Source organism: Condylostylus longicornis, unplaced genomic scaffold (genome assembly GCF_029603195.1).
Source record: "Condylostylus longicornis isolate FDR11 unplaced genomic scaffold, ASM2960319v2 ptg000048l, whole genome shotgun sequence".
In the NCBI taxonomy this organism is placed as follows: Eukaryota; Metazoa; Arthropoda; class Insecta; order Diptera; family Dolichopodidae; genus Condylostylus; species Condylostylus longicornis.
Genome location: NW_026578017.1, coordinates 1,934,725 through 2,223,082, shown reverse-complemented (window position 1 = coordinate 2,223,082; position 288,358 = coordinate 1,934,725). Strand labels below are relative to the sequence as shown.

General features: G+C 27.4%; 8 protein-coding genes across 10 annotated transcripts; 4 read left to right on the top strand and 4 right to left on the bottom strand.

Annotated features, from left to right (window-relative positions):
• Positions 1-56,218: 56,218 nt before the first annotated feature.
• On the bottom strand, positions 56,219-71,309 carry LOC129611170 (TBC1 domain family member 31-like). The gene is made up of 6 exons (XM_055524153.1): positions 71,133-71,309; positions 70,084-71,071; positions 69,561-69,763; positions 59,247-59,555; positions 57,146-57,361; positions 56,219-56,298 (listed from the first exon to the last, which is right to left on the bottom strand). Exons 1-5 carry the CDS (start codon positions 71,307-71,309, stop codon positions 57,176-57,178), a joined length of 1,863 nt encoding a protein of 620 aa, XP_055380128.1. The 3' UTR covers positions 56,219-56,298; positions 57,146-57,175.
• Positions 71,310-71,345: 36 nt separating this feature from the next.
• Positions 71,346-73,108, bottom strand: LOC129610790 (uncharacterized; the record flags this gene model as incomplete). Its single annotated transcript, XM_055523507.1, has 6 exons — positions 73,044-73,108; positions 72,635-72,748; positions 72,412-72,563; positions 72,040-72,339; positions 71,520-71,984; positions 71,346-71,446 (listed from the first exon to the last, which is right to left on the bottom strand). Coding segments are annotated over exons 1-6 (1,197 nt in total), but the record flags the coding sequence as incomplete, so codon positions are not given.
• Positions 73,109-75,406: 2,298 nt separating this feature from the next.
• LOC129610789 (uncharacterized) lies at positions 75,407-75,883 on the top strand. The gene has a single exon (XM_055523506.1). It carries the CDS (start codon positions 75,407-75,409, stop codon positions 75,881-75,883), a length of 477 nt encoding a protein of 158 aa, XP_055379481.1.
• Positions 75,884-81,035: 5,152 nt separating this feature from the next.
• Positions 81,036-86,601, bottom strand: LOC129610848 (uncharacterized). The gene is made up of 3 exons (XM_055523603.1): positions 86,321-86,601; positions 85,781-85,914; positions 81,036-82,066 (listed from the first exon to the last, which is right to left on the bottom strand). The coding sequence occupies exons 1-3, from the start codon at positions 86,373-86,375 to the stop codon at positions 81,500-81,502; spliced, it is 756 nt and encodes a 251-aa protein (XP_055379578.1). The 5' UTR covers positions 86,376-86,601; the 3' UTR covers positions 81,036-81,499.
• Positions 86,602-90,592: 3,991 nt separating this feature from the next.
• LOC129611164 (protein SGT1 homolog) lies at positions 90,593-91,372 on the top strand. The gene is made up of 2 exons (XM_055524140.1): positions 90,593-90,745; positions 90,806-91,372. Exons 1-2 carry the CDS (start codon positions 90,694-90,696, stop codon positions 91,297-91,299), a joined length of 546 nt encoding a protein of 181 aa, XP_055380115.1. The 5' UTR covers positions 90,593-90,693; the 3' UTR covers positions 91,300-91,372.
• Positions 91,373-92,875: 1,503 nt separating this feature from the next.
• LOC129611125 (deoxyribonuclease TATDN1) lies at positions 92,876-94,174 on the top strand. 3 transcript variants are annotated; one of them, XM_055524088.1, is made up of 4 exons: positions 92,876-93,015; positions 93,093-93,272; positions 93,368-93,968; positions 94,046-94,174. In XM_055524088.1, exons 1-4 carry the CDS (start codon positions 92,970-92,972, stop codon positions 94,146-94,148), a joined length of 930 nt encoding a protein of 309 aa, XP_055380063.1. In that variant the 5' UTR covers positions 92,876-92,969; the 3' UTR covers positions 94,149-94,174. The 3 variants fall into 3 exon arrangements, with proteins under 3 accessions (XP_055380063.1, XP_055380064.1, XP_055380065.1); XM_055524089.1 differs by having other exon boundaries at positions 92,878-93,015; positions 93,073-93,272; XM_055524090.1 differs by having other exon boundaries at positions 92,885-93,015; positions 93,079-93,272.
• Positions 94,175-99,822: 5,648 nt separating this feature from the next.
• LOC129610788 (probable serine/threonine-protein kinase DDB_G0282963) lies at positions 99,823-216,504 on the bottom strand. Its single transcript, XM_055523505.1, has 18 exons — positions 216,403-216,504; positions 139,177-139,238; positions 129,012-129,085; positions 119,222-119,928; positions 118,919-118,999; positions 118,651-118,750; positions 118,471-118,589; positions 118,290-118,398; positions 116,774-118,045; positions 116,338-116,385; positions 110,984-112,021; positions 109,296-109,478; positions 107,045-107,151; positions 106,531-106,746; positions 105,813-106,079; positions 103,183-104,395; positions 101,391-101,548; positions 99,823-100,171 (listed from the first exon to the last, which is right to left on the bottom strand). The coding sequence occupies exons 1-18, from the start codon at positions 216,502-216,504 to the stop codon at positions 100,064-100,066; spliced, it is 5,964 nt and encodes a 1,987-aa protein (XP_055379480.1). The 3' UTR covers positions 99,823-100,063.
• A 7,875-nt stretch (positions 216,505-224,379) lies between these two features.
• Positions 224,380-266,307, top strand: LOC129610783 (uncharacterized). Its single transcript, XM_055523497.1, has 7 exons — positions 224,380-224,643; positions 225,400-225,584; positions 225,649-225,745; positions 225,833-225,937; positions 226,168-226,386; positions 226,460-226,555; positions 266,296-266,307. The coding sequence occupies exons 1-7, from the start codon at positions 224,380-224,382 to the stop codon at positions 266,305-266,307; spliced, it is 978 nt and encodes a 325-aa protein (XP_055379472.1).
• The last annotated feature ends 22,051 nt before the right edge of the window (positions 266,308-288,358 follow it).

Below are 288,358 nucleotides of genomic sequence, written 5' to 3'. Positions count from 1 at the left end.
GAACTACCGAAAACATTAGTTGAGTTATGAAAAGATCAAAATGTTTTATTACAAAGTACCGTTGCTTTTCTTCTTCAATGACTACTTTTCTAGATATTTTAGCTACAACTTTAGTTAATTCGGCCACATTTTTTTACTTAAAAAGGAATTAACTAAAACATTAGTTGAAATATCGAAAACATTAGCTGAATTTAGAAAAAAACACTTGTTTTATCAAGAAAACAATTCAAAATTCCGCTACTTTTTTGTATTTTAATTTAAGTATTAATTAAAGTATTTGAAGAAGCCAGTATATGGTGAATATTGCTATAGTAAACAAGCATAGTTTACATTTTCAAGATTTTGTGAAATAAATTTAAGTATTATACTAAATAAAAACAGTTAAAATCGTATAAAAAATAATACAAACAACTTATTATGCAGAAAACATAGTAGAATATTTGAATGAAATTTTTAATTAATTACTTATTCTAAAACAAAATTTTGAAGCTTCTTTGGTAAGTTTTTATATAATCAAGCTATTTTGTTTAACTAACCAAAAATATTCAAATATATTTTAGATTGAATTTGACTTCGAGAAAACATTTTCATTGAAAAATTTGTTACTCTTTCGAAATGGGAATCTTTTAAACTTAAAATTATTAATTTTTATAAAAAGAAAGGATCAGAAAAACATTAAACTTTTATCAATTTTATAACAAGATATTCAAAGGTAATTTGAAAAATAAATTTTGACTAATTTTTAAAAGTTCTATAACAATTATTATTTTTGATTTATAGATTGTAACAATTATACTACCACTATTCTATTAAATGCTTTTTTGAAACCACAAATGGTAAAATTTTACATACGTGGCCGAAACAAAAAAGCAATGGAAAATTTCAATTTATTGTAGATGGACAGAAATCTTTTGTTTTTACATTAAAAATAATGTGAAATAACTAAAAAAATATTAAACAAAATAAAATTACTCGTAAATGAAGCAAAACTTAATTTTTAATTTATAGCATTCTTTTATTTTCAGGATTAAACCTAAATAAATTTAGAAAAGAGCCTAATTTGTTTAGATACTTTTTCTAATATAATAGGTAAAAATCCTATTATAATTAACTAAAAAATAGTTATATTTTCTATTCTCTAACTAAATAATTAGGTATATTATCTATTGTTGAGAATATTTTTTAACTATTTATTTAGGTGAAATTCCTATTTCTTTAGTTAAATTTCAAAAAGGTTTTAAAATAAATCAACTAAATGATTAGGTGAACCAACTATTTGCTTAGTTGAAATCCACCTAAATTCTTAGGGACTTTAGCTAGTATTGTAGATAAATCAGATAATTTATTTGGTTAATTTTCCTAAATATTACAAAATAAATTCAGCTAATTTAAATTAGGCAATGTAGCTAAATAGTTTAGGAGGCTGAAAATCAAGCATTTAATTAGGTGATTTATACTATTGTTTTAGCTAAATCTTCTACTCTTTTTTTTCTGTGATATATATTTTAAATTAAAGTCTTTAATTTTAATTTCATAAAAATAAATTTAACTTTTTAAAAACCAGCTGAATTTTCACTTACTGGAATCTTCCTCAGATGTGAGATTTAATGTGTTTCTTTTTTTATATTGTAAAATTGTTAAAATTCCGAAATGAAATCCAATATTTTATTTGATACGATTTTTTTTATATTTTTATATTTATGGGTATTAAAATTACATATACTGAACCTAAACTTCTTTCATATACTCACACAACACAAACATTTCTCCTGCAGCAATCTACAAACATTTATTTTTCGATTTAATAAATAAAAATGAAAATAAATGTAAAGAATTGTGAAAGTAAACAGATTGAATAAAATAAAATTCCACTTCTTTTAAAAAAATTCTTTTTATTTAAAAAAAAATTATTATTAAATAGAAAAAGTATGTGTACATTTGAACTGAAGTTCAAGCAAATCAATAGAAATGAATTGATTTAAAAATTATTTGAACAATAATATATGAAATGAAACATTCATTTCATAAATACAGAGTTGTTATAAAAGTTTATTTCAAAAAATGTTCCATAAAAACTTTATGAATTAGAGGATGATACTTGCAGAACGGACACTATATGAGTAGGAGGTATTCTTGGCAGCAGACTATACCTGTACTTTAAAATCTCATTTTCCAAATATTCGAATGCTTGCAAATTTATGTAAAATCTTTTAAAAACGATTCCATAATCGAATAGATTTATGCTGAGAGCAAAGTTTAATTATCTTTACAACATTTTTAATATTGATCCAAAGTTTCAAATAGATTCAGAGAACCTCAAAATTTCCTAGACAAGTCTTTTTCTTGAAAATTAAAATAAAATTAAAACGAAAAATATTTTTAATAGCGCCATACTGCAAAATAATAATGTGATACATACACTATGCAACACACTTTTAACTATCGAAAAACAAGTTCTTTTGTGCCATTAGATTTGAACATTGTAGATTGTAGATTTCAAGGTAACCGAGTGGGACAGGAGTAACCACCTAAGCCACCGCAGCCATTCTTGACTTATTGTAGCCTCCCCACGCTCTCATCTATAATATTCACGTCCCAACAACAAAACCGGAGATATCTCTAAGGGAGTTGGACAACAGTTCATGAACACTTAGGGACCCACGTACAGCCAGTGCAGGACAGTCGCAGAGAATGTGCACGACGGTCTTATCACCGCCCCCACAAGATCCGCACAGGGGGAGCCCGACTTCCCCAAACTATGCAGGTGGTAATTCACTGGGCAGTGAATTACCGGCTCCTGCTCTTCACCTTCACATGACGGCACCCTTTCGGGCCCCGCCAGTGACGGCCGCATTCCGCCGGGAGTAGGCAGGCAAGCCTGGCCCCCACGACGGAAGAAGGCAGACCCAGATCCCTCCCCGCCAGCCCATCGGCACTTTCGTTGCCCGCATGGCCCCTGTGGCCCGGCACCCAAATGAGCGTGACTCTGTTCTCCGATGCCAGTTCCACAAGTGCAGCAAGGCAGCCCCAGACCAGCTTGGATGTAACCTGAGCTGAATGAAACGCCAACAGTGCAGCCTGCTATCCGATAACACATAGATGGTGCGGTTTCTATACCCCCTTTCTAAATTGATTCTCAGACAGATCTCTATTGCATGTATTTAGGTATGGAATACCGTATTACAGGTATTTTGTAGGCTTGGAATACCGTGCAATACGGGTCAAGGGTTGCATACATACGCGTGTCCGGACAGACACCGTATACACCCGAACCCACACCCGACTCCGTCTTAGGCCAGTCCACATACCACACGCTCCAACCCGACTCAAGTACCGGGCCACCCCGATCCAACGTCCATCGATCGGGAAACAGAACCCTGTACTTGCGGTCAAAGTTGTACAGCGGCAGACAGGCATTCGACATGGTTATTCTTAGAATCGGATCGCTTTCAATGAAGTCTCCGTGAGTCCTGTGGGCCAACTTTCGCACCGCCCTGTCACTAGCCGAGCTTCCTTCAATATATGGAGGTACAATGGCGGCAGCCCGATCATCACCTCCAATGCAGCAGTAAGAGCCGTCGGCATTGCCACGGTTACTCCCAGGCAGACCAGCCTCTGTAGCTTTTCCAGCTTGGCCCGCACACCCGCTTGCTGAGCATTACGGCACCATACAATCAACGCGTAGGTGACGATGGGTCTAACAAGGGCCCTATATAGCCACAGTGCTATATAGGGCCCTTGTTAGACCCCTATATAGTCTAACAAGGCCCTATATAGCCACAGTGATCCCCCAGGTCCCACCGATGAAGCTCCTACACGTCCACAAGGTTGCCGTAGCTCTCTCGATAACTCTATCTATATGGTATTCCAGGAGAGACGACTATCCAGGGTTACCTCCAGATACTTCACCTCCCTGGAGTAAATAATACGTTCACCAAACAGAATTGGGCTCGTTAATCTATCCCTGCTTCTGCGTTTGGTGAAGGCGACCAAAGTGCTCTTGCTTGGATCTGTAGAAGATCAGAAATAGTGCTCTCAAATTTTCCCCGTACGGCGAAGACCATATCGTCGGCGTGACCCCAGACACGTGCCCAGGAGCCTCCGAGAGCAGCGATTAGATCATCCACTACAACGGACCACAGGAGGAGCGAAAGAACCCCGCCCTGCGGACACCGTTTTGCAGCAGAGATGAAGAGTGTATCGTCAGGTATGGTGGACTAAATAATCCTATCCTGTAGCATCCGACTAACCTCTCTGCTCGCCGTCCCATCAATCCCTCGTTTGTGCAACGACTCACAGATGACATGATATGGAGCGTTGCCCAAAGCTCCCTCTATATCAAGGAAGCAGCCAACTGCCACCTCCCGCACCTCCAGTGAGTTTTCATAACTGAGAACTCTTTAATATTCCCTTATCAGAACGGTTATTTATCAAAGCACGAAAAAAGTTTGATTTGCATACATAAAGTTCAACGCGAATTCGTTGAACTGTACACGTTCAAGTTGTGCTTGTAAAAATTAAATTTGAAATAATGAAAATTTTGAATGTAATGCAACTTATGCTAAATATATTGTGATGCCGTGGATTGTTTAAAAAGTTTCATACTTTCAACTATATAAAGAAGCTAAAGGAAAACGGGATTTTTTCTTTCATAACATCTAAAGATAATTATTATAATTTTATCGTTTCGTCACTTGTTTGACATAACACAAACTTGCAAAAATAAATTTCGACTAATAACTTAATATAATTCAAGTTATAATATGTTAAAAATTTTGAATACAATCTATATTTTTCACTACTTCATAATTAAATTTAATAATTATTCAAAAAAAAAGCTAAACTAATGAAATTGAAAGTGTGCAAAAAACTGATAAACATACATATACATCTAGATCAACTTATATATTATATTATATTGTAAAATAATGCTATAAACAAACAATAAATTGATACAGCACTAAATAATACTTCTTCACAAAAATTCAAACATTCTCTTGACATAATTATTTTCCTTTTAATGGTTGCGCAAACGGTAACACTTTTTAAACTTTGCGGTAAGCTGTTGTACAAAGCCGATCAATTGACAGAAATTCTTTGGGAGGACAGTAGGTTTCTACCTATACTAATACATACATCATTCCTAAACCTAGTGTTAAAATTGGGAGAAAACCTTTTAATAAAAACAATGTCAGTCAATAAATAAAGTATCATGATTTGCTAAAACTGATAAATTCCACCAACCAGCTTATGCGCACTGCAAAATAAAGTCAAACTCAAAATATTTTTCAAAATTTAATTTTGAGATATCTGTAGTATACATACGAGTATTGCACCATAACCCCAGACAGCAGTGCATAGGACAAAATTAAATGAATCATTGCATGATGCACTCTAAGTTTAATTTCAGAAGGTATATTATTTTTATATATTTTTGTATTTATATATTATAATTCTATTAAATTCATTCATTCTAAAGGGTATTCCAGAATTCACGCAAAATTTGAATTTTGTGCTATTTGTGCGGTAAAGTATTGCCAACCAAAAAAAAATACAACGTGGCAGCTGGCAGTTCAGAGTTATTAAACTGAACTGCTTACTATATAAATCAATAAAAAATTTACAATTTTTAATTATAAACCTGTATTTTCTATCAAAACTACTTCTTGCTTGAATTTTGGGACACCTTTTACAATTTATCGAATATATTTAAGATCGCCACGTTAAATTCTCCATAAAAACAATCTCAAAAAATTTTACTTCACTTACACCTTTCAGTAGACATCCATCAATTCCATTGTGTGTATTGCGTAGTTAAGATACTCAGATTTATCGTAAGATACTCAGATAATATAATCAAATCATGCTGTATCTGAGATTCCGTTCATGAAATACCGTTACCAGGTTAAAAGAGCCTACAATCATCAGCAATTATAACCAATTTGCATAAAGTGGCAATTTTCTGGATGTCATTGATAAATATCATGAATAAAAGTAGGCCCAATATCAATCCTTGAAGGACGCCAATACCAATAACCTTAACAGAACCCTTCGTGTTTGTAAAATTTACATATTGTTATATGTTTACATAAGTTGATCAATCCGTGCCATAGCCGAAATAAACCCACATATAAAATTTCATTAAATTTCATGAGATGCCACATGTAATCTTCTATTAATTGAAACACACAATCACAAGAAAATATTAATAGGTATGTTTATCTTAATGGAAATTTCTTCATGCAACTGCAGAACAGATGGATGACGTAATCAAAGGAACGAGTTAAAGGCAGAAAAATTCATTAAAAAAATTTTTCTCCTCGAACTGGACTCGAACCAGTGACCTACCGCTTTCTAGGCGGACGCTCTACCAACTGAGCTACAGAGGCATGAAGAAATTGCCGACGAAATGTTCTCTACATTGCTTATACTGTAATTCACATGATTACTACGTATTTGTTTTGTTTACATTGATTGCCACATATAATCTACTATTGAAACACACAATAACAAGAACATATATATTTATAGGATTGTGCCTATTGCACTAATTAAATTATGAATTTTACTAATACAACATCATAGTTGAGAAATTAATAAGAATGTGCCTATTACACTACTAATTTATCTTAATGGAAATTTCTTCATGCAACTGCAGAACAGATGGATGACGTAATCAAAGGAACGAGTTAAAGGCAGAAAAATTCATTAAAAAAATTTTTCTCCTCGAACTGGACTCGAACCAGTTACCTACCGCTTTCTAGGCGGACGCTCTACCTACTGAGCTACAGAGGCATGAAGAAATTGCACTACATATTAATAGGTATGTGCCTATTACACTAATAACGTTAGTTATACAACTACACGTTGTATTAGTAATTTAGCAATATTTTTAATGTAATAGGCACATACCTATTAATATGTTGTTGTAATTGTGTGTGTCCAATAGATGAACGCATGTGGCATCTCATGTGAACAATACGAGTACTTGGTTATAGTGTGGATTACATCATAATTTATTCATACCTCTGTAGCTCAGTTGGTAGAGCGTCCGCCTAGAAAGCGGTAGGTCACTGGTTCGAGTCCAGTTCGAGGAGAAAAATTTTTTAATTTTTATGTCCTTAACTCGTTCCTTTGATTACGTCATCCATCTGTCCTGCAGTTGTATGAAAAAATGTCCATTGAATTAATATCAAATATGATTTTTAACCTTTAATTTAACTTTTACTTGACCGTTGATAGCTTCATTGATTTAAGAGATATGCGCATTCAAAAATTTTTATCTTTGAAGGTTCTTGTGATCCTTTAAGGACTTTTTGACCAATAGCAGTGCAAAAAAGAGTTTTTTGTATCGTCATAGGCTAATACATCAAAAAGTATAAAGCCCATTATCTGGAACCACTTATACGCTACAATCCCCATAATTACAAACAATTAAAAAATTTCCAATTATTTTTATTAAACAAGAATTTTATATTATTGTTGTTATACGAGTATCTTAAAAAATATAATTAAAATGAAAAGTATTCAAAAATAAATGAGAATCACCGGAAAATTGTTTTTTTTCGAAAATAAGAATTTAATAAGAATTATTATTAATTTTACTTCGATTCGTGCAAAGGTTCTATAAAGTTCAATCAATTATAAAAGGGGCATCATTTGTTTCATTTGTTCTTTCTCATGATCACAAAAGTATAAAAAACTTGTAAATGATGAGTAAGAACATAATATTATAATTATTTTTAACATAATATACGACCGTAAAAAACAAAAATAAATAGATTTTTCCCTAAAATTAGATCAATTATTCCTCCAAGGGTAACACTCTTGTTACACAAAAAATATTACCATAGACATAATTGGTAATTTAAGCAAAACAGTTTCTTTACATGTTACGAGAGTAAACAAGATTTTGGCAGTAAAATTTTATTGACAAAAAAGAAGCAAAGTTACATAATACGTGTGCATCCTTTTTAGCACTTTCCCAAAAATTTTTTGAAAAAAAAGTGCTTGTTAGTTTCACTCTGTCCGTCCGTCCGTCCGTCCGTGGACACTTTTTTTGTTTACAAAACTTTTAGACCCTTGAAGATAGAAAGCTGAAATTTAATACGTACATAGATCTTTACTAGAAACTTATTTTCGTAGAACAAAATTTTTACCTATCTCCGCCCCTCTAGAAGTTATACCACCCAAAACCCTAAAAATGGCCTTTTTAGCACTTTTCCAAAAAATTTTTTGAAAAAAGTGCTTATTAGTTTCACTCTGTCCGTCCGTCCGTCCGTCCGTCCGTCCGTCCGTCCGTGGACACTTTTTTTGTTTACAAAACTTCTACACCCTTTAAGATAGAAAGCTGAAACTTCATACGTACATAGATCTTTACTAGAAACTTATTTCCGTAGAACAAAATTTTTACCTATCTCCCCCCCTCTAGAAGTTATACCCCCCCAAAACTCTAAAAATGGCCTTTTTTAAATATTTGTTGCAATGAAACCATAAGCATTTTTGAAATTTTGCAAACGCAGAAAGGCAGTGGCTTGCTTCCCCTAGCGTGATATACTATAGTTAAACTTTAGAAAAACAAAATGGCCGTTCAAATTTACCGTTATCTAAAGTCCTTTTTTTCCAAATTTTTGATGTCATTTTTCTTCTAGACCCCAGCCTGTAGAAGCTTGAAATTTTAGGAGCTTTTAGACATTAACAAATAGTTCATTTCGTTAGAAGAAAATTTTTTTCCATCTCCACCCCCTCTCAAGTTATCACCTCTTGAAATTTGTAAAATTTGAATTTTTGACACCTTATATTTCCAAAACCGCAAGCTTTTCCAAATTTTTATAAACGCAAAAAGCTAACGGTAAATTCCATGAAATTAAAAAATATAATTATTTCTCTTAACTCACACAATTAACCCTTAAAATCGAGCATTATGTTAACCCCTTTTTATATTAATTTTTGCTTTATTTCAAACACTGCATATATGCGTCATCCTAAATATATGCAATTCTAGAAATAGTTTTGTATATGAATGAAAATAATTTTAATAGTTTGATAGGTATACATAGACTGTATTTAAAAGCAGAATTTTCACTTGTTGAAGGGAAAAGTGCTACAATACAAACCGTTGGTTTGACCCAACTTTATTTAACTATTTATTGCAATGAAACCATAAGCATTTTTGAAATTTTGCAAACGCAGAAAGGTAGTGGCTTGCTTTCCCTAGCGCGGTATACTATAGTTAAACTTTAGAAAAACAAAATGGCCGTTCAAATTTACCGTTATCAAAAGTCCTTTTTTTCCAAATTTTTGATTTCGTTTTTCTTCTAGACCCCAGCATGTAGAAGCTTGAATTAGGAGCTTTTAGACATTCACAAATAGTGCACTTTGTTAGAAGAAAATTCTTTTCCATCTCCCCCTCCCCCTCTCAAGTTATCGCCTCTTGAAATTTGTAAAATTTGAATTTTTGGCACCTTATATTTCCGAAACCCCAAGCTTTTTCAAGTTTCTATAAACGCAAAAAACTAACGGTAAATTCAATGACATTAAAAAATATAATTATTTTTCTTAACTAACACAACTAACCCTTAAAATCGAGGATTATGCTAACCCCACTTTATACTAATTTTTGCTCTATTTCAAAGAGTGCATAAATCGTTCATCCTAAATATATGCAATCCTAGAAATAGTTTCGTATGCATATGAATGAAAATAATTTTAATGATATGGTAGGTATATATAGACTGCATTTAAAAACAGAATTTTCACTTGTTGAAGGGAAAAATGCTACAATACAAACCATTGGTTTGACCCAACTTTATTATTTTATTCTCCAAAGCCAAATTTGAAAGCAAATTTATTCTTACTTTTTATTTTGTTTGTTTGCTGAATTTGTTTTTTATTTTTTGGCTTTGCCAAAATAAAGACGCTTCAAATCAAAAAAAGGAACTCACATATTTTGAACTTTGTGATTAAATTCTCTTAAAATCTAATTTATTTACACTGGAATAGGTCAGGATATTATTCTTTCATTGTGTGACAGTATTCTACTTCAACAAACATTAAATCCATTAAAAATAATACCCTTTTTCCTGATAAATTCGTAATAGCGTGCGAGGCAATCTTTTTAATAAAATTTTTCAATTAAAATACTTGAAATTATTTAAAAAATTTAATTGTAAATATTTGTTTGTATTTTTTTTTTAATGACTTAAAACCTCTATACCTACATATACAAGAGCTTCCTTTTATGGAACAGTTTTAAATCAATAACTTTATTAAAAAAATTGTTGTCGTGTTACATTGTACTTTTTCAACGAATATATAGAAAAATGGTTGAATCTAAATCCTTTTCTAAAATTAGAAGTGAAGTATGAATGTGATAAAGTGTTATAATTATAAAAAAAATTAGTTATTTACTTATAGCTCCTATCCATAGTAAATTGTGTTTTGGATTTACACTTGTAACACATGTTCCAATCTAAAATGTATATATTAGCTCTTATATATATTAGCTTAAGATGTAATATTATATATTTCGTACTATATGTATACATACCTCAAAAAATTCTACTATGTGCGTGATATCTACTTTAAAATAATTTGTAAGTACCACTAGCATTTTGTTGATGTGTTTGTCTAAATTTTTTATTTTAATATGAGTATTTATTCATTAAAATGTTAAAGTGTCCTTTAGAAAAAAAAGGATTTAATAAATGGGGCCAACTTTGCTTTATCTCCAAAACCGTTGGTGGCTTATTAATATTGTTTAAAAATTTCCTTTGAATTCCAAAAGTTTCATCAAAGTATTCAATAAGTTTTTTCCTTTCTGATGACTTAATATTTGAAATTTCGAAATTTTAATTATTAAGAATCTCATTACATTCGGTTAACCAGTTAGGACAACTTTCTTTTAAAGAATTAATTTTTTTTATAATGCTGGATGATATATTTTCCTCAGAGTTCCGTTTTTTGCTTTTGCGATTTAAGTAATTATTATGATAAACAAATTTTGATGTCAAATTTTCTGGTTCCACATCTATATTATTCTTTTCACAACATAGGCCGAGGCTTTTTAGGTATTTTAATAATGCATCTTGCTCAACTCTACGAAAAATTGGTGTTAGTATATAAAATGATATCGATCGTATATCGTTTACAACAAAATGAACAAAATCATTAAGATATTGGTCAACATTTGATTCTTTTTATAATAAATCCAAAATATGTTCTGAAAATTTATTCCAATTAATTTTATATGATGCAAATAATATTTTAAATTGAGATAAACCAACGTTGGTTTCTTCGAAGGAAGAAGATAATACGCCGCTTGTCATAGATAAAGTATCATCTAAAGAAAAGTCTGAACGTTATGTAGATTCATTGATTTCAAAATACAAATACTCAATATTTCCACTTTTTGAAGATATTGGTGTTAAAATTAATGACGGTGCCCTATCTTCGTTATCTTTTAACAACAAAAATGTTTTGTCCATAAACAAATGCACAAATTTGTTTAATTTTTAAACATAAACTTGTAATAACTGCTGCAACAAATACGGCACACTGTGTTGTATAAAAGCGTAAATTTCGTTTTCAATTTTGCAGAACTTTATAGGAAAAGGAGTTAATAAATTTTCAAATATTTCGGCTCAATAACTATCTTTTCAACGACATATTATACGCCTTTGATGTATTCTAATTGGATTTCATAAATGTTTCCATAAAATGCAAGTTCTGTATATGTGTCATTTAAAAGTATCGTACTAAGTTACAACTCAATACTCGACATTGAAGTTTTGAGTTACAACAATGTCAAATATAAATGCAACGTCATTTATATTTGTACATTTGTTATGTTTCCTATATTTGTGATATATGTACTAAAATTTGAAAAAAATTTAAAAGACATAGAACATATCAAATATGTTTACGTTTATTGAAAATTATTACTAAAAATACTTTTTTTAAATTAATTTATTTAATAAATACCGCTTACAATTTTTTTTAAATATATTTCAGTTTTGTAATTTTATCACGTCAATACTTATCTTTCGGGAATTATTATCGATTCTAACTTCACTCACCAAAAATTTTTAAAACTAATTTGAGAAACAAAATTTTTTACACATACATATGCATAAACATGCATCGGCTGTTATTTTTAAATTACATTAAGCATTTTACCTGCATTTTACGTCGGTGGAACAATTCAAAAAAAATCGTCCAGAAAATTTCAAATAAATCTCGTATTAAAACAAAATTTAAAAAAAAAATCAATAAATGAAAAATCTCTTTTTGCAATAATTAACGTAAAATAATAAATTTATTTTACCAAAACTAAATATACAGAATAAACTATGTATACAAACAGAAAAATCTATAATATTGCATAAAGAATGTAAAATTACTCGCCGAAAACAAGATTTTTGGGAGTTTTGCTATAAGTCGTCTATGAATAATGTTGTAGGAAAAATTGTGTAAAATTACAGAAATTTTTTACTGTGTACTTTTCGTCTTCTTTCTGCTGATCAATCCTTTGAAAATTAAAATTACACTTCTATCTATTAGGCACCTCTTGAGATTCTGAATACTTTCTTTAGGCAAACCATATTTTATTAATATGAACTTTACCTGTACAAATCTTATTTTGTACAGTTGGTTTTGTTTGAAGATCAAATGAGATTTACGAAGAAGATATTTATATTTCTGTTGCTTTTCAATCGATCAAAACTTAGATATGTACATGCAAATCTTAAAAATAAAATTTCTTGAATCTTATTTTAAAGTTACAGTAACTCAATATTACACAGTACTTACCGTTATTTCTTTTCATTTATGGTTTGATAATTATATTTCCGCTCATCTTTTTACTTAAAAACAATTTCCAATTGGAATTGCATGCTTCTCCAATACATATTTTAATGTTTAAATTTCTATGTTTTGGCTTCTATTTATCAAGTCATTAAAAATTATATAACAATTTAGAAAAAATTTGAAATTCATTCAAAAATCATGAATTGTCTCCTTCCCAAAAACAAAATCGCTCTCACATTATCAGTTTAATATTTTTCTCCTTTTAACTCTGCTCTCAAGCTCTCAAAATATTGAAAATTTATTTGTATATCTTATATCTAAGTACATCATATGTTTATATGTATATATATGTATGTGTACGATCTAAACAACGAACATATAGATAATTTTTATTGCATTATAATGTGTTGGTTTTGTATCTTTTCTTTTTATTTCCATATTCCTTTTTAACATTTTGATTGTCAAATTTTATTGTAACATACCTATTTATACTCCTCATATGTACATATATAACACATATACATATATATACATATATAATGTATGTAGAACGCTATATAAATAATCCGTAACATTTCAATGTAAATTGATCCTGAAGAATTTATTGACTTATAAATAAATGTACATATTATTTATTCCTATACATATTTATACGTGCACGTAGATTATTATGTTCTATGTTATTTATGTATATAGGCATTAAAAATAACATAAATATGTGTAAAAGTTAGAAAAAACCCATCACTCTTTTGGTGTAATTTTTTGACGTATTTCACTTATCCTCTGAAAATATAAAATTTTATGTAAAACCATTAAATGAAATTTCATTCCGAAGTGGTGTTTTTTTAAAAGGGAAAAATATTTTTTTTATTCACACAAAATGTTATTTTTATTTTATACTTCAGGTGCAATTTCCTAGCGCTTGTCCAAAAAAATTTATAGAAGTGCTTATTACTTTCACCATCCCTCCACCCGTCCGTGAACATGTTTACAAGATCTTTGAATATAGAAAGAAGTAATTTATATTTACACAGCTGGAATATATATTCACATAGATCATTGAAACTTATTTCCGTAGAAGAAAATTTTTAGATATCTCGGCCCGTCTAAGAGTTATAGTCCCCGAAACATTAACAATGAAATTTTTCGATATTATTTGTTGAAACGAAATCACAAACATTTTTTAAACTTTGCAAACGCAGAAAAGTAGTGGGGAGCTTCTTTTACTGCGACGTACCATATTTAAATTTCAAAGAAACAAAATGATCGTTAAAATTAACCGTTATCTAAAATCCGTGTTTTTTCCAATTTTTGATATCGATTTGGTTTTAAGATATTTAATTTAGTCAATTCCGTTCTCAAGTCAACGCCACTCGAAATTTGTAAAATTTACTTTTAAGACCCAAACTGTGTCTTAAAAAAAGTAAAATTATATTATAATTGTTTTTTTATTTTCTCTAAAAATATACGTCTTTAAAATATAATAATTATTGTTTTTAACTCGTTCAATTAACCGAGCATTTTGTGAACGCCTCTTAATATTTTGTTTTTGTTTTAATTCAAAGATTGCATACATTGCTCATCCCAAATGTATGTAATATTTGAAATATATTCGTATATCAATGAAAAAAATTTTAATAATATATTTATAATTTAATAGATTGTTTTTTAAAGCAGTATTTTCATTTGATGAAGGGAAAAGTGCTACATTACAAGCCATTGGTTTGACCCAATTTTATTGTGTACATATTTAAAAATGGTTTTGAAATTTTGGTACATACTTCAATTTTATTTTTTAATGAAGAAAATCGATTATAACTTGCCTTTTCGATACGATTTTCGATTTGCGTAAAAAACGTATGAGCTCTGGTCAAATCATATTGGTTTCTATAAGAAACATAATTTCAATCAACGCCGTTTTTGAAAGTTTTAATGTACAGGAGTTTTAATTTTAAATTGGTGTATTAGTTTTGGGAAAACCCAAACTGTGTCCTAAAAAATGTAAAATTATATATAACTGCTTTGTTATTTTTTCTAAAAATATATGACAATATTCGCCAAATATGTTTAAGTTTCGTAAACGCAATTTCCAGGTATTTAAATTTCCAAAACAAAAAACAAATTTTATGAAATATAATGAAAGATAAAGCTAAGTATACTAAAAACATTAGAAAATTTGTTTAATACAAAAATTAAATATTTCAAAATCATCAATAGTAAGCTAGCAGTATTTTAAGTTTTAGAAAACATTTATAAACCTTTTGCAAACCAAGTCATTCCTTTTATTAAAATAAAACCAAAATTCAATAATGATTCACTGTCGCAGCCATTACCTAATATGAAAAGAAAATCTATGTGATTATTATTTAAAATTCCATGCAAATGAATTTTTTTATACTTCAGAATTTGTATAAAATTTGCTCAATTAAGTGTTTAATTGCATAAAATTTTATGATTATTTTATTATAATATCCTTAAAATATCACATGCACGTCAATTTAACGTTCTTCTTGAAGATCTTTATAATCAAGTGTCAAATAAATAAAGCGAACAAACAGGAACGGTTATCCTTGAGTAATCAGACATTTTAACATAAATCAGAAAAAAAAATATTCTTTTTGTTTTAATGCTTCCTACACAGTAATATACCAGCACATGTTATGGAAATACATACAAAATTTATTTCAGTTAAACTTTTTCATCATTCGCAAAAATAGGTAATTTTATGGTACGCCACCCAAAAAACCAGTTGTCAGAAGTTAAAATAAATATTTAAAGTGCCTACATATATTTTTTTAAATTTAAATGCGAAAGAATTTTGTTTTTGCCATAATTTTATGTTGATATATTTTATATATTGGTACACTAACTTGCATGAAGTAAGAAATATTCAAGTTTTGTAATATTTAATATTTGACATAATTTTAGCCCTTTTCCGAAAAAATAGTGAAACAATAAGCATTTTTAAAATTTTGCGAATAAAGAGAACAGTGATTTGCTTCATCTAACGCGGCATACCATATCTAAACTTTAAAAGAATAAAATGGCCGTTAAAATTTACCGTTATCTAAAATCCGTTTTTTTCAAATTTTTTTTATCGTTTTTCTTCTAGACCCCAGGTTGTAAAAGTCTGAAATTTTAACAGCTCTTAGACATTGATAAATAATTCATTTTGCTAGAAGAAATTTTTTTTCCACCTCCACCCCCTCTCAAATTGTCGCCTATCGAAATTTGTAAAATTTGAATTTCTGAAACTGTATAAGCTTTTTTAAATTTCTATAATCGCAGAAAACTAACGGTGAATTGCATGCCATTGAAAAATATAATTATTTTTCTTAACTAATGCAATTAACCCTTAAAATCAAGTATTATGTAGCAATCAAGTATTACCGCTTTACATTTTTATTTGCTTTATTTCAAATACTGCGTAAATCGTTCATCCTAAATGTATGCATTCCTTAAAATAGTTTCGTATATTAATGAGAGAAATTTCAGAATGTGTACATTGCTTGTTACTAGGTTAGTGTTTTTAAAACTTTTCAACTTGGATAAAAAATTTCATGTAACGCCAAAAGAAAACCTGAAAGTTTGAAAAAAGGCAATAAATTGCAAATGGTCAAGTTGTAACAATGATTCTGCTTCAAAATGTAAGCTGTATGGGGACTGTGGAACACTACTCCAGTTTTATATTCATTTAATCAACCGGGTAGAGTTAAATTAACCGTAAATATTTTATAAACATTTACAATTTTATTAAAAATTATCTAGAATGTTCTCTACATCCTTTCTCTAACCATATTAATATTGGAGATATTATAAATATGAATGCAACTAGCTTGCATTAAAAACTTTTTAAATGCCTTCATTTTTATAGTTTACAATTTTGTGTACAATTTAAATTTTAGAGTAGCTATTTAAAAGAAATGTCTTCAAGCAAAAATTTTAACGAAACATTTTTAATATTTCAAAAACCTTTTTTCCGTATTTGAAAGTTTATTGCATACTCTGTATGTCTTAAGTAACAAATATGTAGATACATCGATATAAATCTCAGATAATCCTGTATCCAGGTGATATAAAAAAATTCGAAGTGTTATTGTACAACTTTCATTGTAAAGTATTAGTTTTTTTTTAGTTTTTTTAGCTGATTTATTCCTTCACTTTTGTAGAAGAACTTATATTCGCCTTCTTTTTATAGAAACATTTTCATTCATACAAGATTGTAAAGCATGCTAAACTTTACAAATTTTAATTTCCGTTTGATAAAAATAAGAAAACATAATTTTTTATTCTCGAAAGAATTGCATTACCATCATGTACTCTGTAGCATAGTCTCTTCACTAAAAAGTGTCGCTGCTTTTCTCAACATAAATAGCAATGTAACGGAATGTTAAAAACAATTTATATTGAAGTATATAATATATTATATATATAATGATTCTTGTACAGCAATAAATGAAAGAGTAAGTGTATATTAGAAAATGGTTATACATAAGGTACCACCATAGGGACTGATTATTGGGATACCAATAAATAATTTTTAAAATTTTTTTAAAATACTGATTTACTAAATAATAAGCTACAAGGTTTTCAAAATGACTTTTCTTAAGTTTCAATTTCACATAAACAATTTTGTGTTTCTATTAGTTAAATTTTGAATTAAGTGTACAACTACTGTGGAGAGTTCAATGCGAATTAATTGTACAACAAAGAAAAACGTTTCAGTCGGTATAGAACTATAAACCGATTGAATTATACCTCGCACATTTCACTGTTGTACAGCAATTCCTAGAACCTGTGAAACTATTTTACAGAAACTTCGCGGACATACGTATGTCTTTCCTATAATTAGACATATGACTGTGTGTCTAATTTGACTCATCTTCATGAATTTGACTCTGTTATTTTTTCGAATATTTAAAATTTCTTCTTGGAGTTGTATGACAGCTACGTGAACCGGTCAAGCCATTCCGCCAAAACTTCAGGGATATATGTTATCTCTTATCCGGAGACATCTCTTCCAAGTTGTTACAAACTCCATACCAAAGTTAATATTTCCTTCAATAAATGTTTAAAAGAATGAAGCAAATATTTAAATAAATAGGAACCCAATTTCTAGTGATAGGTATATAGTATATAAAATATATAGTAAATAAATGAAAATTTTAAGAAAATAATTTAAAATCGAACTAAAGTTTTATGGAAAATGAAGTATGCATATTGCAATACCAGTAAATTCTCTTAAAAATTTTCAAAGTTTATGCTAAATTGGTTTTTTTTTTTTTTTGTAAAATTATATTCAATTTGATACACTGCGCACACAAGACTAAATACTAAACTTATATATGTATTAATTAAATAAAGTGTTACACTAGTATTTTGTCAGTTATTTACTTACTTAACTGATTCACTTTTAAAAGTTAAGAAAGAAGTCAAAATTATTAAAATGAAATCTTAATGTTGTCTTTAATAATACATTGTAATAAAATATATATATATATATATATATACATTGAATAATTTCAATGTATATTTATATATAATAAATTCAATGTATATGTTTGTATTTACATATATCTTATATAATTATAAGATATATGTAAATACAAACAGGAGCAAATATAAACACGACCTTTGGAATTAAAAAAAAAACCCCGATGCTATCACAATATCTTCATTATTTAATGCAAAACCATTCATAAAAAATGCTAATAAAATAAAACGGTTTAAATTTCTTAAAATATTTATGCAAAATTAATACAAATATAAATCCATTTTCTTTTAATGCCCAATTTTCCCTGAATATATACCCCTATATTTAAATTTATAACACCTAAATTTCAAAACGTTTTCGTTTCTTTAATATTTTTAATAACCGAACAATTGATTTTGACAAATATTGTATTTATTAATTTAATTAATTAATTTAATTATTTATATTTATTTCTGAAAAATTTATTTTAATTGTGATTTGGTTGTTTGATCACATTTATGTAAACTATAGCAAGTATAAAAAAGCATTCTGGTAACGGAATTTTTTAGTTAATGAAAGTTCGAGTGCTAACCGAAACAAAAAAAAAGCATATGCATAAAAATGATAATTAGGTTAATAGAATAATTTTGCCCACATACACATATCTCTGAAAATACTATTACTTATCTTATCTAATATTAGTGTCCGAGCGCAATGTTGTTTATGTTTTTTCACAGAAAACTTTTTGCTAATAAGTCGAAAAAATCTTTAGCTATAATATTATTCATCTTTGTTGAGTAATTTTCGCAAATATTAATATTTTTTTTTGGAAAATATTGAACCATTCAGTTTTAAACGGATTCGTATATGAAATTTATGCTATTATGCTATTCACTTATTGATAAAATAAGAAATGTTTTAGTTATGTAAATTTTTATGCTTGAAATACTAAAAAACATTTTATTATTTCCATATTCCATTCTCTTAAATATTAAAATAAAGTTATTAATTTTTTCTTTTTTTTTGCATAAAAGCACTTCTTATCGTCGTATTATTAAAGTTTTATAACCTTAATTTAAAATGTATTATCCTTATTTACACTAAACATCTGGATTTTGTTTATAAATTCAAATACATCTCCTTTATATACATATTATTTTTGTATATGTATATTTAAATTCATCTTATTCCTTTCAATCTTTATTCCTGTATGACTTTGAATTTTTATATATTTTTTTTTTTTATTTTTCATCTTTTCAAGTAAATTGTAAAAAAACAAACCTTATATTTTCCTTTTAGCTTAGAGTTATCCGTTTCCTTCATTTTTGTTTATTTTAAATTTTCTTTTCATTCTTTTAAATATTTTACGGTAATAATCGTACTAAAAAAATGCAAGGAAAAAGAGAATAACATTCGCTGTGAGCGATTATTTTCACTTTTATCTCTTATAGTTTCTCTTTTAACTTGTACGAGTATTGTTGTAACACAAACACAGCATACTTGCTGTTTTTTTTTCTGTTTGCTTAGGTTGTTTCTCTTTTTAACAACTCAGCAGTTACTTTTTTCCATAGTTATGTTAATGTTAATAATATGAATTTCCCATATATCAGTGAAGAACTGGAGAAAACCTACTAAAAATTTCACTCGAATTTGAAATCAGAAATACCCCTTATATAGGTAAGAACACTTTTAACAAAAAAAAAGTTAACATGTTTTGACAAATAAGGACAAAAATATTAAATCGAACAAAAAGGCAAAAATTTCAATGACTTTATTACATTTTTTATATGTGCTTATCAATAAATTGTAATAGAAATTTCTCAATATTTTCTGTTTATTTTTAGCACTTTTCCAAAAAAAATTTGGAAAAAAGAGTTTCACTCTGTCTGTCCGTGCACATGTTTATAATTATAACTTCTACATCTTGAAATTTAAAATTTTTATAGAAAGTTGAAATTTTATATGTACACAGATCTTTACTAGAAACTTATTTCTGTAAAATTTTTACTTAACCCCCCCCCCTTCCTCTAAAAGTTATAGCCCATCAAAGACCTAAAAATTTCATTTCTTAACTACTTATTTTAAAGAAGCCATAAACACATTTCAAATTTTGTCAACGCAAGAAATTAGTATCCGGTTTTCTGCAGCAAAGCAGAAAAAGTTCAATTTTGAAAACTAACATTAGTTAAAAACGGCTGTTAAAATTAGTCGTTATCTAAAACCGTCTTTTTTTCGAATTTTTGATATTGTTTTTCTTCTAGACCGTAAGTTGTAGGAGTCTGAAATTTTAGCAGCTTTAAGATATTAAGTAAATAGTTCATTTCGTCATCCTATAAGTGTGTGAAATCCTTGAAATATTTTGTGATATGAATGAAATCAATTTTAATAAGGGAATAGATTGTTTTTCGAGGCAGCTTTTTCACTCATTAAAGGGAAAAGTACTATTTTACAAATTATTGGCTTGACATTAATTTTTTTATGTTTTATGTTTGTACAAAATATGCACACTATACATAAATGTAAAAAACTTTGAATTCTGATTTGTTAAACCTATCAATATTAACAATAATATTGTTGTGGGTCCTATTCTAAACATTTTTAGGATTTCAAATGAATACGAAATATCTAGCAGAAAAAAATTCACATCACATTTCACTATTTTTAGTAATTTCAACTAATTTAACTAATTTCAACTAAAGAGTGAATGCTCTTTATTTTGTAAAAGAAATTTGGCAAAAAAAATTTAAATTTATAAATTTCTGAATTTATATAAAATTTAACTATAATTTTTGTTTATGCTTGAAAGGGTCGTCTGCAGTATGAATATGTGTATATATATTTGCTCAGCGTAAAATTTACGTTGATTTAGCCATGTCTGCCCGTCCAATCGCACTTCTATACAACTCCGATAACTCAAAAACGAATAATACAATCGACACCAAACTTTTACAAGTTTTTTCTTCTGTGCCAAGAACGAACCTTCCAAACTCCAAAAGCAAAATTTTTTATATTTGGAAAAATAATAAAGTCAGATTCCTGAAACTTGGCAGTCGTGTGTCCAATTATAGGTCAGATATATTCTTGAAGTTATGGTTGAATTTCTTGACGGGTTCGGGTACCTTCCATACAATTCTAAAAGCTAGTTTTAAATATTTAGAAAAATAATAAAGTCAGATTCATGAAACTTGGCAGTTGTGTATCCAATTATAGGTCAGATATATTCTTGAAGTTTTGGTTGAATTGCTTGACGGGTTCGGGTAGCTGCCATAGAAGTTCAAAAGCTAATTTTGAATATTTGGAAAAATAATAAAGTGAGATTAATGAAACTTGGCAGTAGTATGTCCAATTATAGGTCAGACATATTCGTGAAGTTTCTACAGAATGGTTTCACAAGTTCAAGTAATTGCTATACAACAATGAAAAGGTGGAGGATATAATTCAATCGGTTTATACCGACTAAAACGTTTTCACTTGTTTTAATAATCTTTTAGAAATCTCGTCAATTCTCTCGTGGGGTTTTGTTCTCAGGTTCCTTTTGATTCTTAAATTTTGTTTTGCTTTGAAGCGCCTGTGAATATAATACTCCTTCAACAATTTGCTAGGTGTTGTTATTCTGGCTATTTTTGGATCTCTTTTGTCATTAAATTTAATTTGATATTGTTGGGTTTTATTTTTTTTTAACCTTCTTTTTTGCAATTGTTCTGCAACCAAACAACCTCGATAGCTACATAATGTGTCTTATTGCAGTTCGCACATTTGGGTTGAAAATTATCCTTCTTTTTGCACTCTGGTGTCATATGATTACCAGCGCATTTAACACATCTAGCCTTTTGTGTATGTCCAAATCTCTGGTATCATTTGCATTGCGGAATGGACTTGCTGCTTCTAAAAGCTGCAATTTTTACTCTCATGTGCTGTAAGTATTCTATTTTATAGATTTTGGGTATCTCTTCCGAATGGTCAAAAGATAACATAAAGAGCGGATGTTTAACTGAAATATATTTTCCATTTTCTTTTTTCCTTTTGATTTTATTTGCAACAACTACACATTTAAAACGCCTTTCCTAATAAGCTCCTTTTCTATATCCTCTGGCTCACACAAAGGATGGAGATTTCTAGCCATAACTTTAACTGGCCTTGTCAGTTTATTCTCATACGTGTGCCACTCCAGTCTAGCCTTATTTATAGCTTTTGTTAGCAATCTGTACTCATTTACATTCTCCACATTTTTTTTTAATTGGTTACGAGAAAACATTTTTTTCATATTGACACTAACGTTAATTCTTTCTTTTTTTAATATCTTAACTATGTGGGAGTAGTTTTTAATGTTGCTCAATATAACCGCAGGAGGCTTGTGCTTCTTTGGATTTTCAGCCTTCATTTTAGGGCTGGTTTAGGATCCAATTAGTTTCTCTAGCAAGTTCTTCCTAGTCGGTTTCATATACAATAACTTCCGCATCTTTGTTCTTCTTTTCTGTTGATGCAGATTTTATTTGATTTTTTAAATCTACATTCTCTGCAGAATTTACAGATCTCCTTTTCGGTTATTTTAATTCTAATTCTAATTTTCGGTTATTCTAATTCGGTTATCTTCGAGTCCTGAGTATCCAATTTATTCTCCTGTATAAAATGCCTTCTCATATTACCCTCTTGGGTTTTCATTTTTACCGACCTTATTGTAAATACAATCGGTAGGTTATGTGATGCCAATAAATTTTGCATATTGTGTTTTCAGTAGGAACGCACTTCTCCATAGTAGGGAAGTGTAAATAAACTATTTTTAGCAACCTGTCGGTCTGTCGGTTCGTCGGTCTGTCGGTCTTTCGGTCTGTCGGACTGTGTGTGCACGCGTGTATTTCAAGTTCGGCTGAACTGATTTTGATTAAAATTTAATATATTCAATATTATTATAACTTAATATACAATACTAAAAAATATTATACAAGTAATTTTCAAATATTCATAATATTCGATATTAAAAAAAAAAAACAAACTAAGAAAAATAAACAGTAAATATTAATAACCTCAAATAATTGTAATATAAATAAAAAAAAACTACGGCAGGCTAGTCACCTACCTAGTTAACTGTATGACGCTATGAAACTAGTGCATGATATCATGCACTAGCCCTATGCTCCTTCTAGGAGTGAATAAGAAAAAAAAAATATTGCACGGATTGATCAACTTTTGGGATATGTCAGGCCTCAGGCACTGCACTTTTTAACGGGCCTGTTTTACATTTTTGATCATTATGAAGAAAATATTCAACAGATTTACTTAAAATTTCTTATATAAGCTTCACTTGACCGTCCACGAAACCGCCTAACTTTGAAAGAAATCAGCCGTCAGCAACTGCACGTTTGCTACGGGCCAAATATAGATTTTTGGAAAGAAATAGATATTATAAAGAGAAACAACCAACCGATTTCATTGAAATTTTATATTTAAATTCTTCGTATTAAAACAATGAATCTATAAAAGATCAAGGCTCGGAAACTGATCTGAGGGCCGATTTTACGTTTTTTACCATATCTATGGAACGAATTGATGGAATTTCTTGAAATTTGATATTTGAGTTCTGGTTGTTACCGAAACTACCAGGCGAGCATTTCAGAGAACTCGGATAGCACAAAGCGAAGCTCTACTAAGAGCCAAATTTACATTTTTCTAGGTATGTTAACTATAAGCTTACTAATGCCCTAAAAATTGGAGAGAAGTATTTAACAGGCATTTCTATAGGTTATGTGCTGACCACATCAGGTTCTTTTTATCTTCTGCAGACTTATTAGACTTTTTCTCTGAGTTATCATCCTTAACTCTGTAATTTTTGTCGCCAATCACCAATGGGGGTGATCGTATAACCCCCGATCTTCTTCTAAATGGTTCCATCAACGCTGATCTACTATGCAATAAGTGGTCTCCCCCAGACTCCATGAGACCAGCCTCCGAAGAGCGGGGATTTTAAACATTACTGGATTACCATTTGCGGTATACAATCCTTGTGTTTGTTCATTGCATTTGTTTTGTTTTATTTCGTAGTTTTCTTCTCTTAGACTTTGAGAATAATTCCCTCATGCAAGGCAGTCGCATAATTTCTGCCGTCCCTCAGGAATTAGTCGCAAACCAAAGAGCCGCTTATTGTGAGTTCGTCGCGTCTGGATTTCTATTGGATTTTAGTAGACTCTTACCACAAGCACACCTTACTGCGGATATTTCGTAGCCCAATCCGCCGGGGTCAGTTGCAGTTTGCAGAAAAATTATTTAGAAATTAGCAGTATGGTATTTGCTTATATTTTTTTGTAACAGAAGAAATAGGTGCGATCTTTTTAAAGTTTGCAGAACTTACAAATTGCTTTTGGCTAAGATACACATAAGTTTGTAGAAATTAGATAAAAATATATCAAAAGCTAATCCATTAAAAGCAAAACCAACAACAATACTTTGATTCTGATTTTTGATACTAATCCGGAATTTATTTTAGCGTTATGTAATAACGGTAAAAAAATAAAATTAGATATTAAACTAAGAATTCGATATGGTAATTTAATAAACGTGAGTTTGAATAAATGTTCTTTGATTTTTGTGAGAAATACTTTTTCACCATGCGACTGAATGTCAAAATGGGGGTTTTCTTTAAAGTTTTTATACAATTATTTTTAAAAAAATTGTATTAAAGATAACCAAAATTACAATAATTGCTGTTTTCTTGTTTTTTTACGTTTGAAAATTAAATTTTATAAAAATGATCAAATATTCTGACATACCATAAGAATGAAATATTCTGACATACCATATTTTTTCGGGAATCTATTCCGAAATCATTTGTACATTGGTTGATTTAGTAAAAGAGCACAATCAGCTTTTCGGTGCAGATACTTTCCATTCAGAAGTTTTTCAAAATGTTAAAGTGTTATTATTGTATTTTAATACGATAAAAGCCATAAAATACAGAGTATATCCAGAGTATATCTTATTAAAATATTCTAAATTACAATATAAATTGTGCGTATCCTAATATTACAATGTCAACGATTTTGCAAAAAAAAAAATTTCTATATTTGCACAAGATTTTATGCCTGAATTTGCATTTCATTTTCTTTTCTATACGTTTTTTAGTAATTTTAGTTGAACGTCATATTTTAAGTTACAAATTCAATTATCCTTTCCCTGCTTTCCTCCAATTTTTTTTGTTTTTCAATTCTTAAAAAGAGATTCAAAGGAAATGCATTGAATATCATTCTCAAAATTTTATAAGAGAAAAGAACAGTTTTACAAGTTTAAGTTTTCCTTTTCTTCTTTTGTCAAAATCAAAAAAACTTTTTTCATAAATATTTTTTTATATTAAAATTTTTTATGAGTTCATTAAATTAAATTTTTATATTTGAGATAATCTGATCTAGCGCTTTTAGGCATATTCAACAAAATATAATTAAAATCGCAATGATCTTCCTTAGCATGTTAGTTTTAGTGTAAGTTTCTTATAACATTTTGAATACGTACTACGTATAGATAGCATGTATGTACATATGTATATAAAAAAAAAAATCCAAGTTCTAAACAAGTTCTAAAAATGATTCCTCAGGGTCTTGTTTCGGTTTGAAGTTATATTTTCTTCTTATTTCTGAAAAACCTGGTTTCTAAATAGAGTCCAGATTTCTTATTTCTAAAAAACCTGGTTTCTCATTTAAGAGTCCAGATATAATTGTCTTACTGCCTGTAAAAATTATATATATGTATACTGATATTATCATGGTATTGTATAAAAAATACCTATTGTAAATTAAATTATTGCGATACAATATAGGTTTCCCGTATGTATTAGATACAATAGTACCTCGAATGATTTCTATTAGAAATTTGGAAAATAGATGATTTAACATAAAATTTGCCAAATGACACAAGTTTATTTTTAGATCTTTCCAAATTTATGGAATGAATTTCCATGAGCTCACCACGATTAAATTATATTTCACCTTAAAATTGAAAACTAAGTTACTAAAAAGGTAATAAAAGCTTAGAAGCGAACAACCATAGAATTTCTAATATCTCCGACATTGATATTTTTATACGGCCTTTTGACTTCCAAAATAATGCTTCCAAAGGTAGAACATAGACATCTGCTTTCTAATAATATGCTCCAAACTCTTTTATATTACAGAGTAAAAATAAAACTTCTGTAATTATATAGTTTAGAATTCAAAAGCAAAAAATATTTAGAAGTTTAAAAGACGTCAATTTCAAAACATCTTTCATGTTTCAAAAAAAAGAAAAGAAAAACTATAAAAAACCAACAATATGACAATAATCCAAAAAAAAAGAAAATTATTGCGAATTCAAGGATTTTTTTTATAACCCATAAATCAAAGAATTTTTTTGTTTGGTGTGTATTTAATGTTTTCAAATTTATGATATTTTTATTAAGTTAATTTTATTATTTTGACTTTAAAAGGTAATTTTATTTAAAAGACTTTTTCTTACTTAATCTCTCAAAACTTATTAAATTTTTAGTATATTTCCATATAAAAGGTCTTTTTTTTAAAAAAAGAAAACTTCAAATTTACAATTTTATTACATTATTCTATTCAAGATAAAAGTTAAACTTTGTAAATTTAATAAACTTATTAATTAGAAAAATACTTTCATACGAGTATTAATATATTATAGAAATATATTTTAATTAACATTTGTTTCAGTTTAAGAAGGAACTCAATTATTAATGAAATATTACAAAATTAATCAACTTTATTAATTTTTTATTATAAAAATGTCTTCAATTTGTAAAAATATTTTACAATTATTTATTAGATTTTTGAAATTTAGTGTCAATTTCGAACTACTCTGCGAATATAGTTTGTACATCTTATCTATCAAGTATATTTTAACTAACTGCTTGAAAAAATGAATTTTAGAAGTAAAATAATAATCAACTGCGAATATTTTAATAACTTTGTTAAATTTCTACAAATATAAGACATAAGAAGATTAATATCATACTATTATAATTTAAACAAATTGTCAAACACTTAAAATTAACACCGGATTGCCAAAGTTTAACATTTCCCTCATTTTTTATTTACAACATTTTTAATCGCTAACCAAAATAAAATATCTAAACGGTAACTAAATTTTGTATACTTTTTACAAATAACTTGGAAACTTTTTCTCACTATATGATTCGATATATGAATTTGTATTGATTCACTTATTTTCTTTCCTCTCATTGAGTTAAGCGGTCAGATATGTAGAATGACACTCTAAAATTCGCTCAATTTTAATTATATGTATATGGATTTTATGTATATTTTGTGTAATTATTATGAACATCGTGAAAAGAATCATTAATAAAAAAGCTGATTTTCGACTAGACGATGTAATTGTAAATGAGATCTTTAAAATTATTTTATAATAATAAATTATAAGTTAATTAAAAAAATTAAATAAAAGTTAAAACTATACTGTATTTGTGAATTCGGTTTTTATAAATAAATTTTTATTTATAAAAAAAAACTTATGAAGTTAATGAGAATACTTATGTATATCGAATCCCTTTTTTCGTTTTATTTATTAAATTTTTGTATCAATATCAAAATACAACGTAGTTCGATTAAAAATATTAAATATAATCATTGTAAATTACACTTAACCCTTTTCAAAATAAACTTACTAAAATTATAAATAATCATAAAAATGCGATAAGCAGGGAACACGTTATAGGTTAACAAGAACTAATGATGATAAATTCCATTCCATTCAAAAATTTAAACTAATGATGATAAATTCCATTCAATTCAAGGAGGCTTTATAATTTTTCTTAAACACGTTAGAAAAACTTTGATAATTAAAAACCAAAAATTTTATTTACCCAATAATCATAGATAATCATTGATAACTTTTTAATTTTTAGCATCAAAAGCAAATCCAAAAAATATATTTAAAATACATAGACGCATCAATAATAATAATAATAATGGAGAACTGTTTCAATAACTTTTAAATATTAACGAGAATCTTAAGATTCAAACTAAAACACGATCTTGGACCAGAGTTCTAATCTTAGAGATTGCTTAATTATGTATTTTGTCTTTTTAATCACCGACTGAGTTGAAAACAAGTAAAAACGTTTCAGGCGGTATAAACCGATTGAATTATCCAATTACAATAGGGTCCCTCCTTGGCACAAAAGAAACAACTTGTGAAAGTTTGGTTTCGATTGCATTATTCGTTTTTGAGCTATCGTGCGATCGGACGGACGGACGGGCATGGCTAAATCAACGCAGAATTTTACGCTGTGGAAGAATATATGCATATATGTCCATACCGAAGTAAATATACCCTTCACGAAGATGCAGGGTATAATGAGTGGATTTCATGTGTTCGTATGATGAAATTTCTAAGGGAGAAGAATTTTTACATCTTTCATATCTCGTTTTTCAAAACTCTACAAAATTCAGTCAACAATGATTTGCTTTATTAAGTACCATATTCAATATTCATTTACTTGTTTTTTAAAGTCTGAAAATCAGCCCGAAAATTGGAGAAAAAAAGAGAATTTGTTAAAAATTGAAAAAAAATGCTAACCTAATTGGAAAATGGCATATTTAATTAAAGAATAACAATTAAGATTTGAAATGTAATAAAAAAAGGCCAATTGAAAAAGCAATATACACGATCACGCTGAAAATCTTAATTTTGCGTCTTAAATTTCTCTGATTTTTGTATTAATTGTTTTTTCTTTACACAACAACTAATTTATGTAAAAATTTTCTTTATATACATTTACCCAGAATGCGATCCGATGACTAAAATGTAAAACCAATGAGAACCAAATAAACATTACAACAAGTAAAAACGTTTCAGTCGGTATAAACCGATTGAATTATACCCTGCACCTTTCGTTATTGTGTAGCAATTACTCGAACCTGTGAGATCATTCTATAGAAACTTCACGGACATGTCTGACCTATCATTGGACATCCGACTGCCAAGTTTCATCAATCTGACCTTATAATTTTTCAAAATATTTAAAATTAGCTTTTGAAGTTGTATGGTAAGTACCTAAGCCTGTCAAGCAATTTCATCAAAACTTCACAAATATATCTGATCTATAATCGGACACACAACTGCCAAGTTTCATGAATCTGACTTTATTATTTTTCCAAATATTAAGAATAAGCTTTTAGACTTGTATGGGAGCTACTCGAACCTGTCAAGCAATTCCTCCAAAACTTCGGAAATATATTTGACCTATAATTGGACACATGACTGCCAAGTTTTATGAATCTGACTTTATTATTTTGCCGAATATAAAAAATTTGCTGTTGGAGTTGTATGGCAGCCACCCGAACCGGTGCAGCTATCCCATTATAATTTTTAGAGCATGTGTAGAATATAATTGGACACATGTATACAAAATTTTATATTTATAGCTTTACTAGTTTTTGAAATATTTAAAATAAACTCTTGGAGTTGTATGGCAGCTACCCGAACACGTTGTCCGACTTAGTCCAATAACAATAGGGTTCGTCCTTGGCACAAAAGAAAAAACTTGTGAAAGTTTGGTGTCGATTGCATTATTCGTTTTTGAGTTATCGTGCGATCGGACGGACGGACGGACGGACGGACGGACATGTCTAAATCGACGCAGAATTTTACGCTGAGCAAGAATATATATATATGTCCATACCGCAGATGACTCCTTCAAGTAGTTACAAACTCCATACCAAAGTTAATATACCCTTCACGAAGTGCAGGGTATAAAAAAGCCATATATTTCCATTCATATAACAATATACATATGAATATTTTGTTCAAAAGCAAAATGAAAAAGTTTACTTCATCGTAAATTAAAGATAACTTATCCTCGTTACTAATTTACTTTTAAATTAGAAACAAATACGAAAATCAACCATGCAATAAATTTATTTTGAGAAAAAAATGTAATACTTATAATATTCTAATTAACGTATATACATTACAAACATGTTAATTTATCTAAATACAAAAAATCCAATTTACCCAAATATGTATTGTATCCTTGGAAAAGTATTTTCAACCTGTGTAATATATAATTTCTTTGTGGTAAAAATTAAATTTCAATAACGTTATTTTAAGTAATTTCATATATATACCTGTATTTTCCTATGCGAGTATAAACATAACACTTAAAAATCTTCAAATTTTTGACATATTCGGATCTTCTAAACGACAGGAAATCAGTAGAATGTCAAACAAAAATTTAATCAGGATTCTTTTGTATAGTATAATCATTTGATTTACAAATGTAAATATGTAATTGTTTTTAGAATTCAAATAAGAAACAAAACTGAAATATACCTAAAAAAATTTAAATATATTCTGAAGAAGGTAGCATTCTTTCTTTAGTGAAAGAATACTACCTTCAGTTTTTTGTGAAAATTAAGAGAAATGTAAGAGAAAAGGGTAAAAAGTTAATGTAAGAGTAAAAACCCATTTGCTTATTTTATCATTAAACTCACTTAATTTAATGAAGTTGTTATACGAGAGAATCTACTATTCTATTTAAAGGGAATATATTAACAAAATCAGAAATTCCTGTACAAAATTTGACTTAATTCTCTAAGAATGTTTTAATTTGTTTTTTACCTTTTAGAAATTTTCAGAGCGATTTTAAATGTTAACTACATTGAATGTTTCTCTTCTTTAAAAAAACAAATAAATTAATTACATAGTTATGTTATAAATCAATATAAAGAACCTTTGAAAGAAATAAGTATTTTTTTTATTATTTTTGTTATAATAAAAAAAACCGAAATCAGTAAAGAAGGCACATAAGCCGTGACTTCAATAATGCGCTTATAACGTAAACTTTACAAAGTATCACATTTTAAAAAGTTTATTTAAAGCTCTTTACATTGTACAATTTTCCAAAATGCGTTCTATACGTAGTGGATACGTAAAATAAAAGTAAATCGGATATCGAAAAAATCGAGCACGCTTTTCTTATATCTTGTCATATAAGTGTTGCCAGAAATAAGCGATAAAATAAACTAGCATATATTTTCAACAATAAAGTTCTACTTATTCAGTTTTTTTCCTAAAGTGCATTATAAAAGTGCTATGTTTTTAATGATGTAGTAACGTTTATTAAAAATTAACATTTGCACAGAACTTTAAATTGAAATTTTCAAATAAACGTCAAAGTTGTATTGATATGTTAAAAATTGTATTCCAAAATGTATGAAAAGCTTTAGTAGTTTTTTTTTACAATGTAAAGGTATTGAAAGCTCTGAGACGGTACTATAACCGTATTAATACCGTACTTAAATCTTTTTTAAAGCATTATTGAAGTCACGGTTCAAAAAAGTGGTACTTGTTTATTTTTCCCTGAGCATTTATGTTAAAAATTAAAACAACAACCTTTATTGTATAATGTATATAATGTTGCCGATAAAATAACGCATTCATATAATATTATGCGAAGTTCCATGTGTGAAATATTCCTTTCGCGGCTGAAATATTCTCTGAATCATAAAAATTTTAAACTAAAATTTTCTTTCTTTTTACAATTAAAATATATATTTTAATTTATTACATGAAATTTTTAAGCTAAATATAATTTTACATAAAATATTTTTTTCAACCGAATTGAGATTAAAAATTCATTAAAAAATATTTTGAAACTAAATTAATTATTAAAATTTTAAATGAACAACTACTTTAATTACTGTTTATTATAAGTTGCTACAAAATTTAATAAAAGTTATATTACTAAAAGTTTTTCTTTTGTTTTGCGTAAATTTCTAGTTATTTTCTATATAATAAAGGAAAAATTTTTTGAATAATTGTACTCATTTAATTGAAAACTAAGCGAAGAAAGTAGCTTTAAAAACAAATATGCATTAAATTATAATAATAATTTTATTAAAACTTAAAGATTAAAAATACAGATAAAAAAACTAAGAAAATAACAAACAATCGAATACTAACAAAAAAACCAAAAAGAAATAATCAAATAAAAAGTATTAGGTATTGACATAAGAAACATACCGACTGCATACTTTGTGGCACTGTTATTTAATTTCAGAACATTTTACACTGTTATGGTAATCAGCAGAACGTTTTACACTGAAAAATCTGCATTAGTCTATACGGATACGAGCATTCTACTGACTGTCCGTGCGTTTGTATACAAAATTTCTACACCAAAAACTAGACAAGAAAAACAGAAATTTTATATGTAACTCAATCTTTACGAAAATCATATTATTCTAGAATAAAATTTTTACCTACTAGGCGTTTTTACTATTTATGATATCGAAATCTCATTGGCAATTGCTCATTATTAAAAATATGCTAAACAACTAAATGAAAAAATAGTTGTTGCAATTAATCGTTATTAAGAGGCTTTCATTTTATATTTTTCTTAAACAAAGTTATATAAAGTCTTAAATTTTAAGTATTTGTAGAAATTAGTAAATGTTTTTTTTTAATTTCAAATAAACCATTAATGGAAAAAAATACCCTTCCTCTTCGAAGTCATCGGCTCTTTATTAGCAATATTTCAATTTTCAGATCTATATTTTTCTAAAACTCTCAGCTTCTCCAAATTTTACAAAAAAATAAACGCAAATGTTTACCCATTGAAAAATTATCTTAAATCACCTGGTTAGTCACTTAAATTCAATCATTATGTTGACACGCTTCGAAGCACATCTTTTCGGGCAGAATTTTAAACTAAAATCATAGCTAGGCATATCTAATGACATATTAAGTCAATTAATTAGCGAAGGAATTTACCTTTTAATACGAACAATTTGCACACGATATCTAATCAACATTCAGAAACGGCAACACTTTTATAAAATATTTTGAAAAATATTTATACCTGCATGAATTTCAAATACAATGTACTAGATAATTTATAGAAAACATCAGATTATTTCAGATTTTTATATCACAATATATTTAAAACTTTAGTTATTCTTTAATGTTGTAAAACCATAATATGTAAGAATTGCAATATTGTTTCATTTAAAATCTCTTAAAGATTTTCATAAAACTGCATTTTTAATATTTTATTTTGTATTTTATTATTTTTTATCAAAAAAAAAACACACACCTGTGCAATGAATTCCAGATTTTCTTTTAAGTATGAAAAGGAAACAAAGGCAATTTTTTAATATATATGTAAATAAACAAAAAAAGCGTTAAATTCATAAAAGCATACATATATACACATGCGTTATTAAAATTTTACAAAAAGCATAAACAAAACAAATTTCAATTATACATTTATATACGCACATATAAATAAGTATATACTAAATAAGATTAAGAAATTTTGTACTAATTTAATGAAATATTTTTTGAAAATTAAATTTTTGATAATAATAACAAACTTGTATACTGTAGTATTTTAACATTATTATAAATGTAGAGAATGGGAACAGTATGATAATAATAAGAATTATATAATATACGAAAAAGTGAAATTTATAACGCTTTTATTATAGCATGTTTCCATGTAAAGTAATTTTTACATGTAATAATTAATAAATATTAGGTTTTGTATATATGTGTACGCAAATATGTAAATGCTTGAAAAAATTCCTTTTGTCTGTAGGTCATAGAAAGTATTCAATTAATTTACCAGTACGTGCATATAAAACCAAAAAGGAAATATTAACGGAGCAAAGGCATATTATATTCTTTCCGCCTATTCAAAGACAAACTTGGAACAAATGCTTATTTTCACTGTCCATTCAACCGAGTCTTCAACTAATGGAATGCAGTATGATCAAATTTAGTATCGTCGAAAAGAACTTTTCTGTGTCCCAGATTCCGAATAAAGGACAAATGATTTAATTATGGTTTTATTATATTTAACATTTTAATAAATTACTTATTAAAACCACGAAAATTTAATAAATTTTGTAAACACATATTAACAAAGAAGGCTTTTGAATTCACAGACAAAATACGAGTATCATCTGAATTATTTGTGAAAATTAAAAAAGATTAATTTTTTGTATGGTAAAGCATGTAAAGCATGAATCATTTGAAAGTATTCAACCTTACTTTCAAAGAGATTCAAATTTATATTAAGTTTTACGTTACACATCTTTGTAAAAATTACATTAATAAAATTTAGCGCAGAATGAAATCTGAGTTATATTTCACATAGTTTTTATGTGTAAGTATTATATATGAACATGAAAACAACAACAACGTGTAGTTTAGTTGTTGCGTTTTAAAAAATTAATTTGTTAGCTTTTTGTTTTAGAAATAAACAACCTCACGGGAGTTTTTTCATACACATGTGTAGAACAGAATGATGAAGTAAAAAACAAGTAACGTCAGAGAAAAATTTTTAGCCGAACTTGACCAATGACCTATCGTTTTCTATGAGGACACTATACCAACTAAGCTAAAAAGGAGAAATGAAATGATCCGCGATTTGTTCTCTAGATTGCATTTTACAACAATTATAATTATTTGTACATGTATCTGTATGCATGTATTGTTTATATATAGTATAGATAAAAAAGGATTTTTCGATATTTATTTTGAATCACTTTATTATTCTTTATGGAGGTATTAAAAAATTATAGATAAATATCTAAAAACCGCTGGTACAAAAGATTATCGAGAAGCTAAGCATATACTAATTAAAAATAGTATAAATATTAGGTTCGGATGGTTATATGAAATAAAACTATTTAAACAATATCCATAAAAGAAAATTATCTTTTCGAGCAATAAAACCTTTTCGTGCATTGTAGAAGTTATTATAATCAAAACTCCTCTTACCATAAAGAAATTGGAAAGTATTCGACTGGCATTTCTTTTGGATGAAAAAGTGAAAAGCAACCACAAAGGAATTTCAATTGGAAAAAAATTTAAAAAAAGTCCAATTCATAATTTTCTTATCAAATCCAATTTTCAATTTTTATTTCATTAAATTTATTTTATTGAAAATTTAATTGGTCGAAAATAAAGTTAAAGCAAAAAAAGTATAAAATACATTAAAGTTTAGTTTTCTAATTATAAATTTTTAGCAAGTTTTCAGTTAGATTGATTTAGTTAATTAGCTTTACTTTGTTTGTTAATGAGTCTGTTTGCAAAACTTCGCATCCTTTAAAACAGAAATCTGAAATTTTATTTAAAAATAAGTTTCGGCGTTATACTTTTCAAAGTTCTAAAAATAGAGCATTAATAATTTATTTAATCAAGCCAAATACTTTTTTTTAATTTTGGGACAGAAAAGCTCCCATTTTCTATTATAAAACAGTATGAGCAAAAAGTGTTAAACACATTTTTAACAAACCGCTTTGCATTGTTAAATTGAAGTTAACTGAAAAAACACAGGCAGGTATTCAATTTCAGGAAACACCAAAATTTACTTTGTAACGGTAAGAAATAATGATCTGAGATACAGACTCAAGTATAAGATTTTGGCCAGCGTCGAATTTTGAGTTTTTTTTTTTTAAATTTTGATCGATTTAGCGTTGTCTATCCGTCTGCCCGTCCGTCCGTCCGCCCAACAACAGCTCAAAAACTAATTGAGCTAAGTTCACCAAATTTTCACAACTGATTTATTGTAGTAAATGCCAGAACCCTATTTAAGTTGTTTATGATCGTGATGCTCGTTTGAGTACCTGACATACGACTTCCCAATTTATTTGGCTATATCTCAGAAACTGTAAAAGCTGTGGTTTTGGAATTTTGCACAAGCGAATATATTAGTAGGGCCAATGTGTTTGATAAAAATCGTTGAAATTACTTAGCTATTTCTGATAGCAGCCTTATACCCCAATACTAGTTTGGCCATATCTTAGAAAATGTTGAAAACATAGTACTGAAAATTTGCATAAATTAATATGGTAATACGGCAACTTAAACTCATAGTCTGTCCCATAGTCAGCTATGGCATACTTATTAATTTTCAATATCTTTTTTATAAGAAATTTTTTGTCAGAAAAAAAACTAAAATTTTCAATATATTTACTCTTAACGTTACATAATACAATATTGCAAAATTTGAAACAAAAATTATGAAAATAAATATTATAATAAATATAAAATTTTTCTCATTTATTGTGCATTATTTAATCTTTATTTTACATTTTTTTTTAATTTTATATAACACGTTTTTTATAAGGTAATAAGAGTTTTGCATTAATAAAATTGTATTTAATACCTAACAAAATAAGTTATACGTTACTATTTTCCAATAATTTTTTTTTTGTAATGATATGTTGTCAACATTATTAAGTTGTCAAATAATTCAGTTGAATCAGGTAAATAAATCTCAAAATATTTAAGAAGTAAGAGATTGACCAAAGCATCTTCACCTTGTTGCATAGCTTTATATTAAACAATTTTCCTTCCATACCCAACAAAAAAAATTTTTGTAACAAAGTTTTGAAGAAAAAATAAACTTTCTAACACACCAATGGCGAATTTATTAAAGCCAACATAACACAATAGTTGAACTATTAGACAATTTAAATAATCAGACAATTTAAATAAATTCTTCTAAATTATTTTTTGAAAAATTACACTACTTCACACCACTTTAAATAACATGAGGCCAAATATCACATCTTAAATATTTTTTTTTACTTTATAAATTTTAAAGTAAAACTTTGAACTTTGTTCTTAAAATCTCAATAATAATTTAACCATAGTTTAACCATAGTTATGAGTTAAAAATTAGCAGAAAATATGATTGGAAAATTTAAAACAGTTAAACCAATCAAATAAAAAATAAAAATCTGATGTGGTCAGCACATAACCGACCGCATTGTATATTGTCTAGTTAAGTGAGAGGGTTACAGAATATTATAAAAATGTCTTTTAAATAATTCTTTCCAATTTTTAGGACATTAGTAAGCTTATCGTTAACATACCTAGAAAAAAGGAAATCTTAGTAGCGCTTCGCTTTGTGCTACCCGAATTCCCTGACATGCTCGCCAGTTAGTTTCGGTAACAGCCAGAACTCAAATATCAAATTTCAAGAAATTCCATCAATTCGTTCCGTAGATATGGTGAAAAATGTAAAATCGGCCCGCAAATCAGTTTTCGAGCCCTGGTCTTTCCAAAAAATTTATATGTTCATTGTTTTAATACGAGGAATTCAAATGTTAAAGTTCAATGAAATCGGTCAATTATTTCTCTTTATATACGCAAAAATGTATATTTGGCCCGTAGTAAACGTCCAGTTGCTGATGCCTGATTTCTTTTAAGAGTTAGCAATTTTCGCGGACGGTCGAGCAAAGTTTATATATGAAATTTCAAGTAAATCGGTTGAATATTTTCTTCAAAATGGTGAAAAATGTAAAATCGGCCCGCAAATCAGTTTTCGAGCCCTGACCTTTCCAAAAAATTTATATGTTCATTGCTTTAATACGAGGATTTCAAGTATTAAATTTCAATGAAATCGGTCAATTATTTCCCTTTATATACGCAAAAATGTATATTTGGCCCGTAGTAAACGTGCAGTTGCTGATGCCTGATTTCTTCCAAAAATTAATATGAAATTCCAAGTAAATCGGTTGAATCCTTTCTTCAAAATGTTCAAAAATGTAAAACAGGCCCGCTAAAAAGTGCAGTTTCCGAGGCCTGATATATCCCAAAAGTTGATCAATCCATGCCATGGTGAAAATAAACTTACATATAAAATTTCATCAAAATCGGTTCAGCATAACTTGAGATACACGCGTGCAAACTCAGACCGACAGACCGACAGACCGACAGACCGACAGACCGACGGACCGACAGGTTGCTAAAAATAGTTTACTTACACTTCCCTACTATGGAGAAGTGCATTCCCACCGAAAACTCGATATGCAAAATTTGTTGCCATCACATAACCTACCTATTGTTTACACAATACGGTCGGTAAAAACATTTTAATACTAATAACTCAAAAAAATTTTAAACTTCATTCGAAGTTAAACAATATTTTATTAACAAATATCTATTTAACATCTTCAGAGGTTAGGGTTATGTCTGGGTTATCTAAATAAAATAGACGATAGTTATCTATAATTTCGAGATTCACTTACATACATAGTCAAGACATAAGTATTGTGGAACTGAATAACAAAAAAATATTGAAGTTTAGAAGCTGATGAGCATCCATTTGCTTCAGTTACCATACTTTATGTACCTTGTTGTAATTTTTGTACTGGAGGAGTTTTGTAAAATAGCGTTATCAAAATAATATCAAAACAATATTTATCCTATCCTTTCCTTTCATTGTATATTTTCATATCTGCAAAATATTTTACATGTAGAAACTTTAGTCAAAGTAAAATTGCTTCAATAATGCGTACTTATTCCAGTAAAAGGTCTTATTATACCCTGCACCAAGGGTATATTAACTTTGGTATGGAGTTTGTAACCACTTGAAGGAGTCATCTACGGCATGGACATGTATATATATATTTTTGCTCAGCGTAAAATTCGGTATTGATTTGAATATACTCGTCGTTCGTCCGTGCCACAAGTGTTTTCTTTTATGTCATGGAAGACTCCTTTTGTAATTGGACCAATTGGGGCAGCTTCCATACAGGGCGCGGGTAGCTGCCATACAAGTTCAAGAGCTAATTTTAAATAGTTCAATGGATGGTTTCATAGGTAAGAGTTGTTGTAATAGCTATCCAACAATGAATTGCTGAGTATAATTCGATCGGCTTGAAACGTTTTTACTGGTTTTTCTTTAAATTAAATAAAATAAAAAAATAATCATACATTAATACGTGTGAAAGCAAGATTTTTATACGCGAAAATCTGAATGTCAATCTTCACAATGTGTGTAGATGTATATGCATACATACATATACGTATCCGAGTCTGATGCTTTATGTTCACGCCATTAATACGTATGTATACAAAATCCAAAACAAGAACTTTCAGATAAAAAGTGTAAAGCAACAATATTATTATATTTTTATTTACATTATTTTCACTTAAGTATCCGAAAACATCAGAAGTGAATCTACACCCCGAGGTAATTGCTATTAAAACCATGTGCCGTTATTATTTAAGTAACGCAAAATTTTAAAATATTAAAAAACTTATTGGTTGAGCATTCAAAGTTTAAGATATCTTCATAATAACATACACAAGATGTAGTAGATAGGTTTACTCTTATGAATTACATTAAACAAGATTCATAACTTAATCATGGAAAGATATACATATGCCCCAAAAACGCTTTTAAACCATTCAGCTATTATATAAAGGTAACCATTCAGTTATCGCAGCTTGTATTATAGAGCACTTTTGTTGCTATTTTTTATTTAGACGATTGCAAATTTTATTTAGACGATTGTATTATATTGATTGATGATATATTTTATTTATTTATATAAGTATTTAATTATATATTTTTTATTATTATAAAATTGTAAATTGAATCGAATTACAAAAATCTATAAAATAAAGGCTTTTCTGAATTTCAAATAAAAAAATTTTCAAATAATGTTATCAATTACTATACGAATTCGTATTTTTCGAAACTAACAAATATTTGGGACGAAATTTCAACAAAGCGTATACGAAAATCATGATGCATGATATTCTTTGGCCGAAGTGATTAAACCTACATACGAGTATTATCTCCTTTTTTTATCAATTGGACTTGGTTCAAATTACTTAGACTACAATTAGAGTACAATTTTAAATAATAAATGCAAAATTGTTCTGGGACAGCAAAACCCTAACATTTATTTTATTTATTTCATCTACATTGCTATTAGTACTCGTATACTCAAATTTTTATATATGTATGAAGAAAATAATTTCAATTATTGAAAACAAATTTTTTTCTTATATTTTATTACAATTTTACTTTCTCTTACATATTTGCAAACTAAATGAAAAAAATTTTCACGCCTTGTTTTAATTGAATTGGAATATTTAATGCTAGATTAGACCGGACTTTTTTATCCCAAATTTTAAAAGCTATATAATTTAAAACTTGACATAAAACTAGTCCGTAATGTATGCGCGTGTACTTATACTGCTTCCAACTATTCCTTCTTCCATGTATCTTCTAGCATTCCATGTACACCTATGTACTGCTATGTACATGGAATCCTTAATATAGTTTTCTATCCGGGATTATTTTGTCAAAGCTTTTTTAATGCTTTTTTAAATGCTATCGCACCAAAAATGCAGTTGATATTATTTTTAAAAAACTTAATGCAAAACTGAAATCCGTTGCGAATGGATGATTAAAAATGCGAACATTCCTACACTGGTATATACTAACCAAAAATTTCATAATATTAAATTCCAAAGCACTCGAACTAAAGAATTTTATCATATTTAAAATATTCTAATCGCTATACTAGCTTCTACTTATAAAAGGAGTGGACTTTAAGACTGTTATTGAAAGACAGCATTAACGATAAATTTTAGCTTTTCTTCATTTCGTGTGTTCCTATAAGTAATTATTGGGTTTGCGAAGATATTTTAAATTAGTTAACATTAACCATTTAACAAAAAAAGCCATTTGTAGTTCTGATTCCTTCTCTTTATTTCTAGATGATTATTTTGTTTCAACATTAAGAACATAAAGGGAAATTTCAAACAATCATCAAGTCACAATCATCAAATTGTAGCATAGAGAAAAAAAGTACACAAAAAACAAAATACATACACTCCTATATTTAATGTATTTATAAAATTATTTGCTTGTGAGTATACAATGCTTTTATGTCACGTATTTGAATTTCTCATTTTTAAAGAAAATTCTTGAGGCATAAATTCCATTTAACTGTTATTAAAAGATAATATGCCTCCTCACATCTTGATTTACACTTTTTCTTTTAAATAATATAATAAAAATATGACAACTAAATTTAATTAATATATCCATAAGTGATACATGACTACAATATAGCATATTTATGTGAACATTAAAAATAGAACAAAAAAATTTGTAAGCAAAAAATCTTTCTTCCTCTCACACGCGAATTTTCCAAAAGGAAAATATCTCCACATACATATATATATGTATATGAATCATTTCCTTAAGCCAAAGTTTTCAACTGACTATTTTTAACCACACTATCAAAACTTTTAACTATTTGAAAACAACAAAATATACATATCTATACATTATAACTATACTTACATTACAGTATACATAAACATTTATACAACCACTTCATTTAATATTCACGTGTATTCCGTCTACAAAAAATATTTTTAGAAAATCGAATGTAATTTTATATGCATATGTAGACATGTTGTATGTAGATATTTAAACTCCATTTTGAAAGATTTTGATTTTAGATAAATACAATGTCTTTGTATTGAAATTGTATTCAATATTCAAACGTATATCGTATTTATTTACATAGGCACGTATACAAAAGGAAAGTAACATTATTGAAATACGTTTGTGTGTAAAGTAATATACTTAAAATCCTTGAATTTTTCAGTATTATTGAAAAATATCTTTCATTGTTGAATTTAAATTCAACGGTATTTAGACATATTAAATAAAGATTTTCTTCTTTTGATAGTACTCTACATACATCATTTGTGTAATGTCTCCATATTCCAGTAAAAGAAATAAACACAATATTCGTGACCTTTCAATGTTATACTGTATGTACCTATAACATTATCTATACACTAATATGTATGTACCTATAAATTTTTAACAAAAAAAAACAAATTGAATAAAATCTTGAGGGACCATATTTAAATAGGGAAATCATCAAAGGAAACAACATATTGTACAAATTTTCTTTAAAATCTCATTCAGAACATATTTTTTCCGCACATTTTATTTAGCAATTTTATTAAAAAAATATTCCAATAATTTCATCATTAAAAATATTATTTTATTTGCACATTATTTGTAAAAATTCTAAAAATATTCTATTGAGAATATTATATCGTGTAGCATGGCTTTTTTATAGAATTTTTAGGTTATTAGAAGCTAAAAATATAGAAAAAAGGAACCAAAAAATCGATCCCCAACTTGATTTTCGAGCCCTGATATTTCCAAAAAATGTAAAGATTCATTGTTTCAACATCCCGAATTTAAATATTACACTTCACGGAAATTAATTGATTATTTCTCTTTATAAAATTTCATCAAAATCGGTTCAGCCGAACTTGAGATACATGTCGTTCTGTCTACTTGATTGTAGACAGAACGACACACCATCTTTTTGACATCTCTTTAAAGACGCCATCCCACCAAAAACTCGTTATTAAATACTGGTTATGGCACGGACTTAAGAACTTTTGGGATATATCATACCTCGGTATCTGAACCTTTTGCGGGCGAATTTTACATTTTTGCGTATATAAAGAAAACTGATCAACCAATTTCCTTGAAAATTAATATTTAAATTCGGGGTGTTAAAAAAATGAATCTATAAATTTTTTGGAAAGATTAGACTCGGAAACCAATCTGGGGGCGATTTCTTGAATTCTTGTTGTTACCGAAACTAATCATTAAACTTTTCAGGGAATTAGGGAAGCACAAAGCGAAATACTACTAAGAGCCAAATTTGCACTAACCTAGGTATATTAAATAAAAGCTTGCTAGCTTACTTAAAATTGAAAGGAAGTGTTCAAAATTCGTTTTGATACTCGTAATCTCCTGTAACACTTTCATTATACTACGAAACACTCATTCCGGTCGGTTATGTGCTGATCACATCAGGTTTTTTTTCTTTTCTGACGAAAAATTTTACACTGGATTCAATTTCTGATACATACAGAGTCTGTCATATCAAATTGCTATATGCCACTGCTATAGGTCCTCATGAGTAGACAAAACTTTTGTATGGAGACAATGTTCACAGCTCATTTCGACCGATTTTTTTAATTTTTGAAATTTTAGGTATAACCCCATGCCTGTATGAGTAAGGCGAATTAGATAAGATTTTATGTAGCTAAATCAACAAATTAATAATTATTTGTAAAACTAATGAGAATAACTTTTTTGAGCAGCTGGAGCAAATACTATTGGTGCTAACGTATTTAACGTTGGTGATATAGCTTCTTCAGAAAATACCCTCGAAATACTTTAGTTTCTTATATATTTTTATCTTTAAATATGTCACTTAATTCTATAATCTAAATAACTTCTTATATGAAAAGGATTTATTTATAGTTTTTGTTTATAAAAACTATACTAGCTGTTCGAACTTGCATAAAATTTATTATAATCTTCTTCAAACTCTTCTTACATTTTATTGTACTTGAGAAATTTTGAGTAATTTCTTCTTTTAATTGCTCATCTACAATAATTAAACATACCAAAAATGATAAAGAGATGAAATCACTTTGCTTTGCTTATAAGCAAATGCTTTTATATCGGACGCTTAATGATTATAATCAGATGTCATTTTAAAAGATTATTAATCAGCGTAAAAAAATTTTAGTGAAAAACGAGAAAAAAAGTAGAGTTGACCTTGTCAACTCTGTGATACCCGTACGAATTTGTTATCCTATGTGCGAATAACTAATGTGCCATAACTAACTATGACTTTAAGTTGCCGTATTACCATATTAATTTATGCAAAATTTCAGTACTATGTGTTTTTCAAAATACTGATTGTGCCAAACTACGATTGAAGTTGTATGGCAGCTACCACAAAGAGCCAAGAAATTTTAGCGAATTTTATCAAGCACATCGGCCCTACTAATATGTTCACTTGCGTGAAATCTCAATATCACAGCTTTTATAGTTTCTGAGATATAGTCAAATAACTTTTGAAGTTGTATGGCAGGTACCAGAAGGAGCCAAGTAATTTCAACGACTTTTATGTGACACATTGGCCCTACTAATATATTCGTTTGTGTGAAATTTCAATACCATAGCTTTAATAGTTCCTGAAATATAGTCAAATAACTTTTGAAGTTGTATGGCAGGTACCAGAAGGAGCCAAGTAATTTCAACGACTTTTATGAGACACATTGGCCCTACTAATATATTCGTTAGTGTGAAATTTTAATACCACATCTTCTATAGTTTCTGAGATAAAGCCAAATAAATTTTGAAGTTGTATGGCAGCTACCCGAACCGGTACCCCGATCACGTCCAATTTAAATAGGGTTCTGGCACTTACTACAATAAATCATTTGTGAACATTTGGTGAACTTAGCTCAATTAGTTTTTGAGTTATCGTTCGGACGGACGGACGAACGGACAGACAAAGCTAAATCAACTCAGAATTTGACGCTGATCAAAAACATACACTTGAATGTATATCTAACACCGTTATTTCTTAGCGTTACAAACGGTAAGGCAAATTTAGTATACCCTTCGAACATACGTTCGTACGGGTATAATAAATAAATCTTTATATACTTAACTACATACACATGACCTTATTTTAAATTTTGACTTTTAGGAAACATCAAATAATTATTGTTTTAAAACAAAATCTGGCAAAAGCATTATTTAAAAGCACAATTTTTACTAGAAAATTTCGTCGAATAGTAAATAACAAATAAGTAATAATATTTTTGTCAGAATCTTCGCGGAGCGCTAAAATAGCAAGTTTACCTAGATATGCAATTAAATGTTAACCGTTAGTTTACATTTAAATTCATATATTCCGAAATTTTATTAAGAAATTTTGTAAGGAAATCTGAAGCGAAAATCCATTTAAATTACATAAATTAACCCAAAATCCTATACATTGTATGATAAGCCTTTGTTTTAGAAATGACTTTGTTAATTGAAAATCTTAACTTTAAAAATAACGAATTTGTTTAGATTTTTTATACTATACTTAGAGAATCTGAAACACAATAAGAGATAATAAGTACCAATAAAAAGGTAATTTTGAACTAAAACGAAGTAAAAACAACAAACTTTGTAATGTTAAATTAACTTGATCTAATCTATAACTAAATCTTCATATTCTACCCCACAATTTTAGTACGAAATCATTCATTATCCATCAATTTTAAAATCATAAATAATCATTAGTAAAGTTAACTTTTTAGTAACATTTACATTGTGGTTTAACATTCAAACTGGATTAATCTGAAACACTCGGATAACTCACAAAATGACTGTATATACGATATACAGAATGTATTTGAACCGCAACAGAAAACTTTCAGAAATCATGTAATGAAATAATTTTTTTCTACTATAACATTGCATTTCATTTTATATTTAGAAAACAAAATAACATTAAAGTCTCATTTCAGCACTTTACGATCGTACTTAACCTCTATACTTTAAACTTTATTGTATAAGGCAATAATATAGATCCTTACATATTTATTTTGTAAAATAAAATTAAACTTTATAAAACTTTTCATCATTTTTCGCTTCGTAGCACTTTCTATTATTTATTTCAGTATATTTTTATAAATAGGTACAAATTCAAGTACATAGAAGAAGGTTTTAACCATTTTGTACTAACTTTACTTTTATCATTCTATAATAAAACATAAATTGAATCAACCTATAATGTAACATTAATGTAAGCGTACAACAATAATTACAATTATACCAACTGACTGACTGTGACCTTTATTTCTACACAAAATGTATAAGGGTATAAGTAAATCAGTCTTCTATGTAGAATAATGTTAAGAGATTTTACTATATTTTTACATTACACTACTCCAAAAGGTTGCTTTATTATTAATTCTTTAATAACATCTATGAACATAAAAATACAAATTAAATGTAAATTTAACTAAAAATAACTTTATATATTAAATCAGAACTTATAAACAGTTTTATTTGTGGCAATCATTAAAATACGCTATTAGTTTAAAAAAACAAAAAATAAAAATTGGCATTAGTAAGCTTATAGTTAACATACCTAGAAAAATGTAAATTTGACTCTTAGTAGAATTTCGCTTTGTGTTACCCGAATTCCATGAAATGCTCGCCAGTTAGTTTCGGTAACAACCAGAACTCAAATATCAAATTTCAAGAAATTCCATCAATTCGCTCCGTAGATATGGTGAAAAAAGTAAAATCGGCCCGAAGATCAGTTTTCAAGCCCTGATCTTTCCAAAAAATTTATATGTCAATTGTTTTTGTAAGAAGAATTTAAATATTAAATTTCAATGATTATTTCTCTTTCGCCTGATTTCTTCCAAAAGTAAGAAGGTTTCGCGGACGGTCGAGCTGAGCTTATAAATGAAATTTGAAGTAAATCGGTTGAATATTTTCTTTAACATGGTCAAAAATGTAAAACAGGCCCGTTAAAAAGTGCAATTCCCGAGGCCTGATATATCCAAAAAGCTGATCAATCCGTGCCATGGTCGAAATAAACTTACATATAAAATTTCATCAAAATCGGTCCAGCTGAACTTGAGATACACGCGTGCACACACAGACCGACAGACCGACAGGTTGCTAAAAATAGTTCACTTAGACTTCCCTACTATGGAGAAGTGCATTCCCACCGAAAACTCAATATGCAAAATTTGTTGCCATCACATAACCTACCTATTGTATACACAATACGATCGGTAATTAGAGGAGCAGAAAAATGTTGAATATTGAAGAAATATATTCGAGAATGTTACAAATCTACGAAAGTAGATTTCCAGTTGCAAATTTGTAGCTATTTATGGAAAGACTTAAGATTTAGGGTATAGTCGGATCAATGCAACATTGATGTAAAATCATCTAAAAATCATGTATGAAAATGCACCAAATTTTGGTAACATCTCCTAAGTTTTATGTCCAAAAATGCATCGTGTGCGTATCATATTAAATCAGTTGTGCATCAATTTCTTTGTGATTTTGTGAATTTGTGTTTTTTAAATGGAAGCTCAGAAATAAATAATTTATTATTTTATATGAATAACTAATAAAGTTAATTATTTTTGACAATTTTAATTTCCAATAATCAATTAAGTAAAAAAAGTGAAAATTGGACCGCATTAATATGTTTAGATGTTTCATTACATTAAAATTTCCAAAATTTATTTGGGAATAAAAATTTTTTAATAGGTTAAAAATCTTTTAATAGGATATGATTTAGAAAGTGTCCAAAAATGTCAAAATAGTTGTTTATCAGCCAGGTGTAAACATCGGCTTCGCATCAATAAGTTTTTCCGCATCGACGCTGCATTGATTCACATTTTTTATTACTTTCCGATTGCATCCTTAATTAGCAACTTTCAGAGTATTGTCTGAGTTATCGAAAATGCCTTTTTAACTCTAGAATCTCTCTAATTTTTGGATTTAGGTTTTGTATTTCAAATGCATAAACTTTCTCCAAATTACGTATTTAAAATTAATTGATTATGTACTCGTATTACAAAATTTAATTTTTTTTTGTTACAATTTACTTTTGAAAATATTATAATAATACGAGTATGTCGCTATTACACTCAACTGCTATTTGAAAAGTACCACTATGTAGTTAAATATTACTAAATAAAATCGTTAAAAGAAAAAACCATTAGTATAAAAACCAATTGTGATGAGCTATTTTAAAGATAGATTTTAAATACCACTGGTAGTTAAGTAAATTCACTAACATAAAAAGAAAAAACGTAGAAACTATGAATCTAACAAATTTGACAAATGTTCAGGAAATCATAGAAATATTTGTATATAACATGTTTTTAAAGAAATGATCTGCGGCAACTAAAATAGTGCTAATTCTTCGAACTTTTTTAATGAATTATGTCATTAATAACAGAAAAATATGATAAAATAAATATATTTAATGATTTCTATAGTAAAGTAGGTTACAATATGTCAATGAAATTCAACACCATCTATGCACCAAATATGAGAACAAACTAAGTATTTGAATTATACGAAATAACTGCGTATTCGACAAAATTATTAATAGACCAAATAAAAATAACAAGTTGTGCTGGTTTAGATGACATTTCATCAATAATTCTAAAAAATGTAAGGAATAAACTTGCTGAACCAATCACAACACTTATAAATGCTTCCATTCGACAGTGCATTGTTCGCTGTTTGCTTAAAATTACAAAAATATTAGCCGTGAATGTGATACTTTGTAAAGTTTACGTTGTAAGCGCATTATTGAAGTCACGGAAACTTATAGATACCTCACAACATGGTTTTGGGAAAAAGGTCCAATACACGTTTACGGTCTTGTCGTAGCAACAAATGTGCAAAAATCAATATGTAAAAATAAACAGCATTTGATTCTGTAAATTCAATAGAAAAATATTGCTCAGTTTATTGTTGAAGTGTCGTGTGACGGGGAAAGCTCACGATTGATTTAACAACATTCTGATCGCTTGAGAATCGCTTGAAGTAAATTATTAAGTAAGGCGTTATTATATAGACAAAATTCAAAAAATTTCAAACAAAACGTTAAAAAACTTACTTCAACACAATTAGAATTTTCTTTGAAGTTAGAGAATGCAAGAACATTATGGCAGCTATTGCAAATCCATAATATATTAAAATCGAACATAAACACAAACACCTCCATTGAAACTAGCAGGAATATACATGCATAAGAAACCAGCGGGGCTAATAATTTGCGTCTTTGCGATTTTCACGAGGTGTTCATGTAAAATTATAATCAATTACCTGATAAAACAAAAAAAACCAAAACGAATCACAATTTAAAAAAAAACATGAAAAAATTACTTTTAAAAAATTACTAAACCAATTAAATGAATAAATAAATTTAAAACAAAAAAAAAATAATCTTCATCTTAAGTTAATTATTTTTGCTATTGTAATAAATCAATTCTTGTAAGTTATTTCTAATTAAAAAGAGAGAGTTTACTTTTTGGACCCTCCTTGTCGAATTATGAGGCCTCAAAATTGGACCGGCTACTTTTTACATTTTCGTTTATAACTCGGGAAATATGACAGGCAAAGTCAGCTTGGTATATTCATTTATGTACCCATTTATTACTGACAAAACTGATAGAGGAAAGTATTACAAGTATATGGATTAGCTTTTAGCTCTTATCGTACCGCATCGAAAAAAAAAACAAAAAAAAAAAGAAATAATGACAAAGATTTTCGAGAAATTTCGAGTTTTTAAAAAAAAATTAAAAAAAAAAAAACAAAAATTTTAATTTGACAAGCTGTATCTCGAAAACTATGACTCGAATCAAATTAATTGCAAGACCGAAAATAAAGAAAAATCATTCGCCTGTAAAACAAGCTTCCAATGATAACTCTATGTTGATGATTCCGAAGTTATAATTATTTGTATGCAGGAACAGTCCGGTATGTTTTATTTCAATAAGCTTTAGCTCGAAAACGAGTATATCTGCATCCTTGGACCCTTCCAAGCATTTTGGAAAATGGAAGTGTTTACAACTTTTGTTTACCAACTTTCTTGGAAGGCGATCAAGGTACTAAACCATAAATAAAATTTATATAAAACTAATTTTTTTTCAACTATAACAGAATGTGTCAGAATTATTTAATTAAATTGCGTGAACAAATTAATTAAACAACCCGGATATAGAATAAATATTCTTCGTTGGTATATTTTTTATAAATTTTTTATTATTTTACATTTGCAACTTGTTAGTCACAACAAATTCTTCTTTGATATATTAAAAGCTTCAATCACCTTGTTTCCTCATTCCTTGATAGAAACTCTCTTTTCTTTTTTAAATTAAGTCTTGAAAATATTTTAAGAAATATAATCTGGGTATGCTACACATAAATAATATGATTTTTCTTGTATAAATTAGTTTTTCAAACGAGTTTAAGAGTTTAAATAAGCAAAACTTATATATTTTTTTCCTCCTCAGTTCATCTGAAATCTTCCTACAGTACTATGCAAAGAATTATATTTTAAATATACACAGTCACAAAGAATTATTATACTACAAAATAAACTAATTATTATACTACAAATAAACTTTTATTTTTCTATAAAAATATAGACAAGCCATGATATCGAAATGTTTGAAAGACGTCTCAAACACAATGTCTCGAGATCAAAAATATCAAGCGAAAGCTCAAAAAAGCTTTCGACAGTGTCTCATTTTCAAAATCCGATTCAAAATGTATTCGCGGGTCGTGACGTATTTAAAACGCCTTTCGCGTATCCAGAATTTTTTTAATACAATTTTCAATTTTTGAGGTTTTCTGTGTTTTCAAAAGATTGGTGTCAATACAAAGTGCTAAACTAACTCTTCTTTGACACAAATTGCTTTTGTGTAATCAAATTGCTGTTGTACAAATTTAACAAAACATTATTGTACATCGGCAAAGTTGTTTTTAGCACTTTTCCAAAAAATTTTTGAAAAAAAGTTCTTATTAGTTTCACTCTGTCCGTCCGTCCGTCCGTCCATGGACACTTTTTTTGTTTACAAAACTTCTACATCCTTGAAGATAGAAAGCTGAAATTTAACACCTACATAGATCTTTACTAGAAACTTATTTCCGTAGAACAAAATTTTTACCTATCTCCCCTCTTCTAGAAGTTATACCCCCTCAAAACCCTAAGAATGGCCTTTTTTAACTATTTGTTGCAATGAACAAGGCTTGCTTCCTCTAGCGCGGTATACTATAGTTAAACTTTAGAAAAACAATATGGGCGTTCAAATTTACCGTTATCTAAAGTTCTTTTTTCCCAAATTTTTGATGTCGTTTTTCTTCTAGACCCCTGCCTGCAGAAGCTTGAACTTTTAGGAGCTTTTAGACATTAACAAATAGTTCATTTTGTTAGAAGAAAATTTTTTCCATCTCCACCCCCTCTCAGATTATCGCCTCTTGAAATTTGTAAAATTTGAATTTTTGACACCTTATATTTCCGAAACAGCAAGTTTTTTGAAATTTCTATAAACGCAAAAAGCTAACGGTAAATTCCATGACATCAAAAAATATAATTATTTTTCTTAACTCACACAATTAACCCTTAAAATTGAGCATTATATTGACCCCACTTTATATTAATTTCTGCTTTATTTCAAAGATTGCATAAATCGTTCATCCTAAATACATGCAATCCTAGAAATAGTTTTGTATATGAATGAAAATACTTTTAATAGTGTGATAGGTATACATAGACTGTATTTAAAAGCAGAATTTTCACTTGCTGAAGGGAAAAGTGCTACAATACAAACCATTGGTTTAACCCAACTTTACTTATTTTTGAAGACAAATCGTAGAAAGTTAGTCATAATTATTTGAATTGAATTTTTGGGAAAAATTTGTAAGTAACAAAAAATCAAAACAAGAAAAGACAAAAAAATTAAATATTTTCCAATTTATCAGTGATATTAGTAATAAAAATTCAATTCAAATACTTGGGAAAAAACTGTTGATACTATCAATCCGATTGACTTTTGGAAGAAAGTTGAAAATGAATTTTATTATGGAAGAATTTTTCTTTTTTCCAAATTTGTAATTTTGCGTTGACTTTCAGTCGAAACAAAATCACAAAATTTTAATTCAGTTATTGTTACAACACTTACGAAAAAGCTTGCAAAATTTGAATGCTGGTACTTTATTTAATAATAGTTGGTTCATAATATTAGTGTTCATTTTTACGATCCAAAACGTATCCAAACTTCAACCGAAAGCTCTTTTGTTTACATTAGCAAAAAATTTACATTGTCGTTGACTTGGTATCGGTTATGAGTTTTTTCAGACATTTACGATGTCACAGAAAATATAATGAATTTCTTTTCTAATTTTTTCTTTTTTTAATTCTTAATTTTAAGCATTAAGAAATAACATTCGTGCATGATTTCACATATGCATAACTATATATACATTAATGTATAAACAATATAAGTATATGTACGCATTGTTATTCTCATTTCCTGGCATATTCTTTTTTTTGCCCATGTATAACTTTCTATAAACTTTATTTTACCTTTTGCAGATTTGTAAAAAAGTCGTGTAATTCTCCAATATCCAAGAGCATTTCGAGCATTATATTTTTACAGATTTTGTAATGAGGATTTATTAAACGCACTTTTTTTTTTTTAATTTTCGAATTGCCATCCGAACGTCCTCATATATTTTTTTGGTGACCAAATTTTCATTTCATCATTTGTCTGCCTTTTTCCCCCGGGGACTAGGCTCGCCTGCCTGCTCGCGGCAGAATGCGGTCTTCATTGGCGGTACACCAAAGGGTATCGTTATGCGAAGGTGTTTCTTCTAGCGGGCTCCGAGGGGTTCACCACAGAATTGTTGGGAATGAACAGCAGCCGGGTTCGCATTGTTGTCAATTTCTTCACGGGGCACTTCCCAGTGGAGTATCACCTGCATAGGCTAGGGAAATCGGGCCGTTGTAGATTTTGTGGAGACTGTGACAAAACCGCCGTGCACATCCTTTGCGACTTCCCGGCACTGGCTGCTCGGCGCCGCAATTATTTGTACATTGTTATTTGGACAGGGTTTCCTAAGCGTTAAGAAACTGCTGTTTAATTCCCTTGGGGATATATCCAGCTTTACTTGGGACGGGGATATTACAGGTGGGAGCGTGGGGAGGATACTATAAGTCAGAAACGGTTGCGGTAGCTCGGGGAGAGCCATGCCCCACTCGGTTCCCTTAAAATCTACAATTTACAATCAAGCACATTCCGGGTTTTAAAAATGAAAGAATTTTAATTATGGGAATGCGCGATGAGTTGGCGGCAGAGAAAATAGAAGAAGCTGTTGAAAAACATAATTCAATTCAGAGGAAAAGTATAAAATGTATAGAGGTTCGTTCACAAATCTCCAAAACATAAACACTTATGCATAATGGTGCATAATGCTGTTGTTGAAATTGATTGAGAAGCTTTTAAAAAAATAATGTTAAACGGATACTTAATATCTTGGATAAAATTAAAAATCGGAGATTTGTAAAATCGGTGCACGCGGGCAGAGTTAAGAACAGCTGTATTAAATAAAAAATTTTGATGTAGTTTGCATGGCTGAAAGTTGTGACTCAAGATCATGACATACGAGTGGTGCAGCAACTTACTTAAAGACAAATTTAGAATATGAAATAATAGTGAATGAAGAATTGAATCTTGCATATTAGTGGTTAGCAATAAAAATATCGAGCAGAAATGACACTGAAATCATAACATGTATAATACAAAGCTTCCGGGTATTTTGCTACCGAATCTAAATTTTTTAAATTTTTAAAAAATAAATGTAAAATTTTCCAAGAGTAGAAAATGAAACATATATTGTTATAACTAATAACGGTTTTAAGCAAATAATAAATGAGTATACAAAATTGCGTGCGAAACAAAGGCGTTAATCGATTATGTAGCAAACCCAAATGAAACCCAAATTCAGTATAGAAAAATGTAATTCGAATACAGTGTTATTACATGTACAGAAATATATGTACACTAGAAGCCTCTAGTGCAAATCGCACTAATTTCAAATATTTCCGAAAAAAAATTTTTAAAAACAATTCTAAAAGACTTCGTAGAGCCCGTGCTCACCTGTGGTCCCTATATCACAGAGGTAATCCTACAATTTAGAGAAACTAAGTATATGTATAAGAAAAAGAGCCACATTTATAAAATTTAAGCCTTTTTTCCAGAGAAATCCAATTTATCTATGCTTTCCACATAACTGCGTTAGTTATTCGTATGTTCAGCAACGATTCAACGCATATACAGTCAGTCGCAAAAGTGAGTAAACAGTAAAAAAAATTAATTTCAACTTAAAATTTTTTTGGTTAAATTAGATGAATGATGAATTAGAAGATGAATGTGATTTAGAAATAAAGTTTCTTTAATTCATCTACAACAATAAACAAAAACAAGAAATAAAAAAAAAAATTTTTTTTAGAAATACTAAAAAAAATAACAAAAATGAAGCAAATTTTCGCCGCAAAAGTAAGTAAACACAATAAAATAATGATATGGGTGCACGGAGAAATTTCGCATGCACATGCAAAGATACGAGTATTTACCGCAAGGTTTAAAAAACATTTGTTTTTGTTTCTTTTATTAAAATTTCGCACAACATTAGTATTAGAACAATTTATTAGTAAACGCCTTTAGATTAGGTTCGATATTTTTAAAATGAGAACTGAAACCACTATAGAAACCAGAAAAACTATTATTCAGATGCATCAGGACGGCAAATCTCTGAGAGAAATCGCAAAAATAGTTAAAAGGTGTCCTGCTACAATAAAAAAAATTGTGGACAAGTACAAAAATTTTCATGTTCTACAAAATTTCAAACGAATAGGCCGACCAAAAAAATTGTCTGAGAGAGAAAAAAGAGAACTGGTAAAAGAAGTTAAGGCTAATCCCAGATCCAGCGCGGTAAAATTAGCTGCAAATATTAGTAGAGAACGTGGAGAAGGTATAAGTGCTGATACAGTTCGCCGCGCACTACATGAAAGGGGTCTACATGGTAGGGTTCCCAGAAAAAAACCGTATATCTCAGAAGTCAACAAAATGAAACGAATACAATATGCTAAAAAATACAAAGACAGTGACTTTTCGTTTTGGAAAAAGGTTTTATTTACGGATGAAAGCAAATTTGAAATTTATAGTAATAAAACAAATAATAAAATTTGGAGAGGAAAAAATCAAGAGCTTATAGACAAAAATACGATTAAACACGGAAATGGATCAGTAATGGTATGGGGGTGTATGGGGCATCTGGTGTCGGGAATCTTACTTTTATTGAAGGAAAAATAACGAAAGAAGATTATTTGAATATTTTAAAAGAAAATATTCCAGCTAGCATTGCAAAACTTGAATTACCGTGCTCTTGGGTCTTCCAGCAAGACAACGACCCAAAGCACACATCATATTTGGCGCGAGAATGGCTACTATATAACACACCTAAGCGGCTCGAACATCCCCCACAATCACCAGACCTCAGTCCCATAGAAAATCTATGGGATTTTTTAGATCGAAAAATTCGCAAGCGAAAAATAACCAGTAAGGAGACCTTAAAAGAAGTTATCAAAGATGAATGGACGAAAATCTCACCTGATATAACTAAAAACTTAATTTGTTCTATGCCAAGAAGAATTAAAGCGGTAATAGAAGCTAAAGGAAGCGCTACTAAGTATTAATAATGTTTAAGAATAAAAAACAATGTTTAATTATAACTTTTAAAATAAGAATTTTTTTTTTGTTTACTTACTTTTGCGGCGAAAATTTAGTTGATTTTTCTTATTTATGTTAATATTTATGAAGTTTTTATTATTTATGAAGAAAACTGATCTGCGGGCCGATTTTACATTTTTCACCATATCTACGGAACTAATTGATGGAATTTCTTGAAATTTGAAATTTGAGTTCTGGTTGTTACCGAAACTATCTGACGAGCATTTCAGGGAATTCGGGTAGCACAAAGCGAAACTCTACTAAGAGCCAAATTTACATTTTTCGAGGTATGTTAACTATAAGCTTACTAATGTCCTAAAAATTGGAAAGAAGTATTTAACAGACATTTTCATAATATTCTGTAACACTTTCACTTAACTAGACAATACACGTCTATGTGCTGACCACATCAGATTTTTTTTAGATGGGGACCAGAAATATTCAAAAAAGGGAGCCATTTAAAAAAAAATGTGGAGCTAATTCCTATATTTAATACAAAAACAGTTTATTAAAGGGATTTTAATAAACACAATACTGCAAAACAATAATGTGATACATACGCAATATGTTTTTGACAGTTGTACAAAAACTTTTGCTATTTCGAATTTGCAGTATTGTGTTTATGAACAAAAATTGTCGTTAACAAAAAAAAAATATTTATATTGGGCCAAATAGTGGAAAATTCTATTTTAGAAAAAATAAAAATTAAGAAAAACAAACAAAGAATAGATTCCAAAGAATAGATTCCATAAGAATACTACACGTATTCGTCAACTGTAAACAGTAACTCTCTTATGGTTCAAGCCTGTATTTCTGTCAGCCATGATTCCAATATAAATTTTCATTAAAATTAGTTCAAACCAGAATTTATTGAGTTTTAAGATAGACCAACAAACCGACATAAGATTACAAATATTTACTTGCTTTTGCCAATATGGAGAATTACATTTCTATTGAAGAGTCGGTATTTAAAATTAGGTGCAATCCAATTATCTCTTTATTTTTGAGAATGCAATCTGTAAATAAATGTATTAAAACTTTGTAAGAACATGTAATGAAAAGTAATAAGGCCATTTAAAATTGTTTGAAAACGTTTCTCGTCACAATTTGTGTATGTTATAAGGATTGATAGCAATAAAGTTTAAAAATATGAAAAAAATTTATTTTAGAATTTCTTTGATAATGAGAAATGATTATTTTTTTTTAATTAAACTGTAAAGAAAACTTGTCTTTTTTCAATTTTTACTTGAAAATTATAATACGAGTACACTCAAAGAATTTTCAAAGAGGTACATACGTATTAAATCTTCTTTATTAAAATTTGCTTTGTAAACTTTGAATTTTGTTTTTGATTATAATATATAAAAAGCAATTTGTAGGGAACTTTTGAGCTTACAATTTCAACTTTACGCTAATTTCTAGCTTTTATAACCAAGAACAATTATGGATTTACAGAACTTATTTTATTTATCCAAAACTACGATTCTTCAATTTGCTATATTAATCATATTCTTAAAAATAAAAATCAAATTTATAGAAAATAATATCTAAAATTCATTTAAATTAAAATACTTTTTATGCATATGCACAATTGTTACATATTCTTAATTTAAATTAAATTTAAATTTAAAATATTTTAATATCAAAGAAATGCAAGATTAGAAAACTAGTTGTAAAAAGGTATTATACGAGTATGTAAAGTAAATAAAAAATAAATAAAAAAAATTGCCTGCCCATTTATAATTGTAAATGTAAATAGCTATGCACAATATAACGTATTATATAAATATATAATATAGTACTAAATATGAACACAAATTATTGCAAAGGGATAATAAGAATAAAACATTATTCTTCTTTTACCAATACAATACGAATAAAGTTGATTAGAAATTATGATGATCCAATTTCAGGGTTCACTATATTTTCAAATTCCATTTGTATTTGATCCAATATTCCTTCAATATGATCAATATAATTTTTTTTATTTTTATTGTTTTTTTGCATTGTCCTTTTTTTATCTAAAACTACTGGATTACAATCAGTATTCAGTTGAATTCCATAAGTCTTACGTATAACCTAAATTTTGGTACAATATATAAATAAAATAAAATAAGTACATGTTATAACTATTATACAGATAAAAGTATAAAAAAAATTAATGAAAGCTATAAATAAAATACAAGTAAAAATTATTGTATATTCATATGTATATCGTTTGTTAATATGTACATATATAAAATTTTTCAATGAATATGTATTTATGTATGTAGATATATGATTTTAAATTACGCAATTATATTATTTGAAAACACAATTTAGAAAAAAGAAAAGGATAATAGAGAGAAGCACAATATAAGCAAAATGAAATAAAATTTTCTAATTTAGATAAATTTCTTCGTATATATAGGCTGCTATGGTTAAGAACTTGAATTTTAAGACGAAAGAATTTCTACATTTAATTTTGTAAAAATCTAGAAACTAAAAATTTTGATTTATTACAAAAAGAGATCATATCAAGAATCTCATTTTAAATTGTGAATATTTGACTGTAATAAAATCACATACTCATATACAAGTACTGTTTAACTAATTTTTAAGAATCAATAATTTTAACTGTTGCATTATAATGGACTGCTACACTGCTTTTCTTTTTTTCATATAATACGTAAAGGCAGTTACCACATAAATTGATATCATCAAGGCTTTTAATAATGGCCAGGCTTTTGAATCCAAGCATAAGTTAAATAAAACTATGTTTCTTAGTTTTATGATATTATACCATGTTACGTTAGTTAATTAAGTTTATATACACCGTACACAGAACCTCTTAACTTTTAGAAGAAATCAGGAGTCAGCAACTGGACCTTTACTGCGGCCAAATATACATTTTTGCGTATATAAACTAAAATAACCAACCGATTTCATTGAAATTTAATATTTAAATTTCAATGAAATTTAATTTCAATGACTAAATAAATGAATCTATAAAATTTTTTTGGAGATCAGGGCTCGGAAACTAAACTGGGCCCGGTTTTATATTTTTTACTATATCTACGAAACGGATTGATGGAATTCTTAAAATCAATTTTAAACAGATAATCTATTGAGCAGATGCCTTACTTTTTCTCCGGTGTTAATGATCTCCTCAAATTACTACGCTAAAGCTCACGGTACTGCTTTTTTGAGACAAAAGGCAACTGAAAAACAAGTTGAAAATAACAACAATAATTCCAACACTGAATTTGAGAATACATTTTTTTGTTTCCTTTTATGTCGTATTTTTTTTTCATTTTCTCTCTGGGTACATTACTTTTTTATATCGTAAATCTGGCTACAATGTTTGTGTTATATAAAAGATATTAAAAGACTTCTCAAAATTTCATTTTGCAATTGATAAATTATGTCAAAAATTTATAATTAATTAACTTTCAATATATCTTAATCTTAGCAAATTAATTAAGAATTTTGGAGCATTTTCACACTAATGATAATTGATTAAGTGGTGAAAAATGGACGCAGTAGGAAATTGCAGTGCGTTAAACCTATAAGGTATAAAGCAGAGTTAAATATTTATAGCGCCAAAAACAATGAAAATAATTTTTAAGTTGAAAAAATACAAGTTTGAGATTGAAAATTCGAATCCAATGCGATTATCTCGCAGCAATTTGGTTGGTTTAAATACATGAAAACAAATTATTTTTAGCAACTGTACGTCGCATACAGCGCGCATTAAGGTTCACCGGTATGTTCTGTGAAATGCAGACTATGTTCTAGATATTTTTTTTCACAAATGATCATGTAAATATATGTACATATAACTTCACGTATAAAATTTTATTACATACTTTCTTTAATCTAGATACAAAGTATCAATAAATATGTATGTGAGCTATGTATATATATGTATTTTTGCTTATTCAATAGACATAATGCAATTATAATATTAACTAATGTTACTTACATCATTCTCCTTTTGAAAATTCTTAACGATATCATTTTTATTCCTATGTCCTGTTGCTGCTGTTTCTGATATCCTTGTCCTTGCAGTATCATTATCTTTTGAACATAAAGCATTCAATTTTTTACAATTTACTTTTGCATTCTTAATGCTTTGCAGATTGTTTTCACGAAATTTTTTATCTTCTACAGGATATTTAAAATTTTTGTTATAGAAATTTGATTTGATTTTGTAAACTTCTGATAGCAAATTCAATTCATGATCTTTTAAATCTTCATCAGCTAACATCATATTTGTTTCATCACGAAGTCTCTTTTACAAGAAGAGAAAAAGAAATTATAATATAATGTAGGAATACAAATTCTGAGAAAAAATATTTTATTCAATTGAATTTCAAACAAAAAAATCAAATGTGAATAAAATTGTTTTTGTTTTTATAAAAGTTACATGAAACTTAATGGTTTGTAAGGTAGTACTTTTCCCTTGAACAAGTAAAAATTCAGTAAACTACAGCATTATTTGAATTACTCTCATTTTTAACTAAAATATATTAAATTAGAAACCCCTACTGCGAATCGCACTAAGTTCAAATGTATTCAAAAATATTGAAATAAAATTAAAACATAAATGTATTTATCACCGTACATAAATAATTATTTTAATGTCTATTATTTATTTGTCTGCTAATAGATTTTTAACATTCAAATCGTTTACAGCCGGGGCTACAAATTCACAATTTTTTAACATTTCAAATAAGTAAATGCGGTGTGGATCAGTCCAAATGTTAAAGCACTCGCGGGGTGATTCGCTGAGGTTTTGTTAGGAAAAGAATCTTATGGGTGATGCGGTAGAGAGGGGGGTGAGGCAGGACTTTGTAGGTAGTTTAGAAGGATTAAAAAAATCCGGTTAAAAGATTCTGTTCGACGGACATCCATTACAGCTTCGAAGCTGTTGAAGCTAGAGCAAAATTGTGTTTCGCAAAAATTAACAAAAAATTTTTTGTCAATTACATACCATGAATGTTATTTACAGCCAAGCTGCGGAAGTAGAAGATTATATTTCATTTGGATTTTCTTTTTTCAGTTTTTCAATTCAAAATTTTGTGTCTGACAACTACCATTGGTATATGTGTTGTACAGGGGTGTATCAACCCTATGATTTGTCTATTATAACATGTATAGCAGTTTAATTAAAAAAAAAAATTTTTTGCGGACTATTTATGAACATAAAACAGATTCTAAAACAAAACGATAAGAAGCACAGAGTTCCAAGATTTTTATACTTTATGATGAAAAACTGAAGATCATTTCAAATCAACTACAATGACTAAATTACTGGACCGGTATAAGGATATAAATTTTTACATTTTGTGAGTTAACGGCAACCTGATTTAATTTTCAATTTTACTTCCTACATTAAACTAATAAATAAGAGGTGTTATATACACATTCATGTCTTGATTAATTTTGTTTAAAGTTTTTCGAACACATTTGAACTTAGTGCGATTCGCGGTAGGGTCTTTTAGTCATGTAAAATGTATACAGATTTACTGCAGAACTTATTAATTTTCATGTTATGTTAATGCTCTCATAAGTTTAATAAGCCTGCTGTTATAAACTTATGAAAACATTTATGTATGATTTATTCTTAATATTGTTATAATATTTTTATATATTGCAAAATAAATAAAATCAGGAAAGAAACATAATTCGTGCATGAATCATAATCACCGTTCCCATATTGCCAGTTTTATTTGATTTTTCAGATTTTCTGGTCTGTTAGATGACCAAATTTCCTACCCAAAATGCTAGACTTTTTTAGGTTTGCCAGATTTTTACCGACTGCATTGTGTATACAATAGGTAGGAACGCACTTCTCCATGGTAGGTAAGTGTAAATTTGTCAAGCTATTTTTGTCACCCTGTCGGTCTGTTTGTCTGTGTATGCAAACATGTGCTCAAGTTCGGCTGAACCGACTTTGATGAAATTTTATATGTAAATTTATTTCGACTTTGAGGTTCGACTGTCCTCGAACCCTACTATCTGTTGGAAGAAATCAGGCGTCAGCAACTGGACGTTTACCACGGGTCAAATATACATTTTTTCATATATAAAGAGAAATAATCAACCGTTTTCATTGAAATTTAATATTTAAATTCTTCGTATTAAAACAATGAACATATAAATTTTTCGGAAAGATCAGGGCTCGGAAACTGATCTGAAGGCCGATTTTACATTTTTTACCATATCTACGAAACGAATTGATGGAATTTCTTGAAATTTGATATTTGAATTCTGGTTGTTATCGAAACTAACTGGCGAGCATTTCATTTCAGAGCATTCAGGGAATTAGCACAAAGCGAAACTCTACTTAGAGTCAAATTTACATTTTTTAGGTACGTTAACTATAAGCTTACTAATGCCGTAAAATTTGGAAAGAAGTACTTAACAGGCACTTTTATAATATTCTGTAATACTTTAACTTAACTAGACAATACAGATTGCGGTCGGTTATGTGCTAACCACATCAGATTTTTTTTTTGTTTTGTTCTGTTAAAATTTTAATGGTTAGAGGATATGATAATAAAATATATGATAATAAAAACGTGCTTAAGTTAAATAAAAAATCTGATTATTCATCAGATTTCAAGCAATTTTCTTTTTCATGTTGCAAAATTTGTCAGATTTTTTGGCGAAATTTCTGTGAGAGAAAGATTTTCTGTGATTTCAATATGATAATTCTGCAATTATATTATGTTAGAATAGTTCATGTATATAATAATTCACTTACAGCCGACATAATATGTAAATATAAACTAAACAAAATAAAACGATTGAAAACAATATTTTCACTTTGTTTACAAATGAAGGACATCCAAGATTTATAATATTCTACAGCTACGCACGAACCCTTGTTAGCATTAGTACTGAGCTCAATCCCTAAAACTAGCATTCTTATAATAATAGGAGACTTCAATGCGTCCAAAGCAGAAATTTGTAACACATGCAATGAAATAGATACTACAGAAATCAAACATGCAAAGTCTCTATCGTCACACCGACGAATAAATCTTGGAGACCATTAGACAACAATAAAGAATGGATTTTAGACGAAACAAGGGCTCTTATTGAACAAAGAAAGAACATAAGAAAACAATTATTAACTAACAACGATATGAACTTGAAAAACTCACACAGGTTTATATGTAGACAAATTAAGAAGCTCATGTAGCCACAGAAGAAAATAACACACGATTAAGATTAACAAGAACAAACGCAAAATAAGGAATAAGAACGGCCGTCTACTCACATCAACCCTAGAACAATGTAAATTACTTCTTTTATGATTCTTCTCCTATGAAATGTATATCTTACGATCTACAGATAATCAGCTTAGATTGTTGAAAAGCACTGGATTTATTCAAAAATCTACAGCAAAAAAGCAATCTGATAATAGTTATAGCGAATCTTCGCTATTGTTCTCCAAAAATAATTCAGTTTCAGGTAAAAATAACTTTAAAATTTAAAACATTTTAATTTATGAATTTTTGCTTTTTTAAAAAATTTTGTTTTTTTTTTAGATATAAGAAAAAAATCTTGAAGCAATTTTCAATGACAATAGCTCCTGGAATGAATTAGAAGAGCACTTGAAAGTTATCCCAGGCCACAGGTTAATATTAATAAAACGAATCAATAGCAGAAATAATTGATAAATTTCGACAATACAAAAAACCATAAACTTGTAATTTATTTTTTTTCTACCTTAATTTGTTTTTAGTTTTTTGTATTATTCAGATTTCCATGGACTTTTGCAACGCTTTTCCAGATAATAATTTTGTAGAGGAGTTCCCAAAATATTGTTGGTTTAATATAAAGAAACAATCAAGGATTCAAGTAATGTTGAAATGTTGAATACTTGAAAAATCGGAAAACTTATATGAAAGTACAAATGGACATACATATGTACATATATTAATGTGTAATATCAATATTTTAAGCATTTGTTTTTCTTGCTTATTTTTCAGACGAAAGATTTATCATAGCTTTGTACTTAATGCAATTCTACTACATACTGGAGGAGAGTTTAAACTAGAAAACGGGAAAAGAGTTAAAGTTAAGTACTCCATAAAAAATTCTTAAAACACCTTCATAGTAAGTGGAGTATCTGCAGAAGAATAACTTGACACTTTAAAGCATGAAGCAATTCTCTTCTCTGATAATATTCTGATGATATTATTGTGTATTTTGATGAAATTAAATTTAAATTCACTAATATTTTAAGTGATGTTGATACATGCTTTAAAATCATTAATTTGTTCGATTGAAAATATCTAACATCATATAGTGAGTTTCAAAAGAGCATGCTGAAATAACTTTTGTATTACAAGAATTAATAAGCAAAAATAAAAAATAAATAATGAATTAAAAATGACAAAAATTTTTATTTGAAAAGCCATTTTTAGTTGATTGAACAATACCAATATGTATAGATGAAAAGAGTATTTTGCTAAATAGGCAACAAAAATTGCAGATTGAAAATTTATTTAGTCATTTTAACATATAGACGTTTTTAATTTGACTAAAATATTTTTTCTATTCAACGATGCCAATTGTCAAGTTGACTGCAATTACTGTCAAAATGAAAATTTAACTTTGTCCTCTCAACAAAATACCCTTTTTCAATAAAAATAAATTTTTTTTTCCATTTTGACAAATCCAATTGTCAATCTGACTAAAGTGTTAAAGCTTTTGTAAAATTTTCTTAATTTGACACAAAGTTTTTGTTGACCGTATAGTGGCAAAAAATTTGTCGAATCAAATGCTTTTTTTGTCAATCTTACTGAGACATTTTTTTCAGTATACTGATCCAAACACTAGTCTAGATGGCATTCTAACTGAACTGTTTAAAGCGGGATAAATTACAGCGACCAATGGAAAAAGGATTAAAAATCAAGCTACCCAAAGGGGTCTTACTTACACAATCAGATAGTGAAATCAGTAAGGTGGAACAGCTTTGTAATCATGCCGTACCACTGGTGTTACATAATTGCAAACTTAGTTCCCCCATAAGACGACAGTAGAAGTCAGGCAGGGATGCTATCTTTCCCCGTTGTTCATCGTTGTTTAGACAAATGTATGAAGGAGGTAACACCAATAGTTCAAAGGAAATAATTTGGAGCTCGCACATAAATTACAAAACCTGCAATATGCCGATAACGCCGTTCTACTCATACAGCTGAATATATGCAAGTCACCATAAGTAAGCTAGCAGAGAAAACAAAAACAATAGGACTGAAAACAAATATAAACAAGATAGCGTATTCCCATTGAGGACGCATCAGATTTCGAATACCTGGGTACAGCGTTCCCACTTGGATACAATTGTATCCATTTGGATACATTTTTGCTTTAAATTTGAGCTTGGATACAAAGATACTCAAATCTGCTAAAATGCCGAAATTGGCTACATTTTAAAATTTTGCTGAAATATGGATACATTTTTTTTCAAACACTAAATAAATATTACAAAACAGTTAAAATGCTGCTAATATTAAATCGCGAAGTTGCTTTATCTTCAAAAAATGTTATTTGCTGGCCATTCTAAGCAGGTTTCCGAATTTTTTACAAGAAAGTAAAAAAGATACTTTATTAACAGCCTCTTCCTTTATACAAATTTAGAAAATTTATACAAGAATGTACCAAAAATATTTTAGTGTTAGCTAGATGTAATAGAAAATGCATTGGATGTATATATTTTTAAAATTTGTCCGTTGTCATGGTCAATCGTCTTTACCGCATAGTTCAACAACTACAGAAGGCATATATGCAAATGTTTTTTCTGACCTTAACTTTCACATTTAAAATATAATAGAAGTTGTATGTGATTTCTTAAAGAATTTACTATAAATAACAAAACTCATATTGTGGAATAAAGCAAATTAATATTAATTATGGGTTAATTTGTACAAAATAAGACGACTTATTATAATAATGCTATATTACGAGGTTGGATACATTTTTGATACATTTTTTTCTCGAAATTGGATACATTTTGTTTTTTCCGAGTGGGAACACTGCCTGGGTACGACAATAACACAAGAGGTAGGAATAAGTAAAGACATAGAAGGCATGATTTCCAAGACAAAGTGCGACTTTGGAAAATTATGGACAACCTGGAAGCCAACCACATAGAACACGGACTATTAACATATTATATGAGACTATTCAACGCGCACGTTAAGTTAACGCTAAGAATAGCATCAATAGCAAGTTCAAACCCTGAAATGGAACCGCGAGAGATTAAAAGATACTTGGAGAGACAGAAATTATACTTGGAAGATAGCTAGACAGAAATGAAGAGACTGGCACAGAACAGAGAAAATTTGAAAACCTATGTTATATAAAGAAAAAGAGAAACATAAGGAATCATAAGAAGAAGGGGAATCATAAGTAATAAAAAAAAAAACGTATATTGAAAAATAATTCAAATTTCGAGACACAAAAAACCAGCCAAACTTTTAAATAAACTAACTTTTGACAATCACTTGAAAAATTTTTTGAACAAGTTTTACAAAATATGTGTAAAAGATAAAATTTTTCTGGTTAAAATTTTGTGAATATAACCGAGTTGTGACGTTAAATATAGATGATATGAGGTATGACTGTAAATTGAAAGTATGCATCAAAGTAATTGTTGAATTCTAACAAATCGAAGTAATTGCATCGGTAAATTAGATCAGTTAAGATAACACAATTACTTAGTAGAAAATTTTTTACTTTTAAATATTCGGTTTTATACAAACTTCAAACCTTTTCATTTAGGAAGAAATATTTGCCAAAATAATGTAAATTTACTGCTTCATTTTTGCTATAATTGAGCTTATAGCAAATTTTCAGTATCGTAGATTGATATACTAATTTTATTTAAAAAAAAAAAAAACAGAAATTATATAACAAAAATTACATTAAAAGCTTCATAATATTAAGCTTACATGAAAAAAATATATACATACATATAAAAGAAAACACCATTGATTTTGGTTATATGTGATAACTAAGAACAATTTTGTTCTTAAAATTTTGCTTCTTCGCCCTTAAAATATTTTCGTATCTAAAATAATTGCTTCTTGAAATTTAATTTTTTAAAAAGGGGGACGGGTAGCATGCGAATACAAGGATGGGCAGTAGTAACATCTTCTTAGCCATTGCTATGCAACGCCAAAATTCACCTTCAAAAGTCTCCCTTCGATAGACAAGTGGGCGGGTGAAGTACTCGCCGCCAGGTACTTTACTAAATAGTAGCGTCTGTGCAAAAATTTAGCAAACGGCTCTCTGTATAAACATGCAATCAACAGCACGAAACAAGTGGGCGTATCGTCGCAAAGGATATGCTTACGCAGTGCAATTAATTCATAGACCAAACTCTGAAAAGTGCAATAAGTGGAATTACATATCCACAAGCTCGTGGAAATTTTTTCAGAGATATAGGTAAGAGTAACTTTAACCTAAATAGTATAAAAAAAATTTTAAGTACAATTATTAAAAAACTTTACAAGCCAAAAATTGCTAAAAATATATCTGTGATAGAATTGACAAAATTGAAAACAATCTCAACCTGCGGAAAAATATAAAATTGTAGATACTAATTAGAATTTTAAATTGGAATTCAAATGAAATATTAAATCATTCTTTAGAATTAGAAACATCTTAGAAGAAAATATTGAATATTGATATTGCTTTAATTTCTGAGGCTCATTTCATCAATTAAAGACTACATTTAAAAGATTACCACTCTCTACATTCTAAAAATTAAGCTAAAGGAGCGCATACATCATTATCAAAGAAAACATTAAACAATGCCTGGAGCCTAAAATACAAAAAACCATTATGCAAGTCCCATCATTTAAAATCAAACTAAATAACAAAGGGTTCAAAATCTCGGCTATATCTCGGCCCGCCTAAACACAATCTCAAATATAAAGCATGGCTTGAAAGCTTAGGTAATAATCTCATTTCATTATATATGGAGATTTTAAAATTTTTGTTTCTCCAAGATTTAAAGTAAAATCTCCATTATAGATGTGGATTTGAAAGTGAAGATTTAAAGTAAAATCTCCATTATAGATGTGGATTTGAATGTGAAGATTTAAAGTAAAATCTCCATTATAGATGGAGATTTGAAAGTTGCAAATCAATTAAAATGTAACTTTTTATCATCTACGAAACCTACATATTAACCAACAGATCCCCTAGCACTCCAGATCTCAGATATTTTTTCATTACGAAAGGCATAGTTAATGGGTCCTGACTGTAAGTAAAACAATTATCTTAAAAAACACACCGTTGGATCTCTCAAATAAAACCACGAACTGGTGGTTGGTGCTAACTAACTGGAAGAGGAACCTAACAATTTCATTGTACATGTACAACACGTAAAAAACATGTAGTAAACATAAAAAAAGCATACACTCACCGTTAATCTATAATCTGTGGAAATAAGAAAATTAACTAAGAAAAAAAGAAAAGCACGTAAAAGATGGCAAATGTCCCGTTATCCCTCAAACAAAACCAAAATGAACCAACTAAATAACAAACTTAAGAAACTTCTATATGATGCCAAAATATTTTTATATTTTTATTATAAAAACTCCAAAATTCAAATACCTCCATTAAGAAAAGAAGATAATACATTTACAAACTTAAAAAAAGCTTCTTCCTTTGCAAGTTATTTGGAAAACATATTTAAATCTCTTCCACTGGAGACTATCGACAAAGATATTTTCCAAAGAGCAATCCATAATGAAATACCTGTTGGGAAAATAACATTAACAGAATGAAAAACCGAAATTGCTAAAATAAATTTCAAAAAAGCTCCGGGCTTCAATATCATAACTGGTACTCATTGCACTAAAAATGTTATTATATTTCGTCTGTTGAGAAATAAAACCGTGTATGATCTATATACGTTATACACTGTTTCATTTCTCAACACACAATTTGTTTAACGCAATAACAAAGCTGCAATACTTCCCCGAAATATGGAAAGTTGCTGAGGTGTTGCTGGCACTAAAACCAGGAAAACCTATAAACCACTTGAAATCCTACAGGTCTATATCACCGCTTCCTATAAAATCTAAGGTTTTAGGAAAAATTCTTATGCCCACTATTAAAAAGAAACAGCTAACTCCTAGTCAACAGTTTGGGTTTAGAAGCAGTCACTCAACAATCGACCAAGTATGTAGAATCACAAATGTCATAGGAAATGCATTATAAAACAAAAAAATTTGCTCAGGTTATTCTTCGATGTTGCCCAGGCATTGGATAAGGTTTGGCACAGAGGCCTTAATTGCAAACTACAGGATCTACAAAGTAGGATATGTGTAATATTAGAATCTTACTTAAGCAATAGAACATTTAGACTTAAGCAGAAAGATGAATATTCGAACTTAAGAAGCAGGTTCGACCCAGGCATATACAGATATGCAAGTGGCAGTATCTACCACAGCCACTTTCGCAGAAGACACGGTAATCCTAGCACGGTAGTTGGTACAGTGCAGGAAACTACAGCTAAAGCTAAAAAATCACTAAACGAAATTAAATTATAGAAGCAAAAATGGAGAATATTGGCGAATGAAGCGAAATCAATTCATATTAATTTCTCAAACAGATCCGGCAATAATATCCCAATAGTACTCAACAACCGGCCCCTGCCGTATGCGAATGAGGCGAAATATTTAGGTATGAACTTTGACTCAAAACATCATAAAGAAAAGAACAGCTGAACATTACAATTAAAAATCTAAATTGGCTACTAGGAAGATATTCGAAAATAAAGGTTCAAAACAAATTACTGATTTATAAATAAAAAACAATTTGGACTTATGAGTTATGGATTGTGGGAAACAAAAAATTACCAATCTACACAAACCATCCAAAACATGGTCTTACGCAATATAGTTAAGGCCCACTGGTGCGTTGGAAGTAGTACTATTCGTAGAGACTTAAACATGAACACAGTTGAAGAAGAAATTCGCAAATACTCAATAAAACATCAGAAGGAAGCCCACCCACCCAATCTAGGGATGTTAAAAAGTAATCAGATCATTGGGGCTACCATCAGTGAATAGTTTTTCCACGCTCAACTCCTAAGTGAAAGAATAATTGCTCGTTATGCTCAAACAGATCTAAGTTGCAATAACCAACATTAAATTAAAAAAAAATTTTTATAAAACTAAAATTTTAAAAAATTAATTAAAAATTTGGACTATTTCCAAACACTTCAGGAAATTTTTTAATTTAATTTTCTTTGAATACTTACTGCTCTCTCAATACTTCTCATCAATGTATCCAATTGATTTTCGTGTAAATTTATATTTTTACGATTCTGCGAATTGTGAACCATTTCAAGAACTTTTCTGCGACGATTTCTGGCTTCCTTTTCATAAAGTAATACCATTTTCCGTTGGCATGCAATACGTTCTTCTTCCCTAGATATTGCTCCACAATATAATTTTTCAAGTTCTATAAAATATGTTTAAAAAATTAAAAGGAGAACTGTTCATTGAAATGTAGAAATTTAGAAAAAAAATAATAAAGCACCCAAAAATACAATAAAAATATGAAACTAGGTTTTAAGAAAACTTTTTAAAGCTTTGTTGTTCCTATGTAGCATGTGATAACATTTAAGATAAACTATTTTTTGTGTGAATCAATAAATTTACAAGATTATTCTATTTAATTTTAAAGACTATACGGTTTAATTGGAATGTTAAACCGTATTATACGTAATATACAAATAAAAAAATTAAAAAACCATCATTTTGTTAAAATAAAGACTTTACCTTTTAAACGCAATTGGATTTCTTCATCCTTTAAACCTTCTTCCAATCTCTTTGTCAATTGAATTTCTTCTATTTCCAAGTTTCGTAATTTTTCATCTAAAATTATGCTCTCCAAATTTATTGCTTCGGTTTCTTTATTCTTTAATTCAAGCCATTCTCTTGGATAATTTTCAAACTTTGGATAGTACCCTTTTGGCAAACTGACAAATGATTTTAAATAACGTCTAGGATTTAAGTCATTTGGACATAATTCCATTAAATGGTTGGCTTTTTTCAAAAATTTTTGCATATCAATTATATACTGTTCATGAAAAAACAATTCTATAGACTCCTGTGATGTTAAGTTCATTATAATATTACGTTGAATTATTTGATAAGCTAACACCACAAATATCGTATATTCTAAATCTTTCGTTAAAATATTATCCCACAGTTGATACCATTGTTTCTCATCTAATATTTCAGAAAATGATGTTGTTAATAAGGTCCATGCATAAATTTTTGTTGTGATATTTCTTTCGCGGTAAAATTTATATAATTCAAGGTCGAAATGATGTAAAACATTTTCAATAAGACCTAAATAATTTAAAGGTTCCATTGGAGCGAATTCAAACCATAACTGACAATGGTTATAAATAATTGTTACTAAGAGTTCAAAGGCTAATATTGAATTATTAGGAAATATCTTCAAAAATGGAAATATTAATTTGGGTAAATAATCACACTCAACTAATATTTTTGACCAGTACATTAAACATGAGGAAATTCTCTTTAAGTTTCTTAATAATGTGACGTCTTTTAATGGAAATTCTTCATCATATTTTAATACAGCAGAATGAAATCCTTTTCTGAGTAATTCGCTAAAGTGTTCATTATTTGATGGTAAATCCAAAAGTGCGTTCCATATTAAATGCCGATATTTATTAGAATAGGAACCATATTCTTTTAAAATTGGTAACAATTGTCCTCTTGATAAAGTGCTTTTTAACTGAAAGTATAAACAATCTTTTTTTGTATCAACAGCAAATGATACACTTAAGATATCTTACCTCATTTGTTAATATAAAATTCTCATCAACATCGTGCTTTTTCTCAAATCTTTTAACAACATTGATATTTTTCTGAGTAGAAATTAAAGTGTTCATTGATGCCGACGTTTGAAAAATATTGATTTCCCCAGTTTTGAGAATAACAAATAATAATTTTCCATCATAGGACAAGTTCATTTTATATATACATTCATCGCCGAAAATAACAAATTTTACTATTAAATCATTTAAATCGATCAAAATAATATCAGATTGTGATGTCAATGCGATTGCTATTAAACTTATCTGACAAGAAGAATTTTTTCCAGTATCATCTTGATTGTGCATTTAAATATAAAATTAAAATCTAAAATAAAAAATTACTAGAAGAAACGTACTAATACTTACAAAACAGCTTTTCAAAACATAAACATTTTTGAATAGAAATATCTTTCGTTTTAATTATTTTAACCAATTCGAATGTAATTGTGGAGAATAATAAAATATATTTGTCCAAAGTGGTTAGACACATATATTTTCCATCCAAAGAGAAGTCAAAAGAATGTATTAAACCTGTACTATAGTCGTTTATGTCGTCTTCTATTGTAATTTTATTTAGAATTTTAACAGTGTCGCCGATTTGATTACTGTTGAAATTATGTTCATAATCAATTTTTTCTGAAATTTTTAATTCTTTATATTTATTATCTTTAGTCAATCTTAATTGTCTGTCACGAATCTTCAATGGATAGAGAATTCGGAAGATTTTTAATGTAAGTTTTGATTGCACCATGTCTTCACCAGAATTGAGTTCTCCTTCTGATTTACCACCTAGTTGACAGCTACCGTAATTAGCATTCTTATTTTCTCCATCTAAAAACATTCTATTGTTATAAATTTCGTTAAAAACATTTTTTCTTATAATTACTTAAGCATGCTGCTGACCAAATATGTACGGAATCATTGGAAAAACAAGCAATAATTTTCTCACAATTTGGCAAAAATGATATAAATTTTAGTTGAGTATGTTTGTTGTGAGCATTTATAATATCATTTGCATTATTGAATTCGAGACTATAGTTTGCTTGAAACGTTTTTATATCTATAAGAATTGCTTCTGTTCTGCTTGCAACTAAAATATTTGTTTGAAATGCTGACAATACCGGAATAGAAATGATTTGTATAGGTAGTAAGCAATATTTTCCCAATCTTCTCACGCTGCCTTTTTCTTAAATACGAAATTGAAATAAGTAAATTCTTATTACAAATGTTTGTGTAACTTCTTAGTGCAATTATTTACCAATATCGATTATGAAAATCTCCCCATATTTTGTACCAACAAAAAATTCGTTCAAGGAATAAGTATTGCATTGAATAGCAGTATTTCTCGGACATTTATCAAAAGTTTTCCAAATTTTTTTGTATATAAAATCAAAAACAAAAACGTTACCACTGTGAAAATGTAAACAAAATTCTTTAATAACGTTTCTTTGAAAATATAATACATATATAAACTACCTTACCGATGATCGATGGCAACAAATTTGGTACTATTATAATTAAAACATCCATTTACAAAACGTATCCTAACGAGTTTTCCATCTATGTTTCTGGTGTTATGATATTTTAAAATTAATCTGAAATGTATTTAAAAAAAAGCTTATGTTTTATTAAGCTTATGTTCATATTAAAAGTTTGCAAGTAAAAAACATCATTTTCAAATTTGTAATTGTTTAAAGGATTTTTAATGACTAAATACTAGCAGAAAAATTTTCCTCTATTATACCCTATAATAAATGAGAACTATAAATTTGAATACTATGGCAATTTATATAATAATATAAAGCTATTTTATAAGTATATAAAATGTAAATATTTATACAATGTAATACATATGGCATGTAGTATATACATATGTAGGCCTGTACTTACCCATTTTTATCATTTCTTAATTTAAAATTAAGTTTTCTAGGTTTTCTTTCAAGTCCGCTTTGCATTTTTGCTATTATTTTTTTTATTTTTAATTTATTTTATACTTGTTAATTTTCATGAACTTATAAAAAGCAATGTTGTACTTGAGAATAATGTATAAAAAATTTTCTTGTTTATTTGATTGACGTTACAAATAAAACTTTAAGAAATAAAAAATATACCAGCAAATTGCTTAGCAACCAAAAGACTAATAGCGCCACCTATTGCTGGATATATTTTGTAAAATGAACAAACATTTGAAATAGGGCTGGTATGAAACACATATTTATACCTTTCGGCTTAAATATGTATTTTTGAAAATGCCTAATATATTTTATCTCTCACTAATATTTATTGTACTTACTACATTCAACAACATCGACTCATAAATTTCTTTGATTGCTAAATCTTCACTTTATAAAGTAAAATACGAACAAAACATTTGAAACAAATATATATACATATATTTATTACATCAAAATTAAATAAATTTTACCGCATAATATCTTTTTAAAATTCGAATCAAAATGCGTTCTATTAAGTACGTATTAAGTATTTCGAATTAAGTACGCTCTATTAAACACAATCAAATTTCACTTAGGAAAAAGTTGGCATAATTACTTCTAGTGTAATTATGCCAACTAAGTAACTTTATTTTAAAGCACAACGAAAAAAAATGTTCTCTTGGCAAAATTAAAGTCTTAATAAATTTACGAATTATGAATTAAAGTTAACACTTACAATTATTAGAATGAATAATGATCACATCCATAACGAAGAAAACTTCTATTTGTTCTCTCAAATGGAACAAAAATTTGGAATATGTGCTTCTTTCTTTTTCCAACAAATTCTTTTCTTTTTTGCATTTTTCAAATTTTTTTTTACGTGTAATTTTCTTTAAAACAATAATAAACTTTCAACGATTTTTTTATTTTTTTTTTTTAAGATACTACATTATCGGAATCACGGTAATTAAACAACTAAAATCGCAAAACTGTTTTTGTTTACTATTTCTACCAGCACGTTGTAGTTTTCCAAAAAAAGATATTTGGCATTTAATGTCGATTTCAATTTGACAATGCTTGGAACAAAGAAAGAGACTTACCTGAAGTTTTTGGCTTCGCTATGTTTTGTTTAATACAATTTTTAGGGACTTCAAGCGAGATAGAAACAGAGGAGATTCTTTCTTTGATATTTCCAATTCTTTGGCCTCGACTCTTCTTTTGTGAATTTGTGAATGAGTATGTTTAAATTGCGAGTGGATTTTTGCAAAATGGATTTCTGATACATATATGGGTCTTTCTTAAAACCTAAAAATTTTTATATTAAAATGAAATTTGGAGTTTTTTAAGCAACATATTAAAAATCCAAATTTCAACTCGAAATTTTAACTATAATTTTGATTAAGTAGATAATCGAGCTTTCTCAATTTTTTTATCTATTTCAAGAAGATTTGTTCAGGGTCCTTTTTTTCTCATACAATTTTGCTAGTATTGATTTGATGTGTATACAAATTTCTATCCAACTAATTAAAATCATCAAACTTTTCTTGATGTATAAATGCTGTCTGAGAGATAGTACTTGTGTAAGTAATGGCATTTTGAATTATAAGAGAAATCGAAAAAAAAAAGTTAAGCTAGCAAAAAGTTTACTATATAACGTTAAACGTTATACATAAAAAGTTACGTAAAGCGAGGGAAACCTGGTGGTCTGCTATGTAACAATACGCAAGTTGCAAATTTGCGTAAATTGATTTACGATTCGAAAGTGGTTTGGTATTATGTAACAAAATCGCATCGTAAAATATTTAAACTGGCAGCATTTTCTAAAATTTTTTGTTTTTGACATTTCTGGCAGTTTTTTCAAAGTAAACATTTGAATTATTTTAAAAAAGTCATACATTTAAATGTATGTATAATATGAAGGAGACGATTGTTATTAATTTTTCCAACAAATCTGGATATGCAGGTTAAGATTAAGTATTGTTCTTGCTCAGCAAACCATTTTACTTTTTATAACTGAAGTTTGTAAGCCTGTAGATGAAAAGTTCAGTCCACACGAAAAATATTTGGTTAGTTATCACAAATTTAGTGCTATTTTGGTACTTTCTTAAACCGGAATGGTTTTGCATTTTATTTTGACCTATAATTATAATTATTAATTACAAAAATTTAGTTAATTGCAGTAAATTTGAAATGCAAGGCTTTTTTTAATTTAACAAAGCAAAATAAATATAACACTTACATTGTTTAGTTTTATTTTTTCAGAAACTTAGATTTTCGCAATAAGAGTCGTATCCACAAAAGGCTTGCACAAGTTTCAACATGCTAATATCAACAAGCAAAACAAAATCAATGACTATATCAAAGCATCCACTCAGAGTTAAACTAGCTGTATATAACCAACCCATAGAACAAGTGATGGAGTTTAAGTATCTCGGTAACTTAATAACATCTTCCAGAGACCTGAGCAAAGAAGTTAAAACACAGTCCATAAAAGCTGCCTCAATATCTGGATATTTGAGGGATGTTATCTGGAAAAACTCTTACATGAGAATCAGCAGCAAAATCAGGATTTACAAAACATGTGTAAGACCAGTTTTAACATACGGTGTCGAAACAAGAGCTGATACCAAAGAAACGCAGAGTAAAATGCAAACCGTTGAAATGCAAACTTTAAGAACAATAGCAGGGTTTACTAAGCTTGATATGATATTAACAAGTGGAGCAGAAGAAGGCCTAAAGAATGGAAACAACATGTTCAGAGAATGCCCGAAGAAAGAATTGCCAAAGCAGTCATGATAGGGAGGCCAAATAGCCGCAGACTACCTGGTAGGCCCCAAAAAAGATGGCGAGAATGCTGGACATCCGGATCCTCCGATCTTCATTGAAGACTTCTTGTGTTCTATTATAAAAATACTTATACAAGGATATGAATGACATATAAATGCCTTTTAGGGGTCATTTATTATAGTAGAAGAATGTAAATTTATATAATATGTATACTATGTTTTATAAAAGAAGTTTTTGTAAAAATAACAGGAAAATTTCCTAAATAAAGAAGAAGAAGAAGAAGAGTCGTATCCAAAATGGCAAGTGAATGAAAAGTATGCGAAAGTAACATTCTGTAGTACCACTTTTGCTACTTTCGCATATTTGCGATATTCGATTTACATAGTGTTAAAATTGAAAATGCGAGAATCGTTTAGTGAAAATAGCACTACATAATAGGCCAACTGTATACCCATGAAAAGTGAAGACATATGTACATATATATGTGATTATCCCCTCTATTATGTATATCGGTATCGGCCGATAAACGATAATTTATCGGCAAAATTTTGCATTTGTATTACCAACATTGTTTATCGGTAAATTTTATCGGAGTCGGGAAAGCTTTTTTTCCCTGTATAGGAAACGTATTAGCTGGTATTATGAAAACGATAAATTGTCGGGTTTTCACCGATTTAAAAGCGGGTACAAATTTTTAGACGACAGATTTTTTTTTTGTAAAATCTTCATTTTATCAAGGAAACTGGTGTAATTAATTACTTTTAAATTATTTTCTTTCAAAATGTTATTTATATATTTTATTTAGGAGTAAAATCGTAAACAACAAAAGACAAATTGCGCGGTTAGTAGAAAAAATGGAAGAGGACTTAAACCTGGCAAGGAATGATAATCTGAAATTCTGGATAAACCTAAAAAATGTGTACATATTATATAAATAATAAAATAAAATAGGTACATAAACATACATTTTGTTGTCTAAATCCAATGGATTAGTTGAATCTCTTATATGTCGTCTTTGAATAGCTTGCGTTTCTTCACTTACTACCGTTTCTTCACTTTCAAAATATAATGCACCCGACATTTTCCCGATATATGTATATTTTTATTTTACAAATTTAACACAAAAAAAATTTGCTTACAACTTTTTAGCACATCAAAACCAAATTCAAAATAATTTTAAAAATTTTTTGAAAATAACTTTTGAAAGAAAACAAATGTCATTAGAAAAAAAAAACTTTTTCTCCAATTTACAAAAACAAAAATTTGTATGAAAAAGCTTCTTTTAATCGGTTGAAATATTTTTATCGGTATCGGTTCATAATACAGAAGAAGAAACCTAATAGAAACCTAAAGAACTGCCGATAATATATCGGCCGATACCGATGTTCATAATAGAGGGGTATATAAGAAGATATAAAATGCGCAAAAATCAACCCAATATTTCGACAAAAAATAAATTTGAACGATTATTTTTTTTTTGTTCTTAAATCTTAAAAAATGAGCCGAGCTTGGAAGGTTTTTCAAGACAAAAGTTTTAATGTTGTTATATCACAAAACTATATAAGTGTTAGAGCTTGTAAAATGGAAAAAGATTGAATTTTAGTTTTTTTTTAACTAAAAGTTTTAAAAATGATTTTGTGGGAGATTAAAATAGCCTTTAATAACTTCCATAAGAGTATGTGTAAATTCTTTAGCTGTGATATGTAACTCTCTCTTAGGATCCAGGTTTGTGCTTCTGTCAGCCGAGGCATCCAAACATCAGATGCTTAATGATATTTGTGGAATTGCGTTTATCTGATGTAATTTGTATTTCTATCCATTTAACTTTAGGTGCCTAAAAATCATAATAAGCCCGAACATATAAGGATACACTTTTATATTCTTTATAATTACTATCAATGCATACCAGTGTTTGCCATTCACGGTTACTCCCACAAAAATGCGATTGGTTTTAAGTTAATGGTCTTTTGCCACAATTAACCAAATGTGGTAAATGGTATTTTTATGGAAAGTGACGGGTAACCTTTTGAAATTCCTATAAGTTTCAAATGCTTAAGTAAACGACAGCAAATCGTAATTTGTATACAGCCAAAGCCAAACCATGAAATTGCGACCCAATTTTCTACACCACCAAATGCCAAATTTTAAACAATACGGAACGGATAACATTACAAATTTTTTTTAAGGTGCAACATTTTTTTTTTTTAAATCAATTATTATTGCAACTAGAACCATTCGGTCTATCTAGCAATCCTTTCTTCGCCAGTTCTAAAAATCACGTTTGTTGGGCCAACATCCTGTGATGATTCCCTCGAATACCTCCGTTACACTTAAGATCAAGCGGCAAGATCAAGCGGCTTCCTGCGGTTTAGCCTTCTGAGGATATTTTCGTGATTATTTAAGATATCTACCATCTCATTATTTTCATGTTGACTCAACCTAGATTTGTGGTTCTTTGCCACCCTTATTGTTTCATCTTCCACAGTTGGGACGTTTAGATCTCTATGCAAGGTATTGTTACGCACGTACCAAGGTGCTTATCTGTCTCAGGATTTTATTTTGCGATCTTTGGGTTATGTCTGTAGTACTTTTGCTTGCGCAACCCCACAGTTGGATGCCATACTGCCAGATTGGTTTAATTACTTGGTTATATACTAACAGCTTGTTCTGGAGATTTAGAGTTGAATTTCTATTCATCAGCCAGTTCAGTTTTCTCATTTTTATATCGATTTCTTCTTTTTTCTTTCTTACGTGAGGTTTCCATCTTAATTTGGTGTCAAGCGTCATTCCGAGATATTTAGCCTCATTCGCATGGGGAATTGGCGCGTTATTCAAATATATATTTTCCGGATTTATAATTTTATTTGTAAAATCAACATGAACTGATTTTCCTTCGTTTAGTTTTATTCTCCATTTCTTGGTCCACACATCTACTAAATCTATTGTTCTCTGCAGCTTAGATGTACACTCCTGAATTGTATCTTCCACAGCAAGTATAGCCGTGTCGTCGGCAAAAGTTGCTAGCTTAGTTTCATGCAAGTTGGGAATGTCATTAGTGTATAAGAGATACAGAACCGGGCCCAACGCACTGCCCTGCGGGACACCAGCACTTATATTCCTCAGACAAGAGTATTTGCTTCCAACTTAACTCTAAAGTATCTGTTCTCAAGATATGACGTCAGGATATTTCCAAAAGGTTCAGGAAGATTCAGTTTTATTTTGTAAATGAAGCCCTCGCGCCACACCTTATCGAACGCCTAAGCAACATCCAGGAATATAGTGGAGCATATTTTCTTAGTTTCAAAAGCCTCTTCTATGGTATTGGTTATCCTGTGAACCTGATCAATTGTACAGTGCTTGTTTCTGAATCCAAATTGATGATCAGGGATGAGCCCCCTCTCCACTATCACTGGTTTCAATGTAGCCAATAGTAATCTCTCGTACAATTTCGACATCATTGGAAGTAGAGATATCGGACGGTATGACGTTACATCATGTATTGGCTTACCTGGCTTTGGAACTAGGATAACCTCAGCCACCTTCCACAACATGGAACGTGATACACAGTCAAATACCGTGTTTTTTTTTTACAAAACAGAATACTGCATGTGTAAAGCAAAATAAATTATTATTTGATTCTGACGTTTTCAAAAATAAACAGCTCTATTATAAACTCCACTGTGAATTAAACTTAGCTGCCGCTTTGATTTTTAAATGATTACAAAACCACTTGTAGAGATTATGATGAATCAACAATGGCAGCACCATTTTTCGGAGTGCCAAAATCAATACTTTATGGGGTTGTTATGTGAATAAAAATTGTATATGACTACACGTAATTTTCAAAATTTTGTTGTGATTTTCAGTTGATAGTTTATATTATGTTAAACTTTATAATAAAGGTAATTGTGAAAAAAACGTAAAAAATTAGTAGCAAAATAAATTTTAATTTTTAAAAATCTATAACAAAGTAAATGAAATTAAAAAAAAACTTCTAAATAAATATCATGTAGCATCTATTGCATGTAATAAAAAAATTTGTTTTTTTATGGCGAACGAACAAAAGTAGCGTTTTTATATACATACAAACATATGTATGTACATAATGTACTAATTCCTAAATTTTTTTAATACGGAGCAATACGGAAAATTAGTAGAACTAGTGGAAAACAATCCGAATGTAGCTCATGGTGGAGTAAGTGCAGACTCAATAAAAGTGTATTTATTAAAGGAAATGTGGACGAATTTTGCTGTCAAGTTAAACCCTTTGGAGCCTTCAATAAAAAATCAATTATGTCAACTCAGTTCTTGGTAACTCAAAAGGATTTTATTGATCCGTTGTACATCTTCGTATGCTTCCAATATTTCCATTTTCCTCGCCTTCACTACTATTACTGATGTACTCATCACAATAGAATAAATCGGCACTCGATGAAATCATATTTTGATTTATTTCATAAAATAAAAATGTTATGGTATCAAATAAACATAAAATTTTTGAAAAATGTTTTTATTTTTATAAACTATGCACTTAATTCACTTCGTTTATTTTTATAAAAACTTCAAATGACATCCTTTTTTAAATCTTGATAGGAACGATTTTTTCCTAACGAATTCAGCTGTTCGTGAGGATTAATATGATTAAGTCATTCGCTTCCTGTACCATAATAACCCTATTCAACTAACAAATGTTTATTCTATATTTATATTTTCAAAATTATATTTTTTGAAAGCGAAGTTTTGTATTATTTTTCGTTTTTAAATATTTTTGAAAAGTGGGAAATAAATTTTTTTGGTACATATAAGTTCATTTCCCTTTATGGTAGCTGTATCAGACATTCACAGTGTAACTCTCTGTTAGAGAATTAAAAAACTAAAAAATATTAAAAGACCATTCTCTTTGAATTGCTTCTCACGTGCGATTATTACTTTCGTAGACTTTTGACATTTATTTTTACTACGTTTTGATTACTCTATTACGAATACATATTTGGAGCAGAATATTAGTAATTCGGAATTGACATTCGTAATTTCCCGAATTACAGAGCTACGAACGGAATTCATCTTTCATAAGAGAGGAACGAAAATTTTTTACAATTCCCAAGTAAAGAAATCTATTCAAACATTAAAGTTTTCAAGAAACTTGGTAGAATATTTAATTTAGTATATATTATACATTTATTTACAATTTTTTACAAATGCGGGATGATTATAAAAAATTTTTTTTAAATTACAAAAATTTATAATAAACTGCTTTAAAAAAGTATTTTTAATTACTTTATAGTAATTTGTCCTAATAGACTCAAATTGCTTTTTTCAAGAAGCTTATAAAGACCATTTTTAATTTTGTTACTGTATTGAATAACTAATGTTGATAAATTACTTAAAACTAATGTGACTTGTCTTTTCTACATAACTTAAAAGTATAAAGCACATTGAAATGAAAATCCGATACGTCATTATCAAAAGTCAAACATTTCCGTACGGCGAAATTCGATAACTTACATAAACAAACGTATGTAACTTGCTAATTTATACAAACTTTAAATTTTTTTAGCATAAAAATAGTGAAATGTATTATATAAATATAGGTATGCATATATACATAACAACAATATACATATGTTAGCAGCACCATCCAGATTTTTCTACATCTGCATGTGCAATATGATCAATACTCCACGAAACTCTTTCTAAACGACCAACACCATTGGCTTTTACGTTATTTTCAACTGGTATTCCAACTTGAACCGACGGTAAATTAAGAGTCATATCGGAAGGAGATGCTAACATATAGGCTGTTATTGAATCACTGGAGTCAAATTGTTTTAAGGTATGAGATTTCCCTTCTTTGGCTAAATGTACTAAACCTAGTGCTACCGATAAGAATACTTGATTTAAACCTTGATCTTGTTGAGCAGAAGTTTCAAAATAATTAGCTCCTATTGATGATGCGTATAAAAATGCTTCATCGCGAGATACAGTCCTGCTATTTTCCAAATCTAGTTTATTACCAACTAAAATCAAAATCATGGGATCTTGTACATTTCGATGGAGCTCTTGAACCCATATTTTAATATCCTTGAATGTACTATATTGCGTAAGATCAAAGCATAATAAAGCTGCATTAGCATTGCGATAATACATTGGAGCAACAGCCTTAAAACGTTCCTGTCCAGCAGTATCCCACACCTAACAAAGAAAAATAAAATAATCATGTATTATAAACAATAACTGATTACTGAATAGATATCAATTTATTAAATGTTTAAAGCTTATACACCTCATATATAAAAAATAAATAAGTATGTATGTGTATTACTTTTTTTTTCTTTTTTTTTATTTATTTATTCTTTATCTCATGAGAGCCCAATCGCTCGTATAGAGTGTATAAAATTCATAGGTATTATATAATATACAATAACAAAATTTGTAAATAATTAACCTAAAAATATATAAATTATTCCAATGCAAAATAATAATCAATCTAATTTCTTAACATATTCATCCAATAAAAGAAAAGAAAAAGTAAAAAACTAATATAACAAAAATGATATAAGAAAAAAAATTAAAGCTAATTTGATTTTAATGCGAAAACAAGTATGTATTTTAAATTTGGTTTAAATAAAAGACCCTGACTACTGCCTTAAATTTATCTAATTCATTAATTTTAAATTCATTTTCTAATTCATTATAGTTTCTATACGCTATGTTGTATATAGTATCTTGTCTATTAAATCTAATATTTGATGATAATATTCTTAAGTTTTCAGCCGTTCTTGTATTGTAGTTATGATAGTTTTTATTGACGGGTGGTGAAATACATGTATTTATGTTGTTATTTAGTATCATGTGTATTTGTGTTACCAAGTTGTATTTAATGTAAAGACGCAGCGGCAAAATTTTGTGTTCTTTGTGAATATATTTTGTAGAAGTTCTATGTTTGTAGCCGAAAAGATTTTTTATTGCCTTATTTTGTAGTTTTTGAATTGCGTTTAAATTTTTGTCAAATGTGTTTCCCCATATGTGAATGGAGTAGGTAATGGGACTGTGAAACATACTATAATAAAGCGATCTTTTCATTTTTACAGGAACTCTATTATTAATTAGCGAAAAAATTCCAGCTATTCTTCTGGCCTTCTTGATCTGCTCTTGTATTTGCATGTTCCACGTGAGACTGCTGTCAATTATAAAGCCCGGATAATTATAGGCTTCAACCATTTCTAGATTCACATTATTGTATTTGATATTTATAGTTTGATTTGGTTTTTTTTTTATTATCATATACTTCGTTTTTTTAGCGTTAACTGTAAGTTTATGTTTCTCCATCTAGTCATTTATTATAACTAGATCTTCTTGTATCGCGTTTTCTACTTGATTTAACGATTCGTGACTGTATATAATTGCCAGGTCATCGGCATACATGAAGGGATTTCCCCTTAATTTTATACCTCCAAAACCACTCATATAGCAGGAAAACAGAGTTGGTCCTAGTGAACTACCCTGTATCACCCCATATGGTACATTATGTAGATCACTTTTAATTTTATTCAAACTATTTTAATCAAACTTATTCAAACACTAATAGAATTATAATTTATATCTACGAAATATTTAAATTTTTTTTTATCTACAAAAGAAAATTTTTTTTTTAAATCAATAAATTTGAAAAGAAATCAGTCATATAAATTTTATCGCAGCTTGTCGTGATGTAAATGGATGAATAAATTTAACTTGTTAAAATAAAACAGAATTGAAATTAATTGTAAAAAAAATTATGAACTAAAATATTAAAACTAATGTTTTAGAAGCTTCTTCAAGAACATCACGTGAAAAAATGCAACTAACAGAATCCGGGAAATAATATTATTAGCAAATAATAGATAGTAGGTAAAAAAGTAATTTTAAAAATCATTCAAATAAATCTGATCTGCCAAGATTTAAGTGCTTATTAAAAATCGTCACCCCGGAGTTATACTGTCGTACAATCCAAATTTCAAAAAAAAATGAGTTACGAATTGGGCATGGCTAAATTTTTCAAGCTCTTTCAGTTGGTGTATTCCACACTTGTCTAACTATTTTAGTTTTTAAGATATCGGTTTTGTCGTAAACGCCGGTAAATATTAAAACTTTTAAGTTATATTGTAGTATCAATCAAATTTTGGTTTGTCATAAAAACATTTATATATAAATGTTCAAGAAAAAAAATTAAAACCTCCTTGCCAATTTACATGTTTCTATCTTTACACTTTTGATAATGACTACAGTAACCAAATATTCCAAGCCTTTTGGCAGTTGGACGATGAAAAGAAAAATATTTTCTATAGTACTCATATAAATAAAAGATGTTAATTTTTATTTTAATATAGAATTGAATACCTATCATATTATAAAGAATATGTAACAAACTATAAAACTTTATTTTGTAAAATGAAAGCTATTTAAAAAAAACTATTTTATTAATCTAAAAACATAAAATGATTAATAATCTAAACGTCATATGTTTCCTTTAATTTTCAGAATTATAATGTCGTATGGCAATATTCTTTTGTCGTACGTGTATTGATATGGAAAAGTTATGTAAAAAAATGCACTGTTTGTGCATTTTTTTACATAACTTTTCCATATCAATACACGTGCCAAGGCAGTTGAGTTCGTAATTCTTTATATTGCTAGCTATCCTAAAAAATCATAAAAATTTAAAAATTTTCGACGAATTTTGAGAAATTTTATCCTAAACTTCAATTGCGATTTCCCAAAACCCAAATTTATGGATATGCGACAAAATAACTCTGGGGTGACGAAATACCAAGCAATAAACGAACTTTTAGCTTCATATGCGATGTTTTGTTAAACTACCTAACCACTTTGTCTTTGATAGGGAGATTGTCTCTGTAAACAAGTTATCCCTAAGCTGGAATAGATGGCATATTTCCGACAATGCTGCAAAACACTGGGGAATTCATAGTTCCGTGGTGTCTAAAAAGTTATTACGTGCTGCCCCTCACCCTGCCACATACCCAAGTCATGGAGACGTGTAAATGTGATACTCATAATAAAACCAAGAAGGAGGAGCCATAAAAATCCAAAGAATTTTAGACTGATGAGTCTAACCTCCTTTGTTTTAAAAGCTTTGAAACTTGTCTTAAAGCTGAGGCTGCGGGACAGAATGGAGTCTGCTCAGCTCTCAGAATCACAGAACGCGTATCGAATGGGCAGGTTCACCGAAACTGTACTACATTGGGTCGTTTGGGAGGTGGAACAGTCCATTCAATACGTTTAGCTGTACAATACGTTAAGCTGGTGGAACAGTCCATTCAAGCTGTACTTCCTGGCCTACTCTGGAGGCCACGGGGTGTATGAATCGTATCGGTTTCCTGGCGAGTTGAGTGTCTTTGGGGCGGAAGTTTTCGCCATATTAAAACAATGCGAGATCTTGAGGGGTCTATATCAAGATCTGTTGTAGCTAATAATGTCGCAATAGTGACCGACAGCTGGCAGGCCAGGTATCGACAAAGCTAGTAGGATAATGTTACCGTGAGCTGACGGGGTGGGGCTCGCACCATAGCATCATATTATTTTGGGTCCTGGGCTAAGCGGGATATTAACGGGCTGATGAGCTAGCTAGGTGTGGCTCAGCAATGGATATTTCTGTGGTGGAACTTATTTTTGTTCCCATCAACAGTGAAATCGAATACATATAGGCGTTATTTATTGTGCACCGGTCACAAGGACACTGTCTTACTGATAGCAGTCTACACGCGACACTGGTCGTTGGGAAAGCATTCGCTTAGGCTAAGATTGTGCTTCAACATAACGTACCGCAACTGATATTGATCTAATATCGCAAAATATTGAAAAATGCAATGCAATGTAGAAGACAAACTTTAACACATATGTACTTACTTGTAATGTAATTTTAACATCCTCTAAAAAGATCTTACAATTAAAAAATGATGCTCCAATTGTTGGCGAGGGGGATGTGTCATTTGGTTTAGTCGATTTAGCATAGCGAGTGATTAAACTAGTTTTCCCAACTCCTAAAAGAATTATAAAGTAATACAAAATAGATATCATATTATTTTATATCTAAACACATTTAATGTAGGTAACAAAAGAAATTGAATAATATGTACATATTATGGCAGGAGTACTGAAAATAAGCATACGGGGATGTAGAAATATATGTATTTTTAATTGGATTAAACCACATGCACTTGAAATTCCAAAAATATTGATTTTACTTTTAGTTTATGTTATATACATATGTATGTATTATTCATTTATATTAATAACATATATACATATGTATATTATATATTATTCTTTTGAATTTACAGCCATAAATAGCCTACTTAAACATATACATACATACATACTTACGTTTATAAATTCAAAAGTCAAGAACAATAAATTTTTAAAATTTTTACAATACTTAAAAATTACCTCCTGACCCCAAAATAACGACCTTAGCTTCTATACCTTTCATTATTGAACACATATTAAATCAATATAAATAGCATCGAAATAAACATTTCCAATATCAAGCTTGAAATTTCTTTATTTATATCATTGTGAGTTTTACGTAATTTTCTTTATTTGAATTATAAAAAAAGTGAGCTATTCAACTATGATAAAAACCTATAAGGAATTTATTGATTTCACAACATAATAATTGCTCTTTTAGCACAATTTTTAAAATGTTTTTTTTCGTTCAAGTTATTTTTTATTTTTATATGTTTTGTTTTGAACAAAAATGTAGTGTTATTTTGTAAACAAGAAGTGCGCATTTCGCTTTCAAATGTCATACTCATTAATAGATAATACATTGACAACAAAAAAAAAACAGTGTACGGACTTTTTCTCTTTAGAGTCAAACAATTTTTACAGAGCCTAAAATGCCTCAACACGAGTTAATCATTTTATCATATTTCGCCCCATTAAACCGAATTTTCTGAAATTTATAAGGTTTTAGCAAGATCGTAATTAAATATTTACTATCTTTGAACTACCTATATGTATATTATGTAAAACATTATTTCATATATATATATACGTTATATATTTTGATAATCGAAATGATAGTATTGCGGCATACCAAATTCCGCATTTTCCAATCCGAATTTAGGTGTTCATTGTAACACAAGAAACCAGCGATGTGATTCACCAGGAAAAATGTAAAGTTTTATAGGATTACAAAATTTTCAAAAAGCAAGCGTATACAAGGTTGTTAGCACAAAAATTATCAAGTACAAGGCTGCCAAAACCTTTACTTTAAAAATATACCTCTGCGGTGTACATATTAAAATAAGAACGTGCTTTTGACAGTTTTTCACTTATTGAATTTTACTTAAAATTTAGTGCTTTTTAATAGCGAAACTTAAGTATTTTCTGAATCCTAACATTCGACATCGACAATGTTGAAAGTTAGCGCAATATTCTAATTAAAGACGAAAGACATCGAGATACCAAATGACTTTACGAATAATCTAATTAAAAAATACACTTCAAAATTCAGTTTTATAAAACATTAGTAAAAACGCGTACATAAATAAAAAGGCAAAAAAATTGTTATTTTTAATAACTTTATAATCAAGCGTAAGTTTTTCATTAAGTAAGTTAAAAATTTGAAATGTGAGCAAAGCCTTGCAAATGTAGCATTCTTGGTAGTCATGTGTCATTCGTGAATTAACTAATCTTAAATAACGCATCACTTCACTGAACTAAGCTGATTAGTTCACTTCTTTAAAAATGAATCGTTCATCATTCACTAAAAATTCCAATTTTCTTTTTTTGTTATCAAAAAAAATTACTGCATATACATTGATAATTGTTGTACATTTTATATTTTTCATTATTTCTTTTTACATTAATATCAAACTATATCTATTAATAAGTAGTTCGACTCTCCGTTTACATCACACTAATGCAATCACTCACCAATATTTGTACACAAATAATTCCCTTAGGTAAAAGAGTTAAGCAGTATACCTTCTTATTTTCATTTTTATATACGTAAGAATTTTTGGAAGAGGAAAAGAGTACGCAATAGAGGTCTACCTGTTTTTTTATAATGTATTTTTAAAAGCGGGAGCTATTTATTTTTTCGTATACAAGGTATAGGAAATATTATTAAGAATTTTAAAAGCGGGAGTTTTATTTCTGCAACTTATTCGAGTACAAGGTGGCAGAAATGGTGTATCCATATTATAAAAGCGAAGCGATTTAAAAACAATGTTTGACTATTAAAATAAAAAAAATATAATTTACATATTATGTGTATATAATTTGGAAAAGAAAAATAATATTAACAAAAAACTTAAAATTTGTAATTAGTAATTGTCATTACATTCATTGTAATATAAACTATAAATTTTTTATTTTTATTTCAATTTTGTTTTAAAAATGTACATACACATAAAAATGTTGTTTGTTTTGTACACACACGCGTATCTGCAATAGGATTTTTTTTTATAAATTGCTTAATTTTTATGCCTCGTCTACCGGCTTGACGTGAAATCAGCTCGAAACTCAAGCTGCGTTTTTACTATGTTAGTTTAAAAGCCCAAAAACGACGTTTAGCTATTAAATTTCAAATCATTATTAACATTTTAAGTCAAGTAAGCGACTTGAGTGAAGCCGGCTTCAGGTCAAGTAACATTTATATAGCCAATAATAAGTTTGAAGCAGCCATATAAACGGGATACATACATATTACATACATATTACATACACATACTGCATCATATTGTGTTTAAAGTATGAAATTTTAAATTTATAACTATTAATTTCATACATTCGAATGTTTTTACCTAACTTTTATTAAATGAAAAATAAAATATTAAAAAAAAATTTTGTTATCAAGATTAAAATAACAAAATTTTTACCTAACTTAATTTAATTTTATTTCAGTTTAATGTTTTTGATACGCTCGTTTGTTTAGAATATTTTGTTTCTTTCGTACCTACACAACTCTTATTACCATTTCTAAATAAAAATGGAATATTTTAAGAATTTGGAAGCAAAATGCAAACGAAAACTAACGGAATGGAACAAGTCGAACTACTTATTAATAGATATAGTTTGATACACACAAAAGTGACCGAATCAGTTGCCAATATAAATACAATACAAGTAAAATTGAACGATATACTTAATTCAATACACTTAAAAACGAACGAGAACTGATCAAGCATAAATAAAATGCAATACAAATAAAATTGGCCGATTTACGTCACACGTGCTTATTCCTAATACAAATGCAATACAACTAAAAGAGACCAAATTAACAATCTACCTAAATAAGAAAATTAAAAAATTTGACTAGTTGATTCAAATTGAAAGCTACCTCTATGAAATAAGAAAAAGGAAGCATTTAACTAGGCTACGATATGTCTTATATTTATGCATAAAATATTTAAAAAAGGGTAATAATTATGATCGTTTTTTAACTTAATATTTTAATAAAAGAAAAAAACTAAAAAAAAATTAATTATTATAAGGTAACATTCTAACGCAATAGATTGAAATAAAATATTAAAGTAAATTAAACAAAAGTTTAAAAAAATTAGAATAAGATTTCTGTTTTTTTCGAGGATTAAAAATAAAGATAATTATAATTATTTTTATTCTATAAATTGCTTATAAGGAATAATAAATTTAAACTCAAATGGTTTAAAAATATTATTTCTGCAAATTTAAAAAATTACTTATAATTTCTTATAACAGTTTTTGAGTAAAAGTTTTAAATATGTATTTCTCTACGTTTTAAACTTTTTGGTTTATATAAGTAGAGGCATTTTGTGGTTCAAAACTTAACAAAACCCACTACATATGTATTCTTTTCCTTAAAATTTTCTATAAATACGAATAGCCATAAGTTATAACCAAAAAACAATTATAAGTACACAAGAGAAATGAACGAAATGAACATTGAACGAGATTTTATAATCGGTCAGTGAAAAAAGTAATCCGCTCAGAACGAATCACTAAAATGAACGATGCTGCCCATGACTAATTCGTGGTATGTCTGTATGTAACTATTTTTTCCTTTCTTGCGATGACATGTTGCGTCCATTTAGTTTTGCGTTTATTGTTTATATGGTAGAACTATGAAGTTCATCTCGACAAATAGGCAGAAATAAATTTATTTATTTTTTGAATATTTACACTTTTCGTTAAAAATTATGGAGAAACAAAATTAAAAGGTAATTTTCGATTGTAGATTGTAGATTTCGATTGTAGATGTGTGGTTGCCATTTTGTAAAATTAAAAACCTATTCAATAATAAATAAATAACCTATTCAACCTTCGCGAAACCGAATTATATTTTAATTTCTTTTCGAAGTGTTATTTTTTTTTGTTTGAAAACTAAATAAAAATGAATATTTATCCTTTTCTAATTTTCGAAATTTTAACTTCCAAAAAATAAGTAAGTAAACAAGAATGTGATATGTTAATTATGAGTATTTACTTTATTTTTTCATGAATGAAATTTTATTTCATTATTATTAAGCCTTTGCAATAATTGAAAATAGAATATGAAAATTTCAAATTGATTTCTAAATACATATTTTATTTTTGACGTGGTTACTATTTTTGTTTGGCTTAGATTGATATTCCAAGTTATACTAAAATGTGACAATTGGAAAAAAATTCGATATTTGGTAGTATCGATGTCGCAATCTCAGTATACTTCAAAATTACTAATGTGTTTCGCAATTGTTCAATCTCTAACATAATAAAAGAAAAATCTTTTATTTTATTTGGGATCTTATTTATGTTTTATATAGTCTTAAATAGTGAAAATTCTGGAAGCAATGTCGGTCCGCCACGATTGGTATCAATCAGAAACAAAAGTGGTCGTTACTGGTAAGAATGTTTCAATTCTTAACAAAAAGAATATAAATAAGCTTTTCATTTTTTTTACAGTAATGCTAAAAAATGCTGTAGAAAAAAATTATAATGTAGTAATAGAAAGAGACAATATATTGATGACTGCCGAAAATTATGAACTAAAGTTAGAATTATGTCACCCTATTGTACCGGAAAAATCAAGTCATAAAGCAACACCATCCAAAGTAGAAATCAGTCTTGCAAAAGAAACGGGAGAACGTTGGAGTTCCTTAGAAAAAAAAAGTGCGGAAGCTGCCGCGGCTCCTAATACTCAAAAAAATAAACAAAATTGGGATAAATTTGTTAACGAATTTGTTGCAAAAGACCAACAAGAAGCAGTCAGTGACGAAGCACTTAATAGCCTTTTTCAAAAAATTTATGCGGACGGCAATCCTGAAGTTAGACGTGCTATGGATAAATCTTTCATGGAGTCTGGTGGCACTGTATTAAGCACTAATTGGAAAGAAGTTGGACAAAAAAAGGTTGAAGTGAAACCCCCCGATGGATGTGAATATAAAAAATGGGATTAATTCCATTGCGTATTAACTATACTATTTGCAATCTAATTTTATTAACGTTTAAAATAAATATCCTAAAACATGAGCTTTGCATGGTGAATCAATTTAAAAATAGACTTACGTTATGTAAGCAGAAATAATTGTTAGGCAGAACAATTTATGAACAATTTATGTCATGAGCACAAATCGTGAAAATTAATTGTGGTATGCAGGTCTAATACTGGCACTTCTAAAAAAAGAAATAGAAAAGTGTCCAATTTTTATGATTTAGTTTTATGCTTTTTGTCTTTACAAAATTTCATAAATGACGATGCTCTTCTAAGCACGGCTAATAGAAATTTTTGGTTTCTTAAGATTTGTTTTGTCTGCCAGATTTAAATAACGAGTAATTATGAAAATTTATATTTTTCAAAAATCACATGTTTGCAACTTTTTACGGTATATGAACATTTTGTTTTATTTATTTTTACATTATATCATTTATAATGTCTATTTTTAATTCTAATTTATAATATCTATTTTTAATTCTAGTCTATTTTTTAATTCTAATTTCTAATATTTTATTAAGTTTAAAAAGGAAGATTATTTTTGGTTTATGCTTACAAAACACAACCCCTTTTAAAACATTAGCGTTTTTTCTTTGACTCAGGAGTGGTCTGGAAGAAAGATCTCGAAAAAATCTTTAAACTCCAATATACAACGTTTCAATACATAATGTATATGTATGTTTATTTCAATTTTTATTTAAAAATGAACATATTTCAATTTCAAATTTCATACATTATTCTTTTAATGTTCTTTTGGAGAATCTGTTCTACTAGTCCCATTTCGAATTTTCATTTTAATAAATTAATAAAGTTGGGTCAAACCAATGGTTTGTATTGTGGTTTGTATTGTAGCACTTTTCCCTTCAACAAGTGAAAATTCTGCTTTTAAATACAGTCTATGTATACTTATCCCACTATTAAAATTATTTTCATTTATATACAAAACTATTTCTAGGATTACATATATTTAGGATGAATGATTTCTGCAGTGTTTGAAATAAAGTAAAAATAGTGTAAAGATCTATGTACGTATTAAATTTCAGCTTTCTATCTTCAAGGGTGTAGAAGTTTTGTAAACAAAAAAAATGTCCACGGACGGACGGACGGACGGACTGACTGACGTACGGATGGCCGGAAAGAGTGAAACTAACAAGCACTTTTTTTCAAAAAATTTTTGGAAAATGCTAAAAATGATGGATTGTCGATACCATATGAGTTTGACAATCGTAATTTTTTTTCGGAAAAAAATGGGAAATCATATTTATTCAACGTCTATGACTAATATAAAGCAGAAAACGCTCAATCTTGATTCACCAAAATAAAATCAGATTGGAATATTATCATGTTATATACGAAAAATGCATATTTTTGTATTAAATCTCACATATTCTTACGAGTGAAAATTTTAGCACATTCTCAGACCATTTTGGTAACATTGGTTATATACCGAAAGTTGTCAAAATCAAATTAATTAGAATCATTGCTGACAGGAATACTGAATACAGAGATGTTTTTGTTATGCCTATTATACTTTTACATGTGTATAACACTGCGTTTCCCTTTCAATAAGTTCATGTTGACTTTTCGATATTCTCAAATTTGGTTAGCTAAAGAATTAAACGTAATATGTATTGAATGGGAAGATTTATAAATATTCAGAAAATGTCTTTAAAATTTATAGGTATGTCTTTAAAATTTATAACATATCCAGAAATAGTTAAAAATTCTGAAAATATAGTTCAAGTTAATTTGTTGTAGATATTGGGGCTAATTTAACTGATTTGATGTTTCAAGGATTTTACAACGGCTCTCAAAAGCATCCTTCAGATTTAATACATGTACTTGAAAGAGCTGGGACTTATGGGGTGGAAAAAGCTATTATAACTGTTGGACGTATTTCGGAAATTGAAGAGGCGATTAATATATCTAACAAAAATGGTAATCCAGTTAACAATTCCAAATTTAATAAAACATAATAGTTTTTATGTGTATATAACTACATTAATGCATAAATTTGGAAAATTTATTTGCAGATAAATTGTATATTACAATTGGTTGTCATCCAACAAGGTGTAATGAATTTGAATCAAACCCAGAGGAGTATTTCCTCCAGTTGTGTAGTGCAATCGAAAAAAATCATTCTAAAGTAGTAGCAATTGGAGAGTGCGGTTTAGATTACGATCGACTAAAATTTTGTGAAAAAGAGATTCAAAAAAAATATTTTGAGAGACAATTAGATTTAGCTAAAAAATATAGTTTGCCACTCTTTCTGCATTGCAGAAATGCACATTTTGATTTTTGTGAAATTGTTGGAAGGAATATGGAAAAAATTTTTCCTACCGGTGGTGTAGTTCATAGTTTTGATGGAACATTGGAAGAAGCTAAAAAAATTATAGGACTTGGTTTTTATATTGGAATAAACGGGTGTTCCCTAAAAACTGAAGAAAATTTAAAGGTTGTCAAAGAACTGCCAAATAACAAAATTTTGTTAGAAACCGACTGTCCGTGGTGTGGTATTCGACCGTCCCATGCTAGTTCAAAATACGTCAAAACTCAATTTCCATTTGTTAAAAAGAAAGACAAATGGACTAAGGATACACTAGTTGATGGAAGAAGTGAACCTTGTCAAATTAGGTTAGTTATAAAATTATTTTATATGTACATATATTCTTTTTGATTTTAAATATTTCACAAACTCCCTTACATTTTAGGCAAGTTCTGGAAGTAATAGCAGGAGTGAAAGAAGAAACCATCGATGTCTTGGCTAATACCTATTATCAAAATACTATAGATCTATTTTTCAAAAATAAATGAAGTTTGTAATATTTTGAACTAACAAACATTTTTTTAACTTATTTTTGAAACAAATTAAGTTCTAATTTTTTTATGTAAGATGCAAATGTGACGTTAAATTTCTAATTCAATTCAACTTCTATTCATGCATCTTAATTTAGAGGTAAAACGATCATAGCCAAACAATAATAAGATATAAAAATTGATTTTTCGGTTTCAATTTGATTAATCTTTAAGTTCTTGTTTCTTTGCAACGTAGTCATGAGCCTTATAATTGCCAGAAAATACGGCAGAATTATTAAAAAAAATTAACAAATGTCTGCTTAATGTTCTTGAGTCTTACACCCGCTGCAGGCAAGAAACTTACGCCATCGTAAGCGTAAGTACGTATTACGACTTAGTACGTATGTAACCAATTTTTTGAAAATAATTTATGGTCACAAAATGAAAATGTTAATTTTAGTACATATAGAGAATTTGTATGTACTTTCGCAAATAATACATGAGTGCACTTTAAATAAATAATAGTGTAAGTACATACATACATATACATACAGTATCTATTTGCAACAGAAAAGAGCGAAAGGAACAGGGAGCATAATAGAAAATACTAAAAATTTATTTAAGATTAACTATGTATGCATATTATAAAGCTCAATATTATAAAAAAATGCATATGTACATTATGCATACACACAATAATTATGTACATTTGTTCGTAAATAGGAATACATTCTTTTCAAAACAACATTTATTGTGAGAAAATCCAAGAGGTATAAAGTAAAAGTGGGAAATAAATTATAAACATGCGATACTTGTAAATTGTAATGCTTTCATAAATAAAGAAATTTTATTCTTAATTCTTTTAAATTTTTCTCTTGAAATTCTGAGGAAATGTACTTACCACGGCTGAAAGAAATACAGGCCTGGACCTCAAGAGAGAGTGACAATTCACAGCTGACGAATTTACACGTATTCTTTTGCGATCTATAGAGGGCCCTTTTCAACATTATAAATCTCCCACAAGATCAAATTTTTTTAAATTTTTAATTAGAAAAAGTTAACATTCAATTTTTCTAATTTGCTAGTGCTTACATTCTTAAAGTTTTGTGTTATTAAAACTTTAAAAAATTGTTTTAAAAAAAACCTTCCAGGTTCCGTTAATTTTTTTAGGATTTCAATAAATATTTGCTACAATTTTACAAATACATTCAGAAAATAATCAGCGTAAGGGCCTTGATTTTTTGTAATAGCAAGGTATCATCACTTACACAATTCATTGAGAAAGTGATGATATCGATAATTCAGTGCTAAGTCTTATAAGACAGTGTGTTTGGCATAAGGAGGCAAATAATTTCAGGGATTATTCTTAGATCAATTTTAAGCAAAAAATCGTATTTTAGGGGGGCGGGGGGAGTGCAGATACACTGGTTTTCAAGCTACAGCCTGTTGAAAAAAATATTTAACACGTTTTACTGGCAAAACTATGAGAGATAGAGGAAAATATTATTTGGATTAAATTTTATCCCTCAACGTAATGCATCGAAAAAAAAATAAAAAAAAAAACTTTACGTTTTTCAAAAAATTTTTACTTGACTTTATCTCGAAAACTATAGCTCAGTACAATTTTATTGCAAGATCAAAAGTAAATAGCATTTATTTAAATGCAGGAAAAATCTGGTACCTTTTTTTTCAACAGGCTGTAACTCGAAAACGAGTATAAAAGAAAAGTTTTGCAATCTGCAAATATTCAGTTTCAGCAGATTTGCAAGAATGTGTAAAAAAAATAAACGCATGTCTAAATTATCGGAAATCCCCATACTTCTTTAATATTATGTCTTATATTCAAACACAAAGCGGTTAGAATATGTAATTTGGTTTCTTCCACCATTTCCGTGCTTGTTCTTCATGTATTTTTCCCCTTTTTCATACATATTAGCTGTTTTACCTGTGTATGCTTCGGTAAATAACAAGCTTTTGCATTTTGAAGAACATCAATATGTAAATATTGATCAATACAACAATCAGTAAATAACAAATTATTATATTTATATTAATTTTATTTTTAAATATTGTAAGTTTTACAAGTATATAAGTTTAATTACTAAATTAATTTTTATACCATTGTTATACATACAATATATTATGGTTTATTAGCATTTTGCATAGTATAGTTAATATTAATTCATTTTTTTTTCTTTTTATAAATTTCATAGGTAGTATAGTTATTTTTTTTTAATTGTTGAAAGCACATTTTTTTTCGAAAATAAAACATGAAATAAAAAGTAGAGATGGGTGTAAAATAACTAAGACAGTTTTGTTAAATTAAATCTTATTAAACCTAAAAAAAATATTAATTTTTTTTTTATAAATTTAGATTTTTAATTAGAATATAAACCATTAGTAACTTTCGAAGGTATATTGAAAAAAAATTAAAGTACAATTAATAATAACGACAAGCAATTTAAAAACAAATGTACTAAGATTCATCTTAAACTCTAGATTCAATTACATAGGACTTTTCATTTTTTTTATGATCTATAAATATTTATTATAACATAAGCATTTTGTGTATTATATAAATATGCCATTTTTTGCAATATTATATTTTAACGAAAGAGAAAATAACTATTTACAGAAATTAAAATATTATAAGATAAAATTATGTTTCTACTTATATGATTCCTTTAAAATGATATCAAAAAAATTAGTATTAATAAAGCAATAATGTGTAAAACAAGTAAACAAATAATAATAATACAATTAATTCATTTAGTAAAACTTGCTTAATTAAAATTAAGCAAATTTTATATTTTAATATAAATGGAAATTATAAAAAATATTTGAAAATCTATTTAAATTTTTTAGACAAATATTCATTCACATAATATTTACAAAAAAAGAAATGTCTCTGTTTTAGTTCAATTTTTCATAATTTTAAAAACGATTTGTTTTTAAAATTAAAAGAAGTATTTTTAACAGATAATTTAGATTATCTAAACAAATTATCTGATATTTAGTTATTGAATCTTAAAATTAATTATTTAATATTTTTACAACTATGCAAATTTGGTTTTGTTGCAGTTATTTGAAATTAAAGTAAATTTTGTTAATTATTCTTTAATATTTTTTATTATATTATGTGAATATCTTCTTTTTTTCAATAAAAAAAAATTTTGGTATTTTTGGTAAATATTTTGATTGCAAACCGTATTAAACATTATGATTGCATATGCCTAAAAAAAAAAAATAATTTTTGAATATTAAAGTAAATTTGGTTAATTTTTTTTAACTCATAATTTTTTTATTCACAGTATGCAATAGCTGCATAAAATATTGCAGCTATTGTTATATAATTTTTTAATATTTAGCCTCTTAATTACAATCTGTTTCAATTTTTAATAATTAAAGATTTACGTAAAATATAGTTTTTAAAGTGATTGAAATTTTTTTAATTTTAAAAATATACTTGTTTTATATATACAAAGTTCAGATAATAATCTTTTCTAAACTTTGTATATATGAAAGAAAATTATTTATTTCTTTTTAAAGAAAATTATTTTTAACTTTAAACGTTATGGATTTATCTAGCATTCTAACTCATAAATAATTTAATTATAATTTGTTAATAAAGCAAATAATACATTTCAAAAAAATTATTTCTAGATTAATTTTAATGAAAATTGCATGACAATAAAAGGTTGCACTAGCGAAAGTCAGTGGTTTTTCAAAATTCATTTCGCAAAATATCAAAAGAAAATACATTAAATATTTTTAAATATTCAAACTGAATTTTTTGTCATCTTATGCGAAACACTCTGTATAGCACAAAGCACGTTCGATAAATCCAAACTTGAAAATTTGCAAAAATATCTAAATTGTTCGGTTGGATATTTAGTTAGTTTTTAATTTTCTTTAGCAAAATAGAAATTAAGTTTTATATTGAATTGTCAATGCAAACCTAATTTAGAAGTTAATATTAGTACGAAATAAAAAAAAAAATGAATATTTAAATATTTTTTAGAGCTATAATTAGTTTCAATAGAATTAACTTTCTAACAAAACTGATTTCTTGTAATTAAAATGTTTAATGTGAAGTTTTATGTTAAATCAGGGCTTTTTATTAAGTTTCTAAATATAAATTAAAAGTTTAGCCGTATAGTACTTACACGATATGAATCAAAACTGGCAGTCATATTCATTTATTAATAATTTTATTATAAAACATTATTAGGAAAATAAAGTAATTTTAGTTTCTAACAAGAAAGATTATGTCCTTTTAACATTATTGTAACAATATATTATTAAACTACAAAGTAGTCTCGATTTTATGTGGATAACATAAAATTGCTAGAAAAAGGACCAAAGATTAAAATATCTAAAACAAATCTTGTTCAATATTAAGCATTTGTTTGTTTTTTCAGTTTATTTTGATACAGACATGTTTTATGTATATAATAATATTATAATCAAGAATTTGAAAATAAATAATGAGAACCATGCTCATATGTATAAGATATGCGAATTATCCGATCTAAGTATTTATATAATTTAAAATAATTTCGTACTTATTATAATAAAGATAACTTTTTGTTTGTTTCATTATTTAACAAACTAGCTTTTATAATTTTTATCAATTATGTTTATATATTTGATAGTATAGAATCATAATTATTGTGTTTTTTCTGCATCTAAAATTCAGTCTTATTTTATGATAATTTTTTTTTTTAAATAAAATAAAATTAACGATTAACTAATTACTTGAAAATTAAATCGGAAATAAAAAAAATTCTTTATTATCATTTAATTTTGTAGTTTGCAATTTTGAATATTTATTTTTAAATTATAATAAAATTTAAAAGCCAAATTATTTTAATTTTAATAAAGAATTTGTCATCGAAAAGAATTTGCTCTCATATCAAAAATTGAATGATATAAAAAAAATCATGTTCCTGTTCCATTTTAATGATATTTTTTCAGTATCAAATAATGCAAAATTAGTAATATAAATTCAGTGATTTCTTTTAAAACTAAAAAAATAATAATTTATATTTTAGTATATTAATTTACATACATAATATATTAATTTCATTTACTATTCGCTTCCCTTAAATATTCAAAATTGCGACAATTTTAATCAACTGAAAAAATAAACTTAAAAAATTTAATAATTTTTTAAATTAAATTATAAATAAATATACATATTTCAAAAACTGTTCAAATTTCAGTTTATATACAAAATAAAAGTAAATCAATTAGAAATTTTTATTTCATTAGTAAAAGGATATATTTAAAAAAAATGCTAAACAAAAGAAATATAAAGAAAATAAAAAGAAATTAAGAATAATTTCATTTCATTCCGTTTTTGAAAAAATTTATAATTATTAAATTATTAGAATTAATTTTTACAAAGAATTATTTTAATTTTTTTTTATTTTTTTTTTATTTTTATTTTTTTCTAGAAAATCTACAGTTGGCTCATTTGTTAATGTATATAATATAATGCAGAAATATATAATGTAGTTGACAATTTCACGAAATATTTTTGAACAATTAAATAAAATCATGTATTATTTTTCAATATACTTCTTTTCACGTAAATGTTTTTTTGTTTTCATTAAAAAAATCTTATAATTCTTGAAGAAAGTTTAATAATATTTTTGTTTTATTAAAAAGTACAACATCAATTCAGCTATTTAAAATGCTGCTATATTATTAAAATCACTTGTTTTAAATAAAATATAATTGATTTGTTTCAATTACTTTTTACATTAGTTTTGAAAATAATTGTTATTATTAGCCTTATTTTTTTCCTTAATAATTGTTTTTCTTTATTTGCATTTAATTTTTTAAAGTGTATATATCATTAACTTGTGTTATAAAGATAGGAAAAGTTTTTTAATTCAATTTCTAATATTTTTATTACTTTAATTACTTCAGTGAATTTTCGGAGCACTTCTATCATTTACTTTTTGATTACGTTTCAAAGTTGCACCACGTTTTATTTGATCCATTAGAGATTCGTGGCATATGCGAGGATCCGGCTAAAATTATTAAAAATAATTTAATTATATAAAAATATATGTATATTCTTATGTATGTTTGTATATTAATTCTTATAAAACAACATATTTATAAAACAATAAATCACAATTGTCAGAAATTGTTTTTTAATATAAGAAAAACTTAAGCAAAATTAATTTAAATGACCAAAAGAGGTGCTTTTATTAAAATAATACTGTTTCAAATTAAAAATAATTTCCTACGCCATTTACGCGAAAATGGAAATAATTTGTATCTATATAAGAGTGAGTTTAAAAACAATAAAGTTTCTTGTGTCTTTTTTTATTATATGAAAATGTAATTGTAAATGTTTGTTTGGTTTGAGAGAAAAATTTTCAATTGCAATTTTTAGCTCAAAAACTTTTATTATTGTTTTATTTTTAGTTTAATTTTCAATTTGATATTATTAGGAGGAATCGTTTTGATGAAAATTTTTGAATACTGTTTAGAAGCAATTGAACATCTTTATATCAAAGCGAAGTGATTTAAAAATGTTTTGCATGTTTTTTGTCAAAACACCACCAATATTTATAACTTTAAAAAGTGATTTTAAATGTTCAATTGCGGTACTCGTAATATGATAATGTTCCTCGGTAATATGAAATTTCATTGCGTTAATGTTTAGAGTTTTACGTTAAAATCAAATATGTATGTACATAAGTTTTAAAAATTTTTTGTTATGGAAATCTAAAAAAAGAATTTTTTAAATTTGTTTTAGTAAAACTTTTATATTATTTTATTAGTAATAAAGAAAATTTTTTTAAAACTCTTCCCTTTTAGTTAGTGATTAGCTTTTGATTTTTCTAGCTATGGCTATATTCAAATTTCTCTTACCTCACGTAAAATCTGAGTTTTTACAATTGGTCTTTGTAGCCTACTATTCGGATTGTCATAATGCTATTATTTTTTTTCGATTTAGATATTGCAATTTGTACGAAAAAAATAAATTATTAAATAAATCAGAAAATACTTTATTCTATTCTATATACACTTGTTCTGAAATCAAATGTCAATTCAACTCATTTGGGGTCAACAAAAGCGAAATATAGAATAGAATAAATTATGTACCTTTTTTTGTTTTTTTGGAAATAATTTTAAATTTTGTTTTTTTTTTTATTGATTAGTTCTTCAATTTTGTATTTTAATATATATATTTATGTATGTACATATTCAAATACAAAGAGAAAACTAAAATCTTACCAGTGCTTTGCTATTTATCAAATTTCTAACCGACAATGCCCGTCCAGAAAGTCCCTGCTTAGCTAATTTTGCATTTAAATTTTCTAAAAACTCAGCCTTTGATTTTCCTCGAATGCTACCAGTTTTCGTAACGTTCGATTCATTGCATGAGGAATAGTCTACAAAAATATTATATAAAAATATTTTGATATTATATTAATAAAAAATATATAAAACATTTAATAATCAAATATAAAAAAATTAGTAATTTAATAAATAATTCAAAAATTTATAGCATTCAAAATTTAAACGATGACAGTTTACAAATATTTTGGTGATTTTGTGATAAAAAAAATATTTACGTTGTGTTTTTGTAAATTGCCAACATTTAAACATTTAAATTTTTAAAATTAATGTACAATTGTAAAATAAAAGATAGGATATTCATTTATTTTTTATTTAATAATATTAAGAAAATTGAATCTAACTAAAAATAAACAAATATCCGTTCAAAAAAATTATTTTTTCAAATATTAGTGTTGTAATGGAATGATTTAATTCAAAAATAAAAACACAAAATTAAAACAAATTAATTAGAGTGATGAAATGCAACATTTTTTTTTGTATTGAAAACCAAACCAAACCAAACGCATTTTATTTTCAATTGAAGAGCTGAAAACTTAAGCAAATTTTTGTTTCATTAATCCAAATTCAATTTCAAAGTTGCACATATAATACAGTTTCAAATAATAATAAAAAAAATAGTTTAAATAACTTTAAATTAATTTTTTTTCTCCAATTTTATAGTAAACAAAACTTTTTCCAATTTGCTCTGAAATAATCTTATCTTGTAAAATTTCGTTGAATATTGCTGTAAGTAATTTTGCTAAGGAAAATAATAAGAAGCTAAAATTGATAATAAAGCTACTCTACAAAATCAAAACGGTAAAAATTAAAAACAAAAAACAACCTAAAATTGTTTATAAAATAGTGGGTTTTTTGTAGTGATAAATCAAATTAAGTATACGTAAATAAGAGTGGCACTCACGAACAAATAAAATACAGGATAAAAGTTATTAAATGACCTGTAGATTTAATGTTTACAATAAGTAAGTTACTCGTTTGAAAACAGCATATTTATAGTGTTGTTTTTTTTAAATTTTATTTAAATTGCTGTATCACTTGATTAGTCTGAAGATTTTACGAGTGTAATACATTGTAAATTAGAGTTGTTATACTCATTGCAAACTTACATAGCACATGCTGGGATAGAATGCAAAATTACAAAATACTGTAAACAGTTGACTTTGTGAAAAATATAGTGTAGCGTATCACATTCTTAAAGCATGAAACTTTAGAGTTTTTCTCATTCTTTTGAAGTGGCTAAGATTCTTTTGAAATATATTTTATAAAAGTGTAAATGATGATAGAGAAGATGGAACATTATCTTTTGAAATAACGCGTGCAGTTATTTTAAAATTTCGGCATAATATTTATTTTCGTTCTTATGATTCAATTAATAGGAATTAAACTTTCGGATAAAGAAGTTTATATTGTGCTGTTCAAATTTCAGCAAAATATTTTAAAAAATAGTTTTTATATTCTTACAGAATGTATTATGAAAAAATGTTGTATGTAAAATTTTTAAAACAAAAAGTTACAGTGGTATGAGTACTTATAAAAAACTGAAAGTGAAAAATAAAAAATAAAACGTTTTACTGGAAATTAGAGAGAAAAAATGTTAAATCCAAAAACAAAAATCTAGTAAATCCATAAATCAGTTAAATCGTTAAGATCATGATTTGATTTTTACTTGGATTTGCTGTGTATTGTCCCTGAGAATGGTTTCCATAATGAGAAGAGGCAGAAGATACGGATGAGGAAGAATAGTTAATGGCGGTGGTGGTTATAAACGGATTTGTGGAAACGAAAATTTTTTGTTGTATTTGTCGATTATTTTGTGTTGGATTTTGTCCAGAACCACTTCCACCACTTGCATGATGATATTGTTGCTGGGTGGGTTGTTGTTGATAGTGATTATTTTGTTGTTGTTGCTGCTGTTGATAATGGTGTTGTTGTTGTTGGTATTGCGTATATTGTTGACCCTGCGTTGGTTGTACATTAGAGGAACTTTGAGTATGATGTTGCTGTTGTTGTGGCTGTTGATGTAAATGTTGATGATGATGATGGTGCTGATGCTTAATGCTTGATGTACGTTGCGCTGGAATCGGAGGCATTTGAGATGCTGATGGTGATTTTATTTGTGAACTTTTTTGATAATGACTATTCTGGACTTGATGTGATTGTTGCTGCTGTTGCGATTGTTGATTATTATGATGATGGTTTGATGATGTAGAATTTTGTTGGTAATGTGAATGATGATGTTGATTATGGTGATTAGAAGGATTTTTGGTTTGGTTTAATTGGATTTGTTTAGTTGACGATGATAATGATGATGAAGAATGTAATAATGATTCATGATTTTTACTAGTAGATATTGAACTTGTAGTAGTAGAGGAGAATTGAGTATATTGCTCATAATGGGAACTAGAAGAAGCATAAATTTGATTTTGTTTACCCTCATAATTTTGTGTTGAAGCTGCCGATTCAAGTTGATGTGGTTGCTGCTGCTGAGCTGAATAATATCTTTCATTACCACGAGAATATAATGATTCTTGTTGACTATAATATTGATTATTTGTCTGTTGTTGTGATTGATGATGTGGTGAATTCGGACCGGATCCACCATAATGCTGTGATGAGTATGATTGTTGCTGATCATATGTTGAAGATTGGTAATTTGTGCTTTCATTTTGATGTGTTGGTGATTGTTTTGACTGGGGTGATGAAGTTAAACGTGCATTTAATTGTGCAATTAAACTGGGATTTGGTTTAGCTGTAGTCAATGGTGATCCACTTGTACTATGAGAAGCAGATGATGGTGGTGTTCGAAAACTGGACATTTTAGCTATTTGTTTTGGTTGAGCGTATATACCCGGTGAATTTGTATTATTAGTTCTGAAGGTCTGTAAATATATAACGTAAATTATATGAAACTATCATTTTAACATGTTTGTTTCAATTGGGCGGTTTTATATAGATATCACACTTCCCTTTCGGAACAAGATTTTTTTTAGTAGTTTAGCTAATATGATTTTTTTTTATTAACTATTAAATATTATTTTAAAATTATTTTTGATTAACCATAAAATATGATTTAATTTTTTTTTTGCAAAATAAACGTAATGTTTAACAATAGAAATACAGAACTTGAATTATTAAGATATTATGATACAAGACATTTTTCAACTAAATTTAAATATTGAATAAAAAGTCGTGTGACATTCACATAATTAAAGAATTCTATCAAAGTTAGTACATTTATTAACACAGGGAGCTAAATAATAACTACAGGGAGAATCAGCTAAATAATAACTACAACAATAATTATTACAAATTTAATTACATTCTATTTATTCTTTACGTTAGCGTTTGCACTTGATATAAATTTTATTTTTATCTTATAAAAGAAAATAAAAAATTGTTCAATAGAATTAATATACAAATGCAACCTCAAAAATTACAACATGTTTAATAAAAATTAATGATTAACATAAAAAATTAATCCGTAATTGAATATTTTTAATAAGGCTTTTGGTGGTAAATGGTTTTAAAGGCAAATGTGAATTATTTGCTTTAGATTTTGTTACATTTAATGATTAGTTAAAAAACCTTTATTATTGTTAATTACATTTGAATAGAAAGAAAGCGATAATTAATATAAACGTTATCACAAGTATAAGTTTATTCGTGTTTGACTTTTATAAAATTGTCGGTCTTTTGAATACAAATCATAATATATTCAAAATTACATTATATTATGAATTCAATTACAAAACTTGGAAATTCAAAGCAAAAAATAGAATGAAAAATATTAAATTCATGTTTTCTCGAGCAAAAGTATCATGCATGTGTATTATGATATTATTAATATTTTTGATTGGGAAAATTATTAACAGACAGATTATTAGACCGTGTTACTTTTTTTAAAATTATCCGCTCAAATTCAAGTTAGAATGAATTTTTAAACTCTGGTAGACTATATGACTTGCAATTTGTATAAAAGTTTTCCCGAGGCCATACTAAGCCTAATCTTCCAAGTACAAACGAGAAATAAATTATTTTTCAAAAATTTATTAAATTTCTAAACATAAAAAAACACAATTTAAAAGGTTACACTATTAGGTGATTAAGTAAGATAGGTGCAAATTAACATTTATTAAAGTAAGAAGAAAACAACATTTATTAACAATAATGTAATTGATCAGTAGTACAATTTGTACTTTTGTGTGGGTAATGTTTTTGATTTGAGTGTGATTTTATGATTATATTTAAATGATGAGTTTTACAAAAAAAAAAATTGATGCATGTATAAATACTTACAGAATTATTATAATTACTATCTGTATTATTAGAATTTGAAGAATAAGGAATTTTAGGTGAAGATTGATATTGTTGTGGTTGAATAATATGATGATGATGTTGATGATGTTGATGATGATGATATTGATTTTGTTGTAACTGTTGTTGTTGCTGTTGAATTGAACTACTAGAATTGTTATAAATGGAATTAGACCCTAGAGGTACATCATTCACAGGTGATGAAACGAAAGCATTGTTCGATGTCGCATTACTAATAGACTTGTTGTTCTATATACACAAAACCATATACACATGTATGTATTTGTACGGTAATATTTTTGTTTTTTACATAAAAACACCGAAGATAGAAGTTATGTTTTTTTTTGAGGAAGGAGTTAACACCGAAAAATAACAGAAATAAAAATAAAAATCAAATAAAATGAAAAATAAAAGTAGTCATAGCTGCAAAATTAAAATTTATTTAAATTAAAATTATTTTGTTTTAGTTCACATTTAAAGCATTCTTTTCGTGCTAATAAAAAGAAAAATTATAAATATAATTTCTAATTGTTTCAAAACTAATACATAATAAAATTTTTATTGAATAGAACATCTAAATTTTGCGAAATGGAATGAATGACTTTAAATTTTGCATGAACTTTTTTATTTAAAACTGTATAAAATAATTTTTTTCAACTTTTTGTTTTTTTGCCAAAACTCAATATCATCGAATAAATACCTGAATTGTACCAACTTGCGGTGTTACTCTTCTTACAGCACTTGGGCTTGCTGGAGTATGTCGAATTGCTGCTAAAGCTTTAACAGTTTCCGCAACATTAACAGTTGATGGTGATGGGTTTTGTTGCTGTCGATCTAATAGATAAGCTGGTGGTGGTGGTAAACTTTCAACTGAGGATGTACTATGCAAATTTTGTTGATTTAAACATGGTGAACTCTAAAAATAAAAATATAACACAGTATATAAGAACATAGCTTTAAATGATACATAAAAACATAAGAAAAATAAACTAAATAATAATTCAAATTTTTGGATATTCTAATATAAAGTAAAATAGAACAAAAACAAAAAAGAACTCTTTAAAACCACTAAATCATATTTCCTTTATTATACTACGGTAATTTAAAATTATACTAACAACAATTTCGTTAAATTTCATTTTATTTTGTCCACAGCAAGACAAAAAAAAATAACTTGCAAATTTTCAATGACAAATAAGCTTGCAAAAACTTACTGGTGTTGACAAATTATGACTTGGTGTTACTGATGAGCTCCTACGTACTGGTGGTGGTGGTTTATTACTATTTATTGAAGAACGTCTTGCTATTCTAGTTACACAACCTGTAGTTTTGTAAATTAAGAGTTTATTTTTGATTTAATAATTTGATTCAACATTGTTATTCTATAATGATTATAATTAAATACTACATTTATACATTCATATATATGAATGTAATTAAAAATAAAACATTTAAAGTATAATAGGTAACCAATAATTAAAATTCGCATAATTATTCAATAATTTAATTTTGATTTTGAATTATACAATTTGAAAAAGTTTGAAATCAAACACATATATAAATTTTGAGGATACTTGTAAAATTAATTTAGTTTGTTTTAATTTTTATAAGGACGACATAATGATGGATTAGGCAAAAAAAAAAAACAAAAAAATAATAAGCATTAATTAATATACATACATATTTTATCCAATATACCAGAATAGTGAAAAAAAAATATAAAAGCTTTTCATTTTATATGAGATTTGAGTAGAAAAAAAAATATAACAAAATTAAGCAATTAAAACAATGAATTTGCCTTTACAAAATTTAATTAATTAAATTCATAATTTGAAATATAAATATTATTTAAAACAATGTCAGTAATAAGGCGATCAAAAGATTTCGTTAGAAAAATATATGTAAAAACGACAACGGTGCACTGTAACTCAGTTAATAAATCATTAAACATTAGCTTTTATTTTACAACATATAGTTATTTATAGAATATAAAGAATTACAAATTTATTCGTTGTTATTTTCTTGAACAACAATTTAGAATTCAGGTTTTTAATATTTTGTTACATGGCACCATTATATTATATGTATGTTTAAATTCATTGAGATAATCAAGTTTCAGTTCCGTTATTAAGATAAATTAAATAAAATTCACACAGAGTCGTTTAGTTAACCTGTCGATTTGATCTTATTGTCGGGCTACAATATTTTCATTAATTAGCATCAAAAAAGCAAACAACATATCTTATTGTTTTCGTAATAATTTTAGCTGTACGAGCAAGTGTAATTTCTTCAAGAGTTAAATTGAATTTAAGTAATACTTCTTTGAATTCATGCATTCAAATTAAATCTTAGACCTTCTAAAATTTTATTATTCTAACTTTATAACTAAATACGTATTTCTAAGTAAAATTTGTTTAATCAATTCATAGTTAAGAAGAAAGTGACATAGTTAAATACAGTGACAAAGTATTTAACATAATGACATTATTTTAAAAAATATTTATTAAAATATTCTTAATCTAAAAAAATTGTAATAAAAAAATTTTGAAAAATAAATAAACATCTATAATTATTATTGCAATAATAAAATATAAAAAAAGTTTTTAGATGTATAGCAAAATTTAAAAAAAAGTAACCCCTGACTTCCATATTGTAAAAAAGATACACGATGCACTGTAAATTTACAAAGCATTATCCTCCATATGCTTATAAAAAAATATCTACAAAGCATTCCATTCAATATTTAAAAAAAAAATTTAAATTTGCAATAAAACTAGAGTAGGATGCTCTGGCGGAAAAAATGCCGGTCTTCTTTATAAACTTTCGGAAAGAAATGCATTATCGGAATCTTTTAGCCCATTTTTTTATTTATTGTTCTTTTAATATATTGTAATAAAGTAGTTAAGTTTTTAGACAAATTTTCAAATGAAAAAATTATATGCAAATGTTAAATTATACGGTTTTGACAAATTAAAATGTAAGTACGCTAAACACAATACTTTTAAACTTTTTGCACTGCTACATTAGATAAAAGCAATTTTTTTTACAATTTGGAAATCTGTTTTCTTTTTATCTCATCTTGATATGTTTTCACTTAGGACCATAAACATTTGACAGTAAACATAATTAAAATAATAATACACAAAACAAATAAAAATTAGGAAAATATAAGTAATAAAATATCAAAATATAAAAGCAATTTTTTAACATAAATTTTTTATAAATATGTACAGGGACTTTGCCATAAACAAATATATGTATAATAGAACATTATATAAATTATAAGTTGAAGAATATTAATTGATAAAATATGAACATAAATACCAAAGTAACGGTAACAATAAGAATAAATTAATTTAAAACTCGTTATTTTATAATGAAAAGAAAATTAAATGAAAATTAAATAAATGGAAAATTAACTTAAAAAACAAAACAAAAAAAATATAATAAAAAAAAAAAACAAACCAGACAATGAAGTCGGTCTAGGTGAAATGACTGGCTTTGTCTGCGACATTGTTGATGATACTATATTACTATTATTATTGATTAGATTTGATTTATTTGCTAGCCTTTCATCCAAGCTTGCTTTGAATTCTTTTGTTATTTTAATATTACTATTAATAATCGATGATGATTGTGTTCGTAAAGCTGTTGATTATATATACATTTTTTTTGCATGATGTTACAATTATTATTATTTTAAGATCAAAATTTGTGTTTTATTTTGTTTTATTTTTTTTTTAAATATGAAATAATGTTAATCAAAAGTTTTTTTGTGTAATTTTTAACGTATTAATTTTGATCTTTAAATTTATGATTACTTATGATTGTGGTAAAACAAATGTGAATATATGGGTGTAATCGATAATGTCAATAATGCCGGTCAACAACAATTGCATCTGAGGATCATCAACCGGCACTCAACATCAATGCTTAAAAACTTTTGCATATCAACTTTCGCATACAATTTTTGCATGCAACTGCTTTAATATCAAATTAATATTAATTTAAACTAACTTGTAAAAAACGTAAAAGTTTAAGTTATTTTTTCATTACAAATATTTCTTAAACTAAATTTAATTGAATAAAATTACTTATTTTCTCAAAACTTTTTGTTTTGCACAGAAAACCAAATCATCAGCAGGAATTTTTCGATTACGAAAATGCCGAAAAATTGTAGTACCATGACAGGAAACTGACATTATTTATTAGGCGACATTTGTTTTTTGCATTATCATAGGTACACTATAAAAGTAGACATCTGTTGACAACATTAAAAGTTACAATACAGATGCAAAGAACTCAACGCGAATTTTACATAATCGATTACACCTTATGTAAACCCAATTTATTATGTTCATTTGTTTTTTTATATCGATACTTTTTTTGATTAATTTTGTAGAAAATTTGCTATTTTATTTTAACAATATTTTATTAGTTTAAATTTGCTTACATTTTTCTTTTTAAGATATTTTTTGCAGTATTATTGTTATTAAGAAAAAATTTTAAATCTAAGTATTAAATAATTACTTAAAAATAATAATAAAGTGTTAGAAAACAAATTATTAAAATTGTTAGTTTCAACTATAATTCTGTTCTTTTTTAATTGTTATAACAGTTAAAATTGTAAAAATCATATTTTTGTGAAATAAAAATTATTAAAGCTTTAAATTTTATTTTGAAATTTAATTCAAAAATACATAATATTGCTATGTTCCCTTCAAAACCCAAAAATTATATTAATTTAATATTAAGAAAATGTGAGCACTTGTAGCACATGCGCTACTTTTGGAGCTTAAGTTTATACACTAATCTATAGAAGATTTTTTGTTCTGGTAAATTAAATAGGTCTATTTACTGTCCTATCTCGGATTTAGAATTATATTAATAATCATTGTTAAATCTATTCTACAAACATAATAATAAACATCAAATGAAAAGAATATGTGCTTTGAATAGGTTCAAGACTTCATTCTTGGTAACCATTGTAAAGACTATATAAATTTTTCTATTTATATAATATTAGCATTTAATTTAAAGCTTTATATTTTTAATAAACAATTTTCTATGAGTATAGTTGCATTCAAAAGATATTCTAACGAATGCACTCAAAAAATCAATCAAACAATCACAAATCAAAATATTTTTCGTACCTGAAGAAGAAGATTCATTTGCTGTTGAAATTCTACTTAAATTTTTTTGTGGAGTTTGATGTTGATTGAATTGTTGTTGTTGCTGTTGTTGCTGCATAACATTACTAGTACTGACTAGTGATTGTTTTGAGTGTTTTCTAAAAGTTGCCGCTATTGGACTTGCATTTATTAATGATGGTGATTCTAAAGCACTACATAAGTTTGTTATTGAACCATTTGGTGTTATTGATGATTTATTTGATGGAAATTGTTCACTTTTAAAAGAACTTAACCTTTGTTTTGGTTGTTCTATATTTTCACCTACTACAATATCATTTGTTGTTTCCTTACAACGTAATACAACAATTTCCGAATTTTTTGATACAAATTCTATATCTGGTGGTATTGGATAACTTTGATCAAATATCATAACATGATGTCCACTATCTGTATCTGTTATTTGTAACCGATCACTATTATTATCATATTCATCACGACCAGCAATACTATTACCACCAATACTTGGATTATTACTACAATTACTATTAAAATGAGCAAACGTTGGATTTTCGAAGCCGCTTATTGAATTTGCATCTTCACTAACATAACGTGATATCTCTGAATCAGAATATGCAAATTTAACATCACTGCCACTGACATTACCAGTACTTTGTGTTGAATAATTTAAACTACCAATTGATATTTTATCACTACCATTATCAGTTTCTAAGCTTCCATTACCATTACCAGCAATAATATTATTGGTACTTTTAACATCATTTAAACCAACAACACTATTATTTGTATGATTGTTATGATTTGTTGTGATGTTATTACTGCTATTTCCTGTTAAGCCATTAATATTTATTAATGTATTTGTAACTGTAGTAATTTGAAATTGAAACGGACTTGTACTATTACTATGATCAATGATTGAAAGCGGTGCAAATCCATTCTGTTTATGTGCAGCTTTTTCTTTCATTTCATGCTCACGTTGAAATGAATCGAGTTCACCAATTAAATTGTTTAATTCTTTTATTGAATCCTCATAAATTTGATCTTTTTTTGATCAATTTATTTTATTTTAATTTTTGTTTGATCAATTTTATTTGATTTATTTAAAAAAAAAATTTTTTGTTGATTGTTCATTTTAATCAATTAAATTTTGTGTTAATTTTTAGTTTGCAAAATTTAAAAAAATTTATTTGTTTTTATTTTTTTGTATTAATGTTGTGTTTTGTTTATTGATTGCAGTAAATGATGTGTTTATAATTATTTTGTTTTTTATAAATTAAAGTTTTAAGCGCATTTTGGTGATGCAATAATATTTTACAGTTCAAATAACAGGTTTTTAAACAAATGTTATATAAAAATGCATATATAATATTCAAAAAAGTTTTGTTTTGATCAGGTGTATTATAACAACAGGATTTGAAATTAATGCAAAAGAAAAAATAAATTAAAAAAGTTTATAAAATGAAAAAAATATAATAAAATTAATTAAAATATAAAATTTTTTAATATTAAAAAAAATCATGCTAAAAAATAAATATATAATAAATGCATGCTTATATAAAATAAATTTTAATATTTTATAATTTCCATCACTTTTAATAGCATTTTTTAAATAATATAATTTATATAAATAATTATTAATTTTATATTCATGTTAGCATATACATGTAGAACCAAAAAATACAATCACTTAGTCTATAATATTTTATTTAAGTTAGCTTCGAGCGAAATGAATCAAAATTTTAATAACACAGTAACGTAAATAAAGCTAAAATTGCAATTTCGTTGATTCAAGATTTGATAATAAATGAGAGAGAAATGGGAGATAAAAATGTTTTTAGCCGAATGTCGTTACTTTCTTTTTAGCAATTGCTTAAGATTTTATTATTTTGCTTTATTTTGTTATTTGAAATGAGTCCAAATTACAAATTATATATAACTATGAAAAAATTGATTATGAGTGAGAGCTTGTGTTTTTTAGTAATTTATGTTTACATGATATGACAGAGTTTCTTGAGGAGTAACGATTTTTCTTAAAAATTTTAATATTTATTTCGTAAAATATTGAAAAGTAATTTTTTTTGAAAAGTAAAGTAGTCGTATTTTTTTTCTTTGATTTTCAATTTGATGTAGCATACTATACCAATCTTTCACTATTTTAGTAAAATTCATAAATAATGTTATTCCCCGAAAAACACTTTTTACCTGGTTAAACTTTTAAATATATAGAACTACATGTATATGCACAATTTAAGTTTTAATTTAAATTACAACATATTTGAATATTAAACTAAAAAAGAAAGAATTAATCAGCGATTAAAATACAATTTTTGAGGTAAAGATTTTTTTTAATTTCCAATTCAATTATCTTTGAAAATATTAAATATTTAAAAAAAAAAACTTAATGCTGGAGCAGTGCTTTAGATTGCAAATTATTTTTGGATAAACACAAATTTAGGTATAAAAAAATATGTATATATACATAAATGGAAATATAAAAAAACTTATATACGTATATATATACGATATTAATTGTAAAAATATAAATTAATAATCTTAATAACTGTATAAGGGATGCCGAAATTCTTAAAAATAATTAAAGATATTCAAAATAAAATTATCAAAACTTCCACAAAGATCCTAAACTATTTTCAATTAAAATTGCTTACTGTCCTTGTTATATACCTTAACATATTGCACGAGTGCTCTTTGTAAAAGTTTGACAAAAAAAAAGAATTAATGAAAATTCATTAAATTTTGGAAGAATCCACAAATCGTTCATATTGTTAATTAAGTCAGTATAAATTTTCATTGAATTTTAAAAAAAAATTAATTACTGAATTATTAATTATGTTCTATTGAAAAATATTTTAATAAAAATATTTGAAAATAGTTTATAAAAATTATTCAAAATAAAACGATTTATACGTATTTAATATTTGTAGTACAAGCTATGCATAACTTTATTGTACTCCAAAAGCATTCTGAAGCTGAAGCCAATTTCGTTTTAATACCTCAGGGACCCCAGCCCTAATAAGTTTTATTATACATAAAAGTATTTATGCATTTTCACCATAAAAGTTTTATTTTATTAGCATACACTACATATTTTATATATTAACATATTACAATAGAAAAGTGTTATTTTAAATAGTTGTTAGGCGCTATTGACCTTACCGATATTTTTTAATATTAATTACTCTCGATCGTGAATACCTTGTTAATTAATATTGTTTTATAGTTATTGTTTAAATTTGTACATAATTGCACACATATTATTATCTTAATTTATTTTAAGGAATTAGAAAACTAATTTTGAAGTGATAAATAAAAGTAATTAAAAGATAAATAATGTATAAAATTCGCTAATTAAAATGTAAGGTTTTATCAAATTTCACAAATTTAAAATTACAGTCGGACTCGTTTATAAGTAACTCGCATAAAAGCAAAATTCCTTTAAAACAAAATTGATTTTATATAACCTTTTACTTCCTCGTTCTTAGTTTACTCGTCTATAAACAAACGGTTACAAGCAAAAAAAAGAACGCATTAACCTCGATATCGCATTTATATCGATATCCTTTTACCAGCAAAAAAACTTTAGAGTAAATTTATGTATTATGTACATGAGTAAAAAAACCTTCTCAAAAGCAAAATTTATGTTTATAACTGAACTCTTTCAAAATTTTAAGTGTGATAGAAAAACCTTGGTAAATTTTATATTTGAATTCTATTTTCATTTCCAAAGTTGATCCAAAGCAATAAAATGTAGCTATCACAATTTTAGTATAAGAAGCTCCAAATTGGAGCATAGGGCCGTTGCATGTCTTCATAGATTCTATTGAAGATTTAGTATTTTTCAAACTATTTTTTAAAAAATGTTTTGGTCTAAAAGACATAGCAAAAAATCAAATTTTAAATTTTGAGATTTTTTTAAGGAATTTTAACTGAAAACTCTATATATCAAATAATGTAAAATAATGCAACTTTGCAAACTTATAAGCAAAAATATATTAGAACATTTTTTCATTCGATGATATAAATATTTCTAGAAGTGCTACAAATCGTATAAATCGTTTTATATTTCTACAAAATAAAATTAGATTTAAATGGTGAATATTTAAAATTTATCATATGTTCTAGAAAATTTAAATTGAAAAATTGTTGTTAATTTGAATGCATTCTTTATTGCAGCTTTTCAATAAACATTTTACGAATTTATTTTTTTCGAAGTATTTCTTTTATATAAGAATGATAATATAAAATAAAAGGAACTAAAATTTTGTGAACATTAAATTTTTTGATTCTAAAAATTGTACAAACTGTGTTATATTCTTTCTAAATAATAAATTTTAATTTAAATTGCGAATTCCTTAAAACTTTTTCTTAAGTAGCAAATACATTTTTTGGATAAAAATTACGTTGCAATGGATTTTATGTAGCGAAAAAGCAACACAGTTTCTACTTAAATAATACGTAGCAGTGTTTGAATTTTTATTTTTTTATTTAAATTGAGTTATTTTTGTATTTCTCACATGAAAATATCAAAAGGGCTGCAAGAGCGTATACGAAAAGGATAAAAAAAATAACTTGTAATTTTTAATAGTAAATTTCTTTTTCTTTCTCTTTTAATTTTTAAAATGAGTCTAAAAAGACCTAAAGAGTTTCGATATTAGAAAAACTTCATGTTGTTTTACGATTCAAATTCAATCTGTGACATATATAATCATTTTAATATTTATTATATATAATATTTTAAGTTTAAGATATAAATTAACCATCTTCTATTAGGCCATTGTGCAGACAAAACTTTTAGTAAAATTGGCATAAGTGTTTTTTTTTTTCATTAGTTTTAAGTATTTTTTTGCAGTTGATGATTTCTGGCTTTATATTCGCAATTATTCTTCTCAAAAATTAGTGGTATTCAATTTTAGTATAATATGTACTTAATAAAAAATTGTTTTTTAAGCTGCAATATGTAACTAGTGTGCATTTCAGCTGCTTAATTGCATTTTTTAAGAATTTGACATTGCAAATCGTAACAAAATAATATGTATTTAAAATAAAAAAAAAGTAAATTTAAATTTTTTTCATGTGCGTTTAATATTCTTGTACGTAAGGTAACATAATCTAAATTAAATTGATTCTATAAATATACCTAGAGTGTATTTTCATTATTTTATCGTATTTTCTGTAGTTTTTGTTTTTGAAAATTATTTATAAAATAAATAAATAATATTTTCGTATATTATGATTATTGTGATAAAATATATCGTATATATTCTTGCTTGCAATGTAATATCTTTATTTAATATCCTTTGTGTTTGTGATATCAAAAAACAGAAAAAAAATGAACTTACCAAGAACATCACAATCCAACACTGCTTCAGCTTTTAGAAGAATATCTTCTTTAGGTCGTAAAATATTCATATTTAAATATATTTTTTGTTTTTATTTGGAAAAGAAAAGATTTTTTGTTTCGCTTTAATTTTGAACTCAAATACGTAAAAAGAGAAAGCGTCCTATCTTTCTTTAATATTTTATAATCTTAATTCAAATAAAAATAAGTTTAAAATTAAATATAACTTTTTTGAAAGAGAAAAAGATTTTTAGTATCAGACATAGAAATCGTGTTCAAAAGGAGTTATAAACTTTTTTAAAGTATACTTGAATTTTAAAAGCAATAATCTTTGCAAATCCTTTAATTTTTCGAACTTATTTTTATTTAATATTTAATTTTTTCTTTCATTTTTCAATTTATTACAATAAATCTAATACAAGAGAATATAATATTACCTGGATCCTTTTCACTAATAGCTAAGTTTCCACTTGATGACTTAAAACTCTCTTTGTCTTTTGTTGAATATATACTGTCACCAGATGATGTTGTCGAATGTGTACTTCTAGTATTACTCAACGGTAACATTGAATTTGCAGCAGCAGCAGCTGCCGCCTTACTTGCTTGCTCAAACATTGACATTTTTTCAAGTACAGAACCACGAGCTTTCTCATCAACTCTTGTTTCTACAGAATTTTCATTTATATTAGAATTTGAAAATATATCTGTGTTGTTAGTACATGTAGAGGATGGAGAATTATTAGCTGTGGTTGTAGTTGTTGAAGTTGATGTTATTATCGAACAAGTTTCCCCATTTGATTCATTATTTTCAGTAATTTTTAGTATTTCATCATGATTAATATTGATATTACTATTATTAACAGTAGGGGTAGTAATAGAATTAGAGGGAATAGAATTAGATATAGTAATAGTATTATTAATATTGGAACTTGTAGAAATTACACTAGGTGAAGAAAATTTAATAATGGTAGACGTTGTAGCAATAGAAGAATGATCTTTATCATTTAGATCAGTATTACATGCAAATGGATTCGTTTGATTATTTAATGATTGTTGTTGTTGATGTTGCTGCTGCAATTGTTGTTGTTGTGGTTGTTGGGACTGGGTTATTTGATTTATTTGAGAAGTAGTTGTTGTCATGGTATTATAAGAGGAATTATTTGAAATATTATTTGGTAGAATATCACTGTTAGTTAGATTGCTATTAATGGACGGATGTGTGTTATTATCAGCACCTTGAGATTGTAATTGAGCTGTAATTTTATTATCTGTAATTATTGAATTTTCACTAGGTTGTAAACTATTATCACTATGTTGTGATGCAATTGTTGTTGTCATGGAATCTGTTGTAGCTGTTATTGTTACTCCAGTTGCAGTTCCCGCAGTAGTATTTTTATAATCACTTTGTTCACTTGGTAATTGCATTTGGATTGTTAAAGGTTGTTTTAATGATGATGATTTTGATGAATTTTCCGTGTTTATATTGCGAACTGGTTTTGGCGGTGGTTGAGCTCCTTTTGCACGTTGAATAGTTTGATCGCTACCTGGTATATTATTTACACCTGTTGTAGGAGCAAGAGGTGGGCTCTTTTGCATTTCAAGCGATTGTTGTACTTGCTGCGTTTGTGGCTGTTGATTTATTTGTTTCATTGCAGCCATTGAAGCTAATTCAGACATGTTAACATAAGTTGGTTGATGTTGGGGTAATTCTAATGTTATATAATTAAAAATTAGTTTTAAAGTTAGACTAGGAAGGGTGGAAACTCTTTTAAAATCTATGTTATATTGTTAAAAATTTAATAAAAGAAGATTTTGAAAATTAAATCCCCAAAACATTTAATTTAGAAAAACAGTTTTTTTGTACCACCGTACCAAAAAAACCCCTGTACATAATTGTACAGAATTAGCTTAACCGATATAAGTAATTGCATATAAATAAAGCTTAATTTATACCTTTAGTAATGTGGGGAGGAAGTGGTGAAGGACATTGTCTTTGAACCAGATTCGGATTACTATTCCTCGGTCCAGTAGTTGAGAGAGGGCGTTCTAATGATGAACAGCGCTATTTGAAAATGAAAAGAATAATAAAATCAAATATTTGCTTCATTTAAAACAATTTCAAATCATAATTTACAATTGGTAATGGTGGCCTATTGATAATAGTCGCAGGCGATTTTTGAGATTCGATAATTGTTTCTGGGCTTTGGAAGGTATAAACTGTAAGAGCCGGACGTTGATGTCCTTTTTCATATGCTTGAAAAGAATTTGATAAAATATTAATGTTGCTGCTTTGTTTTTTCAAGTGAAAGATTACCTGATGAAATTGTGTGAGGTCTATCAGCTGTTTGAACACCATCTTGCGAATGTGGCGGCCAAGTTGACACTGCGTGAGATTGGCTAGTTTGAGCTGAAGCCTAAAACCGAACGAAATTAAATTAAATAAACTTTTCAATATATATTTTAATCAGAAAACTGAATTAACGCTATAAAATTCAAAAAGCATATTTAACAAAGACGCAAATTTAATAAAAGACACCAAATATAAATAGAAAAGGATAAAAATGAAATATAATTAAAATAACCTGCGCAGTGAGAGCCGGTGATGAACAGAATCCACTATCACTGGATTCGCCAGGCTTTAATCGCATAGTCGGTGGGACTAACTAAATTAAAAAAAATGAAAATTACATCAAAAATAAAAAAGAGAAGTAAAACGAAAAAAAGAATAAAAAACAAATACAAATAAACAGTTTTAAATATAAGCTTTGTTAAGAGGTGTACATAAATCCAGTAAAAAATTCAGCCAGGAAAATAAAACATTTACAAAAAATTCAAAAATGAGCTTAAAAACAGCTAGATATAGGAAAATATTAATAAATGCAAACCTGAGACAGCGATCTTTGATAATGATGTCCTGGTGAACCGGATCCTGAACCAGAACTATTCATTGAACTTATCGAACATACAGAACTTTTCCTAGAGCCTAATGAATTTGAACAGCCTTGTGAACCAGAATTTCCACCGGGTGATTCTGGATAAAATTGAAATGATGATTTTGATTCTAATATTAATTCTTCAGATGACTGTGGTAATATATCGGGTTCTTTAGTAACAATTGCTATAGATTGCATTGCTTCTTGTAAATGACCTAATTCAGACATAACTTCACATTCTTCTTTCACAACTGGTTGTAACATATTAACAAATGTACAATAACGCCGACGCTCTTCAACCATTGCTGATCGCAAAGATTTTCGTTCAACATCTTCTAATTCAGCACGTCGTAATGTTACATCTTGCATATGTGAATCCACCAGGGATTGCATTGTATCTGATTGCCCTTTACGTGCTTTCTTTTGTAGCCTCAATGTATCACTTGAACGTTTTTTTAATTCGGTACGACAACGTTTATATTCTTTGGCATGATCCTTATCTAATGTGGCAACATGACGTTTCCAGTCTTCTAATTTTTCCTGTAACGGTACTACAAGACAATCCATGATTGCAGTTGTAAACGTCTTCATACGTGTTTCAACAGCTTTATGCCGCAGACAGACGCGTGTTAAAGCTGTGCCAATATCTTTTGATGCCCCTTAAAGCAAAATTTTATGAATTATTTTCAAATTATAAATTTTATTATATTTTATTATATTATTTTTTTTAAATAATAATACATATTATATTTTTTTCCTTTGAAAAAAATTAAATGAACAGTGAATTAATCATCGTCTACTAAGAAGGAAAAATCAATTTATATGTGAATATAACCGTTGATTATAAATAAAAACGAAATATGACTCAGTTGTTTGTATAAAATAAAGGCAATTGTTTTAATACAATAAAAGGCAAATGTAAATAATAATTGCTTATAAATTTAAATTCGAAAAACGCATCTGCGACTTATTTAGGTTTTCGTTATATATCAATACAGTTGAAAAGTTGTAAATTCAGTAGTTCCAGAAAAGAGAATGGCTGAGAACTTTTTTATAATAAACACGAATCTATAAATTTTGAAATTGAATTAACGAGTTTCTTTAGAGATTCTAATTTTTTATTTTACTACTTTTAATTGATTTCGATTATTCGCTTTTCAATCATTTTAAGTATTTCAATAAAAAAAAATTTTAGCAGATCAAAATAAGAATGAAATAAATTCGATTCAAACCAACGTTTTATAAAATAACATGTTTTCCTTAATAGTTCATTGATATCTAAATTGTTAAAATTTTAGATTTGTAAGAAATTTAGCAGTGTAACAAAAAATACTATTTTGAAAATTTGAAATTTTTGTTATTGACATGATATTATCGCTGCAGTAGAAGCGAATCGTTATAATTTTATGTTACAATACGTCTTCAAATAAGTTTTCAAACAGTAGAGTTTTGAGGAGGCCATACTTTTATAAGAGATACAGAGATACATAAGAGATTACATTCTCTCAGAGAAATAGGTTGTTGACAAGAATTAATTATTACAGCAGATTTCAGCTTTTAAGTGAAGTAAAAATTTAAATTCTCCTAAAATTGCGCATGTTATTGAAACAAATATATTTGTTTTATTCTTCCCAAGCAGTTGAATAAAAAACTTTTCTCCACGTTCTTTCAAAAGTGCAAATATTCTAGCCTTGAAAATAAAATATAAAGTTTGATTTTTCTTTCCATTTTTACAGCATCAACACCGGAACACAATCATAATAAAAGCCTATATGATTCAGTTTCGCAGTTGTTTTTATTTGAATACCAGATCATAATGATTACTTCAGTATATAGTCTATACATTATGTACTTGAAAAAACTGATAAAAAAAATTATTTCTACGCTTCAAAGTTGTATAATTTTAAATGTTTCAGAAATATTTTAAAGCAGCTTATTTATATTATATACATAAAAATAATGGTAGAAAAAAAAAACAAAATAAGTGAAACAAAACAAAACTAGGTCGGAATTTATGGAAGTGCACAGAGGAAATAAATTCAAAAACAGAAAAATTACTTAAAATAAACCTTGCACAATATGAAAAAAAAACCTTGATGTTATGAAATCCAAGTAAATAAAGTTGGGTCAAACCAATGGTTTGTATTGTAGCACTTTTCCCTTCAACAAGTGAAAATTCTGCTTTTAAATACAGTCTATGTATACCTATCACACTATTAAAGTTATTTTCATTCATATACAAAACTATTTCTAGGATTGCATATATTTAGGATGATGCATATATGCAGTCTTTGAAATAAAGCAAAAATTAATATAATGGACGGACAGAGTGAAACTAATAAGCCCTTTTTTTTCAAAAAATTTTTGGAAAAGTGCTAAAAAGTGGATTACATTTTTCTTTACCTAATGGAATAATTGTAGAAAAATCAAGGAGACTGCTGCTTCTCCTTCTTTATCCCCCATTTAATTATATTCCCACTACTTTTTTTCTTAAAGATAATTATTTTCAACTGAAAATGATAAAATCCTTAGTATAAAATGAATTTCTTTGGAGATCCATTATCATATAACTACCAAATCTATTGATTTTTTCTTTAATTTTTTTATATATATTTTAATATATACAAAGTGACGACTGTTTTATGTTGGTTTAAAAAAATTTACTAACTTATTTGAAGGAATAGGAAGTGTCCCGAATCTCACAAAAAATCATGAATCAATTACTTGGGCTTACCCTTATTAGTTTTGATTTTGGATGCGTAAAATGTAAATGCCCATTATTTTTTGAATACTATTTTTTTGACAGCAGTGAACAAATTGTTTCATTTTGAATTTAATGAAAAGACAAGACAAATTGAATATGGAAGATCGAGTATTTAATATTAAAAATTAAAGTTAAGAAAAACTTTTAAAATTGCAAATGTTGAAATATTTTTATATACTCGTAGATGCATATGGAAATTGCACTATCGACCACTTTTCAGCACTTTTCCAAAAATTTTTTGAAAAAAAGTGCTTATTAGTTTCACTCTGTTCTTCCGTTCGTCCGTCTGTCCGTGTGTCTGTTTACAAAACTTCTACACCCTTGAAGATAGAAAGCTCAAATTTTATATGTATGTTAATCTTTACTCGAAACTAATTTTCGTTGAACGAAATTTTTACTTATTTTCCCCCCTCTAAAAGTTATACCACCCAAAGCCTTAAAAATACCATTTTTCAACTATTTATTGTTGTAAAACCATATGCAGTTTTCAAATTTCGAAAACGCAGAAAACGCAAAAACGGTGGGTTGCTTCTTCTACCACGACATACTATACTTGAACTTTAAAAAAACAAAATAGCCGTTAAAATTTACCGTTATCTAAAATCCGTTTTTTTCCAAATTTTTGATAATACTGCTTTTAAATACGGTCTATGTATATATACCTACAACACTATTAAAATTATTTCCATTCATAATAAATATAATTAATTAATTTAATTAATTATAATGCTTATAATGGGGGGTTAATATAATGCTGGATTTTAAGGGTTAACTACGTGAGTTAAGAAAAGTAATTATATATTTTAATGGCATGGAATTTAACGTTAGCTTTCAGTGTTTGTGGAAATTTGAAAAAACTTGCGGTTTATAACTTGCGGTTCACAAATATAAGATGCCAAAAATTGAAATTTTATAAATTTCAAGAGATTAGCTAACTTGAGAGGGGTTGGAGGTGGAAAAAAATTTTCTTCTAACGAAATGAACTACTCCTACAACCTGAGGTCTGGGAATTAAAAAAACGATTTCGAAAGATCGAAAAAAAAAAACCGATTTTAGATAACGGTAAATTTTAACAGTAATTTTGTTTTTTTTTTTAAAGTTCAAAAATGGTATGTTACGATAGAAGTAGCCAGTCACTACTTTTTTGTTTTTGCAAATTTGATAGTTAAGTATCAAAAAATATTTAAAAAAATGGCATTTTAAGGGTTTTGCGGCCCTATAGCTTTTAGAGGAAGATAGGTAAGAATTTTCGTCTACGGAAATAAAAGTAAAGATTTATGTACATACATATGAAATTTCAGCTTTCTATCTTCAAGGGTGTGAAAGTTTTGTAAACATGTTCACCTACGGACGGAGAGAGTGAAACTAATAACGGCCTTTTTTCAAATATTTTTGTGAAGTACTTAAAATAAATACCATCTAATACACATACATATGTACATATACGATATAACAATAAATAATTCTCCATTATATGAAAGCTTAATAATAAGAACATACTCTTAAACGTTAATATAGAATGGGTGAATGATTTATAAAATGAAGATTATTCGTTTTTGAGTCATGTTTGAATTTATGTAAGTACTTGAAAATTCAAGAGGAATGTTCATTACTTATTTACATTTTTTTGAGTACAATAATTTGAAAAATAACAATATAAATAGTTTAAACATTTAAACAGTTAAATTAAAAATTAAATCTCTTAAATAGTTAAATTAAATATTTTCTAAATAGTTAAATTAAAAAATATTCGGCAAAGTTATCTTTAAGTAAGTTTATAAATACGTTTTACATATAAACTCTCATGTTCTGTATGCGTATATAAGTACTCGTAGTGTACATCGTTAAACAAGTGAATACTTTCAAAGAAACTCAAAGAGTTATGTTGGTCATATGTTGTAGAAAAAAACAACTGCAAATCAATGAACCAATATAAATATGGTCTATCTTATGCCCACGGTGTTGTCCTTCAACTTCAAGTTGAACCCAAATAAATATTTTTTTTTCTAATCAAAGTGCTTTAGAGTAAAATTTAATTAAATGGTACTTTAGCTGCGCATGTTAAATAATTTATCTTATAAATTTGTTTGACACGCTTGCAACTTTATCGAACGTTGTACGAGTATTCGCAAACTCTCTGTTTCACAAATAATTGTAACGAATATATTTTAAACTAAAATAAAAGTGTTTCCTTTCTCAATTTGTTGTAAACTTTTTTTCAGAAATAAAATCGGAAACTGATTTCATTTTAAAAAACTCAACTTCGTTGAACTTTTTTCCTTTCCATATTTATGGAGTTATAAAGCAACTAAGCTTTAAATTAACTTTTTTAGATTTTTTACATAGTTTCAGATTAATTTGATGAAAGCTGTTTTAATAGCTTAAAAGTCACTGATTTATAATAACTTAAAAAGATCTTAATCTTGACTATTTATTCCGGGCACGATAAGCAGAATCAGCAAACATTTTATATTTGAGAAGTAGTAATTTTCAGTAGAATCAATACAAAAATGCCCATACGTTGAATACAACATCCTATTCTAAATTTGTAAATAAATTAATTTGACTTAAATTTATGTATTTTAATTTGTGACTCGATTTCTATTTACAACTGAATAACATAAATTCAGGAAGAGGACGGTTTTGAATGAATTTTCACACAACTACCAAATACGAACCAAGTAATAGATAAAATTTGTGAAAATACAAAATATAGAAATTTTTAAATAAAACAATCTTATAATTAAAAAGTTAATTTATACACCACAAAAAAATAAATGAAAAACTTTTTTAAATCTTTTCATAAAAACTTCATAAGTTCCTCTTTAATGTGGAACATTTTGTATATAAGACGGATTAATGTATTCTTTACTACATTCACACATTTAGATGTGATCTATACGAAAGCACAAATTAATTTTTTAGCACTTTTCCAAAAATTTTTTGAAAAAAAGTGCTTATTAGTTTCACTCTGTCTGTCCGTCCGTCCGTCCGTCTGTGGACACTTTTTTTGTTTACAAAACTTCTACCCCTTGAAGATAGAAAGCTGAAATTTTCTATGTATATAGATCTTTACTAGAAACTTATTTCTGTAGAACAAAATTTTTACCTACCTCCCCCCCTCTAGAAGTTATACCTCTCCAAAACCCTAAAAATGGCCTTTTTTAACTATTTGTTGCAATGAAACCATAAGCATTTTTGAAATTTTGCAAACGCATAAAGGCAGCGGCTTGCTTCCCCTAGCGCGGTATACTATAGTTAAACTTTAGAAAAACAAAATGGCCGTTCAAATTTACCGTTATCTAAAGTCCTTTTTTTCCAAATTTTTGATGTCGTTTTCCTTTAGACCCCAACCTGTAGAAGCTTGAAATTTTAGGGGCTTTTAGAGATTAACAAATAGTTCATTTCCTTGGAAGAAAATTTTTTTCCATCTCCACCCCCTATCAAGTTATTGCCTCTTGAAATTTGTAAAATTTGAATTTTTGACACCTTATATTTCCGAAACCGGAAGCTTTTTTAAATTTCTATAAACGCAAAAGGCTAACGGTAAATTCCATGACATTAAAAAATATAATTATTTTTCTTAACTCGCACAATTAAACCTTAAAATCGAGCAATATGTTAAACCCACTTTATATTAATTTTTGCTTTATTTCAAAGACTTCATGTATGCATCATCCTAAATATATGCAATCCTAGAAATAGCTTTGTATATGAATGAAAATAATTTTAATGGCATGATAGGTATACATAGACTGTATTTAAAAGCAGAATTTTCACTTGTTGAAGGGAAAAGTGATACAATACAAACCATTGGTTTGACCCAACTTTATTCTTTATTCTGTTCTAAAAATATATAAGATAATCTTTTATATAGTAGAATGAGTATTTCAACAACTTTTAGTAAATAAAACCGCTAAAATTGGTTTTAATATAAAAAAAAGAATTTCATATTAACATTTATGTTTTTTTCCCATTATTATAACAAGCCTTTTCATCTACATATACATAAGGGATTATAATACATATTACGAGCTATATATTATTTTTCATTGAAAATAGCTTTATAGATTTTTTGTATTAATTAAGTAAAAATTCTACAATGGTAGGAGTAGATGCTTCATCAAAAAAGTAAGTACATACATAAATCTTAAAACTATATTTTAAAGAATTTTAATATTGTACTTTCTTAAGGCTAATGATGATTTTTATCTGGAATAGCTTAGTGGTAAAGTAAACAGAAAAGTAAATCGATTCATGCTTTTAATGACCCTCTCGATTTGTGAAATTTCAAAGATCTGTGACAAATTACAAGAAAAATTATAAATAGAAATAAAAATGTTATAGCGAAAAACGGTAGGACATGTTTTATTTAAAAAGTATCGAGCAGTCTCCTTGTCTTGACGTGAACTCTATAAAAAATACATTTGTTTTCAGAGAACACTTTAAGAACTCTAAAAAATATTAAACACCAATGATTCAAAACCCAAGTAGCTTTACATTTGTTATCTTTATTTCTAAAATAAAAATGGCAACACATTTTGTACAGGGTTTGTATCAGGAATCATTTAACCACTTCAATTCAAAGGGTTTAGCAGCATATATACTACATATATTTGGAACATTCAGTTATACTATAGTTATATACATTAGTTTGCAAATATTAATTAACTTAAGTACTAAAAAAAGCTAAGGATACGCAAAATTAATAATGAGATACATTAGTCTCATAGAGCATAGATACTTAATTAGTCAAACTTGAAATGTATTAAAATTATTTTCAGATCAGTTCAGTATAATTACAGTTAAACAAGTTAACCGATAAACAACTTAAATATATTATAAATGGTAATTGGACGATAATCGATGTTGATGACTACCAAGTTTGTCCAAATTCTAAAGGAATCATTCGAAATACTAAGAATCAAGTGGGCAACCACTTATTAATTTCAGAGATCTCCTTCCGTGCATTTTCTAAAAAAAACCAATATTTTACAAGGAATCGCAAGTTTTTTTATATATTTTTTTTACTTTTTTGGCACAAATAAAGCAATCATTTGATAATGCAACAAGGGAAAATTTTTATTTACAACACAAAGATTGTAAATGAGATTGCTAAGGACATTAATATTTAAAGAAAACAAAAACATTGTTTATTTGCTCTTTTCCAGCCTATATTTTGGGAACAACTACAAAGTGCAAAGACAAAATGAAAAAAGATTCTTTTTCGTTCCACAATTAACTTTTCTTTACGAGAATGTAACAAATTACCAAAGTTTCTAAAATTAAGAAAATTTGCAACAGAATTACTTGCTTTTTTAGGGTTGATGTTTATTAAATTAGAGATTAGGGATACTTTTAATAAAATATTTTGTAATGCAACTGAATTTGACTTTTTTTTCTTATATAATTATATAAAATCATGCAAAATCGATGAAGCCCTATAAGCAGAAATTCAATAATTTGTATCCATTTAAAAATTCATTTGGGTTTTGCTGCCAAAAAGTACAATTTTTATGAATGAAAATACATACACAAAACTACAATTTCATAGAATTTTATTTTTAAAAAATGTACGATATCTTAATAAAGTTGGGTCAAACCAACGGTTTGTATTGTAGCACTTTTCCCTTCAACAAGTGAAAATTCTGCTTTTAAATACAGTCTATGTATACCTATCACACCATTAAAATTATTTTAATTCATATACAAAGCTATTTCTAGGATTGCATATATTTAGGATGATACATACATGAAGTCTTTGAAATAAAGAAAAAATTAATATAAAGAGAGGTTAACATAATGCTCGATCTTAAGGGTTAATTGTGTGAGGTAAGAAAAATAATTATATTTTTTAATGTCATGGAAGCAAGCCGCTGCCTTTATGCGTTTGCAAAATTTCAAAAATGCTTATGGTTTCATTGCAACAAATAGTTAAAAAAGGCCATTTTTAGGGTTTTGGAGAGGTATAACTTCTAGAGGGGGGGAGATAGATAAAAATTTGTTCTACAGAAATAAGTTTCTAGTAAAGATCTATATACATACAAAATTTCAGCTTTCTATCTTCAAGGGTGTAGAATTTTTGTAAACAGACACACGGACAGACAGACGGACGGACGGACGGACAGATTGAAACTACTGAGCACTTTTTTTCAAAAATTTTTTCAAAAAGTGCTAAAAAGAAAAGAATAAAAAATTTTGGCAAAAACCTTAATACGTATATATGTTCAGTTGGTATATACACAACTTAGTTTGTGTTTTATAAAAAATATTATACTGCATTAGCCGTTTATGAGACAATTAAATAGAGCTCCCATTAACATGTCGTTTCCTTGCTTGGATTTCTCTATTTTCTATACAAATTCTCCCGAACAATGGAATTGGCATATTCAAAAGAATCCTTTTATATTAGCAAACTAACGAACTTATTACAAAAGTTCAAAAAACTTTGTTCATTATATTCTTAGATAAAGTTACAAATAAAAATAACTTCTGATTTAGTTACTTGCACAGAACAAGCTCCAAAAATTTATTGATTTAATGCATTTAAAAGGGAAAATTAAATTAAAATAGTTTCATAGAAGACAGACTTTTCGCTTTCTATTTCGTTCTCCTTTTGTTTTTCTTGCAAATGGAGATGGTTGATTTCATCACACAGAGGCCATCTTAAGCAGTGAAAAATTCAGAATTCACAGAAAAAACATATGACTCCAAACTTGGGTGCTCCTCTATACTTCGTTTCCGTACACATTCCACACAAAAATTAAAATGAAAAATTGTATTTGTGTGGAATTTTGATTTTATATGTGTTTTTTAAAATGTTCTTAAAAAAATTTAAACGATTGCCCCTCTATATTAAGACAAAAGTGCAAATGATAAAAACAAAATGTAATTTAGAGAAAGATTTTAAATTGATATTTTTGCCAGAAACAACTAAAAAAAGAAGCAAATCTAAAAAATACAAATAACCAAACTTACCTCTAGAATTCGTTGCGGCGTCTGCTATTTTCTGGAACGCATCCAAATATGCTGCAATTGCTTGAATAGCCGCTCTGAAATTATAAAATAAAAAAATTATAACAATTACTAAGTTCAACAAAGTTTGGTCAAACCAATGGTTTGTAAACTGGAAATTTTCCCTTCAACAAGAGAAAATACTGATTTTAAAAAAACTTTCTGTAACACATTATCAAATTTACTTTCATTCACATATGAATATACACATTTCAAAGATTGGATAAATTTAGGATAAGCAATGTATGTAATCTTTGAAAAAATGCAAAAAAAAATATTTACAGAGGCATATTATTGAAAATTTCAAAGATACTTAGGGTTTCGCCATAGGGAATAGACAAAAAGTTACATTTTTAGGGTTTCGGGTGATTATAACTTTGAAAGGTGGAAAAGAATTAAAAATTTTCTTGTACGGAAATAAGTTTCTAGTAAAGATCCATGTATACATATATAAAATTTCAGCTTTCTATCTTTAAGGGTGTAAAAGTTTTACAAACGGGTCCACGGGCGAACGGACACACAGAATGAAACTAATAAGCACATTTTTTCAAATTTTTCTTGGAAAAAAACAGTGCTTTATTAAAGGCATAAAAAGAAGCCACCTTTCTGCCCACGAGATTATACCTTTCTATTCGAGATTATAGATTCAGCCTGTACGTAAATCTTTTTTTAAATATATTAAATGCTTTTTTTTATAATTTCAAGTTGAATAAGCATGCTACGCGGCGGACATATCACATAAGATTATCGTATATCTACAGCACAATATCAAGTTACCGCAGTATGAATGCAACTCTGATGCTAACTATATTTAAAAAGGTTGCAGTGAAATTAATATACGAAAATGTAAAAATGTTAAATGATTTATAAAACTTGTCACCAAAACTAGACACCACATTAAGTGTAAAGACTTTTTCATTGCCTTTGATTAATTTCCCCTGTAAAGAACTATCAATCACTTTCCCCCTACAAATGTTCCAAAGCATTTAAGAATATGAAATTAGCCTAGCGGTAAAACTCAGGACCGTGTTCGATCCTCGCGAGCGACTGAAATTTTCAGAGAAAGCAATAAATGCGGAAAAAAAATTAAAATAAAATTTCAAATTTTAAAATACTTACGTCCATACAAATTACAAAGAAAAATATCATACGTCACTGAAAATTTAATTTAATATTTTTTTATATAAACTTTTATTTTCAAATATATAAAAAAAACAAAAATTTTCCCGCTGACGGGGCTTGTAATCGCTGACGATGTAAATGCTTGCTACGCAATACATGTAAAGTAAAAAATACATGAGAGTTCCATAGGAAAAAAAGCCCTTAATAACTTCAAAGGAAGTGCTTCAGTTCTACTTTTGAAGCATTCTTTTTTCTCAAAGGATCTTTAAAATACAAGAATGGAGCACGTACTTTGGTTTAAAAATTAAAAAAAAATTAATATGTATAACTAATGAAGTTGGATCAAACCAATGGTTTGTAATGTAGCATTTTTGCCTTCAACATGTAAAAAAACTGCTTTTATAAATGTATACCTAATATATTGAAATTACTTTCATTCATACACGAAACTATTTCAATTTCCTGTCAATGGCTTTGAAATAAAACAAAAATAAATTTAAAGAGTGGTTAACATAACGCTTGATTTTAAGGGTTACTTGAGTGACTTAGAAAAATAATTGTATTTTTTAATGGCACGGAATTTACCGTTAGCTTTCTATATTTGTAGAAATTTGATTAAGAAAGAATTCATAGAAATTTGATATAAGGCGCAAAAAGTCCAAATTTTAAAAATTTCGAGAGGCGATATCTTGAGGAGGGGTGAAGGCCGGAAAAAATTTTCTTCTAACTTCCTGGAGTTCGGAAGAAAAACGACATCAAAAATTTGGAAAAAACCGAGTTTAAAAAATGGTAAAATTTAAAGACCATTTCGTTTTTTTAAAATTCAAACATAGTATGACACGGTAGAAAATCTATGTATGTACGAGTACATATACAATTTAAGCTTTCTGTCTTCAAAGGTGTAGAGGTTTTGTAAACATGTACACGGTCAGACAGACAAACAGACGAAAGGACAGAGTTATACTAATAAGCAATTTTTAGTGTTAAAAAATGAAGTTTCTTGAATATTTATATTAAATAAAAAATAAAATTTGTTGTGTTTGTCAAAAATAAGAAACAGAAAAAAAAATACAAATAAAATTTAAATTTATTTTTTCTATTCTTTTTTTGAGTGGTATTACATGGTATGGAAATGAAAAAGGAACAGAAAAAATTAATTTTTAATTTTTTTTAACCAAAAGCACATGCGCAAATACAAATTTTGTACATACATAAGTACATATATGCCTAACCTACATTAGGATAATAAAACAAATAGAAACGGTAAAAAACAACTATTTATTTCACTTGAATTGAAATTGTTATATTTTTTTTTTGCAAAACGAAATATCAAAATATGTGTGGATTGGTGCTTCAAAAATTATATTGATTGATTGACTATGTGGAATATTTGTCGTTTTGTAGATTATAATATTCTTTTTTAATGTAGCTCTTGACTGTATATGTCCAATGGAAGTGGTCTGGAAAGTTAGAAAAGGTTGTAAGAAAGAAATAAAAAACAGTTAAAAATTATGTCAACCGTCTGTGTTTGTCAAAAGTTTATTTTTTCATTTCTTTTCCTTGTCAAATGGAATTAAAAAATATGTATGAAAGAGTGTTAAATGATAATAAACCAAACTATATCTATCAAATAAAAAATATATCTAAGAAATAGTTCGACTCACTCCAAGTCTTTGAATCAAGGTAGATCTATCTAACAAGTAGTTCGACTCTGCGTTTACATCACACTCGCCAATATTTGTATACAAAAAATTCCCTTAGCTAAAAGTGTAAAACATACCTTCTTATTTTCATTTTTATACTCATTACGAATTTTTCGGAGAGAGAAAGAGTGCGCAATAGATGTCTATTTTTTTTACAATGTATTTTCAAAGGCGTACAAGAACGTTTTTTTTTCGTATATAAAGTATAGAGTAAAATATTAAGCATTTTAAAGGCCTACAAGGTGAATATCAAAGTATATCTATTAATAAGTAGTTCGCCTCGTTCCATTCCCTTAGTTTTCGTTTTATAAAAATTTCAAATATTCCATTTTTTTTTAGAAATAGATGGTTATAAGAGTTGTGTAGGCAAGAAAGAAACAAAATATTGTAAACAAACGAGTGTATCACAAATATTGAGCTGAAATAAAATTAAATTAAGTTGGGTAAAAATATTGTTATTTTTATTCTGATAACCAAAATTTTTTTTTCATATCTTATTTGTCATTTCATAAAAGTTAGGTAAAAACATTTGAATGTATGAAAGTAATAGTCATAAATTTAAAATTTCATACTTTAAACACAATATGATGTAGTATGTGTATGTACTCGTAATATGTATGTAATATATGTATATGTACCATGTGTATATGGCTGTTTCAAGCTTATTATTGTGTATATAAACGTTACTTCACTCAAATCGCTTATTGTTGATGATATAATTGACTTGAAATGTTAATATTGATTTGAAATTTAATAGTTAACGTCGTTTTTGGGCTTTTAAGCTAACATAGTAAAAACGCAGTTTGAGTTTCGAGCTGATTTCACGTCAAGCCGCAAGGTAGACGGGCATAGAAATTAAGCAATTTATAAAAAAAATGCCTTTTACTGATACGCGTGTATGTATGTATATTCAAAAAATATTTGTTTTAAATTTTTAAAACAAAATTTAAATAAAAATAAAAAATTCATAGTTCATATTACAATAAATGTAATGACAATTACTAATTACATATTTTAAATTTTTTGTTAATATTATTTGTCTTTTTCAAATTATATACATATAATACTCGTATGTAAATTTTGTTTTTAAATCGCTTCGCTTTTATAGTATGGATACACCATTTCTACCACCTTGTACTGGAATAAGTTACAGAAATAAAACTTCGCTTTTAAAATTCTTAATATTTTTTCCTATAATTTATATACGAAAAAATAAATAACTCCCGCTTTTAAAAATACATTATAAAAAAACCTCTTTCCCTCTCTCAAAAATTCTTATGTGTATAAAAATGAAAATAAGAAGGTATGCTGCTTAACTCTTTTGGCTAAGGGAAATTTTTGTATACAAATATTGGTGAGTGATTGCATTAGTGTGATGTAAGCGGAGAGTCGAACTACTTCTGAAATTTATACCACTACAAAGTGGTAAAAAATGTATATCAATATTATAAAATGGAAGCAATAAAAAAATTTGAGTATTAAAATTAAAAAAAAATTTATTAACTTATATAATATAATTTTGAAAAATAATAAAAATTAATTATAAAAAGACAAATAATATTAAAAAGAATTTTAAATTTGTAATTAATAATTGCCAATTAATTGAATAAATATTAATTATGAATTTTATATTTTTATTTCAATCTTATCTATATAAAACACATATTTCCTATGAATCGGTCATAATTATATTTTATAAAGTATTCATACCTTTTTTTAGGTGACCAAACACCTCATCATACGAGACATTTTATCATTGTAACATTTCATCATTGTAACATTTCATCATTATAGCAATTCATCATTGCACATTTCATCATTATAGCAACTCATCATTATTGTATTTCATCACCATAACATTTTATCACTGAAGATGGTCGCCCACAACCAAAAAAGAAGAAGTATAGGGAATTAAATGATAAGATAATTGCAGCTGTACAGGGGTATTACAATGAAGAGGATAAAATGAAGTACTTGAGAAAATTAACTAATTTGCAGTAGTAGACCATAAACTCAAAACTTAATCTAGTCAGTCATGTTATTTTTTATTATTAACCCTTTTTTACAGGAGTCTATGCACCTGGCGAGTCAGAAAGTTGGAAATATTTTTAAGAAGTGATTTGATACATTTTTGTGTGTTTCGACATTAAATTTGTTTCGTGTGTAATGTCTTTGTGTTTTACTGTAATGAATTCTGTTTTGGGATAATAAATATATGAAATAAAGTCAAGAAAAAACAAAAAACAAAATTGCCTGTTTGTGGGACAAGCCTTTACGTGGCAAAAAGGATAAATAACCAAAATTAGTGAAACCAATATGTCCTTTAATTTAATTACCTGTACAAATTTACTTTACATCCTAAATTTTTGTTCCATTAGTTGCACTATGCAACAAAACTGCAAACTGCTTCAACATGTTGCCAAAATTGCTCAGTATGTTAATTACTTAATTACACCTACATGTACTTATGTTTGCAAAATGCACTTTATGCAATGATGAAATGTTATGGTGATGAAATACAATAATGATGAATTGCTATAATGATGAAATGTGCAATGATGAATTGCTATAATGATGAAATGTTACAATGATGAAATGTTACAATGATGAAATGTTACACTGATGAAATGTCTCGTATGATGAGATGTCAGGGAACCCTTTTTTTATACCCATACGAACGTATGTTCGAAGGGTATACTAAATTTGCCTTACCGTTTGTAACGCTAAGAAATAACGGTCTTAGATATAGACTCAAGTGTATGTTTGTGATCAGCGTCGAATTCTGAGTTGATTTAGCTTTGTCTGTCCGTCCTTCCGTCCGCCCATCCCAACAGTAACTCAAAAACTAATCGAGCTAAGCTCATCAAATTTTCACAAATGATTAATTGTAGTAAGTGATCGAACCCTATTTAAGTTGGACATGATCGGGGTACCGGTTCGGGTAGCTGCCATACAACTTCAAAATTTATTTGGCTATATCTCAGAAACTATAAAAGCTATGGTATGGAAATTTCACAGAAACGAATATATTAGTAGGGCCAATATGTCTCATAAAAGTCATTGAAATTACTTTGCTCCTTCTGGTACCTGCCATACAACTTCAAAAGTTATTCGACTATATCTCAGAAACTATAAAAGCTATCGTATTGAAATTTCACACAAACGAATATATTAGTAGGGCCAATATGTCTGATAAAAGTTGTTGAAATTACTTGGCTCCTTCTGGTACCTGCCATACAACTTCAAAAATTATTTGGCTGTATCTTAGAAACTATAAAAGCTGTAATATTGACATTTCACACAAGCTAATATATTAGTAGGGCCGATTTGCTTGATAAAATTCGTTAAAATTTCTTGGCTCTTTCTGGTAGCTGCCGTACAACTTCAATCGTAGTTTGGTACACAGTATTTTCAAAAAAACAGTACTGAAATTTTGCATAAATTAATATCGTAATATAGCAACTTAAAGTCATTGTCTGTCCCGTAGTCAGTTATGGCTTATTTATTCGCACATAGGATAACAAATTCGTACGGGTATCACAGAGTTGACAAGGTCAACTCTACTTTTTCTCGTTTCTTTATAAATTTCTTTATTTCTATGTCACTACCTAATACTGTACAGGTATATTCATGTGTACATGAAATTTCAAACTCATGTTTATTGCTTTCATACATTCGAAGTTTTATACCCGTACGAACGTATGTTCGAAGGGTATACTAAATTTGCCTTACCGTTTGTAACGTTGAGAAATAACGGTCTTAGATATCGACTCAAGTGTATGTTTTTGATCAGCGTCGAATTCTGAATTGATTTAGCTTTGTCTGTCCGTCCGTCCCAACGATAACTCAAAAACTAATTGAGCTAAGTTCACCAAATTTTCACAAATGATTTAATTTAGTAAGTGCCAGAACCCTATTTAAATTGGACATGATTAGGGTACCGGTTCGGGTAGCTGCCATACGACTTCAAAATGTATTTGGCTATATCTCTAAAACTATAAAAGCTGTGATATTGAAATTTCGCACAAACGAATATATTAGTAGGGCCAATATGTCTGATAAAAGTTGTTGAAATTACTTGGCTCCTTCTGGTACCTGCCATACAACTTCCAAAATTATTTGGCTGTATCTTAGAAACTATAAAAGCTGTAATATTGACATTTCACACAAGCGAATATATTAGTAGGACCGATTTGCTTGATAAAATTCGTTAAAATTTCTTGGCTCTTTCTGGTAGCTGCCGTACAACTTCAATCGTAGTTTGGTACACAGTATTTTGAAAAAAACAGTACTGAAATTTTGCATAAATTAATATGGTAATATAGCAACTTAAAGTCATTGTCTGTCCCGTAGTCAGTCATGGCTTATTTATTCGCACATAGGATAACGGGTATCACAGAGTTGACAAGGTCAACTCTATTTTTTCTCGTTTAACCTAACTTTATTAACATAAAATGAAAAATAAAATATTATGAAAAAAAAATTCTGTTATTATCAAAATAAAATTAATTTATTTTATTTCAGTTCGATGTTTTTGATACACTCGTTTGTTTACAATCTGGAAAAATCTGGAAAAAATATAGAAAACTGGAATTTTCGTTCCGGAATTACAAACCCCTGCTCTTATTTTTATATTATAATTACAAATTTTATTACTTATTAAAATTTTGAATTCAAAATTTGTGTAATTTATCATAACCAAATAACGTTGCATATTTTTGTTGTTTTATAGCGGATATTCCGTTCTAAAATTCTTATGATAATAGAAAATTTTCAGATATAATTTGCGATTTGCGTACTCAAAAATTCATCTTTGATTCCATATAAAACGTCAAACACTGTTGAAAAAAATTTCTAGTGCTTGAAATTGGATACGAGGGAATCACAATATCTTTTTACGACATTTGCATAATTTCAGTATAAAATAAATGTGTAAGAACAATTTTATCATATCAATTTTAGTTTTTAGACTTTTTCAAATTTATAAATCGAGATGTTATGTGTTAATGTGTATAGAAAATTGCGCACACTATACAAATACTTATCAAATCAGACGTTCTCACTTTAACATAATGTAAATATCTATATATCTAACATGCGCCTATATATTTAAAATATAAAATGTACTTATGTTTACGTCTCCATAATATGAATTAAACAGATATACATATACATATAGTATGCAGTTTAAGAAAGAATTAAAAACTGATCACAAAAATACAAAATTTTAAACGCAAATTATAAGTTCATTAAGATTTCTTGTCAAATTTGATAAAAAATACTAATGCTAATTAATTTTATGTAAATTCGCCTCAGCACTTTTAAAAATGAAACGCATTTACTGTTTTAATTTGCTGTTTTTAGCACTTTTTCAAAAAAGTTTGGAAAAAAACTGCTTATTAGTTTCACTCTGTCCGTCCTGGACATGTTTACAAAACTTCTACACCCTTGAAGATAGAAAGCTGAAATTTAATACGTATATAGATATGAAATTTAATACGTATATAATACGTATATAATTTACTAGAAACCTATTTCCGTGGAAGAAAATTTTTACCTATCTTTCCCCCTTTAAAAATGCCCCTCCCCCCCCACTCAAAACTTTAAAAATGTCATTTTTTATCTTTAAAAATTTTGCAAACGCAGAAAGGCAGCGGCTTGCTTCTCCTATCACAGCATATTAGTTATACTTTTAAAAAATAATCAAAAATTTGTTTTTTCCAAATTTTTTATGTCATTTTTCTTCTAAACCACAGGTTGTTGGAGCCTGAAATTTTCATAGCTTTTAATAATAGTTTATTTCGTTAGAAGAAAATTTTTTTCCATCTCCACCCCCTGTCAAGTTCTCGCCTCTCTAAATTTGTAAAATTTTTGGCGCCTAATATTCCCGAAACCGCAAGTTTTTTCAAATTTCTATACACGCAAAAAGATAACGGTAAATTCCATGACATTAAAAAATATAATTATTTTAAAATTACCTCTCCTCTTTAAATTAATTTTGGCTTTCTTTCAAAGACTGCATAAATCGCTCATCCTAAATATATGCAATCCTAGAAATAGTTTCGTATGTGAATGAAAATAATTTTAATAGTGTAGTAGGTATATATACATAGACTGTATTTAAAAGCAGTATTTTCACAGCAGTATGTTGAAGGGGAAAGTGCTACAATACAAACCGTTGGTTTGAGCCAACTTTATTTAATTTAAGTTTGCTTTGAAAAAGAAAGAAATTAATTTAAAATGAATAACAAATTTTATTCAATGTGTGTTTGCTGTGAAATTACCAGGTTAATATGTTAATGTGTTACTGTAAGCAACAATATAATAGAATATATTCTGCATAAAGCCACAATTGCAGCATTTAACAAGAACAACAAAACTTATTCGCTTTTGAAATGTTTAAGTGAAATGAAAACTTACTTGGTTTACAAATTATTTTTACTACGGTAGTTAAATGTCAAGTAATCATCATTTTCTAAATAACAAAATTAACGTTTTAACGAATTTTCTTAAGACTATAAACCAGTATTTTTATATTGTATGAAATGAAATGGACATTCGAAAGTGATCGTTAAATCTGTTGACATTGTACGGGCTTTGCTTACCTACCATTATAAAAGTTCATATGTCATGTTATGAGCATTTTAACATTGTAAAATATAGTTTTTTACAAGGTAACGCGTAGGTGAGCAACAAAAATTTTAACGACTAAATTAACAATTTAATTATTCATATAAAATTTACAAAAAAAATGCTTGTGAGTGAAAAAACTAAAAAAATATGCCATTAGGCCTTTTCATAAAAACAGAACTTATATAGCGATATATAGCGAAAACTGTGACGTATATTTTTCATAAAAAAATGTTGCTAATCTAGTTTGACAATAAACATTGCTAAATTTATAAAATATAGCGACACAGGTACATGAGTAGCACCAGTAAATCGTATGAACTATTTTGATTTTATAGAATAGTTAAAAATTCAAAATGATATGTTTTTGCAGTATTGTTCTTATTTATTGCATGTTTAGTACACTTAACGAGCATGTTATATTTTATAACGAAACAGCATAATTTTAATGAAGTAAACTTAAAATTAATTTATTTACACAATCAAACTAAATTGAAAATTTTTAGAATTCATTTACATAAACACCTATATATTTCTTTTTATTTTATTCTTAAAATCATTAAAAACAATTGAGAACTATTACACTAAATTAACTGTTTAAGTATTCTTTTTATATTCATAACAAATTTATTTCCATTAAATTTACAGTTTACAGAAGAAAAAAAATCACTTACCGTAAACAGGCATGAAGTTTACTGGCCTTTGCAACAAAATCCTCCCATAATGGTGATGTATTCTATAATGAAAAACGAAATAAAAGAAAAAAACAATCAACATCAAATAAATTATTTGAATTTATGAGTAAAATATATGAAATATTTTAATGAAACAAAAAAAAAAGTTATTCGCGCGAGTATTTTGAACATTGTTTCAATTTTTTGCTTGTATTGTAATTTGTATAAGAATATTACTAATAAAAGTATTAAATGTACACGTATTGTAAGTTTTATTTAATTTAATAAAATATTGAGGATGATATTTCGTCTTCCGGGTAGTTATTTTGCAACTGCGATCTTAATTTTAACAGTGTAGAACGTCTTTAAGCGTGAAATATTTTATAAAATTAGCTGGTTCGTTTTCTTAATTCATATGCACATTATTTAGCGGTAATTCAACGAAAAATGAAGCAACCACTGGTTTAAATAAAAAAAAAAACAAAACAATTTTTTCTGTTCAGTAATTTCGTTATAAAATAGGCTTCATTTAACTAAACACTTTTTTTGCATTTGATTGTGAATTGCGTTTCTTTTTGAAAACATGCAAAGTTCTAATTATCTTTTTAGCCTTTTCAAAAATTTTAAAAATACCAGAAAATAGAATAAATATTTTAGAGAAATTATGCAGAATTTATATTAGAAATTAAATAAATAAATTTTTTTATTTTTATCAATTAATTTTGAGCTACTGTTAAACGAATTGCTTATTTGTACAGTTGTTTTTAAATTAACATTTTATATAATTTTTTTTAATTTTTGGTGTTATGCGAAATTGCGAACTAGAACTTGAATAAATTTTCAATAAAAAACATTAAAGTGCTTATATAATACTAATTTACTACTTAACATTAATGATCAAATTAACATTCTGCGAAAAAAATTTTCATTCTCTAAAATTTTCATTGTGACTTTAAAAGGAAGTGTTCAATTTTTAAATCTATTTAAAAATTATAAATAAAAATGTATATTATATTAACAAGACTATTTAACTTTTATTTTGTAATGACAACTGTCTATAGTATATAAGGTATGCAATTTTTTACAATAATTAGGGAAATCGATCCATAGAATAACTTTCCTCAGTTATGATTGTCAAAATAGCAGTGATGAGTGCAATTTTTGTAATTAAAGTTGCTGATGTATTTAATAGTAGTATTAATAATGTTGCTTAATTTAATGATAAATCGAAATTCCGTTAGAAAATTTTTTCAATTGAGAATTCTATAAGCTTCAACAAAGGTTGTTTTGTCTGCTTTGATTTCTAGTTGCTTATAAACAAATTAAGAGTTCAAAATGCGTGTTAATAGTTATGACATATTATTACAAATAAAATTGGCTAAATTTTATATTGTTTTATAGATTAACCAACAATTTTATAAGTACTTCAATTAAGCTTGACTAAGAAAAACCCTTTAATTAAAGAGCCTTGTTATTATTATGTAAGAGTGGTAATCTATGTATACACTTAAAGGTTTTTTCTTTTAATGGTTTACGATTTACGAATAAAAAATGACAACATTGAAACAATAAGTTTTTTTCAACATCGAATTATTTCAACTGATTTAACACACCTCAACTCTTAAATTATATTTTTAATATTATATATCTATTTTTGTAGATGGCGTCTTAATTTATTTAGCCTTCTATTATCAAGCAATTGTCTTCATTATAAAAGAGTAACAAATATGGAAAATTAATTCATTTTCATTCCTTATATAATCAATTTATTTAGAAAATTTGTAATTTTTTTTTTTCTTTTTTAGTTTCCAAAAATAAAACAGGTACAAGTAGAGTTAATCTAGCAACTTTGGGATATTTGCACAGCTTTAGACATTATTACGATTAATACTAAAACCAAAACTGAATTGGTCGCCCATTTAAATATTGCGACTAATGTAAGTACGACTTCAAGCAAAAAGCTAAATGAAAAAAATGAGTAAGTATGCTTATTGGAAAAGAGCGATACACACTTAGGCTGATAATTTTAGAAAACTTTTATTTATTTACATGAATATATTTAACTCTATGATTTCACACGAATTCTAAAAACTCCAAGTTAAGCAAAACTCTTGTGAGTTCAGACAAAAATGAGCAATCTGAAATAGTACATCTAATTGGACCGATTTTCAAATAAATTTTTCGAATTTCGAACTAATAAAACAATAAATGTACATTATGCACATGATAAATCACTTATTATTCCTCCTTGATCAAATTTATTCATTTGATTCCTCCAGCATCAAATTTATAATATCTTACATAAATCTAGTTAATACGCGCACAGCAAATTCTCAATATTGTTTAAGTAAGTATTTGAGTTTAATACTTTTTTTACTGCAAAACAAAAAAATAATCGGAAAACAAAAAAAAAAATATACCGATATTTTTGAGATCAAGTTCGACAACTTCTTTTTATGGTTTTTTAGTATGTATTTCATTTTATAATAATTAATATAGAATGATCTAACATAATTTTATGATTATTTTGAAATGAAATATTCGAATTTTGTTTAGTTTCAAGTAATTGTACCGAATTGTATAGCTAGGTTATGCGATGGCACCAAATTTTGGATGTTTAGTTTTCGGTGGGAACGCACCTCTCCATAGTAGGGAAATTGACTATCTTTAGAGAGATGTCGGTCTGTCGGTATCTCAAGTTAGGCTGAACCAATTTTGATGAAATTTTATAGGTGAGTCTATTTTGGCTATGACACAGATTGATCAACTTTTGGGATATATCAGACCGTTTTGCGGGTCCCTTTAACATTTTCGCATATATAAAGAGAAATATACAACCAATTTCCTTGAAATTTAATATCTAAGTTCGTGGTATTAAAACAATGAATCTATAAATTTTTTGGAAAGATCAGACTCGGAAACCGAAATGGGAACCGCTTTTACATTTTTTACCATATTTACGGAACGGATTAATGGAATTACTTGACATTTGATATTTGAGTTTTGGTTGTTACCGAAACTAAGTGGTAAACTTTTAAGGAAACACAAAAATATAACCTCATTCCTCAACTATTTTATTTTAAGCTTTATATTAATTTTCGAAATAGAAAAAATTTTAATAGATAATTGCGCTCATTACTTATGCATAAATTTGAATAAAATACAAATTCTGGATCTAGGTTGTTAAAACGAAATGCTCTACAAACTATAGATTTGATCGACATTTTTCACCGACCGTATTGTATAAAATAAGGATAGTTACGTTATAAAACCAAATTATGTAAATCGAGTTTTCGGTTAAAACGCGTTTCTCCATAGTAGGGGAGAGTAAATAAACATTATTAGAGATATATAAACATTTATTTGTTGTTTTATCTGTCTATATATGCAAATCTATATTTCAATTTAGGCTGAACCGATTTTCACGAAAATTTATATAAGTGCTGGCCACATAAGATTTTTTTTCAAATGTTGCACGGTATAATTAAATGCGTTCCAACACTCAAACATAATCATGAAAAATATAATCGGGAGTCTTTTTAAAATTAAAAAATTGAATTATTAATTAATACGCGGGCATTGTCATATGGCACATTTTCTTTTCTTCTTCATTATAGTTATAATTTCAAAAATTCGTGAAAAAAATTAGAAGTTTAAAGATTATCTAGGCTGTTTAGATTTCGTAAATAAGCTCAATAAATCAATTTTTTAAATTTTATTACAGATTTATACAACGTGAGCGTTGTTTTATCTTAATTGTGGGAGATTTTTATTTATCATTTAAATTTTTTAAAATATTTATGATAATTCGAGAAAAATCACCAAATGGTATTAGGTAAGTGGAAATATTTGATATTATTTTGAAATTTCAACATTTTAAATCGTTAAAGATATTATGTGTATGAATCTAGATTAACTTCTTTAATTACAACTTCCCACCTTGAAAACGGTAAAGTCTAATTCGAAGAGAGAAATTTTTTATTTGTTTTTCCTTTGTTTGAAGATTTGCAAAGAAAATTTTTTTCTGTTTTCGAAATCACAATAAAATTAGATTATTTACATTTTATTTTTTTGTGGTAGATATATGAATGTACAGTTATATATTATTTCATATTTTACATTGCACAACAAATTGATGGTTCTCTTAACGTACAAGAATGAAAAATAGAATGAAAAAAACGATTTTGGTGCTTCACTTGAATTAAAAAATTTTAATTTTAATTCCCATTTCAAAAATTTTAATTCCAAATCACTATTTTCAAAAATTAATAATCGCACTTTCAGTATAAATCTGCTATATATGAAATATTTCTTTTAACTGAAAAAAATTTATAAAATATTGCGTCAAACCAAAACATTAAGGTTTTATGCTTGAAAAACTGATTAATGTTAAAGGAATTTATTTTATTTAAAAAAAATTTATAACCTTTTTTTGATTCTAGTCTTGAAAAGCTTAAAAATAAATCTAATTTCTTTTAATAAAATTGTGTAGAATAATATTTAAAATCTACGTGTTATAATTTATTATTTCATATTAAATTGAGAATAAACTGAAAAAAAATAAATAAAAGGCATTTCAAATTGAATTCAATTATAAAATTCAATTGATTGATGATTGATTTCGTCGACATATTCGATACAACATTGATATACAATACACAAACATACACGAACTTAATATATTAAATTCAATACTTATGAAATTGATTTCATTAAAAAAGAAACTTAATTGAAAAATTTAACCTTGAAATACAATATGTATACATACTGTGTATACATACTTAATACAATGCACTTTCTTATGAAAAAAAATTTATTAAAACTAAATATTAAACATATTGAATTAATTTTCTTGGATACTATTAAACAACAATTATTATAAATTGAATGTTTTTGAGACCTAGCAAATGGCCTTAAACTGTTAATAAATCGTTTAATGCATCAAGTAAATTTTGTAGGAAGAAACTATCTAGCAAACCTTTTACATTGCAGTTGCACAATTTAAGTAAAAATAATAAGATTGAAGACCAATCCAATAAATAAGAGAATTGTATTTTATATAAGAACTATTCCGACATATTACAATAAGTTTATTGCATTAAAGGTTACAAAATATAAGAATAAAAATATTATTTTAACAACACAAATTATTATTAAATAATTAACAGTAAAGTCAGGCAGTATTTCGTATTGTAAAACAAAAAAACTCAATCTTTGACGATGTATCACGTTTCGTATTGCATTAAAAAAAAAACGTAAAGGCAATTGATAAATCAAAAACTTCTTGATGCTTTTGATAAGTATTCGAAAATAAGTATTCGAAATGTAAAAAAAAAACCTTTATTTTTATTTGACAACGCAATATAATTGCATTACATTTGGATTTAGATACGGTTTGAAGGTACTTTCAAAACTTTGTTCTTGATCTTACGGAAAGCTTCCACAATATTCAACTGGTTTTTGAGTAGAATAAGAAGCAGAATTAAAGATTATGTTTTGAAAATTTCTTAATTTTTCATACCAATCATATAGATATATGTATATAAACAGACATGTGTATATGTATATAATTTAATGTCGTATTCATAAAAATTTATAAAACTTTATTTATATTGGTTATGTATGTATCTTCAAATTTTAAATTTTCTTCCAAATTAACTGAACAATATTAATAATACCGTATAAAATCAATAATTCTGTAGGCTGTAAAATTTAAAACATAACAGAAGTTATGCCATTTTCTGTAACCCACAAGTAAATTTTTACATTTTAAATAGCAAAAATAAAGTCAACGACAAAATATTATTGAAAATGTTCAACAATCGAATAAATCAAACACCTTCGCCGTCCCTAATTGAAAACCGAACAGGAAAGTACCATTTATTAGCTTGTGTTATTTTCTATGCAAAACAAAACAACCAAATTTTAACTACTGACATTTTATTTAAATAATTTTAATTTTAATAAAGTTAGGTCAAACCAATGGTTTGTATTGTAGCACTTTTCCCTTTAACAAGTGAAAATACTGCTTTTAAAAATAATTTACGTTATGTGTACCTACGTCTTCAAAATAGAGAAGAAATAAATTTAAAGAGGTATTACCATAATGCTGAATTTTAAGGTTTAATTGTGTGAGTTAAGAAAAATAATTATATTTTTTATTATCATGGAATTTACCGTTAGCTTTTTGCGTTTATAGCAATTTGAAAAACGTTGCGGTTCCAGAAATATGAAGTACTAAAAACTCAAATTTTACAAATTTCAAGAGGCGATAACTTGAGAGGGGGTGGAAGTGGGAAAAAATTTTCTTCTAACGAAATTAACTATTTATTAGCTACTAATATTTCAGATTTTTACAACCCTTGGGGTCGACTTTACTTAGAAGTAAATGTAACCGCCATTTGTTTTTTATAGTATGCCGTCGGTAGAAGATCTATGTACATATAAATTTCAGCTTTCTATCTTCAAGGATATACATAGAAGTTTTGTAAATAGACGGACAGACGGATAGAGTGAAACTAACAAGCACTCTTTTCCAAAATTTTTTTTGAAAAGTGCTAAAAACGAGAAATTATTTTAAATTTTTTTTTAATTTCGAAAGATTTGGTGTAGGATTTAGAGTTTAGACTTTAAAAGCTAATGATATATGTTTCAAGCAAAGTATAATAACGTGTATAAATTTATGCATAATCAAGAAATAGTTTTATTACACATCATCCCAAAAGGCTTAAAAGAACTTTTCAACTAAATTCAATACGAGCAGATGAAAAGCAAGAAAAAATGCGGAGGTAGAGGAACTCAATAATAATTTATTTAATTGATTTACTTCACTCAAATTTTTTTTCAACTGCTTTGGCTTTAACTAGTTTTGTTAGTTGTTCGTTTTCAACAAAATTATTCAATTGGAAATCACAGTAAAATGTACTTGCAACATTTCATACAGGTATCTTATTTATGTATGTATGAGATAATAAAAAGCAGAATACCAGAGGCGATTATATAAAAAAATTAAGTTGGGCCAAGCTAATAGATTGTGAAATAGCACTTTTCCTTTCGAAAAGTGAAAATGCCGCTTTTTAAAACAACCTTCTTCATTATTCAAATTATCTTAATTCATACACCAAAATATTTCCAAGATTGTATACATTAAGAATGTTCAATGTGTACAATCTTTGAAATAAAACAAAAATGAAATTAAAGAGGCGTTAATAATGCTCGTATTCAAGGGTTTATTGCGTGAGTTAAGAAAAATAATTATATTTTTTGATGGCAAAACATTTACCGTTAGCCTGCTGCATTTATAGAATTTTGGAAAGTTTCGAAAATATAAGATGCCAAAAATTCAAATTTTACAAATTTCGTGGGGCGATAACTTAAGATTGAGGTGAAAAATAACTTAAGATCGTGCGGATTGAGGTGAAAAATTTTCTTCTAACGAAATAAACTACATATGTTACTGTATAAAAGCTGCTAAAATTTCAAACTCGTACAATCTGCGTCCTAGAGGAAAAACGATATCAAAAGATCGGGATTTTAGATAACGGTAAATTTTAAAAGTCATTTTGTTATTTTTTAGTTCAAATATTAAATACTGCGGTAGAAGAAGCCAGGCACGACCTTTCTCCGTTTCCAAAAATTTTAAAAATGCTTATGGTTTCGCTACAATGAATAGTTAAGAAGCAGTTTATAGAGGACTATAACATTCAAAGCGGAAAAATAGGTAAACATTTTTTTCAACGAAAATTAGTTTCTAGTAAAGATTCATTTTACAAATGTCTACAGACAAAGCGAAACTAATAAGCAATTTTTTTCAATTTTTACTTTGAAAAGTACTAAAAAAAGTTATGAATGAAATTTTACACTACCAAAATGAAAACAAAAAAAAAATACTTTTTATAAAATGCAACGATAGCCACCATTTGAGTAAAAAAGCTTACAAAGCGTCGATCGAACCATCAAAAAACCATAACCATAAAAAAATCCGAATACGTAGATATGTAGCGAAAATTTCTTACGATGAAGTTGAAATCTTTCTTATTGCTTTCTATTATATTTTTACTGAAATAATCAAAATTAGAAATAAAAAAAGTTAATTGTAAAATTGAAGCAACACAAACATAGATCATGTATACATATCTATACATAGATGATACATAAATACAGTAAGGTCTTCTTTTATGCAATAGAGACGTTCTACCGAAAAGCGCACGTAAAAAATTCGCATAAAAAACTTTACCTGTTTTGAAAAAGTAGGGATACGTTGTGTAATTTTGTAGAATCGCATAAAACCGAAACAACGAGTTAATATCGATTGAAAAAATTTACAGAATAAATTAATAAATTACTTCTAGTGTCTTTGAGCTTCTATACACGGGTTTTCTCAAAAACCCTTTATGCAAAATCGCATAAAAAGAGACCTTACTGTACTTAAAAAGATCGGTTTTATGAATGGAAATTTATTTTGCCTCCTTTTGATTTTGTTTTGGTTTTTCTTTTAATTTTATATTTTTTCATTTAATTTATTTCGTATTATATGTATGTGCGCAATCACCTTTGAATGGTCAACACAATTAAAATGACGTCAAATGAAAAAGCTTAAAACATTCATTGAAAACTACATTTTTGCGCTATATATATGTATGTATGTACGGGCATACAAAAGTTATATATAATATGTATAACGTACCTATACATTTATATGTACATGGCATACATGCATGTTGTAAATAGAAGAAAAAAGAGAATGGACGAAAACATAAGTACCTACGCGAAAATTATTGCAGAATGTTCAAGAGCACGACCAGCCGTAGATTTGTAGATTTGTTGAAGTGGAAATAATTGTGTTTTTGAAGTGGAATAATGGAAGCGAAACGAATCAAATTATATGATATTTTTTTTTTGCCAGCTAATAACACTATAAAGGGTATGTTGCCATCTGATCTTTATAACTATTATCTCTACAAATAAAACTAGATCCGTGAGTGAACGGTTCTTTTTTTATTTCTTCTTTTTATAGTAATTTTCTTTTATGATGAAAGTTTATGAAGGAAAAATTTAATAAATACTACTTATATGTACATATGTATATAAACTAGTAGTTACGAATTTACAGAAATTTTGAAAGAAAATTGTAATTTTTATTTTTAAATTAAAATTAAAATATTTTTTTTTTGGTTTTATTTTACTAAAAAATGTACAATATACAATATATGTAAGTACGTAAACAAAAATATTTTTGAAGTATCGATTGTACATACATACATACATATTATGTATAATAAAACAGAAAAATTTGAAAAATTAATGGACTTTAGTAAAGTAGCTTATAGATTCTTAGATAACGTAAGAGGTCTTAAAAATTGAAAGCGGGTAGATGAAAAAATCACCAGTTAAACGAACGAAGCAAATTAGTTAAATTCTAACAATGAATAATATGCTTGAGATTTTATTTATAATCGTGGAAGAAATCAAATTTTTAATTACTTATTTTAATGTTTTTTTCCCGGTCGCTATAAAAATTGCAGAACCAGCGTCATAAGTTCTGGTTCTAATTGCAAGCACGAGTGGTTTTCAATTTTTAATTTTTTTGCATTATTTAATAATAAAAATTATAGAAATTAGTGCTTCAACTAATGTATCGCTCAATAAGTCCACAGGATGGCTAATAAAACAACAACATTTTGACATAATTTGATTTTATTTATAAACATAGTCTCCTTTTAAGGCAATACAGTCATTCCAGCTTTCTCCAATTTTTCGAAACTATGTGCGTAGAACGATTTATCTTTTCCTTCAAAATATGTTCAGCTTCGGCGATGACCTCTTCATTCGATGCAAATCTCTTTCCCTGGAGAATCCTTTTGAGATCTGAGAACAGTCAATTTATTTTTTTGCAATTTATTTTTTTTTACCATCGTTTCCATTGGCTTGTGACACGGTGCGTTGTCTTGATAAAAGAGATTCTTTTCTTCTTTATGTGCGCTCGCTTTTCGTCGAATACAGCTTTCAATTTTTCTAATAATGCCATGTAATATTCGTGTTGATCGTATTACCTTTCTCAAGATAATCAATGAACAATATAACATGGCAATCCCAAAATACGGAAGCCATAGCCTTGCCAGCAGAGGTTTGCCAGTCTTTGGTACTTTGGGCTTTAACCCGCTGGTGTTCACTCAGCCGACTGTCGATTTGACTTAGGAATGAAATGTTTCATCCATTGTGACGTAGCGACCCAAAAAAATTCTTTTTGTCACGGTGAAATAGGGCCAGACATGCCTTAGAATCATCAATTCGTTGTTGTTTTTGGTCCAGTGTTAGCAAACGCGGCACCCATTTCGAACAAAGTTCTCTCATAACCAAATGTTCGTGTAATGTAGTAAACACACTGCCTTCTGATATTTTTATGGCCTCTGCAATCTCCTTCAATTTCAATTTGCGGTTGGATAAGACGATTTTATAGATTTTTTTGATGTTTTCTTCAGTAACTGCCGAATTTGGGCGACCGGAGCGTTTAGCATCATGGGTGTTATTTTTTCAATTCACAAAAGTTGATTCAATCATTCACACACTAACATGCTAAATAATGATCCGAATGTCATGAAACTTTGACAGATATCATTTGAAGGTTGGTACTTTTTAAAAATCATACGGATTCGGTATTTGTATCGCCAACTATATGTCATCCTATAGACTTATTGAGCGACACCATTTCATACGTCACCCATTTCATATATCATTAGCGTCAAATTGATGATGTTCTAAAAAAGCTTCTATTTACTATTTTAATTTGATTTAACGATTGCCTTCGAGAAATTTAATTCACTTGATCTTTTGTTATTTAACATAGTTAATTTTTTAAAATCTTTAATAAAATAAACAACCTAAAAACATAAGCTTTGCTTATTTTTAGCACCTTCCCAAAAAACCTTTGAAAAACAGTGCTTATTAGTTTCAGTTAGTCCGTCTGCCCATGCGTCTGTTTACAAAACTTCTACACCCTTGAAGACAGAAAGCTGAAAATTTTTATGTACATAGAACTTTACTAGAAACTTATTTCCGTAGAAAAAATTTATAACTATTTTATTAGAACCCCCCTTCCCCCAAAACTTTAAAAATGCCATTGTTTAACTATTTATTGCAGTGAAACCATAAGCATTTTTCAAATTTTGCAAACACAGAAAAATAGTGGCCGCGGCATACCATACTTGAACTTAAAACAAAAAAACAGAATGGCCTTTAAAATTTACTGTTATCCCAATTTCATTTTTTCTAAATTTTTGATGTCATTTGTCTTCTAGATCCCAAGTTGATAAAGTCTGAAATTTTAACAGCTTTTAGACAATAATAAATAGTTTATTTTGTTAGAAGAAATTTTTTTTTCCAACTCCACTCCACCTCAAGTTACCGCCTCTCGTAATTTCTAAAGTTTGAATTCTTCACACCTTAAACGATTGAAGCAGTTAAATACGGTGAAATGTGTACGATTAATAAGAGTTTAAGTATTGCGGGATTATAAATTTTTATGTTTTATTATAATACTGTAACAAGTTATGTTCTATGGAACCATTTATTGCTCTGCATTTTAAATGAAACAATAAACGCTATACAAATTGCAATACAAATAATATAACATGGCTGGCTATGTGCAACATTGAAATAAAATACAGTTCAGAATGTCACGTTTACTGTTATAATATTCCATAAGTAATTTTAATTAATAACACGAAAAGCAAAAAACAATAGAAATTAATTTATCATATTTGAACGTCTTATATAAAACTGCTTTAACTCTTGTTAAATAATATTAATGAAAGAAAAATTCATAGTTAATCGCATAACCAAAATAAATTGAATAAATAATTAATTTACAGTTATTAAATGTGAAATTCGTGTATTTAAACACAACAATAATTGAAATAACTGCAGAGAATACTCAATAGCAAGAACACTTGCTTTATCTATCTATAGTTGATACAAGTTAATATTAAAGTTTATTTAAAAAAGAAATTATTCATTCGCTTTCCAAACTGTTGAGCGATAACATCACCTAAAAGATACATTCACTAATACTTTACTTCTGTCTTAAAGGAATAGTAGTCAAATTTACTACGATGGGGGACACTAGACTAGTAGAATATATGGAATAGTTTGAATATATTTATGTATGATAGTCCTTTAAATAATTAAAGTTTTAAAATTTTTAACTTTTTTCATTTGGATTCAATTTAAATAGATTTTATTGTATATGTGCCAGAGGGTCAATATACTGAAATTTTGAACTTAACTTAATTTTTGAAATTCTATCATGTGCATCATAGCATTGCATTACATATTTTATTCTAAAAAAAATTACTTTGGTAAAAAAAATTTTTTTCTTGTGCATATATTTTAAGTAATGCACACCTATATGAAAACATATGAGTATGAAATGAAAAACATGCACTTACCCAAACATGATCAAGATAAATTATTTTTATAATGTATTTAAATTAAATTGTTGCAAGCTTATTAAAACCATTTTCTATTAAATTTAAGAATTACTTAATTATTTATAAAAAAAAATAAATGAATACAATAGCGGTAAAATTTAGACGCCATAATGAAATCAACTCATCAACGATATTAAAATGTATAATATATCTACGTACATGCACTCTTATATAACACTGTTACTGTTGCATGCTACTTTCAAATTGATCAGGAATTTGAAAGAGGAGAAAAGCTCAAATCATTTTTTTGATTCACTTGCAAGGGAATTGCATTTGTATATCAAGGGACTTATTATCAAGATAATAACATGTTTAAGATGAAATTTCTTGAAATTTCTGGTTAATTAAGAATAATGCAGAATGTATTAAAAATAAGAATATTGAAGTCAAAATTTTGCATGGTTTTATTCCACTCGTTGTCGCAAGTCAATTTTTCTTCTAAAGCTAAATATTATTATTTCTTTGTAATACTTTATGGAAATTTTATCTTATAGTAAAATGCAAAACGATACCTATAGCTAATTAATGGGAGATTTGAAGAATAAAATGTTATTCAAATGCATCACTTAAATTTAAACAATAAAAAATGAACAAAACCTATTAAAGAGTTAACAATGTTATGTATATTAGATATGTAATATATTTGTTCATAAATCCATGTGATTAATAAATCCATAAACATAATTTCAGTGTGATAAATCCATAAACATAATTTTGACAAAATCATAAGGTTACAACTTTCAAGCGTAAAAATGCAAAATCTTTCATTTGAGTTATTAAATAAGAAAAATCTGTAAGTTGTTTTACATAATTGAGTTTATAAAATTTGGGAAATTTTGAAGAATATTTTTTTGAAATTTGGCACTTTCATAGTGCCTAATTTTGAATTTAATTTAAATTATTTACTTAATTTAAACTATTACCGATCGCATTGCTGGAATAAGGGAGGTTATGTCATGGTAAAGATCTGACCATTGGTGCGGTAGTTATAACACCGGTCCTTTAGCCGAAGGGTCTCGGATTCAAACCCCGATCAGGTCATTATAAAAATTATATTTAATATTATAGTTATAATATACAACACTTATGAAATAAACAAATTGTTATGCAAGTAATTTTCATATATTCGTAAGTAATTAAAAACTAAGAAAAAATATACAATAAATATTAATCAGCTTAAATATTTAATATAAAAAAAAAACTACGGCAGGATTGACATAGTCTATGATGTCATGCACTAACCCTATGTTCCTAAAAGGACAAAAAAAATGTGATGCAACAAATTCTGCATATCGAGTTTTCGGTGGAAACGCACTTCTGTATAATAGGGAAGCGTAAATGAACTATTTTAGAGAGGTGTCGGTCTGTCTGTCTGTGTGAGCACGCGCGTGCCTCAAGTTTGGTTGAACCGATTTTTATGAAATTTTATATGGACTATTTCACGGATTGGTCGACTTTTAGGATATATCAGGCCTTGGGAACTGGACTAAATTTTTTGGAACGATCAGGACTCATTTTTTACCATATCTATGGAACGGGTTGATGGAATTTCTTGAAATTTCTATTTGAGTTCTGATTGTTTCCGAAACTAACTGGTAAACAACTAGAACTAAAGGGAATTCCTGTGACACAAAGCGAAACTGTACTAAGAGCCAAATTTACATTTTTCTAGGTATGTTAACTAAAAGCTTACTAACGCCCCGAAAATTGAACGAAATGTTTAAAAGGCATTTTCATAATTTTCTGTAACAATTTCACTTAACTAGATAACCCATATTGCGGTCGGTTAGTTGGTAATCACATCAGATTTTTTTTTTAAATTTGCCATTAGCATTTTTTGTGAAAGAAAAAGTAAAAAGCAAAAATAATAACTTGGTTTTATTATTTTTGCTATACTCATTTGTTTGCAGTACTTTGTCTCTCTTTTGACTTTTTGCAAAAAAGTTATTACTACTATCTATTTCTTAAAATTTAGGAAAAATAATGGAAGGTATAGTCAAGAAATATTAACCGTTTGTGGAAAGTCATGAGTTCTTTTAATTTTACAGATACAAAGTGCGTAATACCACAGTTATCTTTATTTTCAAGACTCTGTAATACACAATTTTCACAGGTATTTTCGAATAAATTTGAAATGTTCGTCGTAATTTGGGATGTTTCAAAAATAAAAAACGATTAAATACAAAAAATATGCAGAAATTATTCTATTCGTTTAAATATTAACAAAATTAAATTTCTTGTTCTTTCAAACTAGTTACTTATTACAGGTAACAAATTACATTATAATAAATTACAGGTAACAAATATTTTGCAGCTAAAACCAAAATAGTAAATAACATAACAAAATTGTTTTTGAATAAACTACATAACATATTTATGTATATGAAAAAATAAAATTTTTCATCAATTTTTCTTAAAACTAGTAAATTTTATGACAAAAATGTATTCAACTAAATTAATAAACTTTTTTAATTTTCTTTTATTAGAAATTAAATTACATATTAAATATATATTAAATTAATATATTAAATTAAATATATATTAAATATATATTAAATATATGATTAAATTATATTAGCCACTTCGGTGGTGTCGAATTCCTTTTTCCTACTCCTTGTATACATTTATCCCTGATGACCTCGTTCTTTGGCAAAGTAAATGTAGATGTAGTATTTGCGTTTTCCTTTTGTCGTAGACTATTGCTTCTGCATCCTTGGATGCAACACCCTCGGGGGATTTATATTACACAATACCTATTTATACGAACGTAATCAAATATATTATTATATTTTATTTAAATATGATTACAATAGAAACTTTAAAAAATACACCGAATCTTACTAATTTATTAAGTCATTTCTTTTTAAATAAACTTTAGTACTATTTTTTCAAATTCACCTTTGTTTTATACTAAATATTATGAACAAAAGACAAAATACAATTAATATAAATTATAAATCTTCATTTTATTTAATAACACAAAAAATTAATATAATTATTCACTAAATTTAAATTAAAATTAAATTTTAAATAGCAAATAAAATTATTTTGCCGCTCAGCGATATAGTCTTCCCGTACGATATTTATATGCGTACTAAAGAAATGAATAGTCTTTTTCCTGAACAAAAAACTTTGGATACACATATACGCCAAAATATTAAGATGTCTTGTACATAGTGTTTAGGAGTTTATGGTAATACCCATCAAAATTTGTAGCATAGATGAAAGACGAACAATTAATTAAGTCATTCACGATAGATAGTATTTGAAGAAACTACTTAATACGAAAATAATATTTTGAATACAAAATTTACAATATATTTTTACTTCTTACAATCTTAAAAATTTTCTTTTACGTAAATGAGTTTCTAGTAAAGATCTGTATACATATAAAATTTCAGCTTTCTATCTTCAAGGGTGTAGAAGTTTTGTAAACAGACACACGGACAGACGGCGGACGGACGGGCGGATGGACGGACGGACGGACGGACGGACGGACGGACGGACGGACGGACGGACTGACGGACTTACGGACAAACGGACGGACGAACGGACAGAGTGGAACTAATAAGCACTTTTTTTTTTAAATTTTTTGGAAAAGTGCTAAAAATATATATTTGTATGTGTGTACAGGAAAATATATTTATATAATATATAAAATATTTGCTATTAATTGTTTTTGCTATGTACATACATACATTTATTAGCTCATATGCATAAAACCTGCTTAAGTACGCCTCAAAATCCAATTTTTTCAAGCACTTATCTGAGTAAAAATCGTAAAATTCTGCATTGATTCAGCCATGTATGTCCGTCCGAATAATGTAATCGACACTAAGCTTTCACAAGTTGCTTCTTTTCTGCCAAGGGCAGCTATTATTGTAATTGGGCGAGTTCGGACAACAGGTTCGGGTAGCTGACATACAAATCAAAGAGATTTTTTTAAATATTTCAAAAACTAATAAAGATATTAAGCTGCCATACAACTCCAAAAGCTAATTTTAACTATTTGGCAAAATAATTAAGTCAGATTCATGAAACCTGGCAGTTGTGTTTCCAATTGCAGATCACATTTAATCCTGAAGTTTTCATATGGAATGGCTTGACAGGTTCGTGTAGCCACTACACAACTCCAAAAGCCAATTTTGAATATTCGCAAAAATAATTAAGTCAGTCATACGTCCAATTTCAGGTCAGATATATTCCTGAAGTTTTGGTTGGATGGCTTGACAGGTTCGAATAGTTGTAATAAAGTTAGATTCACGAAACTTGGCAGTTGTGTCCAATTATAAATCAGACCTATCCGTGAAATTTCTATAGAGTGGTTAGAAAGGTTCGAGTAATTGGTATACAACAATGAAAACGTTCTCAAATGAACTTAATAATCAACAGCTCAATAATATTTAATCCATATGCCTAATGAGTGACGGGTTGAATCAGTACAGAGTTTTCTCTTAAAGTATTGTAATAAATGGCAGAACCCTATTTAAATTGGGTATTGTTGGGGTACTGATTCGGGTAACTGCCAGACAACTTCAAAATTTATTTGAGTATATCTCAGAAGCTATAAAGGCCGTAATGTTGAAATTTCACACAAATGAATATATATAAGTAGGGCCAATGTGTTTGATAATAATAATAAAATTCAGATTTTTTATCAAAATAACGGTTCTCAAAAGTGTTAACGGATTTTTAGGATGATAGTCTATTAAGAAATTGATAGTAGATGATGAATATAGCTTTTAAAATCAATAAAAATAAAAAATAATGACAATTTTTTGGTTTCTTACATTTTATTAGGGCCTTTAAAATCTTGACATTGAAGTTTTCGTGTTATATCTTCTGTATCATAAAAAATTTTTCAACACTTAGCAGCTTAAATGAAAGCTGGGGAAAGTGGCCAAAATTCTGTAAAAAAAAGTTCAAAATTTCAAAAAATTTTCGAACGAAATTACCTGGTTAGAAAAAACTGAAAAAATAAAAAGGGGGAAAATTTGATTTTTCCTAAAGTTCGAACAATTGGTATTCCGAAAGTACACAAAATACATAATCAAGCAAGATGTTTATTTTGAGCCCTTCACTAGACCTTTCAGAAACTGTTTGTTTGAAGCCCCTATCTTTTTCGGAACGGAAGTTATAATCAAAAAAGCTTAGATAACTAGAAATTTCGTGAAAATTCGTTAAAATCCCTGTATCTCGAAAACCTTTGAGATTTCGCACCTACTCCGGAACAAAAGTTTTACCCATTTTCGACCCTCTAACCAATAGTATATATTGTTGTATACCTTTCTGAATCACCCTGTATATACAAAATAACACTAGACAAAACAAGCAAAATCTGGGACATTTTTGATTATATAAAACTGTATGTCAATTATCTTCGACATTTAAAATACTTTCAACATACGTATGATTATCACGGAGTTGACACGGTCAATTATATCTATTCTCATTTTTTACCGACCGTATTGTGTATACAACAAGATAGGTTATGTGATGGCAACATCTCTTGTTGCACATCGAGTTTTCGGTGTGAACATACTTCTCTATCGAAGGGAAGTCTAAATAAACTATTTTTAGCCACCTGTTGGTCTGTGTGTGCACGCGTATATCTCAAGTTCGGCTAAACCGATTTTGATGAAATTTTATATGTAAGTTTATTTCGACCATGGCACAGATTGATCACCTTTTGAGATATATCAGGCCCTGGGAACTGGACCTTTTAACGGGCCTGTTTTACATTTTTCATCATTTTGAAGAAAATATTCAACAGATTTACTTAAAACTTCATAAACAAGCTTCATTCGACCGTACTATAGAATCATATTATTTCATTTTATCATATTTACAGAATGAATTAATGGAATTTATTGAAATTTAATATTTAAGCTCTGGTTGTTACCAGAAGTTACTGACGAACTTTTCGTATAATTCGGACGGCACAAAATAAATTCTCCTAATAGCAAAATTCACATTTTTCTAGGTATGTTGACTAAAAGCTTATTAGTGTGCTTAATATTGTAAAGAAGTGCTTAAAACGCATTTTCATAATCTTAACTAATCTAGACAATATACACTGCAGTCGGTTATGGGCTGATCACATCAGATTCTTTTAAGTTTAATTTATCTGCACGTCTTATAAATTTTGAAGTGATATACAAAAATTTTTAATGCATGAACCATTTTGGTTAATATAGGTGTATTATCATTGCAATTTAAAAAAAAAAAACTAGTTATATTTATTACCTTTCATCTTAATTCCTTCATCAGAATAAGAACTACTTTTATACTCAAAAAATATTTATTTAATACAAATAAGAACGCTGTGTTCTTTAAAATTTGATTAAATTTAAAGACTTTCTAAAATCATTTTCAGTAGTCATACATATGTAATTCATACGTCCTTTTAAAGAGAAATATTTTGAATCTAAAGTAGTGCTGAAAAATATCTATGCTATATTAAATACATATATTAAATGGTTTTAAGCCGAACTTTAAATTACTTTTCACATTTCATAATTTTATATGCTTTTGAACTGATTTTAAAAAATAATTTCTACTTACTTGAGATCCACATTTTAACTAGAAACGAAATTTTTTCCTTGGTAACACTAAATAAAAAAAAAAACGTTTTTTTTATTTTTTCATAATCAATGTTGCTTCGTTTCTATCTTTTCATTTCTCTGTCTCTCTACTATATAGAAGTTTTTCATTTAACCTATTACAAAAATTATTACGATAAAATCGTGATGTCTTTAAGGTGGAAAACAAGAATTAATATGCATTTTTGGGTTAGTTTCATGTTCATAGTTTTATGTTTTTATAAATACATGCACATATGTATACATATATTTTACTTTTTATATAATAGTTAAGTATTTATGTTCATAGATGAATTTTGTTCTATTGAAAAGTAAAACAATACAAGATTTTTGTATTAAAAACCTAGATTTTTTCCTGCACTTTTCTTTTCAGAGGCTTGAAAACGCTCCTTTATTTTTATTTTAACAGTTATATTCTCTCATTGACTTTTCAATCTATATAATATTGCATACTTTTTTCGAAAACCTACACTTTTTCATCGTAAATAAATGTGTATATATATATATATATATATATATATATATATATATATATATAGAGTGATTCAGAAATGTATATATGTGGCTAACAATATTAAGTTTTTGTGCTATATCTTTTCTGTACCATAAAAATTTTTTTGATGTATCTGGACTTAAATTAAAGTTAAGCAACTGGGCAAAATTCTAAAAAAAAAATTCTCACGATTCATCAGGTTAAAAAAAACTGAAAAATAAAACAAGTGAAAAATTTGATTTTGCCTAAAGTTCGAATACTTGGTATTCCGAAGGTACATAAAGTACAAAATCAAACAGCATGTCTTTCGTGAAAACTCGTTCAACGTATGCCTCAAGAGTTTATTTTAGTGACATAAAAGCGAAAAGTATTGAAAGACATATCCTTCAGGCTAGACAGGCGAAATGGAGTAGTTCTAGTAGTTTTCTTGGTTTACACTGGAATAACGCTGAGTCACCCAAGTACAAATTGAATAAAATCAGAAAATTGGAGAGGAAATTCTGCAAGATTCGATTAGGTCATGCATTATCTACGAAGAAGTACCTGTTCGAAGGGGTTTCCTCGGCAGAATGTCCTTTCTGTGGCGAAGTCTTTTTGATGAGGCATGTCTTTTTTGCTTGCGGTAGAACACAAGCAATTTTGCAAAGGTATTCACTAACGGTGGCAGAAGTCTTAATTCCGACTACTGGTCGGAAATATTACATTAGTAGAGGAAATTCTTACAATCTATAATCTCTGGCATGATATTTAAATTGAACGGAGTAGAGTCCGATTTCGGGATTTCATTCGAATTGTTGCAATTGTTTCTCTCTTGGCATTAATGCAATTAGTCTCTTTTTTATAAAATTTTAATAATTATTTACACTTAAAACAATAGTATTCTGTATAACGATTAAAACAATAACTTAATTATTGCATCACTTTTTAGATATGACCTTATTATATAAAGATAAAAAACTATATATATTATGTAAACTACATTATTTTTCTTATGGTTATTCAAAATTTACAATGTACACTGAAGGTGTAACTAATATATTCGTATTTATAAGTTATATTAGATGTAAATAAACAAATAAATAAGTTCCTATATTTTTCGGAACGAAAACTATAATAAAAAAAACTTGGATAAGTAAAAATTTCGTGAAAATTCGTTGAAATCCGTCGAACTCGGAAACCCTTGAGATTTGGCACCCAGTCTGGAACAAAAGTTTTACCCATTTTCGATCCTCTAACCAATAGTATATGTTGTTGTATACCTTTCTGAATCACCCTGTATATAGTAATAAAACAGATGATTTGATTATACTTTAAACCCCATGCCATATTATAATCTGTATTTGTAATATAAGATTAATCCAATGATTTAAACTATTAGTTATATTTAATGAGATAACGAATAATGACCATTTAGTACATATATGCATATGAGTATGTACAAAAAAAATATTCGGAGTAATGCAGTTGTTTAAATTAAAGACCGTAAGTAACTAAATTTGCTTTTACAATGAAGCTTAATTTAATGTAAGTATAAATAAAAACATTTTATAATTCATGACATAATCCATGATTTAAGTTTTTAATAAATTAAGAACCTAAATTTAAAAAACGAAATTGTAACAATGAATACAAACTTGTAAAATTTTACAATAAAAATGCATTCTTTCGTTAAACGCTTTGTAGACCGACATAGCAAACTTTATTTGAAAATTTCCGCTCTTCAAAAATAAAAGTGGCAAATGAGAAAATTGGTAAATGTTTTATTATGAAATTGGTGGCTTGTTTGTTTGTTTTATTTTTATATAAATATGTACATAATATATTTATATAATTTTTATATAGCGTACATAGACAAGAAATAGTTAAAAACAGAGTAAGATTTGGTACTAAAAATTTGACACTTCGGTACCATAGTTTAATTATCAATTCAAGTGCATATAAAAATTAAAAAAAAAATCATATCTCGACTCTTATAACGAAGCTGAATCTAAAAATTAGTTTATCCCCTTTTCTTTAGTTCTCAAATAGTTGCTCAAATAGATTTAATTTTTTGAATTAAAATCACCATATTTGCTAATTTTATCACGTATTCAATGATTTTTTCAACGGTAAGTAAATAAAATGTACATTGAGAAAAAAATGAAATGGACTTGATAAACTAGTTATTTCAGTACAGATTCAAACTTGATTCTTATAATATAAAATAGAAATAATATTATTGTATAATGCTTATAAGCTCATATGGTCAAAGCAGAACTCATTATCATTATCTAAGAGTGCAAATACAATAAAAAGATGAAAAGGAAAAGAAAAAACTAAGATTAAAATAGAAAAAAACTTGATGTTCACATGTAATATCCATACAAATATGTTACAAAATGAATTTTCTCGTTTTTCTAGCAAACAAAATAATAAACTTGTAAATTCCAAGTCTGATGGGAAAAGAAGCATTTGTTATGTTATGAATTAATTTCATCATTATTTTAAGTTTCCAATCTTCCCTAATCGTTTATGTAAGTAAAAGAAAAGAATTTCTCCATATCATTTTTTATCTTCATTAATTTCCATCTCGATGATTTAATCGAGTTCAGAAATAAATTTACACTTTTTATAATTATTGCAATCAGGAAAAAACTTCATTATACAATTTTATAAATGTTTTACCTAAAAACATTTGAATAATAAAAAAAATATTTAAAGTGAAATTTTATCTTTGCATAAATTTAACAAAATACAGGTATAACCGATCAAGCAGAACGGGTTAGATAAGTAACTTATCTAACTAATTTTATTGCAATCTTACATATAGTCAGTTTTGTTGTGAACTAGAATAAACAGATTTGAAAATGTTCCATCATCAGCATCAATAATCAAAATCATTGTCATCATTTTATCATACCAATTCAGATACTAAAGAAAAATCTATTAAAAACTTGTTTTAAATAATTTATGCATCCAAATAAGCAAAAAATAAAGAAAAAAAAATGTGCAAAATTTTTAAATGAATCAACAAAAAGCATAACAAAAAGGTACCAAAGAAAATTGAAAGAGGACATAAAGAATAAAGTCGAATGAAATCAATGGTTTGTAAAATAGCACTTTTCCCTTCAAAATGTGAAAACACGGCTTGTAAAAGCAATCTATTACATTATTTAAATTAATTTCATTGTATATCAAACCTTGTATTGATACAAGTATAAACTAAATACAATTTATTATAAAACAATGTAAAGAAAGTGTTCACTTCTTGTTATAACTCACACTTCCAAAAATTAATTTATATACAATATTTATAGGGAGGGGTTGAAAGGGGGGAGTGAGTGGAATTCTTACTTTTTCCTTGATCCTACTCACAAAACCCTATCTAATGCCTTTCGTCCTTATTGCATTTATTTTCATCATTGGATGAGCAAACAAAAAAGTTGGAGGTGGCATTAACATGTTAGTTGAATTGGGCGGTTAAACAAGTGAAATAATAATATTTTTCGATAGCATGACATTAACCGTTAGCGTTCTGCATTTATAAAAATTTGAAAAGCTTGCTGTTATGTGTTCAGAAAATCCGAAAATCCACATTTTAAAAATTTCGGGGCATTGACCCGTTGAGATCGGATCGAGTTAGAAAAAATTGTTTTCTTGCAAAATGAACTGTTTATTAGCATCTTAAAGCAGTTAAAATTTCAGACTTTTGCAGCTTAATGTCTAGAAGAAGAGCGATATCGAAAATTTGAAAATAACGGATTTTAGATAAAGGAAAATTTTAATGGCCGTTTTGTTTTTTTAAAGATCAAAAAAGAAAGGCCACGGTAGAAAAAGCCGTGGCTTTTCTTTGTCTACTTTCAAAATTCAAAAAATGTTTGTTGTTTCCTTACAATAAAAGGATCAAAAATGGATCTTTTAGAGGACCGGAGTGGAGAGGAGGGGGGATTCTTCTACGGAAATAAGTTTCTAGTGGAGATCTATGTAAATATGAAATTTCAAATTTTTATCTTCAAGGGTGTAAAAATTTTTTAAACAGATGGACTGAGTGAATTAAATAAGCACTTTTTTCAAATTTTTTTTTGGAAAACTGCTAAAAAGAGAAAGAGAATGCCAAAATAAAAAAAAGGAGAAAAAGGTGGAAAAAACCCAGGAAAATATAAAAAAAAATTATTTAGATTTTTTTCCCAATCCTTATGGCAGACACCATAACGGTTTCTGTTGCAATTTTGTTTCAAGCAAGATGCTACGATACGATTAGAAAATTGTTTGATTATGCAAATTATTACTATAGAAATTTTTCCTGCTTTTATTTTGGTCAGATGGTGGATAATAGGTCAAATAACTGGAATATGTTGTAAAAGCCACTTGTGTATATATGATTTTTAGAATGATTTGATTTTAAAATAAAATGTGGAAGTATTGTTTTGAAATGAAATTGTTAGCTACAAATCGTAAATATAATTGTCATGATAACTTGCCATTGTAGGTGTGTGTGTATTTTTAGTTGAAGTTTTTTTAGAACTGAGTTTTTTCTATATAAGTTATTAATTACATTTTAGTTCTTCTTTTTACAGAGATTCATTTAACTTTAACGTAATATTCGCACTAAAAATTGGACTTTTAATACGAATTACTATACTAATAATATGTACATGTTATACGAAAATTCTTGTAATAATTTACATCCGGGCATATGATTATTTATACAATTCCTAGAAATGATCTATGAATCTATGAATCTTTTCGGTTTCTGCTTATGAAATTTACACGTTTTTAACGAAAATTTGGTTTTCGAAATATATTATGCTTTCTTTAAGGTCTTTAATAAAATGCACATTTTATTTGTAAAATATTTTAAGAATTTATTGTTTATTTCACATTTTCAACTTAAAAATTAATCTAAGAATACTTATTGTTTCATAATCCAATGAATTTTTAATTAATAGTTTTTGAATATAATTCTATTACTAATACTGCTCAACAAATATTTAACATAATTTCTTTAAATGTGCTTTATATAGTTCAGTTTGAAAACTTAATAATTATATTTTCTTTAATAATGTCATTGTAATTTCTATTTATGTTTTTCAAAGCCCAATTAAATATTTATTTTTCCCTTTGACCAATACAAACGAAAATTTCGAATTATTTTTAAAAAGTACTTGTTTTTCTCATTACGATTATTGTGTTTTTGTTTAAATTATAAGCTTTTATAATTTCTCTTAACAATTCGAAATTTTCTGTTCCTCCACCAAAAGTATAAAATTAGCAAAAGTTATCAAAATAACAAAAAAAAAAAACCTTCTAGTCATAATTTCAGAAGTTTTTCTTTTTTATGCAAATTAACATTAAAACTTTCAACCTCGTTATTTGGAAAAATATGAGAAAAAATGTTTTTTAAGAAATTACCAATTTCGTTTTTAATAATTTTGTTTTAAATTGAAATTTTTTTAAAGAAATATTCGAGTACAAAATTAATGACGTTGGGAATTTTGTATTGTTTTATTTCAGACGAATCAAATTAATTTTTATTTTAGTTTAACAGACTTTTTTTTAATTTTTGTGTCACAGCTTAATTCAATGAATATACTTAATTATTCAATTTTACACTCTGAAAAATATTAATCTTACTGTTTACAAAGTTCGAATTGTAGCACGCGGTTTTTTTTTTCAGAGTATATAAGTATATTGAAACTAAATATTCTAAATATTTTTTGATAATTTCTTATGGTTTTATTTTCATCTTACATTAAAACCGAAATTGGTTCGGTTATATTGATTAAACAAAAATTTGAAATATGTCAACGTGATGCTTCAAAAAAGCCTAAGCCAAAAAGTCTGTGGTGGTGATGCAGGTACTTTTACTTTTGTGAATGCTACATCCGTAAAATACGCTTTGAAATTTAAAATAATAATTAATATTTTATATGTATAAAATTCATTGATTAGATAACAGTAATTATTTTCTATTTATAGGCAAAAAAAAATTTATTACCAAATGAATATTTTATTCAGGTATTTTTTAAAAAAAATTAGAAAAACAATAAAAATTAATTCAAAATTATAAATATGTGACATGAAAACTTCACTATTCTTAGAACAACATAAATATACAATAAAAAAATAGGTTACTATATTCACTGGAATAATTAATTTATTTTTAGTTCAAAACAAAAGTATTTACGATAGCAAAAGTGTATCTATACATACATACATGATACAGTTATTGTCAAGTCTTATTAAAGGCAAAAACGAATAAAATGTGACACCAAAAACATATTTTTATAATATGTATACACAAAATATACAAGGGAACAACTTTTTATAAATATCCTTATATTAAATTTGAAATTCTTTTAGTGTATGCACTGATGTTAACAAAATAATGGATCTAGAACAGGTAAGTTCAAAGATTTTTATATTAGAACCAAAAATTCGTAAAAGGAAATTGTGTTCCTTTTTTTACAAAAATTAGATCTAGAATCTGAGTTTTTCAAAACGATTCATACGAGTATATACTGTGAGAGAACCAAAATAACGAAATCACAATGTTTGCATTTTAATTGACAAATATCATAAAGTAGAGAAAGCAATAAAATTGTAGCAATTAAATATAGAACCCCACATTTTAAAATAGAGAATTAATCAGAAAACTTTGGGATTCTAAACGAGATAAAAACAATTCTCGTACGAAAACCGTCAATTCGATGGATCCCGTTTGAAATTTGCTGAATTGAAACAATATACTCTCACATCATAATATTAAAGAGAAAAAAAATTCTAGAACAGAACGAATTGAACGAATTGTTTTTATTTTAAATAGTTTATTTTTTTAGAAAAGAACATAAATCTTAGGAAGATTACAATTTTATATCAACTAAACGTTTATAGAAGCACACAAATACAAACTTATATATTTATGCATATGTGTATGTAGGTAAATAATATATAAATCTCCTTATTATGCATGGAATGTTCTATTTACGATATAAAAGAAAATTTTTTATTTTTCGTTTTTTTTTTTTTTTGGGATTTTTGCCAATTCTTGCTTTTTATACTTTACAATTTTTGTAAATTGTAACTTTCTTTTCAATTTTATGTGAAAAGAAACAAGGCTACCAGGATAATAGCAGAAAACTATAAAATAAATGAATAACAAACAAGAAAAAGATTCATAAAACATTAGGCACATAAAATAAAATTGATGCAGATTGCAAGTTTTATGGAGATCAAATACAAAAATTTGGTGCCAAATTCATTTTTTCTTTAAAAATACATTTTTTGTTTTTCTATTTGTTTAACTGTCATTGAGTTATAGTTGTTTTGTTACGTACATATATATATATAAATATATTCATTTCAATATGGTAGACGCCAAAAGGGTTCTTAAAGTTAAGAAATATTTTTTTACAATAAGTATGCATGTTTTAATAATAATTTAGTTGAAATTTTCAATAAATTAGAATTTTTCATGTAGTGTTTCAATATTTTATTTTATTAGAGTAAGTACATAGTGATTTACATACGTGCTGAATAATTTTCGTAAAATATTGAATTAAAAAAAAAAGAAATCAAGTCTACTTTATTTTTGCAGAAGTAATAATTTGTTAAAGGTTTCCCTCAAAGCTACGTCGCTGGACGGCACTTTAGAGGAGGAGAAAGAAACTCTTCGCAAATACACATTAAAGTACGTTAGTTTCGGCTGCGGAGTAACCAAAATCACTTCCCTTAGAAAGCCACACTACATTACTCAAAATTGTTCGTAAAGATTGAGTTATATTATAAATAAAATTTTGAAGTAAAACTTTTGAATTTCTCAAAATTAATTTATTAGCAGTTGAACCCCACGTGCTTTGAAAGTACATTTCGTAGCAAATTGTCACACATGCGGATTTAAATAAAAGTTTAATTCATCGGATTGAAGCAATTATGAAAGCTCACTCTCTAAAAGATTCCAATGTTTTTGTTTATTTGTCTGTATTTATATTATCCCATCTTAATGCCCATTGCAGGTCTATAGAATCCTAGTGATTCTATAATTTTTGGAATAAAATCTAGTCATAGACACACAAATTTTGTACCAATTATTAATTTTGCACCTATTTATAAAATGAATTCAAATATATTATGAGGTGGACTTGCAATTTCGTTATGACTTAATTAATTCAGTGACAATTTTTACCTTCTTCTATACTTGTTTCAAATATTTTTCTGTAATTTTTAAATTTGTGTAAGTATAGATTAATGTAATATGTTTTTTTTTTGTAAAAAGAAGAAATCAATAAATTCATGTTCATGGATCATAAAGTTTTCAGGTTTATGTTGTATTTCTATTAGCACAAAGTTTATTGTACTTATTTTTCGTCCAATAGGATTGTGTCAATTAGAAATGTTCATTTTTTATTTTCTTAAACTATTTTCACTCAAAAACCTACCATAACAACATCTAAATTATATAAGATCTTTCTCCAGAAGATGTACAAATAAACATATAAGTATGTCGTAATAATAATGATGATTGCACAGAAAACTTATTGGGTGCACATAAAAATTATCTTATATCTTATATATTTATACATAATATACACAAGTGTATACAAATAAATATATAAGATTTTTATTACTTTAGATCATGTCAATAACAATAATAATTATACTTGGAAGTTGTAATGTTACTTCCTCCGCTTCCATTTTAAGAAGCAGGAAAAACAAGTTGTTAAAGAGAAATAAAAATATTGTAACAGGTTCTATAATCATTAATTACAAAACAAGTGTTTGTCGCTATAAAAGGTTTAATATAACCATAAAATATGAAGATATTATTTCATGTATGTTATACAATTTGTATATTAATATTATTTTCAATGCTATTTTGTAGATTAGGTTTATATAACACTTTACAATTTTATTAGAAGAAGAAAAGGATGGTGCTGTACGAGTTTTAAAAATGAAATACTCGTAATTTTAAAAATTTAGTAATATGCTATATATGTACATAGTTGTTAAGTTAGATTTTAAAATTTAATAATAAAATTTTATTAGTACAAGACAAAACGGTTGGTACAATTTCATATTGCGTTATAGCATAGCAGTTTTTTTATAATCATGCAAAATTTTTTATATAAAGAAAATAAGTTTTGTATGTGGTAAAATTATGTAACCGATTGTTGACAGTATAATTGTTTATCTCTCATTGAAATGCTAAAAAATGCAGCGCTTATTAAAAAACTATCAAATTACATATTAATAGAGTTTTGATAGCAATAATTTTTTTGATTTTTGGTTTGTTTTTATTAATGCAATTTGAATAATCAATATTCTCAATAGAAAATAGTTTTTGAGTTACTTTTGATTATATGCAAATAGATGTTCACTTAAAACTTATTTCATTGCAAAAAAAATTTACCTACTTTCCTATAAAAGCAAAAGCAGAAGAATGAATTCCATACCAACGAAGAATATAATTCTTTATCTTTTAACTTAACTAAATTCGACCATTATGTTAAGTAACCCTTTTCTTTGGTCAATGTTAAAAATAAACATCTGTCGGATATTCACAATATTTAAAATGGATTAATTGAAATTCATATACTTTTTGAATAACGTATCCAATTGTTTTTTATAGTTTTCTAAACATTTAGATTTTTTATGTGATTTTGAAATTATGCGGCTTGAGATTTATTCAAAAATCCCTTGGAACAAAATACATTAAGAGTTGTTTAAGAAGCTCGCCTATTTCGTTTTCAAAAATCGGTGGACACTCAAAGTTTACTTCATTTGCTTTATTGACATATAATGTTTATGGATATAAAAGGATCTACCTTAACTTTTAATATCACGATGTCAATGATTTGCTTTTGTAATTTTTAACACTTTTCCAAAAAAAATTTGAAAAAAGGTGCTTATTAGTTTCACTCTATCCGTCCTACTGTCCGTGTGTCTGTTTACAAAACAATTTTACAAAAAATTTATCGTTACCTAAAATCCGTTTTTTTACAAATTTTTGATGTCGTTTATCTTCTATACTTCATATTGTAAAAGTCTGAAATCTTAACAGCTTTTAGACATTTATAAATACATAGTTAATTTCTTTGAAAGAAAATTTTTTTTCACCTCCACCCTCTCTCAAGTTATCGCTTCTCGAAATTTGTAAAGTTTGAATTTTTGGCACCTTATATTTCCGAAACTGCAAGCTTTTTAAAATTTCTATAAATGCAGAAAACTAACGGTAAATGCCTTGTCATTAAAAAAATATAATTATTTTTCTTAACTCACACAATTTACCCCTAAAATCTAGCATTATGTGAACGCCTCTTTAAAATTATTTTTGTTTTATTTCAAAGACTGCATAAAGCGTCTATCCTAAATGTATGCAATCCTTGCAATAGTTTCGTATATGAATGAAAATAATTTATTTTCATAGTGTAGTTGGTATACATAGATTGTATTTTCTCTTAGTAAAGGGAATTACATTATAAACCATTAGATTGATCCAATTTTATTATAATAAATAGCGAATTTAAAATTTGCTGACTTCCACTTCCAGTAAAATGCGGTACGTTTTTATTTCATTCCAATAAAATTGAATGAATTATTTTAAGCGTTTTAAGCTTTCATAGGAACTTCTTTCAAATATTGGAAGTAATTTATTAAGCAACGTATTTTTTTTTTCATTTCAGTAAATTTTTTACGCGGATTTGGGAAATTACAAAACATATTAAAAGTAAATAAAGTCTTTTTTAATGCGAATTTTTCATATTTTCAGTGATCTTATATCCAACCATAAAACGAGACATTACTGCATATATATAATTATAAATAACATAATTATAAATAACATATAATTTTGTAAATTAAAGCAAATTAAACACAATTTATTTTTTCGTTTTCGTTCATGAAAACGAAACGTCAAGAAATGTCGCTTTATCTAACACTGACATTTTATTCAACAACTATAATTTTCTTCAATGCAATGTAAATATTGTAAATATAAATGCATGTTTGTGTGTACATATGTATATATTATGTAGAGTATCTCATCATAGCGCTTCATCAATTAAAACTGAAAATCAATCAATTATTCAAACATAAAAATTGCGGAAAATTAAACAAGCAATCAAATAATCTTTAATTGTTGGAACGTAAATTATTTCTATAATAATATTTAATTTTGTAATTTTTACCGACCGTATTGTGTAAACAATAGGTAGGTTATGTGATGGCAACAAATTTTGTATATCGAGTTTTCGGTAGGAATGCACTTCTCCATAGTAGGAAAGTGTAAGTAAACTATTAAACTAAATTTAACACCCTATCGGTCTGTCGGTCTGTGTGTGCATGCATGTATCTCAAGTTCGGCTGAAATGATTTTGATGAAATTTTATATGTAAGTTTATTTCCACCATGGCACGGATCGATCAACTTTTGGTATATATCAGGCCTCGGGAACTGCACTTTTTAGCGGGCCTGTTTTACATTTTTAAACATTTTGAAGAAAATATGCAACCGATTTACTTGAAATTTTATATATAAGCTCAGCCCGACCGTCCGCGAAAATTCCTATGTTTTGGAAGAAATCAGGCATCGGCAACTAGACGTTTACTACGGGCCAAATATACATTTTTGTGTATATAAAGAGAAATAATCACCGATTTCATTGAAATTTAATATATGAATTCCTCGTATTAAAACAATGAACATATAAATTTTTTGGAAAGATCAGGGCTCGAAAACTGATTTGCGGGCCGATTTTACATTTTTCACCATTTTGAAGAAAATATTCAATCGATTTACTTGAAATTATATATTTGAACTTTACTCGACCGTCCGCGAAAATTCCTAACTTTTGGAACAAATCAGGCATCAGCAACTGGACGTTTACTACGGGCCAAATATACATTTTTGTGTATATAAAGAGAAATAATCAACCGGTTTCATTGAAATTTAATATTTGAATTCCTCATATTAAAACAATGAACATGTAAATTTTTTGGAAAGATCAGGGCTCGGAAACTGATCTGCGGGCCGAATCTACGGAACGAATTGATGGAATTTCTTGAAATTTGATATTTGATTTCTGGTTGTTACCGAAACTAACTGGCGAGCATTTCAGGGATTTCGGATAGCACAAAGCGAAACTCTACTAAGAGCCAAATTTACATTTTTCTAGGTATGTTAACTATAAGCTTACTAATGTCCTAAAAATTGGGAAGAAGTATTTAACAGACATTTGTATAATATTCTGTAACACTTTCATTTAACTAGACAATACACTATGCGGTCGGTTATGTGCTGACCACATCAGATTTTTTGTAATTACCTTAGCAATATTGTTATTTAGTAGTTAAAAAGAATTTTATAAAGAATTTCGTACACTAATTAAATATAATTTAAACAAAGAATCTAAATTAATAAAAAAGAAAAGCTTACTTTAAAAATTCTTTCATTTTTAAAAATCTGTGGGGGGGGACGTTTTTGTAATTGATAACTTGTGCACACTTTGTTATTTACAATAGTCATTTACTACTATGATTTAACCATTACCACAGTTGCTTAGTAATTAAGAAAAAACTGGTTTTTGAAAATTACCTGAAAATAAATAAAAAAAAAAAAATTCATATTAGAAGAATTTAAAAAAAATTGGTAAATTAGAAAAAGTATTAAAAAAAATGTTGATTTATAATGAATAGATCATTCTGTGCCAGGTGACTTCATCCCTGGTAGATATTTTTTTTCCATTTTATAATTACATAGTTTTATATGAATATGTATTAAAAATTCCGGGCTTTTATCATCTATGAATTGTAGGACAAATTTGCCTCTATGAAACTTATGATGCTGCGTAGGATTTGCAACGGAAAATTTAATTAAAGAATTTTACAAATGCTATTTTAATATATTTCCATAAAATTTTTTGATCCACGTCATACAAAGTGATTAATTTTGGTCAAGAAATGGATATGGATCAAAATCGCTTTATCAAAATTGAGCTAAAATTGATATTCAAACCCTTATTATTATACGAGTAATAAAACCGCTAACAAAAATTAAGAAATTTCGTCGTTTAGTTTTGAAATAAAATACTATTAAACACGTTTTTCTCAATTCAAAACAAAAATGTCGTATGAAAATTAAAAATTTGATCTGTAACAATCCGGGTAAATATGACGAAACCTTGTTTTAAATAAATTTTTTATTTTATTCTATATGTACATATATATATGTATGCTAATTACAATTTCAGAAAAATGTTTATTACGAATTTATTATTTTAGAGTTTTTAACAGAATATTTAATTATTGAAGAAATATTTAAAATAGCTATTAAATAAATTTTTCAAATTAGGTTTTGGAGTTATTTTTTTAAGTTCAAAAGAAAAAGTTCAAAAGAAAAACTTCAAATTTAAGTTTATGAAAAGAGCGAAACCTGCGCTGACAAATGGAACTACATATTGGTCAAGATTTCGCTTAGAGATTGAACGACAAATAGATATAAGGAAAAGACTAAGAAAGACCCAGCACATAGATGAGGAGGCCGAAAACTTTACTAAAATTATTCAAAATGCGGCTTGGAGTAGTTCTAAAATTAATGTTATTAGAAGGGGGGGCATTAAATATCCCCCACATATACTAGCAAAAGTAAAACGAAGCAAGCGGGCGAGAAAAAGGTGGCAGCAAACGCGTGATCCTGCTGATAAAATCAGATATAATCATGAATCGCAGCAACTAAGACGCCGTATTAGAAAATACAAAGAGGATTCGCTTGCTGATTATGTTCAAAATTTGACGGCATGTGAGAAAACCAATTACTCACTGTGGAGGGCAACAAAGAAAATGAAGCAACCTATCAAACATCTCGCTCCTATTAAAAATAAAGATGGAACGTGGGCAAAAACTGACAAGGACAAGGCAAATGCATTTGCGGATCATTTGGCCGATATATTCTGCCCGCATGACAGCCGGAGCGTGTATGAAAATGAGGAATCTGCTTTTGTTGGGGATAGTGTGACTATTCCAATTGTTAAGAAAGAGAGGTCATAGAAGAAATCAGAACTCTTACACCTAGGGAGGCCCCAGGATTTGACCTAATAACGGCCAATATTTTGAAAGAATTACCTAAAAGGGGTATAACGATGCTTACGCGCCTAATAAATGCGTGTATAAGGTTCAATTACGTGCCTGAAATTTGGAAAGTTGCAGAGATAATCATGCTGCACAAACCTGACAAACCTATAGACAAGGCGGCTTCTTATAGACCATTCTCATTGTTGCCTATGATTTCAAAACTGCTAGAGAAACTTTTATTGAGAAAACTCCAGCCTATAATTGAAAGTAAAAGGTTAATCCCGAATCATCAATTTGGTTTTCGCCGGAACCACTCAACCATAGATCAGATTCATAGAATAACTGACCTAATAGAAAATTCACTGGAAGAAAAAGCAGTATGTTCTATCATATTTTTGGACGTAGCCCAGGCCTTCGATAAGATCTGGCATTGTGATAAAATCTGGCATGATTAACAAAAAAAACTTAGACGATTACTACCAAGGCAGTATGTTGACCTGCTCGAATCTTACCTGACTAATAGGGTATTTCGAGTTAAACAGGAAGAGCACTCTTCGCTTAGGGATATCAAGTCGGGGGTACCACTGGGGAGTATATTGGGCCCGATATTATACTTGCTTTACACGTGTGATATTCCTGAACCAGAAGGAGTGACAACAGCTACATTTGCTGATTATACAGCAGTTATCGCAATTGGACGAAATGAAAATGAATCTACACAAAAATTGCAAAGGGCCAGTGATGAGATCTCAAAATGGACTAGAAAGTGGAATATAAAACTTAACGAGGTGAAATCAGTACATGTGAATTTCACTAATAGGAAAATTGACAATTCATTTTCGGTTCGATTAAATGGCGTCTTGATTCCGTCCGCAAACATGGCGAAGTATTTGGAAATGACGTTGGACGCGAAGCTCAGATGGAAGGAGCACATAAAGAAAAAGAGATCTCAACTAGAGGAGGAATACAGAAAGTTTGAATGGCTTTTGGGGAGGCGTTCTAAATTGACAATATACAACAAAGTTTTGATATATAATCAAATATTTAAGCCTGTCTGGGCTTACGGTATTCAGTTATGGGGCTGCGCTGCGCAGACTCTTCCGACTAGTTTTATAACTTATTTTGAGGTGGGCGTTTCTTAGTGGATTAAAGTTCCACACTACTGCTTTTCGTCTGGCAGTGTCTTTCGAGATTTTTCACCCTTCTTCTCGGTAAAAAAAAAAAAAAAAAAAAATTTAAGTTCAAAAGAAAAATGGCATTTCACTGTCACTCTTGTCGAATGTGATGGGTTTTAATTACCGCTAGAATTAATTTATTTATAATAAGGAATAGTGAGTCTATCTTTTGAATTCTTTTGCATAAAATATGCCATTCCGCAGGTATAGAACAATTCAATAATAATAACTGCGAGTGGTAGGTTTTTACATATTTCTTTTCGAATTACAACCAAATCACAATCTACCATAGTTTTATAAATTCATTATGGAATTCATTACGTTTCATACATACATCGAATGTAGAGTAATGTTAATTAAATAAAATTTTTACGCCATTTTTATGCCAATCATATACTCTACAAAAGATTGTTCGAAGGATTTTATATGTTTATCACTATTTTTGTAACGATTTAAAAAAGAACGTTTCGGACAACGACCCATTTTTGTATACGAGTATATTTTTGCCCAGCTCTGAAATCTGAGCTAATACTCGTATAACCTATGTATGTCGATCCATCTGTCTGTTTTAACGATAACACAAAAATTCATTTAATTAGGATTTTCGCAATATGTTCAGAGTTCATGAATCTTATTTAAACAATAACACGAACACTATATTAATCACAAGTAATCGAAGGAGTGCTTTAATAAACTGTCGAATACAAGAAGAAAATCAGCTTTGATAAAGTGCGTATGTAGCGCACGAAATATATTAGCGAAAAATAAAAAGTATTTTATTCCGAATAAAAGGAAGTTTTCTTTTCACACCAATAAAAAAAAAAAAAAAATACAACTCAAATATTATTTATTCATGTATTGAAGACTACAAAATCTTCAGTTTCCCAAAAACAGAACCTCTGTATCAAATGTACCAAAAAGTAAAAATTAAAGTTAAAAAATTTGATTAAAAAGTTGTGTCGAAAGTTGTTTGAAGATTCTTGCGAAAAAGGGGTTGTGGGAAATATGGCTAATTTTATAAAGTTCTCAAAACCTTTTTTCGTAAGAATTTAAGTACAATTGGGTTCGATAATATCATATGAAATTTCAAGTTTATAGTTTTGATCGCACCAGGAATTGTTCGACGACTCATCGAACCAAGCTATAAACAATCTGCACATTATCATATTTGTAGGCAACACTTCACAACTTATCCTAAAATTTGAAGTATGTATGTAGTTTGAATATTTATGTAGCTTCGCCAGAGAGAGGTTGTAAAACTCCAAAAAAAACCAAAGTATTCTTATAAATACAAAGAACTCCGTGCAAAATCTGGAGTCAATCAAACTTGTAGAAATACCCTAGAAATCGGTTACAAATTCCCAAACATCCAGAGTGAGTTAATGCAGGAGTAATAATTATAACCCTTGTATTATACATAACCTTATAACAGCATACGTATGTTTTCATTCATAATCTGAAAAGGATGTTAAATAATATTAAACTATAATAACAAGTAACATTAAAGATCGAATCTATTTCTCGTTTTATTAAAAAACTATATTATTTAGGAAAAACTATCAAAATAAATAATATATACATATTTTGAATATACACATGCATGTGCATATAAAACATAATATTTGTGTATACAAACATATGTACATATATGTAGTCAGGGTGTATAAATAAATATTTATATAGAATATAAATACCAGTCTACTTTCTTATATTGTAAAACCTAATAAAATTAACTCATATACCAAGAATACCTACCTACGTGTCATATTATTATTTTATACTAAAAGCAACTACATGAATCTCTCAAAATTATTGTGTAACCCCCACTACAAATTAAGATTGTTATAGGAAAAATGACAATTTATTTCCCTGTATGTTAAGCCAAGAGAAAAAGAAACTACTCGCAAAAAAAAGCGAATATCAATAAACAACCAAAAATGAAAGAAAAAATTTAATAAAGCTTGAAATTGTCAAACTCGAGCCTATCTGTCTGATAAAAATTCTATCAATCATCGATTTTTGGTTTTTTATACATCAAACTTTTCCTTTGCAACCTATATATGTATATATCAGAAGTGTAGCACAAAAACAAATACACGTAGCGTGTTTTTATGGTGTAATTTTGACACGCTTTACATGTTTTCTTTTAATGACTCTATTGCGTGCAATTGTAAATTCGTATACACTGTATTATATTTAGTCCTTTATATTAACAAAATATTAAAAAAAATATACATATATGTATTTATGAAGTAGTTCAGATTTCTTACGTATATACATATATAAAGGGGTTCCAATAGGAACAGTGGTATATTTGTCTTGAAATTAAATTAGCTATATTATAGGTAACTGCCCGGTATTATGAGCTTAATTTAACTTTAATTAGTGAAAATAATAATTAATGGATCGCTTATTGATTGAGCGATTTTTTATACATAACATCATAATTTGTAATAATACCTTCAAAATTTTTATTTCAGTAAATGTAATGTAATGTCCAAAAACAAGTTAATCGATGTTAATACTTGTTCGATAGAAATTAAAATAATTTTTGTTTTCCATCTGACTGTAACTCCAGTTTTACAATCTGACTTTTGTACAGTTATCAGCGCAATCTACTATTATATATACTTAATTCCTATATGAGTACACAAATTGATTGTTTTCCGTAACTTAAGTGAATTGTTATTTCAAATACTGTCAAAATCATTCAATAAATAAATTCAATAAATTTCATTGAGCATATTTGTATCCTAATATACATACATCCGAGTATATATACAAATTTACGCCACTGTAAACAAACAAAACAATAAATAAAAAAAAAGGATTTCATTTTATTGCCACATCTCTAAAACGATACACATAGACGAAGCTTTATAAAATGTCTGTCCCATTCAATTTTCGATGAAAATGAGTTAAGTATCGGTACGATAAATTGTTATGCATAAATAATGATTGGGAATTGGAGCATAAATATACATTAAAATATAACTTGTATGTTTGGGTGTAAAGCATTTATAATATATCAAAACAAAAGAAAATGAGGGTAAAGGTATTTTTGAACATTCGTTTTTATTTGTTACATTATTATTTAAAATAGAGAAGAGTAGATAAAGGAGCATTAAATTGTATAAAATTGTAAGCCACATACACTTTAGTGGACCCAATGAGTCGATTGATTTTATAGATTAAAAAACTTACTATTGATTAAAAATTTATGTTTACATATGTACATTGTACAAAATAGAGTGGGCTTGTATTGCAGATGATAAGGTAAAATTTTTTTATATATAAGTATCTACATTGAATTTTTAAAACTTATATTTTACATCGTATAGCAACAATAGCAAGTAAGTAATTATTATTGTACAGTAACTATATATCTATATATGTGCGTGTATGTATAACGAACTCATTTTCCTACAATCCAATTATTCGTCTATCAAAATTTTAAACTTACTTTTTTTACTTTTTTTCTAATGGTAAAAGAAATAAATTAGAAAAAAAATTAAGTTTATTATGTCAACTCCGTTATATCCGTAAGAATATTTTTCAAAAATGTGAAGGTTGGCAAAATATCAATTTTTTTTGGGTCATATTGCTTAACTTGATTATACTTTTACAATATGTAAGCTATTGTAATTTGCATAGGTTTTTTAAATAATTTTAGAATTTGCATGCGGTATAGTTATTACAAGACCAAATTTCGCTGAAATAGTGGTCTCTTTATCTTAATCATTTATAAGAAATTTGAAAACCGTACGGGTACTATTGCAAGAACATACACAATCATAACCAAACGTTAATGCATTACAATCTCTGTAATTTTATTCCTCTGTTTCTGTAATTTTATTCCTCTGGAAGACATATGCATGTGACTATAACTCTGATGTCTGTTTCTTAGCCTTACAAAAGGAATGGCAAATGTACAATATCCTCAATTAAACATTCGTATTTGTATAAAAGAGACGAAAAACAATTATTATACAATTTAAACAAAAAAAGGGATTCAATGAAAGGATTTTTATCGATCCATTTGGAAATTTCTCATATTAAGAAAAAATTTAACCAACAATTTCTCTTCATGAAAACTTTATTTTACTCGATTTTTTTGACTAAATGAATTTAGTTAATCAATTATTAAGTTGATTGAGAGTAAAGTACATAACAGAAGAAGAAAAAGTGTAGTCAAAAAAAACTAAAATGGGTAAAAGCTTATGTAGAACCAAGCGTTAAATGGATAAAAATATTCCTCACTTTTCTATAAATTAATTTATATAAATGGTTAGTTTATACAAATGCTTAATTTATACAAGCAATTTTTGTGATAATTCTTATTGTCAATTCCACATAAATTAAAGCATAAATATTGCACACTGTGATTACATAAGTTACATGTTTATTCAAAATTCGTTACCAGCTGTAATTTTCGAAATAGTTCAAAAAATCAAATTTTAAAAAGACCGCAAAACTTCAGCTTTTTGAATACCTTTTGAAGAATAACGTAGAATGGATTTTCACGATTATCAAAAAGTTGAATATTAAATCATTTTAATTAACAATTTTGATCATCACTTTTCTATGAAATTCTAGGTTTATAATTATTGTTTTCTATATAATGCTTGCTTATTGTGTATAACAATGAATATTGTACTATTACTAAAAATAACCAAAATAATACATGAATCAAACATGTTGCTATATTATCCATTTCACAATAAAAACCACAAACAATATTTTTATAACAATCAATAAGAAATAAAATTATTATTATTAGTAATAAATTTCAGTGTTACATAACATAAAAGCACATATTTTGTTTCTTTTTATAGCTGCATTGAAAGTTTAAATAGTTACAATAGTAAACAAAAGAGTTTTCCCATAGAGGTAGTTGGAGACGTTTTTAATCATAAAAAATATGGAAAATTTGATTTCTTTAAAAACTGCCTACTTCGATTTTTCATATATCCCAAAAATTAATATTTCATGCAAAAAATTTTCAAATACAAAATAACAAATACATTTACTTCGGAGATATTGAAGAACGATTTTCACATATTACGAGCTTCTGATTCACTGATTAGAAAACAAAACAGTGTATTCGATATCAAGGCATTAAACGATGTCAAGGTACATGTATTAATTCGATGTTATATAAAAGCTAAGAAGGTATACTTATGTATATAAGGAAAACAAAACGAGAAAACAAGGAAATCTAAATAGGTAACACTCCCAAAAAAGAAAAAAAAATTATTTTTCTAATCCTTTTCATTTTCGTCCGTCAAAAATTACTACATTTAAGATAGATTATAATAAATTCATATACATACGTGTACATATACGTTATATGTAAAATATGTTTTTTATGAAAGGACAAAAAGTTAATAATTTTCACTACTTGTCTTAGATATCTTTTTATTACTGTTTTTTGTTTATATAAAAGAACATTAAAAAAAGGAAAAAAAATTTAATGGTTTGACATTATAAACAAGTGAATTCTATAAATTGAGGATTTTAACTAAGGATATTTTTCTTTTTAATTTCTAAAATTATGACAAAAATGGTTATAAAACTTTTTTTATTTTAAAATATTTCAAAGAATGTGATCCATTCATATCAGTTTAAGGGTTACACAAAACTATGGGAATGTGTTTTAAATATTTATTTTGAATAAAAAGAAAAAATTTAAATTCTTAGTAGAGATGTGCTTTGCCGTAGCCGATTTTTTGGAAAAGTTTTTAAATTTCAAAAAATTTTAATAATAATTTTCTTTCTATGTACATATACAGTCGAAAATGAAAGTTAAAGATAAATTAAAGTTCTAGTTTCTAACAACAGTTTGTTTATTTTAACTATATATTTTACAATTATAATACTAACACACAGGAAGGTCTCTTGTTTTTATATCTTGAAGTTGTGTGGTTTGTATTTCATAAAAAAATGTTTTGGACAACTCATAGGTTCGTTTAGGAAGCTCATGTATAGACAGTCACAAAGATAGTGGATCGCCCACAGTTCACTCCATTTGCTAACCTAGATCTACCTTACTTCCTCACATCCACGCGTCAGTGGTTTGTTTTTAAAGTTTGTAATGTTTTTAAGTAAATTTTCAACAAGTTACGCGATTTCAGAAAATTACGGAACATATCCCTATTTTTTCGAGGCAAATAAAGTTTTTGTATGCAAATTTTTTATATGCGCTTTTCTGTAGAACGTATCCCCGTCATAAAATGAGACGTTACAATACATGTAAATTTTTATACTATTTTGTTCTTCAGTTTTTGACTTATCCTAGAGTGCTGCCAAAAACAATAATACATTTAAAAATTAAAAGTTCATGGCATACTTTTAGGAATTTTCTTTTCTCCTTATAGAAAAAATTAGCCTACGTACATTTCACCAATACAGGTCGGGACATATCTTACACAAAAATTTAAAAAAAATTAGTTAAAAATTGTACAAACGCGAAAAGAGGAAAAATTAATTTTTATTTTATTTTTTATTTTCACATAATTTTAACGAAATTAAAATTTATTAATAATTTATTATATTTTTTTTTTGTTTTCGACAATAAATTATAAAAATTTTGCCTTTGACCTTGAGAATTACGAAATTTATTTTAAACATTACCTCATACAAAACCTTTTTTTGGGTTTCAAAATATTTAAAAAAAAAATAAATTCCTTAAATTTTTCAATTATCTTGAAAATTATGTTTTCATTTTAAATTATTAATAATTAATTATATGTTAATTTTGTAGGTAGTGCGCCCTGTTATATGGAGAACACATGTACTCTTCGTAAAGCATTCACAAAAATGTTATTGGCCTAGATTATATGTATATAAGACAGATTTCATTTGAACGACACAGAGTTTACGTAACCGATTTTTAGTGTAGAAAGCAGTATAACTTTGCGCTACATTATATATCATACGGCATTAAAAATTTTTTAAATTACACAAATTGACAAAAAATTGCTGAGATTTCTCTAAAAGATATAATAAGATATTCAATTAAAATTTAAGAGAAAATTTTTCTATACATAGCTTTTAAAGTACAAAATCCTAATATTTCAAAAAAAATTTTTTGTTCAAATATAGAATTTGAAGAATTCTATCTTCATTGTTAAAATTAATAGAGATAAAAAAAAATCTAGCAGAACATGACAAGGATTCTGATGAATTATCTGATGTAATTTAATTCCTTTTCTTTCACAGTTTTATCTACAAAACTGTCGCTATCATAATCTTCATAATTTTTTTCTTTGTTTTAATTTTAAGAAATTTATAATTTGATAAAAATAACCTTGCAAGAAATAAAGAATATATACAAACACTTATGCTGAATTTCAAGGACGACAGCAAATGTTGTAATATAAATGTTTATTTACTAAAAGAGATTTGTGGAAACAACAAAAAAATTTGTTATCATTTACATACATATATTAACACTTCTAAAAAATGAAAATTGAAATTTCTTTTCATATATTTTTTTTAAATTTAATAAAACGTAATTAAGTCGCCTAACCCGCTAAATATAAAATTGACAAGCCCGCATAAAATTGTAGAAAAGTTTAGATTATACTACATAATATTTGCACTCAAAGTAAAAATCCAAAGAATTCTTTTTCTTTAAAAAATAACGTAAAATTCATTTTTGCAAGCGAAACGAAAATCTTGCAAGAACTTTTGTAATAACAAATTTATCTAAACCAGGCATGGGGAACCTGCGGCCTTAAGGCCGCATGCGGCCTTTTAACTGTTTTTTAGTGGCCTTTGTCCTTAAAAAAATTTATTTTTTATATTTCTTAAAAATTAAAATTTTGCTGCCAAATTTTCGAAAACAAATCAAACATTTAGAAAAATAAACCGTGCACATAAACTTTCAAATTTGAAAACTAAAAATTGGAAAATTCAAAGCCATGAAATTTCTAACAACGTTTGAATTCAAAATTTACATACATATTTGTTTGAAAACAAACCCATATTAATATTTGAATCCTATGTCCGGGCTTCTTTCAGAATAATTGTATGCCACGCTAGTAAACTTTTTCAATAATTTTCAATCACAGCAAAGTCATTGAAATAATGAACCATATTATTTTATTAATAATGTACATACTTACTTATCTATTTTTATTTATGAAATAAACTGTTTTATGTTATTTTTTATATTCTGACATAATTTTGTTTTCATCAACCTACACAAAGCAAAAATTTATAACCTTTGGACTTTTTTTAAACTTTGCGGCCTGATTGACTTTGCATTGACTAAAATTTGGCCTTATATAGAGAAAAGGTTCCCCATCCCTGATCTAAACCAATAAATACCAAAAACAATGTTCTTGCAAAAATTCACCAAGCTAGTCTTTGAACTTAACAAGAAAAAATCCAAAATTAATTGCTCTGATAATCTAATTAAAACTTTAATTAATAAAATAATTTAGACTTTTAGACTTTCATAATAATAATATGATTGTACTTTTATACAAAATTGATTGATATTTAATTAATTGGATAGATTCCTGAACTTCGAATAGTTGATATTGGTTGAGGTTTTGTCTTTTACATTAAATAAATCTGGAAGTTTAGGCAATATTAAAGAATATAAAAGAGAAAATTCTATAAATATTTCCAAAATTAAGTTTCTTGTTCCCTTAGGACATAGGACTAGGCTACTTTATCAATAAAATGGAATTTTTTTATACTTTATTAAATATAAATTAAATTTTTAAAAGAAGTCCTTGTAGTAAAAAAGAAATACAATAATGTAATTTAAAAAAACATTTTTCTAAAATTGAGGCTTTTGAAATTGCTAAAAATTATAAAGTGGAAATCACACTCAAAGAAAATGCCAGAACAATTTTGTCATTATAATTTTATTAAATAAAAATAACCTATGAAGTCAGAAATTTTGATAAAAATTGGTTAGATATTCCAACAGTTATTCTTATTATTTTAAATTCATTGAAAAATATTTTTGTCGCAACAGCTTAGCATATGTAAGCTTAAATTTTCTTAACCAAATATATGAGTAACGTGTGACTCTTCGGGCTCAGTACATTTGTGGTAGACATTCGCAAAATAATGAGTAAAATTATGTGTATGCATACAACCAAATCATTGTTATGGTTATTTATTTTTTTGAGATATATAAAATATTCAAAAAATAACCATTAAATTTAAAAATACTAAAAATGTAGAACAATAATTCGTACATCCGGAGAAACACTGACGTAAATACAAAATTCAGAATTTTTTTTCTTATTTAACTAAAAGTCTGCAAAAACATTTGATTTTAGTGCCAGATTCATATATGTAACTTCGATTCAATGTGACTGCAGCCAGATTGCAGTTGTGTTACTTTTAACTTGAATCAAAAATTTGAAAGTACATTAACATAAATTAATGCAGTTGTACCAAAAAAATTTAAAGGAAAAACATATTTCCGATTCAACAGCAACCAAAATGATTTCAGTATTCATTTTTCTCATATTAGAATAATTTTCTTGGAAAACAACGAAGTAGATATATATTTATTTTGTCATCCTCGACACAATGGGGCTTATTGTAATGGAGTTTACTGGAATTATATAAACCAATAAATGCAAATGATTCGCGTATATAATAAAGTCTTTAAAACTTTATAAATACCACTTTCATTTAGTGGCTCGATCGATAGTCAGAATAAGACCCATTTTTTTACTGATTGTAGCTGTCACAAATACCCATTTCACCTTTGGTTTCTTTTTTTAGTTCTACAACCTTGTCATTATTTTACACTAACGTTATATTTTAGAAAAGTGGAAGTATTGAAAATTTCGCTAAAAAACTTGGTTGTATAAAGTTTAGTACAGAAAAAAATGTCTTTATCATGTAAAACTGTAAAAAATGTCTTTATCATGCGATATCATTTCATCTGTTATTTCATCTACATAATTGGAACATGGTGAGAACAATGATACATAATATTATTGTTTTTAAATATACAAATTTTAACATTGTTTGTTTCGGTGGACTACTAACAGTAAAACGTTAAATTAACTGTTTGGAGTTCTATATTGAGTATAGGAAAAATATTCTCATCAAATTAACAGCTACAATTTTTATTATAATTAAAGCTTAGAGTACTCAGATCAGAGAAAATCTATTAACAAACTAAGAACAAGAGAAATCTAGATAGGATCCATGGGGCATACGTCCCGAAAAAGTGCAAATTTTTACAATTCGCTTTTAAAATCGATTTTGCGCAAAATCATATCGTAACATTTTAGTTCTAACTTCCACCTAATACGTTGTGTACTGTATTTTAAGCACAAACTAAGCGAATACAGCGTTTACTTTTTACCGACCGTATTGTAAACAATAGGTAGGTTATGTGATGGCAACAAATTTTGCATATCGAGTTTTCGGTGGGAAAGTACTTCTCCATAGTAGGGAAGTGTAAATAAACTATTTTTAGCAACCTGTCGGTTGTCGGTCTGTCGGTCTGTGTGTGCACGCGTGTATCTCAAGTTCGGCTGGACCGATTTTGATGAAATTTTATATGTAAGTTTATTTTCACCATGGCACGGATTGATCAACTTTTGGGATATATCAGGCCTCGGGAACTGCACTTTTTAGCGGGCCTGTTTTACATTTTTGAACATTTTGAAGAAAATATTCAACCGATTTACTTGAAAATTTATATATAAGCTCAGCTCGACCGTCCGCGAAAATTTGCAAAATTTCCTATATTTTTGAAGAAATCAGGCATCGGCAACTAGACTTTTACTACGGACCAAATATATATTTTTGTGTATATAAAGAGAAAAAATCAACCGATTTCGAAATAACTAACGAGAAATAACCGAACCGTATTAAAATAATGAACATGTAAATTTTTTGGAAAGATCACGGCTCGAAAACTGATCTGCGGGCCGATTTTACATTTTTCACCATATTTACGGAACGAATTGATGGAATTTCTTGAAATTTGATATTTGAGTTCTGGTTGTTACCGAAACTAACTGGCGAGCATTTCAGGGAATTCGGGTAGCACAAAGCGAAACTCTACTAAGAGCCAAATTTACCTTTTTCTAGGTATGTTAACTATTAGCTTACTAATGTCCTAAAAATTGGAAAGAAGTATTTCACAGACATTTTTATAATATTCTGTAACACTTTCATTTAACTAGACAATATACAATGCGGTCGGTTATGTCAGATTTTTTTTGTTCTAACTTTATAAATCGATATTTTCAGTTTAAAATCAAATTAATTCCAATTCTAAATCCTAAACGAGGGATTTTTCCCAAATTTGGTTTTGGGAAAAATTCGAACTTATAATATTATTAGTAATTCAATCTACTCATTTTATTTGAATTCCTATTTAAGACGACAAATAGCCTTTTTTTCCATTCTTATTTACTCAAGTTTGATCTTATGAGTACAAAATTAAAATTCGCACATAAATTTTTTGTCACATTAACCCGTCAAAGCTATATAAGCTGAACGTCACATATAAACGGTTCCATGATTGCACTATTGAATTTTAGAGAATAATAAAATTTACAACTTAGAGTATAATCATATTATGTATATACATACAAAATGTAAAGAAAGTCTTTTCAAAATGAAAAATTTTAAAAAATTTACTTGCATTGATTTTGATTTTTTTTTGTAAATGTCAATTTATTAATCCTTTATAGAACATAATTCGTTAAAATAATTTTTCTAATGAGGAAACCACAAACGAAAAGGAACAAAAACGAAGAAGTTCGACAAATTACAATGTAACTAAAGTCTTTTCAAAATTAGTTTTTTTAATCTAATATTACGCAAAAAAATAAAATGCAGCTACAATTGTTAAATTTAATACTTTGCGTGGTAGCTGGTAGATTTCGAACAGCCCAAAGTTATCGTTTCATAGAAGTAGTCAATTTTTTCATATCAATTTAATCCGAAATTTTGGACAATTCTTCTATTATATGTTTTATAAGGTCAGTTTTGGATTTTAGTATCCTTTTCGCCACACTTTTCTTTAAGTGGGCCTAAAAATTCTCAATTGGATTGAGGCCTGAACTTTGCGGAAGTGTTTCCCACACTTTTGGGCAGTCATGAAGCAAACAGCTTCTTACCAAATAAGATTTTTGCTGCAAGCGGTTATACTGATAAAATTTATAATAACCAACAAGACCAAATTTTTCGACTTTGTTTACCAGGTTCGTTTTTAATGTCTAGATATTGTTGCTTATCTATATGACCATCTTTAAAAAACAAGAGTAACACCCCGTGACAATATATACAACTCCAAAACATTACAGATAATTTTCCAAAAAAATTATTGTACTAGACATTAAAATTATTAAAATTACCAAAAAATAATAACATGTAGATCAATGCTGATTTTTCCACATGCCTGATTGTTACATCCGACTTTAAAATTACAAATTTAATATAAAAAAAATTAAGTTTTTCTTGAATGCTGCGATCAAAATATAAAATTTTATTTTCTTTAATGTCTACACATTTTAAATTAACAAAATATTTCGAAATTCAAATAACAATTTGTGGTTCATTCATTAAACTGAACGTTTTTGGTACTTTCAACCAACAAAGCCCACATAACGAATTAAAGAACAAAAAAACACATAAAAAGTTAAGTTGACAAAATTCATTCAGTAAATTTACAAAAAAAATGCGTGCAATATTTACTTTTTAACACTTCAAACATTTAATAACACAAACCTTATAAAATACATTAAAAACAAAAAATAAGAGAACAAAAAAACTTTTTTTATTACGAGTAATATGACTTTTGAAATTTAACACCCAACTTGCTTTTTTACTTCATGTTTGCTTATTTTAAAAAATGTCGGTAAACTCATACACCATACAAATTTTAATGAATGGGAGAGTAGCAATAGTATAAAATTTTAATGTGGGAATACTCAAATAATGTGTATGACGTGAACAATATACAGAATTCGGGAACTGGTTCTGCAGCAAATTCACGTACATACATATAGGAAATTAAAATTTAAAAATATTATAATATTCCAATCTATAGCACCCAACCACTTCATACTACCTACTACATAAATTTAATTCACACACATGTTTCACAAATATAACAAAACATTAACATGTAAAAATGTTTCATATGTTGACCCATACCCTGCCACTTTGACAATCTGAGTATAAAGACAAGACATGTTTTGAAATATTTATAATTAGCTTTTGCAGTTGTATTGCAGCTACCCAAACCTGACAAGCCGTTAAAAATAATTTTAAGAACATGTGCCACCTATATATAATCAGACATGTCAAGTTCCATGAATCTAACTTTTTTATTTTTCCGAATATTTAGAATTAGCTTTTGTAATTGTGTGGCAGAACCCAAATCTGTCAAGCCATTCCCTAAAAACTTCGAGAATATCTCTATAAAAAAGAACCCATGACTACGTACTAAGTTTAATGAAGCTTTATACTTTTCCGATTATATGAAAATAGCTTTTGAAATTGTACTGCAGCTACTGGAATCAGTGCAGCCATTCCATTAAAACTTTTAGAGCACATGTACAATGTAATTGGATACGCGTACACAAAATCTCACATTTATATCTTTATTAAATTTTGAAATATTTAAAATAATCTATTTGAGTTGTATTACAGCGTCCTTCGCACAAAAGAAGCAAATTGTGAAACTTTGATCGTATTTGATGTATTCCTTTACGCTGAGCAAGAATATATACACATGTCACACCTTATATGATTCCCTCAAGTGGTTAAAAACTCCATATCAAAGTTAATATACACTTCACGAAGGTGCAGGGTATAAAAAGAAAAATATAAAATAATCCAACCACCTATTCCTATATACACAACTCATATATATACGGGTACATTGGTAATAACAAAAATATTGTTATAAAGCACTTTGCATTATTTATATGAAAAATTTAATCACTGTTGGCACCCACACCACCAATTTTTTACAATTCATTTACTCAAACATAATTGACGTACATAAAAAAGTAAAACATCATATCCAGGATCAAAATGAATATTTTTAGAACTATAGAATGTTTTTACGATTTGTTGATTTAAATGAAATGCTAGACTATCTTGTAAAGTATAGCCTGCAACACTGAACAAAATGAATTTAATAAGAATATATATATATATATATATATATATATATAAATATAGTAAAACAATTTGTTATTCATATAAAGGACATCCTATATGTGTACAGTTACAAGATAAGCGCATGTTCTAGAGCCTGTAGTCTAATTTGAATATTTTATAATCCTTATTATGTATGTATGTATATGTGTTCAGTTATACGTACGAATACATATGCATTGAAATCTATCATTTACATATATCTGTTTTTATTTATAACATAATTGAAATTATTAGTTTATTTCTAGGATATTGAAAAATTGAATAGCAAAAATTAATTATTTTCAAGTAAAATAAATCAAAATATGACGTTGGTAACATGGAGAAATTAATTACGACTTTTAAAATTTGTTATTGACAGTGGCTTTCAATATGGAAGCACTCAAATGTAATGATTAAAAACGAAATTAGTATTACTTATCAGAGAAAAGTTTTTGGTGATGTATGATAAATCTCTAATAATCGTGGAAATTCTTATTATTTATTTTATAATATGGATCTGAGATACATGTAACATAGTACTACATTAATACTGTATTTTGGGTGTCAGAGATATTATTCAAAAGTGTCGAGGTTCTCGCCATAGACTTTCAAAATTAATTTAAAAATAAAAGTAATTCTACAAAATATTTTAATAAAATCACATCACTTCAAATGGCGACTATTGGGTCGAATGATCTTTCTTAAGTTATAAGAGCTTTATCATATATTACAAGCAATACTCTCTCACAATTAACGACAGCATTTATTAATCATTAAAACTTCGTATTAAACGTTCTAAAATTTCAAAAATATTTATTAATTTTTCCATGTTGCAACGTTATATTTTCACTGATTCCACTTGAAAACGATTATTTTTTAACACAAAAAATCTTTGAAAAAAAGTGCTAATTTGTTTGACTCTGTCCGTCCGTTCATGGACATGCTTACAAAACTTCTAAATCCTTGAAGATAGAAAACTGAAATTTTATATATGTATATAAATCTTTACTAGAAACTTATTTCCTTAGAAAATTTTTACCTACCGGCCCCTTCTAAAAGTTTTACGCCCCCAAAACCCTAAAAATGCCATTTCTTATCTATTTATTGCAGCGAAACCATAAGCATTTTTTAAATTTTGGAAACGCAGAAAAGCAGTGCTTGCTTCTACTACTGCAGCATACCATATTTGAACTTTAAAAAAACAAAATGCCCGTTAAAATTTACCGTTATCTAGGATCCGTTTTTTCCAAATTTTTAATGTCGCTTATCTTCTATAACCAAGGTTGTAAAACAATTTACATTGAAAGAAATAAAATCAATTTTGATGCGATGTGTTTTAATTTAATTGTAAACTTTTTTCAATTTTCTATTTAATCTAAATAATATCCTTAAATAAATAATAAATATTATATAATAAATATATAAATTTAAACATTTTAAATATTGGAAAGAAATATCTTAACATAAAAATCAAATTTCATTTAAGAAATTTTTAAGACAACTCGAAACAAAAATAACAAAATATTTAATTAGATAAACTTTCTTTTATTTCTCATAGAATTTACAATCGAAAACTATAGAATTGAAAATTCGTGAAATAAAATTGAAAGTTCTTATCTAAAAAAGCTTCAGCAATTAAATCAATTGAAATTGATTTGTTAAGCTACAATGTACATATAGTTGATACAAAGTATAAGGCAGTTAAAAGTTTATCCCAGGAGAATTATAAAAATGAGACAAGGTACAATATACTTGTACGTACACACAATTGAGTATTATTTTAAAGATTCGTAAATATTCATGTTTGCGTTCCTGTGAGATCTCATACTTACGTGACCCTTATAATATTTTATAAAGATCATTTTGGATATATTTTTAAGGCAAAAATACAATATAAACCCCAACCGAAAATTTTATATATACACATATATAAAAAACATATATATATATTTATAAACAGCAATTAATTTAAAATTTAAAAGGTGAAAAAAGGTTTTCTAAATATAAAAAAAGAATGAATTTTCACAAGGATATCTAAATATTTGCTTGTTAAAAATTGATTTTCGTGTTGGTTTGACTAAACTTTTGAATTTAATGGAATATAAATAATTTGAAAAGGAGCAAAATTTTTTATTAATTTTGCAATTATTACAATCGAGTACACTTTCAGCAACTACTGCGCATAAAGTAAAATCAGTTTAAACTATATCTTGAGAAAGAAAAATCTTACATTTGTGAATCGATAATAAATCTCAATCTCGAGAACAATGGTTTAAACACACAAATACATACGTTCAGTGGGATTCAAAGTCGCACGGAAATGGTAAAATAAGTATTCGAGTAACGGATATTCCGTGTTGTAGTTATTGAAGCTATTGAGGCTCATCTGTTTAAATTTAAATTGAAGCAAAACTACTATTTTTTTCAGAATAAATTGAGAACAAATATTATAAACCCAAACAAATTCAACTAATGTATTTGACATACAAGATATCTTCCATAAAAAGGAATTTCAACAGTAAAAAAGTTTTTTTGATGTAGTTTGCGTTCTAATTTGTAACCAAAAAATTAATACTTCTAAAGGCAATAAGATGATAAATAAATGTTGAACCAGGGGCGCATAAATTTTACATGTTTTTGTTCTTTTGTGCGATGCAAGTTTGTATGATAGTTCATGATTGGTCTAAGCAATTCAACTAATGACAATTAATTATAAATTTGTGAGTTATACTAGATTATATGTACAAACTTGATTTCTTTTTACAATTTTTCACAACTTTATTTCAATGCTGTCTTGTGAGTTATGTAACTTAAGACTAATGTAAAAAATAAAATTTAACTTTAAATGTAAATTATTTTTGCATTTGCGGAGTGAAGTACTCAAAATAGAATGGTGGGCTTCAAAGTTGTATTGTATATATTCGAAAATTTGGAAATTAATTGAATTATCTTACATATATTATTTAATTATCCGATATTAAATTTGTTTTTTGTTTTACGATACAATTAAATTAAAAATTATCGAAATTAGATATTAGTTAAACGCAGACTGCATATCAAATGCACAAAATTTTAAAAACTATAATTTCAACTAATTGAATTAAAATTTCTGATTAAAAGTAAATTTGAAAGTTAAATACAAATTTTTTCTATGACGTTAATAAAATTTTGAGAGTGGAATGGAACCAATTTTTTTTTTATTTATTAATTTCATTACAAATTTTTAATTTTTTGAAATATTTGTGTAGAACTAAAAAACAATGAAATTTTATTAGCTTGATACAACATATTCAATAATGTGCTAAAAATTAATCATAAAATAAATTAATTGCTAATTAATATTTTATTACCTCATATTTTACAATAGATTTCCGTATTAATGAAATACCTAAGCCTTTGTTGTAGAAAATAACATGATTTTGAAATTCTTTGATTAATCAGCTAAATTATATTTTTATAAATACAAGCAAAAAGTTTACTTAAAACTTAGAATTAATGAAGAATCATTTGTACAATCGAAATGACGTAATCATTATGAAAAACACAAAACCTATTGAAATTTTATGCACGACATTTTCTTATTTTAAAAATCAAGATTACTTACAGCACTAGCTCTAGCATTTTGTTTATCTAGTACACTTTCTATTTAAAAACATTTTATATAACAAATTTATTATAAAAGGCTTGAGCGTCTAAAGTGATATTATGCAATAATTATTTATTCCAGAATTATAAGCCGTAACGTGAATAATTTTAAATTAGTTATAAAAAGAAATGAGAATATCTATACAATATAGTTGACCGTGTCAACTCTGAGACACTCGTACGAATAAATAGTATTTTAAAAACGTCGGACATAATTGACATATAGTTTTGTACAATATCTTGCTTTTTATATGTATATCTAGTTTTATTTTATACACATATAGTAGCCACCACGCAAACCCATACCATTTAAATGAGTTTTACTGAAAATGATGGCCACATGAATAAACAAACAAATTTGTGGCCACATGAATGATTCAACGATTTGTATGGCAAATGATAACCACACAAATTCGTTTGTTAAAAATTTTAGTCTTGTAGCCTCAATTGTTTCTGAGCTGCAATCTAGCAACTTATGAAATTGTATGGAAGCTACCACGAGCTGGAAAGAAATGTCAATGGCCTTTATTAAAAATAACAGCCGTAATAATATATTTGCCTATGCAAATTTTCGAAACTATACCCTGAATAATTTCTGAGATATGGCTAAATAAAATTACAGTTGTATGGCAGCTAACACAAACGCTCATCTCAACTACTTTTAACAAAAATAGCTGCCACTTTACCATATTGGTTTTTGCCAAATTTTAGTACTGTGGGTTGAACAGTTTTTAAGATATAGCAACCTAACTTTTCAAGTTGTATGGCGCCTACCAAAACGAGCCAAGCAATTTCAACAACTTTTATTAAGCAAAATAGTCCTAATAATACATTTGCTTGTGCGAAATCTCAATATCGTAGTCTTTTCAATTTCTGAAATATAGCCAAAGAAATTTTGAAGTTGCATGACAGCTGCCCGAACTAATACATCGATCATATCTAATTTAAATAGGGTTCTGGAATTTACTAAGAAATCGTTTGGTGAAATTTGATGAACTTAGCTAAATTAGTTTTTAAGTTGGGATCGACAGGTGGACGGACAGACATAGTTAAATTGGCTCAAAACTCGACGCTGATCAGAAACATATTCTTGAGTTTATATCTCCGACCATTATTTCTTAGCGTTACAAATTTATTATACCCTTTGAAAATACTTTCGTAAGGGTATAAAATATAAAAATATAGGAACTGTTTTAAAATATGAAAAGATAACTTCAAAAATAAAAAAATATAAAAAACAGTCTACAATCAATGAATAATTTTATAAATCAAATGAAATTCGTTTATTTTTTATTTTATAAAATAAGTTAATAATTTTGCTTGAATAAGTAATTTTAAAAATAAAAACTTAAGAATTTGATATAGATTTTTTGTCAAAATATAATCCAGTGTAAGTAGAAGAGCATTATGAATATACTGGGTGATTCAGTTACCTTGCCTTAATACCCTTAGCGTTATAAGCCTTAGTTTGGAGCATCAAAAATTGGGTAAAATTTTTAACAATTTTTCACCGAAATCAAATAAAACCGATTTTTTGCTTTTACTTTTTTAGTTTTCTGGAACACGATAATTTCAGACGAAATTTTTGAAACTTTAAATTTTTTTTTTTGAATTGCTTCTAGTTTTTAAGCTTAAATTTTAGTCACTAAACTTTAAAATATATTTTATAGTACAGGAGATACAACAAAAAAAAAACATTTGCATTTCCAAATTTTGAAAGTCTTAATAAAATGTGTAATCCCAAAAATTATCTATATCTCTGATTTATTTTATCTTTTAAGCTCTATATTTCCCAATAATTATTCATTTTTGATCAAAAAAATCATGAAAAGCAGTTGACATTTTTAAACACACTATTTTACGAAATAAATTGAATTTGTAAAATTTTTATTAAAATACTTAAAATTTAAAGGAAAATTCTTTTTTTGCTCGTTTTCCTCTTTTTAGCACTTTTCCAAAAAAATTTTGAAAAAAAGTGCTTATTAGTTTCACTCTGTCCGTCCTTCCGTCCGTCCGTCCGTTCGACCGTCTGTCCATGTGTCTGTTTACAAAACTTCTACACTCTTAAAGATAGAAAGCTGAAATTTTGTACGTATATAGACTAGAAACTTATTTCCGTAGAACAAAATTTTTACCCATCTCCCCCTCTCTAGAAGTTATACCCCCCAAAACCCTAAAAATGGCCTTTTTTAATTATTTGTTGCAATTAAACCATAAGCATTTTTGAAATTTTGCAAACGCAGAAAGGCAGCGGTTGCTTCCACTAGCGCGGTATACTATAGTTAAACTTCAGAAAAACAAACTGGCAGTTCAAATTTACCGTTATATAAAGTCTTTTTTTTTCCAAATTTTTGATTTCGTTTTTCTTCTAAACCCCATCCTGTAGAAGCTTGAAATTTTAGGGGCTTTTAGACATTTTATTAGAAGAAAATTTTTTTCCATCTCCACCCCCTCTCAAGTTATCGCCTCTTAAAATTTGTAAAATTTGAATTTTTGACACCTTATATTTCCGAAAGCGCAAGCTTTTTCAAATTTCTATAAACACAAAAAGCTAACGATGAATTCCATGACATTACAAAATATAATTATTTTTCTTAACTCACACAATTAACCCTTAAAATCAAGCATTATGTTAACCCCATTTTGTATTAATTTTTGCTTTATTTCAAAGACTGAATAGATCGCTCATCCTAAATATATGCAATCCTAGAAATATTTTTGTATATGAATGAAAATAATTTTAATAGTGTGATAGGTATACATAGACTGTATTTTGTTGAAGGGAAAAGTGCTACTATACAAACATAATAATATTTAAATTATTTGTTTCTCATATGAAAGGTTAGCTAAGATCACAAAAAACTAAGTAATATTCTTGTTTTAACCCAAGTAGGGTGTATTACACAAATGACATATTACAGAAATCATGACATTATAGATAAAAATTTCCAACTTTAGATTGCCTTTATATTTTTGTGCGAATTTGTAAGTTGCCGTTATATATCTAATTCAATCAAAAAATTTTTAAAAATTATTTTTAGAATTAGAATTTAAAAAGAAAATTCATTTAACCATAAGTTGAAATATGCCACGGAAATTTAGTTAAATTTAGTTAAAGAGTTTAACTGCTTAAGTGTGCTCGAAATTAATTTGCAATCAAGCTATAATTTCAAAACTAAAAATTATGTCTGCCTGAATCCTAAATCATTGAGCAACATTCAAAAATTTTAACAGGTGTATTTCGATGCAATATATGAGCTTGTTTTTTTTGAAAGTGGTATAAGTCCATTTTCTCATACATTGAGATATTTAAGATTTTGCATTTGAATCAATTTAAAAATATTGACCATAATAACATATTTTAATTGTTTTATGTTTAAGCAGAACTTAATTGAAATTGTAATTGTAACTGTGGAGATAAGGTGTCTATAGCTCATCAAAATCACCATTAACTTAGTCTTTTTAAAAAGTGGAGTTATACCACTTTCAAAAAAAACCAGCTCATATTTCGTTATTACTCTGCTTTATACAAATAAATTATAAAGTATTACTTTTATTGGTATGAAAAGAAGTACCAATAAAAGAATTATATTTCGGAAAAATTATCAACCATTGAAAAAAAAAATTTTTTTGTATAAAGTATTACTTTAAAATAACTATCACAGTATACAAAAAAATCTGATGTGGTCAGCACATAACCAACCGCAATGTGTATTGTCTAGTTAAGTGAAAATGTTGCAGAATATTATAAAAATATCTGTTAAATACTTATTTCCAATTTTTAGGACATTAGTAAGCTTATAGTTAACATACCTAGAAAAATGTAAATTTGGCTCTTAGTAGAATTTCGCTTTGTGTTACCCGAATTCCCTGAAATGCTCGCCAGTTAGTTTCGGTAACAACCAGAACTCAAATATCAAATTTCAAGAAATTCCATCACTTCGTTCCATAGATATGTTGAAAAATGTAAAATCGGCCCGCAAATCAGTTTTCGAGCCCTGATCTTTCCAAAAAAATTTATATGTTCATTGTTCTAATACGAGGAATTCAAATATTAAATTTCAAAGAAATCGGTTGATTGTTTCTCTTTATATACGCAAAAATGTTTATTTGGCCCGTAGTAAACGTCCAGTTGCTGAGGCCTGATTTCTTCCAAAAGTTAGGAGGTTTCGCAGTCGCTCTATTGAAACTTATATATAAAATTTCAAGTAAATTGGTTGAATATTTTCTTCAAAATGCTCAAAAATGTAAAACAGGCCCGCTAAAAAGTGCAGTTCCTCAGGCCTGATATATCCCAAAAGTTTATCAATCCGTGCCATGGTCGATATAAACTTACATATAAAATTTCATCAAAATCGGTTCAGCCGACCTTGAGATACACGCGTGCACACACAGACCAACAGACCGACAGACCGACATGTTGCTAAAAATAGTTTATTTACACTTCCCTACTATGGAGGTGCATTCCCACCGAAAACTCAATACGAAAAATTTGTAGCCATCTCATAACCCAGCTATTGTTTACACAATACGGTCGGTAAAAAAAAAACATTTTTCCTTCTTAACCAACTTCAATAAAATTAAACCAAGTTTATTGGATGAGATAAGCAAAAAAAAATAAAGTTGGGTCAAACCAATGGTTTGTATTGTAGCACTTTTCCCTTCAACAAGTGAAAATTCTGCTTTTAAATACAGTCTATGTATACCTATCACACTATAAAAATTATTTTCATTCATATACAAAACTATTACTAGGATTGCATATATTTAGGATGACGCATATATGCAGTCTTTGAAATAAAGCAAAAATTAACATAAAAAGGGGTTAACATAATGCTCGATTTTAAGGGTTAATTGTGTGAGTTAAGAAAAATAATTATATTTTTTAGTGTCACGAAATTTACCGTTAGCTTTTTGCGTTTATAAAAATTTGGAAAAGCTTGCGGTTTCGGAAATATAGGGTGTCAAAAATTCAAATTTTACGATTTTCAAGAGGTGATAACTTGAGAGGGGGTGGAGATGGAAAAAAAATTTCTTCTAACGAAATGAACTATTTGTTAATGTCTAAAAGCCCCTAAAATTTCAAAGTTCTAGAATATAGGATCTAGAAGAAAAACGACATCAAAAATTTGGAAAAAAAGGACTTTAGATAACGGTAAATTTGAACGGCCATTTTGTTTTTCTAAAGTTTAACTATAGTATACCGCGCTAGGGGAAGCAAGCCGCTGCCTTTCTGCGTTTGCAAAATTTCAAAAATACTTATGGTTTCATTGCAACAAATATTTAAAAAAGGCCATTTTTAGGGTTTTGGGGGGGTATAACTTCTAGAGGGGGGGAGATAGGTAAAAATTTTGTTCTACGAAAATAAGTTTCTAGTAAAGATCTATGTATATATAAAATTTCAGCTTTCTATCTTCAAAAGTGTAGAAGTTTTGTAAACAGACACACGGACAGACGGACGGACGGACGGACGGACGGACGGACGGACGGACGGACAGAGTGAAACTAATAAGCACTTTTTTCAAAAAATTTTTTGGAAAAGTGCTAAAAAAAGGAGATAAAAAACTTTATTTATAAGTACGAGTAGGAGAATTACGAAATACATTCGCAACAAGGGAAACATATAAAAGAAAAGGAGAAAATAACAAAATAAATTTAATCCCATGATCCGTAAATGATTGTTGTGGATAAACTCTTTATTTATTTTGAGAAAATAAGTTTATATATTTTTAACATTTATATTTACACATGTATATTTACATACATAATATAGTAAGTATGTACTACAAAATTTTATAAGCACTTCTAAGAATCTATTGATATGCGAAAATTCATTCAAAATTTTTCTTTTCATTTTAGTTAATTTTATATTCAAATTCTTAAGGATAAACTATTTTAAGAAATATCGTTTGATCCCCAAATTTTAGGAGAAATAAAAATTTATTAAAATGATTTATATCTTATTTTATATATACATACAATACATACTATATGTACAAGTACTTATATAAATGAAATTCGATTAAAAATAAAAAAAACTTTATTTCTATAAAGATGTCTTTATGCGGAAAATGAAAAGGAAAATACTTTTTTTTTATTAAAAACATTGTAGAAACTAATACATATTACAAAAATTATTGTCACGATAATTAACGAATAAATTCTGTAACATTAAGGTGAAGAAGTGAATTTTTCAGTTCTCAGTTATTATTACGAATTACGACTTTGGTTATGGTACTACTCATTACAGAATAACAAAAATCAAAACTTTTCATTATTTCATAATTGAAGAGAAAGAATTAAAGTTAGTATACATGCTTACCGATGTATTAAAATTGTCAGTAATTTAAAATTTTCCGATATAATTTCCAACATATATTTTGACTAAGATGTAGAGTTTATAAGGTTTATTTGTGTAGAGTTGAAAGCTTGGATTTATGTAAGATAATATCTTTGTCAGTGCGACTCATAATGTTTCGTCTTGGTATATTTTATTAAAAAGCCTGTTAGATTTTACCACAAAAACAATAAAATAATAGAATAAAATTTGCAAATAAAAGTTTCTTGCTATACCCAATAATAACAGCCTTGACGCAGTGAATTCTTGAATTGCATTTCACGTTTTTCAGGTATTTCCTGAAATCTGTCAAAAATTCTTTAAACATTTCAACTCATGAAATTGAGTTGTCGAGCATTTGAATAGGCTATATTAAAAGCAGCTCCTTTTTTAATTGGCAGTTAAGGATTAAAGTGCATTATAATTTTATAATTAACTGAATTTATTAATATAATTAAATAATCCTATGATCGACAAAAATTTCATTCCTAACCTGTTGAACATGACAACTATGTATATAGAAATTCAGAAAGAGCCCTAAACCAATCATAAATATCAACAATCACCAAGCAATCCAAACGATACCTCGAGACTGTGTAAGTCTTCCACGCCGAATTCCTAGCATTTTTTAGAGCATATTTGCAAACGCAGAAAAGCAGATGTTGACTTCTTTTACCACGGCATAACATATTTGAACTTTAAAAACAAAATGGTTGTTAAAATTTACCGTTAACTAAAATTTGAATGCTACTCCTACAATTCCTACAACTTAGTCTGAAATTTTAGCAGCTTTTAGACAATATTAAATAGTTGATTTCGTTAGAAGTTTTTTTCCCAAGACCGCGGACTCTCAAGATATCGCCTCTCGAAATTAGTTTAAAAATTTTTAAACTAATAAAAAGAGTTTAAATTTTTGACAACTTATATTTCCTAGATTGCAAAATTTTTCTAAATAAATAATTTTTTAATGAGCAAAATAAGAATTTTGCTTAATATTCAAATGACAGCAACATTTATTTATCTCAGAGTGTCTGGCGGCAACGTTCGTTAGGTGAGAACTTTTCCACTCCAATAGCAGGTGGTAATCAAAGCAGGGGCCCAAGTTTAAATGGCACCCACTTAGATAATGTATGAATAAAATGGAAATACTCTCTATATACAAAATCAAAATAGAATATCACTAGATTATTCAAAAATCAATACTTGCACATTTTGTAGCACTCTTACACAATGAACCAATTACACCTTTCCCGAATTTATAAACATATATATATGTATGTACTTACAAAAACGTTTTTATTTAACTTTCTTACATGTAATAAGTTTGTATAAATGCAATATTTCAAAGTTCATTACTCCATTTATTATTGTTTTTCAACTTCTACCCTCTTGAAAAGTTAAATTGGTGAGTAATTATTTAAAAAGTAGAAGTTATTCAAATTACCTGGTATACAAAATAATACACAATAATCTTTATAATTATTAATATTGGTATTGGTTACCTATATTTTATTCACTTTTTCACCTATTCTTTTCCAATATACGTAAACTTTTACAAAGAAAAAAAATCTGATTTGATCAGCACATAATCGACCGCCAAGATTAGTAAAAGTATTCCAGAAGAATATGAAAATGCGTTTTTAACACTTCTTCACGATTTTAAGAATACCGAGTTTCGCGGGCGGTCGAATGAAGCTTATATATGAAATTCCAAGTAAATCTGTTGAATATTTTCTTCAAAATAGCCAAAAATGTAAAACAAGCCCGCTAAATGGTCCAATTGCCTATGCCTACAAGTTGCCAGTTGCCAACAGGTTGCTAAAAATAGATTATTTATGCTTCTCTACTATGGAGAAGTGCGTTCCCACCGAAAACACGATATGCAAAATTTGTTGCCATGACATAACCTACCTTATTGTATATACAACGCGGTCGGAAAAAAGAAAACACCATTAAGAAACCATAAAAATTTTCTTGTTCCTTTAATATATGTATATATATGCAAGTCATGTAGATAATCGCATACAATATTACTTATAGGTTATTTTCAATCAATGTTAAATGTTATTTGAATTTAACATAATAATCGCATATGTATGTAGATATACGTATCACATAATTGAATGAATAAACTTTATTTAACGAATGTTAAAAATACTTTATATCTTTTTAAAAATTAAGTACTCTAAATTACGTAAAATTTCATTTACAACATTTAACTAGTGCATCATCAACAATGCCTTAATTATTATTGAGGCAATTAATCAACATTGGTTTCATTATGTGGTGACCATGTCAACTTTGTGATACCCATAAAAAATACAAGTTCTTTGAAAAAATAGCATGAAAACTATATTTATATATACAATGTCGAAAACAGTTTTTTCAATTAGTGGGCTTGCTAATAAGACATAGTTTATATCAAATTTTACTATTAATTATTTCTTGATGATTTCTTGATGTATATGGGAACCACCACAACTCCAGTATTAGTTTTGGAACAAGATGACTCCTTTCATAACTTATTAATATTCTTATCATTGTATTAAATTTATGAGTATTTTTTTTCAAGATGGCATTCTAATCGCTTACACCGAATGCCCCTAAAGAAAAAGTTTTTTCGGCACTTGCTATTATAAAGGAACTTGTGAAAATATCGTGAAATATAATTAGTTTTGCAGTTATCGCAAGTACAGATATTGCTAAATCGATTTAGTGATCGACGCTGAGCCAAAATATTATTTCAGAAAATTATTTCTCATCGTAATTGAGATTGTATATTTATATCCTGCCCCTTCGTGAAGGGTATATTCACTTTGATATGATTTTTGTAACCATTTGAAAAAGTCATCTGCGGTAGGAACATGTATATATATATTTTTGCTCAGCGTAAAATTCTGCATTGACTTCGACATGTATATGTTCGCCGATCGTACGATAATTTAAAAACGAATAATGCTGTCGGCATCAAACTTTCACATGTTGTTTCTTCTTTGCCAAGGACTACCATGTAACTCAAAAAAATTTTTTTTAAATATTTCAAAAATTAATTGAGGTATTGACATCAAATTTTGTAAGGGTGTGTCTAATTGCATTCTACTTATATTTTGAATTTTTCAATGATGCTGCACTGGTTCAGAGAGCTGCCATACAACTCTAAAAGGAAATTTTAATTATTTGGCAGTAATAATAAAATTCAATTCATGAATCTTGGCAGTTGTGTGTCTAATTATAGGTCAAACAAATTCGTAAAGTTTCTTTAGAGTGGTTTTACAAGTTCGAGTAATTGGTATACAACAATAAAACTCAATTCAAGGTATTTCAAAGACAAATTTTTAAACTGAGATTGTCATGGTGAAGAGTATAATTCAATCGGTTTATACCGACTTAAATATTTTTACTTGCTTTAAAATATTTTTTGCAAGAAATGTAACATTTTGCAATTTTCAATATTAGCAATTCAAAAAAATTATTCAATAATAATTTTTTTATTATTTTAAATAAAATAATAAAAAAAAAAAACTTCCTCTTCTTTGTAAATAAAAATCGTCCAACATTATTAGACAACCGACAAATATGAAAAACAAGCATTGATGAAATATGAACCTTTTATCTGACATTTAACACTTCATAAAAAAATTTGAATGAAAATAAGGCAATAAAATTATTTTATGCTAAACAAGAAAAAGAGGCAATGGTATAATTTAAAAAACAGTTTTCCATACTTTCAATTCAAAAACAAGAAAGAATGTTCTCTGATTTTCAATTTAAGTTCCAAAGAAAATTAAAAAAGGTAAAGCTTGTTTATGTTTTCCTTTCGCTGCAAATTTCAATTACGCACCATATAATACAAGTTATATAAAATAGTTAAAGCAGCAGCAAAAATAAACAAGAATATAAAAAGAATTTTTCTTTTTACTTTTATTTCCTTGTCGTCTTCTTCCTGCTTCTATATTCCTCTCATTCTTGTTTCTTTGACTTATTCTACGCTTTCCAACAATTTCCATTTTTTTTTATTTTATTAATTTCCTTATATGTATGCACACAAAACAAAACTTCTATGGTAATTTTATATGCTTTCTACCTATACAATCGTTACCAATATTTTCTTGCTCTACGTGCAATTTCGCTTACTGAATATGCAAATAATTAAGCAGTAGAACCAAATACTGTTATAACTTATAACAAATAAGATATGTATGCACATACAAAGGTATATGAGTATATATATAAAAACTATTTTAACTTTGATAAGATGGTAAATAATAGCAAATAAAAAAAAAAAGAGACCATGTCTTAAGTCAACAAGGCCTACTGAAATGAAAATGAATATGCACAAAGGTATAAACTATGATATGGTATGACAACACAAGTATGTTTATATGAAATATAAGTATATGTAGATGTGGAAATGAAATGAATTATTCGTTTCGATAGAACAATGCCCCAGGAAGAAAAGAAAATTATTATTTCGTGATTACTTCTTTCGTTCTACATTTTATTTTATGTTTTTTTTTTTGCTCTCTCGCTATGATTTTCCAATTTCTTGTTAACTTGTATTTTATGTTATTTTATCTAAAACAGTTTCTCATGACTTTATCATTTTACTTTATACATATATAAGTAACATGCTTATAATAAGCAGATCTTGCAGTATAAAAGATGACACATCCTGCTGCAAAATTTATATAAAAGATTTTGTATATACTAAATTCTTTATATGTTTTGAGAAAACCCAGTTCCATCCTAATCTTCAAAAAATGAAAGTTTTTATAACAGTTTATCCTTATAGATAAAAAATAAAGTTGGGTAAAACCAATGGTTGGCACTGTAGCACCTTTCCCTTCAACAAGTGAAAATACTGCTTTTAAATACAGTCTATGTATACCTACCATACTATTTAAATTATTTTCATTCGTTAACGAAACTATTTCTAGGATTGAAATAAAGCAAAATTTAATACAAAGAGGGGTTAACATAATGATCGACTTTAAGGGTTAATTGCGTGAATTAAGAAAAATAATTATATTTTTTAATGTCATGGAATTTACCGTTAGATTTTTGCGTTTATAAAAATTTGAAAAAGCTTGCGGTTTCCGAAATATAAGGCATCGAGAGTTCAAATTTTACAAATTTCAAGAGGCGATAACTTGGGCTGGAGATGGAAAAAATTTTTCTTATAACGAAATAAACAAATTGTTAGTGTCTAAAAGCTCCTAAAATTTCAGGCTCCTACAACCTTGGGGCTAGAAGAAAAACAAGATAAAAAATTTGGAAAAAACGGATTTTAGATAACGATAAATTTTAACGGCCATTTTGTTTTTTAAAAGCTTAACTACAGTATGCCGCGATAGGAGAAGCAAGCCTTTGCCTTTCTGCTTATGGTTTCACTGCAATACATAGAGATCTAGTAGAAGTTTTGTAAACATGTCCACGGATGGACGGGCAGAGTGAAACTATTAAGCACTTTTTTTTTCAAAAAAATTTTGGAAAAGTACTAAAAATTTATTTTACACTTAGTCAAATGAAATTTTTAATAAAAAATTACAACGGGTGTTACTGAGCTTTTATGATCAAAAATATTTAACAGGAAAAAACTAGGAAATGGTAAAAATCAAATTTTTTCAAAGTACTTCCTAAAAGTTTCCGGATGTAAAACTTGAGTAATTGTAAGTCCAAGACATTACTTGTACTGGGACCAATTTATTGTCTTGGACTGACAAAAAGTCGTCTTCAACTTCATTATTCGATGAAAAAGAGAAATTTGAAGGATGTTTTCGTTTCAGTTTAAATCGTTTATTTAGCGCATAGATAACTTTTAAATATAATTAAAAAACAATGTGATAGATATTCATATTTTATAAAGTTCAAAATTCTTGCGAATCATTCCCAATAGTGAAAAGCACACTTAATTCTGAACGTAAGTTGCAATAACTGGATGGTTTATTTTGAAAAAGAGTTTTTGGCCGAGTTAAGAAAAATAATTACATTAAAATTATATTAGATAAAAAGGATATCAAAAAATTGTAGAAGTCTTGTAGGCAGACACACCGGCATAGAGGAACAGACGGACAGAGTGAAACTAATAAGCACTTTTTGAATTTTTGAAAAATAAATTAATATCTATTTATGGTTATACGAGTACTCGTATCTATATAAAAATTGAAATCAATTTACAGGACACCTTGTCCATCACGATCGCATTATCACGAATTGTATACTATAAAAATGTTATTTTAGCAAATATATGTTACTTTAATATTTATAAAACATGATTAGTAATGAAGCAAACATAAAGTTGAAGACGTCAACAATAACAACAAAACGTATACATAATAGTGCATAGAAAATATAATAACAATAAAAATACATACATACTTACTTAGTAAATACATATAAAAAAAATCTGATGTGGTCAGCACATAACCGACCGCAATGTGTATTTTCTAGTTAAGTGAAAGTATTACAGAATACGAGTATTATAAAAATGTCTGTTAAATACTTATTTCCAATTTTTAGGACATTAGTAAGCTTATAGTTAACATACCTAGAAACATGTAATTTTGGCTCTTAGTACATTTTCATTTTCTGCTAACCGAATTCCCTGAAATGCTCGCCAGTTACTTTTGGTAACAATCAGAATTCAAATATCAAATTTCAAGAAATTCCATCAATTCGTTCCGTAGATATGGTGAAAAATGTAAAATCGGCCTGCAGATCAGTTTTCAAGATCTGATCAATCCGTGCCATGGTGGAAATAAACTTACATATAAAATTTCATCAAAATCGGTTCAGCAGAACTCGAGATACACGCGTGCACACACATACCGGCAGATCGACAGGTTGCTAAAAATAGTTTATTTACACTTCCCTACTATGGAGAAGTGCATTCCCACCGAAAACTCGATATGTAAAATTTGTCGCCATCACGTAACCTACCTATTGTATACACAATACGGTCGGTAAAAATGAAAAAAGAAACGTGAGAAATGCTTTTAAGTGAAAATAATGATGACGACGATGATAATGTTATTTTTGTTGATGGGGAAGTCCACCAAGTACAGATGTTCTATTTTTAAAATGAATCTTAGGATTTTTATGTCAATTTGATACCTAAATGTATGTATGCATGTATGTAGATACACAATAGTTTATACAAGTACACATTATTTATACAATATGAAACCACGAACTGGTTTGTTTGAAAACAAAAATAATATGTTACAAATTATTCCTTTTCCTGTCTTCTTTTTTACATTTAAGAAATTTTAAATAGGAGGCAGCAGGTTGCTACCCTAAGCCCTCCTAAAGGCCTGTACCTACACATATGCATTTTAAATTATTAATAAACGCACAAGTTTTTTTTATCTTCAAGTAGTTTTTTTTATATTGTGTAAACAATTTTTCTTTTTACAACTTTTCCTTATTTAAAATTAAAAATTAACACCGAGGGTTCTTCTTTTATTCATTTGATATGCATACTAATATTAGTGTAAGATAACGAAGAGAAGCAGAACGGGGGTGTTTAGGTTGGTGAAATTTATATGGAAATTTTCCTAACTTTGCAATTCTTCTTGTATAAAACAAAATTATAAATCCAATTAAAGTGAAGAATATTATATACTCGTATGAATATGTATGGGTACCTATTGTTTTTATTTATAAATATTCTGAACTTATTTAAAGGAATATAAATATGTTAGTGTGTAAACAAATATATGCAAAAATAAGAAAATTAAAAAACTCATGTGTTAAATCAAGTATCAATTATTTATATTTATTTTACTTTTTCGAAGTCACTAGGTATATTTACATATGTATATAGGAACTGCAATTTATTTGTATAAAATAAATGTTGTAATAATTAGAATGAAAATCGTATGTAATATATAACAGTTAATAGTGAAAATACTGCTTTAAATACAGTCTATGTATACCTATCACACTATTAAAATTATTTTCATTCATATACAAAACTATTTCTAGAATTGCATATATTTAGGACGACGATTTATGCAGCCTTTGAAATAAAGCAAAAATTAATTTAAAGAGCGGTTAACAGAAGTTTTGTAAACATACATATACACGGACAAACGAACAGACGAACGGATGGAAGGACAGAGTGAAACTAATAAGCACTTTTTTTTCAAAAAATTTTTGGAAAAGTGCTAAAAGGCAATCAACTGGTTGGCGCGATATATACACAAGGATAAAAAACTAATTGCAGTTCTATATGTTTAGTAACACATATTTTTTTTTGTGTTCGGAAGCTTCTTATGCTCAAGAAAATGTGATAAATGATGAGGAATTTTTTTGCTTTAGAATTAATTTTCGTAAAGCTATGAGATGGGTTAAAATGTTCTTTAATTTATAACGTGGTTCATTTTTCAAAAAGATTTCTAAATAAAAATTTAATTCAATTGAAAACAATACTGAAAAATGTTTTTGAAGCAAATGGGCTGGGCAATAAGACCCTAATAAAATTTAAATGACAAAAAATATTTGAAAAAAGTATGTAGGTATACATATGTATGTAAGCACCAGGATAAATTAATACTGAGTACAAAATGACACAAGAAAGATAAGTGTAGTCAATCGCCACCTGTAAATATTTATAAGTTCAGAAATTTCTTTAATTTACTGGTAATATTTGCAAAATACTAAATCAAATCATCGACAAAAATCTCGAACCAAAAATTTGCTCTAAATTTTTAGCACCCTGTATAATATTATAAAAGTATGATACAGCACACATGAATTCATAACAACGTACATAAGTGAGTTAAGTAGTTTTGTTTATGAGAGCTTATAAATTATTTTGAATAAATAGTGTTTCAACCTGAAAACATACCACTTTAATATATAGATGTGTATCATTTATTAAATAAAATTATTAGTAATAAAAAACGTTATACATGTCAATAAAATTAAAAATTTTTAACAAAATGGAAACGATTTTTTGAATCAACCGAATTGCATCAATATGAAACAAACTTACTGAGGACACAGACATATCTGACTTACATACATATGAATTACTAAAGCGATATTAATAACTTAATATTAAAATTTATATAACCAAAATTTTTCCAAATTGCACTTAGGTTTACTTTATTCTAGTACTACACGGCGAAAAAAATTTTTGAGAACAACCAGATTTTAAAACCACGATTCAACACCTAAGTATTCAAGTCTAGAACATGATACATAAACTGAGGAACTCAGTCTTTATTTAAAGCAATTTGCAATAAATAAATTTAACTTCAATTTAAAATTCCTAATATTAATTTGTAAAATTAAATAATACTGAAGTCATAAATATTTTTTTTAATTTTAATAAGAATACCTTCCGGTACTCATTACTAAAAAATAAACCAAGCCCGAAATTTATAAAGAAAAAACAAAACCTTAATTCTAAGTTTTAAAACTTTTCCAAAAAAAAATAAAAAAAAAAAGCGCTTATTAGTTTCACTCTGTCCGTCCCTCCATTCGTGGTCATGTTTACAATTTTCTATAAATGCAGAATGCTAACGGTAAATGCCATGCCATCAAAAAATATAATTATTTTTCTTAACTCACGAAATCAAGCCTTAATTCGAGTATTACGTTTACGACTCTTTCGATTTTATTTTTTATAATTCATCCTAAATGTATGCAATTTTTTAAATGTTTCGGTATATGACGAACTTAATTTACATAACGTAAAAGCTAGATTGTTTTTAACTAGAATGCTAATAGCTAGATTGTACTTTCACTTGTTGAAGGGAAAAGTGCTATTATACAAACCAATGGTTTGATCCAACTTTATTTAAAAATTACTTCTAATGGAATAATTTAAAGGAAGTATTTTGTGAAATTTGACTTCCTCCTCTTTTTTTATTTCGTTTACGCTTCAAATAAAGTAGTTGTAATCCTTTTATCCTTTTAAGTTAATACCTTTTCATTACAAAAAAATAATGGTACTTTACGATCATATACAATGTAACTACTATGTTAAAAAAATTCTTACCTCTATAGTAAAAATGCAAAGAAAATCACGAATCATCAAAAAAGATAAGCAAGCATTTTCTTTGGAATTGGAACAGTTGCTTATTGTTTGCAATAAAATTGACACATAAGGCACAAATTTTTTTTTTCTGACCCTGTTCTGGAACTTATGAGGTTTTCATTATTTTTTTTTTCTTTTCATTGCACGTAAAAATAAAAGAGAACAAAGGTCTTTCTTAGACTTTTGAAAATGCCACTGTACAATTCACAAAAGAATTTTGTATGGATTGAGAAAAAAAATTTAATATTAAAAATTAATAAGCGAATAATAAAATTAGCTTGAGGGATAAAAAATAACGAAAAGTTTGCAAAATAGAAAATTAAATTTCAACAAAAAAATTTTTTGTCTTAAAATTTGGAATTCATGCTAAGTAAATTTTTAAGTACAGAAGTATGTACACATAAACGTATGTATATAAAACAATAGGAAAATAACTATCCATATAATTTATGTGATCTCACGATTAGTTAACATTCAAACAACAAAACGTGCAATATAGATACATACAATTATAAAATATATTTTAAAAGCAGTAAAATCTATTTCGGAGATTATAATTTATTCATAAAAACACAAAAAAGTATGATTGACGTCGAATTAAAAAAAATATTAATAATTATAGACAACTTTTTCCAAACATTTACGAGTACATACTAAAATTTTTTTATATATACGTATACAAAAGTTTTGTTTAAAACAAAACACAAATTCAACATCAAACACATGCACAATATCTGCTCAGGAATTTATTATTTAATTTTTTGTGCAAAATTCCTGACCTGAAATTGGACACACGACTGCATGATCTAACTTAAGCTAGTTTAATGAATCTAACTTTATTATTTTTTCAAATATTTAAAATGTGCTTTTGGAATTGTATGGCAAATATTGTACTCGAACCAGTGCAGCCATATCATTAAAACTTTCAGAACATATGTAAAATATAATTGGACATACTTTAGTCAAATTTTAAATTAATATCTTTATTAGTTTTTGGAATATTTAAAAAAACACCTGTTGAAATTGTATATTAGCTACCAGAATCCGCTGTTTGAATTCGCTCAATTGCAATAGCAGCCGTGCTTGGCAGAAAAGAAACAACTTGTGAAAGTTTGGTGTCGATTGCATTATTCGTTTTTCAATTATTGTGCGATCGGACGGAGGGACGGGCATGGCTAAATCAACTCAGAATTCAACGCTGATCAAAAACATATACTTGAGCGTATATCCTTCGAACATACGTTCGTACGGGTATAAACAGTCTTTTCACTTGTTGAAAGGAAAAGTGCTACTTTACAAATCATTGGTTTGATCCAACTTTATTTAGTATGTTTTTGAAAGCAATCTAGATTATGATTATTTTTTTGTTGTTTTTTACACAAACACACACACTAGCTAGTTCTTCTTCTAATAATGCATTAAATCTTGCATCTGCAAAATTTTTTGGCAAAGTTTTTTTCCTCTTTTTCGACGTATACATATATAACGTTACCTATTAACTGCAATTTTACTATGAAAATTATAAAAAAATTTGCTTTGAAAGTTCATTGGTATATAAAACCAATCAATATAATAGAGTAAGTTATTGAAAAAAGGGTAAGTCTTATCTTAATGGAAATTTCTTCATGCAACTGCAGAACAGATGGATGACGTAATCAAAGGAACAAGTTAAAGGCAGAAAAATTATTCATTAAAAAAATTTTTCTCCTCGAACTGGACTCGAACCAGTGATCTACCGCTTTCTAGGCGGACGCTCTACCAACTGAGCTACAGAGGCATGAAGAAATTGCCGACGAAATGTTCTCTACATTGCTTTTATACTGTAATTCACATGATTACTAAGTATTTGTTTTTTTTTTGTTTACATTGATTGCTACATACAATCCATTGAAACACACAATAACAAGAACATATATATTTATAGGATTGTGCCTATTCCACTAATTATATTATGAATTTTACTAATACAACATCATAGTTGCGGAATCAAGTCAAGGGTAAGTCTTGTTTATTCTAGTAAAATAAAAATGTAAACTATTCATATTAATTAACATTTTTATGAATTTTCCAGGTTAGTTTTTGTTATACTGGAACACCGAAATATTGACTTAAGACATACGTAGGTACATGCAAAAATTTAATCAATAGTTTAAAATACTTTTTAAAAAAATATTTCATAATGAATATTTTTTTATCTGTAAATATTCCTCGACAAACATACACATACATATAAAATTGGTTTGTAACACAAAAAGTTTTTAGCAGCCTGATATTGGTACAACTCTTTTAATCATCAAAAAATAATTCCAAACAAAACAACAACAAAAAATTAAAATGTCAAAACTATTCAAACGATTTCTCTTTTCTACGCATTTCCATCCATAGTCTCCAATCTTTTTCACATTTTACAAGAAAACAAAACAAAAAATCTCACTGAACAAAACGCTCTCTTCAAATGAAAAAAAAATAATGCATAAAAAGCGTGATGGGATTTGAAAAAAAAAATTAGAAAGCGACTGCATTTTCAAACCATTAAGATATCGTTAGGTTCTCCCCATTTTTACAATACAAACTTCTATTTACATGCATGAGTCCCTAAAAATAGTTCTTTTTTTTTCCTGAATATTTTTCAATTCGTACGTTATAAAAGGTTCTAAATAAGGCAACCGCGAACAGTTGACATTTTTTTTTATTTTTGAATTTTCAATATAAAATATTTTTATGACAAAACATTAAGAAGATGACCCTCATTCATTAGGAATTAGTTTTCCTTGTTATGCTTTATGAAAATTGCATTTGCTCGTATTTTAAATTTATTACAAAAATAAAAACGATAAAGCGCCTCTATATAAAAGAATTAAGTATGGTACTAAATAAGAAAACGAATATGCTTTTACCTATACATGTTTGCATTCAATCTGTACATGAATATTTTAAGATATGAAATCTTTTTGATTAGATATGGTTCTTTTGCTAAGAAGACGATAGAAGTGGGTGGAGGTGGCGGTTCATAAATTTACTTTTCATTTTTTTCTGTTATCTTGTAAAAAAAAACTTCGTTTATAATAAAACAAAAAATTATTTGAAGCACCTAATAGAAATCTTCATTTTATGGAAATAGAATTTTAGGGATTAGAAGTATCTACGTAAGATTTTATTTTTATTTCATGAAATGGTTTGTTATTCTGTACATTACACAAAAATGAAAAAAAATTAATAGAAAATTTTTAAGAAATTGATGAAATTGTTACATAGTCTCATACTCGTATTGCCAATTAAATTTTTTTAGAACTGACAAATGAAAAAATTTTGAGCGTCTAACAAAATTATTCAATCATAAAGTAAAAAAGTCTAAAAATACACAAAAATTCATTAAAATCACTAATGATATCAAGTATACAAAATGTTAGCAAACAATTTCAAGTTGAAGACGGTGAGGCTTAACTGGCGGTTTCCAAAAATTTAATTAGTTGATCGAAATTTTTTGTGTGTCTTTATTATAATAAAGTTGTTGAATCATTTAAATTTAAAGCACAATCAATTATAATTCAAAAATTATTTAATAAGAAGCAACTATGAGTTTCGGAACATAATAACACGAAATTAGACTTTGTGAGTTACATGAAAGGGCAAAACTTTTGACATAATCCAAATTTCTCTACAATCTGTTTGTATATTGTATTTGATAGAAGATCCAAAATTCAATACAATTGAATATAATGAACGGAGTTTTTCAAAATTTTGTTGCATTACCTTCTTGTGGGAGCATGTTACTAACATCATTACGAAGTCTAGCTTTCACTTTCGTATTATTATAAGAATATTTTGCTTTTTCTTTTATTGCATTCCAACTCAAATGGAATTGAGCAAGTGTTACTATGGCTATACTATATTAGCGCATAATCTGGGTTTATGAACAATAATCGATCGCATTCACATCATGAATTATAATAAAAGATTCTTACATATTGAATATGTATTGAAACAAAAAGTAAAGTCAATATGATCAATATCATCAGTGGGGACTTTTTTAAAATTTTGCCGCCTTTATAGAAATATTTTTTAATGCTTTAATCTTTATTGTTTATTTAATTTTTTTTTTCTTGTATAAAATACTTGTATCAACGTATCGTTCATCATCATTTCATATTCTTTTCAACAATTAATATACACCATCTTTAACTAAACTAAAACGCATTCACATACACACAATTGAAACAAAATAAGAGTTAACAAATTTACCATCAGTCTCCATAAACGTATGTATATTGTTTATATTTTATATATACATATACGAATATAGACGCCCGCTATATAGCCATATTAAAAAAATATTCCTACGTTTAAAAGTCATCAACGATAAGAATTTCAACATTAAGTTTCTATAAAAGCAAAACGTGTTGATTAGTATCGCTACATTTTATTTCAGTTTATTGTTTAATTTCTTTTTAGTTCTCTCATGAAACTGTTTGTGATCAAACAAAATTCAATTGTCATCATTATACATATATTAATTAATACCATCAAAATAATCATTATCATCATATAGTTCTGTGCATGAAAGACAAAGAAAAACGAAATTTAATATTAAAAGAAGTGAAGTAATCTAGCTGCCCGAGCATGGTGAAATACATAAAACAAAAACAAAAAATATATTTTAATTCAAAATTGTATTTTCTACTGTTACAATTTGAATGCACTTTTGTTAATAAATAAATAGAATTGCAATCCGACTTTTTAATAAAGATTTTGAATATTACAAACAATACAATTATTATGACCCTGGTACATTTTATAGCAGAATCAATTAAACCAATTCAAATTAAGACAAAACGATTGTCAACCAATTCTTAAATTACATAAAATGTATACAGAGTTCAAAAATAATTTATAGTTTTTGAAATATCAGCAATAAATTGATGTTGTAATGTTACAATTTTATTTAAATCGTACAAGATCTTCTCTTTTGAAAACTTTATATATAGAACGAACTTTATAGAACGAACATAACCGACCGCATTGTGTATTGTCTAGTTAAGTGAAAGTGTTACAGAATATTATAAAAATGCCTGTTAAATACTTCTTTCAAATTTTTAAGGCATTAGTAAGCTTATAGTTAACATACCTAAAAAAATGTAAATTTGGCTCTTAGTAGAGTTTCGCTTTGTGCTACCCCAATTCCCTGAAATGCTCGTCAGTTAGTTTCGGTAACAACCAGAACTCAAATATCAAATTTCAAGAAATTCCATCAATTCGTTCCGTAGATATGGTGAAAAATGTAAAATCGGCCCGCGAATCAGTTTTCGAGCCCTGATCTTTCCAAAAAATTTATATGTTCATTATTTTAGTAAGAAGAATTTAAATATTGAATTTCAATGAAATCGGTTGATTATTTCTCTTTACGCAAAAATGCATATACAACACCTGATTTCTTCCAAAAGTTAGGAGGTTCTGCGTACGATCGAATGAAGCCTATATATGAAATTTTAAGTAAATCTGTTGAATATTTTCTTCATAATAATCAAAAATGTAAAACAGGCCCGCTAAAAAGTGGAGCTTGCGAAGCCGGATATATCCTAAAAGGTGATGCATCCGTGCCATGGTCGAAATAAACTTACATATGAAATTTCATCAAAATCGGTTCAACCGAACTTGAGATACACGCGTGAACACAGACAGACTGACAGGTTGCTAAAACAGTTTATTTACACTGCCCTACCATGGAGAAGTGCATTCTCACCGAAAACTCGATATGCAAAATTTGTTGCCTTCACATAACCTACCTATTGTATACACAATACGGTCGGTAAAAATAAGCTGTTAATGGAAATTGTCATTTGCAAGTTCGCTTTAAATACAGGAGCTTCCACGTACCTCTACAATAACTCCAATTTTTGTTTCATGTATTAAAACCTGAATAATCTTTGTAATACCAACATTCTTGCGAGCAACATGAATTTATTGAATTTGAAAGCCAATCATCTACATAAATTTGTAGTAAAAGTTGTAATACTATTTTGTTAGGAAAACCAAATTTGAGTACTTTAAAGAGCTTTTTTAATTTTAAATATTTGAAAAAAACGCATTTCTTCTTTGCTATTATGAATATATGAATTTCGTAAAGTTTCTAAAATCAACATCAATTCACATGTTGACAAGATCCGTCTTTTACATAACTTTAAGCTTACCATTCAAAATTTTAATGTCAAAAATATTTACTTTTATTTTGACTTACCAGTAGCATATTAATGTAAACATTGAATGAACATTTAAATTTCAATAAAACGGTAACACTTTGAATTTTCATAAAAAAAAACTATAAAATTTTATGGTACATATAATTTTGAACATTTTATTTTCATCAAGTTGAGTATGAAAGTGGAAATTTTTAATGTTACGCATCATAGTTCCTGGCGTATAAAATTATTTTATTTTTAATTTAAAGCGGTATATGTACCCAAATAACGAATTTCTTCTGTGGTAGTTTAGATGATATTTCCTATTATCAGAGACATTGAAAATAGAGAAAACCGAATAAAAAATCAAATAAAAAAAACCATGATGCAAAACAAAATATGAAGAAGGTGGTAAATGAAAAATCAAGACTAGCTCAATAAAACTATCAATTCAATTCATTTAAAATTATTGAATTTTCATTTTCCATTTTTATTTTTTGGAAGTACATAAGTATACGTATGAAAATATTTTGTTATAGAAAAAATTAGAAATGATCATAAGCATTTGGTTTTTTATTTTTTCAATTTACTAATTGTGGATTGTAAATAAATTAAATAAAATATTGATTACAAAACGTACATATTTGTTTTTTAGAACTTAAGGGTCTTGGTTATATCAGCCTGTTTATCTTTACAATATTTCATGAAGCTGAATAAAATAAATGTATTTAATTATCATAAAAAAAACTTAAATGTCTTCTTGAAAAACACGAAAAGTAATTGGATGTTTTTAACTGATTTCAATTTTTACGACAACCGCACATCTTTACCATACTACACCCAAAATCCTGCTCGATAAAAAAAAAAATTTTTTTAAATACTTTGTGAGAAAACTTTTATTAAAAATCACAAGTTGAGGGAGTGGTTTTTTTTAGCACTTTTCCCAAAATCTTTTGATAGAAACTGCTTATTAGTTTCGCTCTGTTCTTCCGTCCTTGAACATGTTTACAAAACTTCTACACCCTAAAATATAGAAAGCTGAAATTTCATATGTACATAGATCTTTACTAGAAACTTATTTCCGTAGAAGAAAATTTTTACCTATCTCCCCCTTCTAGATGTTTACCCTCTACCCGCTCCCTAAAATGCCTTTTTTTAGCTATTTGTTGCTACAATAGTTTATTTCGTTAGAAGAAAGTTTTTTTCATCTCCACCACCTCTCGAAATTTCTCAAAGTTATCACCTTTCAAAATTTGTAAAATTTTGAGATTTGTAAAATTTTTGACGCCTTATATTTCCGAAACCGCAAGCTTTTTCAAATTTCTATAAACGCAAAAAGCTAACAGTAAACTCCTTGATATTAAAAAATATAATTATTTTTCTTTAACTCACGCAATTAATTATTAAAATCGAGCATTATGTTAAGCCCTCTTTAAATTAATTTTTGCTTTATTTCAAAGACTGCATAAATCGTTAATCTTAAATATATGAATGAAAATAATTTTAATAGTGTGGTAGTTGAAAGGAAAAGTGCTACAATACAAACTATTGGTTTGACCCCACTTTATTTATTCCTATTATCAACAAAATTTTTGTAAATGACAATCCCTTCGAAATCAAAAGATTTTTAAATTTTTAAGTAACTTTTGTTTATTGAAAAATAAATTTTTTTATATGTAAATACAAATACAGAGTCCCACGATGAATTATTATTATTATTATTATTATTATTACTATTATTATTATTATTTTCATTACTATTATTATTTTTCTAATATTATTATCAGACAAATAGCTTAGGCCAAGCATCAATTATCATGGGAAAATAACATTGCATAAAAGAGCCAAAATAATCATTATTTAGACGCACAAAACGCGGCTATCAGATTGCCAAGCAAAATCATCAGCATTTAATGAGGAAAAATAAGAAAAATTGTGAAAATTAAAGAGTCAGTAAGGATTAGAGTCTATTACTATGGAGTAGTTTGCAACTCAACTATTTTTGAATATAGTTAAATTACAAACTAATGGTATATATTGCTGTTATAATTTCTGGAAAGTACAGTTCGAAGAGCATCTTTAATAGCATCAAGACCAAAACAATCGCAATTACAATTGGCGATACGCAACATCTTAATCATCGAGTTAATTCTATCATAATCCATATTGTGATTACGAATATTAAAAAACTCCACTGATTTCAAGTTGTTCCAATTTTCCCTTAAAATTTGATTTAAAATACTTTATTAAAAACTTCAATATCATTGAACGAGGCATACTTTAAGCCTTTAACGCATCAAATGTTGTTGGGCGACCTACATATATTACAATAAACTAGAATTTCTATTGCACAACTTATATTTAAATAAATATAATATAGCCCTTAAAATATTATGCAACCCCAATTTTATAAATTCAAAGGTACTGTGATCGAAAATTACCAACGACAAATAATAATTAAAATACTTGTAATTAATCAAATATAATAAATTTATGAATAGGAACATGAATTTTTCTAAAATTTAGAAGAAGATAGTAGAATCAAAACCCACATATGTATTTGAAAAATTCAAATAAATTAAACTAATGATAAGATTTTATTCCTCTTCTGAATATACACGTTTGCCTTTCATAAACATGTTGCTTAATCCCGTTATTTCACAAAAAAATAGATTAAAAAATCGTAGTAGAATCAAAATCCTAAATTCGTATATCATATCAAAACCAAATGTATCAAAAACCTTTATTTGCAACACAAAAAAGTTTTTGCAGCAAAATCCCATGTTTGCTTGGATGATAGCATTAGTAGCTGTAAAATAATGTTTCAAAATACATAATTTGCAGATTTAAAATTTGATAATATATTTTTACCATGAAAATTGTCGGATTTTAATTTGCTTTCTTAAGTTGGGTTTTTTGTTCAATATGTGCCGTTTATCTTCAACATTTCTTTACAGAAAGGGAAGCTGTTTTTTTCACGAATATAAATAATAGTATTTGAAATATGAGTGCTGAATTATTCGTAAAATGTTTTTCCTATTTTACTAAACTAATTTCTACAAATGTATGGGGTTTGATTCTATTATCTTAATTCATGATTTGCTTTTTTAAGATTTCAATTATGGCAAAATCAGACCAAAAATGGACTGCTATCCAGAAAAAATTAGCATTGATTAAAGTATTTTTAAATTCCAAATTTATTTTTCCAATTATAATTTATAATTTTACTTTTAAATTTATGTCAATTTGGACATTATGCTTAATTTGGACATTTTTCAAGAAGAAATGCTCAAATATTTTAAAAATTTTTGAAACATATGAGTTCTAAAGCGAATGAAATTTTTCTTAAGTTTGATTGGCCTTACCTTTATTGTATCTTAATAGTAAAGTTAAATAACTTTATATTATATAAATGACATATAAATATCTTAATGGTTTTATATTTACTTTTGTATTTTAAATTTAACAATATAACCAAATATGAAAAGAGTTTTAAAAGTCTATCTATCAAAAAAGTACATTGAAGAAATACTTTGCCTTGATTTATTTTTCAAATTCATTTTTGAAATAGCATTGAACAGCAATTCAAATCAATTGGACAATAAAAAAATTGATTTTTCTTAACCAATTTATAATTACAGTTAAACTTGTTAACTGAACTTTAAACGTAATAAATAATTAATTTCGTTTTTCTAACAGATACAAAAGTCGAGCTCATAGCACTAAGAAATCAGTGAAAATTCGCTAATAGTAATCTCAATATAATTCAATATTGCAAACGTTATTCCCACTTTATGAGGTTCACATTTTTGCTCTTAAATATTTATATGTTCAAAGTCAAACACCCGCATAATTTGAATTTTCTTCAAAGTAAAATAATTGAAATTCTTATTCTTTAGGTTTAATACCTTGTTGTAGCTCCTGGGTGGCAAGAATTATGAGATCTCCGTGCCAAATTTTCAAAAATTATATATTTTGTTATACAAACGTGCCAAGAAATTTTTATAAGGGAAGTAAACTGAAAAATAGCTTTGTATAACAATTTCAAAAAATTAGCTCTATGATGTACATACTTACATAATATGTATGTTTATAAATATCAATTAATTTTTATTTGAATAACAAAAATTCAATTTTATAAAATCTAAATAATAAACAAGTAAAAACGTTTTAGTCGGCATAAACCGAATGAATATACTCTGCACCTTTCGTTGTTGTATAGCAATTACTCGAACCTTTATTTGATTCTATAGAAACTTCACGGATATGTCTGACCTATAATTGGACACCCGACTGTCAAGTTTCATGAATCTAACATTATAATTTTTTCAAATAGTTAAAATTAGCTTTTGGAGTTGTATGGCAAGTACCTGAACCTGTCAAGCAATTCCACTAAAACTTCAGAAATATATTTGACCTAATGGACACATGACTGCCAAGTTTTATAAATCTGACTTTATTATTTTTCCGAATAATTCCGAATATAAAAAATTTGCTTTTGGAGTTGTATGGCAACCACCCGAACCGGTGCAGCTGCCATACAACTGTCCCATTAAAATTTTTAGAGCATGTGTAGAATATAATTGGACACGTATATACAAAATTTTATGTTTATAGCTTTATTTGTTTTTGAAATATTTAAAATAAATTCTTTGAGTTGTATGGCAGCTACCCGAACCCGCTGTCCGACTTAGTCCCATAACAATAGGGTTCGTCCTTGGCACAAAAGAAAAAACTTGTGAAAGTCTGGCACGCGTGCCAATGATTTGCCATTTAGTTCGCAGCCAAAGGATCGGGCAGAGTTATCACTCATGAAAAAATTAAACGGCTAAATTTTCGAAAAAAAGACCAACAAAAAGGGTTAAAATTGATAATATGCTTAATTTAAAATTCAACGCTTATTTGTGGAAAAAAAAATTCATCATGGATGGGATATTATCTTATATGTCTAATTTAATAAAAATTTAATTCGAATTTCAAGCTTTTTATTTGAAACTTTGCATTGGCTTACATTGTTGGTTAATTTTCGGGATATATGTATGTATATAAAATTTGAAATGAAATCTTTAGCAAAACAAATATGTATGTAGAAAAAGTACAACATAATGTTGACGTGGAAACTTTTGCGTATTTTACAACTAAAAGCACAATCTAATAAAGAAATGGTAATAGTAAATCTCCAATACTAAGAGCATTATACACAATTTGTAAAATCTAATTTAAACTTGAAAATGAGAAAAATTAAAGTTTTCTTGAAGATTTAGAAAATTGCAAAATACGACTTATTACGGAAGAAATGGGCCGTGGGGCCAATATCATTCCAAAAAAGGAAAATGGGCCACGTTTAAATGAGTCAAAGCGGCAAAATTAAAAAAATTTTCTCCTCGAAGTGAGCTCGAACTAGTTTACCCTGCCCTTTTTTAGGTGAACGCTTCACCAACTGATCTACAAAAGTATGAAGAAATTATTGAAAAATTGTTCTCTACATTGCTTTCTACAGTAATCGCCATGATTATATGAATTTTTATATGTGCTAATGTCATTACTGTTAATGTCATTACTGAAGTGTCATTACTGTTAATGTAGGTACGTACGTTGTTATTACAGATTTGTAAATAGGTACAACTAATTTATAATAATAACCCAATTATTGATATTGTGTATTTATTAATTTAGACACAATTGGATATTTTTCAATATTAAACATAATGTTTATACGATGTTAAGATTTTTAAATATATCTCAATAAATTAAAATAACTAAAAAAATAAATATATTAACATTTCAATAAAAATATTAAAATAACTTTCATTATTATGTAACATAACTACTAGTTTCATTTCAGAAAAGGTTTTTGAAATTAAATTATTTTAAATAAATATCGTATACCATTAACATATTTATCGAAATTTTCAGGTGTATATATAAAAAATCAATACCATTAACTTTTATATTTAAATTTTTATTGAAATCACCAAGCACTTTTGCAATTATTGTCTTTAAAAACGAAAATCTCCTTTCAAAATTAATTCATACCAAGTTTGAATCTCAATTTAAGAATACATAACTTAATTTTATTCATTTTATTTTTAGGGCGAAAAAAAATTAATTAAAATTATTTCTTTTATATTTTATATCACATTTTCTACATTGTAAACAAAAATCATTGAAGGAAAATACTTGTTCAACAATTAAAATCCTACCGTATCCTAAAAATATTTTCAATCTTAAATTCATACTTACATCTGAAATATTGCCTTAATATACATGTCCGATAAACATATAAAAAATAAAGTAGGAATCATAAGTATAACAATACGACAAATTACATTTTCCAATTGAAGATTACTGTACCCAGCCAAAGAAATAGCAAAATCGCACAAAAGACTTTTTATATGTATGTATGTATATGTAAATAACGAAAAATAATTAAAATAAAAAAACAAAAAGTATTCAAGAAACTAATATGAAGGACTCTGGAATGTGTTTCTCGGATAAAAACAAACGATTATTTCCTTTCACCCCAAAAAAAAAGGTCAAAAAATTTTGGCCAAGGATCCAGAAAGAAATATAATTACATACACACATATCTTCATATTGCATATTTATTTATGTACAACAGAATTGAAAAAAACGTTACTACTATTTCTATTATTTCATTTTAAATTTCGCAAAAGAAAAGTATGCTTTTATTACAATACATACTCCCCACGTTTGGGCTTTACATAATATATGTGACCTTTGAAAGCAAAAAAACAAGAAAACAAATTGACTGACCTCTACATTATTTACCATAAGGGTGAACAATAAAGGATAAAATGTTCTCTTTTTATACCCTGCACTTCGTGAAGGGTATATTAACTTTGGTATGGAGTTTGTAACTACTTGAAGGAGTCATCTGCGGTATGGACATATATATATATTCTTGCTCAGCGTAAAATTCTGCGTCGATTTAGACATGTCCGTCCGTCCGTCCGTCCGTCCGTCCGTCCGTCCGTCCGTCCGTCCGTCCGTCCGTCCGTCCGTCCGTCCGTCCGTCCGTCCGTCCGTCCGTCCGTCCGTCCGATCGCACGATAACTCAAAAACGAATAATGCAATCGACACCAAACTTTCACAAGTTTTTTCTTTTGTGCCAAGGACGAACCCTATTGTTATTGGACTAAGTCGGACAACGGGTTCGGGTAGCTGCCATACAACTCAAGGAGTTTATTTTAAATATTTCGAAAACTAATAAAGCTATTAATATAAAATTTTGTATACATGTGTCCAATTATATTCTACACATGCTCTAAAAATTATAATGGGATAGCTGCACCGGTTGGGGTGGCTGCCATACAACTCCAACAGCAAATTTTTTATATTTGGCAAAATAATAAAGTCAGATTCGTGAAACTTGGTAGTCATGTGTCCAATTATAGGTCAAATGTATTTCTGAAGTTTTAGAAGAATTGCTTGACAGGTTCGGGTACCTGCCATACAACTCCAGAAGCTAATTTTAAATATTTGGAAAAACAATAAAGTGAGATTCATGAAACTTGGCAGTTGTGTGTCCGATTGTAGATCAGATATATTTGTGAAGTTTTAGTGGAATTGCTTGACAGGTTCGGGTACTTGCCATACAACTCCAAAAGCTTATTTTAAATATTTGGAAAAATAATAGAGTCAGATTCATGAAACTTGGCAGTTGTATGTCGAGTTATAGGTCAGATATATTTCTGAAGTTTTGGTGGGATTGCTTGGCAGGTTCGAGTAGCTCCCATACAAGTCTAAAAGTTTATTCTTAATATTTGGAAAAATAATAAAGTCAGATTCATGAGACTTGGCAGTCGTGTGTCCAATTATAGGTCAGACATATTTCCAAAGTTTTGGTGGGATTGCTTGGCAGGTTCGAGTAGCTCCCAAACAAGTCTAAAAGCTTATTCTTAATATTTGGAAAAATAATAAAGTCAGATTAATGAAACTTAGCAGTTGTGTGTCCGATTGTAGATCAGATATATTTGTGAGGTTTTAGTGGAATTGCTTGACAGGTTCGGGTACTTGCCATACAACTCCAAAAGCTTATTTTAAATATTTGGAAAAATAATAAAGTCAGATTCATGAAACTTGGCACTTGTATGTCGAGTTACAGGTCAGACATATTTCTGAAGTTTTGGTTGAATTGCTTGACAGGTTCGAGTAGATACCATACAAGCCTAAAAGCTTATTCTTAATATTTGGAAAAATAATAAAGTCAGATTCATGAAACTTGGCAGTTGTGTGTCCGATTGTAGATCAGATATATGAAGTTTTGATGGAATTGCTTGACAGGTTCAGGTACTTGCCATACAACTCCTAAAGCTAATTTTAAATATTTGGAAAAATTATAAAGTCAGATTCATGAAACTTGGCAGTCAGATGTCCAATTATAGGTCAGACATATCCGTGAAGTTTCTATAGAATGACTTCACGGGTTCGTGTAATTGCTACATAATAACGAAAGGTGCAGGGTATAATTCCGTCGGTTTATACCGACTGAAACGTTTTTACTTGTTGTTTTTTGATTTCCTATCAAATATCTGCAAGAAATATTAAAAAGGAATAGCGTTAACGTAATATAACAAACAATTTGACACATTCTTACGATAAAATAAGAACACATGGCAGGTAGAAAAATTATGAAATTTTTTGAACTATTAAAAATTTCAAAAAGATTGAAAAGAAATAGGAAATATCTTAATAAATTTGATACTTCACCCTTTTTTTGGACAAGAACTAATCTTGGAAAAAAATTCGTCAAGACTGCGTTATAACAAAAAATTTTGGGCGTTTTTTGAATTCTTCTTCCTTTTTATACTCTTCGGTTTAAACCGACTGTAACGTTTTTACGTGTTAAATCCTTCTTATGGATTATTTTCTTCCTCTTCAAAATAAGAACGAATACTTAAAGAAAAGAAACTCAATTTTTCATTCAACAACATTTTATCTAATATTCGTAAAAAAAAATTAGCCGACAAAAAAGGAAATTTTGCGAAGCGACAAAGAATGAGATTAAAATTTTTTAGAACTGTTTCTATCCTGATGAATCTTTTTTGTAGGTGGGACTATACTTACAACCAATAACATGCACATACCAATAAAAATCCAATAGGATACTCTTTGTTGAAATTATTCATGCAGAAATAGTCATAATAAACGAATTCATGACAATTTTCCCCAATGGGATAAAATTTTAAACACGTACATATACATAACGGTGTAAAAAAACTTTAGAATTTACTGTTGAATATTTGCTGTGTAAAATTGATCAAGATTATTTCAGAAATCTATTATAAAACGTGTTTCAACTGCTATACGAAAAATGTAGTATCGTTGACATCTCAATTTATAGGTCACTTTTCATTCCGGTATAAAAGATTTCCATTGCCAAAGTAGTATTTGAAAATACGACAGGAGCAAAATAGTTAATAAATCTTACTTGCATAAATAGCAACAATGTTTTTTTAGAGCATACTCAGCAACTTTTTTGTTAAAATTTCAAAATATCTTTGTTCGAATATCTTTGTTACATTCCCATTCAAAATTTTAAATTATATTTTCAATCACTTTACATTGAAATAGTAAACAACACAAATAGCAATTAGAAAAGGATACGTTCCACATTGCAGTAACAACAAAATTTTTATATTAAGTTTTGGATGCATTAATTGCTGCATTTAACCTGAACATAAATTAGATTGAACAATCGTGTTAATATATTAACTTGGACCTTGAGAAATAAATATGCGGTTCTTAAAAAAAAAAACAGGGACAACATAAATTATTGTTCTAAAATTTAACATAAATTCACAATTAAATTTAATTACGAAAGGTATATGAATTTAATGTCTTCTACTGTCACGCAATCAATAATATAAATTAACATGATGCACATTTCGATTTTATGAACAAAATTAATCAAATAATAGTTTTAAATTTAAATTAATAGTTTAGTTCTTCAAAGGCATTGAAACCAGAAAAAAAAAACATTTTTAAATATTTCAAACTAAGTACAAAGAAAAAAAATGAATAAAATATTTTCTGGTTATTTGACAGAACTTTCCGTTCATGGGTTAAAATACTTAGTCAATACAAAACTTCTAGTTTTAGAACGTATTTTATGGTTTATTTTAATAACATTTTCAACAATTTTTACAATTTACATTTGCTTAGATCAGTGGTATCGTTTTAAAAATAATCCTGTTGTTTTAACTGTTGAAGTGATCAATGACGCAGAAGATTATCCCTATCCGCGCCATACAATTTGTTTGCTATATGATGACGAAAATGTTAATAATGAAATTATTTTAAGGTAATTAATTTTTAAACCGATAAATTGCATATTAATTTAATATTATCGGAATTATAGAAACCTATATGTTGCTTTTCCATCAAGTATATTATTAAAAATTTTGTTGTGAGATTTTCTTTATTAACAATTAAGAATGTCTTTAAAAAAACTTTTAAAATGAGCAGACACACAAAGAAAATTTTAGTTTCGGTTACCTTTTCGAAAGCACACAACATTACACAACATTAAAGTTTTCATTTAATTTAGATTTCGTTATCTGTTAAGAAACTTATATAATAAATTTACCTATTCTATTTTAGAAAATGGGGTGTATCCAAAGATGACAAGGATAATGGAAGATATAATTACTATAAAAATTTCCTTAAAATATTGTCAAACATAGAAGTATCAAATTTGAATGAATTGAAGCCGTACGAAAATGATGCAACGATAAAAACTTCTGAATTTGTTGACTTAATGCTAGAGGTTGTCAAATTCCTTTTTTTAATTAAAAATAATTACTATATACCGATGTAACAACCACACATATGATAAGTACATTATGTGTGAAATTGTTTTCAGCTCGATTCTAAAATTTGTTAAATCTTTAATCTAGTACATAAGTAATATAAATATGGGAAAATAGTTAAGTTACACAAAATATTTTTGTAGCTGTACTTATTACATGTGTGAGCAAATTATTGCGTTATATATAATCACTTAACGGTATTTTTATAATTACAATGTTGTTTAGATGTCATCAAAAATATCATTTACATTTGGCATTGATTTAACAAATATAAGTTATCCATATAAAGATCAGGAGGCAATAGATGCTTTAACTTCAAATGGAAAATATACTAGAGTTATAACAGAAAGTGGATTGTGTTTAACTTCATCAAAAGCAAATAATTATCAAAATCCCGATAAAATAATAAGGTATTAACGTCGACTTAAGAAAACAAAAAAATTAGCATACAAACAATATAAAATGTAATTAAAGTTCCAGAGAGCAAACCTATAATGATGACGAAGAAATATGCTCAAGATATATGTTCTGCTTCGAATCTTTTCAAGTTGCTTTTAAATACAAATTTTTGGTAAATTTTTGATTAACCATTGAATTATTTTGATTAACCAATAAAATTGCGTAATATAAAATGTTTTTTCTTTCAAACTTTTGATAGGCAATACATGAATCCGATGACATTTATGAATATGATAAAACAAAATTTTATGATAATAGTCATACATGTAAAATTCCTCTTGATCTAAGCCCAGTTGAGTCGGAAGTTGAATTACGAAAAATTCCAATTGCATATAGAAAATGCCGATTTAAAAATGAAAATAATCTAAAATATTTTAACGTAAGTAATTTATAACTTATAAAAATAATTTGTTACAATATAAATAAGAACAAGCAACTTATTGCATTTGAATTTTAACATAAATATCATGCGAGTATGCATAATTAAAATTCAAATGCAATAAATATAATAATAAATTTTTATTTTTCTATCAGGAGTACAAGCCAACATTTTGTAAAATTGAATGTCGTATTAAGAAAGCAATGGACCTATGCAAATGCAAACCTTTCTTTTATGTGATTGGAGAAAAGTTACCACTTTGTGATATCAAGGGCTTATTATGCTTATCAAGAACAAATTGGTATAATGTAACAAAGGAATGTGAATGTTTTGAATTATGTGCAAATATTGAGTACATTAACCAAGGAGAAATTGTAATTTTTGCAATTTAAAAATTTTTTAACAAAATATTAAAAGAATTTCAATAACTCTTATTACTTTTCGTAGTGTACCTTAAGTCAGGATGACAGCGCAAAAACGATAGTAATTACAGTACCAAATTTTTCTCAAAGAAAATTAGTTGTTTTTAGTATAGATCAACTGGTAATTTCATTTAGTGGGGCGGTTTCTTTCTTTTTGGGTTGCAATTTTTTAAGTCTTGCAGAAATTTTTTATTTTTTACTTGAAACATTGTTAGAAAAATTCTCAAATTCGCAATATTAAATTGCGTTTTTGTTCATAAATTTTATAATTTTTCTTCAAAAAAAAAAAAAATAAAAACAAACAAATTCCAATAATTGTCATTTAATCCTTATCATAAGTGTATATTATTAAAAGTTATAAAAAAAAATCAATCAATAAATTATATACATAATTGTATTTACTATATAGAAGTGTTATCAAAAAAAAATCTATAAAAACAAATTGAATACTTATTTATTTTCAATAAAGATATAATAAAAATTTTACTTTGGCTATATGCTCTAATTTAATATTTCTATGTACATGTGCTTTGGTATAGACAGTAGCCCTAACTTTACAGTAAACCGCAATTGAATAGAATTAAAATTTAACAGTATGAATCATTGGCGTAAATTCATGTCATGTCACATTATTATTATCTTATAATCGATCTTATAATCGATCATTATCTTATAATCGATCGAATCATTTAATTGTCATTTTGTTTGTTGAAGAATTCAAAAGCCGCCAAAATCTGATTTGTGATTGCTCATAAATATATTTAAAAGAACATGTAAACAGTGGGCAGATTCACGAAAGTTTGTTCTAATACAGTCACTCGAACGTAAAACAACCAATAACTATTTATGTGATTTATTTTGGAGTTTTGCAATTTTGTTCACCCTCAAAACCTAAAAAATTTATTTAAAACACTACAATACAATTTTCTCTATAGTTTAAAATAATATCTAATTTAAACTTACATATTACTATTGCATTGGAATTTGTATTCAGTTTTTTCTATTATAATAGATTTCAATTTTCATTTTCTTAATAATTTCATTACAATAATTATAGTGTTTAATTGCTACTTTCTATTAAAATTTAACCTTAATTTCCACTCACTATTAATGAAAATTATTTTATAAAATTATATACTCGTATAAGCACAAAAAGAAAAGTCAAAAACATGGTTTATAATATTGTTTGTTATAAAATATATATTAAGATTAATATAGTATAAATCAAGTAAAAATTAAGTTTAGTAGGTGAATAATAATATATTACAATATAAATTTTAGAATTCACAATATATTTATGTTAAAATTTAAATATGAGCACAAACGAACGAATTACATGGCTGACATCAATGGTTGTATTAAAATAAAAATAAGAAAAGCACGCGAATATATCTTTGGTATTCCCGTATATTAAAAAACAATTTTATTTATTATTCTAATTTCACTTAGTTAACAGATGAAAATGATGAGAAAAAAAATTGTTATTCAAATTAAGACGTTATATGTATTTATTGGGAGTAAATAAGTATTTGTTGGGAGTACTTATCCAATTTTGATTCAATATCTAAAAAAATTTGTTGCACTACACGATACTCTGATCAAATTAATCACTTAAAAGTGTTCAAAACTTATTCGGTTTCTTTTGTTTTGTTTGAAAACTTTGAAAATGACTCTATCATATGTAGCTTACACTCATTCCAAATTTTAAGAAAACAAGTAAAAAGTTTTATTTCGATCTTAGCCAAACTTTCTTTATTGAAGCAATAAATGAAAAGATAAGGACAAAAGGCAAAGAGAAAAACTGAAAAGATAAAGGGTTCCAGCAATTTAAAATCGCGTTGCTATGAGATAAATTTTTTAAAATGTCACTGTAAAAAGATTTGTGGGACTTTCCAAAACTTTTAAATAATAAAGCACGTAATCATATTAAGTTAAATTTTGAAGTTATATAGACATTATAAAGTGACGTACTATAAAAACAAACATATGTATCAAATTTCAATTTTTGGATTTTCTTTCTTTCTCAAATGAATGCCCCAGTAACAGACGGATAGACATGGCTATATCGACTTAGAACTCTTCCATCTTATTAAATTGAATATAAGGCCATATGTAATATATAGACAGATTAACCTAGTTACTATAAATGTATCTTTAAATATCAAACATTGATTATCAGTTTGAGTTGGTTTTTTTAGAGCGTATGCCTCAAAAGTTTATAAGTTTACCAAAAATGCAAAATGAATAAACTCAGATATAAATTTTTATTAAAATCAGTTAAACTTGAAATTGCGATAAAGAAGGCTCTTTGAATTTCTAATTCGTCTAATAAAAAGATTTGTTTTTAAAACTTGTATTATCGCATTGATAATTTTCTTTTCGAATTATTAATACGCGCAATTATTTTATTTTTGTGTACTAACAAATACTTTTGAAGAATTTATATACATACTTATTTTAAAATCATAAAAACTGAAAACAATTCAATTAATTATCAGTTAATATTATTTTGAACAGAATTGTTAATAGGATTGTTATGATTTTCACAATATTATCTTAAACGCCTAAACTAATAGCTTCAGAAATTTTAATATGAAAGAACTTTCTAAACAAAAATATAAATAAATAGTACAAATTTTGCAAATTTAACCACATGAGTTCTACAAAACCTGGTGCATAATCCGTTAAAAAAAAATATTAAAAATTTTCTTGTTTCACTTTTAAATACTGCAATTCTCATAAGTAAATTTAGATAGTAAATACTAGTATCTAAAGTGTGACCTCCAAATAATTTGTCGGGAATTTGGAATTTACTTTTATAGTAAAAATGTAAAATCTAAAAAATTTTATGTAGTATGTAGAAACGAATTTAAAGAGATTCTTTTTCCAACAAATTAATTATTTCTTATCAAGAATTCTAATTTTTTAATTTATCAATTTTGAAAAGCCTTCATATTGTTCCAAACTCTCGTGTATTAAATTTTCAACACATTGTTACATTATGCCAATTACTTTCTCTCTTTTCCTTTACATTTAAAGAAGCAAATGTAAAATTAAGAAAGAGATCAAAATTTGTGTTTAATAACGGATTAAGTTTCTTTTCACAATCAATAAATCCAACTGAATTTCGTAATAAATTTTCTAATCTTTAATTTCTACTGATTCGGTTTGGATATGTATATGTAAGTATGAATTATTACATTACATAATATACATACAGGCAAAGTAAATTTTGGAAAAAATTATAGAAATGGAAGGGAAATCTACTTCTAATAAATAATTTTATATTTTTTATGACAGATACAAGTTAGGTACGTTTCTGCTATAGGAACAAAACAAAATGTCAAACAATAATTAATAAATTATTTATTGTAGTTTTAGTTTTTATATGCTCATATTACTATTTATAAAACACAAATGTGTATGTATGTATATATATATTTACATTAGTGAGTTAGATAATACATACACATGCACGTAATAAGAGCTACTAAAACAATATACGTTACATACATATCTGTATTTTTATTGTTGATAAATTAATCAAAAAATCAATAGAGCTGATAACATTCGTACATACAGGATGTTTCACATATAAGGTGAAAAATAATTTCAGGAATGATTCTTTATTTAATTCCCAGTAAAAAATTGTACGTGTGTGCGGTAGGGGTGAATGTAAATTTGTTTACGAACAACAGCCTGTAGAAAAAAAAGGAACCAGATTTTCCCTGTATGTATATAGATGCTTGTAACTTTGGAACCATGAGATATAGAGTAGCTTCCATCTTGTTTTACAGGCAATTGATTGTTCTTTATTTTCGGTTTTACTGTCCCATAAAAGAGCATACTGTCCCATAGTTTTGAAGATAGATCTCACCAAAGTCAGAATTTTTGTTTTTTTTTTTGAATTTTTTTTTAAAAACTCGAAATTTCTCGAAAGTTTGTCTTAATATGTTTTTTTTTTTATTTATAAATGTTATATGGTTTAAATAAAAAAGTTAAACCATATAACATTTTCCTCTATCTCTCACAGCCAATAAAACTTGTTAAATATGTTTAAAAATTGCATATTTCATACATTTCATATTAGAGTACGAAAAGCCTTTTTAAACACTTTCCCAAAAAACTTTTACTCATTAGTTTCACTCTGTCCGCCCGTCCGTGCGCATGTTTACAAAACTTTTACACCCTTAAGAATAGAGAGCTGAAATTTTATATGTACTTATATATGTAGATCTTTACCAGAAATTTATTTCCGAATTAAATTTGTACCTATCTGCCCGCCTTTAAAAGTTATAAACCTAAAGCTTTAAAAATGTCATTTTTTGACTATTTATTGCAGTGAAACCAAAAACTTTTCACAAATTTTGCAAACGCGGAAATATAATAGCTGGTTTTTCTTACACGGCATACCATACTCAAACTTTTAAAAAACAAAAAGGCCTTTAAAGTTTACCGTTATCTAAAATCCTTTTTTTTAAGCTTTCAAGGTAGTTTTTCTTCTAGACCACAGATTGTAAAAGTCTGAAATTTTAATAGCTTTTAGACATTAATAAATAGTTCATTCATTAGAAGAAAATTTTTTCCCACTTGAAATTTGTAAAATTTTATTTTTTGGCACCTAATATTTTCGAAGCCTAAGCTTTTTCAAATTTCTCTAAACGTAGAAAGCTAACGGTAAACTTCATGCCATTGAAGAATATAATTATTTTTCTATAATCGCACGCAATTAACCCTTAAAATCGAGCGTTATGTTAACACCTTTTTAAATTAATTTTTTCTCTATTTCAAAGACTGCATAAATCGTTCATCCTGAATGTATGCAATCCTTAAATTTCGTATAAATAGGTACATAGATTGTTTTTAAAAGCAGTATTTCCAATTGTTGAAGGGAAAAGCGCCACTGGTTTGACCCAACTTCATTTAAACTTTACAGTAATTTTATAAACTAAAGACAAATAGACAAAGTTGGACGATCTGGTTAAATTTTAATATTTCATTCGCTTTCAGTTCCAATAAAAGAAAAAATAATCCCGCATGAAAGAACAGTGATAGACCAATAGATGCAGATAAAAAGAAAAATTAAAGATTCGAAGAATATCCATATTTCCGGAAAGAAAGGTCTTTATGACCAATTAACGAAAGCTTTTTTATTTTCGAATATTTGTCGAAACAGAAAGTATTGTACCGGATTAAAATAATTTGTAATTTTAATACTCTTGTTTAGATGGTAATTTCTCTTCGAAATTTACACTCCCACAAAAAGAAGAAAAAGGAAAGAAGATAATTGCATTCATAAAACTTAAGCGAAAATCAAATATCATATCCGACACGTTACTACATCAGCATCGATTACTTGATACCTTTAAGGGAATTTGATATTACAATCATTTACAAACAATTACATATTCTAAAAACGTTTTTAAATGAATTTACCTAAAAATATTTCATTGATAACTTGTTTTAAATTATATGAGAAAATATATAATTTAAAAAATTATTAAATTTCATTAATAATATAAAAAACCTTTGGGTCCACTCATGTAAATAATACTTTTAGGTTATCCTCACTTCAGTTTCTGTTTCAAGCATTTTATTTTTTTATTATTTTTCCATTCTTTTCCATGATAACAAAATTATGTTATTATTATTTTGAAAAATTATGATTAATGACGCTCTCATATGCGTTACTTTACTTTTGGCTTTTTTCCTTTAAATAAAATTTGATTGGGATTTGAATTTAATAGGAAAATTAAACTGACGCTATCAGCATGTAAACAACCGGAGTGTATTGTCTAATTTAACGAAAACGTTGCACAAGATTGTGAAAATGCCCTTTAAATACTTCTTTGAAATTTTTATACATCAAAATAATTTGGCTCTAAAATTTGGCGATTCGTCAGTTAATTCCGGTAGCAAACAGAATCCAAAATATAAAATTTCAAGAAAATTAGGTTAATTAGTTCGTCACATATCCACAAAACCAAAACATCGCTACAGAATGTTTAGCTTCTGAGCCCTGACCTAAAAAAATTATAAGTTCATTGTTTTAACACCCTGAATTTAAATATTAAATTTAAAAGAAATCGGTTGATTATTTTTCTGGTTATATGCAAAAATGTAAATTTTGCCCGTAAAAAAATTCTAGTTCTTGATTTCTTCAAAAAATTGAATGATTTTTTGTACGGTTAAAAAATCTTATATATATAAAATTTCAAAATAATCTGAAAAACCCGTAGTAAAGATTCAGTTTCTGAAAACCTGATATATCTTGAAAGTTTATCAAATCGTCCATTCTCAGAGTAAACTCGGATAAAAATTTTCTAAAAAATCAATTCAGCCGAAGCTAAAATACAGATCTACATAGACACACAAGCAGACATCTCTCTAACTATTGTTTACTTATACGCTTCGCTGGCGTGTACCTTTGGAGAAATGCATTGAAAACTCGACAAGTGTAATTCGGCGCTAGCACATAACCTCCCTGATTATATGCAATACGGTCATTATAATAAAGAACTTTTATTAAAACAGTAATGTATCACCGCGAGAGTGGAAAAGATTCCAAAAAAAAAAAACAATAAAAAATTAAAAGCCTTATGTCCCCAATTTAATGTGTGCCGAATAAAGAAAAAAAATATTTTACACTCAATTCTTTTCTAAACATCTTAATCATTCTGTTGACATAAAAGTTATTTATGTAACACACTTCAAAAAGTTTTTATTTATGTCGTAAGGACAAACCGGGTATGACACAGACTTCCTGATAAAAAGATGCTTTTTGTATTTGAAAGTAAGATCATTATGATAACTGCTTCATATTATGTTATTGGTTTAAAAATATGATGAATAGAAGTTGCAATACAGATTTAAAGTCAACGCTGTCATTTTTCGGTTTGTTGAAAATTCAAATCGGAAGTTCTGTAGCTAAGTAAATCTAAACGAAGTTGTTGCTTATTACAGTTATTATCCTGTAATTCAAATTTCTTAAATTGCAGTGCGATTTTAATGAAAATTGGATTACTCTTTAAAGGCAAAATTATATATGTGTGTAAATGCCATACATTTATAATAATATTTATTGTCTATATCAGGCATGGGGAACCTGCGGCCTTAAGGCCGCATGCGGCCTTTTAACTGTTTTTTGGTGGCCTTTGTCCTTTAAAAAATTTATTTCTTATATTTCTTAAAAATTAAAATTTTGCTGCCAAATTTTCGAAAACAAATCAAACATTTAGAAAAATAAACCGTGCACATAAACTTTCAAATTTGAAAACTAAAAATTCGAAAATTCAAAGCCATGAAATTTCTAACAACGTTTGAATTCAAAATTTACATACATATTTGTTTGAAAACAAACCCATATAAATGTACATACTTACTTATCTATTTTTATTTATGAAATAAACTGTTTTATGTTATTTTTTATATTCTGACATAACTTTGTTTTCATCAACCTACACAAAGCAAAAATTTATAACCTTTGGACTTTTTTTAAACTTTGCGGCCTGATTGACTTTGCATTGACTAAAATTTGGCCTTAAATGGAAAAAGGTTCCCCATCCCTGGTCTATATGAATATAATATTATACATATGTATATGTATGCGCTACGTAAATATATTAAATTTGTTGTGTATTCTCACTGGGGTTTTCCTAAATTTATGTGGGTCATTTTTCTTTTTTTGACATTTTAAGTTGAATGACCATTTTATAATCGTTAGTATTCTCACGATGGTTTTGTGATATACATAGGTGCATGCGTAATAATAATAATAATAAGAGGAGATTGAGAGTGCCTCTCAAAAACAAATTATGAGAAAGTATTTCCTAAAAGTATAAAGTAATTATTTATAATGGATGTAAATTAAAACAAAATAAAATCTCTCAATAAAATTAAAGTAATAGAAATGTGAGGACATTTTTCTTTTTGTAATACAAAATTAAATTTGTTTTTGAAATAAGGAAAGAATAATTATTTTTTAAAAATAAAATAAAGCATTAATAAATACTGCATCAGAAATTTTCCTTTCGTAAATGTCGTTAAAGTTGCTTTTATAAGAAATGATACATACCTGAAAATATAAAAAAGAAATAAATTAAATTAGTAAAAATTTGTATAAAATATATCGGGAAAACAGTTGATAAAAGTAAAAAGTGAAAACATGAATTTGATCAATTAGAAAATATGTATTATGTGAGGGAAGAGCGATCTACCCGCGCTTGTGTTATTATTTTCTTTTCGATCTATTATTTGTAAAAGTTTGCAGTTTGTCGCAAGCGGGGTAAAAATGCATTGGTAAATAGTCTAATTAAAATTATATTGAACTTGTTTAAGTTTAAAAAAGGAAGATTCCTTCTAAAATCAATAATTTTAGAAAAATTTTTGCTGAATATGTATAGACAGTTTACATTTTACGCATTATTCATTTTACAAATTAAAGGGAAAGGAAAAGTGCAAAACTATTTGAAGTTTTTTATTATCGAAAATCAAATAACAATATTTGAACAACACTTTTAAACAACATTGAAAATTACAATAAAAAACGTGCTTTCCTTCTGTACATTAGTATGTATATATAGATTTAAAAATTATAAGGGAAATTGAAAAAGAATAAGTTTTGGTCAAACCAATTTTGTAATAGAGCACTTTTCCCTCCAACAAGTGAAAATACTGCTTTTAAAAACAATCTATGTTTACCAACTAGAGTCTAGAGGGGGTGGAGATGGAAAAAAATTTCTTCTAACGAAATAAACTATTTATTAGTGTCTAAAAGCTGCTAATTTCACGTCTTCAAAAATTTGAAAAAAAAAAACGGATTTTATATAACGGTAAATTTGAACGGCCATTTTGTGTTTTTTAAAGTTCTACCGCGTTAGAAGAAGCCAGCCACTATATTTCTGCGTTTTCAAAATTTGAAAAATGCAATAAGTAGTTAAAAAATGTTCACAATTTTTCACAATTTTCTTAAATTTAGAAATAATGAAATTACATTTGAAAATATTTCTTAAATTAATCATTCCTGTAACGCCTCTCGAATATGTTTCAATTATTTTTGTTACTTTCTTATTTAGTTCATTAAAAACATTTTACACTAGAAACATTATATCTAAATGCAGTTAGATATTGTATGTATGAATGTATGAGTGCATCTAAATTAAAAAATCGAATTTCAACAAAATGAAAGGGAAAATTGAGATTATTTGTTTTTATATTGAAAACAAAAATACTTACAACACCACTATCACTCACCACCACTCATTTTAATATGAATGACTTCGAAAGAAATTCAAAACGAATTTTGTTTGATTGACCTCAATATTTTTTTTACTTCAATTTTATTTTAATATTAAAAAAAATAATAACATGATGCGTGTATATTCCATTGAACGTAACAAATCATTAAGTACTCTAACGATAGATAATCGCATAAAAATTGTGATACTTACAGAGTGACTAGAAAATGAATTACAGATTAAGGAAAAACAAATAAATTAAAATTAGAATTAAAGCAATTAAAATTAGAAAATATTCAATTTTTATTTTATCAAGGTAAAAAACGAAAAACGCAAATATGTTCATAAAACATATAAAACATTTAATAATTAAAAGCTTTAGAAGCCCCGCTCTAATTCAAAAACAATTATTTTGAAAAATGGTTAAAATATCTTCTTATTTAATGCCACTTAATTTCAAATTAAAATTTGATGGAACCAAACTACGCATTATACCAGAGAAAATCTGTAATATAGTTTAAAATAAAATTATTTCAGAAAGATAAAACGAACCCAAAATATAATTTCAAAAGTGAAGATTAGCTAACGAAGATATTGAATATGTCTATAAATATATATCATATATATACAAATATATAAATCGAGTCAATTGCTTAAAATCTCGATTAAAAATGCCAAATTTTAAAATCTAAAAAAAATAAAAAAGCCAAAAAGTAGACTTAGAATTTCAATAAGAGCAAAAGGCAAACAAATAAATTTTTAACTAAACTGTTTCTAATCCATATTTATAACTCCTAGTTAATTTTAAATCATTATCGTTAATTTCAGAAGCTTATTTTTCTTAAAAGTTTTTTGAAAAGAACGTGTTTGTATAAGAGTTTATATACATAGCTGCTATATATTATCTTTACTATAGCGTAAGAAATATTTTTATTAGAAAAGGTAACTAAAAGGCAACTAAAATATTTTAAAACAAAGAATCAATTAATCTAAAAGCGCAAATTATATTAACGGTGAAACTTTTGTAAACCTAGTTTTAATTATTCTATTTACTGCTTTTTCTGAGGGAATTTTAATTATTTAGGTATTTTATTCATATATATCCACTTTCTATTTACCCTGTAAATATTATGTATTAAAAAACCACTCACAAGGTACTTGACTGCAATTTCTTTCTATTTTTTCTTGGTTCTTATATTTCACATACAATTTTGCTGCATTTTGTAATATAGCATATATAACAAATCCATATATACTTTTGTATTACAGTTACACTATAAATAGGAATTCATATATATGATGTTATATGCATAGAGATATTTAAGTATACAATATTGTGGATTGATATAAATGTATTAAGAAATAAATGTGTTTACATTATTAATTTGATGTAATTTTAGAATAATACAGGAAGTGATAATTTAGAAGTACACAATCATTTCGTTAAACATTTTCAGCGGTCTCGTTTTTTTTTTTGGTTTTAATTTTTTTTGTAAATTTTCTTTTTTAATAAATTTAAGGGCTCTTTTAAAAATGAAAGAATATTTTCACTTCTACTTATAATTAACAACATTCTCATATTACCTACTTTTATGAGCATAAAATTATTATACACGTAGGTATATAAATAATTATTCATATTACATTTTATGTGCATTATTATATGTAATATGTAAGTATACGTATACATATAATATATCTGTGGTTTATAAAATATAAGAAGCTAGTTAATATATTGTAATTTATGGCATAGCTTTATAATATTATTGAGAATTAAAGCTTTAACGATTATGCTGCTATGGTAGAGAATAACACGCAACGATTTTGTCTTAATAGTGCGTTTTAGTATGTTTAACTTTTATTGAATAAAATACTTGTTAGAACAATTTTCAACATTAAATCTTTATGGTTTAAGTTTTAGCACTAAGATAAGCAAAAAAAATAATAGTTTGAATGAATACTTGCCTGAGATTATTAAGATAACTATTTTGTTTAGAATCAGGAAATATCACTATTACAGTGAGAATAAAATAAATTAATATAATATACATATTTCAACTTAATGGAAATTTCTTCATGCAACTGCAGAACAGATGGATGACGTAATCAAAGGAACAAGTTAAAGGCAGAAAAATTAAAAAAATTTTCTCCTCGAAATGTTCTTTACATTGCTTTATACTGTAATCCACATGATTACTAAGTATTTGTTTACATTAGGTTAGGTTTGGTCATAGTTGTGAAATTAATAAGTAAAGCGGTAGGTCACTGGTTCGAGTTCTGAACCTGAAAAAAATCTGAATTTTGTGCTAAAAACAAAAAATATAAATTGTAAGCGATAAAAAATATGTAAATACAGTTTTCATTCCCTACTTATTTAAATATTCAATCGATATAAATTTTTAATTTGTTTGATGTCATATGGAATTTTAATAATATGAGAACATTTGAGAAAAATTGCAAAAATTAAAGCCTTTGTGTGACGGTAAATTCTAGTTTTTGTTTTAACTTTGTTCTAAATACTTTTTCCCATGCGATAATGTCAGGAAATGTGTTTTGAATTTTTTATTATTTTAATTCTATCCTATATATTAGGTTAATTTGAACTACATTTTTGTTTAAGGAAAACTTAAAGTAAAAATCCGCCGATCAAACCAATGGTTGTAAAATGACACATTCCTCTTTAACGATTTAGAACTGTTCTTTATTAAGTTTTAAGTCTAAGTAACGAAAACGATCATATAAATTAGCATAAAAATGTAAAATTAGCTCCAAATTTGGTTTTCAAAGCCTGGTCTTTCCAAAAATTCATAGATTCATTGTTTAATCTCGAGATGTTAATCTCGAATTTAGATAGTACATTTCGGCGAGATTGATTGATAACTTCTCTTTATATACGCAAAAATGTAAAATCGATCCACAAAAAACTCCATTTCCCGAGGTCTGATATATCCCAAATTGATCAATTCGTGCCATAGCCAAAATAAACCCACATATAAAATTTTATCAAAATCCGTTCAGCCGATCTTGAGATACATGCGTGCATGCTCCAGACAAGCCTGTCTAAAAATGTTTTTTTTGCACTTCCCTACTGTTTTTTTGCACTTCCCTACTATGGAAAAGTGCGTTCTCACCGAAAACTCGATATGCAAAAATTGTTGTCATCACATAACCTCCCTTATTCGATGCAATGCGGTTGATAAAAATTGCATCCGTGTATATTTCTACTTAATTTTATCAAGTTTTGTTGCAAAAATCCTATTTTTATTTTTATCAAAATGATATTATGTTTGATATAGGATATTATAAGATTTTTTTACAAAATGTTTTTTAAATTTTTCCTCAAATTTTGTTCATCCCTTTTTGTTTGCTCTCATTTTCATTTTTTTCATGTTTGCACGATGTACTTAAATCGTGTGTATGTGTACTTTTAAAACATAAATTCTAAACTATAAAAACTTTTTAATTTTTATTTTAATGCTTTCAAAATACGTACTTGCAATTTTCAATACGGAATTTAATTGCAGCAAATTTGTATAATAAACTAAAAAGTTACCTATACTCGTACAGCTTATTTTATAACTTATGTATGTATATACAAAAACAATGAAAGTACAATTTAACACTTTTTGAACTGCCAAAAGAACTTCAGCAGGAAAAAAAACAAAAGAAACATTCTTATATATTCTTCCAGTCTGTTACCAACTTCCCGTTCTCCGTTATAATAAGGACATAACAACTTTAATTATCCTGAGTGTTGTATTAAAAACACATGTTTCAGAAGCAACAATTTCATAGTTTAATTAAATTTATTCATTACTAATTTCAATTCAATTGCCATTTTAAGAAATGCTAAACATGCTAAACAAAGAACACTGGCGTATATTCAATATATTCAAATATTTATAACATATACATATATTTATAACTGAAATTAAACGAAATTGAAAAAATACGAAACAGTATCGAATTGAAATTGTAAAAAATGTTAACTCATTTTTTGTCATATTTATTTCATTACAAAGCAGAAATTATATTTCTAACTTTATTATAAGGCGAGCTTATATTAAAAGTTATAAGAATTTTTTAAAAATTTTCTTTTGTTTAAATCTTTAATTCAATTTTTATTTTTGAATAAATTACATGCAGACGATAATCACGTAGTATCTGTTTAAATATCTTCCAAAATACTAATTTTACATATTACTCTGTTTATTTTGCACCTATGTAAAATTCGACATGAATAAATTTTTATATAAAATTATTTTTGTTTTATTAAGTATACATACTTGCTTTTTGTGTCATATTCATTAAGAAGTGTGGTTTTAATTCGCATGCTGTATAAGTAACATGAACACACTCAATCATTATCTATCGTAACAATTTATTCACTCTAATTCTTTACATAAAATTACATATATTAAAAAATTTCTCGTGTAATTCCATATGTTCACCAACATATGAACACCACATATAAAAAAAAAAGAGAGTTACTTTTTTATTGTTCTCTTTTTTTTTAACAACCCATACAATTCTTATCTTTTTTCATAACTAAATTTCATTTCATTTCACAAAAAAAAAAATAATAAAAATCAAAAAATCAGAATTCCACCCACTATAATAAATAATTTCCACCATCTCCGATTTCAGCTGATTTTCAGATTCACAGCTCAGTTATTTGTATAAAATTAACAAAAATAAAACAATAATAACATTATGTTTGGGTTTGTTGGAATAAAACAAAACAAAATAAAATTGAATAAAAAATAAAAAAAAATTACTTTACAATACTTTAGTGTAGACTTCAAGGAAACCTTAGGCAACAATTAACTTTGATCATGGTATTATGGATAACAAAAGATTTGAATGTTAAACTGAAATTATTTAGGATGTAACATTACATGCAAAACTTACCCGATTATCGAAATTTTTATCGAATTATCAAAAACGCTCGAATCGGACGGGTTTTAAGATTATAATGAAATCTCATTTTAGATCATTCCAAACGAGCCTCCGTTAGCCGTTTATTGTATTAAATAATTGATTTTAATTTATTTCATTGGGTCGAAAGAATTTGTTGAAACTTGAATTTTCAAAATATCCCGTTTTTGAAGTTATTAACAATTTCTATTCATCATATTTACTTAACCTCTTTAGAATTTAAATTTAGAATTAATAATTAGAATTCGATTTTACCAAACCTTAAAGTAAGTACCATTTTTTTCACAATAAATTATCTTTAAATTAAAAAAGCTCAAGAGACGTGTAAACCAAGAAGCTTTTTGAGAAGAGATGACATAATGTAAATTTTTAATTGTCAATAAATAGAAGAGCCAGATTTTTGCTAAATCTTTTCAATAAGTGACAATTAGCTTAATTTTTCCAGAAACGTTTTCAACGAAACTTTTCCAAACTAAAGAACTCAGTATTTTAGAACCAAAATAAGTTGAATTTTTTGAGAGTCGTTCCTAGTAAAGTAAAGTAGAAGATGACTAATTCGACAAAGATGCTGAGCAAGCACATATTACATACTTTAGGTTATATTGTTATATATCCCATTACAAAATATAAAAATTATTTAATAATATAGATTATAGGGAGTTATATAATTATATGGGCGGGTATAAAAAGTATATACTTTTAATCCTCCTTAAAATAATTAGGTTTTCATATTACATCCAATGCAATTTATTTTTCTTGATAATTTCTCAATCAGAAATTATTTATGACCCCCCTTATAGTAAGGTTTCTAACTTAATATTTTTTAAAGCAAATTTTTCTTTGCTTTTATGTTATTTAAGGTTTACAAAACTTAAAGCTGCACCTTGATCACCTACACCATATGTTCCATTTTGTTTTTGTTTTTCGCATAAAATACAATTTTTAACTCCAAAGATAATTGTTTAATAAAATTCCACCTTCGCATAAAATTCAGAAATAAATGAACAGAAAACTGCTCAATGAAACAATAATATAGAATAATGGTTATAAGAGTAAAACTACAACATGAAATAATAAAAATAAATCAAATGGCAGTATATAAGGCTATCGTTATACATTTACATTTATAGTAAGCAACTTACAAATTTTTATCCATATGTAAGTACAAAATAATCTGTTGGAACAGAATAAAGTACAAATTAAAATTTGCATGAAATTGTTATATGCTTCAGTACAAAAGCACTTGAAGTTCATCACACATTGGTATACTGAAATTTCTGTTTATCATACGAAAATTATACGAGTTTTTTACATACACACATAGTTATAGAACGAAATGTGTAAGTAAAAAAAGTCCGAAGTTTCTCAATAAAATTAAATCGCATAAAACTTCACTTTCCATATAATCGGAAGTTTACGAATAAGGTAAGCGTAAGCAGTCTTAATATACTCGTATGCAAGTAGAAATGTTTTTAAATTAACCAATTTAGAAATATACCTCTCACATTTATTATACTCGTAACTATGTATGCATTCAAATGTTATTAAGTTCTTTATATTTTGGATATAGTCAATATATTACGAAGCAAAAAAAATTGAGCTTTAAGTCAAGCTTCATAGATTTCCCAGTTTTTGGATTTAATAAACGAAATTTACTTACATATGTATATGAAATGGAATTAGGCACCTTAAAAATATTTCGCTTCAAAAATTTTCAACTTATATTTTACAAAAAAATTAGAAAATATTAATGGCAGAAAACTATAAAACGATAATATTTCATGCTTTTATATAAAAGTCAAACTTAAATAAAAGAGAAAAACAATTTGCTTATTCAATTATTTTTCCGTTAATTTTATTTTGTGTTTTTTGGGAGTTTTCTTATTAAACAAATAAAATAAAAATGAAAAATCACACCTTTTTCTGATGATGAAAAAATAAAAAATTAGGATTAACGCTGATTAATTTTTTTCCTTTTTACTCAAAACTTTTAACACCAAAATGCTTTTGCTTCTTAAGAACAACAAAACATTAAAAAAAATACTTTCAATTTAATTTCACGCTTTAACTGATCAACAATTCTATAATTTATTTGCAACTTTTGGTTTTTTAGTGCTGGCCAGCTACTTAAAATGGAAGTATTTATGTATACGTATAAAAAATGAAAATTTTTTTAATACTCGTAGCCATACATAGATACTTTAATTTTAAGTTAAAAAATAATTTAATGAGAAAAATGAAATAAAGTTGGATCAAAACAATGTTTTGTACAGTACCACTTACCCTTGAAGAAGTGAAATTACGAGTACTGTCCTTAAAAACTTTAAAAAAATCTGCAACATTTTATATCACTTTTATTAATGATCAGGCAGTTAAATAATTGCCTAATTTAAGGTAAATAATTATATACTGTTTACAGTAGAATACTAATTTATAGTTTGGGAAAGGTGTCAGTTTCGGAAATATAATTTCGAGAAGAGATTACTCAAAAGGAGATGACGGTGGGAAAAAGTTTAATATACAGAAATAAATTTTTAGTAGTCCTTTTTAACCTGAACCAAATTTCAGATGTCGAATTTTGGGTGGAAAAGCACTTGAAAGAGACGTCGGTCTGTCGGTCTGTATATAAGTTTATGTCACAGATTGATCAACTTTTGGGATATGTCAGACCTAGAAAGCTGGGTTTTTTTTGGGACGATTTTACATTTTTTGGCATATAAAGCGAAATAATCAACCAATTTTCTTGAAATTTAATAAGGTAAGTGTCGCTAATACTGACAGTGGCGGTAACTAGTATACTGACATATACGAGGTTTTTTTTAATTATAAAGAGATTTTCTCTGTACAACATATATACATATATTTTTTTATTTCTAGATTAGTTCAAATCATCGCAATACTTCCTTTTATTTAGTTTTGAAATAACTGCAAAATATTGAGCATAAATTAGTTTTCTTTTCATAGGCGGCATAGCAAAAGTGAGTTGCATTGGAGAATTTCTTATATATTTTTGCTTAATTTTTCCGATTTTGTTTTAATTGTTTTTTGATTTATGTGAGGGTTAAATATATGTGTATTTATATTAAATTAAATATTTTGAGTATTTTGTTGCTTATTTTATACGTTATTCGGAGTAAAAACGTCAAATAAATAAGAATTTTTAAAAATTATTTCTGTCAGATTAAGTATTAGGGACATTTAAAATTCGACCCTGCTGCTACTACTGATATATTATGTGTCAGTAATACATCAATCCGTATTTTTAAATTTCGTCTTACTTAAAATATTTAAATTTTTATTTTCGTATTTATTTAATTAAAATCGAATTTGAATTTTCTTTCTAATATCCGAATTCTGACACTAAGAATTCATTACAGTTTCGGAGCATTTTAGCTTTAAAAACTGGTGTCAATAATAGATTCTCAAAAAGGTCAGTCTTAGGTACAATTATAAAGTTTTAGTTTTGATATTCATTTCAATTAATTAAAATACTTTCTTTATACTTTAAAATTGTTTAAACGATTTCTGTGGAGCGAAAATCGATTATATTTGTGAAAACTTATATCTGACCATGACCTTTTTACTTCTTTTATAGTGATATTCGTCTTACAAATAGTGTGTCAATATTGTATACAATACTCTTAATAAAGCGTGCGATTCGCTTTCTAATAAACTCCTTTAAAATTACTCTAACTCTTAACGTCGCAACAGATATCACAATGAAAATGGTTATCTGTAATAGGAAGAGAGTGGTAATTTTTAATATCCCAAAAAGTTGTTCAAAAGATTAAGGATTGGTTACTCTCATTACGTAGCAAATAAAAATAGTCCTTGATAAAACAAAAAACAGTTAAGTATCCAACAGTTTTTGACTGGGCAGAAGAAAATCAATATGATCTTTTATAATTTCTTTTGATATGGTGCATCATATTTTAAGTATTATTTATAAGAATACATTTGTAGCAAATATTTAAATACTTTATAAAAAATATGTAACTTCGAATAGGATTTTTATAAAAATTTTATAAAAATTTTATTCATTCATTATTGCATATTAAGATTACTAGTAAAATATTCTATAGTAATAATACATTCAAGTCATCTGAATTTCACATGTTTTTCCCTTTAATTCAATATAAAATATGTTTTTTATGTTTGTTTGGATTATAATTTGATAAATTTTTAACTTTTTTTTTAAATAAGATGAAATATCCGTAGAAATCTAAATTATTATTCCATTTTTATTGAATAATATCATTTTAACCATTTTAAGCCATTATTCATACATACTCGTAGAATATAGATCACAGCATACGAAATTACATTGTCAGTATTAGGAACGCAAACTGTCAGTAATAGACACAAACATTTGCGGATAGGTCAATATTAGGTAGATTTTTTCTTTTCATCTCTAATCGAAAAATCATGAATTAAACAATATTTTGATTAAATAATTTTATAAAAAGCATTATTCGCAATTATCTAAATTATTAAAAAAATCGGAAACACAATCACTTATTGTATCCCACATATAAAATATCTCACGCCAAAGTTGAATTTGTTGCGAAATATGTCTGTATTAGAGACACTTAGCTTATTTAAAATCAGGATGTTACAAAAATGAATCTATAAATTTTTTGGAAAGACTCGGAAAACGAGCTACTGGCTCATTTTACATTTTTTTCCATATCCACGGAACTAATTAATTTTATTGAAATTGCATTTATTGAAATTTATTATTTGAGCTCTGGTTGTTAAAGAAACTTACGGGCGAACTTTTCAGGAAATTCAAATGACACAAAGCGAAGCTCTGCTAAGAGGCAAAATTACAGTTCTTAAGGAATGTTAACTAAAATATTATTAGCATACTTTGAAATGTAAATTTAACTGTTTAAAAAGCATTTTCATAATCTTCTGTAACACTATGACTAAACTAGACAATATACAGATTAGATTTTCTTTAATCAACTGACAATTTATTTCATAAGTTATTGGACAAAAAGTTTTGAAAGAGATATTTTAATAATTCAATGTAATATGAAGTGTTGACAAAATTGTAAGATGAGCGCGTGCCAGACAAATTATTTTTTCTTATTTCATACCATAAGAATATCAATTTTTGAGCCTGTTGCGCAGACCTATTCTATTTTTTTTTTTTAACTTTTGAAAAAAGTACTTTTTTATTAACACAGTTCATTAACGTCTATCAAATAAAAATCAAAGCTAACTTCTCACTAAAAAATATTTGGCAAATTTGAAACTGTGAGATCAGTATATGAATTCAAAATGAAATTGAATTTTGTATCAAAACTAATTTTGTTATCGACTTTATGGTGACTTAAAGGAGTTGTCTCGTCTATAATAGGAACACGCATTCTTCCTCAGTTTAAAATTTTGGGTCAATTTACATATTTCGGGTCAAACTCATCATAGATAAAAACGAGAAAAAAACAAACTTTACCAAACGTTCAAGAAGTTTTTTTACAAACGACGCCTGCAAGGATTGTAATTTGGGCAATTGTGTCGTACAATTAAAAGATATTAAAATCCAACTCTAATCAAAGCCTACATAAAATTGAACATCATCCGTTTTGAATGTTGTTAACCTTATATAAGTGCAATTGTAAAACAAGTTATTAGCAAAACAATGTAATCATCATCAAATTCGAAGCATAACTTTAAATTTCATCCAATTTCTTTTTCCTTTTACTAAATAAATAAGAGGAGGATTTTTAAATTTTTCGAAAACGAAAATAAGTACATTTTACTTTTATTTTTTCCACAACATAAAGGTTTAATTATTATTTTATTCAAAAAAAGAGTAATGCTACTAACGCACCATAGCATTCTAGCAAAATCTATGAAAATAAATTGCAAAAGCTACGAAACCCTTAAAATATTACTTTACAAAACCAAATAAGAAGCACAAATTTCGAAATGAAAAAATTTTTTAACCCTTTAAATGAATGCTTGGGAAATCTTTAAACCCTTTAATTTTCCACATTTATAAAATGTGTTTTTTTTACTTCAATAATGCTTGACTAATAAAAGAATACTAAAATAACTAGATAGTAAAAGGATGAGTAAGTTCTCTACGCCATTTTACAGTAGATCAAAGTGAAAGAATAAAAAGATACAAAAAAAGTTATTCAGTTAAAAATCTTAACATAAATAGTTTTTGTCATCCCCAGGTAATTTTTCAAGAATTTTTCAAAATTGCACCTTGTTTAAAAAAATAGTAAAATTAATTTACTTGTTCACTTAAATCTTTAAATCATGCAGATTTAAGGAATTGCTGGAAAAGTATTTAATCTTCTATCAAACGGATATTTTAACAACAAAATTCGAATTATTTTGTCTAATTTTCAAATGTTTTTACTGTCACGATATCAGATTTGAATTTAGAAAACTATATATTATTATTGTAATGCAAAGCTCACTTTAACGTGGCTCAACAATTTTAAATTCCGTTTAATATTTGATTTTTTTTTTTATAGAAGTAAGTACCTACAAACTTTTTCCAAAAAACGTGGTACCATATATAATTGCAGTCAGAAAATTGAGTTGATTTCTTAATTTGTCGATTCCTTCTACATATAGCCAATGTGAAAAGACAATCATAAAAATTGGAGATACATTGGAGAAAAATTAGCCACATTGTTCTCTTACTTATCATTAAAAAATTTTGGAAACGTTCAAATCGATGTAACAACAGCATATTTACCATTTTTTATTAAAACATTTCACCAATATTCAATCACTAACAAGATAACTCTTAAAATTAGAGTGTTGTACATAATGTAAAATAACACGAATTGTGTGTATCTTTTGGGTTTTTTGAAAATTTTTTCAAGTAAGTAAAAATATTAGCATGTATTTAATTTAAAAATCAACTCAATATCCTTGCTAAATTCGTTGAAATACGTTTGTTTCTGAAATTTTTCTTACAAAAATTTCTTAAAAATTTAAAAGTAAAATCAGGAATAGAAATTTTGTTAACAAATATTTAGGGAAAAAAATTTTGACTGAGCACAACTAGGAATTCGCTTGCTTCTTTTTTTATTCTTTAATCAAAAAACTTCAGTAATATGTTTTTCCAATAATCGGTCATTCACAGGTCCGTTATTTTTATTACTAGATTGTGAATATTTACTTTTCCGTTGTTTCTCTGTCAATTTCCTGTTCCTTTTCAAAATGAATTTAAAACAATAAATTTTCTATAGCAATAAGATTTTCCTTAGATATTCGAATGATGTTGTCATGGCTATAGGTTACCATAACACTTTTAACATTTAAATAAAACTTTTGTTTTTTCTTGCTTATTTCTTTCCAGCCCTCTTTTAAAAATACTTTTTGACCTAAATTAATTTTTCGTTCCTTCATTTATTAAATGTTTTAGAGGGAGAGAGAATTGAATGAATTTCAAAAAAAAAAAAATCTTTAACAAACTTTAGGTCTTCTTTGTTTTAAGTAGTAGTTGTAATGTTTTAGATTTTTTTTACCATTTCTTTTATTTTTATCATGTTTTAAAGAGCTTAAAATAGCGCTAGATTTTCATTTTGTTTTTTTTTCATTCTTTCTATTTGTTTCTTTTTTGTTTCTCTATAATAAATACAAACTTTTTTCTACTTATGTCTTACATTACAAATTTTATTGAATTTATGTCTAGTCATAACTAGTTCAAAGTACTTGATTACTTTAATATGTTTGAAGCATTTAAAAGTAAGTATTCATTGTACATTGAGTGTTGGTCTATAATGAATAGAAGAAAATATATTTTATGGTATTGTGAAATGTAAGAGAATAAAAAGAGGGCTAATTTCCCATTGAAAGTAATTTTCTTAGGAAAAAAAAATAAATTTCATTTTTTGACCTTTTTTTGATTTTAAAAAATCAATTCATCTTCTAGTTCGAATGAACTGGTTTTGGAGAATTTGGTATACGACAAATTATGGTTTAATATGAAGTACTGAAATCAGAAGCCAAAGTCAGACGATTCATCAATTATCTCATTTCTGCAACACTTGCAAGAACCTTCGTAAATTTTTCAATACTAACATATATGTATGTATATGATATGCGTACAAAATTATTCCGAATAGAGTGAAAAAACGAATGTTCGATTAAATGTGAGAGATTTTCATAGCTTATATAGCTGATCATTTAAAAAATTAGTCTATCGAAACTCTCTTGAATATAAGGGTTTTTTCTTTAATCCTACTTAGCTCTTGGGAGGAGCATTGGGCTGGTGCATGATATCGTAGATAACCATGAACCAGTGTTTTGCGTCATAAAGTTTTACTAGATATTTGACGAACTTACCTTAGTTTTTTCTTTATACTAAATATTTAAGATTATTGACATTTTTAATGGTCTATTTTGCTGGTGTTTTTAATATTGGACCTTTCATATACAAATTGCTAAAAATAAAATGATCTGAGAGTCTCAATTTCGTAACTATATCCAATCGCATAATAAATCATATTTGACTTTATAGAATAACATTTCGAGTCTACAGATACATATTTCGTACTATAATTAAATCAGATTTTAGAGTTATTACATGAATGGGTTAAAATTATTACCTTTCAACTTTTTTGCCAGTTAACTTGTTAAAATATGCATTTTATTCTTACAAAAAAAATTTAAAATTAAAATTAAACGTTCTGTCGCAATCTCTGTTTAATACAGAATCAATTCTGTCAAATACAGAACAAGTCAAACTTTCTTTAATACTATGTCGAAAATACTTATCTTTCTCATGAATTAAATAAAAATATTAAAATCAAAAAATATGGAAAATATGGCAGCAATTCCTTAAATACTTCTTTTTTAAATTACATTCAACATACTATTTGTAAACAGTAATGAAATAAATGGCAATAAACTCATAAAAGAGTTTAAAATTTTCAAAGTAAAAATAGCTAGCAGAAATATTATTGAATAATTTAAAGCTCACATATCAAACATCAACTGTCAAAATTATTATTTAATAGCTTTCAAGTATTTCTAATTAAGTTTGAAATTTGACAAAGTACTATTCATTTCACAGTCTTCAGTCTAGTAAATGTTTGTAAAATGTTGATCAAAATATTAATTTACACCAATTTACTATTAAATTTTTTACGAAAAATCTTTACAATTCATTATAGAATTTGTACATTAACAAAAACATCGAAATTTAAACGTAGAACGAAAATTAAACACTAGAACTGATAATATTATATTACAATATTGTATAATATCAGTAAATTACAAACGTTTTCATAAAAACTTAAGAATTAATTTTAAGAATATTAAATTTTCAAAATCAAACTTTTATATTCATATAAAAATTTAGATTGTTAATAAAATTCAATAAAAACAAAATTCAATTTTATTGAATCATCCGTACATTGTAATGTTTGGAGACTTTCATTATTGTGGCAGGTTGCGTATAATCATAATTATGACGTGAAGTCATTTAAATTTCAAATTTTTAAAATAAAACGTAAACCAAACATACCTACATATGTACATTTAATAATAATATTAATTCCCCAAATGGGAAATATTGTTACAAGACGAAAAATTATCAGACGAAAAACAACGTTTGTTATTATGAAACCACATTTTAAAATCGTTTAGCAAGACAATTTACTTTGCGTGTTTGCACAAAATACCGTGGTAACTTTTTAAATTTACTTCCTTTTCTTTAATTACAAAACAAAATTTTTTTTTAGTTTATCACACACAAATCACTTTTTAATTATTTTATATTGTTAGAGAACTTCAATTAACTCACAAAAAAATTAAAAAAGAAGGAAAACTGTTGAATAGTCTAAAATTTGTTAATATTGTAAACTTTAGTTAGAAATTTTTTATTTATGAAATTTCTGGCAGGAAAAGCACCAAACAATAAAATCGTTATATTAAAAATTAAAAGGGAAATAATTTTTAATCAAAAATAATTGAATTTGTTATAGAAAAAGATCACCATAGGGAAAAATTAGATTAATTTTCTCCACTTTTTCGTCTTATTTTTGTATTTTTTTGTAACAAGATCAATATAGTTACATTAATATAGTTACAAAATCATGACAAGCAATTAGATGAACTATTTTTGATGAAAATATTTATAAAAAAAAATAAAAAAATAATCGTTATTTTGATGAGGTTAATTCGTTCTTTCAATCAATTTTTCAATTGCTCTATTCTGCGCTTTAATAAGTTTTCGTTTTTGCTTATCATTTCACATTTTATTTAAAAGTTATAAAGGCTTCAAGTTTTGTAATAAAATCGAATTAATGTAGGTCATTTAAATTTGAAAAAAAATGCAACTAAAATAATTATTTCTTAGTTTTTTTTTTTTCTATATTTTTTTTTTTAATTTTTCATTTAATCTTCATTCGAATTATGTTGGTACTTACTAAAATACTGAAAAGTTTGAAAGAGTTTAAAAAATACTGAAATTTTGAAATATAGCAGAGCAAGAATTTTAAACTAAAACGACTTAATACGAATAAAAAATAGCCGCGAAATTTGAAAGTTAAGTTCGAAATTTAAAAAGAAAACAAAAAAATAATTGCATGTTTATTAAGTCACACGAGCTTCGTAAAATATTTCTATCTTTGTTAGTCCGAATTTGTTTACGGCCTAACATCACCAAATACATAGGTAAAGCCAAAAATATTTAGGTTACAACAACAATAAACGCCAATGTATATTAATATTAAAACAAAGGAAAAACTTAAAAATTAACTTAATGGAAATTTCTTCATGCAACTGCAGAACAGATGGATGACGTAATCAAAGGAACGAGTTAAAGGCAGAAAAATTCATTAAAAAATTTTTCTCCTCGAACTGGACTCGAACCAGTGACCTACCGCTTTCTAGGCGGACGCTCTACCAACTGAGCTACAGAGGCATGAAGAAATTGCCGACGAAATGTTCTCTACATTGCTTTATACTGTAATTCACATGATTACTACGTATTTGTTTTGTTTACATTGATTGCTACATACAATCTACTATTGAAACACACAATAACAAGAACATATATATTTATAGGATTGTGCCTATTTCACTAATTATATTATGAATTTTACTAATGCAACATCATAGTTGCGAAATTAATTTTTAATGAATTTTTCTGCCTTTAACTCGTTCCTTTGATTACGTCATCCATCTGTTCTGCAGTTGCATGAAGAAATTTCCAATTAAGATACATTAGTAAGCTTATAGTTAACATACCTAGAAAAATGTAAATTTGGCTCTTAGTAGAGTTTCGCTTTGTGCCACCCGAATTCCCTGAAATGCTCGTCAGTTAGTTTCGGTAACAACCAGAACTCAAACATCAAATTTCAAAAAATTCTATCAATATGTTCTCTACCTATAAATATATATGTTCTTGTTATTGTGTGTTTCAATGGATTGTATGTAGCAATCAATGTAAACAAAAAACAAATACTTAGTAATCATGTGAATTATAGTATAAAGCAATGTAGAGAACATTTCGTCGGTAATTTCTTCATGCCTCTGTAGCTCAGTTGGTAGAGCGTCCGCCTAGAAAGCGGTAGGTCACTGGTTCGAGTCCAGTTCGAGGAGAAAAATTTTTTTAATAAATAATTTTTCTGCCTTTAACTCGTTCCTTTGATTACGTCATCCATCTGTTCTGCAGTTGCATGAAGAAATTTCCAATTAAGATAAATTAGTAGTGTAATAGGCACATTCTTATTGATTCCGCAACTATGATGTTGTATTAGTAAAATTCATAACTTACTAATGTCCTAAAAATTGGAAAGAGGTAATTAACAGGCATTTTATAATATTCTGTAACACTTTCACTTATCTAGACAATGCGGTCGGTTATGTGCTGACCACATCAGATTTTTTATAATGCATTCGTTTCATTGACTTTTATCATAAATAATATGTGTGACGACATTATATATACAATTGTTTTTAATAATATTGTATTTCAGTGATAGAAATCGTTTAAAAATGCATTTTGAGAAAAAAACAAACGTTAACATTTTTATCACCGCATAAATTCTTTGTTTGCAGTATGCAATCTCAAAAATAAAATTCTTATGTTCTATACACACCACACTATTATTCATTTATATGACAGTCATTTCAAATTTTTATATTATAATACTTAATTATGATATTTGACGAAGCTCTTGTTTCGTTTGAATGTTTTATAACACAGGTTAATTTAATATTATAAAAAGTGTAGATACATTATATTAACACATTTATACCTAAGTATTATTTGCATACATTCATAAGAACAATAAAAGCAAAGGTTAACGTATTGATATGGTCCCTCCGTACCGTCAAACTTGAAATTAATTGTAAATGATTACGAGAATTACAAGTAAAATGTTATGATATACTTAAACAATTCCATTGTTTTCGAAACAATTAGAGCATAGAAATATCACCGTATGCTTTACAAATACTACTGATAAGTAGATAAGTATAGCATGTAGAAATGTGTTTGAAATTACGAAATGGAATTAATAATATAAACGTATATATACTCATTAACTTTTAATGTACACATATGTATATAATATTATAATTTTTATATTTTATTATAAATCACGTATTCATAAAACATATTTTTTCTAAATAAAAATATTTTGATGCATAAACACTTTTCAGCTTTTTTAAACAAATATTTCAATATTCAAGAACCATTTGTTTTTCAAAGCATCCCTTTCAATCATTATATTAAAACTCTTTCGCACACATTTATTGTAATAATCAAAAAATCTGATGTGGTCCGCACATAACCGACCGCAATATATATTGTCTAAGTAAGTAAAAATATTCCAGAAGATTATGAAAATGCCTTTTAAACACTTCTTTACAATTTTAAGGACACTAAAAAGCTTTTAGTGTACATACCTAGAAATGAGAATTTGGCTCTTAGTAGAGTTTCATTTTGCGCCGTTCGAATTATTCGAGAAGCTCCTCAACTTCTGGTAACAACTAAATATTAAATTTTAAGAAATTCCATCAATTCGTTTCGTAGATATAGGAAAAAATGTAAAATCGGACTCCTGATCAGTTTCCGACCCCGTTGGTTAGGAAGCGCGCGGGCGGTAAATCCAGAAGCGTCTGACCTAAAATAGGCGGCTCTCTGGTCTGCGTCTTATCCCTGAGGGACAGCAGTTTTTGAATCCTGGCAGTAGGTATAAAATGCAGAATTTAATCATTTGTGCAATGGACAAAACAAAAGGATTTAGTACCCCAGGTGGTAATTCAACTACGTTGGAGAATCCACCCTCTTCGGAGGTCGGCTCTACGGATTCTGGGGAGAGCCATTTATTGCATTTGATTGATCCGTTAAGGAGGAACGCGAAAACCCGGCGTTCTTCAGCTACATCTGATGTGCGGATTTTAGAAAAGAATGGAAATAAAGAAGGTGGACCACCGAACATTCAGGCTCCACAGACCAATAAGGGTATAAACATGAGTAAAGCTCAAGACAAAGAAAGTGATGATCAGAATGCTGACATACACAAAAGGATTAGCCAACTGGAACAGCTCTGTGTGGCTTTGAAAAGCGAGGTTCTTCAACTGAGGGCTGAAAATGAGAAACTAAAGAAAGAGAAGCATACGCAAATTACAAACAATAAGTCTAATGTGGGCAGTCATAAAGAAAAAGAGGCTGCACCACGAGCAAAGCAGGTGAGGTCAGTCTTAGACGCCTACTCAACAGATGAGGAGGAACTCGCCAGAGAAACGGATTAGATCCTAAAACAAAAGAGGTCCAGTAAAAAAAGAAAAGCGGAATCGTCTCCGGAAGTGGTTCAGGTGACAACCAATGCTCTGGACTAGAATGGCATACCTATGAAAACAAGCAGGCCAGACCAATAAAGGTCATGGTAAGAGGTCTTCACCCCAGTTGTAAACCGGAAAATATAAAGGAAGACCTAAGCTCTAGGGGTTACAAGATCTTAGATGTAACCAATAAAATTAAAAAAATTAAAGAAAATGGGAAAAACATTATGGTGCCTCTACCGCTGTTTATGTTAACATTCTCAAATGAAGAAGAGATGAAAAAAATTTATGAAATCGATTACATAAACAGGATGAAAGTTAGGATAGAGGCACTTCGAAAGAACAGGACCATTCCGCAGTGTAAAAGGTGTCAAAGGTATGGGCATACACAAAAATTTTGCCAGAGAGAACCGAATTGTGTTAAATGTGCAGGCAGGCACTTAACATCAGATTGCAGTAAGCCAAAGAGTACTGCAGCAAAGTGCTCCAATTGCTTGGAGGCCCACCCAGCAAACTATAGGAGATGCCTTGTAGCTAAGAAACTGCAAAAACGTAGAAATTTGAACAGCAACAACAACCTGAAGAATTCTGAACGGCCACCGAGGAAATTCACCTCGAGAATAGTCTCAAAAGATGTAACATACGGGGACGTTCTCCAAACGAAAACTGATGATGGTGGCACGAGCAATAAAACAATGGCCAGTGACGTGAATGTTTTGTATAAAATGCAAAATATGATGCGGAACATGCTAGATATGATGGACAAAATCTCTCAGAGATTGAGTATTTTAGAGAGCGAAGGGAAAAAGTCGAATACCAAAAGACCTGGTAAATGATGGCACGAGGTAATTTTAAAATAGCAACATGGAATTGCAATGGTATTGCAAATAAAAAGGACATGCTTGAAGTTTTTCTGCATACACAGAATATAGACGTTTGCCTCGTAACTGAAACACATATGACCTTAAGAAGCAGGATTCGGTTTCCAGGTTATAGAATTTACAACTCGAACCATCCTGGAAATATAGCGAAGGGCGGAACGGCGATAATAATAAAAGAAAATGTGGTGCATTGCGATCTGCACCAGATGCAAACCGAGGGAATGCAAATGACAGCGGTTCAGATCACTTCGACTAAGCAGAAATTTAGAGTGGCTGCATTATATTGTCACCCTAGATTTAAAATTACGGCAGTGTTTCAATGCGTTCTGACAGACCTGGGCGATAGATTTATATTGAGGGGTGACTTTAACGCCAAGCACACTGATTGGGGTTCAAGCCATACTTCAACTAGAGGAAGAGAACTTAGTGCCTTTTTCATTTTTCTGCGAAGCCAACGTATTGGCCAACCGATGTTAATAAGTGTCCAGATTTAATAGATTTCTTCATAACGAAACGGATTGCGAAAAATTTCATCGAGGTACATGAAAACTACGATCTTGACTCCGATCATTCGGTGGTTATTCTTGTACTTAAGGAAAATATAGTTATGAAAAGAGCGAAACCTGCACTGACAAATGGAACTACAGATTGGTCAAGATTTCGCTTAGAGATTGAACGTCAAATAGATCTAAGGAAAAGAATAAGAACGACCCAGCACATAGATGAGGAGGCCGAAAACTTTACTAAAATTACTCAAAATGCGGCTTGGAGTAGTTCCAAAATTAACGTTATTAGGAGGGGGGGCATTAACTATCCCCCACATATACTAGCAAAAGTAAAACGAAGCAGGCGGGCGAGAAAAAGGTGGCAGCAAACGCGTGATCCTGCTGATAAAACCAGATATAATCATGAATCGCAGCAACTAAGACGCTGTATTAGAAAATACAAAGAGGATTCGGTTGGTGATTATGTTCAAAATTTGACGGCGTGTGAGAAAACCAATTACTCACTGTGGAGGGCAACAAAGAAAATGAAGCAACCTATCAAACATCTCGCTCCTATTAAAAACAAAGATGGAACGTAGGCAAAAACTGACAAGGACAAGGCAAGTGCGTTTGCGGATCATTTGGCCGATATATTCTGCCCGCATGACAGCCGGAGCGTGTATGAAAATGAGGAATCTGCTTTTGTTGGGGATAGCGTGACTATTCCAATGGTCACGGAAAGAGAGGTCATAGAAGAAATCAGGACTCTTAAACCTAAAAAGGCCCCAGGATTTGACCTAATAACGGCCAATATTTTGAAAGAATTACCCAAAAGGGGTATAACGATGCTTACGCGCCTAGTAAATGCGTGTATAAGGTTCAATTACGTGCCTGAAATTTGGAAAGTTGCAGAGATAATCATGCTGCACAAACCTGGCAAACCTATAGACAAGGCGGCTTCTTATAGACCAATCTCATTGTTGCCTATGATTTCAAAACTGCTAGAGAAACTTTTATTGAGAAAACTCCAGCCTATAATTGAAAGTAAAAGGTTAATCCCGAATCATCAATTTGGTTTTCGCCGCAACCACTCAACCATAGATCAGATTCATAGAATAACTGACCTAATAGAAAATTCACTGGAAGAAAAAACAATATGTTCTATCATATTTTTGGACGTAGCCCAGGCCTTCGATAAGGTTTGGCATTGTGGATTAATAAAAAAACTTAGACGATTACTACCAAGGCAGTATGTTGACCTGCTCGAATCTTACCTGACTAATAGGGTATTTCGAGTTAAACAGGAAGAGTAGTACTCTTCGCTTAGGGATATCAAGTCGGGGGTACCACAGGGGAGTATATTGGGCCCGATACTATACTTGCTATACACGTGTGATATTCCTGAATCGGAAGGAGTGACAACAGCTACATTTGCTGACGATACAGCAGTTATCGCAATAGGACGAAATGAAAATGAATCTACACAAAAATTGCAAAGGGCCAGTGATGAGATCTCAAAATGGACTAGAAAGTGGAATATAAAACTTAACGAGGTGAAATCAGTACACGTAAATTTCACTAATAGGAAAATTGACAATTCATTTTCGGTTCGAATAAATGGCGTCTTGATTCCGTCCGCAAACACAGCGAAGTATTTGGGAATGAAGTTGGACGCGAAGCTCAGATGGAAGGAGCACATAAAGAAAAAGAGATCTCAACTAGAGGAGGAATACAGAAAGTTCGAATGGCTTCTGGGGAGGCGTTCCAAATATTTAAGCCTGTCTGGGCTTACGGTATTCAGTTATGGGGCTGCACTGCGCAGACTCATATCCAATCTATACAAAGATTTCAAAATAGAGTATTACGGGACATTGTAAACGCCCCAAGCAGCCAATCATAAAGCAAGCAGCCAATCATAAAATGCGTTCATCCAATCATGTCAATATCGAGGCGGCTCGATTGGTTGACAATCAAAACTTTGTTAGGAGACTTAAACGTACGAGACCTCTCGAGTTAGTTTAGAGTTTTTTATCTGGAACAATGAGTACTGAGTACGCTATTGTGCCAGATCAAAAGCTTGTAAATAATCAAAAAAGTTAGAGCAAAATTAATGGTTAGTCGTTTTCGACTAGTTTTATAGTTTATTTTGAGGAGGGTGTTTTTTAGTGGATTAAAATTCCACACTACTGCTTTTCGTCTGGCAGTGTCTTTCGAGATTTTTCACCCTTCCTCTCGGTAAAAAAAAAAAAAAAAAAAAAAAAAAAGTTTCCGACCCCTGATCTTCCAAAAAAATTTATAGATTCACTGTTTTAATAACTAGAATTTAAATATTAAATTTCAATGAAATCGGTTGATTATTTTTCGTTATATGCACAAAAATGTATGTTTGGCCCGTCCAGTTCCTGACACCTGATTTCTTCCAAAAGTTGGGTGGTTTCGCGTACTGTCGAATGAAGCTTATACAATTTTAAGTAAATCTTTTTTATATTTTCTTCAAAATGATCAAAAATGTAAAACAGGCCCGCTAAAAAGTTAAGTTTCCGATGCCTGATATATCCTAAAAGTTAATCAATGCGTGCCATAGTCGAAATAAACTTACATATAAAATTTCATCAAAATCGGTTCAGCTGAACTTGAGATAAATGCGCGCACACACAGACATAAGAGAAAAATAAAGTGCTAGTACTAGTAGAACGTTAAATAAATGTAAAGATAATGTAGGGATACGAGTATTAAAGAAAAGAATATAACAATAACAAAAAATTTAAAAGAGTTTGAACTTATGCCGTGCACAAAAAGATATAATATATATTAAAATATTATTATCGTATTATTGCATTAGAATGCATATACCTAAAAATCTAATTACCGTCAAATGAGTATTTTGTATTATAAATAAATTTTTTTAATCAAAGCATTTTAACAGTTTGGAGGTGTTTCTCATTTTGATTTTGACCCAAATTAAGAGTATGTTCATAAATACTATATAGACATCAAGTGAGCATTATTTACAATTTCATTCATCCATGAACATAAATTGTTATATTTGTTAAAATATAATATATAACATAAAATACATCATATTTAGAAAATTAATTCAAAATTAAATTTTTTCAATGTTAAATTTTAAAACAATCGAATATATTCAACACCTTCAAGATAAAACTATAAAATTAATTTTTGAATTGGTTTACCCACCAAAAATTAACCTTTTCCATTAATTATATTTTTTTAACATGAACTCTTTTAAATTTTCAATAAAAAATCATTAATTTAAAGTAGAGCATTTTTGACAGCAATATTTTTTTTGAAAGAAACCTTCCAATACCAAAACCATTTACTATCTATTTTCTACTTATATAAAAACGATTAAAAAAAAACTGCGAAAATCAAAGTAAAATTAAGTAAAGTAATTTGTTAAATCCAGGAAATCTTATTTAATTCAAATTTTAATTATGAATGTAAAATATATTTTAACACAAACAAAAAAAATCTAATGTCGTCAGCACATAACCGACCGCATTGTGTATAGTCTAGTTAAATGAAAGTGTTACAGAATATTATAAAAATGTCTGTTAAATACTTCTTTCCAATTTTTAGGACATTAGTAAGCTTATAGTTAACATACCTAGAAAAATGTAAATTTGGCTCTTAGTACAGTTTCGCTTTGTGATACCCGAATTCCCTGAAATGCTCGCCAGTTAATTTCGGTAACAACAAGAACTCAAATATCAAATTTCAAGAAATTCCATCAATTCGTTCCGTAGATATGGTGAAAAATGTAAAATCGGCCCGCAGATCAGTTTTCGAGCCCTTATCTTTCTAAAAAATTTACATGTTCCTTGTTTTAATACGAGGAATTCAAATATTAAATTTCAATGAAATCGGTTTATTATTTCTCTTTATATACACAAAAATGTATATTTGGCCCGTAGTAAACGTCTAGTTGCCGATGCCTGATTTCTTCCAAAACATAGGAATTTTCGAGGACGGTCGAGCAGAGCTTATATACAAAATTTCAAGTAAATCGGTTGAATATTTTCTTCAAAATGTTCAAAAATGTAAAACAGGCCCGCCAAAAAGTGCAGTTCCCGAGGCCTGATATATACCAAAAGTTGATCAATCCGTGCCATGGTGGAAATAAACTTACATATAAAATTTCATCAAAATCTGTTCAGCCGAACTTGAGATACACGCGTGCACACACAGACCGACAGACCGACAGGTTGCTAAAAATAGTTTATTTACACTTCCCTACTATGGAGAAGTACGTTGGATATGCAAAATTTGTTGCCATCACATAACCTACCTATTGTTTACACAATACGTTCGGTAAAAAGATATATATATGAAGATAGAAAAGGGTCTTTGAAGAACGAAGAACCAATTAATAAAATTAAATATTATAAAAACACTATCTATACAAATGCAAGGAAATAATTTATTACCTTACCTATTACTAAACATATTAGCCATAAGGTCAGGCAGAACTCTTCACAAAATTGAAATAATTGCATAGATTTTTGTATTCATATTCCAAAACTAGTCCATCGAACTCTAAAGCAGTTTATAAATCTGTGAAAAATTACATGTACTTTCCGTATCGCATGCATTGCAATTCACTGCTTATTAGAATATTGAATAAACACATGTCTTCGATAACTTTGAGGCACCGATTGAATTTTTAGATTGTATATTATTATAAATAAAGTATGGCGACTTTCGATAATTCAGATATGCATTGAAAGTTGTAAATTAAATCTTAAAAGTTTTTTGACACATGCTTAGAAATCTGCAAACTGAATATTATACTTTTGCAGATTTTTAACATACTTGAGTAATTTTCCAATATTCAACACTTTTATACTATGCTTTTCTTCTAATTTATAATATTTTTGCAGCATAATTATAGAAACACTTATAAAAATTAATTCAGAACTTTTATCATAACTCTCATTTTCGAACATGCTATTTTGAAAATGCTTTATATTAAGACATAAGTTAGCACTGAATTATCGAAAATGCTCTATATTAGCTTAAAAATTTATAGAAATGTAAAATTGGCTATTATCTCAGAGTAAAATCTTTAAATTCTGTTGAGATTTTCTTTTTAAAAAGGATGATTTTCAAAGTAATATAATATGTACTTTATACTAATATACAAATGTACGTGTACCATGAATATTTGCATCATATACTTATTACAAATTTATAATATAAATGCTAAAAACATAATATATAAGAGCTAAATAATTAACTGTTGTTTAAAAAAGCATACAATTAAGTATAGTAACGCTCTCTAATCATAGCACTCACTTTATTTAATAAAACTCATAATTATACATTCACATGCTTACTGCATACACACATGTACGTATATTTTTTAGGCCTTAAATATTATTTTAAAATGAAAAAAAAAATAGAAAACTGGTCCAATGAAAATTCGGAAGAGAAAAAAATCGCAACTATTATAGAAATCACAAAACCCACATATTTGCAAACTCATACATGCATTATGTATGAAATGTTGTATATAACGTTCGGAACATTAAAAATTCTTTAAATATAACATAACAATAACTAAATGCATATAGTCTTCATATAAATAACTACTATACATATACAATATTTATACTTTCCTAAACTAAAGTAAGTATAGAATTTCCGTTCGAATTAAAGTAAAGTAAGACATGGTTTCTAAAAATTTTGCATTCACAAAACATTTAACATTGCATTCACAATCATTGCTTGATAGTAGTGTGGTAAAATTAGAAAAAAAAATTGTATAAGAATAAGGAAAAAACTTTTTTTTAATAATCATCTATGGTTAAAACCGAGTACATCACATTAATTAGATTTTTATTGTTTGAAGAAAAAATAAATTTTTCGTGTAAAATCACTAAATTCAAAATATAATTTAAGATTTGGCACTTACTACTCATTTTGATCATTTTAAAGCAAAAAAAAACATGTATACAAATCTATTAAGCGCAAACAAAAATTTTGCTGCGCATATTATACTCATCTGTAAAAATTTCGTAAGTTTTCGTGAACTAAGAAAATTTTTTAATTTAAGTTTTTAATTTAAAATTTGATTATTTTTAATCATGGGACACTTTGATACCAAAAAAATCATTGGAAATAACGAAGGTTCAGCAGAATATTTTTCAAACAAAAAGATGAACTATTTCAGACGAACAATTTCGAACAAGACTTTGACTAGATGATATAGTACAAAAGAAAAGGTTGTCAAATCTTTTATTGAACTGAAATAAGCATTTGAACACTTATATATGTCTCATATTACATGTTTTGTGATGGAAAAATATTAACCATAGAGAAATTGTAGCTTGAGGCAGATATCATATGAATTCGTAACGGAAATCTGAATTTCAAAAAACACAACTTACTTAACCTCACTAAATTTACATTTTTATATGTTATTTGTGATAATAAAGTTGGGTCAAACCAATGGTTCGTATTGTAGCACTTTTCCCTTCGACAAGTGAAAATTCTGCTTTTAAATACAGTCTATGTATACCTATCACACTATTAAAATTATTTTCATTCATATGCGAAACTATTTCTAGGATTGCATATATTTAGGATGAACGATTTATATTTCCGAAACCGCAACCTTTTCCAAATTTCTATAAATAGTAAAGTTTCTATAGAAAGTTAAAGGTAAATTCCATGCCATTGGAAAACATGATTAATTTTCTTAACCCACGCAATTAACCCTTAAAATCGAGCATTATGTTAACCATTCTTTAAATTTATTTTTGCTTTATTTCAAAGACTGCATAAATCGCTCATCTTAAATATACTTATGCAATCTTAGAAATAGTTTCGTATACGAATGAAAATAATTTTAATAGTGTGGTAGATATACATAGATTGTTTTTAAAAGCAGTATTTCCACTTGTTGAAGGGAAAAGTGCTGAAATACAAACCATTGGTTTGACCCAACTTTATTAAATGTAACTTCTATTGAAATAAATCACCATTCAAATGTCTAAAAGGATTCTTTGGTTTAAGGGTTAAGAAACATAATTATTGAGTTAGTTAGGCATATGGTTAAGGAATAGCAAACTTCCCATGCAACCTGTATTTACTCGAAAATATAATATGATTAGTGAAAAAAAACTATATTGTATAGCTAAAACTTCAACCCTACTCATACTGTAAAAAAAAAATTATTACTCTAATTTTTTTTTGCTATTTCACTTTTTAAGGTAAACATAAAAGAAGGAATCTGAACTTGTGCACACAGAAAGAAAACAAAAATAAAAAACTTTGGAAATTTGAGATAGTTTAGACCGTCATACAAAAAATTGAAGTTCCCATTAAATAAAAAGTTTTTTTTAAGTGGTGGTGTACTAGAGCATTTAGAAAATTTAAGATTTGACCTAAAAAAAAAGAAAATTTTTGCGGATATGTGAGAAACCAAAACAGCATTAAATTTTTAGGATTTCTTTTTTAATTTGTGTTTTTGCTTATTTCAAATTTCAAAACTTTTTCTGGCTTTTTATAAAGAAAGCAATTCTCAATGGTTTCAAACTTTTTCTTAATTTTTCATTTTTTTTCTTTAATAAAGAAAATATATCAAAAAAACAGAAAAACAAATTCATTTTGAAAAATTTAATTGGGCTAATGACGTTACTATGGCACTTGAAGTCATCGACTTTGAAATTCACTTAAATCGTTTATTTGGCAAAATGATTACTTATAAATACTTATAAACTTACTTATAAACTTGAAATAAAAATCGAAATGCTTTCTCTCGCAAATATTCAGTTCGTTTTTTTCAAACATTATGAAAATAGACCTAAAAAAACACAATTAGCTAAATACCCCTAACCGAATTAATGAATACCAAACCAAAGCGTCAAATGCCAAACAATTTATTTTTTATTTTTTCCTGAAATTCCCTGCTGTCTTGTAATTTGCTTTATAAAATTGTATATTCTGAAATATGAATTTTAATTAGTAATGAAGTTCTATTTCTTACGCAACATCCACTTTACATTGCAACTAAAAGATTTCGTTACTCGAAACTAAAAAGTTAAATAAGTACATAAAGCGTGTAACTTACAAAATTCAAAATATGCGTATCTGAACACAACAAATTTCGCATTCTTATGAATTCCAAAAATTAACATTCATAAAAGCTTTTATATATTTTATATACGATTAACTCCCATATTTTAAATTGTGACGACTAATGAGATATTTGAGCTTTTCGATACAATATTTATAGTACTTTTTGGCTGATAAAATTAATTGAAATAGTGGAATTTTCTCATTTAAAATCTTTGAGGAAAAGTTAGGATTACGAAAATAAAAACTTAAAAAAATTTCCTTTTCCGTTGCATATTTGCGTTCACAATTTAATTATTTTCCTCCTTTTCACTTCAAATATTGACAAGACGAAGGTGTCTGTTTGGATAATTATAGTAATTTACACACACATCCACACAAATTTATATACATATGTATGTATATTTATTAAAATATTTGAAAAACAAAGTAGGTGTTTATGTTTGCTGTCTAAGTCAATTAATCAAAAGATCTCTCTAAATTTTTTTGACAATTGGTTGTTTGGTTTCTGTGTCTTTCGTTGACATCATTTTTACTGGAGTTGGGAACGAAACTTGGGGTCGATTTTACATTTTTTTACCAAATCTACGAAACCAATTGATGGAATTTATTGAAATTTGACTTCTGATTGTTACCGAAACTAACAGTCGAACTTTTCAGGGAATTCTGATGGCACAAAGGGAAGTTCTACTAAGAGAAAAATTTACACTTTTCTGGTTATATTAACATGGAGCTTTCTAACTTTCTTAAAATTGAAAGGAAGTGTTCAAAATTCATTTTCATAATCTTCTGCAACACTTTTACTAAACTAGATTTTTTATTGTTGCTTTTATTTATTTTTATTGTTGCATTATTGCTATTCTATGCAATTTGCGTGTTCATATATTTCGCAAGTCAACTTGTTACAAAACCTAATTCCTTTCTTCATTAAATTTAATTTTTATGTATATAATGTTTATCCATTCATATTTCACGTTGAATCCCAATAAATTATCATTTTATTTTATTGAAAAAAGAAATAAAAATGTACTGCATTTTACTGGAAAATTCGCCACTTATTATGTAAAAATAAACAAAACCTCAATTCCAAATCAACAAAACGTCAATGAGTTTCAATACGAGTTATATAAAAGCAAGTGATCGATGTTAAGCATCATCTAAAAAGAGAAATCTCGAATTATAAAAGCTCACTTTTAAAACAAATCACAAATGTCCTTTACATCCATAAACATTATATGTTAATGAAACAAATTAAATGAACTTTGAGTGTTCCACGATTTTTGAAAACTTTATATATACGCGGATTTTCTAAACAAGCCAAATTTCTTGAACAAACAAACATACATATAGTTTTTTCAATGGTTGGATCAAATACTTAAATTGGAAATTTTTGGATCAAATATAAACGGCATAACAATAATCCGTGTAAAAAGACCTTACTGTAAATGTGCATAATGTATAGATAAATGTTACTTAGTTAAAGTTTTGACTGAGAATGTGTTTCAACTAAGAACCGATTAGGTTATACTTTAGTAAGAACTTTTCAAAAACAAAAAAAAAAATTTAAAAATTTATAAATTGACTATTGTTATACGTATACTTTTCTGATATAGAATATATGTATCCACGCAAGCTTACCTACACATATAAATTTATAAACAAAATTTATTCATGAATGTGTCATGTATTCTTGTATACAAAAAAGAAAAATTTAAATTTTACGTCATAATATAATGTTTGATATTAAATAATGCCTCAAGAGATTTGTAAAAGTAGAGCACTATCAAAATAAAGCAAAGAAGAAAAATCTTTTTTTATCTGATTTTTATTATTTTGAACTATTTTTTTTTATTTTTTATAAACGCCGGGGTAGGTACTTAAAAAGAAAATTCAAATATTTTTGTATGAAATTAGTAACGAAATATCGAAGTATAAAGCGATTATAAAGTATGTATATTTTATTGTATTTTACTCAAAAATTATTTTTAAATTATTTATCATTAATACGAGTACTTATACTAGAATCTCCTTTAAAATTATTGCATACTTTTCGGAGAAAGGACAAGAATTTAATTCGTACGAATTAAATTGTGGGAAACGAAGTACATATTAAGTAAGAAGGAAGGTAGTTATCTAGGCAGGATGCAAATCTACTTCTGTATGATATTTCACCTTTTTTCTTAAAGATTGTAAAAGTTTTCTAAACACAAACATAATCGAATGAACGTATTAGCTTTCGGAAATTCACTAAAAGTGAAAAAAAATGGAGTATACTTTTTCTCGTTGTCTATATTATCTTTTGCTCTGGGTAATCAACTTTTAATCAGTTTCTATAAATAAGTGATTTGTTAATATTAAGGCTGCTTGTAATTTAAGAGCAAAATATGTCTGTATTCAAGAATATATTATTGAACTAATTTAAATAATATTTTTAAACTGAAACAGAAAACTAAATGATATTGAAAGAGTAAATCTTAGCAGTGTTATCATAGTTCATGAGAAAAAAATCCTGATTTACATATGAGAAGTTACGCAATCTTCCTCTTCTCACATTTTTTTTGAATATGGCAAACAATAAATAAAATATAAATAAAATATAAATTTAATAATGAAGCCTTCCGAAACTTCTTTACTCAGAAAAACATTTTATTCACCACAATATTTAATTGCTACTCTGAGGAAATTTTTTAAAAAAATAAAATGTGAAATATTGCGAATATAAACGAGTTGTGCTTTTATGAATGTAAACTTTGCGTTGAATTCTTTTGCATCTTGATCTTCATTGCAGTTAACAAAAGCACTGTAGCTTTTTAAGTTGTAAACAAATATCTCAATTAGCAGTGTGACCTATAATGTAAAAAACAAATGCAACATAATTAACAACGTCAATTAAAAATGTAATAATGTAATAAAAAAATTTCAACTGCTGATTTCGTCTTTTGTGTAAAATTGAAAATTTTGAAGGGAAACTACTATTTATTGATTAATTCTAAAAATATTCAAATCAAAAATAATTTGTGGCTAAAGCAGTTGTCAACCGGTTGCATACAAAAGTTGTATATAAAGAAGTTTATATAGAAATTTTTTTAGCATAAATTGTTGAATGCCGGTCGGTTACTGTCAGTTGACATTGTTGATTACACCTGCGGTAATAGATTGTTTAAGAAATAGTATTTTCCCTTCTTCAAGAAAAAATTCTAGTTTACAAATTATTGGTTTAATCCAATTTATTTTATACCTTCATTCAGCAAGTTATAAATTTGCTAAGAAATTTAAACTACTTATATATAAAATGTAGTTTAAATAAATAAGTTGAGAAATTATGTATATAAAAACTATTATGGTTAAAACTCTTCAAAATTTATTACAGTTAAACTATGGGTATATAAGAGTACTCTTTTAAATAAGTATTATGTGAAAATAAAATAATAACGTAGTTGATTAGTCTAATGCTAGATTTATTCATGAATTTTTTTTTGTAGATCTTTCATCTATGGTTTATTTCATTTCCGAGAGGAGAATAACTTTTTTTCGGCAATTTTGTTCCCTATTCATTATGGGATTATTATACAAAATGACCCTCACATCTTAACAATATTTAAAGAAAAATTGAATGGGAACCTGTTTAAAGAATTTTCGAGGAATATGAAGTGAAAACTATTACCTTCTTACTAACAACAAAACTTAACAGAACTAGCAAATTCACGAATGAAAAATTATAATATTATTTTAGTTTTAAATTTTTCTCTTTTGTTTGTTTTTTATATCTTTTTTGTTCTTCTCTTTTTGTATAGATGATACTATTATCCTTGAAAATAACTTGCTTTTATTAAAAAAAAACATGCAAAAAGTATAAGAATATAAAAAATTTTGCTTTTATGTTTGCCTCTTTCTTTTTATTTTTCGGTTTTCAATTGTTGTTGGCTAAGGTTTTTATACTATTCTTCCTTGCCTAGAGCTCTTTTTTTAATAAAAATTTTATTTGTTTATAGAAACAAGATACAATATTAAGAAACGTAAATACATTGAAAACTAACTGAAATTAAATGGAAATAAAGGAAAAAAAAGGAACATTAAAGTCGAAACTAGTAACAATAAGTTTACGAATATTTCTTTTTTAAAAGCATTGTACTTACAACCAATACGTTTGAATGTCAATGTGAATTTTTACAGAAAGTTTACATTGACATTGCAAAGTTGCTCAGCATTTCTCTTCTTTTGATACTGACTAACAAAATTTTTGAACTGTATTCAATCAAATCACTTACAATCAAATTTGCTTTTTTTACAATCAAATTTGCTTTTTTCGTTGAAGTAAGAGAAATAAAAAATAAATAGTAAAATTCTATAAAATGCACCATCTGGTTGGAAAAATCTATGCATATTTGAAAAATGTACGTATATTTATGTATACCTCTAATGTGTTATAAATCAATACAATAACTAGGCAGTTCCAGTAAAAATTTTAATAAGAGAAAAATTAATTTTGGAAAGTTTACAAGGTGGAATTTTTTTTTGACATTAACTTACTTACCTTCATATCAGCAATTATTTGTTGAAAAAGACTGCCTAAAGCAGTACTATCTCGTTCCAAACTTAAATCCATATTTAAGGGTTTGATATATCGTTAATTCTGTATGTATATATCAATATATGATTATATTATTATATTTCCTTGCGTTATGTTATACGCATGCATATATATTTATTAAAAAATTAACTGTATATATAAGTGTAACCATGTATATTTATATTAAATGTTTAGCTTTATATAGGGATATATTTTTTTGTTTCTACGTAAATGTTTTGATATATATTGTATAATATTATATTTTGATATATGTGTATATGTATATCGAGATATGTTTACATATAAAATAGTGTAAAAAAAAAATTTCCTTATACATTTACTTATGCGTAATATGATAATTTTCTTTTTAGAAATTTCTAACCTCTTTATTTTCACATATATATATATATATTTATATACATATATATGTATATATATAAATATGTGTCTTGTATATTATTATTACACTTTTTTTCGATGAAGGATTTTACTTTATCTTTATAGTTTCAGTTTTATTCTTCTTTTTTTATTATCTTTATTATTGCTTTTCCGTTATATTGTAGATCATTTAGATATTACTTTTTAAATTACATAATTTATTAATATTATGGTTAAATATTATTGCATGTTACTGGTTAAGTGCTCTATGTATATCTGTACTTCACTTTCGAAGATTTCCTGCGATTTTTCTTCCCACTTTTCTTTTATTACTTAGTACAAGTAATTTCTATACAGAAAAGAAGCACTATGTTTTATTTTTTCCTTTAGTGATTGTGCTTTTAACTAGAAGATTTTCTATTTGTTTAATATTTTCACTTTATTTTTCACATCTGTATAGCAATATTGATAATTTGTATTTATGTAAGAAGTTTTATATATCATCAGATTAAGAATAATATAAAATTAACAAATATTTGTACATATGTACGTATGTATATAAAATGTAATTAAATCTTTACAACAAAATAATTCTATTATAATAAGATTTTGTTTTAGAAAAAATTCTATGCTTGCAAATGAAAAAGTTTTTCTGATATTTCTTGTTCAAGTTAAATAAAATCTTAAATTTAAAATTAATTTCAAAATTTTTAAAATTCAAATAATTCTTTAGAAATCTTAATACTTATTATACGTATGTTTGTATGAATACACACATAGTTTTACATATATTCAGAACATTTGTTTACTCATATATAAATTTGATTATGTTGAAACATAATGTAAAAATTTTGACACCTTTATTGTATATTTAGAAACATTTTTTCTTTATTCAGACTTTTTATATTTTTTTTTGAATATTTCAATATTTAAAATAATTTAATTTTTTAATATTAAATATTATTGTACATATATAGGTTATGAAGTGTTTACTTATCCAATTTAATGATGATTCAATTTATTTTCAAAATGATCTGAAAAGAAATAAAAAAACAAAAATAAAATTTAATAATTTTAAACAATTCGAATTTGTAAAATAAGTAAGTAAGAATAATGATATTAATTTTTAATAAAAGTGTATTTCTAACACCCAAAACATTTAGAACTAATTCTATGAATGCAAGAGATTTTTCATATGGGGAATCTGAAGGTAAAATCCGCAATATATTTTGTGTTGGTAAATCCTTTGGAGAAAGTTTTTTCACAAATTTCTTCCATAATATTCTTAACTAGGTTTGTATGTCGTATGGCATTTAATTAAGTCTAAGACTACAACAATCAATTACAGAAAAACACTTGTTCGTAGTGTCTAGAATTTTAAACACAAATCATTTCGTGAAATGTTTTTCTGGAGATCAACCTATCAATTAATATTAGTAAAATCAATTTGCAGTTCTTTAAGATAGATTTTCATAAAAAGCCAATCAGTGATTAAAAACTCTACAAAAGGTACACAAAATCTAAAGTTTTTCAGCATTTTATATGCATAAAAATCTGCAAAGTTCAAAGTTCAATGTAGTTTGTTATACTTACGTGTATAAAATGTGCAAATAATGAATATTTCGATCGTAGAAAAATTTGTACATGCTTAATTTAACGCATATATATATACATATATATATCTGCAAGATTGAAGTCAACGAAATACTCAAATTGATTTAAATACACCTATTAAACCAAAAAATAAATAAATAATTTAGTAATTATTAAATTAAAACACATGAATGCTTTAAATGCTTTAACAAAGACATATTTGGTAAGTTCTTAAATTAGGACGTTTCCACCACCTTGTGCAATATAGTCAGCGAAAAACTAGATAAATTATTCTCAACAAAAGAAAAAATTAAAATAAATTTTAAAATGCACAAACTAAATTTTCTTATATCATAATAGAGGTCATAAAAATGAAGTGTTAAAATAATTTCTTTGGCAAACCAAACTAAAGTGAGTATTTTTCAAAAATAATTATGATTACTCACATGAATGTGTTTAATACTTTTATAATTCATCGGGGTTTATACTCGCGTACAAAAATTAAATTATATTAAATTTTTTTAAAGCATCGGGTACGCTATCATATATAATTTTAAAAGTTTATTTTAATTAAAACTTATTTCACTTCGTATTATTGAATTTTATATTCTCAAATCTCTTTCTCTTTTCTTTATATACAACATTATTTTCTCTGATGTAATTTTGACTAAAATTTCTGATATGTACGAGTATACACATACTTCAACAATTTCATTTCATATTTTGATTATTTAAACTAGAAGTATGTCCCCCTAAAGACCAATATAAATTTTGAAAAAGAAAATATTTTCCTTCTAAAAAATTATGTTATATGATCGATAAATCCCCTCAATATTTTGTTCTATTTTTACAAACAAGAAAAATAATATATACAAATAGAATTTCTCTTATTAAAATCATTTTATTTTCTGTAGATTATTATAATAATAGATCTTCGTTCATTTGATCCATAAATTCGAAGAATTGTAATTTAATGTAATATGTGGGTTAAATATTATAGTAGTATGTATTAATAAAAGCAAATAGTAAATAAACAACTAGATATTATTTATTATTTTCAATATTGATATTAAAAAAAGGTGAACCAGCTATATACCAAAAATCAACAATTAATTATTTGTTTTTATAAACCCTTTCATTTAATAAAAACCCTTTCATTTGTTTGAAAGATAATAACGCATACTGCAATTATAAATTAAATGTCATATTTTTTTATTCTACAAGGTTTCATGGTGGACAATCAATCACTTTTTGAACCGATTTAGAAATCCATTATACTTATGGGTATCCTAGATTCCCGGTATTTTTTTCATAATTTAATTTTTTTAGTTGAAAACGAAAACGTCGTTTGATATTGCATCTTCTTAATCTATCACGGCAGCATTATAAATCTTTAACAATATTAAATGAAATCTCTAAAGTTATTTACGCACATGTGGTAAATAGAAAACTATAAAAATTTTGTTATTGACATTTTTATAAAATGTTCGCTGCTTATTACCGGGCTCTTCAATGTTACGAGTTATTTAATAAAAATTACGTCTCTGTTTAAAAACACTTTGGCTTTAAATTTCTCTTCCATTTGCAATTTTAAAAATTCAACAGTTTATTAACTATAAATTTGAATATAAGTACATACATAATATTTTTATTTAAACCCACCGTATTATTAGACTCTTCGATATTCTAAAAAGAAAAAAATTTGATACTAGATTTTAAACTGCATCTATCTAAAAGCTGCAATAATTTTCTACCTGCAGTGTTGGCGTTTCTATCTCGTGTACATTGTAGAAAGTGTTTGATATGCACACAATGTAAAACTTGAAACTTTGTAGGTAACAATATTTTAGCTTTAAAATCAAAGTATAAAATATCGCAATCTTCTATTGTAAAAAACAACGCGAAATTTAACGGTGTTTTATTGTTTCTTGATAAAAATTTTACAATGTTATGCATTCCTGAAAAAATTGCGGGTGCTTTTTGTAAAATGTTGTTATTCATTTATTTCAATTCAACTTTGCTATATTTACTATATTTCAATTCAAAATGGAGTCTAAAATGAAATGCCAAAACGAAAACCTTATTTGACAAAGTCTCTGCATAGTATCTGTAACCAAACCAATGGTACAAAAATAAATTTACTATTAATGTTTCGATATTTATATTAACCCAAAGATAAAAATTTCTTAATATGAATAAAATTATGTGAGTATGTAAGTATACACGAAAAATTCATTACTATTCCCACGGGTCATGAAATTTCATTTAAATGTTGCTTAATGAAAACAAATCTTCACTCTACAGTTTGACCATAACACATTTTATTTCCATTTCAAATTTTCCACATTTGAGAAAAGTGAATTTTAAAGTTTTTGAGCTCATATGTTTTTCTCGCTGGAGCATTGTTTTTTAACGTATTATGAGCGACAATTAAGCGTTACAGAAATGGTGTTTTTGTACAAAAAAGAAAGGTTTTCAGAGCTTATCTCTGTATAAATAACTTAGAAATCGCAGTTTTTGAGTTATATCATTGTTACAGCAAACGAATGACATGTTCTTTTTTAAAAAGAATAAATTTTCCGCGTTTTATTTTACGATTCATGGAAGACTTTTTTTTACGCAATGTAAGAAAAAATAACTAAATATAAAAATTACGATACGAGACAAAAATAAATACATAAATAATTTGTTATTTTTTGTTCTATTTTTACCGACCGTATTGTGTACATAATAGGTAGGTAAAGTGATGGCAACAAATTTTGCATATCGAGTTTTCGGTGAAAACGCACTTCTCCATGATAGGGAAGCGTAAATAAACTACTTTTAGCAACCTGTCGGTCCGTCGGTCTGCCGGTCTGTCTGTCTGTCGTTCTGTGTGTGCATGCGTGTATCTGAAGTTCGGCACCGATTTTGATGAAATTTTATATGTAAGTTTATTTCGACCATGGCACGGATTGATCAACTTTTACAATATATCAAACCTTGGGAATTGCACTTTTTAGCGGGCCTGTTTTACATTTTTGACAATTTTGAAAAAAATATTCAACCGATTTACTTGAAATTTCATATATATGTAAGTTTTGCTCTACCTTCCGCGAAACCTCCTAACTTTTGGAAGAAATCAGGTGTCAGCAACTGGACGTTTACTACAGGCCAAATATACATGCGTATATAAAGAGAAATAATCAACCGATTTCAAACAATGAACATATAAATTTTTTGGAAAGATCAGGGCTCGAAAACTGATCTGCGGGCCGATTTTACATTTTTCACCATATCTACGGAACGAATTGATGGAATTTCTTGATACTTGAGTTCTTGTTGTTATCTAAACCAACTGGCGAGCACTTCAGGGAATCGGATAGCACAAAGCGAAACTCTACTAAGAGCCAAATTTACATTTTTCTAGGTGTGTTAACTATGAGATTACTAACGTCCTAAAAATTGGAAAGACGTATTTGTAATATTCTGTAACACTTTCAACTAGATAACACACATTTCGGTCGGTTATGTGCTGACCACATCAGATTTTTTACGCTGTTCTTTTATTTCATTTTGAATGGTTTTTAGCACGCGGCTAAACAATTAAATTTGTGAGATTATATAATCTTACAAGAAAAATCTAAAATAAAAGCAGAAGAATATACAAAAATAAAAATGTTAAACAAAAGCGCAAAAACGTGAAATAAGGAAAATATCAAAACAAAAAGAAGACATGAAACATAAAAAAAATTGCTGGTAGCATATTGACCTGAAAAAGTTTCCTTGCTAGCATCTTTTTTTTATTTATTGGTAATTAATTTTTCATTGATGACTTTCTCGCTACACTGACGGTTCTGAAATGTTATAGCTTTAAATTATTTAAAATTTTTTAATTTAAAGTGTTGTGTTAAGCAAATTTTTTTCCATTGCTTAGGTGTATTAACAGAAGTGAAGGTGAAAATCCAGTATGAATATGAGTTTCCGTTACACATAAATTTTTTTTTTTTTTTTTTTCCTTCTTCACTCCTAGGGGGAGTATAGGGCTAGTGCATGATATCTATCATGCCCTAGTTTCTATAGTCATAGAGAGTTAGCTAGGTAGGTGACTAGCCTGCCGTAGTTTTATTTATATTAATTATTTGAGGTTATTAATATTTACTGTTTATTTTTCTTAGTTTTTTAGTATCGAATATTATGAATATTTGAAAATTACTTGTTTAATATTTATTAGTATTGCATATTAAGTTATATAATATTGAATATAATTTTTATAGTGACCTTGACCGGGGTTTGAACCCGAGACCCTTCGGTTAAAGGGCCGGTGCCATAACCACTGCACCAATGATCAGATGTTACACATAAATAAATAACTGAAATGTTTTGTTTATCTTAATAAGATAGTAATTTATTACTGAATCGACCGACACTCAAGAGTAGTTTTCAAAATTACTACTAATTTAAAAAATATACATTTTAATGTATAAGCAGGAATAAAAAAAACCCGCATTTATTAGTGTTGTATCAATCGACTGGCTACAAAATAGTATAAAAATATAAAATAAATGTGTAACAGAGTAAACTGGAAAACTTGGAAATGTACTTGTTAAGTTTGTATAAGTATGTATACTATCGACATTTATTTTATGTGTTTACTAAAAAAATTGAAAATAAAATTATATCTATTTGTAAAAATTACCTTATCTCAGAAACAATAACTTCGATTTCTTCATTTTATTATTATCGAACGAATTGTTTAGGCCAAGCATCAACTGTCATGGAAACAGTCAAAGAGTCAAAACAATCATAATTTCGACGCACAAAATGCAGGTTTCAGATTGCACAGCAATCAAAATCGTCACCATTCAATGAAAAATAAAAAGGTAATAATTGAGAGTGAGTAAAGGTTAGAGTTCATATACTCCTTTTCGAGATACAGTCTGGTGAAAAAAAGGTACCGGATTTTTCCATATAAATAAATGCTTATAACTTTCTAATCATGCAACACAAAGTAACCATCTTGAGCTTGTTTTACAAACGACTATGTAGCTATGTTCATATAATTGATTGCTCTTTTTGTCTTAAAATAAATTTGATATGAGCCAATAGTTTTCTAGATAAAACTAGTTAAAGTCAGAATTTTTGGTTTTTTTTAGACTTCAAATTTCTCGAAAATTTATGTTATTTTTTTTGCTTTTTTTTTTACGAAGCACTACAATGAGACTTAAAAACTCGCAAATATAACATTTTCTTCTCATAGTTTTGCCAGTAAACGTGTTACATGTGCTTAAAAAACATGCAAAAAATGGAGCTCATATATTACTAAAAATTCCATAATTTTTTACCGATTTAAAAAAATTAATATGCAATAAAAAATGGTATAACCCTTAAAATGGTATAACCTCTCTTTTACTGAGAGATTATACCATGTTACAGGTTCACGATGTATAATGTTGAATTATAACAACAACATAAGTGAGATATGTTTCAAAAAAAAAAAATATTGTATTAAATAGGTAAACATTTTTTTTACTTATACTCTTGCCTTTTACATGTAAATCAAAAAGAAAATAAAACAAAGGATTGCTAATTTATTAAGCTTCTCATTTGAAAAGAATAAGAGAAGCTTAAAAATGACGTAAGATCACACCTTCTTACTGTCACGGCAAGGTTCTAATTGAATATAAAATCCGCTCGCGGTTGTTTCGTCATTTTTTTAATTTTATTACTATAACAACTTTGTTCTTAGTTTTTGCTTTTATTTTTTGTAGTTTTTCATATACATAGCTACATACTTAAATTATCAAATATAAATTTGTGGCTTTTATTTGCGAAACTTACAGCAGAAAAGTAATAATTACTTTTTTGCGATTTTCAAGGCCTTTTTTTCATCCTTTGAATTTATAAAATATATATTATGTATTTGTACAGAAAAATTTTCTAGTTTTAAAATTTTAACAATACTGTTCAAGTTATTTTAATTAATTGGATAAATTTTTCGTTTTATGAACACAGTTGGTGTTTCGTGTAATATTTATAAAAACAGATAAATTCTGTATCAAAGTTACTTTTGCAAATATCAAATAAGTTTCTTAAAATTTACAAATTGAAGTGTTTATTATACAATTAAAGCACATTAAAGTCTCTTAAGCAAATGAAAGTGTTTAAAATAAAAATATACATATATATATATATTATATATATTTATATATTTATATTATTTCATAATAATAAGGAATGATATTTAAATAACTCTTCACTATCATAAAATTTTTAGTATTGTATGCGCTCAGCAGGAGTTAAGAATTAGAAGAAATATTGACAGAATAAGGCAATTACATTGGAAGTAATTGACAAAATGATGGAGCTCATAAAAATTTAAGAACTGTAGAATTTATTGGCTAACACAAAAGTTGATAATCAAAGAAGTAGAGTAGGAAGAAAAATTCGATTCAACGGTTGATTTCAACGGTAATTTTCTCGTAATAATCTTTACCTCTATAATCTTTCACGATGGAAGTAGTAAAATGGTTCCCTTAAAATTTAAAAAGAAAAATTAATTTCCTTAAAAAATCCTTTCACCCATAAATTTTTGAATTTTTATTTTAAAAGATTTGAAGGATTTGTAGGAAGCTGCACAATTAAACAGTCAGAATGAAGCTAATATGAATGTTTTTTTTTTCAAATTTGATAAAAATCTACAAAAAAAGTGATTAGACTTAACGTAGTGCAACCATTTGGTAAATAAACAAATAACATAGTTAATTCAACTTTAACAAAGCATACCTTATATAGATCTTAATTTTAAAATTTTCATAAAAAAAAACTATCAAATTCGAACAATAAACAATGCAATGTTAACTGCCAATATTGCTTCCAGACATTGACAAATAAATTATATACATGCAAACATATACGTATGTTTATAACACTAATTATTAACAATGATACGAGTAATAAAATGCAAAAGCGAAAGAGAAAAACCAAATAACAGTTTAAACATAATAAATTTACATATGTATGTGCATCCGGAGCAAATTTAAATTTTTTATTTTTCAAAAAAAATTTCTTTTAATTTACTTTTACTGTAATAAGCCTATTTTATACTTTTTTTTATTCTTATTGTAATAAAATTGAACTAAGTGTATGACTGGCTTGCCATAAGGAAGCTAACATTTGTTGTAATATTAAAGAAAAAGAAGAAACAAATCGAAAATAACAACAAAAAAATCTATGTGTTTATGTACATATATACAACCGGAAATAGATTTTTTTATTAAAATTTCTTTTTCTCAATATTCCCACAATATGTGCTTGCCGGCAGTTCTAAATATATATCAGCGACATGTACGACACAAACACAACCATAGCATATGCCTACCATCATAGATAATAAGTATTTTGTACATTCAACTAAAAACAATGTTAAATATTAATTTTCCTATTTATATTTTATAAATATTTGTATTTTATACCATGCATGTACCATGTATTTCATAAAAATATAGAACATGCAGTTAATGTGTCTACCATAAAAATGAGTTAGGAAAATGTAGTTAATCAAGCCCATGGTTTGCAAAATGGTACATTTCCTTTAACAAATTAAGTTTTGAGCTTGTTTATATTACATTACTTGCTTGTCTTATATTACATTAAGATTAAATTTTCAATATAGAAGCCCAATAGAGCTTGACCTTTTGGAAACTTTGGGTAATCGAATTAAAAAAATACTGATTTTAATTTGAGCACAGTAGTGTGCCAAAAATTTACATTTTCACGACTCTGCAGCGCTATAGTAATTGAAGGGAACCGGGGATACGAAAAAAATATATTCAAGAATAGTAATCCCTGCAAACTTCATAGTTAACAATGTAAAAGGTTTGTGAAAAGTAAGATCAATAGGTACATTTTCTTCAAAATTTTTTTTAAATGCGCCAAAAATAACTCAAAATTTGTTATGCACATACATAGGTACTTAAAATTAACAATTAAAGATAGAATGAATTAAATAACTGACACGCGGCATTAAATAAGAAGTTGCGATTACGAAGAAGATTTTTGTGTAACTTCAAAGTTTTAAGAAAACTTTGAAGTTACACAAAAATCTAGCAAGAAAACAAATAAAGTTAAACCAATGGTTTGTAATATGTTATAGCACTTTTCCCTCCAACAAAAGAAAACACTGCTTTTAAAAATCTGCCACATTATTAAAACTGCTCCCATTGATACACGCATATATTTGAAAATTTGCATTCCTTTAGGATGATCAATGTATTCAGTGTTTAAAATAAACCAAAAAAAGATTGAAAAAGGCGTTAACGCAATGCTCAAATTTAAGGGTTAATTGTATGAGTTAACGAAGATATTTATACTTTTTAATGTCATGGCATTTGCCTTCAGTTTTCTGTATTTATAGAAACTTGGAAAAGCTTACATTTTCGGAAATATAAGGTGCCAAAAATATGAATTTTACAAATTTCAAAAGACAATAACTTGAGAGGATTTGAAGGTGGAACAAAATTTTCTTCTAACGAAATGAACTATTTATTAGTTTAAAAGATGCGGTCTAAAAAAAAACGAAATCAAAAATTTGGAAAACATGGATTTTAGATAACGCTAAAATTTAACAGACAGTAAAAGAAGCAAGCAACTATATTCCTGTGTTTGCAAAATTTGAAAAATGCTTACGGTTCCGCTGCAATAAATAGTTTAAAAATCACGTTTTTATGTTTTTAGGCCGGTATGACTTTTAGAAAGGGAGAAAGGTAAAAAGTTTCTGGTAAAGATCTATGTACATATAAAATTTCAGCTTTCTATCTTCAAAGGTTTAGCAGTTTTCTAAATATGTCCACGGACGGACGGGGACGTACAGAGTGGAACTAATAAGCATATTTTTTCAAAATTTTTTTGGAAAGTGCTTAAAACGAAATTGCAAAGTAATTTTTCACACTTTTAGAAGGTAAGAAGACGAAGTTAAAAAAAAGACAAAAATTAAAGAAAGATAAGAGCGGAACACATGGGAATGAAATATTTTGATTCTCATATTCAATTTTAACGCTAAAAATATAACAATACGAAACAAACATACAAAATAGAGGGAGAGAAATTATCGACATTATCAACAACAACACCAACCAGTCAAACAAACATAAAAACTGTTTCGTGTAAGAAAAATTGTAAAAATTTGAAATTCGATCGTGCGAAAATTAAACTGCAGCAGCTGATAAATTTTTTTGTTTTAGTTTTATAATGTTTTTTTTGTACTTTTTTACAAGTAAAAGAGAAAATATTTTATGGTTTTTTTAATACGGCACTATAAAATTTTTGTTTTTATATCATTGATAAGGTCACGTTCCAGTTTTGATATTTTTATTTTCGTTTTCCTACTCTTTTGTTGTTCTTATTATAAATATTGTAAATTTTACTTTATTTCAAAATTAATGATGCAAATCTTTCCTCTTTGATTATGTTATAAAAAAAAAACAAGTATAAAATAAATTTTTTCTGTTGGTTCATCAAATCTATTCGAAACTTTTATAGGTATAGTGCGAAAATTTAAATAAAGTTTTATAAATACACACTTATAAATACTTACATATATGTACATATGTATGCGCCACAGTATAAATTAAATTCTGTCAAAAAATTCCTGCACATTTATGTGCAAATTGAATTTATAATATTTAAATGAATGTGTATTTGTAAGGTAAATTAATTCTCAACGTAAACAAGCGAAGTTCGTAATAAATTAGGTTTGCCGACCTCAAGAAAATACATTAAGATAAAAAAAGTACAGCACAATGTCCGATATATGTATAAACTTAAGTACGAAATGGAAAAAAGCTGTTTTAAATCTTTGACTTTGATAATATAACTGATTCTTATTTATTTATGTATTGCCAAAACGATAAAATTTTTTATCCAAGACAGAAAGAAAGTTTTGTAAAAAAAACTTACATACTTATACTTATGTACATTATGTCATGTATGTACATGTGCTTGTAATGTTTATATTTTTAGCACTTTTCCAAAAAAATTTTGAAAAAAAAAGTGCTTATTAGTTTCACTTTGTCCGTCCGTCCGTCCGTTCGTCCGTCCGTCCGTCTGTCCGTGTGTCTGTTTACAAAACTTCTACACCCTTAAAGATAGAAAGCTGAAATTTTGTGTGTACATAGACTTTTACCAGAAACTTATTTCCGTAGAACAAAATTTTTAGCTATCTCCCCCCCTCTAGAAGTTATACCCCCCAAAACCCTAAAAATGGCCTTTTTTAACTATTTGCTGCAATGAAACCATAAGCATTTTTGAAATTTTTCAAACGCAGAAAGGCAGTTGGTTCCTTCCTCTAGCGCGGAATACTATAGTTAAACTTTAGAAAAACAAAATGACCGTTCAAATTTACCGTTATCTAAAGTCTTTTTTTTCCAAATTTTTGATTTCGTTTTTCTTCTAGACTCCAACCTGTAGAAGCTTAACATTTTAGGAGCTTTTAGACATTAATAAATAGTTCATTTCGTTAGAAGAAAAATTTTTTCCATCTCCACCCCCTCTCAAGTTATCGCCTCTTGAAATTTGTAAAATTTGAATTTTCGACACCTTATATTTCCGAAACCGAAAGCTTTTTCAAATTTCTATAAACACAAAAAGCTAACGGTAAATTCCATGACATTAAAAAATATAATTATTTTTCTTAACTCACACAATTAACCCTTAAAATCGAGCATTATGTTAACCCCACTTTATATTAATTTTTGCTTTATTTCAAAGACTGCATAAATAGTTCATCCAAAATATATGCAATCCTAGAAATAGTTTTGAAAATGAATGAAAATAATTTTAATAGTGTGATAGGTATACATAGACTGTATTTAAAAGCAGATATTTCACTTGTTGAAGGGAAAAGTGCTACAATACAAACCAGTGGTTTGACCCAACTTTATTATTTTATAGCATTTACTATTTATTAAAATTTTTTCAAATTTTTTTTTCTTTATCTACCTTCTTTTATTGCTAATTACATTTTTTTACAATAACACTTCTAATATTCCTTCCAAGTATTTCATGCCGACGTTACACTTATATGAATTCCACAAAATATGTATAATTTACTGAACCCAACGCACACTTCCTTACAATGTTTTATACATATTGCATTTTCGATTTCATCTTATTGAATTTATTTAAAATAAAAGTGAATACTGGCAATGTCGTCTGCACATACATATGTATATACATATGTATGAGCACTTACGTATATATATGTACCTAATATTTTGTTCAAATTTCGAGAATTTAATTTTTTTTAATAAAATTTCATTGTTAAATTAATAGTGATTGAATGTAAATGAAATGTTTTATTACTATTTTTTTACCGATCGCATTACACACAAAGAGAGGTTATGTATTTGATCGCACCAATTTTCGGTGGGAACGCACTTCTCTATAGTAGGGAACCGTAAATTAACTATTTTTAAAGAGATATCGGTCTGTCGATCTGTTGGTCTGTCAGTCTGTCGATTTATCGGTCTGTGAGTGCACGTGTGCATCCCAAGTATCTTTTGGCATTTATCAGATCTCGGTAATCGAACCTTTTTGCAATCCGATTTTACGCATATATTTTGAACCATTTCCTTGAAATTCAATATTTATATAATCGTAGTGTTTTTTGGAAATATCAGAATTTTACATTTTTACCATATCTACGGAACGGATTGATCGAATTTCTTTAAATTTGATATATGAGTTCTGGTTGTTACCAAAGTAAATTGGGGAGCTTTCAATTGAATTTGGATAGCACAAAGGGGAATTCTACTTAGAGCCAAATTTACACTTTCCTAGTTATGGTAACTAAAAGTTTCCTAACTTTTTTAAAATTGCAAAAAAGTATTCAAAAGCCTTTTTCATAATTTTCTGTAACTTTTTCACTAAACTGGACGTGATACACATTACGGTGGGTTATGTGCTTCGCACATTAGATTTTTCAGATTGTGTGGCAATTTAATTAATATTAGAATATTTTAAATTACGTCTTTAATTGTTTAAAATTAAAATAAAGAAAGTGTGTCCGTTACAAAAAATCAGAAATTTTATCTTTCTGTAAATTTTGTGTAGTCGTTAATTTGAAGACTTAATAATAGAAATTATTAAAATTCATACACAGACGTTAATTATGTTATAAAACTTTATTTAAATTATGTTTATTTAAATAGCATTCCATTTTACCACATTAATAATGACAGGTATATTTCAAGAATTACCCTGAACAATTTGTACAAAAAATTAATTTTTTTAATTTATTTCAAAAATAAAAAATTATTCCAATTAATTAATCATTTTTCTATAAATATTTGAAGATAAAAGATGGCGCCTACAACAAAGGCGGTTTATTCCCGAGATGTTTGAGAATAGTAGATATATTATATATAAGTATATATACATGTGCACATATTTTTTTAAATTTGATAATTTTAATAAGTTTCCCATTTAGAAAATGAGACAAAAATATTAATTAATAAATTAATAGCAAAATTTAAATAGCTAATTATTAATCGCTTTTTTTATGTAGTCAAAAAATTTTTCAAAACTTTGCAATAAAAATTATTAAACGCCCTCTGATTTTGCGTTTTTTTGCCTGTTACACTCTTCATATTTCTTTCAATTATATTAATTTTTCCCCTTTACGTAGGTATTTATACAAACGTTATCATTATATTAATTATGCAAAAAAAAAACAAGATGTAAATAAAAAAACAAAACAGTGCGAATTGAAACAGCTGTATTGACTTTGACTAATAATTTCATCAAAATAATATTAAAAAAATCGCTATTTACTTCCATAAGTATAACATTCAGAATTATTACAGTCGGGTGTCAGAGTCTATTAAAATTAAAACAAAACGAGAAAAAATAGAGTTGACCGTGTCAACTCCATAATACCCGTACAAATTTGTACCCGTATTACTCCTATGAGCGAGTAAATATGCCATAGCTAACTATAGGACAGACTATGACTTTAAGTTGCCGTTTTATCATATTAATTTATGCACAATTTCAGTACTGTTCAATATTTTCAAAGATATGGCCAAACCACTATTGAAGTTGAATGGCAGATACCACAAGGAGTCAAGTAATTTCTAAGATTCTTATCACACATATCAGCCCTAATAATGCACTTGTGTATCAGGTACTAGTGAGAGCCAAGTAATTTCGGCGACATTTACCAAACACATTGACCTTACTAATTTATTTGCTTGCGCGAAAGACCAAGCTACATCGATTCGACGCTGATCAAAAACATATACTTGAGTCTATATGTCAGACTATTATATCTTCGCGTTACAAACGGTAAGGCATATTTAGTATACCCTTCGAACATAAGTTCGTACGGTATACTAAATTTGTGGTACGGTTAAATGATATTTATAATGTGTTTATGTATGCATATATGTATATTATTTTATATTAAGTAATTCCACCGTTTATAGATACATATAAAAAATTGACAAGAAAACAAAGAGAAAAAAACCTAAGATCCAATTTATATAAATCATATTTCAGTATTGCTTATCAAATTGAAAATTCGATATGGGGTTATATTCGACAGACTCGAAAAAAAACTTAGAAAAAGATTTTGATCATAAGTCAGTCATACAAATTTTGAAGAACGTAAGTCATGCAAATTATGAACACATTCACTTTTTGGATTACCATGTAATGCAAGCAACGAAATTAACCCAAAATTAACAAGTAAAAGCTGAAAAAACTGCGAATTTTGAGAATGAAATTTGTAATATGTTTTTTTTTCTCTTCAATGAAAACCTTACATTTTATCTACTCAATACGGAAAAATAGTAGTAAGGTATTTTTAATTAGAAATTTAACTATTTACTAAAAAAGTATGATATGAAATTTAGTGCTTTGCCGATATTTACCATAATTATTATTTATTATGTATTCTCTAATTAGTAAAGTCACCACACGATAAAAATAAATTTTATAACATCAGACGGCTTAATAATTTAATTTAAATTTTTATGATGACGAATTAATTAATTTTTGTCAATTCGTATACATATACTAATATAAATATGAAATGTCTATCAATAGAAATATAGTAATATATTTCTATGAAAGTACACAGTAATACTTAACTCTTTCATTCAAACAGATGCAAAATGGTGTAACTAAAAAAGAAAATATAAGGGTTCACAGATCATATATAAATTTTGAACCGGCTTGCCAAATTATTTTATGGTCGTTAAACATGAAAATTAAAGATTTTCATAGAATTTGTATAAAAAATTTAAAGAGAAAAAAGCATTAAATGAGATTTTAATATATTGTATTTAATTGAAAAAATATTTTTGCTAAAATTTTTTTTCATGTTTGTTTCTATTTTAATTTTAGTTTCGGCCTAACTTTGGCTTAATGGTTTCCAAATATTTTTTAATATGATCTCTACACATAAATGTTTAATTTAATTTAATGGTTCAATTTATTAAAACACTAATTACTTATATTCATATTAAATTTAAAGTTGAAAATTTTCTAGTAGCTTGTAGCATTCAAAAAAATTCATATAATTTTCACATAATAGTTTTCTAGTAGAATTCAAAAAAATTAAATTTCATTAGAACAACACAAATGAAATTTACTAAAATACTGATTAGAAATTTTCATTAAAACTATTATCGTTTTTGCGTGTTCTTCAAACTGGCTTGTCAAAACCTATCTACGTACAGATTTACAAATCTCGTTAAATCATGTAATAATTTGCATTTTAAATAATTCATTTCTAACTTAATACTAAATGTGTCCTATGATTCACAATAAAGTACTGCACGTGTAAAAAAATGTTTTTGATAATGCGGTACAATTTTTGACTACAACTGCATGTTAATATTTCAAAGGCATGCGCACAATAATTCAGCTTAAATTTTACTGCTGCGGAAATTATTTTGTACTTAAAAAAAAATAATATCGGATTTACAGGACTTATTAGAATAAGTTTCTTTTACTTTGTTATTACTATTAAAAAAATTTTAAGTTTTTTTCATTGAACTGAACATAATAAAATATTTCATTTTGAGGTTTCATTTTTGAAACTTTAAAAAACGTGCATATGACAATCTTACAACTTAACTAAGACAATTTTTTAATGCTCATGCCAAATTTATAGTTTATCCAATTGTGTCTTTCTGTTGTTTTTTAAGTTCTGAGTTAGAAATGAGAAAGTATATTGCATTATCAAAAACATCTAATGATAAAAAAAGTTGTGTACAAAATAAAACTACATGTAAGTACCTATTATGTACAAACATTGATTTTACTTAACTTATCGGAATTACATATTTTGTAGTCTTTACAAAATCACCCTAAAATATTTTGTTTAAATAAAGTTGGGTCAAACCAATGGTTTGTATTGTAGCACTTTTCTCTTCAATAAGTGAAAATTCTGCTTTTAAATACAGTCTATGTATACCTATCACACTATTAAAATTATTTTCATTCATATACAAAACTATTCCAAGGATTGCATATATTTAGGATGATGCATATATGCAGTCTTTGAAATAAAGCAAAAATTAATATAAAAAGGGGTTAACATAATGCTCGATTTTAAGGGTTAATTGTGTGAGTTAAGGAAAATAATTATATTTTTTAATGTCATGGAATTTACCGTTAGCTTATTGCGTTTATAGAAATTTGAAAAAACGTGCGATTTCGGAAATATAAGGTGTCAAAAATTCTAATTTTACAAATTTCAAGGGGCGATAACTTGAGAGGGGGTGGAGATGGAAAAAAATTTTCTTCTAACGAAATGAACTATTTGTTAATGTCTAAAAGTTCCCAAAATTTCAAGCTTGTACAAGCTGGGGTCTAGAAGGAAAACGACATCAAAAATTTGGAAAAAAAGGACTTTAGATAACGGTAAATTTGAACGGCCATTTTGTTTTTCTAAAGTTCAACCGTAGTATACCGCGCTAGGGAAAGCAAGCCGCTGCCTTTCTGCGTTTGCAAAATTTCAAAAATGCTTATCGTTTCATTGCAACAAATAGTTAAAAAAGGCCATTTTTAAGGTTTTGGGGGGTATAACTTCTAGAGGGGGGGAGATAGGTAAAAATTTTGTTCTACGGAAGTAAGTTTCTAGTAAAGATCTATGTACATATAAAATTTCAGCTTTCTATCTTCAAGGGTGTAGAAGTTTTGTAAACAAAAAAAGTGTCCACGGGCGGACGGACGGACGGACGGACGGACGGACAGAGTGAAACTAATAAGCACTTTTTTCAAAAAATTTTTTGGAAAAGTGCTAAAAAGAATGGTTTAAGGTAATGAAACAAATATTTTTGTAACAAAAGCATACCTAAGAGTAAGTCTTTTGACTGTACTTTTGTCTGTACCGCCCATTTCGAAAATAATTTTAATCAATTTGAAATTAACAAATTCATTGTAAGTATCATGTAAATACTACTTTTATAACCACTGCAATACGCGAACGAACTTAAAATGGTGCAAATTGAAATTCTTTTCTGCTAAATGTTACTTAACTACAGTTTCCGTTTTATTTAGACTTTCAACATCGTCATATTAATTTATTCGAATGTAATTTAGTTTATAGCAACAACAATAAATACAACAAAATTTATTTTATTTTTATAGCCAATTGATATAAATGCATTTCAATTATCTGTAGTGATTTGTGTAAATCAATTATATTTTTCAATTTTGTTCCTAAATATTTGCTTTTAAAAATAATAAAAAAATCAAATGCGTATATATAACGAAATTATTACATTTATATATATAATGAAATGAGATGTACACATACATAAGTAAATAAAACAACAATTAAATGTATCACTTATTATTTATATTTAAATTAATATACGAAATAACAATGAAAAACGCCTTTATTCCGCTAACAGATAGTACTTATCACTATGAAGACATTGTAATGTGCAACAGAGTTTCATACAAGCGAGGTGAAAATCATAGTAATTGCGGGAATGAAAAATGAATGGTAATCTGAAAAGTAACATCAAGTTATTTCACACCCAAAAAATTTCGAGTTTCCGGTGAAAACACACTTCTCCATAGTAGAGGAGCATAAATAAACTAATTTTAGAAAGATGTCTGTCGGTCTGTCTGTGTGCACTTTTATGTCTAATCTTTGGCTAAATCGATTTTCATGCAGTTTTATATACATATATGAGTTTATTTCGACTTTGTCACGGATTGATTGACTATTGGGGTACGTCAGGTACTGGGAAACTGGATCTCTTTGCGACCCGATTTAATATAATATATGGAAAGGAATAATTAACCAATTTGCTTGAAATATAATATTTAAACTCGGGGTATTAAAACAGTAAACCTATAAATTTTTTAGAAAGGTCGGGGATCGGAAACAGATTAAGGGGCCAATTTTACAATTTTTAAATTGATGGAAATTTAATAGTCAAATGATGAAGTTTTCAAGGAATTTGAAAGGCACAAAACGAAACTCTAATAAGAGCCAAATTTACATTTTTCGAGGAATGTTAAATAAAAGCTTACTATAGTATTCTTAAAATTGTAAAGAAGTAGAAGTGTACGCATTTTCATAATCTTCTGTAACACTAAATTATTATCAGCTCTCTAAAATTTTTCACAAGTTTCAAGCATTTTCTACCGATTGCATTTCACGTTTGCATATTTTTTTTAGTTAGATTTCAAAACAAAAAAGCATTGCAAAATCTTGTCATTGCTTTTAGGTTTTTAGTTCACTTTTAATAGAACCATCTCTATTCGGTCGCTCTTAAACAATAAACAACTGTCATTTAAGTATAATAAAATTTAAGTATACGCTTGTGTGTATGTTCTTGTCTCTGTTACACAAACGCTTGCAATATCATTTAATTCTGAATTTTTATTTTTTTTTTTTTTGCATTAAGCGTCTCAGTTGTTTTTTCTCTTTTAAATATTATCGAAACAGTGTGTCAAGGAGTA

Excerpts from the sequence above, each read along its gene's own strand:
- LOC129611170 (XM_055524153.1), bottom strand. The coding sequence starts at position 71,309 with ATGAACTTGTCCTATGATGGAAAATTATTATTTGTTATTCTCAAAACT. Across the intron at positions 71,072-71,132 it reads ATTTTATATTAACAAATGAG|TTAAAAAGCACTTTATCAAG; the intron begins GTAAGATATCTT and ends TTATACTTTCAG. Across the intron at positions 57,362-59,246 it reads ATTTTCAAAAGGAGAATGAT|GTTATACGTAAGACTTATGG; the intron begins GTAAGTAACATT and ends ACCAAAATTTAG.
- LOC129610789 (XM_055523506.1), top strand. The coding sequence starts at position 75,407 with ATGCTAATATCAACAAGCAAAACAAAATCAATGACTATATCAAAGCAT.
- LOC129610848 (XM_055523603.1), bottom strand. The coding sequence starts at position 86,375 with ATGTGTTCAATAATGAAAGGTATAGAAGCTAAGGTCGTTATTTTGGGG. Across the intron at positions 85,915-86,320 it reads CGTTATTTTGGGGTCAGGAG|GAGTTGGGAAAACTAGTTTA; the intron begins GTAATTTTTAAG and ends TAATTCTTTTAG. Across the intron at positions 82,067-85,780 it reads ATGTTAAAATTACATTACAA|GTGTGGGATACTGCTGGACA; the intron begins GTAAGTACATAT and ends TTTCTTTGTTAG.
- LOC129611164 (XM_055524140.1), top strand. The coding sequence starts at position 90,694 with ATGTCGGTCCGCCACGATTGGTATCAATCAGAAACAAAAGTGGTCGTT. Across the intron at positions 90,746-90,805 it reads AACAAAAGTGGTCGTTACTG|TAATGCTAAAAAATGCTGTA; the intron begins GTAAGAATGTTT and ends TTTTTTTTACAG.
- LOC129611125 (XM_055524088.1), top strand. The coding sequence starts at position 92,970 with ATGGGAAGATTTATAAATATTCAGAAAATGTCTTTAAAATTTATAG. Across the intron at positions 93,016-93,092 it reads AATGTCTTTAAAATTTATAG|ATATTGGGGCTAATTTAACT; the intron begins GTATGTCTTTAA and ends AATTTGTTGTAG. Across the intron at positions 93,273-93,367 it reads TAATATATCTAACAAAAATG|ATAAATTGTATATTACAATT; the intron begins GTAATCCAGTTA and ends ATTTATTTGCAG.
- LOC129610788 (XM_055523505.1), bottom strand. The coding sequence starts at position 216,504 with ATGGATTATGATAGAATTAACTCGATGATTAAGATGTTGCGTATCGCC. Across the intron at positions 129,086-139,176 it reads AAACTTCATGCCTGTTTACG|AGCGGCTATTCAAGCAATTG; the intron begins GTAAGTGATTTT and ends TTATAATTTCAG. Across the intron at positions 118,590-118,650 it reads ACCTCACACAATTTCATCAG|CATATGAAAAAGGACATCAA; the intron begins GTAATCTTTCAC and ends ATTCTTTTCAAG.
- LOC129610783 (XM_055523497.1), top strand. The coding sequence starts at position 224,380 with ATGAATAAAATATTTTCTGGTTATTTGACAGAACTTTCCGTTCATGGG. Across the intron at positions 224,644-225,399 it reads TGCTATATGATGACGAAAAT|ATGTCATCAAAAATATCATT; the intron begins GTTAATAATGAA and ends AATGTTGTTTAG. Across the intron at positions 225,585-225,648 it reads AATCCCGATAAAATAATAAG|TTCCAGAGAGCAAACCTATA; the intron begins GTATTAACGTCG and ends ATGTAATTAAAG.